A 288,358-nucleotide genomic window follows, 5' to 3' on the forward strand; every position below is an offset into this window, starting at 1 on the left:
AATTCTTAAAGTGGTTGTAAAGTCTTAAGGAGTTTCACCTTCGTGCATTTTATACGTATAGAACATAACTTCTGTACATAACTATACGTTATACGGTTGTATACATAAGTAATGTTGTACAATTCCCATTATTTATTAAATTCAATATCAATATTTTAAAATTTCTGATTACTGCTAAGTGTCTATGTGTTTATTGTAGATACAGTATATCTCCTAAGTTTCTATTGAGAATAGAAAAAAAAAATTAAGATTAAAGCCCATAACAAAAGGGCTATAATCTTTCAACATGGGCCAGGTAGCAAAAAATAAACTCTTGTAAAGTCGGGAAAGTATGCAAACACTCACAGTGTGTTGTTGCTGTCTGTGTCCTTGTTAGATATTTCCCTATTAGCCCAAAGACGTCATAAGAAACCCAACAGAAGTTCTAATAATTACCACTCTAAAAACTAAAAAAAAAAAAAAATAATAATAACATTTGGGATTCATTATTTACCTGAATATTCTTATATATACAGTTTACTAATAAATGTCCGTATTAAATCACATAAAGAGAGGACCCAAAGATATCTAATATTCAGGATCTTGTGTTGGCTGCTTTTCATTCTATATGGGGGTTGATTAGATTTAGCATATTACGATTTATAAGGGTGCTTATGTGTTCCAGCCTTCCCTCCTCACTGGAGGTGTTTAATGTTTGTGATAGATTTCCAGCATTTTCAGTTGTGGCCCTGGCATAAAGCCTGTCCATGACTCCCAGGGTATTCATAAAATTAAAGCTCTGTTTTTGGGCCTCTTAGGGGGCCCAGGGGGTGCCAACTTGCAATATTCTGGAGAAGCTGGGTGGATGCTCAATCTTCAAAAGTCAGATTGGTACTGATGCATCATCTGAAGTGTCTGAGTCCACTCCTGGACATGGCCTAGGTAAATGGTGATCCCTGCTTTCAGAGTGATGTGGGGCAGTTAGGAATCTGGTAGAATTTCCCTCAATTCATCTCTGTATGAGGCTTTTGTCAGGATGGTCACCTTATTCAGAGCATTTCCCTTTTCTCAGTTCCTGTTCAGAATTGCAACAGAATGTCCAGTTAGCATAGGGCAGGAGGACTCAGTCATGGGTGGCTGATGTCTCTATGTCACAGCATGTTAAAAGTCCTTAAGACCAGTGGATGTGTCCCCTAAGGTTCGGGGATAGAAAAATCTGTTTCTCCCCATGTCTTGGAATTTGCTGATGCCAAATGACTAGGTCATTACAGAAGAGATCATTCATTATCTAACAATATTCCCAATCTTTTCTCGATTCTCAATTTACCTGGTTATTCTACTTTGGTTGAACTAGTTGACAGGGCTTCTAACAGGGTTCCAATCAATTAATGCCATGGCCAAAGTATGCTCATTCATCGGGGGATGGGGGGGCACCAGGAGTTGTGCAGTCCAGAAAGAGGTACATGTTCACTCTATTCTAAACAGAACCCTTACAAGCTTCATGTGTGGTTCTTTTCCAAAGGGTGTAGGCCAGCAGGCAGATTTTTTGTCAGTGCAGGCAGTTGTTGCCAAGGAAGTGGTCTCTTCCTGGAGGGGTTGAGGGTATTCTGCGAATGGTGAGGCACACCAGATGTGGATTGTGGGCACCCAGGTGCTTTGAAAAGTTGCACTTTCCGGACTAAGGATCCTTCCTCAGGCCTTTACAGTAGATGCCCTAGTGACACCATGGAACCAGTTACCTCTGTTTTTTGCTTTCCCTCCGATACAGTTTTTGCTGCATCTGTTACCTAGGGCTTGGGTGGAGAAAACACAGGTGAATCTGCTTACTCCAGCTTGGGCCAGGAGAACATTGTATTCCAGCATTGTGTACATGTCAATGGATGATCCGGGCCTCTTCCAGCTTGATCAGATCTTCTTGTTCAGGGACTGATCTTCCATCTGGTCTTTAGCTTAGCAGATTGGCTGTTGAAGCTGTCGTTTTGAAGGGTGAGGGGTATCCTTGGAGCCAGTTCAGCTGCCTCAAGGAAAATTTACCACAGGACCAGAAATCCTATATAGTGTTCTATGAACATAGGACGGTTCAATCTTGCAAATAGGTTGTGGGCTACATTTTGGCTTCTTTCAGTCCAGGGTGAATGTGTATCTGGTTTTGAGCATGATCAAGGCACAGATTTGGCCTTGGTAGTCTCAATTCTAAGGTCAGTTTCTCCCCATCTTTAGCTGGGTCAAGAATCACATGCATGGTGCATCCTTTTAGGTCATCTTTTTTCCCATGAGTCCTCAATGTGAGGTTGTCAGTTTTTGAGCTGATTTTGGACCATCAATTCGTTTTTTTGTGACTTGGAAGTTTGAGTTCTTTGTTGCTATTGCTGATGCTGTCAGAATTGGCAGAACATGAGAAGATCTCCTAAACCAAACACATTTAAATCATATTCATTTTACCTACAGCTAAGCTTTATTATACAGTACAGCTTTATATTATATTATAGTATTATATCATACAGCTTACCTGTAGGTAAAAGTGACCAAGCGGAGTTTACTACCACTTTAAGGGAAAGATTCCATAATTTTAAGTGACGTACTTCAATAAACTGATTTTACAGGTAAGTGCAAAAATCCAGTTATTGCTTAAAAAAAAATATAACAGGTCAATACAGTTGAACAAATAAATTTAGACCATTCTACTTTTACTTTAGCTTAATCTGCATAGCTGGTAAAAACAAGCATGCACAGTATCAAATGCACAGCAATTTTTAAGCTGGATGATTCATGAAGTCACATGATTAACATGCCACACTCCTGTTATAGCATGCTGATTAAGTTAACCCAAGTAACTTACAGAGATTGATTTACTAAAGGCAACAGGCGGTTTACTTTGCAAAAAATGATTTTTGGACTTCCTCTGGATCAACTACAGGTTAAAGGTTCAGAAGATGCTAGTTTTTAAAGCTGACCCTTTGTCTTTTATTTTACTTCAGGTTTTCTATTGACTTTAGCGGGGTTCCCCGTAGAAAAAAAAAAAAAAAAAAAAGCATAGGGCCTCATTATAATCCATACCAGACACCTCTACAAGCATGCTGGCTGGCCGATCAGAAAGGATAGGGACAACAATTGTGCCCTCTCTCCTAAACCATACCAAGCCACATGTCTTCAACATTGGAAAGGTACCTTTCTCAGGTGTCCCTGTCCACATATTGATGGGGACAAGTGCCTCTTCCTCATATCCCTGGCCTGGTGGATGTAGGGGTCTGTGGGGGGAGGAGTTACTGGAATCTGGAAGCACCCTTTATCATAATAGTCCCCCAGATATGCCCACCCATGTACATAGAACCCCTTTTTACTCATTCACTAAAAATAACTAATGACATCCACGCACAATGATCCTGCTCTTGCCAGACTCTTGCTTGACATCTTTTACTGACATCTCCTGGCCTGGCTGATAAAGGTAATCAAACCTGCTGGTGATGGTGCCTGATGTCATTGTCAACTATTGGCAAGTGATAGCACCTGGGACACCTACTAGCTTGTTTACTATGTGAAAGAAGCCAGGAGGTGGGCCGGGGAGTCATTCCTTTTGTGGCCATATTGATACTATCTATGTTACTATGTAACAGGCTAAATCTGGACATTTAGTTCACCCATTCAACGAATCTCAATCAGCTAGAGTTTGGGTCAACAGAGGGTTGAGAAGCTTGTCACTAATCCTGAGACTGAGTTATAAGACAACTGCCTTAACACATACTGTCTGTATCCTAAATGAAAGGAATAATGAATATTACAAATTATGGATCTCTTTGGTCCTCTAAGACAAACATTTTTAGCGAAGAGCCAGAGCCAAGGCCTTTTATCATTAGATTTGCTGTGCATAATTTTTACATTAGGAATGTGGGATTCATTGAATACAGATGGTTTTTGGTGCAACTTTTGATATCACTTAAGAAATACACCTTGTGTCCTAAATTTAGAAGAACACGCATTAAGAAATAATCAAACCTTTAATCATGTATAGAAAAAATAGCGTAGACTCCCCACACCTGCTTCAGTGAAGATAGATGTATATGCACACTCGTCACCACAGTGAGGTAATCCTGAGAGTCTTGCTTATTGCTGGAAACCTGGAACTTTGTGGAAGGAGACCATGTGACCTATACCCCATTATGATAGACGATGTGCGTGAATAGCTGGAGTCAGGTTGTCTCATTTGGTCACAGAATTCTACCATGCTGTTGTTGACCTCTCTATATTCTGAGGGTCAACAGTTTCCAGTAAGCAGACTTGCCCCCTCACTGTGGTGTCGAGTGTGCATATACATCTATGTTCACTGAAGCTCGTGTAGGGACTCTACGCTACTTTCTCTATACTTGGATTTTTATGAATTTGGAGACTCATATCCAATGGTTCATTTTGAATAGTTTATTAGCGCTGCACCCTTTCTTATATATATTTTTTTCGTAGTAGGTAATTAGCCATTGGTGCTCAGTGCTATCATATTTTTATCCAAGCGCAGGTTATCTTTTGTAGTTATTAAACCTGTATTCATCAATTCATAATAAATGTAAGATTGTTCACTTTAGAACAACTAAAGGGGAATTATCTGGGCTTTTCCTTTAGAACACTGAAAATATTTACAATTGAAATAATTCAGAAAAATAAAGTTACTCACAAATTGTAAAAAAAAAAAATTGTAAATTTAAATTAATGATTATATTCTTGACTGACATTATTTACATAGGACTATTCTTATTATGCACAGGAAGTAAAGAAAAAAAATGAATTTTACTAACAGAGAAACAAAAAACAAAGTCTTAATCTTAGAAATGTCATCTTTTCAGTCAACACAAAAAAATCAAGTGAGAAATTGTTCATGGTTTGCTAAGTATTTTAATGTTCTTGACCAGCTGGTTGAAGTGATAACCGTATGCCTGTCTAAAGTTGGGAGACTATGTATTGTGAGGGGAATGTTTTTACATTTTAGGAAGAGTTGTTTAAGGGTTCAAGAATATCTGCATAAAGATCTAAATAAAATGTATTCCCATGTGTTAGGTATATCTACTGTTGGAATGCTGATTGTGTGAATTTGGAAGGTAATGGAGTTGAGAAGATTAAAGCAGTCAACTGAGGTTGGGAACATTAATTATTAAAAAAAAAACAAAGGAATCAAGTAGATTAACTCCACATAAGACTTTAAAAAGGATTACATTTTGAGTAGCTATGTAATTTATAAGGACTACATATTTTTTTCCATTAAGAATTATTAACTACAGTATGTTGGTTGTGCTTTAGCGGTTGATTTTCTTTTGTAACATTGTCATAAAAAAATACATAAATACATATAGTAATAATAGGCATAATAGAATCCCTTGAGCTCAACATGCCTCATTATATATAAAAAAGAGGTTGAATTAACAGAAAAGGGAATATTCCCATATGTACTAGCCCTTAACAAGAGTATTATAAAAAGGCACCAAACACACGGTTGAATTTCACAACTGAAAACAATACAGTAAATGGAATATAATGAGTTTTTTTGTGCTTTGCTGTATTATTTCAATAAAAAGTCTATATCCTGTAGTTTAATCATTCAACCACAATTCAGTAAGTGAACCTTGTTTTATTTTTTTACTTTTTGTATGTTACACAATTTTTCATAAATAAAAAAAACATGCTACATAGCTTATAAATAATGGCAGAAAATGTGATATATCATATCAATTGTTATCATTATCAAATAATTTATGTTTGTACTATTTTAATTTATTGCTTTATAAGGATACAATAACTACTGTATATTTACTAAAAGTGTACATAGAACATTTGGATTACAGAGACCCATGGCTTTAAATGTTAAACGCAGTTATCACTGATAGGTTTATAAACCTCTTTATATTGTTTTGTAAAAGAAAAGGTGTCTTTTTGACCAAATTAACTGATCTGAGATGCATATGGAAATTAAATGAATGATGACCACACCACCATTTTTTTTTTGCTATAAAATATCAATTAAAATCCTAATTAAATGTATTTACATTTTACAAACATAAAAGCAAAAATTGTTTAAAAAAAAAGTACAATAAAGAAAGTTTCTAGTGCAATTTTATGTTTTTATTCAGTTATATATTTGTTTATATATTTTATAATATACATTTGGACAATAGTTTAGATATTTTTATAAGTAGGAAAAATATTAACATTTTTTTTTATAAATCAGTGACCCTAGTATGTCTATTTACTGATATGCATATCTATGTATCTTAACCAGAATAAGTATCTGTCCAGGTTCAATTTGCAGGGTGTTCACCAAATCATGCTTGAAATCCAAAAACCCAAACTTAGCTGCAAACTCCATTGAAACCTATAGGGGTGAATCTTAATACTAAACTCTGGTCATTTTCAAGGCTAAAAGGGCAAGGGGAGCTGGGAACCGTCATGAAGGACATTTAACAAAGCAAACCATTTTTTTTTTTTTAAAGAAGCAGGGGGAGAATTGCTCACTTTGGCATTACTATATGGTGCTGTTTTGTGCTTCTCCTTTTAGTTTATTTTCTGTATCACACTGTTGAAAGCCCTGAATACCAAATAAAGTATTTATATAAAAAAAAAAAAAAAAGAATCAGGAAGAGAATAATTTGCATTAAAGCCCTTGCTTCCATGAGTTTCCTCTTAATACTCTGGTTTCCTCCTGCACTCCAAAGACATGTTGGTGGGGTTATTGGCTCCTGTCTAAAATTGACCCTAGAATGTGTATGTATGCAAGTGAGATAGGAACCTTAGATTGTAAGCTCTTGAAGGCTGGAACTGATGTAAATGCACACTGCACAGTATATGAAGCACTGTGCATATTGTTGGCACATTATAAATACCTTCACTAAGATTAATAGCAACAATCTAATTTCCCTAAAATTAGATGCTTGGGATATTCCTTCAAACTGTATGCACTGTTACAGTACAATTTTCAGCATAGGGCACCTTATTCTGGCATTACATAGTTTGGATATGTAATTGGTTTATTTTTTTTTTTTATACTTTTACTTGGCTTAAATACAACAACAGAACCCCAATTTAGTTATTTTCATTTTGAATAAAATGTAGTATTGGCTCTGACACCGGATTCATATGAAACGGTAATAGGCCTGAATTGAACGGCCATGAAATATCTAAAAGTTACAGGAAAGCTGTAATGTTTAACCACTTGCCAACCAGCCATAGCAGAATGATGGCTACAGCGTGGTCTGCTAGTTCTGGGAGGGCGTACTATGGGGCACACACCCGGAAGTGTCCAGGTCACATCACAGATCAGGGTAAAAGGCCAATGACAGTGGCCCTTTTCCATGTGATCGCTCTGTCCAATGACAGAGAGATCACTTGTCAACAGACCGGCGCATGTCTGGTTTGGCTCCCCTCCTCTCCTCACACCAATCTAAGGAGAGGAGGGAGTCTGTACTGCAGCGCTTGTGGGCTGGATCTTAAGTACGCACAACAATGATCTGTGCTCATTCATGCCCATTCATGCTCAACCATGCCCAGAGCCGGACTGGGAATAAAATTCATACCGGCCCCATAGCATTATTATACCAGCTCAACAGAATAACGTCATTATTTTCTTGTTCGTGATAGGGAAAACCTTGAATTTTAGAGCACATTTGACGAGTCTATTATATATAGATAAGACAGATATGAAAGCACATAGGGTTTTATATATATAAGAGAAAACTCCTTTCCAGACTCCCCCTCAGAGACAGCAGACACGATAAAAGACAAGAGATGGTCAGAGGCTGCGGACATGGTACAGGAGATATCAGAGGCTGCGGACATAGTACGGGAGATGGTCAGAGGTTGCAGACATGGTACAGAAGGTGTCATGGGCTGCGGACATAGAACAGGAAATGATCAGAGGTTACGGCTTTCCATTCCATTCCTCGGTACCATTTGTAGCTGTTTTGCTGTTTACCAGAAATTGTTCTATAAGTCCATTTTATTCTTTATATTAAAACATTGTTTGAAGATACTGCACTATCAGCTGTTTTTTTCATATGGTACACCGGGGGGACCTATTACATCCACCAGAGGGGATCGATCCACATGTGCATCAGGGAGTGAGGAAGATACTTACTACAGGCGGGATCTACACTTTGGCCCATATTTATATATATCTGGTAAGAGGCTGACCTGCTCTCTCAATTAACGGAGGGAAGCATTTGTAGTATCTCCTCTTTCCTGAGCATGCCACGGTTATACTGGATCTGATGATACACACGCCCTTGTATTGTCCCATTCTGGTAAGGGGCTAGTCCATTTGCGGTGGTGGTTCTTGATGTACATGTCAGTTGCCGTGGATTTTGCACCCTGGAATCACTTTATATGCATGTTGGAGGCTTCACAATTATTTTGAACTTTCAAATCCTATTTGTGGACTCACTTGTTGGACATTGAATTTCTTTCCTTTTTTTTGGATTAATTTTTCCTTCACCTATTGGAGTTTTTTTAATATCACGACTTTGCTGTTGTTTTCACTGGTTCACTGAATTATATACAGTATATACAGTATATATACAGTATATATATATATATATATATTAGGGCTGCCACGACGCGTCGACTACAAAAAATCGTCGACGTGCGTGAAAAGCGTCGACGCGTCAACGCGTGACGTCACACGCCCCCTGGCCGGCCGCCGCGCCGCTTGAAGCATTGCCGGCCGGGTGAAATTCCCCCGCCGGGCTCCGTCCACACCAATGTCGGAGACAAGAGGTGAGCACTGACCGTCTCCAACACCCCTGTACTGCCTGTACTGCCACAGCTTCTGCCGCAACACATTCGCCATCCTCCCCGATCACCCAGCTACTTAGAGATGTCACATGTGCGGCGCTACACCGGCTTGTAATGGCCTGTACTAGGTGGGAGGGCTTACTGGGGGGTCTGTACTGGGAGGGGGGGATTACTAAGTGGTCTGTACAGTACAGACCACTTAGTAAGCCCCCCTCCCAGTACAGACCCCTCAGTAAGCCCTCCCACCTAGTACATACCACTTAGTAAGCCCCCCTCCCAGTACAGACCCCTCAGTAAGCCCTCCCACCTAGTACATACTGTACTAGGTGGGAGGGCTTACTGAGGGGTCTGCACTGGGAGGGGGGGCTTACTAAGTGGTCTGTACTAGGTGGGAGGGCTTACTGAGGGGTCTGTACTGGGGGGAGGGGGGCTTAGTAAGTGGTCTGTACTAGGTGAGAGGGCTTACTGAGGGGTCTGTACTGGGAGGGGGGGCTTAGTAAGTGGTCTGTACTAGGTGAGAGGGCTTACTGAGGGGTCTGTACTGAGAGGGGGGCTTACTAAGTGGTCTGTACTAGGTGGGAGGGCTTACTGTGGGGTCTGTACTGGGAGGGGGCTTACTGAGGGGTCTGTATTAATTACAGGATTAATTAGCTAATCAAAAAAACACTAAATTAAGCAAAAAAAATAAAATAAAAATAATCGTTAGATTAGTCGACTAATCGTAAAAATAATCGATAGATTAGTCGACAGACAAATTAATCGTTAGTTGCAGCCCTAATATATATATATATATATATATATATATATATATATATATATATATATATATATATATATATATATATATATACAGTGGGTACGGAAAGTATTCAGACCCCCTTAAATTTTTCACTCTTTGTTATATTGCAGACATTTGCTAAAATCATTTAAGTTCATTCTTCTTCCTCATGAATGTACACATAGCACCCCATACTGACAAAAAAACACAGAATTGTTGACATTGTTGCAGATTTATTAAAAAAGAAAAACTGAAATATCACATGGTCCTAAGTATTCAGACCCTTTGCTCAGTATTTAGTAGAAGCCCCCTTTTGATCTAATACAGCCACGAGTCTTTTTGGGAAAGATGCAACAAGTCTTTCACACCTGGATTTGGGGATCCTCTGCCATTCCTCCTTGCAGATCCTCTCCAGTTCTGTCAGGTTGGATGGTAAACATTGGTGGACAGCCATTTTTAGGTCTCTCCAGAGATGCTCAATTGGGTTTAAGTCAGGGCTCTGGCTGGGCCATTCAAGAACAGTCACGGAGTTGTTGTGAAGCCACTCCTTCATTATTTTAGCTGTGTGCTTAGGGTCATTGTCTTATTGGAAGGTAAACCTTCGGCCCAGTCTGAGGTCCAGAGCACTCTGGAGAAGGTTTTTGTCCAGGATATCCCTGTACTTGGCCGCATTCATCTTTCCCTCGGTTGCAACCAGTCGTCCTGTCCCTGCAGCTGAAAAACACCCCCACAGCATGATGCTGCCACCACCATGCTTCACTGTTGGGACTGTATTGGACAGGTGATGAGCAGTGCCTGGTTTTCTCCACACATACCGCTTAGAATTAAGGCCAAAAAGTTCTATTTTGGTCTCATCAGACCAGAGAATCTTATTTCTCACCATCTTGGAGTCCTTCAGGTGTTTTTTAGCAAACTCCATGCGGGCTTTCATGTGTCTTACACTGAGGAGAGGTTTCCGTCGGGCCACTCTGCCATAAAGCCCCGGCTGGTGGAGGGCTGCATTGATGGTTGACTTTCTACAACTTTCTCCCATCTCCTGACTGCATCTCTGGAGCTCAGCCACAGTGATCTTTGGGTTCTTCTTTACCTCTCTCACCAAGGCTCTTCTCCCCCGATAACTCAGTTTGGCCGGACGGCCAGCTCTAGGAAGGGTTCTGGTCGTCCCAAACGTCTTCCATTTGAGGATTATGGAGGCCACTGTGCTCTTAGAAACCTTAAGTGCAGCAGAAATCTTTTTGTAACCTTGGCCAGATCTGTGCCTTGCCACAATTCTGTCTCTGAGCTCTTCAGGCAGTTCCTTTGACCTCATGATTGTCATTTGCTCTGACATGCATTGTGATCTGGAAGGTCTTATATAGACAGGTATGTGGCTTTCCTAATCAAGTCCAATCAGTATAATCAAACACAGCTGGACTCAAATGAAGGTGTAGAACCATCTCAAGGATGATCAGAAGAAATGGAAAGCACCTGAGTTAAATATATGAGTGTCACAGCAAAGGGTCGGAATACTAAGGACCATGTGATATTTCAGTTTTTCTTTTTTAATAAATCTGCAACAATGTCAACAATTCTGTGTTTTTCTGTCAGTACGGGGTGCTATGTGTACATTCATGAGGAAGAAGAATGAACTTAAATGATTTTAGCAAATGGCTGCAATATAACAAAGAGTGAAAAATTTAAGGGGGTCTGAATACTTTCCGTACCCACTGTATGTAGTACAGGGTGGAAGGCAGAGAAGGTCAGGACTCACAGGGACAAGATGTAGGCTGCCATCTGTCCTCTCAGATCTTCACTCAGGGAGAGGTAGAGTGTGCTGGGCAGGAAGCAGTGATCGGGGCTGCTGTGTAACCTCTTCTAGCTCCGACCACCTGTGAAAGCCCCGACTCAGCCAGATGACAAAAAAAAGAGGCATGACTGCACTCCAAAGCATATCACTCTACCATGCACTAGTTCTAATGGAGTGAGCAACACCCGGCCGCTGCTCTTGTGAAAAAAAAAAACATCACAGAGCTCAGCTCATAGGCCACAGCAGCCCCAGGGCAGCTGGCCTGCCGGAAAATTCCCCGCTATCCAAGCAAGCCAGTCCAGCCCTGTCCATGCCTCATTCATGCTCACCCATGCCTCATCTGTGCCCAGCCATGCCTCATCTGTGCTCATTCATGCCACATCAGTGCTCTTCTGTGCTCATCCATGCAAAGAAGGAAAGAAAAAAAAAAGGGGGGGTTTGGATGGGATGAGAAGGCCATCTCTGCTCTGGAGGCTCACTGTGGATATGTCAACACATCATGAAGATCACAATTCCAGGAAGTGCGTAGGCGGTTGAATGGGAAATAATCCAGCCAAGGCTGCCAGATACGTAAGAATTTATCATGTGTGTCAGTTAGTATTGCCGTCAACTTCTCGTTCCCTAGGGTACCGTGCAGCAGATTTTTCTTTGACTTAGATTTTTGACTTTGTCAAAATTGAGACCCCGCGTCTTTCACACTTTTGTAGTTCATTATATTTTTAATAGAAAATGTTTATGGGAAAAAAAAAGAAAGAAAGAAAGGAACACGACCAAAATCAGATAAAAGAGTCCAAGATAATTTTACTTTAGTTTGTAAAAAAAAAAAACACCACTCCCTCTTCATCAGGGCTATAGGAATAAGCAAAAGACATAGTCATGATTATAAAAGTCATTTCCTTCAGCCAATTTGCATACAAAATAAAATTCTAAATTACCTTCATAACCGTATTTTCCTTGTGCCACCAACTAAAAGTTTTCTTTTCTGCCATAGGTATTTGATTTTAAAAATGATAGATTTGAATAACACGTTGGCAAAGGAATTTCTTCTATTGGGGTTTTCCAATTTCTACAACTTTCAAACTGTACTCTTTTGTGTTATTCTTCTCGCCTATATTATATGTGTCTTTGGAAACCTAACTATCATTATTTTAGTTAGAACAGAGGTTGCTCTTCATAATCCAATGTATTTTTTTATTAGCATGTTTGCTGTTTTAGAAATAATGTTTATCTCAGTAACAGTTCCAAAGCTCTTAGTTATCTTGGTTCAAAGTAACAAGACCATAACATTTAGTGGATGCTTTGTACAACTGTATGCCTTCAACGCACTGGGGGAAACAGAATGCTTTCTTCTTGCTTTGATGGTCTTTGATCGATATTTGGCTATTCACAATCCACTGAGATATTCTACAATTATGAACAGTACATTTTGTTCTCAGTTGGCTGCTTTTCCATGGCTTGCTGGCTTCTTTATTGCATCCTTTCCTACATTTTGTACAGTTGTAATGGAATTCTGTGGCCCATATGAGATTGACCACTTCTTCTGTGACCTGGCTCCTCTACAGAATTTGGCTTGTGTTGACCCCTTTAACAGCAGCCTGGTTACAGTTGTGGCAGCTATCATTTCAATTGTTTTGCCATTTGTTACAATTGCCACATTATACATTCATATTATAGTTACTATTCTGAAGATTAAAAGCAGGGAAGGTAAAAGGAAAGCCTTCTCAACCTGTTCATCTCATCTCATTGTAGTCGGTCTGTTTTATGGTTCAGCCATTATTGTGTATGTTAAACCTAAGGGCAGCCATTACGATAAATTCCTTGCACTCACATACACCGTTGTTACTCCACTTCTGAATCCCTTTATTTATACTTTCAGAAACAGAGAGGTAAAGTATGCACTTAGAAAATTACTTAGACAACACATTAGGCAATGTTCAGGTTAGTATAATAATGCAGATCCTCATTTGTACAGTGTGTTGCTTTGATTACTTTCATCTGCGTTAATATGGGATTTACCCTTGCTGTTAAAATCCAGGTCTAACATATATTAATATACAAATACTCTAAGTAAGGTGTTCTTGTTTGCTGTAAAAATGATATGTTAAAGCCAATATGATAACCACATTGCAACAGAGACCTAATCACATTTGTCAATATGCCTGAGGAAAGAAATCTATTGGACAGCCTGTGTTACTTACATCAACCAATATCAAAATAATCTTTTCACTATCTACAAAGAGAAGACAATCTCAATCAATCAGATCCTCACTTGGACATACTGTATATCACAACCCACTGTAATAAATAGTGATTGACCAATATCGGTTTTTCGTTGCCGATACCGATATTTTGGCCATTGCATATCGGTATCGGTCGATATGGGCCGATATTTTCGTACATTTAAAAATGTTTATTCTTTTTTTTTTTTTTACTTGACAGGTACTCTTGTGGAGGTATTTGGGGGTGTAAAAAACCCCAAACCCCTTCTCTGCACTTAAAAGCATTCAAAACGCCAAGTTTGGCTGTTTTGAATGCTGTCATTTTTTTTAATCTGGCGCCAGTACGCGAAAATGATGTCATGAAATCACTTCCGGGTTTTTACATGGAGACCCGATCAGAGCCGAATACGGCTTTGATCGGGTCTTTGGCGGCTGTGCAAGCTGGTTGCCCAGGTCTCCATGGAAGGCGGCGGGAGGGCCGCATCGTTGTCATTACAAGAAAGCCGTCCGTCGGCTATGGATGCCGGTACCGGTGTGATACCTCTAGCTGCAGGAATCACTGTACAGCACTTTCTGAAATATCGGTAATATCGGCTACCTTGGTGGCCGATTCTGATATATTGGGGAAAGTGCATATCGGCCCTTGATATATTGGCTTTGCCGATAATCGGTCGATCCCTAGTATTAAAACATTCATTGTTCCACCAACATTATTATACATAGCTGGATGGATAGGAGAAAACAGTCCTGTGTCTAAGTCCTCAAAGCAATTTTAAAGTATAGTATAAATAGTAGGTATGCGACTATAACTAGGCATCAAGTATCTTTTCTCTTTTTTTTGAGAGGATTCTTCTATAAAACCCAAACTGCACAAGATCATCTAATTCTTTCATAAATCGTTTAGTGGGATCACCATCCAAAAGTTCATAGGTGGAGGTGTCAGCTAACATGGTCCCAAGTTGGTTATCATAATATAACTTATCTAGAATCACTATGCCCCCCTTTATCTGCGGGGCGTATGACCACATTCTTCCTTTTTTCTAGGGAATCTAGACCTTCTTGGACATATCTAGGATTAACATCCTTTTTAGGTTTAATGGACTCTAGATCTTTGATGACCAACTACTTAAACACCTCAACACATTGTGGTTGGAGGGGATTAAACAATGACTTACTGTATTTCATAACCCACTCTCAATCCCCACAATCTCCGGTAGGTTGTTAGGTGGATTTCCATTCCTTCCATAGTTTGTGTTCAGGAAGTTTTTTTTTTCACATTGATCTTACGGATATATTTATGTATATCTATGTATACACTGAACTTATTTACGTTTTTTTTGCTGGGCATTTAAGCCCCGTGTAAAGGATGTTGATTTCTTTATTTGTCAAAGAAAACCCTGCCAAATTATAGATGCCATCTAATCAACTTCTCTCCTTTTTTTTTTAAGTTGCCTCCCTGCTCAGCATCCTCTTGATAGGGATCTGCCTGGGGCCTTTGCCATTGGCTGGGTTGGGTCCATTAAGGATCCTGATTCGCCATGTTCATGTGTGCGAATGGTAGACTCGGGGGTCTGCCCCTCCAAGGTCTCCCTCCTCTCCCCCCCCCCACGTCCTCTCTTGCCCCTCCATAAAAAAGGACGAGGTGGAGCTAAGTTCCAATTATCAGCCTGCGGGGTAAGGCAGTGATTTACTGATTTTAATGAGGCTTAAAGTGAAACTAAAGTAGCGCATCTGTACGATTTATGTAGCTTGATGCAGCAATACTGAAATTTCTAAAGGAAAAAATGTCATATACAAATATACATACAAATTGTAAATCACATGTACTTTTCATACAGGTGCCAAAAATTGGGCCTTGATTGTTGTTGGTGCCTGAACACCGCAACCACTCGCAGTTACTCTTGATGGGTGCAGGAATGGGCCCTGCTGGTAAAAATTCCATAACAATTTGAAATCGCATGTACTTATGATACAGGTGCAGAAAAATTGGGCCTTGGCTGTTGGTGGCGCCTGAACACCACAACCCCTCACAGTTACTCTTGCTGGACACAGGGACAGGCCCTGCTGCTAAAAATTCCATACAAATTTTGAAATTGCATGTACTTGTCATACAGGTGCAGAAAATTGGGCCTTGGTTGTTGGTGGTGCCGGAACATAGCAACCCCTCGCATTTACTCTTGCTGGGCACAGGAACAGCACCTGCTGGTAAGAATTCCATGAAAATTTTAAATCGCATGTACTTGTCATACAGGTGCCAAAAATTGGGCCTTTGCTGTTGGTGGTGCCTAAACACCATAACCCCTTACAGTTACTCTTGCTGGGTGATGAAGCAGAAGTCTGCTGGTAAGAACTCCATACAAATTTGAAATCTCCTGTACTTGTCATACAGGTGCCAAAAATTTGGCCTTGGTGCCTGAACACCATAACCCCTCACAGTTACTCTTGCTGGGGGCAGGAACGGGACCTGCTGGTAAGAATTCCATCCAAATTTGAAATAGCATGTACTTGTCATACAGGTACTAAAAATTGGGCCTTTGCTGTTGGTGGTGCCTGAATACCGTAACCAACCCCTCACAGTTACTCTTGCTGGGCACAGGAATGGGACCTGCTGGTAATAATTCCATACAAATTTTAAATCGCATGTACTTGTCCTACAGGTGCAAAAAATTGGGCCTTTGGTGTTGGTGGTGCCTGAACACCGTAACCCCTCACAGTTACTCTTAAATTGTATGCACCTGTCATACAAGTGAAGAAAAATTAGGCCTTTGGGGTTGGTGGTGACCTAAACCAAAAACATTGTTGGAAGCTAGCAGAATCAAGGTTGAGGAACAGGATAGGCAGCATATGCAGTTTTCAAGGGATGGCAGACCCCTAGAAAATTCAATCAGTTACTTCAGCATCAGGGGCTTGATAGCCGTTGTTGATTAAGGACTGATTCATTTTGATAAAAGTCAGCTGGTCAACAAAGTCTGTGGACAGACACACACTTTTGTCCATCACAAAACCTCCAGCAGCACTGAACGTCCGTTCGGAAAGCACACAGGAAGCAGGACAGGCCGGTAGCTCTATTGCATATTGAGCAAGTTCTGGCCAGTGGTCTATCCTCAAGACCCAGCAACCCAGTGGATGCACACTTAGAAAGGTCTCACTCTCCAAGTCTGCTCCTGCCCCTAGATAATCATGCACCATATGATGGAGATGCTGCCGATGGTTGCTTAAAATTAACAGCCCTGGGTGCTGCTGAGGACTAAAGAACTGTTTATAGGCATCAGTCAGCCAGCCGCCTTCTCTACCGCTCCTCCTTTGGGTGAACAATGCCTCAGAAACATATCCAGATAATATTAACCCCCCAGTGTCTGGAAAGGTGGCACACAAATTGTTTTTTTCAAGGCCTCCTCAAGATGTTTCATCCTCTGCTCCCTCTGCGAAGGCAGGATGAGCAACTTTACCCTTGTAACGCGGATCAAGAAGGGTTGCCAACCAGTAATTATCCCTCTCCTTGAAAGCACGAATGCTCAGGTCCTTTCACAGGCTTTGCAGAGTCAGGGAGCCCATGCAAGGTAAGTTGGAGGAGGCATGAGCTTCTGAGTCCTCTGGGTCACTAAGGATGACATTGTCAGCAGGCGCAACCTCTCCCCATCCATGTACAACTCCTGGGGTTCCTGGGGAATTACAACCATCCCTTGAAGACTGCTGTATGCTATCCTCTACATCCATGCTGCCGCAATCCTCCTACTCATTCTTCCTCTTCCTCCTGTGTGTTTAGTGTCCCTGCAGGCATGATATCTGCATAAAGGGGGCCTTGTGAGGAAAGGAAGTCCTCCTCTTCTTCCTGCTGTTCTGCCTCAAGTGCCCTGTCCATGATTTCACAAAGCATGTGCTCCAGCAGGTAGACTAGAGGGAAAGTGTCACTGATGCATGCTTTTGTCCTGGCTCACCATCCTTATGGCCTCCTCAAATGGTGACAGGACGATGCATGCATCCTTTATCAAAAGCCACTGGCATAGCGAAAAAAAGCCAAGCTCCCCTGACCCTGTCCTTGTGCCATACTCACACAGCTACTCATTGATGGCCCTCTGCTGTGTGTGCAGCCACTGCAGCATTGCCAATGTTGAGTTCCACCTGGTGGGCATGTCACAAATGAAGCGGTTGGTGGGCAGGTTGAATTCCCCGTTGAATGTCAGATAAGCGAACACTGGCATTGTATGAACACTGGAAATGGCCACAGACTTTTCTGGCCTGCCTCAGGAGATCTTGGAAGTCCGGGTATCTGGTCAAAAAGCGCTGCACCACCAGATTCAGGACATGTGCCAAGTGTCCCTGACGGAGGGCAGAGAGAAGGCTGGGGTCATTGTCGCATACAAGCATTCCTGGCTCAAGCTGTCGTGGCGTTAACCATCTCTGAGCCTGCCCCTGCAGAGCTGACAGAATCTCTGCCCCGGTGTTACTCCTATACCCAAGACAGACCAACTGAAGCACGGTGTGGCATCTTTTTGCCTGACTGCTTGCGTAGGCCCTTGAACACTTAGGGAGCACTGCCGCTTCAGAGGGAGGACAATTGAGCAAAAGAGGACATGAAGGAGGAGAAGGTGGTGGAGTAGCCAGATGTGGCAGAACCAGCACCAGCTTTTTGGAGGCGTGGTGGCAAAACAAGCTGCAACATTGAACCATGTCCTGCATCATTCCCAGCTGCCAGCAGAGTTACCCAGTGCACCGTGAAAGAAATGTAACATCCCTGTCCATGCCTGCTGGACCAAGAGTCAGCAGTAATGTGCACCTTCTTGCTGACCACTCTGTCCAACGAGGCCAAAACACTACCTTCCACATGACGGTAGAGAGCTGGAATGGCCTTGCGTGAAAGGAAATGCCTTTTTGGTACCTGCCACTGTGGTACAGCACATTCCACAAATTAGCAAAAGGGAGCAAAATCTACCAGATGAAAAGGCAGCAATTGTATTGCTAGCAATTTGGCCAAGCTAGCATTAAGACGCTCAGCATGTGAATGGCTGGGACAGTATTTCTTTCTACGGTTCAGCAACTGGGGTAGTGAAATTTGCCTATATATTTATGCGGGTGAAGGCGCCTGGTTCTGCCCTTTTAAAATGTTAAGTGTGATTGCAGCAGCAATCATCAATGAAAAACTAGTGCTGAGCTCTCTTATTAGACAGGAATGGGGCAGAACCCACAGGAGTCCTATAGGGGAGGATGAGAAAAACGGGGCAAACAGCATTCTCTCCTGATTAGGATTTGCCTTATTGAATATCAAAAAATGCAAAAAAGTAGACAGAATCACATGAACAAGCTACAAAATAGGTTAAAAGCAGGACAAGGTTGTCACTAAAACAACCTCACTTAAGGCGGCTGAATAATTTTGCACGCCCAATTTTTCAGCTTTTTATTTGTTAAAAAAGTTTGAAATATCCAATAAATTTCGTTCCACTGCATGATTGTGTCCCACTTGTTGTTGATTCTTCACAAAAAATTACAGTTTTATATATTTATGTTTGAAGCCTGAAATGTGGCAAAAGGTCGAAAAGTTCAAGGGGGCAGAATACTTTCGCAAGGCACTGTATATATATATATATATATATATATATATATATATATATATATATATATGTATTAATGTCCTGCTGTTATGGGGTGGCGGTCTTGAGACTTTATTGAGGAACTAAACTCCAACAATAGGAATATACGCCTCACTTTCAGTCACGATTTCCATCAGATCTTTTTTTTTGACCTATTACTCAGGTTGGACAATGGAAAACTGATCACCAAGACCTAGAGAAAAGAGACTGCTGCCAATACCCTCTTGGAGGCAAATAGCTATCACCCTAAACCCCTTATAAGAGGTCTCCCCACTGGACAATTCCTTTGTATACGTCAGAACTTTACCCTTGAATCGGACTACAAAGAGGAAGCTGCACAACGCTATGCGAGATTCAGTGAGAGGAATTACTGGTATAGAGTCTTGAGGAGGTCCAGAAGAAAGGCATCTCAAAAACCGAGATTGGAATTACTTAACCTAAATACAAGTAAGGACCAGACTGCAACTAAAGGCTCAGACCCTGTTAGAATAATCGGTTCGTGTGATACTCACGAAACACTGGCACGTACTGACTCACTCACCACATGTTGCAGAAACGGTAGGACCTAGACCACTACTAGTGGCTAAAAGAGACAGAAATTTGGAAGACCAATTAGTGCGATCTTGAGTTTATTAAAATACCACCCAGGAATTGGCTCACTGACCTTCCCGAACTAAAAGGGATGTTTCCATGTGGAAAGTGCCACATCTGCGGCCTGGTGGACAGGACAGATGTTTGCACTGATGCGAACGGACATAAAACCTACCAGATAAAGCAATTCATTATTTGCAATACAAAACAAGTTCTCTATATGCTGGAGGGCCCATGTCATAAGTATTATGTCGGCAAAACCAAACAACCATTGAAAGTCCGCATCGGTGAACGCCACCGATCGCTGAACATTTTGCCAAGTTTCAAAGTGGTCAAATCAAAGGATTGAAAATCAAGGACTTCTTTGCCCTGAAATTATACGCAAGAAGAGGTGACTTTATTACCGTTCTATTACAGAAAGAAAAGTAATGGATTTTCCGTCTGGGAACAATGGCGCCAAAAGGGTTAAACAATGAACTAAACCTTCAGGTGTTCCGAACGCCTTAAAGACATGTAATACTTTAAACATTTTAATATTATAATAAAATCAATTTTCAGGTCTGTCTATTATATTCCCGCCTATATAGACACATCCGTCTGAACCAACTGCTATCTTTCATTTAGATTACTTGTTGTTAATGATACGAACAGTATAGTAAAAGACCACAAGATGGTGCTACTATATGATCAGCACTCACACATAGTGATGGGTCGAACCCCCCCCCCCTTCCCCCGTTCAGTTCACACCAGAACATCTCGAACAGGCGAAAAGTTCTAGCAAACATTCAAACCCTATTAAAGTCTATGGGACATGAACATGAAAAATCAAAAAGTCCTCATTTTAAAGGCTTATAAGCAAGTTAGTGCCATAAAAAGTGCACGGGGACCCGGGTACTGCCCTGGGGGACATGTATCAATGCATAAAAATATTTTTTAAATTATAGTTTTTACAGGAGCAGTGATTTTAATGATGCTTAAAGTGAAACAATAAAAATGAAAAACTCCTTTAAATATTGTGCCTGGGGGGTCCCATTGATGTGCCTATAAATTGGCGCATCTGTATGATGTATGGAGCCAGCTGCAGCAATACTGACATTTCTAAAGGAAAAAATGTAATTGAAACGTGTTGGCGGCTGTAATGTAATGTATTGCTAGCTCCCGGCAAAACAGATAAAAAAAAATTTAAAAACGGCATAGGCCCACCCCATGCCCAAATTGTTTTTAAAAACGATGTAGGGCCCCCCCTAAACCCTTATCGAAGCAGGCAGCCTGGCAGGTCAGGAAAAGGGACGAGTGAGGGCCCCCCCTCTCCTGACCATACCAGGACACATGGGGACAAGGGCCTCTTCCCAACAACCCTGGGCTGTGGTTGAGGGGGTCTGCGGGTGGGGGGCTTATCGGAATCTGGAAGCCTCATTGTACCCCTACCTATTCATCCAAAAAGTGTACAAAAAAAATAAACACAAAAATCAAAAAATAGTGTCCCCTAATGTAAATCCATTGTCAATCATGCCGCCCGGAAAAAAAAAAAAAGCTTCGCTCTTGGTGTATGCTTTCCGCGGACTGTCTATTCGCGGTTTGACAGTTCCTATATAGGTGGGGCAAAGCAGTGACATCACCGGGTGGTCCAGCCCCTCGTGACATCCCGGATTGGTGCATACTGGGTCGGTGATGTTGGGGCGGGGCTGTCGGGTGATGTCACTGGTGTTGCCCCGTCCATTCCCTATATAAGAAATGTCAAACCCTGAATAGGCAGTCCACGGGAAGCGTTCACCGAGAGCGGAGTTTTTTTTTTCTCCTTTTTTTGGTTCGGCAGGTGCAGAGGGCGGCGTGATTGACAATGGATTTACATTGGGGGACACTATTTTTTTATTTTTAAATAAAGGATTTGTCAAAAAACTGTCTTGTGTGTTTATTTTTCTGTACACTTTTTTGGTGAATGGGTAGGGTTACGTTGTACCTTATACCCATTCACATAGGGGTGGGGGCAGGAATCTTGTTAAAGGGGGCTTTCAGATTCCAAAAAGGATCCCACTAGCAGACCCCAACAACCACAGCCCAGGGTTTTCAGAAAGAAGCCCTTGTGTAAGGTTCTGGCACTCTCAGTGCCTCCTATCACATTTATTCCGGGTGATTTCCATCTACCTAGACAGAAGAAACACATATAGGTGTGTTTCCCTTTAAGGCTGAAGCTGTCATCACCCAGCGCCGGACTAGATGGCTATTTAGGGCGTCGGTTCTCACTCACATGTGTTCGTTCAAACACCAGTACCTGGATACTAATCTTGCTTGAAGCTTCCATGCTTGCAAGCTCTCCTCGCTGACGAACCTCGCTGCGCTGATCCCTGCATCCTGCTACTGGATCATCCGCATCTCCTGAGCGATCCTTCGGCTATCGCTATTAGTGCTAAGTACCCCACAGGGGAAATCTCTATAGACTTGTACTAGGCTTACACTATTTAGCTCTGCATAGCAAGGACTGTCTTTTACATCTGCATAACTAGATTGCTAGCTCTTGAGGCTACTGCTACTATTTCCTGCACTGGGTTGATCTCTCCTGTATGCACCTGCTACTCTGTCATCTGTTATCAAAAATGATCACTAACCCTTCCTGCATCCATCTGCACTGTCTCACCTCAAGTGTCTGTCACCTACCACTTCCACTCAAACCTATCCCTAAGACCTTTATCATTGTCTTACCACATGTATATAAAGTCACACTAGGAACCAGCTTAATTACTGTGTGTATTTACTGGCTGAAATAAGACCTTCCATACATGATGAGTCATTGAGGTTGGGATTGGTATCTCAGCATATCTCCTACATGACTACTGACGTGGAACTACTTCTGCAGCTGAAAATCCACACCTTATAAGAAACGCAAGGAGCGTTACAGATTGAACGAACCCAAAAAATGGATTCAGCAGAAGTAGCCACTCAGGTGACACAAGTAAAACAGCAGGTATCTGCGTTAATACACGCACTTGCTGAATTGAAAAACGACAATCAGGCTCTGTCGCAGCAGGTAATTAGACTGACACAACTTACCTCTGCACAGTCTCCTGAACCCAAGATAAATCCCCCTTTGGTATTTACAGGCGATCACAAAAAATTTCGCGAATTTAAAAACGCATGTGAGTTACTTTTTTTGCTAAAACCTCGTACCTACCTTACTGATCACATTAAGGTTTGTACTATTATTTCTTACCTATCAGGCGATCCTCGAGCCTGGGCAGATTCTCTTTTTGAAAAAAACGACCAGCTTCTCAACTCCTATGCCTTGTTCCTGGCAGAGCTCACTAGCCTATATGATGACCCCAATAGGCAGAGTACTGCCGATCTTCAGTTAAGATCCTTGAAACAAGGAAAAAGGCCTGTAGAAGACTTTGTCGCAGAATTCAAGAGATGGACCCTTGATTCCGAATGGAATGATGCATCTCTGAAAACCCAATTTAGGCTTGGCCTATCAGAAGCCGTCAAGGACGAGCTCGCCCGAGCAGAGATGCCAAAAACCCTGGATACATTGATACAACTCAGTATCACCATAGATAGAAGACTACGAGAAAGGAAGTCTGAAAAAATGGAAATGCCATTATCCAGTTCTTCTCAGAATTCAGCTATTGACCCCACTCCTAAACCCGCTCCAGGTAACCACAGACCCCGGCTACCTAAGGAAAAAAGGAGACCTAGTAGATATGGTGATCCTGCCTGGTCATGGTCCGAGCCTGCCTCAAACAGTCGACCTTGTCACTCTGACACATCCCATTTGGACCCTGATCCTACAGAGATGGATGAGGAGCCTATGGAGATTGGTGCCATACATGCTAGGTTGTCCTCACAAGAAAAAAAGAGATCACAGGAGAATCTGTGGCCTTTGTTTTTATTGTGGTGAAGGGGGACATTTCATTACATTCTGCCCAACCAGACCCCATAGGCCTAAGGCTCTCCCAATGGAGGCCAGGCGAATCCGAAGGGTCTTCCCTGAAAAACAGCCTGGAAATTATCAAGGCTGTTGCCAGCCCTGTCCCCGTTCTATATCAGTGAAGGACACCCAGAAATTAACAAATATTGGAATAGATATTCCTTCAACTCCAGTGAACTTTATACCACGTTCAAAAAATCCTCCTGTACCACCTCCTGAGGATACTCCTATTTTTGCAAGCACATTTCTGGCTTCCGATGAAAATACAGAGATTCTTGCACCTGACTGCGTACGTGCTTCTAATGGCACGGTGGTATGTAGGAAGGATCTGAGGATGTTTGAAGAAGCATTGGTTGCTAGGACTACTAGGATTACTTCGGATGGTTATGCGTCCGATTCTAGTGAGGGGTCCATGTAGCAGACACCCTAACAACAAGTCCTATCCGATTCTCAGATCGGTTACCAACCTGATCCGATTCTCATATCGGCAACAAGTGATCCGATTCTCATCGGTTACCAACCTGATCCGATTTTCATATCGGCAACAAGGGATCCGATTCTCAGATCGGTTACCAACCTGATCCGATTCTCATATCGGCAACCATTTTTTTTTTTTTTTTCTTCCCGATTTTCATATCGGCAACCAGTCTTATCCGATTCTCGCATCGGCAACCAGTCTCATCCGATTCTCGCATCGGAAACCAGTCTCATCCGATTCTCGTATCGGCAACCAGTGTTATCCGATTCTCGTATCGGCAACCAGTTTTTTCCGATTCTTATATCGACAACCAGCCTTAGAGGCCTTCCGGAGCCGGCCTTACGGGGGGGGGGGGGGGTAATGTAAGGTTCTGGCACTCTCAGTGCCTCCTATCACATTTATTCCGGGTGATTTCCATCTACCTAGACAGAAGAAACACATATAGGTGTGTTTCCCTTTAAGGCTGAAGCTGTCATCACCCAGCGCCGGACTAGATGGCTATTTAGGGCGTCGGTTCTCACTCACATGTGTTCATTCAAACACCAGTACCTGGATACTAATCTTGCTTGAAGCTTCCATGCTTGCAAGCTCTCCTCGCTGACGAACCTCGCTGCGCTGATCCCTGCATCCTGCTACTGGATCATCTGCATCTCCTGAGCGATCCTTCGGCTATCGCTATTAGTGCTAAGTACCCCACAGGGGAAATCTCTATAGACTTGTACTAGGCTTACACTATTTAGCTCTGCATAGCAAGGACTGTCTTTTACATCTGCATAACTAGATTGCTAGCTCTTGAGGCTACTGCTACTATTTCCTGCACTGGGTTGATCTCTTCTGTATGCACCTGCTACTCTGTCATCTGTTATCATACATGATCGCTAACCCTTCCTGCATCCATCTGCACTGTCTCACCTCAAGTGTCTGTCACCTACCACTTCCACTCAAACCTATCCCTAAGACCTTTATCATTGTCTTACCACATGTATATAAAGTCACACTAGGAACCAGCTTAATTACTGTGTGTATTTACTGGCTGAAATAAGACCTTCCATACATGATGAGTCATTGAGGTTGGGATTGGTATCTCAGCATATCTCCTACATGACTACTGACGTGGAACTACTTCTGCAGCTGAAAATCCACACCTTATAAGAAACGCAAGAAGCGTTACAGATTGAACGAACCCAAAAAATGGATTCAGCAGAAGTAGCCACTCAGGTGACACAATTAAAACAGCAGGTATCTGCGTTAATACACGCACTTGCTGAATTGAAAAACGACAATCAGGCTCTGTCGCAGCAGGTAATTAGACTGACACAACTTACCTCTGCACAGTCTCCTGAACCCAAGATAAATCCCCCTTTGGTATTTACAGGCGATCACAAAAAATTTCGCGAATTTAAAAACGCATGTGAGTTACTTTTTTTGCTAAAACCTCGTACCTACCTTACTGATCACATTAAGGTTTGTACTATTATTTCTTACCTATCAGGCGATCCTCGAGCCTGGGCAGATTCTCTTTTTGAAAAAAACGACCAGCTTCTCAACTCCTATGCCTTGTTCCTGGCAGAGCTCACTAGCCTATATGATGACCCCAATAGGCAGAGTACTGCCGATCTTCAGTTAAGATCCTTGAAACAAGGAAAAAGGCCTGTAGAAGACTTTGTCGCAGAATTCAAGAGATGGACCCTTGATTCCGAATGGAATGATGCATCTCTGAAAACCCAATTTAGGCTTGGCCTATCAGAAGCCGTCAAGGACGAGCTCGCCCGAGCAGAGATGCCAAAAACCCTGGATACATTGATACAACTCAGTATCACCATAGATAGAAGACTACGAGAAAGGAAGTCTGAAAAAATGGAAATGCCATTATCCAGTTCTTCTCAGAATTCAGCTATTGACCCCACTCCTAAACCCGCTCCAGGTAACCACAGACCCCGGCTACCTAAGGAAAAAAGGAGACCTAGTAGATATGGTGATCCTGCCTGGTCATGGTCCGAGCCTGCCTCAAACAGTCGACCTTGTCACTCTGACACATCCCATTTGGACCCTGATCCTACAGAGATGGATGAGGAGCCTATGGAGATTGGTGCCATACATGCTAGGTTGTCCTCACAAGAAAAAAAGAGATCACAGGAGAATCTGTGGCCTTTGTTTTTATTGTGGTGAAGGGGGACATTTCATTACATTCTGCCCAACCAGACCCCATAGGCCTAAGGCTCTCCCAATGGAGGCCAGGCGAATCCGAAGGGTCTTCCCTGAAAAACAGCCTGGAAATTATCAAGGCTGTTGCCAGCCCTGTCCCCGTTCTATATCAGTGAAGGACACCCAGAAATTAACAAATATTGGAATAGATATTCCTTCAACTCCAGTGAACTTTATACCACGTTCAAAAAATCCTCCTGTACCACCTCCTGAGGATACTCCTATTTTTGCAAGCACATTTCTGGCTTCCGATGAAAATACAGAGATTCTTGCACCTGACTGCGTACGTGCTTCTAATGGCACGGTGGTATGTAGGAAGGATCTGAGGATGTTTGAAGAAGCATTGGTTGCTAGGACTACTAGGATTACTTCGGATGGTTATGCGTCCGATTCTAGTGAGGGGTCCATGTAGCAGACACCCTAACAACAAGTCCTATCCGATTCTCAGATCGGTTACCAACCTGATCCGATTTTCATATCGGCAAACAAGTGATCCGATTTTCATATCGGCAACAAGTGATCCGATTCTCAGATCGGTTACCAACCTGATCCGATTCTCATATCGGCAACAAGTGATCCGATTCTCATCGGTTACCAACCTGATCCGATTTTCATATCGGCAACAAGGGATCCGATTCTCAGATCGGTTACCAACCTGATCCGATTCTCATATCGGCAACCATTTTTTTTTTTTTTTTCTTCCCGATTTTCATATCGGCAACCAGTCTTATCCGATTCTCGCATCGGCAACCAGTCTCATCCGATTCTCGCATCGGAAACCAGTCTCATCCGATTCTCGTATCGGCAACCAGTGTTATCCGATTCTCGTATCGGCAACCATTTTTTTCCGATTCTTATATCGACAACCAGCCTTAGAGGCCTTCCGGAGCCGGCCTTACGGGGGGGGGGGGGTAATGTAAGGTTCTGGCACTCTCAGTGCCTCCTATCACATTTATTCCGGGTGATTTCCATCTACCTAGACAGAAGAAACACATATAGGTGTGTTTCCCTTTAAGGCTGAAGCTGTCATCACCCAGCGCCGGACTAGATGGCTATTTAGGGCGTCGGTTCTCACTCACATGTGTTCGTTCAAACACCAGTACCTGTATACTAATCTTGCTTGAAGCTTCCATGCTTGCAAGCTCTCCTCGCTGACGAACCTCGCTGCGCTGATCCCTGCATCCTGCTACTGGATCATCTGCATCTCCTGAGCGATCCTTCGGCTATCGCTATTAGTGCTAAGTACCCCACAGGGGAAATCTCTATAGACTTGTACTAGGCTTACACTATTTAGCTCTGCATAGCAAGGACTGTCTTTTACATCTGCATAACTAGATTGCTAGCTCTTGAGGCTACTGCTACTATTTCCTGCACTGGGTTGATCTCTTCTGTATGCACCTGCTACTCTGTCATCTGTTATCATACATGATCGCTAACCCTTCCTGCATCCATCTGCACTGTCTCACCTCAAGTGTCTGTCACCTACCACTTCCACTCAAACCTATCCCTAAGACCTTTATCATTGTCTTACCACATGTATATAAAGTCACACTAGGAACACGCTTAATTACTGTGTGTATTTACTGGCTGAAATAAGACCTTCCATACATGATGAGTCATTGAGGTTGGGATTGGTATCTCAGCATATCTCCTACATGACTACTGACGTGGAACTACTTCTGCAGCTGAAAATCCACACCTTATAAGAAACGCAAGGAGCGTTACACCTTGTCCCCATCAACAAGGGGACAAGGTGCTTTGGGGGGCACCCCAAGGCATCCTCCTCATGTTGAGGGCAAGCGGCCTGGTATGGGTCAGGAGGGGGGATGCTCACTCATCCCCCCCACCTTCCTGGCCTGCCAGGCTGCATGCTCGGATAAAGGTCTGGTATGGATTGGGGGGGGGGGCCCTATGTCGTTTTTTTACATTTTGGCGTGGAGTTCCCATTTAAATCTTTACCAGACCCTAAGGGCCTTGTATAGATTAAGGGGGGGACCCCACACCGTTTTTTTTTCTTCTTTCATGGGGTTCCTCTTAAAAGCCATACAAGACCGAAAGGGTCCCCCAAGTTGTTTTTACCCCAATTTTTGTTCATTTACATGTTCTTTTTACAATTTATTTCAGCTCTCAGCAGGGAAGTCTTAACAACCTATTGACTGTGCACTCGGCGGGCGAACATCCCGCTAAGTGCCGAGAAAGTTCAGGTGTTAGGCAAGTACCTGGATGGGCGATGTTTAGGCCAAACTTATGTTCGGCCCAAACCGTTCGTCCACCCCTAGTGCTGCCTGAACACTGTAACCCCTCATAATTACTATTACTGGGTGCAGGAACGGGCCCTGCTATTAGAAATTAGTGACAAAAATTTAAGTTACATGTACTTGTCATACAGGTGCAGAAAAATTGCGCCTCGGGTGTTGGTGGTGCCTGAACACTGTAACCCCTCATTTACTCTTGCTGGGTGCAGGAAGGGGCCCTGCTGTTGAAAATTAGAAACAAAAAATGAAATTACATGTGTAGCAGGTTTTCCAGGCCTTTGGCCTGATGTGGGTCTGCCATTGCTACGGTTACCTTTCCAGCCAATGCGGTGTGGAGACTGAGACATGGGCAACTCCGGCATCTTTGTTTTGTTGTTTTATTGTAGATAAAGGGGATGGGAGAAAGGAATGAGTGGGATACTCCTTTTGGCTTCAACTATATACACTTGGGACTTTGTTCCTGAAAAATGCCTGTTGGCGCTTCCGTGACGCCAGCTGACACCAGCCAATACTCACTAACTCTGAGAACACTATGTAACTTAATAGAAGTGCTGAATCCTTGACTTAAGGTCCAAAAGATCCAGGACTATGAAATTGTAGAACCACCGACACTGTTATACTGCAACAAGTCCCTGAATACTTCCCTCCCGCCTTGCTCTGGCTTGAGTTAGTATGTAGTAGAATTCTGTGAAGCTGTAAATCCCAACTGGCACACTCTGTACAATTCAGGGCCCATAAGCAGGTGCCCCCTTTAACCTTGAACTCTTTGGAGTTCACTGTCTATGCACCCCCCTCTGTAACTTCAGGGTCCTCAAACTAGGTACCCCTTTCAGCTAGCTGGCACTGGATGCCAAACCTCTTCCGGAGTGGTCCCCTTTAACTCTGGCAGACCCCAAGGGGCAATCCTCAGTTACTCACGACCTATGTAGGCTTTCCTGGGACTGGACCCCTCTCGCTCTCCTCAGGTTCTTGGCACACCGGATCCCCTCAGCTCAACTCAGCACTCTCTGGATTCTCAGGCGACACCCTGAGATATCCGCTTTCCTCAGACAGGAGGAGAGACAGCCGCACTCTCCCTCCTGGGACTCTGCTCCCACCAAAGACACCATGCCACGCACTTCCCCCCAAACTTATACCCACTCCCAGAATCCTTTGCAGCATAATCTGCCTTCTGGGGTAGTTACAAGCTGGGATGTGTCCCCTGATTGGGCTTCCCACACTGCCCTATGAGATGCCTCTCACAGGAGCCAGTGGGAATACTTCTCCCTTCAGCAGGCACATCTGGAAGCCCTGACACCCTAACTAAACAAATCACAGCCCTTCTTTTAGGCAGACAATGCCCACTATACATTTGCCTAGCACCTACCTGTGGGGTGCTACACCTGTACTTGTCATACAGGTGCAGAAAAACTGTGGTGTTGATGTTGGTGGTGCCTGAACACTGTAACCCCTCACAGTTACTCTTGCTGGGTGCAGGAACGGGTCCTGCTGTTAAAAATTAGAGACAAAAATTTAAATTACATGTGTAGCAGGTTTTCCAGGCCTTTGGCCTGATGTGGGTCTGCCATTGCTACGGTTACCTTTCCAGCCAATGCGGTGTGGAGACTGAGACATGGGCAACTCCGGCATCTTTGTTTTGTTGTTTTATTGTAGATAAAGGGGATGGGAGAAAGGAATGAGTGGGATACTCCTTTTGGCTTCAACTATATACACTTGGGACTTTGTTCCTGAAAAATGCCTGTTGGCGCTTCCGTGACGCCAGCTGACACCAGCCAATACTCACTAACTCTGAGAACACTATGTAACTTAATAGAAGTGCTGAATCCTTGACTTAAGGTCCAAAAGATCCAGGACTATGAAATTGTAGAACCACCGACACTGTTATACTGCAACAAGTCCCTGAATACTTCCCTCCCGCCTTGCTCTGGCTTGAGTTAGTATGTAGTAGAATTCTGTGAAGCTGTAAATCCCAACTGGCACACTCTGTACAATTCAGGGCCCATAAGCAGGTGCCCCCTTTAACCTTGAACTCTTTGGAGTTCACTGTCTATGCACCCCCCTCTGTAACTTCAGGGTCCTCAAACTAGGTACCCCTTTCAGCTAGCTGGCACTGGATGCCAAACCTCTTCCGGAGTGGTCCCCTTTAACTCTGGCAGACCCCAAGGGGCAATCCTCAGTTACTCACGACCTATGTAGGCTTTCCTGGGACTGGACCCCTCTCGCTCTCCTCAGGTTCTTGGCACACCGGATCCCCTCAGCTCAACTCAGCACTCTCTGGATTCTCAGGCGACACCCTGAGATATCCGCTTTCCTCAGACAGGAGGAGAGACAGCCGCACTCTCCCTCCTGGGACTCTGCTCCCACCAAAGACACCATGCCACGCACTTCCCCCCAAACTTATACCCACTCCCAGAATCCTTTGCAGCATAATCTGCCTTCTGGTGTAGTTACAAGCTGGGATGTGTCCCCTGATTGGGCTTCCCACACTGCCCTATGAGATGCCTCTCACAGGAGCCAGTGGGAATACTTCTCCCTTCAGCAGGCACATCTGGAAGCCCTGACACCCTAACTAAACAAATCACAGCCCTTCTTTTAGGCAGACAATGCCCACTATACATTTGCCTAGCACCTACCTGTGGGGTGCTACACCTGTACTTGTCATACAGGTGCAGAAAAACTGTGGTGTTGATGTTGGTGGTGCCTGAACACTGTAACCCCTCACAGTTACTCTTGCTGGGTGCAGGAACGGGTCCTGCTGTTAAAAATTAGAGACAAAAATTTAAATTGCATGTACTTGTCATACAGGTGCAAAAAAAATATGTTTTTGCATTTTTTGATATTCAATAAGGCAAATATTAATCAGGAGAGAGAGCTGTTTGCCCCATTTTTCTCATCCTATAGGACTCCTGTGGGTTCTGCCCCATTCCTTTCTGATATGAGTATATTGTGTTTAGGAGTGCTTGAGAGGGGCTCCACCATTAATTACTGGTGAGTCGGTACTTCTCCCAGTTACTTGTTAAATATTATCCTTAACTAGGGTTGAGTGAACACGGACTGTATTATTCGTGTTCGTACCGAATAATTGGATTTTTGTTACCCAAACATGGACCCGAAAACTTTGCTGTATGTTCGGGTAAAAATCCGTGTTCGGTCATTTTATTTCCGGGTTTGTATGTATTGGCGCGCTTTTAATGGCGGGCTTTCAACAGCCAATCCACAAGCATTTAACTGGTGTGCCTTAAGCCATCCCAGCCATGCCTACAAATGTATTAGTAGCTGTGATTGGCCATCTGAAGCATGTGACCAAGTCTTTATAACTTCGAGACCGAGCGCCGCTGCGTCATTATGCTGTAGTACAGGGACAGAGCACACATCATACGTGCTGGCTGCTGATTAGGGACAGACAGGCAAAAAATCATATTGTGTCCGAAATAGAATTGAGGGACAGGTCGGAGTGCTGCAGGCCGGGGGCGAGATATAGGCATTTTAGGGTGAGGCTGGAGATATTTAGGGTCAGTGTTCTACAATCGATTTTGCTGTGTGGGGGGGGGGGTTTGCAGTGCCGGCAGTGACCGATCTTATCAATCCTTTTAGGGAGAGGCTGGAGATATTTAGGGTCAGTGTTCTACTACAATCGATTTTGCAGTGTGGGGGGGGGGGTTTGCAGTGCCGGCAGTGACCGATCTTATCGATCCTTTTAGGGAGAGTCTGGAGATAGGCAGGTGTCAGTGGTCCACATCGATTTTGCTGTGTGTGGGGTGGTGTGAACACAATCTTTTTGCCCACTGAGGAGGAGGGAGAAAAAAGTATTTTTTATCAGTCAGTGCTACTGTGCTGACCGTGATAATACACTGCTGTGTTCACACATGTGCTATTATTGAGTGATTTCAAAAGTTATACACTTTTTTCTATTCCACTATTCAATATACACCCTTGGGTTAAAAAAATTTAATTGTGGCATAGTCTGTACTAATCTAGTTAAAAATTACAAACTTAAAAGGGGAATTTTTTTTTCCCTCCATAGCCTGCAGCAGAGCTGACTGATATAAGACACTGCTGTTCACATGTGCTATTGATAAATCACCAATTTTATATCATATTTTCGATTCCGCTATTCAATTTACACCTTTGGGTATAAACAATTAAATTGCAGGATAGTCTGTGTCGGTACGTGTGAGATACACCTTTCCAATTTTTGGGGTGCATCTCATACTGCCGAGGATTTGAGGGTGCTGCCTGTTCCGAACTCCTCCTACTCCTCATCCTGCCTTTGGGGGTACAAAAAAAATAGTAATTTGGGCCTAGTCTGGGTCTCCACGTGTGAGATACATACACCTTTTGATATCATATTTTCTATTCCGCTATTCAATCTACACCTTTGGGTATAAACAATTAAATTGTGGGATAGTCTGTGTCGGTACGTGTGAGATACACCTTTCCAATTTTTGGGGCGCATCTCATACTGCCGAGGATTTGAGGGTGCTGCCTGTTCCGAACTCCTCCTACTCCTCATCCTGCCTTTGGGGGTACAAAAAATAGTAATTTGGGCCTAGTCTGGGTCTCTACGTGTGAGATACATACACCTTTTGATATCATATTTTCTATTCCGCTATTCAATCTACACCTTTGGGTATAAACAATTAAATTGCGGGATAGTCTGTGTCGGTACGTGTGAGATACACCTTTCCAATTTTTGGGGCGCATCTCATACTGCCGAGGATTTGAGGGTGCTGTCTGTTCCAAACTCCTCCTACTCCTCATCCTGCCTTTGGGGATACAAAAAATAGTAATTTGGGCCTAGTCTGGGTCTCTACGTGTGAGATACATACACCTTTTGATATCATATTTTCTATTCCGCTATTCAATCTAAACCTTTGGGTACAAACAATTAAATTGTGGGATAGTCTGTGTCGATACGTGTGAGAGACACCTTTCCAATTTTTGGGGCGCATCTCATACTGCCGAGGATTTGAGGGTGCTGACTGTTCCGAACTCCTCCTACTCCTCATCCTGCCTTTGGGGGTACAAAAAATAGTAATTTGGGCCTAGTCTGGGTCTCTACGTGTGAGATACATACACCTTTTGATATCATATTTTCTATTCCGCTATTCAATCTACACCTTTGGGTATAAACAATTAAATTGCGGGATAGTCTGTGTCGGTACGTGTGAGATACACCTTTCCAATTTTTGGGGTGCATCTCATACTGCCGAGGATTTGAGGGTGCTGCCTGTTCCAAACTCCTCCTACTCCTCATCCTGCCTTTGGGGGTACAAAAAATAGTAATTTGGGCCTAGTCTGGGTCTCTACGTGTGAGATACATACACTTTTTGATATCATATTTTCTATTCCGCTATTCAATCTACACCTTTGGGTATAAACAATTAAATTGCGGGATAGTCTGTGTCGGTACGTGTGAGATACACCTTTCCAATTTTTGGGGCACATCTCATACTGCCGAGGATTTGAGGGTGCTGCCTGTTCCGAACTCCTCCTACTCCTCATCCTGCCTTTGGGGGTACAAAAAATAGTAATTTGGGCCTAGTCTGGGTCTCTATGTGTGAGATACATACACCTTTTGATATCATATTTTCTATTCCGCTATTCAATCTACACCTTTGGGTATAAACAATTAAATTGCGGGATAATCTGTGTCGGTACGTGTGAGATACACCTTTCCAATTTTTGGGGTGCATCTCATACTGCCGAGGATTTGAGGGTGCTGCCTGTTCCGAACTCCACCTACTCCTCATCCTGCCTTTGGGGGTACAAAAAATAGTAATTTGGGCCTAGTCTGGGTCTCTACGTGTGAGATACACCTTTTGATATCATATTTTCTATTCCGCTATTCAATCTACACCTTTGGGTATAAATAAATTAAATTGTGGGATAGTCTGTGTCGGTACGTGTGAGATACACCTTTTACATTTTTGGGGCGCATCTCATACTGCCAAGGATTTGAGGGTGCTGCCTGTTCCGAACTCCTCCTACTCCTCATCCTGCCTTTGGGGGTACAAAAAATAGTAATTTGGGCCTAGTCTGGGTCTCTACGTGTGAGATACATACACTTTTTGATATCATATTTTCTATTCCACTATTCAATCTACACCTTTGGGTATAAACAATTAAATTGCGGGATAGTCTGTGTCGGTACGTGTGAGATACACCTTTCCAATTTTTGGGGCACATCTCATACTGCCGAGGATTTGAGGGTGCTGCCTGTTCCGAACTCCTCCTACTCCTCATCCTGCCTTTGGGGGTACAAAAAATAGTAATTTGGGCCTAGTCTGGGTCTCTACGTGTGAGATACATACACCTTTTGATATCATATTTTCTATTCCGCTATTCAATCTACACCTTTGGGTATAAACAATTAAATTGCGGGATAATCTGTGTCGGTACGTGTGAGATACACCTTTCCAATTTTTGGGGTGTATCTCATACTGCCGAGGATTTGAGGGTGCTGCCTGTTCCGAACTCCTCCTACTCCTCATCCTGCCTTTGGGGGTACAAAAAAATAGTAATTTGGGCCTAGTCTGGGTCTCTACGTGTGAGATAGATACACCTTTTGATATCATATTTTCTATTCCGCTATTCAATCTACACCTTTGGGTATAAACAATTAAATTGCGGGATAATCTGTGTCGGTACGTGTGAGATACACCTTTCCAATTTTTGGGGTGCATCTCATACTGCCGAGGATTTGAGGGTGCTGCCTGTTCCGAACTCCTCCTACTCCTCATCCTGCCTTTGGGGGTACAAAAAATAGTAATTTGGGCCTAGTCTGGGTCTCTACGTGTGAGATACATACACCTTTTGATATCATATTTTCTATTCCGCTATTCAATCTACACCTTTGGGTATAAACAATTAAATTGCGGGATAGTCTGTGTCGGTACGTGTGAGATACACCTTTCCAATTTTTGGGGCGCATCTCATACTGCCGAGGATTTAAGGGTGCTGCCTGTTCCGAACTCCTCCTACTCCTCATCCTGCCTTTGGGGGTACAAAAAATAGTAATTTGGGCCTAGTCTGGGTCTCTACGTGTGAGATACATACACCTTTTGATATCATATTTTCTATTCCGCTATTCAATCTACACCTTTGGGTATAAACAATTAAATTGCGGGATAGTCTGTGTCGGTACGTGTGAGATACACCTTTCCAATTTTTGGGGTGCATCTCATACTGCCGAGGATTTGAGGGTGCTGCCTGTTCCGAACTCCTCATCCTGCCTTTGGGGGTACAAAAAATAGTAATTTGGGCCTAGTCTGGGTTTTTACGTGTGAGATACATACACCTTTTGATATCATATTTTCTATTCCGCTATTCAATCTACACCTTTGGGTATAAATAAATTAAATTGTGGGATAGTCTGTGTCGGTACGTGTGAGATACACCTTTTACATTTTTGGGGCGCATCTCATACTGCCAAGGATTTGAGGGTGCTGCCTGTTCCGAACTCCTCCTACTCCTCATCCTGCCTTTGGGGGTACAAAAAATAGTAATTTCGGCCTAGTCTGGGTCTCTACGTGTGAGATACATACACCTTTTGATATCATATTTTCTATTCCGCTATTCAATCTACTTCTTTGGGTATAAACAATTAAATTGCGGGATAATCTGTGTCGGTACGTGTGAGATACACCTTTCCAATTTTTGGGGTGCATCTCATACTGCCGAGGATTTGAGGGTGCTGCCTGTTCCGAACTCCTCCTACTCCTCATCCTGCCTTTGGGGGTACAAAAAATAGTAATTTGGGTCTAGTCTGGGTCTCTACGTGTGAGATACATACACCTTTTGATATCATATTTTCTATTCCGCTATTCAATCTACACCTTTGGGTATAAACAATTAAATTGCGGGATAGTCTGTGTCGGTACGTGTGAGATACACCTTTCCAATTTTTGGGGCGCATCTCATACTGCCGAGGATTTAAGGGTGCTGCCTGTTCCGAACTCCTCCTACTCCTCATCCTGCCTTTGGGGGTACAAAAAATAGTAATTTGGGCCTAGTCTGGGTCTCTACTTGTGAAATACATACACCTTTTGATATCATATTTTCTATTCCGCTATTCAATCTCCACCTTTGGGTATAAACAATTAAATTGGGGGATAGTCTGTGTCGATACGTGTGAGATACACCTTTCCAATTTTTGGGGTGCATCTCATACTGCCGAGGATTTGAGGGTGCTGACTGTTCTGAACTCCTCCTACTCCTCATCCTGCCTTTGGGGGTACAAAAAATAGTAATTTGGGCCTAGTCTGGGTCTCTACGTGTGAGATACATACACCTTTTGATATCATATTTTCTATTCCGCTATTCAATCTACACCTTTGGGTATAAACAATTAAATTGCGGGATAGTCTGTGTCGGTACGTGTGAGATACACCTTTCCAATTTTTGGGGCGCATCTCATACTGCCGAGGATTTAAGGGTGCTGCCTGTTCCGAACTCCTCCTACTCCTCATCCTGCCTTTGGGGGTACAAAAAATAGTAATTTGGGCCTAGTCTGGGTCTCTACGTGTGAGATACATACACCTTTTGATATCATATTTTCTATTCCGCTATTCAATCTACACCTTTGGGTATAAACAATTAAATTGCGGGATAGTCTGTGTCGGTACGTGTGAGATACACCTTTCCAATTTTTGGGGTGCATCTCATACTGCCGAGGATTTGAGGGTGCTGACTGTTCTGAACTCCTCCTACTCCTCATCCTGCCTTTGGGGGTACAAAAAATAGTAATTTGGGCCTAGTCTGGGTCTCTACGTGTGAGATACATACACCTTTTGATATCATATTTTCTATTCCGCTATTCAATCTACACCTTTGGGTATAAACAATTAAATTGTGGGATAGTCTGTGTCGGTACGTGTGAGATACACCTTTTACATTTTTGGGGCGCATCTCATATTGCCAAGGATTTGAGGGTGCTGCCTGTTCCGAACTCCTCCTACTCCTCATCCTGCCTTTGGGGGTACAAAAAATAGTAATTTGGGCCTAGTCTTGGTCTCTACGCGTGAGATACATACACCTTTTGATATCATATTTTCTATTCCGCTATTCAATCTACACCTTTGGGTATAAACAATTAAATTGCGGGATTGTCTGTGTCGGTACGTGTGAGATACACCTTTCCAATTTTTGGGGTGCATCTCATACTGCCGAGGATTTGAGGGTGCTGACTGTTCCGAACTTCTCCTACTCCTCATCCTGCCTTTGGGGGTACAAAAAATAGTAATTTGGGCCTAGTCTTGGTCTCTACGTGTGAGATACATACACCTTTTGATATCATATTTTCTATTCCGCTATTCAATCTACACCTTTGGGTATAAACAATTAAATTGCAGGATAGTCTGTGTCGGTACGTGTGAGATAGACCTTTCCAATTTTTGGGGCGCATCTCATATTGCCAAGGATTTGAGGGTGCTGCCTGTTCCGAACTCCTCCTACTCCTCATCCTGCCTTTGGGGGTACAAAAAATAGTAATTTGGGCCTAGTCTGGGTCTCTACGTGTGAGATACATACACCTTTTGATATCATATTTTCTATTCCGCTATTCAATCTAAACCTTTGGGTACAAACAATTAAATTGCGGGATAGTCTGTGTCGATACGTGTGAGATACACCTTTCCAATTTTTGGGGCGCATCTCATACTGCCGAGGATTTGAGGGTGCTGCCTGTTCCGAACTCCTCCTACTCCTCATCCTGCCTTTGGGGGTACAAAAATTAGTAATTTGGGCCTAGTCGGGGGTCTCTACGTGTGAGATACATACACCTTTTGATATCATATTTTCTATTCCGCTATTCAATCTACACCTTTGAGTATAAACAATTAAATTGCGGGATAGTCTGTGTCGGTACGTGTGAGATACACCTTTCCAATTTTTGGGGCGCATCTCATACTGCCGAGGATTTGAGGGTGCTGCCTGTTCCGAACTCCTCCTACTCCTCATCCTGCCTTTGGGGGTACAAAAAATAGTAATTTGGGCCTAGTCTGGGTCTCTACGTGTGAGATACATACACCTTTTGATATCATATTTTCTATTCCGTTATTCAATCTACACCTTTGGGTATAAACAATTAAATTGCGGGATAGTCTGTGTCGGTATGTGTGAGATACACCTTTCCAATTTTTGGGGCGCATCTCATACTGCCAAGGATTTGAGGGTGCTGCCTGTTCCGAACTCCTCCTACTCCTCATCCTGCCTTTGGGGGTACAAAAAATAGTAATTTGGGCCTAGTCTGGGTCTCTACATGTGAGATACATACACCTTTTGATATCATATTTTCTATTCCGCTATTCAATCTAAACCTTTGGGTATAAACAATTAAACTGCGGGAAAGTCTGTGTCGGTATGTGTGAGATACACCTTTCCAATTTTTGGGGTGATTCTCATACTGCCGAGGATTTGAGGGTGCTTCAGTGTGCGTCCGGCCTGTTCCGAACTCCTCCTACTCCTCATCCTGCCTTTGGGGGTACAAAAAATAGTATTCTCGGCCTAGTCTGGTTCTGTACGTGTGAGATACATACACCTTTTTTTTTTGATAATATTTTTTTTTCCGCTATTTAATCTACACCTTTGGAGTAAAAACAATTAAATTGCGGGATAGTCTGTGTCGGTACGTGTGAGATACATATACCTTTTGATATCATATTTTCTATTCCGCTATTCAATCTACACCTTTGGGTATAAACAATTAAATTGCGGGATAGTCTGTGTTGGTACGTGTGAGATACACTTTTCCATTTTTTGGGGCGCATCTCATACTGCAGAGGATTTGAGGGTGCTTCAGTCTGCCTCCTGCCTGTTCAGAACTCCTCCTACTCCTCATCCTGCCTTTGGGGGTACTACCTTGTGCAGAATAGTGATGGATACCGACCTTACCCAGCCATTGTTCTATTTTTGCTCTTTCTCACTCTTTTGGGGTGTACCCTCATTTAAAATTTCTGAAAAAAAGCAGTGTTGGCTACCTCGCCCTCCTCCACCGCCGCTTCCACCTACATCGCCCATAGGTGTGCGCAGCCTATTGCATTAGGGTGTGCACCCCAAAGTTTAAATACACATGCTTGTGTTTGCCTACATGTACATGGCCCCGATACATTACTCTCCCTGCTGGCAAAGTGAAATAGAAGTGTGTGGCACTTCTCTTATGGCAGAGCAGGTCCGAGGGAGATTTTTCCCATCTCCTCACTGGCAAACAGAGTGATAATGCTAATGTGCCCTAGGTGATTAGGGTGTGCCCAGGCACACCCGGCACACCCTGTGCGCACGCCTATGACACCGCCACATCCACCACCACCTCAACCTCCCTCCTACTCCATATGGGCCTCGTCCTTCACAGATGAAGAACATTGTTTTATTTTTCTGTTTTTTTTTGTTGTTTTAAGTTATTTCCCTATCCACATTTGTTTGCAGAGCACTTGCCATGCTCTTAACTACTTTTTGCTGCCATTTGCAGCACTCTAGCCCTTTCCTTTGGTGTTTTAGAGCCATTTTAGTACCTGAAAGTTTGGGTCCCCATTGACTTCAATGGGGTTTGGTGTCCGGGTAAAGTTCGGAAAAAGTCCGGGACATGGACCCGGACTTTTTTTTCAAGTTCGGCCGAACCCGCCGAACACGGACATCCAGGTGTCCGCTCAACTCTATCCTTAACCAGTTACTTGATCCTGCTTTACTTTTCCCTTCTTTTATCTGGATGTCTCTTATTAGACAGCCCAGCATGTATTGGAAACACACTGCGGCATAGAACACCCGGCATGCAGCATCACCCACTTCATTGGTATTACCATACACTAGTCATCACCATAATTCATCTCTGTCTGATCTTCCTTTCATGACCTTTCCCACAGCTACTGACCAATTAGAATCTAGAATAGTAGAGACCACACCTCCATAGGAAAATATATGAACGCTTCACCAAAAATACTAATCCTCCTCTGAAAACAAGAATTAATTCTAAAACCGTACACCATGATAATTATATCAACCAATCAGTATGCTTTATCTGCACGGTAGGAATTATCACATTACAGGGAGATTATAAATGTGTTTATTTTACAATGTATCTCAAGCCAAGACCTTAAGAGAAAAAGTTCAAATTATTGTGTCCATTTATAAAACCGAGATGAGTAGCGATCCTGTTAATCGCAGCTCATCTCGGATGATTATTGGTTTATGAAACAGAGATGATCGGGGGTGAACATGTCATTGACTGATACAAAAACAGCAATTTTATGAAGCTGTGATATAAAAGCACTTCACTGGTGATCTGTGCCAGAATTCACACTCCCAGATTCACTAGCCCAGAGGTGGAAAATCGGGGAGAGAAGACTGAATCCCCGGAGAACTAAGGGGGAAGAAGGAAGATTATTGACTTCCTTCTTCTTCGATCAGACCTCCCAAGACAGAAAATATGTCCCCCTGCCATATTTATGTATATATATTTACAGTATCTCACAGAAGTGAGTACACCCCTCACATTTTTCTAAATATTTCATTATACTTTTCATGTGATAACACTGAAGAGATTACAATTTGCTACAATGTAAAGTAGTGAGTGTACAGCTTGTATACCAGTGTAAATCTGCTGTCCCCTCAAAATAACTCAACACACAGCCATTAATGTCTAAAGTGCTGGCAACAAAAGTGAGTACACCCCTAAGTGGAAATGTCCAAAATGGGCCCAAAGTGTCAATATTTAGTGTGGACACCATTATTTTCCAGCACTGCCTTAACCCTCTTAGGCATGGAGTTCACCAGAGCTTCACAGGTTGCCACTGGAGTCCACTTCTACTATGACGACATCACGGAGCTGGTGGATGTTGGAGACGTTTCACTCCTCCACCTTCCATTTGAGAATGCCCCACAGATGCTCAATAGGCTTTAGGTCTGGAGACATGCTTGGCCAGTCCATCACCTTTACCCTCAGCTTCTTTAGCAAGGCAGTGGTCATCTTGGAGGTGTGTTTGGGGTTCTTTTAATGTTGGAATAGTGCCCTGTGGCCCAGTCTCTGAAGGGCGGGGATCATGCTCTGCTTCAGTATGTCACAGTACATGTTGATATTCATGGTTCCCTCAATGAACTGTAGCTCCCCAGTGCCGGCAGCACTCATGCAGCCCCAGACCATGACACTCCCACCACCATGCTCGACTGCAGGCAAGACACACTTGTCTTTGTACTCCTTGCCCAATTGCCACCACACGCTTGGAACCATCTGAACCAAATACGTTTATCTTGGTCTCATCAGACCACAAGCCATGGTTCCACTAATTCATGTCCTTAGTCTGTTTGTCTTCAGCAAACTGTTTGCTTGTGCATCATCTTTAGAAGAGGCTTCCTTCTGGGATGACAGCCATGCAGACCAATCTGATGCGGTGTGCAGCGCATGGTCTGAGCACTGACAGGCTGACCCCCCACCCTTTCAACCACTGCAGCAATGCTGGCAGCACTCATATGTCTAGATCCCAAATACAGCCTCTGGATATGACATTGAGCACGTGCACTCAACTTCTTTTGTTGACCATGGCAAGGCCAGTTCTGAGTGGAACCTGTCCTGGTAAACCACTGTATGGTCTTGGCCACCTTGCTGCAGCTCAGTTTCAGGGTCTTGGCAATCATGTGTATGTAATCATAAATACATATAGCTTTCCTGCAGGGATCAGTCCATGTGGCTGACACTGAGTCAGTGTGGAAAGACTCCATTCAGAAAACAAGGATTCTCCACACCATGGAGGAATGAGAGGGGGAGCCGGCTACAGTATGTAAGATAAATGCTGGGATGACAGATAAATGCTGGCTGTGTTCCCTGAGTCGGGTTATATTTGAAATGTTCATATTTTTAGTGGAGTTTTTCTATCCTTCTTCATTACAAAACAGAATTCCTCCCCATCCTGTCCTGGTGTATTTGTTCATCTGTGATAATTCATTCTACAGTATATCTCATTCTCATCCAGAGCATTACCCCCCCCTCCATTCACAGCTGTAGCTAAGTCTCTTCCTCTGGGGTCACCACATAGAAATCATCAGTCCTGGTCGGAGCTCTTCCAGCTTTTCTAGTTCTCTTCTTGATTCCTCTGACAAAGAGTTGTACCTGATCCTAGAAGAGAGGATATAAACATCAAATATCAGCAGAATTCTCTCGCTATTTCCCAGAATCCTCCAGGATATCTATTAAGTTCACCACACACATTACAGTCTGGTTGTACAATCTCTGTTAGATCCACCCACATGCATGTTGTGTAAGGGCCTGTCTGATTTTACAGAGATGGATTTGATAGTTTATGTAGGCCATCATGTTACATAGTTCTGGAAGATATAAAGCTAATTGTACAAAGTTTGTATGGTTAGATTGTACTTTTTGTGATGGACTTTACACTATGGTGACCAGACATTTCCAGGGACAGTCCCCGGACTGAGGACACTGTCCACGGACAAGTCTGTTCCCGGTTTTGTCTGGCTCAGATGCCGACGCCCCCTGGCTGCAGTGATAATCTGTGAGAGAAGGGCGCAGAGGTGAGCTATGGATGTAGGGACAGAAGTGTCCTCTGTGCATAGCAAACCTCTCAACCCTGCACTCTATGCCTAACACCCTCCTGTATATTATGTATTCCTGTGCCCAGTGCTCTGTGTAATATGCAGTCCTGTGCCCAGCGCTCTGTGTATTATGCAGTTCTGTGCTCAGCACTCTGTGTATTATGCAGTCTTGTGCCCAGCGTTCTGTGGATTATGCAGTCTTTTGCCCAGTGCTCTGTGTATTATATAGTCCTGAACCCAGCTCTCTGTGTATTATGTAGTCCTGTGCCCAGCACTCTGTGTGTTAGGTTGTCCCATACCCAGCTCTCTGTGTATTAGGTTGTCCCGTACCCAGCGCACTGTATATTATGCAGTCCTTTACCCAGCGCTCTGTGTATTATGCAGGCCTGTGCCCAGCACTCTGTGTATTATGCAGTCCTGTGCCAAGCACTCTGTGTATCATACTGTCCTGTGCCCAGCGCTCTGTGTATTAGGCAGTCCTTTACCCAGCGCTCTGTGTATGATGCAGTCCTTTACCCAGCGCTCTGTGTATTATGCAGTCCTGTGCCCAGCGCTCTGTGTATTATGCAGTCCTGTGCCCAGCACTCTGTGTTGAATGCAGTCCTACGCCCAGTGCTCTGTGTTGAATGCAGTCCTTTGCCCAGAGCTCTGTTTTGCATGCAGTCCTGCGCCCATCACTCTGTGTATTATGCAGTCCTGCGCCCATCACTCTGTGTATTATGCAGTCCTGCGCCCAGCGCTCTGTGTATTATGCAGTCCTGTGTCCAGCACTCTGCGTATTATGCAGTCCTGTGCCATTTGCTGTTAAAAAAAAAAATGTCCCCGGATTTTATTTTAAAAATCTGGTCACCTTACCTTACACCATCCTGTCACCTTCTAGGAGGATTTTACCAACTAAGATATGACACTGCACTATGGAGGCTGATGGGAGATATCAGATTACATAACAGGAAATATTCCTCCTCATTGGTCATTTGTCCTGTAAGATCTATTCTGTGATGTCCCAAACCCACCAATCACATTCACACTTCCCCTACTTTCTCATCCAATGAAGGACACAGCAGTTCAGATACGTTTGGGTTATATTGCCACCTAGAGGAGAATTTGACACTGTCCTCCTACTCTCAGCATGCCTCAGTTTTTTGCTAGTGTCCTAGCAGGATGGATGTCTTTTCTCTACTCTGCTCAGAAAAGTTTAAAGCGGTATTAAACCCAAAAGCAAACATTTATTATATTGCAGCTTACCAGTTCTTAGATGTGATGGCTGTAAATAATTTCCTTTTTTATTTGGCTTTCTTCTATATTCCTCTGGTGAACCAGCCAGCAAGGCTTTTTAAGAGCACAAGCTCTCCAGCAGAATGTATCCGTTTACATGGGCGATACAAAAATTTAACACTGACAGGGATGATTAATATGATCAACTTTTATTTATTCATGCAAAACCTTTATCTCTCCCAAAAACTGTGTGCTGTCACTGACTATAAAGTGTGAGCTGGAGTTTGGCTTCAATTTGTTAGTGGTTCTAGATCTGCTAATGCATTTAACACTACCCTTCTCCAGATTGACAATACTACCGTTCCTCCTGTTCTCATTTCTCTAGTCTCACTAATACAGGAGATGTCCTATAGGCCAGGTCACCAGGAGAAAACAGGGGGAAAAAACAAAGCAAATACAGCCACCACATCTAATGACTAGTGATGAACGAACATCGGCCGGGGTGGTTCGCGAACGCTAGCCGCAAATTTTCTCAAAAGTCCGCGAACCGCGAGTTCGCGGCGGGCCCCATTGACTTTAATGGGAGGCGAACTTTAAAGACCTTCAGGTCATATTTGCAGCCACAAAAGACTAGCTATGCACAAATAGTCCCAGCACATGGACAATGTCATAACAGAAGTATTGCAATTGAAAAAGTTGCCCTAAATTTTTTATTTATTTTTTTTACAGCAAAAAATATATTTTTTTTTTTCATAAATCAGCCAGAACTGACAGCAGCCGGTAAATACATTGTCTAATACATATAGGGTCCATTCACACATCTGTAAAATGGGTCCGCATCCATTCCACAATTTGGCTGAACCTTTACAGACCCATTGTTTTTAATTTCCAGTCTGAAAAATTCGGCATTCACAGAATAAAGAAGTAAATGTCGGCCATTCCAGGCCCCAAAAATTAGCCCACATGCGTTTACCTGACAGCTAAGAACGTAGTATTCTGTGGCTGAAGGTACATTAGGCATTCATAGATAACAGAAGTAAGTGTCGGCCAGTATTGGCCCCAAAAATTAGCCCACATGGGTTTCCCTGACAGCTAAGAATGTAGTATTCTGTGGCTGAAGGTAAATTAGGCATTCACAGGATACAGAAGTAAGTGTTGGCCTGTATAGGCCCCAAAAATTAGCCCACATGGGTTTACCTGACAGCTAAGTACGTAGTATTCTGTGGCTGAAGGTACATTAGGCATTCACACAGTATACAGAAGTAAGTGTCAGCCTGTACAGGCTGCAAAAATTAGCTCACATGGTTTGAACTGACAGCAAAAAACTTAGTTTTTGATGGCTAGAGGTATGGTAGGTATTCACAGTACACAGAACCGTAAGTGTCGGCCTGTATAGGCTCCAAAAATTAGCTCACATGGTTTGAACTGACAGCAAAAAACGTTGTTTTTGATGGCTAGAGGTACGGTAGGCGTTCACAGTACACAGAACCGTAAGTGTCGGCCTGTATAGGCTCCAAAAATTAGCTCACATGGTTTAAACTGACAGCAAAGAACTTAGTATTTGGTGGCTGGAGGTACATTAGGCATTCACAGAAAAAATAATTGTCGGCCCTGAAAGGCCCCAAAAATTTGCCATTCAATGAACATGAAATTCCTTTTATGCCGCTGTATGTAGCGAAGCCAAGGACCAGGCATTGTTGTGGGTGGAGGAATTTCGATGAAACCTGGTCTACTGGTCACATGTGTTGAATTCCACAGAGATCCATGCCTCATTCATTTTTATAAATGTGAGGTTGTCTACACTGTCATGAGCTAGGCGAGTGCGCTTATCGGTCACGATCCCCCCCTGCTGCGCTAAACGTCCTTTCGGACAGGACACTGGATAGGGGGCAAGCCAACATTTTCATTGCAAATTGTGCAAGCTCTGGCCAGAGGTCAAGCCTGCCCACCCAGTAGTCCAGGGTTTCATCATTCCTCAGAGCGTCCACATCGGCCGTTAACCCGATGTAGTCAGACACCTATCGGTCTAGGCGTTCCCTCATGCTGGATCGGGAGTACAGCTGTCGATGGTTCGGTGGAAGAAGGATCTCAAATCTGAAGTGACCAAGACATCTTCCAACCACCCTCTTCTTGTAGGCGCTGTTGGATTGCTACCTGCAACTGTCTCTCTGTGACTGGAAATTCCTCTGCCAGCGCACGGAAAAGCAGAATGCAACATTTCCCGCAGCAAGGCCTGGAAGTGCTGCATTCTGACCACCCTCTGTGATTGTGGTAACATTTCCACCATTTTGTGTTTGTACCGGTGGTCTAAGTACGTTGCCACCCACTAGTGGTCCTTGGCCTTTATGCGTTTTATACGGGGGTCCCCCTTAAAACACTGCAGCATGTAGGCCCCCATTCCCACTAAACTGGAAGCGGTATAGTGGCCTGCTTCCAGCTCATCATCCAGGATAATGTCGTCCTCGTTCTCCTCCCCCCCATCCACGGATAACACAAGGGATCCCAGAAAGGTTTAAAGCATGCTCTTCTTGATCCTCCTCATCCCCCAGCACCATCCTCCTCCTCCTCTGACTCCTCTTCAGACTCCTGCTGTTGATTTGTCTCAGATGGAGTAGCACCCCCTGGGAATTCATTCAACATTGCGACTTCCTGATCTTCCTGCTCCTGCTCCTCGACGGCTTGATCAATGACACGACGCAATGCACACTCCAGAAAGAAGGCGTAAGGTATGATGTCACTTATGGCGCACTGGCGTGACTGACCAGTTTGGTGATCTCATCAAATGGCCGCAGAAGTCTGCATGCGTCCCGCATGAGCAGCCACTGGCGAGGTGAAAAAAACCCAAGCTCCCCAGAACCTGTCCTGCCTCCGAGTTTGAACAGGTAGTCATTAACTGCACGTTTCTGCTGGAGCAGCCTATCGAGCATATGCAACGTTGAGTTCCATCGTGTCGGGCAGTCACAAATAAGACACTTGAGGGGCAGGTTGTGTCGCCGCTGAATCTCAGCAAGGCGAGCCATGGCTGTGTAAGATCTTTAGAAATGGCCTGAGATTTTCCTGGTCTGCCGCAAGATGTCCTGGACCCCAGGGTATTTGGCAAAGAATCACTGCACCACCAAGTTCAGGACGTGTGCCATGCATGGCACGTGTGTTATTTTGCCCTGTTTCAGCGTGCTCAGCAGATTGGCACCATTGTCACACACCACTTCACCAACTGACAAATTCAGCGGTGTCAGACACTGATCTGCCTGTGAACGCAAAGCTGAAAAGGGTGCAGAACCAATGTGGCTCTTGGCTTCCAGGCACAACAGACACAGCACAGCATGGCAAGCAACATCTCACCTGGCATGTGGAATAGGTTCTGGGGATCTTGGGCGGTGCAGGAGAAGAGACGGTAGCAGTGGAAGAGGAGGAGTCAGCCGAGGAGGAGAGGGAGGATGGAGGAGGAGGAGAAGAAGAGGCAGGCCTGCTTGCAATCCGTGGCGGTACAACTAAATCTACACGGGTGCCACGGGTTGCATGCTTAACGGCCTTCAGAAGGTTCACCCAGTGGGCAGTAAAAGTGATATACCTTCCCTGCCCGTGTTTTCTAGACCATGTGTCTGTGTAGCTAACACCCCGCTTCAATCTGTGGTATTGGGGGGCCACAGGTTTATCACCAGTTCTACAAATAATTGGCTAGTAACTGTTGTCACTGTGTGTAGCAGAGTTAACACAGCAAAAGAGGCCAAATGTTTGCAGGACTAATATACACTCTTAGAAATTTATACTGTTAAATAACACCCCACTTCAATATGTGGCATTGGGGGGGAGCATTGGTGTAGCACACCAGTTCAAAAAATTGGCCAGTGAGTTTGGCGCTGTGTGTACCAGACTTCACTCAGCAAACTAAGCAATATTGTTGCATGACACAAATACACTTGAAAAAGCTTACTCATAAAACACCCCACTTCAATATGTGCCATTGGGGGGGGCGCACAGGTTTATTACACCAGTTCTATAAATAATTGGTCAGTATTTGTTGTCACTGTGTGTAGCAGGCTTCACTAACCATCTGCTGGAAGGGTGTAGAGGGGGCCCAGCAGCTCTTTTGCGGCCGGCAGGTGGTGCTGTGGAGCAGAGGAGCAGAGCGCGGGATCAGAGGCTGTCAGTGCATGCAAGAGAGAGGAGTGTGTGAGGAGTGTGTGCGTGACCAACCGCGTGTGAGTGTGTGAGTAACCCCCCCCCCTGGAGAGCAGCGGCGGGGAGCGGCGCTCGAACCCCCCCCAGAACCGAGCGGCGAGCGGGTCGGTAACCCCCCCCTCTCTTGTTGCGGGTGGCGAGCGGTACAGTAAACCCCCCCCTTTTTGCGGCGGGCGGCGAGTGGTGCGGACCCCCCCCAGACTGAGAGGGAGCAGAGGAGACTAGCGGAGCAAAGGCTGACCGGAAAAAGACAGTGGGTGGCGGGTGCAGAGCAGAGACTGACCGTCTGAGGGAAAAAAAAAAAAAAACAGCCAGGAACTGCTAGAGACAGACTTAAAGGGACACACACTAGGTAAGTAAGACTGGTGACTGAGATTGTACACGGACTGAGGGTGTAGGGTAGTACCTGAGTATCTGTGAGTACCTGTTACTACCTGAGTATCTGTGAGTACCTGTTACTACCTGAGTATCTGTGAGTACCTGTTACTACCTGAGTATCTGTGAGTGCCTGTTACTACCTGAGTATCTGGGAGTACCTATCACTACCTGAGTGTCTGGGAGTACCTATCACTACCTGAGTGTCTGGGAGTACCTATCACTACCTGAGTGTCTGGGAGTACCTATTGCTACCTGAGTGTCTGGGAGTGTCTGGGAGACTAGCGGAGCAAAGGCTGACCGGAAAGTGACAGTGGGTGGCGGGTGCAGAGCAGAGACTGACCGTCTGAGGGAAAAAAAAAAAAAACAGCCAGGAACTGCTAGAGACAGACTTAAAGGGACACACACTAGGTAAGTAAGACTGGTGACTGAGATTGTACACGGACTGAGGGTGTAGGGTAGTACCTGAGTATCTGTGAGTACCTGTTACTACCTGAGTATCTGTGAGTACCTGTTACTACCTGAGTATCTGTGAGTACCTGTTACTACCTGAGTATCTGTGAGTGCCTGTTACTACCTGAGTATCTGGGAGTACCTATCACTACCTGAGTGTCTGGGAGTACCTATCACTACCTGAGTGTCTGGGAGTACCTATCACTACCTGAGTGTCTGGGAGTACCTATTGCTACCTGAGTGTCTGGGAGTGTCTGGGAGACTAGCGGAGCAAAGGCTGACCGGAAAGTGACAGTGGGTGGCGGGTGCAGAGCAGAGACTGACCGTCTGAGGGAAAAAAAAAAAAAAACAGCCAGGAACTGCTAGAGACAGACTTAAAGGGACACACACTAGGTAAGTAAGACTGGTGACTGAGATTGTACACGGACTGAGGGTGTAGGGTAGTACCTGAGTATCTGTGAGTACCTGTTACTACCTGAGTATCTGTGAGTACCTGTTACTACCTGAGTATCTGTGAGTACCTGTTACTACCTGAGTATCTGTGAGTGCCTGTTACTACCTGAGTATCTGGGAGTACCTATCACTACCTGAGTGTCTGGGAGTACCTATCACTACCTGAGTGTCTGGGAGTACCTATCACTACCTGAGTGTCTGGGAGTACCTATTGCTACCTGAGTGTCTGGGAGTGTCTGTGCGACTGAGTGTTGTGCGTCTGACCGGGCTGTGCGACTGAGTGTTGTGCGTCTGACCGGGCTGTGCGACTCAGTGTTGTGCGTCTGACCGGGCTGTGCGACTCAGCGTTGTGCGTCTGACCGGGCGGTGCGACTCAGTGTTGTGCGTCTGACCGGGCTGTGCGACTCAGTGTTGTGCGTCTGACCGGGCTGTGCGACTCAGTGTTGTGCGTCTGACCGGACTGTGCGACTCAGTGTTGTGCGTCTGACCGTGCTGTGCGACTCAGTGTTGTGCGTCTGACCGGGCTGTGCGACTCAGTGTTGTGCGTCTGACCGGGCTGTGCGACTCAGCGTTGGGCGTCTGACCGGGCTGTGCGACTCAGCGTTGGGCGTCTGACCGGGCTGTGCGACTGAGCGTTGGGCGTCTGACCGGGCTGTGCGACTTAGTGTTGGGCGTCTGACCGGGCTGTGCGACTGAGTGTTGTGCATCTGACCGGGCTGTGCGACTTAGTGTTGTGCGTCTGACCGGGCTGTGCGACTGAGTGTTGTGCATCTGACCGGGCTGTGCGACTGAGTGTTGTGCGTCTGACCGGGCTGTGCGTCTGACCGGGCTGTGCGACTCAGTGTTGTGCGTCTGACCGGGCTGTGCGACTGAGTGTTGTGCGTCTGACCGGGCTGTGCGACTGAGTGTAGTGCGTCTGACCGGGCTGTGCGACTTAGCGTTGTGCGTCTGACCGGGCTGTGCGACTGAGTGTTGTGCGTCTGACCGGGCTGTGCGACGGAGTGTAGTGCGTCTGACCGGGCTGTGCGACTCAGTGTGGTGCGTCTGACCGGGCTGTGCGACTTATTGTTGTGCGTCTGACCGGGCTGTGCGACTTAGTGTTGTGCGTCTGACCGGCTGTGCGACTCAGTGTTGTGCGTCTGACCGGGCTGTGCGTCTGACCGGCCTGTGCGACTGAGTGTTTTGTGCGACTGACTGGGCTGTGTGACTGAGTGTTGTGCGTCTGACCGGGCTGTGCGGCTGTGAGTTTTGTGTGACTGACCGGGCTGTGAGATTGTGAGTGTTGTGCAACTGAGTGTCAAGTGAGTGGAGCGGAATACCAGAGGGTGAGAAGGTAGCGTTAGGAAGCCAGGAAATAGCCACACAGGACAGACTTAAATCGCTGAATCCCCATTAGATTAGATTAGTAGGTACAATGCCCGGCGGGTGTGGAGATGCGACTCGGTGTACATCTTGTGATATGTATGCGTTCCTCAGACATGTGATCGAGGGCGAATACATATGCGCAAAATGTAAGCACATTGCTTCCCTGGAAGCTCAGGTCCTGAATCTAGGGAAGCAGCTGGCAACACTGAGACGAATGTCCATACCGGAGGAGAGCCAGGATTGTACCAGTCAGGTGCAGGCAGGGGTCTGCACAGAGGTGGGCGGAGTATCGGAGGTGCAGGCATCAGAGCAGAGTAGAGGGGTGACAGTTAGGAGGGGTAGAAGGGGACAAGGCAAGGAGGCTGATCCTGGGCTGGAGCACCCCAATAGATACGCCCCGTTGTGTGATGTTGGGGAAACCAGTCAGGGACCAGCATTGCTGGAGCAGAGGGACGCCCCTAGCTGCCAGGGGAAGAACTCCTCCAGTGAGGCCGGGAGAAAGGGAAGGGAAAGACAGGTTCTGGTGGTAGGGGACTCAATTATTAGAAGGGCAGACAGTGTAATCTGTGACAAAGACCGTGTGCGCCGAACAGTCTGTTGTTTGCCGGGCGCTCGGGTTCGGCACATCGCGGATCGGGTGGACAGATTAATGGGTGGGGCTGGGGAAGACCCAGCTGTCATGGTACACGTGGGTACCAATGACATAGGCAGAGGAAGACGGAGAGTCCTAAACGATTTCAGGGACTTAGGCGCTAAGTTGAGGAGAAGGACCTCCAAGGTAGTATTTTCCGAAATACTACCTGTACCTCGAGCCACACCAGAGAGGCAGCGGGAGATTAGGGAAGTTAACGAGTGGCTGAGGAGCTGGTGTAGTAAGGAGGGTTTCGGGTTCCTGGAGAACTGGGCCGACTTCTCAGTCGGTCACCGGCTCTTTGGTAGGGACGGATTGCACCTAAATGGGGTGGGTGCAGCCGTACTGGGTGCGAGGATGGCCAAAAAGTTAGAGGGGCTTTTAAACTAGGGAATGGGGGGGAGGGTACAGATGTAGAATTAGCCAGTGGAAAGCAAGTTTCAGAGGGCAGAAATGGGGGCATTAGCGGTAGGGTGTTCGGAGCTCCTAAACCCAGGGTGGGTATGGGGAAAAATCAAGAGAGCAGCCTAAAAACATCAAATGAGGATAAATATAACCGATCAAAATTACGAGGCTTATATACCAATGTCAGAAGCCTGGCCAACAAGATGGGAGAGCTGGAGCTGCTGATGTTTGAGGAGGACTTATATTTTGTGGGGATAACTGAGACTTGGTTTGACAGCTCTCATGACTGGATGGCGACCATTCAGGGGTATTCCCTTTATCGCAGAGATAGAGAAGGTAAAAAAGGGGGAGGGGTATGTCTGTATATTAAGAACAGTATACAGGTAAATATGAGGGATGATATTAATAATGGAGCTATAGACGAGGCAGAATCCCTATGGGTAGAGCTTCAAAGAGAAGGCACGGTGGGGAAGGCAATATTGGGCGTATGCTATAGGCCCCCCAACCAGAGGGAGGAGGGTGAGGCGGACCTCATGTTACAGATAGGATTTGCAGCAAGGATGGGAAATGTCATAATAATGGGGGACTTTAATTATCCGGATATAGACTGGGCAGAAGGAACCGCGCATTCAGCCAAGGCTAGGCAGTTCCTAAATGTTTTGCAGGACAATTTCATGGGTCAGATGGTGAATGCACCGCAAAGAAACAATGCGGTACTTGACCTACTGATTACCAACAATACAGACCTGCTCACGGATATAGAAATACGGGAAAACTTAGGGAACAGTGACCATAGGTCAATTGGTTTCAGTATTAATTACAGTAATAGGAAACACAAGGGTAATATAAGGACACTGAATTTCAAAAGAGCCAATTTCCCTAAACTGCGCTCGCTGCTAGAAAATATCAAATGGGATAGAACCCTGGGAACAAAGAACACGGAGGAAAAATGGGAGTGCTTCAAGAGCATACTTAACAAGGTGGTGGGCCAGTGCATTCCACAGGGAAATAAATTTAAAAGAGCAAAACTAAACCCTGGGTGGCTAAACTCCAACGTAAAAATGTATATTAGTGCTAAAGAAAAGGCCTTCAAAAAATACAAGACTGAGGGGTCATTGGCAGCATTTAAGCACTACAAAGAGTGTAATAAGAAATGTAAAGACGAAATCAGGGCGGCTAAAATAGAACACGAGAGACATATAGCGGAGGAGACTAAAAAGAACCCCAAGAAGTTCTTTAAGTATATAAACAGTAGGAAAGCGAGGCCAGAGCACATTGGCCCCATAAAAGATGATAAAGGAAAAATGGCCACTGAGGACAGAGAAAAGGCGGAAGTGTTAAATAATTTCTTTTCTTCAGTCTTCACAAAGGAATCGGGGGGCTACACGAACCCAGCTTGTAAGGCCGAACTAAATAATACACCTCAGGAAGTGCCGCCATGGCTAACAGAGGATAGACTTAGAGCTAAACTAGAGAAACTTAACATAAATAAATCCCCGGGACCGGATGGCTTGCACCCGAGGGTTCTAAATGAGCTCAGCCAGGTGATTGCCAGACCGTTATTCTTGATCTTTAAGGATAGTTTACAGACGGGTATGGTGCCAGCTGATTGGAAAAAAGCCAACGTGGTACCAATATTTAAAAAGGGGCCGAGATATATCCCGGGGAACTATAGGCCGGTCAGCCTAACATCAGTAGTCTGCAAGATTTTGGAGGGGATGTTAAGGGACCACATACAAGACTTTAGTAATGAAAACGGTACTATAAGTAGTAATCAGCATGGATTCATGAAAAATCGTTCGTGCCAAACCAATCTATTAACCTTCTACGATGAAGTGAGCTGCCACCTAGATAAAGGTAAGCCTGTGGATGTGGTGTATCTGGACTTTGCAAAGGCCTTTGACACCGTTCCCCACAAACGCTTACTGTACAAACTAAGGAAGGTAGGTATGGACCATAAGGTTAGTACCTGGATAGAGAACTGGCTCCAGGGGAGAGTACAGAGGGTGGTGATTAATGGGGAGTACTCGGATTGGGCGGGTGTGGAAAGTGGGGTCCCCCAGGGTTCTGTCCTGGGACCAATCCTGTTTAATTTATTCATAAATGATCTGGAGGAGGGGATATCTAGTACAATCTCAGTATTTGCGGATCATACTAAATTAGGCATGCCAATATCTTCTATGCAGGATGTGGAAACCTTGCAAGCGGACCTGAACAAAATAACGGGGTGGGCAACTACATGGCAGATGAGATTTAATGTTGAAAAATGTAAAGTAATGCACTTGGGGGCCAGAAACCAGAAAGCAAGCTACTCACTAGGGGGAACCTCTGGGTGAGTCTAGGATGGAAAAGGACTTGGGGGTACTGGTAGACAACAAGCTTGGCAGTGGCATGCAATGCCAAGCCGCCGCAAGCAAAGCCAACAGAATACTGGGATGTATAAAAAAGGGGATTCACTCCAGAAATAAAGAGATTATTCTCCCTCTCTACAAGACTCTGGTCCGGCCACATCTGGAGTATGCTGTCCAGTTCTGGGCACCGGTCCTCAGGAAGGATGTGCTGGAACTGGAGAAAGTCCAGAGAAGGGCAACAAAAATAATTAGGGGAATGGAGGACATCAGCTATGAGGAAAGACTACAAGCACTGAACCTATTCTCTCTGGAGAAGAGACGATTGAGGGGGGATATGATATCAATGTACAAATACTGTACTGGTGACCCGAGCATAAGGAACAAACTATTCAGTGAAAGGAGATACAATAAGACACGTGGCCACTCACTAAAACTAGAGGAAAGGCGGTTTAACCTTAAAGTGCATAAGGGGTTCTTCACTGTAAGAGCGGTAAGGATGTGGAATTCTCTTCCACAAGCAGTCGTATCAGCAGGGAGCATTGATAGTTTCAAAAACTATTAGATGGACACCTTAAAGACCACAACATACAGGGGTATACAATGTACGGTTAAAAGCAAACACACACATACATCATAGGTTGAACTGGATGGACTGATGTCTTTTTTCAACCTCACTAACTATGTAACTATGTAACTATGTAGCAGAGTTAACACAGCAGAAGATGCCAAATGTTTTCAGGACTAAAATACACTCTTAGAAAATTATACTGTTAAATAACACCCCACTTCAATATGTGGCATTGGTGTAGCACACCAGTTCAAAAAATTGGCCAGTGAGTTTGGCGCAGTGTGTACCAGACTTCACTCAGCAAACTAGGCAATATTGTTGCATGACACAAATACACTTGAAAAAGTTTACTCAGAGAACACCCCACTTCAATATGTGCCATGGGGGCGCAAAGGTTTATTACACCAGTTCTACAAAAAATTGGCCAGTATCTGTTGTCACTGTGTGTAGCAGGGTTAACACAGCAAAAGAGGCCAATTGTTTGCAGGACTAAAATACACTTTTAGAAAATTATACTGTTAAATAACACCCCACTTCAATATGTGGCATTGGTGTAGCACACCAGTTCAAAAAATTGGCCAGTGAGTTTGGCGCAGTGTGTACCAGACTTCACTCAGCAAACTAGGCAATATTGTTGCATGACACAAATACACTTGAAAAAGTTTACTCAGATAACACCCCACGTCAATATGTGGCATTGGGGGGGGGGGGGGGGAATTGGTCTATCACACCAGTTATAATACATTATAAGTGCTTTTGTCACTGTGTGTAGTGTTGCTGCACAAACGCTCAGTCTCACCACCACACCTGTCACAATGCTGCACAGTGCACAATAATAGCACTAATCCACTATAATATGCTTTCTACAAAGTATATTATACTGTGGAATAACACCCCCCCCCCTTTTTAGTGCACTGCACAGCAATACCATAATATTTGCAGCCCTTTACATGACTTTTGTGGACATTGACAAAGCGATTTCTGTGCGACTGCAGCTGATATCTAACTGTCCCTAAAGCAACCACAGGAAACCTGGCCCTCATGTTAAAGAGACTGTAATAGACCCTAAAACAACATTGGAGCATTTTAAATGACTTTTGTGGACATTGACAAAGCGATTTCTGTGCGACTGCAGCCGATATCTAACTGTCCCTAAAGCAACCACAGGATACCTGGCCCTCATGTTAAAGAGAGTGTAATAGACCCTAAAACGACATTGGAGAATTTTAAATGACTTTTGTGGACATTGACAAAGCAATTTCTGTGCGACTGCAGCCGATATCTAACTGTCCCTAAAGCAACCACAGGATACCTGGCCCTCATGTTAAAGAGGCTGTAATCAACCCTAAAACGACATTGGAGCATTTTAAATGACTTTTGTGGACATTGACAAACGATTTATGTGCGACTGCAGCCGATATCTAACTGTCCCTAAAGCAACCACAGGATACCTGGCCCTCATGTTAAAGAGACTGTAATAGACCCTAAAACGACATTGGAGCATTTTAAATGACTTTTGTGGACATTGACAAAGAGATTTCTGTGCGACTGCAGCCAATATCTAACTGCCCCTACAGCAACCACAGGATACCTCTCCCTAAGCTCTAAAGATACCGTATTATCATATTTCTATATCATATTTCTTTTATGTGGTTTAGATATAAAACTGTCCCAGAATATTATTGTCTCAGTCAGTCCTGTTATACTCACTGTAATTCCTCTATCCGGCTTGTTGTCAGAGCTTCCATCAGATCCCTGAAATGAGGACCCTCCAGATGGTTCCCAGACAGGTTCAGTATCCTCAGTGTCTGGTTATTTCTTATTCCAGATGCCAGGTAGGGGCAGGAGCTGTCTGTCAGGTGATTATTCTTTAATCTGTAGAAGACGAGAAGAATGTTACCAGAAGAAAATACATTTCTCCCCCAGGAATAAATGTAACATTCCCTACATGATTGGAACTAATTTGTATTAATTGGAATCATTTATATCACTTTATAAAAATTAAAGGAAATAGAAAAATGTTATAATAGAGTAGACCCCACAATAGTGTTATCCATGTGTAGAGGCGGTGATATCTCCATACACAGGATGAGCACAGAATACCACTGACATGACTCGTATTGTGCTATAATCTCCTTGTGTATGGAGCATGAATGGTATCAGCAGACAGTGTGAGGCCGAAATCAGCATTGCTAGTGATTGGATGGGATGATTTTTGTCTGATATTCTATTTATCTCTGCTGATAAAAGCTCTGCACTACTAGGAAGTAATGGGGAGATCCCCTCACACTGAATAGTGGATGGTCATGTCAGGTAACAGGAAGCTCATATGAGGCTCTGATTGGTCATTGCAATAAGATCAGATTCCCCCGTGTATGATCACCTACAATCACATCTATATTACTACATATTGGATTTCATAGGATATCAGAATATAACAAGGTTACAAGAGCATAGTGGTCAAACCTCACTTTTATTGGGTGAAGGAAGAGGGCATGTGCATAACCAGAGATAGAGACCAATTGTCCATCCAAGGACACCCAGTTTAAGTTTTCGCTGATCTTTCCCTGTACACTATCCAAAAGAGGAGGGCGCTTAAACCTCTTCTCCAGATTCTTTCCCAGAAGTCTATCAAGTATTGGTGGTCCTTCCCTTTCCTTCTGTCCTTCATTTTCAAGAATATAACGTAATACCTACGCTCTCTCATTCCATGGCCCTCTGTGACTCCTTACATAAATCCCCTGTGCTAATTTCTGAACTTCGGTCATTGACACACCTTTTCCATAATCCTCAATTTCCCCCTGGGCAATACATCCAGGCCTTTCAATGGTGGACAAAAAAGGGTCTTTTTAGGATTGGTAATTTTGTTTCTTCTATGGGCCCCTTATCGGTGACCCATTGCATTAGTATATTAGAAATGATGATAACAAATGTATATATATATGCCTTAAATAGAATCAATGTGCGGCAGAGCAATAAACACATTTGCAGCGCTAGAATGGTTTCTCAGCAGATACATGTTTTTATAAAAGTTTTTATAAAAAGTCCATGAGGATGTAATCCTTATGAAAAGGAAATGAGAGTCCTTCACCAGTGCTTAGTGGATATTAGTAGGGATGATCAAACTTTTCAAAAGTTCGGTTCAACCAGAACACCCGAACTTCCCGAAAGTTTGGTTCAATGGGACCAGAACTTCGTTAATCAAAAAACACCATTTTGAAGCCCTAAAACCCAATAAATGCCCCTAAAAAGTGCCTAGGGTTCTGGGTCATGCCCCAGGGACTATTAATCACACAAAAAAAAGTTCTTAAAAATTGGTGTTTTTGATAGAGAGCCAATTATTGAAAAAAAAAGAGATTTCTTTGTATTTAGTGTCTGTGGGGGTCTAAAGGGTGTACCTGTGAAGTTTCAGCTCTGTAGCATGTCCAAAACCAAAATTATAGCATACCAAACCTTCAAAAATGACTTTTTTGCTTAACCGCACCTTTCTTTCGCTCCTAATCAATGGCACAGCCAATGTGTATGATGGGGACATAATGCAGTGCACTGGGAACAAGATTAGAGTTTTTTTTTGGAAAAAGGTGCGGTCTCTTTAAATGTGCATATAATTAACGGGTGTATTTTAACAATGGGGCTATTATTACCAAATGTTTTCAAGAAGTCAAAAGATGTATGTAGTTGCACTTTATTTCATGTAAAATGGTGTTTGGTGCACTTTAACTTGAATTCTCACAAGAAACAGACATATATGCACGGATACATTGAGGGTTAGCGTTAGGGGTAGGGGCCACAATGTAGTGCAGAGTGAACAAGATTAGAGATGTTTTGGATGAATACTGTTGTCTCTTGACTTTGAATAGAAGTAAAGGATGCTTAAAAATTGGGCCTTTGGTGGTGCCTTGACACCATATCCCTATGAAAGTGCTGGTCATGAAGGCAATAATTGCCTTTGTAAGGAAAAAAATTACAATGATATGCATCTGTGTGACAGGTGCGTAAAAATTGTTGTTTGGGTGTTGGTGGAGCCATACCACTGTAAGCCCGAAGAGCTGGTGTTGAAGAAGGCGTAAAAATTATGAAGGTGTGCACCTGTGGAACAGGTGCGCAAACATGGTATTTTTTGTTTAGCGTAGCCTCCCCACTGTAACCCCAAAGAGCTGGTGTTGAAGGAGGCCCAAAAATTATAAAGGTGTGCACCTGTGGAACAGGTTCGCAAACATGGTAGTTTTTTTTTAGCGTAGCCTCCCCACCATAACCCCAAAGAGCTGGTGTTGAAGGAGGCCCAAAAATTATAAAGGTGTGCACCTGTGGAACAGGTGCGCACACATGGTATTCTTGTTATAACCAAAATGAGGTTCTGTGAACGTTAAGAGAATGAGAGGAGGGTTTGAGGGTGGCGCCATGGTCCAGGCGTAAACTGAGGCTCAGCAGCCACATCACAACGATAGACTTGTCTACAAGGTCTGCATCAGGTGCATCAAAGCTTGATATCCACGACTGATTCATTTTAATGAATGTCAAACGGTCGACTGAGTCGGTGGAGAGTCTCGTTCGATGGTCAGTGACGAATCCTCCTGCTGCGCTGAATGCCCGTTCCGATAGGACACTGGAAGCAGGGCAGGCCAACAACTCCATGGCATACTGGGCCAGTTCTGGCCAGTGGTCTAATCTTAAGACCCAGTATGCCAGTGGATCGGCTTCGTCACATGAAAAGCCCTCTGTGTCACTTTGTGCCCTGACGTAATCGTCCACCATGTGATGCAGACGCTGTCAATGCGATGTGGCAGCTGAGAGGCCTGGGCGGTGAGGACTAAAAAGACCGAAAGGCATCTTTTAACCGCACGCCTTCTCCAATGCTCCTCTCGTGACCAGCAGTAGAATCCATGGTAGGTTGTCCCCACCCCTGCACCCTACGGGAGTCGGGGAACGTGTTCACCAGAATCCTCTTGAGACTGTCCTCAAGGGATTTGAACCTGTGGACTATCTGGGTGGATGGGAAAAGCTCAGAGACTTTAGACTTGTACCGGTGGTCAAGTAGGGTGGCTAACCAATAGTGGTCAGTCTGTTTAATGGCCTTGATTCTGGGGTCCTTTCGCAGGCTCTGAAGCATGATGTCTGCCATGCGTCGCAAATTAGCGAAGGCCTCAGAAGCTGACTCCTCTGGGTCACTCAAAGCGACATTATCTTGAACGGGCTCCTCCTCCTCCCAGCCACGCACTACTCCAAAGTGTCCCGAGGGAGTCAAACTAGGCCTTGCAGATTGCCGCATGTCTTCCTCCTCCTCCTCAAAGCCTGCAAAAGTTCCCGTAGAATCGTCGTCCTCTTCCTCCTCTTCCACCCCTGGATCCTGCTCGGGCCTCTGGGAGCTAGGCATAATGGGGTCAGGATTCTCAGGATAAAGGGGGCCTTGAGAGGCAAGGAAGTCCTCATCTTCCTCCTGCTGCTCTGCCTCCAGTGCCCTGTCCATAATGCCACGCAGAGTGTGCTCCAACGAAAACAGTACCGGTAGGGTGTCACTGATGCATACGCTGTCCCGGCTGACCATCCTTGTGGCCTCCTCAAATGGCGAGAGGACAGCGCATGCATCCTTAATCAAAAGCCACTGCCGTGGTGAAAAGAAGCCCAGGCGCGCAGAGCCAGTGCTGGTGCCGTACTTGCATAGATATTCATTGAGGGCCCTCTGCTGCATGTACAGGCGCTGCAGCATAGCCAAGGTGGAGTTCCAGCGGGTGGGCATGTCACAGACAAGGCGGTGTACCGGCAGGTGAAACTCACGCTGCACTTCGGCCAAACATGCAGTGGCACCGTACCACCGCCTGAAGTGACTGCACACCCTTCTTGCCATCCTTAGCACATCCTGCATTCCCGGGTACGAGTTCAAAAACCGCTGTACCACGAGATTAAGGACATGCACCAGGCATGGCACATGGGTCAACTTTCCCTGACGAAGGGCGGCCAGGAGGTTTGACCCATTATCGGTAACCACCATCCCTGGCTGCAGCTGGCTTGGTGTCAACCACCTCTGGGCACGTGCCTGCAGAGCCCCAAGAATCTCAGGGGCAGTGTGCTGCCTGTCCCCTAGACACACAAGCTGCAGCACTGCGTGACACCTTTTGCCCTGAGAAATAGAATAGCCCTTTGAACGCTTACGTTGTACCTCATCATATTGAAAGGACCATTCTGCAGAGGAGGGCATGGAGGAGGTAGAGGAGGAGGAGAAGGAGGGGGTAGAAGTGATCGATCTACCCGGATCAGCGACACCACCAGCTGTTTGCAGACATGGGGGCAACACTGGCTGCAGCACCGAGCCCTGGTTACAATCCCTTCCGCTGGCAAGCAGTGTCACCCAATGAGCAGTGACAGAAATGTACCGTCCCTGCCCATGTTTGCTTGACCAAGTGTCAGCCGTCAGGTGTATCTTACGGCTGACTGACTTGGCCAGGGACGACACTACATTGCCTTCCACATGTTGGTATAGGGATGGCAGGGCCTTACGGCAAAGTAATGCCGACTTGGCACCTGCCACTGTGGAACTGCACATTTTGCGAAGTCACGGAAGGGAGCAGACTCTACCAGGTTAAATGGTAACAGTTGCAGAGCCAGTAGTTTTGCCAAACTACTGTTTAGACGGTGGGCATGTGGGTGGCGGGGAGTATACATTTTTTTTCGTTCCAGCATGTGTGGAATCGAAATTTGGCATCCAGATGTTACAGCTGGTGGTGTGCTGGAGGTAGATGCGACACTGCCTGCTATATCATCATCCCTGTCAGTGGAGGCTGCCAACAGGTGACGAGTGACTATAGCAGGGCCAGGAACAGACTGATGTGCAGGTGGAGCACGAGGAGGAGCGCGAGGAGGACTAGGAGGCCGACTGACCGATCTTTGGCCCTTTTGTGGGTTCTTCAAATGCTCCTGCCAACGGGCCGAGTGGTGGGTTGTCAAATGCCTGTTTAGGCAGCTTGTACCCAGGTGGTTGACATTTTTTCCACGTTTTATACACTTCTTACAAATCTTGCAGATCGCAACTGTTTTGTCTGCATGGGATGTCTCAAAAAAGGCCCAGCAAGAAGAGGTGTGTATAGCGGGCCAGGAGACAACAGGTGCGGCCTTAGATGGAGCGGGCCATCTGCTCTCCCCTCTTGCTTGCTCTGCCTCCTCCTCAACCTCAGACTCAACATCAGACTCCATCAAGGACTGAGCATCAGGTGTGGCCCGGGAGACAACAGGTGCGGCCTTAGATGGAGCGGGCCATCTTCTCTCCCCTCTTGCTTGCTCTGCCTCCTCCTCAAACTCAGACCCAACATCTGACTCCATAAAGGACTGAGCATCAGACGTGGCCCGGGAGACAACAGGTGCGGCCTTAGATGGAGCGGGCCGTCTGCTCTCCCCTCTTGCTTGCTCTGCCTCCTCCTCAAACTCAGACCCAACATCTGACTCCATAAAGGATTGAGCATCAGACGTGGCCCGGGAGACAACAGGTGCGGCCTTAGATGGAGTGGGCCGTCTGCTCTCCCCTCTTGCTTGCTCTGCCTCCTCCTCAAACTCAGACTCAACATCAGACTCCATAAAGGACTGAGCATCAGGCTGGAGTAGATGGCCGACACTGTGGTCAAACAGCTCAGCTGACTCCTCTGCCATGTCTGAAGTTGGGTCTAAGGGAGGACGTGAGGTGGACATGGACTCATCTGTATTTGTTCTGACAACTGCAGAAGACTGACCACTTTTCTCTGCCTGGGTCACTGTAGTTGCAGATGATGCCGATGATGAGGGTTTGGTCATATCCACCATAGTCCACCACCTCCTGTACGTACTGTGGATGTATAGCTTGGCCACTGCCGGAGAACAATCCAAATGGTGGCCGGGCTGAGGACTGACCACCACGTCCACCCCTGCCTCTAGACACCCTAGAAGCTGTGCCCCTTTCCGCAAGCAGGACCACGTATGCCTTTTCTTGGTCTACCTGGCATATTTGTCACTGAGGGGTTGGCAACTGTGTGCGGTGAAAAACGCACACTGCTATGCGACCCACAGTTTTCGCTGAATACAGCACAGCAGATGTGTGTCACGCACAGTTGCAAAGTCTTTTGCACAGTGGACCTAACGCTTTGAAGAACAGGTGTTAAGTTGTCACTGAGGCGTTGGCAACTGTGTGCGGTGAAAAACGCACACTGCTATGCGACCCACAGTTGTCGCTGAATACAGCACAGCAGATGCGTGTCACGCACAGTAGCAAAGTCTTTTGCACAGTGGACCTAACGCTTTGAAGAACAGGTGTTAAGTTGTCACTGAGGCGTTGGCAACTGTGTGCGGTGAAAAACGCACACTGCTATGCGACCCACAGTTGTCGCTGAATACAGCACAGCAGATGCGTGTCACGCACAGTTGCAAAGCCTTTTGCACAGTGGACCTAACGCTTTCAAGAACAGGCGTTAAGTTGTCACTGAGGCAATGTATTTTGCTGCCTAGCAAGCACGTATACCTGCTGTAGATATATCAATTTAGCAGCACTGTGCAACGTGCTCACTACATAGAACCCTCACACTCTCACTTTCACTTTCCCTACAGAAACTCGATTATTACATCTAACTACTGTAGTACAAAGTTCCCTAACTACACTAGATATCCCTTTCCTCACACTAAATAAAAAGCTCCATGCAGCAGAAGACTGACACTGTCCCTTAAATTTTTTTTTTTGTAACTCAAAAAACCAGCACAATCGCTGTATCTAACTACACTGGCTATAAGCTGAATGCAATTCCACTATATGGAGCTTTAGAACCACTCGTCTATGCAGAAAATGTAGTGTAGCAAACAGGAGTCAGAGAAATGCTTCCACTCTCTTCAACAGGCTATGTATCACTGTGCTAGGGTTTAGGCGGGGCTATCTTATATACTGTGGGTCATATTCACTCCTGATTGGCCCCTGATCCCCGTAGTCACTCCAATCACGTTCCTAGGAGACTCCTGCCCCCTCATTGGCTTTTGCTGATGTTTCTGGGCCAATCACGGGCTTTTAAAGCCCAGTTCCTGTCCCAGTGCATTTTGGGCGGTTCTGGTGGCCGAATTCCGAACTTTTACAGCAAAAAGTCCGGAATTTGGCCAAATATCGAACATCCAATGTTCGGGTCGAACAGATGGTCGACCCGAACCGTTCGATCATCCCTAGATATCAGCCTGCACTGACACACCACCTCCAGTGTAGTCCCTCTAGTAATACAAACTCACCAAAAATAAGTGGTTAGTGCGCATTTAATATTCCAAAGCAAACCGTTATCCTACGGATTCTGCCATCTGATAGCCCGGGTTGAACTCCTCCTAGGTCATAATTCAGTGGTATATAGCCACCCAATATTCCACAGTATTGTGTACCTCATGGAACTGACAGGACCCATAGGGTGATATTGCTAAAATATTCCATTTATTCAAACAAAGATCTCCCCATCCCCGCATCCAATGCACTTACATAAATATATGAATAAAACGCATATATATATATCTCAGATGCCCGTGACTTCTAACGAGGACACCGCTCACCACTTTCACCTCCGCCCCCTAGTCTCTAGCTGGCCGGAGGTTCTGGGTCGCATTCCTCGTCCGAGCGTCAGGTTGCTATGGTGACCGCGTGCTCACGCCCTGACACGTGCTCACGCCCCATCACGACTTCAACTGAGGGTGTGGGCACGGTCATTCACATTTATTCCCCTCCTGTGTGTCATGTTAACCCCTTCAGCAGCCTATCTCAGCAGCAAGGAGTACCACGAGCAGAGATCGGGGCAGGGTGCAGCCTGTACAGCATCAGATGGCTAGTGGACCTATCTTATATAAACTTAAATACTGCTACACAAAAATTGGAGCTAGGGGACTCCAAGCACGGTAGATAGTACATTTAAAGTACATCACCCAGCCTTCAACAGTACTATCTACGGTGCTTGGTGTCCCCTAGCCCCAATTTTTGTACCCTGCCCCGATCTCTGCTTGTTGTTCTCCTGGCCGCTGAGATAGGCTGCTGATGGGGTTAACGTGACACAGAGGAGAGAAATAAATGTGCGTGACCGTGCCGCGTACCGACGCCCTGAGTTGATGTCGTGAAGCATTTATGGGAATCGTAAATGCCTCACTAATTGAAGCAAGTGTCAAAATGATTAGACGTTGGTACCGTGTGTCCTCCCGACTGGCCAACATTTTCCCGGGTATCTCTCCGCTTTGTTTTCAAGGTTGTGATCATGTGGGCTCTCTTTTCCATACCTGGTGGGAATGTCCCCGAATTGGAGGCTTTTGGAACAAGATATTTCATTTGCTGCGCAGGGTCACCGGTCTTGCAGTCCCTAAAACTCCAGAGATCGCCTTGCTAAATAGTAAGGATGCTCTAAGTGCCTATAAAAACTCATTCACTTGATGCTGCTAGGTGCTAAAATCATCATAGCTCATGCTTGGAAACAAACAACGGTGCCCTATGCTGCAGCAACATGAAAGATATCTTGGATAATGGTTTAGGAGAAGGCGGTCCACATCCTTATGGCCATCTCCAAAGCATATGAGGTGGTATGGGAACCATGGAGTATCTACAAACATCAGCCCCTATGATTCATTTTGACGGAACTTGCTTTAGGATGCCTCCTTTGTATCTTTTCCTCTCCCCTCTTTTCTTTGGCTCCCAACTTTTATCTTTTTCTCTTTATTCTCTCATGATATGTTCACATGATTTATGTTACTTTTAGATTTGGTCAGGCAGCATGGTATTTTCTTGGGTGAATTCTAGATCTGTATAGGTCTTGCTGTGGAATAGGTGGGAATTACCTTCCCCTAGCCTATCCTCCTAGCAGGAATGATCTCACCATCTAATCCAAAACAAATCCTTTTTCTTTGATGTTGAGGGTGTTCATTCCTGTTGCAATGTCCTCCTCAGTAAACCTTTTCAATTACTTTAATAAAAACATTGAAAGTTAAAAGTATTGACATTAAAGTAGAGTGGGCCATGAAGCCTCTATACCCACGGCACAGTTTCTTCCCAGATGGGGTGTCTGGGTTGGGTGGTCAATACCCTTACCGAAGCATAACATTCACTGTTACAGTTCATACCTAACTCATTTTCGGTTTCTATATTTATATGGGCAATTCCCTGTTGTATGTTCTGATGCATAATCAAAGGTAATAATGTGTTATTATTTTACCATTTTGTTCTTTTTCCATTAAAAATTAATAAAAACCATTGAGACTAAAAAAAATATATCTCTATTATTATTATTATTATTATTATTATTATTATTATTTGATGTATGTAGTTTGAACATAACAGTCCAGGATTGAATATTTATGGAGCCTAAAGATTGAATTTAATAATTGTATCATATTTCTATATTATTTATGTGGTTTAAATATACAAATGTCCCAGAATATTTCTGTCTCAGTCAGTCCTGTTATGCTCACTGTAATTCCTCTATCCGGCTTGTTGTCAGAGCTTCCATCAGATCCTTGAAATGAGGACCCTCAAGATTGTTATTATATAGGTCCAGTGTCCTCAGTGTCTGGTTATTTCTTATTCCAGATGCCAGGTGGGGGCAGGAATTGTCTGTCAGGTGAGTATAGAACAATCTGTAGAAGAAGAGAAGAATGTTGCCAGAAGAAAATTAATTTCTCTCCCAGGAATGAATGAAAACTATTCTCTACATGAATGGAACTCATTTCTCTTAATTGGAATCATTTATATTAGATAATTTTATAAAACTCCAGGAAATAGAAAAATGTATAAGAAAAATGCTATAATGGAGTAGACCCCCCAATACTGTCCTCCATGTGTAGATATGGTGATATCTCCATACACAGGATGAGCACAGAATACCACTGACATGACTCGTATTGTGCTATAATCTCCTTGTGTATGGAGCATGAATGGTATCAGCAGACAGTGTAATGCCAGGAAAAGCATTGCTAGTGATTGGACGAGATAATTTTATATGATATTCTATTTATCTCTGCTGATAAGAGCTCTGTACTCATAGGAAGTAATAGGGAGATCCCCTGACACTGAATAGTGGACTCCATAGATTATCAGATTTTATAATGGTTACAGGAAAATACTATTTTATGGCTGATAACAGAGTACAGATCCAAGAGTAAAACTAGTCATGCACTAGTAGATTTTGAAATTAACATGCATAAGAAAGTTCTCAGTATATCTTATGGCTCTCATTTCATTCAAAATAATTTCAGACTTTTGTGTGCTTTTACCATTTGATTTAGAAAAAATGGACTGAATGAAAATTACACACACAATTAGAAATATGTTCATTTAAAAAAACAAATTCCATTATACTTACACAAATTTCACTTTGACCCCAAATAACAATTAAACAAACATTCTTGAAATGAAAAATTAAAAATTAAATTCTACTAGTGTATAGCTAGCTTTATAATGTGCAAGACTGCAGCACAAGTATATAACTTTCAATCAGTATAAATTAGGCTGTACTGTATTTACACCTGAGAGTAGCATGTTGAGCATTTTTTACTACTACTACTCAAATATAAATATTTCTAATTATAAATAAATACAATAAATGAATGTTTTGTAATAATAAATAATTAACCGCTAAACTTAACCCCTAACCCTTAAAAAAATAATAATTAAAAAAATTAAAACAAAATAAATAAAAAAACTAATAATAATGTATTAGTAATATTGTTATTAGTATTATTATCAATATTATTTGTTTGGGTGTTAAATTATTAATAATAAAAAATAAACAATTTAATATATTTTTTTAAGGTTAGGGGTTAATTATTTATTTTTTTATTATTACATATTATTTATTATCTTATTTATTAATGATGATTTTTAGTTATTTGTGTATTTATTTTGCATTTACTCATATATTATTTCTATTTTTAAATTTTTAATTTGAGCAGAAAATCACACAAATACACGTAACAAAATGCACAAAAGTGCAAAACACGCAAATCGTGCATTTCCATTTATTTCTATATTGATAAAAATGCACCAAAAATGCACAAATCTGCCCAATTTGAGCTACAAAAAAGCCTCCAGAACTTTTTTGATTGTCAGGTGATTGGAGTGGAGATGTGAACCGTCTGTCTGGTGACTGTTGAGGCCATTGGCAGGGGCGTAACTAGAGGGGTTGGAATTGCAAACAGGCCCCATGCTCCAGGGGCCCGTGCGGCTCCCCTGTACACCTGGATATGAGGGGCGGCGGGGGGTAGCATGTAGAGAAATCGCTGTCCTCCTTTTTCCTTCTGTAGTTGCAGGAGGAAAATAGAGGAGATTGGTTCCTCTGAATGCTGCTCTCGCCACTCCTCCTATCCAGTTCACTTGTGTTCTGCTGTCTCTGGGTCCCCCCCCCCCCACTGTGCTCCCTCCCCTCTCCTGCCAGCTTCTGCAGGGGATGTGTCACAATAGAGAACCAGAAAGGGGTTGGTAAATATGTAATTTACCAGCTCTTTCCTTTTCTGAATGGACAGAGTCATAGTCAGTGACACTGTAAAAAATAATAAAATAAAATGATAAAAAATAATACAATTAAAATACCAAAAAATAAAAACTACTTACACCAGTAGGTGAACTTCCAGGATCGCAAAGGTCACACTTGCAACCGGGCCCTGGAATTCCACCACTGTGGTAAGGCCCCAAGATGGCAGGAAGGGGGCCCACTGCAAAACTTGTGAAAGGGTCCCATTGTGGGACCGTAATAAAGGACCCCGCAACGAGAGTAAAGGGCCCCAGGATCAGTGGGAAGAGCCCCAGGCTTGAAGGGAAGGGCCCCGGGGCTCTGAAGGTTCTAGTTACGCCTCTGGCCAATGGAGTACAGTGACCTCGTTGTCATGGTGAAGAAACCAGTGGTGAGATGATTTGAGCTTTGTGACATGGTACATTATCCTGATGGAAGGAGCCATCATAGGACAGGTACACTGTAGTCATAAAGGGATGGACATGGTCAGCAACAATACTCAAGTAGGCCTTGCTGTTTAAACAATGCTCAATTGGTACTAAGGGGAACCAAAGAGTGCCAAGAAAATTTCCCCCATGCCATTACACCACTGCCACCAACCTAAACCGCTTATACAAGGCAGGACAAATTCATGCTTTCATGATGTTTATGCCAACTTCTGACCCTACTATCTGAATGTTGCAGATGAAGTTGAGACTCATCAGACCAGGCAATGTTTTTCCAATCTTCTATTGTCCAATTATGGTGAGCCTGTGCGCATTGTAGCCTCAGTTTTCTGTTTTTAGCTGACAGGAATGGCACCTGGTGTGGTCTTCTGCTGATGTAGTCCATTTGTTTCAAGGTTCAATGTGTTCTGCGTTCAGACATAAAATTATGCATACCTTGGTTCTAAACGAGTGGTTATTTGAATTACTGTTGCCTTTCTATCATCTCGAACCTATTCTCCTCTGACCTCTGATATTAACAAGGCATTTTTGTCTACACAACTGCCACTCACTGGACCATTCTCAGTAGAGATGGTTGTGCGTGAAAATCCCAGTAGATCAGCAGTTTTTGAAATACTCAGACCAGCCCATCTGGCACCAACAACCATGACACGTTCAAAGTCATTTAAATCCTCTTTCTTCCCCACCCTGATGCTCGGTTAGAAATTCAGAAAGCTGTCTTCACCACATTTAGATGCCTAAATGCATTGAGTTGCTACCATGTGATTGAGTGATTAGCAATTTGTATTACCAAGCAGTTGAACAGGTGTAGCTAGTAAAGTGGCAGGTGAGTGTATATCTCCATTATTATTATTTGATTTAACAATTTGGACACAACAGTCCAGGATTGGATATTTATGGAGCCTAAATATGGATTTTTATGACATTCTCATATTTCTATATTGTTTATGTTGTTTAGATATAAAACTGTCCCAGAATATTATTGTCTCAGTCAGTCCTGTTATACTCACAGTAATTCCTCTATCCGGCTTGTTGTCAGAGCTTCCATCAGATCCCTGAAATGAGGACCCTCCAGATTGTTCAAGGACAGGTCCAGTTTCCTCAGTGTCTGGTTATTTCTTATTCCAGATGCCAGGTGGGGGCAGGAACTGTCTGTCAGTTGAGTATCCATCAAACTGTAGAAGAGAAGAATGTTACCAGAAAAAAATAAATTCCTCCCCCATTTCTCTTTATTGGAATAATTTATATTAGATCACTTTATAAAACTCCAGGTCATTTTATAAGAAAAATGTTATAGTGGAGTAGATTCTCCAATATTGTCCTCCATGTGTAGAGGCGGTGATATCTCCATACACAGGATGAGCACAGAATACCACTGACATGACTCGTATTGTGCTATAATCTCCTTGTGTATGGAGCATGAATGGTATCAGCAGATAGTGTGAGGCCGGAAACAGCATTTCTAGTGATTGAACGGGATGATTTTTTATCTGATATTCTTTTTATCTCTGCTGATAAGAGTTCTGTACTCATAAGAAGTACTAGGGAGATCTCCTGATACTGAATAGTGGAGGGTCATGTCAGATAGCTCATATGAGGCTCTGATTGGTCACTGCAGTAAGATCAGAGTCGCCATGTATGATCACCTATAATCACATCTATAATACTACATAATATAACAAGGTTACAGGAAAAATGTCAGGGCCTGGATTTGATCCTGGGACCCCAGCTGTGTCTGGCAATAACTCTTCTTGCTGAGCTACCGAAGATGCTGAACAGCACCCTGTCTGCTCCATTGAACAACCCTACCTTGTGCCTTGACTTCAGCTGAACCTTGAACTCTATGCTCTTCCCATAAACGTCCTCAATTAGGCCATGTCTCTGCACTTCCTCTTTGCCAGGTATTGTGCTTTAAGCCTCTTTCTCACTCTTGTCTTCCTTGCTGTCGTCTATATTTGGTTACCACTCGTTATCGACCCTTGGCTTGTTTCTCGACTATGCTTATGTCTGATCCCAACCTGCAACTACTCATTACCGACCTTTTGGCTTGTTTACTGACCATGCTTCCGTTTGATCCTTACCTGCTTATCAGCTATTAGAACCCCAGCTTGCTCACCACCTGGTGCTGCAATCCATCACCTTGGAGGTCCTTCCTTTCAACTTGCAGCCTAGTTCATTAACCACTTCAGCCCCGGTAGGTTTTACCCCCTTCCTGACAGGCCCTATTTTGCGATTCGGCACTGCGTTACTTTAAGGGACAATTGCGTGGTCGTGCGACGCTGTACCTAAACAAAATTTACATCCTTTTTTTCCCCCACAAATAGAGCTTTCTTTTTGTGGTATTTGATCACCTGTGCGATTTTTTTTTTTTTATGCTTTAACCACTTAAGCCCCAGCCCTCTTTCGGACACTTTCTGTTTACAAGTTAAAATCAGTATTTTTTCCTAGAGAACTACTTAGAACCCCCAAACATTATATATATTATTTTAGCAAAGACTCTGGAGAATCAAATGGCGGTCATTGCAATATTTTTTGTCACGCGGTATTTGCGCAGCAGTCTTTAAAACGCCATTTTTTTGGAAATGTTTTGAAAAATCACATTTCACTGCATTTAAAAAATACTAAACAGTAAAGTTAGCCCATTTTTTTTTGTATATTGTGAAAGATGATGTCACGCCAAGTAAATAGATACCCAACATGTTACAGTTTAAAATTGCGCCCCCCGTGGAATGGTGACAAACTACGGTCAATAGAAATCTCAATAGGTGACGCTTTAAATTTTTTTAACGGTTACCAGTTTAGATTTAGAGTGTAGCTCTTTTTTTTTAATTATTGCTCATGCTCTAGGGATCGTGCGGATACCTCACATGTGTGGTTTGAACAGCGATTTCATTCGTGGCTCGACTTCCGTATATGTTTTTTTTTGTGTGTGAGCTAACAGTGATGGCGGCGGCTAACATTTTTTTTTTTTCCTATTTATTTATTTATTTTTTTAACTTTATTACAGTTTTTAGGGGGAAAAAAATCTGATCACTTTTATTGCTGTCGCAAGCAATGTAAACATCCCTTGTGACACCAATATGCAGTGACAAAACTACGAAAACTGCGTTTTTGCATACAGACGTTTTACAGCCGGTGGGACGGGAGCCCCGTTAAAAGTCACGGAAGGCGGCGGGAGGGGGACGTCCCCTCCCGCTCACCCGGGTAACGATCGAGCGGCTCCCGAGCCAAATCGGTCCTTACCGACGGAAAGCCGACCGTTGGCACTAAACCATGGTACCAGGATGATGCCTCTAGCTAGAGGCATCATCCCGGTATAACCCCGCAAAGTTACTCGACGTATATATACGTCAGTTTGCGGTAAGTGGTTAAACGAAAAAGTGCGACAATTGTGAAAAAAAAACAATATTTTTCACATTCTGCTAGGACATTCCCCCCAAAAATTTAAAAATCAACATTTTTTTAACATCTTAGGCCAATATGTTTTCTGCTACATATTTTTGGGTAAAAAAAAATCGCAATAAGCATATTTTGATTGGTTTGCGCAAAAGTTATTGCGTCTACTAACTACGGGAAAGATTTATGTCATTTTTATTGTTTTTTTTTTTTTTTTTACTAGTAATGGCGGCGATCTGCGATTTTTTGCGGGACTGGGACATTGCGACGGACAGATCGGACCCCTAACTGACATTTTTGACATATTTGGGGGTACCAGTGACATACAGTAATCAGTGCTAAAAATATGCACTGTTACTGTAATATTGCCATTGGCAGGGAATGGGTTAACCCTGTGGGTGATCAAAGGGGTTAATGTATGCCTAAATGTGTGGTGGGGGGGGGGGGGTTCTGTGACAGGCACAGACAGATTGCAATTTCATCTTAGCTGAAAGTGATGATCAGTCCCTGCCTGTCTCACAGAAAATCTGCCTGCTTTGTTTTCCAGGCGATCGGGGGAGGAAGGCGGCAATCGCCGCCTCTACTCCCGTGGCCCGCCTCCCGCTGTGTCTAAACACATGCACTCCAGTCACATAGTACTACATGACTGGACGCAGGGGAGCCGCACTGCCGCAGTAATATTACTGTCGGCGGTCAGCAAGTGGTTAAATTGGTTCTTAAGGAGCCACCACCTTCCATATATTCTGTCATTGGTTCCAATGTGGACCAAGACAGCTGGGTCATGCCCAGCCCCTCCCAGTAATTTATCAACCCGGTCCACCACATACCGGACCCTGGCAACAGGGAGACCGCAAACCCTTTGGTTAAGGTGATCCTGGTGACAAATTATTCTATCAGTCCTACTGATTATAAAATCCCCAATTACCACCAACTGTCTAGGCGTACCTGCAGTCCCCTCACCACCTCTACTAGACGGACTGCTCTCCCGGCTGTTAGGGATACCAGTGACATCTAGGGCTGCCACCTCTGAGCTTGCCATCCCCACATCTTCACCCAGCATGGCAAATCTGTTAGGGTGCTCAAACTCAGGGCTGGCTTTGCTTTTCTGTGAGCCCCTTCCACTCACTCTGACTCACCACTCACATCTTTATACCTGATAATCCTGACCTACCCCATCCACCTCCCCATTAACCCCTCTAGCCACCTGCTCAGCAAGCAGAGGACCCCTTTCAAGGTTGTCAGTTCTGCCCAGTGTTGCAATTTGCTCCTCCAGATCTCTAATGTGAGCTTCCAGAAGGGCAACCCGCTTACATCTGTCGCGGCGGTATCCATCCTGGAGCGGTTGCTCCGTTATTGTATACATGCAACACACTGTGCACCGCATAAAACCTTCAATCTTGCTAGCACACATTTTCCTGGTTACAACAATAATACAACTAACAGAAAATTTCAGATGTTACAGGTCAGGTCAGAAAACTCCTGTTATAATCTCCTGTTTTAAACTCTGGTTTTTAACTCAGAGTTCCAGCTAGCAAAAAGGTGGCAAGCTCAAGAAAGAGCAAGCTCAGATGAGTCCTGTAGAAATGTAAATAGCACCTTAAGCACCTGTGACCATTTAACCACTCCCCTTCATTAGTAGTCTGAAGGAAGGAAAGAAAGGGAAGAAAAGGCTATTTAAAAAGTGAAAAAGAACAAAAGAGTAAAAGAAAGAAAGGGAAAAACCCCCAAAAACTGCAAGGAAAGAGCCCCTTAAAATTCAAACAGTCACCAGCAGTCAAAAGCAAAACTGGTTATCACTCTCCACTCAAATTTCCCACCCTTCAGCCTCCAAACAGCAAATCTGGTATGCTCAGAAAGGAGTCCTGCAGAAATGTAAATAGCACCGGAAGCACACAGCCAAGATAAAGGAGTGACTACGGGACAACTCTGTGAATGTCCTTGAGTGGCCCAGCCAGAGACCAGACTTACACCTGATTGAACATCTCTGGAGAGATCTGAAAATGGCTGTGCACCGACGCTCCCCATCCAACCTGATGGAGCTTGAGAGGTCCTGCAAAGAAGAATGGGAGAAACTGCCCAAAAAATTGGTGTGCCGAGCTTGTATCATCATACTCAAAAATACTTGAGGCTGTAATTGGTGCCAAAGGTGCTTCACCAAAGTATTGAGCAAAGGGTGTGATATTTATGTACATGGAATTTTTTTTTTTTTTTTTTTAATAACTTTGCAAAGATTTCAAACAAACGTCTTTTGAGAATTTTGAGGGAAAATAATGCATTAAATCCATTTTGTAATAAAGCTGTAACATAACAAAGTATGGAAAAAGTGAAGCGCTGTGAATACTTTCCAGATGTACTGTAAGAGTCCAGGATTGGATATTTATGGAGCCTAAAGATGGATTTTGATGGTATTATCATATTTCTATATTATTTATGTGATTTAGATATAAAACTGTCCCAGAATATTATTGTCTCAGTCAGTCCTGTTATACTCACTGTAATTCCTCTATCCGGCTTGTTGTCAGAGCTTCCATCACATCCCTGAAATGAGGACCCTCCAGATTGTTCCCACCCAGGATCAGTGTCCTCAGTGTCTGGTTATTTCTTATTCCAGATGCCAGGTGGGGGCAGGAAATGCCTGTCAGGTCATTATAGGACAATCTGTAGAAGAAGAGAAGAATGTTACCAGAAGAAAATTAATTTCTCCCCCAGGAATGAATGTAACTATTCGCTACATGAATGGAACTCATTTCTCTTTATTGGAATAATTTATATTTGATTGCTTTATAAAACACAATCTATCATCTACACTATTGGAGATTTCTCTTTTTGTGGATCCGAATTAGTAAATGTAACATTTAGAAGAAGAAGAAGTGGATGAGGTGGTGTGATCCATTCGTTATTCCTGTATGGGGATTGTACCATACACACTCACACTGACCTCTAGGCTTTCACCTCCAACCTTCTGCCAAGTCTTCCATTCAGCTGTGGGGATTCACTTTGATGATCACAGAAGTCTCATATATGTTGTGGAAACGTATTGACTAAATGTGACATCATTGTACTTTGGGATTTCCTTTGAACATCTTATGGTGTGGAGAAGATTTTATTATTACCGTTCTTTATTTGTACTTTTTATTTTTTAAATTTGTACCTATATTGCTGCACTAATTTTATATATGCTGGTTAGGGATCGACCGATTATCGGCAAAGCCGATATATCGAGGGCCGATATGCACTTTCCCCGATATATCGGAATAGGCCCCTAAGGTTACCGATATTGCCGATATTCCAGGAAAGTGCTGTACCGGAGTGATGCCTGAAGCTAGAGGCATCACCCCGGTACCGGTGTCCATAGCCGAACGTCAGCTGTCTTGTAATGACAACCGATGCGTCTGAGAAGCCGCTCGGCTGTCATTACAAGGAGCGGGGAAGGGACGTCTCCCCCCTCCCACCACCTTCCACAGCTCGCCCAGGTCTCCCGTCCCACTGGGAGACCCAGGCATCCTACCTCCACAGCCGCCGAAGAGAAGACCTGTTCAAAGCCGCATTCAGCTCTGATCGGGTCTCCATGTAAGAACCTGGAAGTAATGTCATGACATCACTTCCGGGTATTCGGCGCCAGATTTAAAAAAATGACAGCATTCAAAACAGCCAAACTTTTAAGTGCAGAGGAGGGGTTTGGGGTCTTTTAGACCCCCAAATCCCTCCACAACTGTACCTGTAAAAAAAAAAAAAATATATGTAATGTCCGAAAATATCGGCCAATATCGGCCGATACCGATATCCAATGACCAAAATATCGGTATCGGCATAAAAAAATTATATCGGTCAATAACTAGTTATAATCTCTCTTCATTAGTTATCAGTGAAATGGTCGCTGTCGCGCTAGAAACACTCGCTTTTTCTTTCTTCTAAGGGCTTTCCTCACCCATGTTTATTAAAGGAAAGTTCATCAAGCAGAAAAATAACAGGGTTTCCCTTGCAGGGGTTTCAGCATTTCAGTCCTAAGCAAAATAAATGATCATTCAGCCCTCCTGGCTTGTACTTGCAGCGATGCTGCTCTGGCCTCAAACTTCAGGCCCTCGTCTTTCTCCAACAGACTTCGCTCACCCAACAGGGTGCACACCAATAGCAGCCTCCTGCTGCACTGACCTACATGGGAAGCCCTCCTGACTCCTGGGCCAGACCTCCTGTCTGCCGGGGTGGAGCTATGAACCATGGTCAGGTCATTATTAAAAGCCCAGCACACACCTGACCACTTGGTTTGCTGGCTATACTGAATAGCTGGACCCAGGATTGGAGATTTCCTCCCACCCGGATCACTTAGAAATCTCCAGGCTCCAGGTACCAAACTGAACTTTTTAAAACATAGAGGAAACTGAAAAGCCAGTTTCCTCTTCACTTCACAAGTTCCCTGGAGCCCCTCAACCTTCCTGGTTGAGAATTCTGGGTCACAATCACTTTCTAGACCCTGGCAGGTCAACGCTCTGCCACAACACTTATAGGGAGTTTTGTGTTGAGGAGTCTCACTTTTATTGTTATATTTTCACATTTATATTGTTTGAATGTTATATACTAGTGCTGCAGTCTTCCATATTATACTAGATGTGCTAACTCCACCAATACTGACCAAATATAACAATATAACATTCAGTACAAAAATGTAATTTTCATACATGTGAGCAAGGGCAGATCTCCTGCAATCTATCCACAGCTACTTCATTCTATATAACATGTAATGTACAAAAATACATAAACATGAAGTGCAACAAAGTTATCGCAATCACATTCACATATAAAAGAAAAAGCCTCCATAGTGCATAGATCCCTAAATATACTGTATATTGAATGACAGATTGTACACTTCCATCATATACACGAGTATTAAAATATAAAGTGAAAGCTCTCGCACTTTAAATATGTGTTGAATTTACAATACCAGTGTATTCAACAAAATTTGTTTAAATAAAGTGAAATACAAATATCATGCTGCAGCTTTCAAATAAATAACGCACTATGCCAAAGTGAATCCCATTCCAAACAATGATCACTAAGTGCATGTGCAAAATAAAAAATGCATGTGCAAATAATAAATCATATAATATTATTAGTGCCAAAAAAATATATGAATAAATAGCAGTCTTCAAATAGATGTGCACAGGAACTAGTCCAGTACGCTCCATACACAATGCAGTTCTTATGAAGTAAACTTTTAGGTGAGAATATGATTAGATAATGAGAGTCCCGTGATAAGGTTGGGTCACCATAAATCCACCACCATCGTGATACCGCTCCCATCAGCTGGCAACTCACCCCAAATTATTGACTCCCATTCTCATGGTCAGGGCTTATGCGCAGTGGGATCACTAGTAAAAAAAGGGGAATCGTCCTTAGATCGTTCTCCCCCAACGTCTCTTCCTCTCATGAATAGCCCATTTGTATGAGGGAGTATTCAGACCCAATCAATAGGGAGCAGTGGTGCCCTGTGCTCACTACCTGTGCGGAGCCCCAGATCTCCCTCTATAGAGTTCAGCTCGGGATATCGCCTCCTCTCACTGCCGCTGCTCCGTCCATAAACCGAATCCCAGCTAGGCAATGAGTGGGAGGAGAGAGCAAGAACTACCACTCCCAGCAACCCTTACAATCTTACAATCTTACAATCTTATAATCTTACGGCTTACACTCTACAAGGGTAAGACAAAAATAATTGCCCACACCTTAACCACTTTACTACCGGAGGATTTTGCTGTCTTACGTCTGGGCCAGTTTTTGCGATTCGGCACTGTGCGACTTTAACTGACAATATCACGGTCGGGCGACGCCGTACCCAAACAAAATTTATGTCATTTTTTTCCCCACAAGCAGAGCTTTCTTTTGGTGGTATTTGATCACCTGTGCGATTTTTACTTTTTGCGCTATAAACAAAAAAGTGCGTAAATTTTGAAAAAATAACAATATTTTTCAAATTTTTTTATATGAAATTCCCCCCCAAAAAATGTAAAAATCAACATTTTTTTAAAATTTTTGGCCAATTTGTTTTCTGCTACCTATGTGTGGTAAAAATAAATCGCAATAAGCGTATTTTGGTTGGTTTGCGCAAAAGTTATTGCGTTTACTAACTAAGGGAAAGATTTCTGTCATTTTTGGTGTTTTTTTTTTTTTAACGAGTAATGGCGGCGATCTGCGTTTTTTTTTGCGGCACTGCAACATTGCTGCGGACATATCGGACCCTTGACTGACATTTTTGACACATTTGGGGGTACCAGTGACATTACTGCAGTAATCAGTGCTATATATATGCACTGTTACTGTAAAAATGACACTGGCAGGGAAGGGGTTAATTTTATTGGAGAGGGAGGGGTTAATGTATGCCTGGTGCTTACTGACGTGTGTGGGGGGAGGTGACTGAGTGACACAGGGACAGATGCTGAACCCTGCAATCTTTCACTGTCTGTCACTTAGGAGATCCGCCCGCTTGTGTTTACACAAGCAGGCGGATCTCCACACTCGATTCCCCGACGATAGGGGAGTGTCTGGCGACGTAGGTCTACGTCGCCAGACGATAACTAACCACTTTGCCGCAGTAGAGCTCTAGTGAGCAGACGGCAAGTGGTTAAAATTCACATTATAAAACAGGAATAAAATTAAGCCTGATAAGAACAATAACAAACATTTTAGGAATACACCATAAAAAGTTTAAGTGCAGGATAAGCAAAGCAGACAAAATACTAAATCCAAAAAGGTAGCAATGGAAAAAAAATACACAAACATTTATGGATAGGGTTAGCAGGAAGCTTCCTTTCCATCTAAACCATAACATTAACTAGATAAACATTAGGAATTGTAAGTTTATTATGTGAGTGTAGCGGGCATCCTCCCATTTACAATTGTTCATTAGTAGACTGTATAACATTTTGAAGGAACTCGGCTCCATCTAGTGGCCAAACTGCCACACTGCAGCTTGGTGGTTTTCATCAGAAGTTTCTAGTGGCCAAACTGCCACACTGCAGCTTGGTGATGTTCATCAGATACTACGATACCCACAATTCAGTGGGAACACCAGGGTGCATTGCTTCACCGCACAGCCTTTTGGGGGAAGCTTTATAAAGGAAGGGAGGAGCCAGGCTCTCTCTCTTGTCTCCTGACACAACAGCTAGAAGGAAGCAAGTGCTGTGGGCTGATGCTGCGGACTAGGCCTGAAGCCTGAGCCTGAAGTGACGGAGTGGAAGCATTTCATCTGCAGTAAAGGAGCCTTCCCAGAGAACCCATTGATGCTCTGCAGAGACTGGTGTTGCCCACATCTAACCACAAGCGCGGCTGGTGACAGAAATCGGAGGTGGAGAGCTCGGGAAGAAAGAGGCCGTTTGGTGAGCAGGGCACATGCCCAAATCTGTTTCTCGCTTGGAAGAAAGTAACTTTAGCCGGTGCTAACTACACTTCAGATAGTACGCAGTACACTCAGCGGCCTAGTGCACCTTCCAGGAGACTAAGCATTTAAACACAAGTACATAAGGTGTCAGGGGCCTATATATGCACCACTAAGAAGATTAATACGCCCAATTACGCAGTAACATTGCGGGTGATTGTAACCTTTTTTTTTCTCACCCCTTTTGACTATATATCCTTACTTTTGGATTACAAATAGCTTGTGCACCAACGATTGCTAGCGAAGATTCCAAACCAAAAGGAAGGAACTGTGTATGGGATTCAAATAGGTTCTGCCTACCTGATACAAGAGACTAGACGTGTGTAAAGTATAGCCTGCATTGGGTAAAAGAAAGCCTATGAGTTATCTTTTAGTTGCATAAGTATACAAAAATAGCTATCTTAATCATATTGTTTATTATTGTGTCAATAACTTTATCTTTCTTAGTTGACTCTTGTGATGTCTTTTGGAGTCAACTTGTACTTTAACTCTCAGTAAAGCTACTTTGGTTAAGCAAAAGTCTGTGTGTTGCACCTTGTGTCACCCAGAGGGACTGCGGCTGGAGAAAGGTAACAAGTTATTATTACTTATTGGGGTGATATATCCTGAACTGTGTTCTCCTGTAGCCATTTGGTATTATAGTCCCATTTCGTGTCAGTTGTGCCTAGGGAGGGTTCGAGCCAATTTCAGGGGTTGGAAGGCAGGACGTAGACCCAATAATCTAATCAGCAGCTCCTGCGGGGGTGGTGCTACACGTGGGGGCTCGTCCGGGATATCTACGGTCCTGCAACAGTTCCCTCTCAGTGACAAAATCGCTGTTCGCACAGAAATGGACCCTGCCGCTGCAGCCCGGTGGTGCAGAGAAGAAAATGTCCTTATCGGCCATGGTCTGGTGATTGGAATCAAGGGAGAGAACTGGACAGAGTAACAACTACTCTCAGTTCTGAGAACATATTCCAAGGACAGGAAACTTTGGGTGATGGACATGAGGACAGATACCACCAATCAACACACTTACGCATTGTGTGAATGGAAGAAGGGGGTCCCAGATCACTTCAAGGGCACCAGCATAAAAACTATAGATCAAGTAGAGTTATTCCTGATACATCCAGAAGGTGAAGAGGAAGACCCTATACCCACTACTACAGGGGGACTGAGCACAGAAGAAAGTGCCAAAAAGGAGGGATTCAGTGCACCACCTTTGACTACCCTTAGCTCAGAACTATGCGCTGTCCTGGGGGAAATAGTAGCCAAATGTAACAAGGATCCTCAAAACTATCTGATGGCTGGATACAGGAAGCTCAGGACTTTTTCTGGGAAGCAACCTGTACCCTCAGTGGAAGATGGATTCGAGGAGTGCCTAGATAACGCTACTCAGGCCTTGGAGGAGTGGGAGATACCAGAACAGCATAAGAAGCAGCGAATCACAGAGAGTTTGAAGGGGCCTGCATTGGAGGCCGTACGCAACCTCAAGCTAAGCAAGAAGGATTGTACTGCACAAGACTATCTGGATATTCTACAAGATGTGTTTGGCCGGACAGAAAAGGTTACTGAACTTCTTTACCAACTGGAGCACTGTTACCAGAAGGAAGGAGAAAAACTGTCTGAATTCATCGGGCGTCTGGATAGGATCATACATCAGATTCTGTTAAAAAAAGGGTTGGATCCCCGGAAGGTGGATGAGACTCGAGCACAACAGGTGCTGAGGGGAGCTCAACCTCTAGACCCTATTGCTATACTGTTGCGAACTCGCCAGGACGGTGGCATCCTGGAGTACCCTGATCTGATCAGGATGGTCCGGGAAGAAGAGGTCATGTTGGATAACAAAAGGAAGAGCCAAGAACGGGAAACAACCGCCCGAGTTAGAGTGATAAGTGCGGAAGAAGGCGACTCACAAGTTGAGCTCTTAAAGACTCAGGTGTCACAGCTAATAGAAATGGTATCCATCCTGAACAGTCAGGCATCTGCTCTATCTAATAGAAACACAGAAGAGAAGCCTGCTAAACACCCTAGTTCCAGTGTTGAACCAGAACAGAAACCTAGGAGGCCGATAACCTGTTTCAATTGTGGAGGGGTAGGGCATGTCAGAGGAGTATGTCCCAGTCCAGAGGAGGCTGCCTTCAAACACCGCAAGCCGGCGGAAAACTTCAGAGGGCTCCGGTGAAGGAGTCAACCGGGCGCCCAACAGTTTTAATGGACTCCAAGAGATCCCTTAAATTTAAGAGCCACAGTCAGGGAGTAAGGCCCTCTTTAAATGCCTCTCATTCCACGACTTGGGCCGATAAGAGGCGGGAAATCAATGCACACCAGGCCCAGGAGGAGATGAGGCCCGGTAGAAACTCAAAAAGGAAAGGAGTACGGGTGCAGGTAGCTGAGCCCGGCAGAAGGGCTACTCCAAAAGAATTTCCTGTCAAGCTAGTGGGGCCTTCCCCTGTAGTCTCAATCCAAGTGGAAGGAATTTATACAAAGGCTTTACTGGACACAGGAGCCCAGGTGACTCTCCTGTATAGGGATTTCTACGATAGACACCTCAAACATCTGCCCCTGCAGAGGCTGGAAGACCTGGAGATATGGGGTATTGGAACACAAAGTTTTCCCTATGACGGGTATTTGCCAATCAAATTAACTTTTGACCCCTCCTTGGCCGGCAAAGCTGAAACCTTCGATACTTTAGCAGTGGTATGCCCTCGCCCACCAGGGGCCAATAAGAGTTCCCTCATTATAGGGACCAACACTGACCTAGTCAGGCGATTGCTGACACAACTAGTCCAGGGACAGGATGCCCCAACTCTGAAAGTTCATCCCATGTTAAGGCAGGCCTATCAACGTCTAGGTCTGGAACAGAAGGCCCCTGCCGAAGGAGTTGGAAAGATCTGGAAGCTGGATAAAACAGAGAAGGTGTTGCAGCCGGGAGAGGTGACCTGCTTGAGGGCTTCTGTCAAGCTCACTTGGAAGCAGCCAGGCCCTTTCATGGTTCTTGAATCAGGCCCATCGGAGGCACAGAAAGGGATAGAAGTGATCCCCGAAGTGATCCCATTGAAGGCATTACAGAAAAGTCATGGGAAGGTTTTGGTGAGTGTCAGAAATACTGCTACTACTCCGGTGAAGGTGCCGGCCAGGGTGCTGTTGGGCCAGGTGAACCCGGCCACCCCAGTTGCCCCATCAGATTTGAAGAGGGAAGACGGGGGCGAAATCACCATAGAGGAGCTCTGCTCTGGAAATACGGCCCTCCCACCGGAATGGAAGAAGAGAGCCAGGGCCCAACTGATTCGATGGAAAGAAATATTCTCTAGAGATGAATTCGATGTGGGGTGTGCAAAGAGTGCCACCCATAATATCCGTCTACATGAAGATAAACCCTTTCGGGAGAGAGTCCGACGGGTTCCCTTGGGTGACTTAGAAGATCTACGGGAGCAGTTGGGGGAACTCAAGAGAACAGGGATTATTCGAGAATCCAGGAGCCCGTACGCTTCTCCAATAGTGGTAGTCCGGAAGAAAACTGGGTCCCTGAGGCTCTGTATCGACTACCGAACACTGAACAGAAGGACTATTCCAGACCAGTATACCACCCCCCGGATTGAAGACGCTTTACAAAGTTTGTCAGGGGCCAAGTGGTTCAGTGTGATGGACTTGAAGAGCGGATACTACCAGATCCCCATGAACCCTGAGGATAGGGAGAAGACAGCCTTCATCACCCCCGTGGGGTTCTTTGAGTTTAACCGCATGCCTCAAGGGTTGTCAGGAGCCCCAGCCACCTTCCAAAGACTGATGGAGAGAACTGTTGGAGATATGAACCTGATAGAGGTACTGGTATACTTGGATGATATTATTGTGTTCGGCAGAACCCTAGAAGAGCATGAAGAGAGGTTGGAAAAGGTCCTAAAGAGGTTATATGAAGAAGGCCTGAAACTTTCTCCGGAGAAGTGCCAGTTTTACCAGTCCTCGGTCCATTACCTGGGTCACATTGTGTCTGCAGAAGGAGTGTCCACCGACCCAGAGAAGCTGGATGCTGTTACTTCCTGGCCGAGGCCCACAAATGTGACTGAGCTCCGATCATTCCTGGGTTTCTGCTCCTATTACAGGAGATTTGTGGAAGGGTTTGCCAAAATTGCCCGACCCCTCAATGAATTACTCAGAACCGAAGGGGAAGATGATGTTCCAGAACTAGTCAAACCAGTGAAACCCGCCATGGGGCCTAGAAAGCCCAAGGAATCTATTCAGGATCAGTGGACCTCGAAATGTGAGGAAGCCTTCATTCAGTTGAAGAAGAGCCTGACCACTGCCCCTGTGTTGGCCTACGCAGACCCCTCAAAACCCTACGAACTACATGTCGATGCCAGCAGAGATGGGCTAGGTGGGGTGTTGTACCAGGAGCATGACGGTCACCTGCGGCCCGTTGCTTATGTGAGCAGAAGTCTGATACCTTCCGAGAGGAATTACCCCACACACAAGCTGGAATTCCTGGCCTTGAAGTGGGCTGTAGTAGACAAACTGAAAGATTACTTATATGGAGCAGAATTCATAGTCAAAACGGATAATAATCCACTTACCTACCTGCTGACCACTGCCAAACTGGACGCTACAGGACATAGGTGGTTAGCCGCTCTCTCTAGCTTTATGTTCAGTTTAAAATACCGACCAGGTGTTGGGAATAGGGATGCAGACGCCCTCTCCAGAAGGTCTCATGCCCCCAACGATCCTACTGAAGAATGGGCTCACTTGACCTCAGAGGGAGTGCGCGCCCTATGTCAGGGAACGGAATTTCGATCCAGTGGAGGAGCAAGAGCCGAAGAGATTGGGGTCTCAGCTGCTGGAGTACCCAGGTGTTATTGCAGGGTGACCCAGGTTGAAGAAGGTTTGCCTAGGCTATCGAAAGGGGACTTGAGGAAGGAGCAGTTAAAAGACCCTTTGGGGAAACTTTTGCTGAAGGCCATAGAGACTCAGCGCCCTGAGCTGCTTCTAACAGACTCCCCTCGGGAAGCCCGATTGTTGCATAAAGAATGGGACCGGCTACAGATACGCCAAGGGGTGGTCTACCGAAGGGGCCCCTCTGATGATCTGGAAGAGAAGTGGCAACTGTTCCTACCAGCTAAATTCAGGGAAGGAGTCTTGGCTGCTCTCCATGACAATCATGGTCATCTGGGGCCTGAAAGGACTTTCCAACTTGTGAGAGACAGGTTTTACTGGCCCTGTATGCGGGGTGAAGTTGAAGGATACTGTCGTTCTTGTGCTCGCTGCATCCAGAGGAAAACTTTGCCACGTCAAGCAGCCCCAATGGGCCATCTGCAAAGTCAGGGGCCTATGGAACTGGTGTGCATTGATTTCCTTTGCCTGGAGCCTGACTTGAGTGGTCAAGGGAATGTCCTTGTGGTAACAGATCATTTCACCAGATACGCCCAGGCGTTTCCAACAAAAGACCAGAAAGCCACAACAGTGGCCAAAGTATTAGTGGAAAAGTTCTTTGTGCACTATGGTTTACCGCAACGCCTCCATTCAGATCAGGGAAGAGACTTTGAAAGCCGGCTGATTAAGAAGTTGCTAGACTTGTTAGGCATCCAAAAGACTAGGACTACTCCCTACCACCCACAAGGGGATGCTCAGCCTGAACGGTTTAACCGGACTCTTTTGAACATGTTGGGGACCCTGAGCTCAGAAAAGAAACAGCACTGGAGTAAACATGTAGCTGCCATCGTACATGCCTACAATAGTACTGTCAGTGATGTTACAGGATACTCCCCATACCGATTAATGTTCGGGCGGGAGGCTCGGCTGCCAGTGGACTTGGCTTTCGGCATATCACCTGATCACACCTCAGCAGCATCTCACAAGGGGTATGTGGACCGGTTGAGGAAGAGCCTAAAAACGGCCTACGAAAAAGCCCAAGTCTCATCTGATCAACGGGGGCTGAGAAATAAAAGAAACTTTGAACTGAAAGTTAGGATCCAGGATTTGCAGCCAGGGAATAAAGTGTTGTTGAGGAACTTGGGTATCCCTGGGAAACACAAGTTGGCTGACCGTTGGAAATCCCAGCCCTATGTCATCTGTAAGCAGCTGCCAAACCTTCCTGTGTATCAGATTAGGCCGGAAGGGAGAGTGGGCCCACTGAAGACTTGGCATAGGAACCACCTATTACCTCTCTCAGAAGCAGTTCGCCTACCTCCTGACCCAGTCTCACATGAAGTCCCTTCAACGTCTCAAGGGCACAGGCCAGTTACCAGATCTCAAACAGCATTTCCAGATGTGAGGGATGGAGATTCTCCAATTGAAGATCTGGAAGATGAAGAGGAGGTACCTGATTGGATGTGGTCATCTTAGTTACCAGAACCCACGACTGAGTACCTGTCTTCATCCGAACTGGTTGAAAGAGGAACCCTTCGGGCAGAAGCTCCTGAATTTGTGCCTTTCCACATGCTTACAGAAGAAGTAGCTGATGGTGAAGATCCTGAGGAGGAGGTTGCACCTTTCTCTGTAGAAGAATTAACTGCTTCTGAAACCCCAGAGTCCAATGCGTTGGGACTAGAGGAGGAAGCTCTTGAAGAATCCCCAAGAGCGGCTGGTTCCAGCACTTCTAAGATTGTGACTCCCAAAGAACAGAGGGAAAGAAGAGTCATTCACCCACCCAAAAGACTAACTTACGACCAATTGGGGAAATGCTCGGAAGAAGCTGTCCTTACTTCTAAGAGAACTCTTGATCAGCCTAGTTCTTCCACTGCAGATTTAGTGGAGGACAACCCTAGCTCACCCCCAGGCACATCTGTACAAGCCACTCAAGTGTCGGGGGTTTGTGAACAGAACCACCTTCTCTCCCCCAACAATTGGTGGGAGGTTCCGCTGTCGGCCCTGTGTTTTAATGTGCAGTTGTTGGGTTTGAACTCTGCTTCTGATAAGGGACATGGTTTACCGTTGTGCATGAGTTAATTGTTTTTTTTCCAACGTATGTGACAGGATACATGCTGTCGTTATCTTTGGGGACCAAAGTTTCTAAAGTGGGGGGAGTGTGTAGCGGGCATCCTCCCATTTACAATTGTTCATTAGTAGACTGTATAACATTTTGAAGGAACTCGGCTCCATCTAGTGGCCAAACTGCCACACTGCAGCTTGGTGGTTTTCATCAGAAGTTTCTAGTGGCCAAACTGCCACACTGCAGCTTGGTGATGTTCATCAGATACTACGATACCCACAATTCAGTGGGAACACCAGGGTGCATTGCTTCACCGCACAGCCTTTTGGGGGAAGCTTTATAAAGGAAGGGAGGAGCCAGGCTCTCTCTCTTGTCTCCTGACACAACAGCTAGAAGGAAGCAAGTGCTGTGGGCTGATGCTGCGGACTAGGCCTGAAGCCTGAGCCTGAAGTGACGGAGTGGAAGCATTTCATCTGCAGTAAAGGAGCCTTCCCAGAGAACCCATTGATGCTCTGCAGAGACTGGTGTTGCCCACATCTAACCACAAGCGCGGCTGGTGACAGAAATCGGAGGTGGAGAGCTCGGGAAGAAAGAGGCCGTTTGGTGAGCAGGGCACATGCCCAAATCTGTTTCTCGCTTGGAAGAAAGTAACTTTAGCTGGTGCTAACTACACTTCAGATAGTACGCAGTACACTCAGCGGCCTAGTGCACCTTCCAGGAGACTAAGCATTTAAACACAAGTACATAAGGTGTCAGGGGCCTATATATGCACCACTAAGAAGATTAATACGCCCAATTACGCAGTAACATTGCGGGTGATTGTAACCTTTTTTTTTCTCACCCCTTTTGACTATATATCCTTACTTTTGGATTACAAATAGCTTGTGCACCAACGATTGCTAGCGAAGATTCCAAACCAAAAGGAAGGAACTGTGTATGGGATTCAAATAGGTTCTGCCTACCTGATACAAGAGACTAGACGTGTGTAAAGTATAGCCTGCATTGGGTAAAAGAAAGCCTATGAGTTATCTTTTAGTTGCATAAGTATACAAAAATAGCTATCTTAATCATATTGTTTATTATTGTGTCAATAACTTTATCTTTCTTAGTTGACTCTTGTGATGTCTTTTGGAGTCAACTTGTACTTTAACTCTCAGTAAAGCTACTTTGGTTAAGCAAAAGTCTGTGTGTTGCACCTTGTGTCACCCAGAGGGACTGCGGCTGGAGAAAGGTAACAAGTTATTATTACTTATTGGGGTGATATATCCTGAACTGTGTTCTCCTGTAGCCATTTGGTATTATAGTCCCATTTCGTGTCAGTTGTGCCTAGGGAGGGTTCGAGCCAATTTCAGGGGTTGGAAGGCAGGACGTAGACCCAATAATCTAATCAGCAGCTCCTGCGGGGGTGGTGCTACACGAGGTTTATAAGTAATTAGAAGAAGATGGGTCCACAGAGGCTCACAAACAAACACATACATGGTCAGACTTGACAAAGACACACAATTGTAAAACCATGCCTACAAAAATAACCTTTTGAGGGTCAAAATGCAAAACTATTCCAGCAAACAGATCAAACAATCCTCAAACCACAGCCCTAGTAGGGCGTGGGTCAGTCATTATGCACACAATCTATATTCCCCCACAAAATCCCAATTTCTAACAAATGCAAACAAAGATTCTGGCCTCTTCTCAGGCAAAGCAAACCACACTAGTGCTGGTCTTTATATACAGTGGTGATCGAAAGTTTGGGCACCCCAGGTAAAAATTTGTAATAATGTGCATAAAGAAGCCAAGGAAAGATGGAAAAATCTCCAAAAGGCATCAAATTACAGATTTGACATTCTTATAATATGTCAACAAAAGTTAGATTTTTTTCCATCATTAACACTTTCAAAATTACAGAAAACAATAAAATGGTGTCTGCAAAAGTTTGGGCACCCTGCAGAATTTATAGCATGCACTGCCCCCTTTGCAAGGCTGAGACCTGCCAGTGTCATGGATTGTTCTCAATGATCGTCTGCGAAGACCAGGTGATGTCAATCTCAAAGGTTTTAAATGCCCAGACTCATCTGACCTTGCCCCAACAATCAGCACCATGGGATCTTCTAAGCAGTTGTTTAGAAAACTGAAACTGAAAATAGTTGACGCTCACAAAGCTGGAGAAGGCTATAAGAAGATAGCAAGCATTTTCTGCATTTTCAGATGTCAATATCCTCTGTTCGGAATGTAATTAAGAAATGGCAGTCATCAGGAACAGTGGAAGTTAAAGCAAGATCTGGAAGACCAAGAAAAATATCAGACAGAACAGCTTGCAGAATTGTGAGAAAAACAATTCAAAACCCACGTTTGACTGCACGATCCCTCCAGAAAGATCTAGCAGACACTGGAGTTGTGGTAAACTATTCCACTATAAAGAGATACTTGTACAAATATGGTCTTCATGGAAGAGTCATCAGAAAAAAACTCTTCTACGTCCTCTCCACAAAAATCAGCGTTTGAAATTTGCAAATGAACATATAGAGAAGCCTGATGCATTGGAAACATGTTCTGTGGACCGATGAGGTTACAATTGAACTTTTTGGCCGGAATGAGCAAAGGTACGTTTGGAGAAGAAGGGCACACAGAATTTAATGAAAAGAACCTCTGTCCAACTGTTAAGCATGGGGGTGGATCAATCATGCTTTGGGGTTGTATTGCAGCCAGTGGCACAGGGAACATCTCACGAGTAGAAGGAAAAATGGTTTCAATACAATTTCAGCAAATTTTGGATGGTAACTTGATGCCATCTGTGAAAAAGCTGAAGTTAAAGAGAGGATGGCTTCTACAAATGGATAATGATCCTAAACACACCTCGAAATCCACGGGGGATTACATCAAGAGGCGTTAACTGAAGGTTTTGCCATGGCCTTCACAATCTCCTGACCTCAACATAATTGAAAATCTATGGATAGACCTTAAAAGAGCAGTGCATGACAGACAGCCCAGAAATCTCAAAGAACTGGAAGACTTTTGTAAGGAAGAATGGGCAAAGATACATCAAACAAGAATTTAAAGACTCTTGGCTGGCTACAAAAAGCGTTTACAAGCTGTGATACTTGCCAAAGGGGGCAGTACAAGATATTAACTCTGCAGGGTGCCCAAGCTTTTGCAGACGCCATTTTTTTGTTTTCTGTTATTTTGAAAGTGTAAATGATGGAAATAAAATCTAACTTTTGTTGACATAGTATAAGAATGTCTAATCTGTAATTTGATGCCTTTTGGAGATTTTTCCATCTTTCCTTCTTTATGCACATTAATACAAATTTTTACCTGGGGTGCCCAAACTTTCGATCACCACTGTAACATAGGTTGGATTAATAGCACACCTACACCCACCCAGTAAAGAACACGCCCATCAGTGTAATTCATTTTGTCACTTCATGCCTTAAGTTCTCACACCTGTGGATCAGGAACACACACTCGTGGCAAATGAAAGAATGCAACAGCATACTGTATGTATCTGTGCAGGGTAAACAAAAAAAGACAAATGTCCCAGGCTCGGGCCATTAACAAAGATAACAACAACACAATTATTCAAGTTGTAAGTTGTTGGACACGTGGGGGATACAAAGCAGGAAATGTCAACTTTGTGAGGGCTGCTTCAGACCGCATTTCACACTGAAGCAGTACGACTTCTGCACGACTTCGGGGGCGACCTGTGAAGTCCCGTGCACCGCGACTTCGGCGCGACTTGCACAGACTTCATATAATGAATGTCTATGCAAGTCGCTCCGAGGTCGCCCAGAAGTAGTACAGGACCCTTTTTCTAAGTCGGAGCGACTTGCGTCGCTCCTATTAGAACGGGTCCTGTACCAGTCAATGGACCGCAAGGGACCGCGACTTGTCAGGCTGACAAGTCGCCTGACAAGTCACGGTAGTGTGAATGGAGCCTTACACAAATTGTTGACAAAACACATTTGTCATTCATCATCACCATACAACATTAAAGTATGAGTGCAGGATAACAGCATACTTATACAACCATATCTGCCCACAAACACACAGTTGTAGATTGTGTACAAAACCAAAGTCACTTTCTTTAGAATGTCATTTCTTGGTTTTCCATTATATGAAACCCGTCAAAAATATAATGTGGTGTTATTTAGCCCTAAGTTCCTGGGTACCTAAAGTTAATCAATGCACATGTACCCTGGAAGTCCTGAGTGCCATTGACATATGGTGATATGCCATCTGGGTCCAAGGCTGGGTATGTCTGATTACTGTCAGTGTGCCCCTATAACACCATCTGTAATTTTGAGGCTTTTTGGTTGGTAAGAGGCTGAAATTGGTGCTGGTGTGGAATTCAAGAGGCTGCTTCCTGTCCCTCCCAGTGGAACACATATGGCAAGATTTGCAATGGTGGAACCTCCTACACCAAAAATGTAAATTTCTTGGGTATTTACCTATAGGTGGTGGAATTACATCAGTCAGGAGTTCTGTATCTTGATTTATTCTGTGATATTTTTTGATTATTGGTGTGAGAGTGTAGAATAGTGGTGTTACCCTCTGAATTTTGGTAATTACATTTTGAATTGGATTAATAATGTTGGAACACATATTACATTTTTGTGGTGAAAAAGCTTATCATTTGGAAATACTAAACAACACACAAAATTGTTTTTTAAATTTGCACCAGCCATGGTATTGTGTGTGGTTTGTGAAGACAGCTGTGGGAGTTTCGGTTAAGATTTATGTGAGATATAGAGCAATGAGTGCATTAGCTACCATTTACTTATCAGATTAGCGACAATTCGGTCAAAATAGGCAGGGAAAGGGAACACCTGTGCCGCTTTGGTGCCAAAAAAGTACCAGCTTTAGCTGTGTCCTCCATCTTCAAGGTCTCACACACAGATACAAACGGTGCATCTACCAGTGCCTTTTCCTACGTGGAGGAATCATCCTCACTATCAGAGGATTCCAGGCACGTGGTCACGTGGTCAAAGACCCAGCAGGGTGCCCCATGTCCGCGACGGCCAAATCAGATTCAGGATCTAATGAAACTGATCAGGCAGGGGAAGGTGGGGGTGCTATTTGCTAGCCCGACGCCTGCAAGCCACCTCCACCCGGGACACAAGGGACTCCAGGACAGCCATCAGTGTATGGATGGATGGTTGGGACCCGGAGGGCCCTGCAGCCTCAGAGAGGGGAATGAGGTGGGGAAACATGCTCCAAAGACTCCATAAGTCACCAGGACCCCACAAAAAGTATAACACACTGCTAAGGGACAACCCCCACTGCGCTGGCAGCACCAGCCGGTTGCCAAGCACAAGGCACAGAGTGTTCCTCAGCAGAGAGGAAGAGGACCCCACCAGACTCACCACCCGCTGACACAGGCACCTGCAATCACCAGCAGAATCTGCACTACGCGTGCGGCGATCAGGAAGCTAAATAATCCAGGAGTCGGCACCAGGGGATAAGGAGGGGCTCCCACCGCCGAAATCGCCGCCCACGGGGCTCCACTGTCATGGCTGCCAGTATTTGCAATACAAACCACAAGAAAATGGCCATTGGACTACACAAACATGGCCGCCATGTATAGGAATACACAAGGTTAGAACAAAATGGCGGCCCTGGCCGGTGCTACGAGGCCTACAGGGACTCAGCATTAGGGAGACCAGGCCTCAGGACAGATCCAGGTGGGATGGGAGGCTCTGGCAGGAGCCCCCACCTGGTACAAACCCCCCGCCAGTCATTCGTCTGTCACCGGTGGCGTACCCCCCCACCCCATCACCAGTTAGCGCTCTGCCCCCACCCCAGGAAAATGGCCAGACCACCCCAGCATATGTGGAGGGGGGCAGGATGAGGAACTTGGCAAGGGGGGGTGCCTGTGGGAAGGAGGGGAACCCGGGGGTCCGACTGTCCCAAGGAGGGGCCCACGTCCAACCCAAAACCCTCCAGGGGTAAAGGTGTGACAGCTACTCACCATACCAGGAACCAGGTTTGCACCGCTCCAGACAGATCCTCCTCTCCATCGAAATGGGGGGAGCTGTTGAGCAGGAGGAACGCTGTGACTCAGACCAAGACCTTGCGAGGCATGTAACTCGCAGGGCCAGTCCCCGTTTAGTGGGGCTATGTCGTGGCCAACCTAGCGTGGAGCTGAGGCTTGTGCACACTTTCCGCCCAGACTGGGGTGACCGCTGGCTCTAGATTATCCAGCCCGTCGCCCAGTCTGGCAGTTGATAGTAGATCTCACAGGAAAAATCCAGGAGGAAAAAAAAAAAGTTCTATCTAAATAATGTTGCCAGGATCAAAGATCCCAGCAAGGAACTAGGTCCTTACTCCTGTCTAGGCAGAAAAAAACTGAGTGACTATAGCAGAGAGAGGGAGTATACCCCCTGGGACTGCCCATGGGTGTAGTCAGAATTTTTTTCTGCCTAGTGTCCTACTCCTGTAGGGGGCAGCATAACCCAATGGTCAAGAATGACAGGAGCTGTGTCTGTCAATAAACGAAAGAGAAATTTCATTTTATAATTTTTTTTATAATTATTCAGCTTGAGACAACTGTCTGAAATTGGTGATAGAGAGAAACAAACACGAGATGAAATATACTGCATCTCCGTTATTATTATTTGATTTATGAAGTTTGGACAGAAGAGTCCAGGATTGGATATTTATGGAGCCTAAAGATGGATTTTGATGACATTATTATATTTCTATATTCTTTATGTGGTTTAGATATACAACTGTTCCAGAATATTATTGTCTCAGTCAGTCCTTTTATACTCACTGTAATTCCTCTATCCGACTTGTTGTCAGAGCTTCCATCAGATCCCTGAAATGAGGACCCTCCAGATTGTTCCCTGACAGGATCAGTGTCCTCAGTGTCTGATTATTTTTTATTCCAAATGCCAGGTAGGGGGAGGAACTGTCTGTCATATGATTACCATCCAATCTGTACAAGTAGAGAAGAATGTTACCAGAAGAAACAGAATTTCTCCCCCAGGAGTGAAAAAAAAACACCAGTCCATCCAGTCCAACCTGTGGTGTGTGAGTGTGCTTGTGTTTATGTCAATAGTACATTGTATATCCCTGTATGTTGTGATTGTTAAGCTGCCCATCTAATATTTTTTTTAAACTATTGATGCTGCTGATACCACTGCTTGTGGAAGAGAATTCCACATTCTTCTCGCCCTGACAGTAAAGAACGCTCTACGCTGTTTTAATTTAAACTGCTTCTCTTCCAATTTCAGTGAACTGCCACATGTCTTTTTAAATTCCCTTTTGCTGAAAAGTTTTTCCCCTATGCTAGGGTCACCAGTACGATATTTATACATCACTATCATATCCCCTCTCAAGTGTCTCCTCTCCAGAGAGAATACGTTCAATGCTTGTAGTCGTTCCCCATAGCTGAGATCCCTTAGTCCCTTTATTAGCTTTGTTGCTTTCCAGTTCCAGCACATCCTTCTTGAGGACCAGTGCCCAGAACTTGGCGGCATACTCAAGATGCGGCTGGACCAGAGTCTTGTAGAGTGGAAGAATTATCATTTTATATCTGGGGTGAATCCCCTTGCAGCAGCTTGCCCTGATTGCGCTCTTACAATTCGTATTGCATTCTTTGTATTGTTGGAATGCTGACAATGAATTCTCAGCCTTGTATTTCTTAAAGGCCTTATCTTTTGCTTTTATATGCATTTTTACGTTAGAGTTTAGCCACACAGGATTTATTTTAGCTCTTTTAAACTTATTTCCCTTTGGAATGCACTGGCCAATACCTTTATTTAGTATGGTCTTAACCACTTGCCGACCGCCGCACGACTATCTACGGCGGCGGTCAGCCCCTCACAGGCAAACTGACGTAGGTCTACGTCGCTTGCTTGTGAGGGTCTAGGGAGCGAGCGCGCGCCCCCGGAGGCGCGCTCCCGCTTCCGCGTGGTCACGGACCCCCCCGCACGTGTGACCGGCGGACTCGATGTCCGCCGGCCACTCTGCGATCGGCGGGGAGAGGGAGAATGTCAGGCAGCTTGTGTAAACAAGCCACCTGTCATTCTCCTCGGTGTAAAGACACTGATCACACGGATCTACTATGTAGATCCATTGATCAGTGTCCTTACAGCTCAAGCCACAGCCAATCACAGTAGAAAGCACGCCCCTAGGGACACACACAGCCCCTCCCTCCCAAATAAAGTTAACCCCTTCACTACCAGTGTATTTTTACAGTAACAGTGCATATGTATAGCACTGATTACTGGAGAAATGTCACTGGTAACCCCAAAAGAGTCAAAAATGTCAGTCAAGGGTCCGATCTGTCCGCCCCAATGTCGCAGTACCGCAAAAAAAATCGCAGATCGCCGCCATTACGCGTTAAAAAAACAAACAACAAAAATGACAAAAATCTTTCCCTTTGTTAGTAAACGCGATAACTTTTGCGCAAACCAATCAAAATACGCTTTTTGCGATTTTTTTTTACCAAACATAGGTAGCATAAAACAAATTGGCCGAAAATGTTAAAAAATTTTGATTTTTACATTTTTTTTGGTGGGAATTTCATATAAAAAAATGTGAAAAATATTGCTATTTTTGCAAAATTGACGCTCTTTTTTTGTTTATAGCGCGTGATCAAAAAATCGCACAGGTGATCAAATACCACCAAAAGAAAGCTCTGTTTGTGGGAAAAAAAGGACGCCAAATTCGTTTAGGTACAGCGTCGCTCGACCGCGCAATTTTCTGTTAAAGTCACGCAGTGCCGAATCGCAAAATACCCCCTGGTCAGGAAGGGGGTAAAATCTTCCGGGGCTTAAGTGGTTAAAGCACTCCCATGTTTCCAGTGTTTTCTCCTAGGATTTTATCCCATTTAATATCGTCTAGCAAGGAGCACAATTTAGGGAAGTTGGCTCTTTTGAAACTCAGTGTCCTTGTATTACCCTTGTGCTTATTATTTCTGTGATTTATACTGAATCTAATTGACCTGTGGTCGCTGCTTCCTAATCTGCCCCATATTTCCACATCTGCGATCAGGTCTGTATTGTTTGTAATCAGTAGGATTCCACCTCCTCCCTTCCTCTATTAGTGATGTGATCCCTCATGTTCATTTGCTCATCATTCTTGATATACAGGCATACCCCTCCCCTTCCCTACCCTACCTATCTCTACAATATAGGGAATATCCCTGAATGGTTGCTAGCCAATCGTGTGAGCTGTCAAACCAAGTTTCTGAAATTCCCACAAAATTGAAAGCCTCCTTGTGCATTAGCAGCTCCAGTTTTCCCATTTTATTAGTTAGACTTCTAGCATTGACATTGCTTTATGAAACATAATCTATCATTTACACTATTGGAGATTTCTCTTTTTGTGGTCCCCAATTACTAAATGGGACATCAGAAGTTGAGGAGGTGGTGTGATCCATTCATTATTCCTGAATGGGGATTGTATCATACACACTCACACTGATCTCTAGGCTTTGAGGTCCAAACTTCTGGTAAGTCTAATCCTAAGGCACACCTGTGCAATAATCATGCTGTCTAATCAGCATCTTGATATGCCACACCTGTGAGGTGGATGGATTATCTCGGCAAAGGAGAAGTGCTCACTAACACAGATTTAGACAGATTTGTGAACAATATTTGAGAGAAATAGGCCTTTTGTGTACATAGAAAAAGTCTTAGATCTTTGAGTTCAGCTCATGAAAATCGGTGCAAAAACATAAGTGTTGAGTTTATAATTTTGTTCAGTGTATTTGAACTTATATACCACACTTTCCGCTGGCCGCTGGTTTTCTTTCATTAGAGTTTACAAAAACATTTTCAAGTTTCCTTTTTTTTTTTTTTTGGTGCAGATATTTGTTTTTATTTTTTTTTTTTTTTTATCCAGCTTTAGACAACTGTCTGACATTTGTGATAAGAGACTGGAGATTGGTGATTGGAGACAAACAGAAGATTAAATCAATCTCCATTATTATTATTTGATTGATTTAGTCTAAAGATGGATTTTGATGACTTTATCATATTTCTATATTATTTATGTGGTTTAGATATAAAACTGTCCCAGAATATTATTGTCTCAGTCAGTCCTGTTATACTCACTGTAATTCCTCTATCCGGCTTAATGTCAGAGCTTCCATCAGATCACTGAAATGAGGACCCTCCAGATTGTTTTTTGACAGGTCCAGTGTCCTCAGTGTCTGGTTATTTCTTATTCCAGATGCCAGGTGGGGGCAGGAACTGTCTGTTAGGTGATTAGAGGACAATCTGTAAGTAGAGAAGAATGTTACCAGAAGAAAATTAAATTCTCCCCCAGGAATGAATGTAACTATTCCCTACATACATGGAACTAATTTCTCTTTATTGGAATCATTTATATTAGATCACTTAATAAAACTCTAGGAAATATTGTTTTATGAGAAACAATATGAAACAATTATGATGTATGATCACCTACAGTCACATCTTTATTACTACTTATTGGACTTCATAGAATATCAGATTTTAACAAAGTTACAGGAAAAGACTATTTAGAAGTGACCTCTTGAAGTGGTCACTGTAATACTCTTGGTGATATACACCATTACAACAAGTTAAACTTGGATAGGAACATAAGAAATGAATAAAAATGTTTAAAAAAATGATTTTTTACATTCATTGGACTGGACTGTATTTTATAATATTTTACTTTTTAACATGTTTGTTATTTTTCTTTTGCATAAAAGTTTTTGTATTCTAACATTTTTTGCAGTAATCTGTATTCAAAGGCAGGACTACCTACCTACCAAGTCTCTCTTGATCTTTGGTAATCCAAGCTCCTTTACTAAATCCATCATTAAATATGTTTTTTTTGCAAATGCATGGCCTACTAGAGTTGTTGAAAGTACTCTTTTCTATGTTTTTGGAACAAGTCTGTGCTGCTGCCTGTGTTTATATTGCGGAAACTAAAGGAAACTGGAGGAAACTGGACTGTATTTTTATGGAGTTTCCTCCAGTTTCCTTTAGTTTCCGCAATATAAACATAGGTAGCAGCACAGACTTCTTCCAAAAACATAGAAAAGAGTACTTTCAACAACTCTAGTAGGCCATGCATTTGCAAAAAAAACATATTTCAGGATAAATTTATTAAAGGAGCTTGGATTACCAAAGATCAAGAGAGATTTGGTAGGTAGGTAGTCCTGCCTTTGAATACAGATTACTGCAAAAAATGTTAGAATACAAACATTTTTATGCAAATGAAAAATAACAAACATGTTAAAAAGTAAAATATTATAAGGAAATGACCTTAAACAAATCTTAACCACTGACAAATGCAATAAATTACTGCATGAGAAAATGTGGTAGTTACCAGACAATCGAAAAAAATACAGCATTCATTAATTAATGCTAAATTCTTAGTGAATTGAACTTTCACAAACGATTTATCACATGCATTATTTTACCGCATTTTATTTGCCATTATTTAACTCTTAGTGAAATGACCCCAATATCACTGATAACTAATGAAAAGAACTTATAAACAGTATATATATATAAAATAGTGTAGAAATAGAAGTAAGACTCTTCAATATAAAAAAGTCCAAATAAACAATGGTAATAAGGAAAACGTCTCAACGGCATAAGATCAAATCCTCCATCATGAGGTTCAAAGGAAATCTCAAAGTACAATGGTGTCACTTTTAGTCAATGATGTCTCCATAACATGAGTGAGACTTCTGTGACTATCACAGTGAATCCTCACAACTGAATGGAAGACTTAGCAAAAGGTTGGAGGTGAAAGCCTTGAGGTCAGTGTGAATGTGTATAGGACAATCCCCATACAGGAATAATGAATGGATCACACCACCCCATCCAATTATGATGTCACATTTAGTAATTGGGGTCCACAAAAAGAGAAAACACCATTAGTGTGGATTACGCAAGGTTTTTTTTTTTTTTTTTTTTTTTTTTACTATTTAAAATGGCTAATAAAACCTGCATATGTAAAGCCGTCATATATACAACAAATGTACAAAGGAACTTTTATGAAGGCACCATTTATGATAATGTCACTATCAAAAAGCTCCCCCCTGAATCTGATATCCTCAGAGGCTCAGAGAAAGTTGTATTCAGGTGAAATGTATAGTCTTGGGTCATCTACACTTTTGGAGGTTTTCTCTTTTGTAGACCCCAATTACTAAATGTAACATCAGAAGTGGATGAGGTGGTGTGATAATTTAATTCTTGTATGGGGATTGTACCATACACACTCACCCTGACCTCTAGGCTTTGAGGTCCAACCTTCTGCTAAGTCTTGGATTCAGTTGTGGTGATTCACTGTGATGGTCACAGAAGTCTCATGATGTGGGAACTTCATTGACTAAATGTAGACACAGTTGCACTTTTGGATTTCCTTAGAACATCATGATGGAGGACTTGATCTCATGGTGTGGAAGAGTTTTCACAATTACCACTTTATATTTGTACTTTTTTTGTTGAAGAGTCCCACTACTATTGATACAATACTTTTATATATGCTGATTATAAATCATTTTCAATAATTACCAGTGAAATAGTCTCCATACCATTGCTATATATATATACTTATAATGACTTTTATGTAGAGTCTCACTCTTATTGTTATATTTTCACATTTACTGTATATTGTTTGAAAGTTATATACTAGTGCTGCAGTCTTGTATATTATACTATTTGGACTTGTAGATCAATTTACCACTGGAGACTGGTTCTCATTATTAAAGCTAGCACAAAGTTTTTCAGGTTTTTTGTGCAGATATTTATTTTTTTATAGCCAGTTTTAGACAACTGGAAACAAACAGGAGATAAAGTATATATAGATTATTATTATTATTTGATTTATGGAGTTTGGACATAACAGTCCAGGATGGATATTTATGGAGTCTTAAGATGGATTTTGATGACATTATCATATTTCCATATTATTTATGTGGTTTAGATATAAAACTGTCCCAGGATATTTCTGTCTCAATCAATCCTGTTATACTCACTGTAATTCCTCAATCCGGCTTGTTGTCAAAGCTTCCATCAGATCCCTGAAATGAGGACCCTCCAGATTGTTCTCAGATAGCTTCAATGTCCTCAGTGTCTGGTTATTTCTTATTCCAGATGCCAGGTGGGGGCAGGAACTGTCTGTAAGGTAAGTTCGCCACAATCTGTAGAAGAAGAGAAGAATGTTACTGTAAGAAAATGAATAGAGATGGCCTTGCGGTTCGCCCAGCGGTCGGTTTGTGGCAAATTTTGCTTGTTTGCCGATCATGCGGACATATGGCGATGTTCGCGGCCACCACATTCTTTTACATTGTGAAGAACTTTGACCCATGACACATCCATCAGGTGGTACAGGACAGCCAATTGAGACATTTCAGCACATGGACATACCCCCTACCTTATAAATAGAACTGACCTGGCTGCCATTTTACATTCTGCCTTTTGAATATAATTTGCCTAATTTTTGCCTAATTGCCCTAATATAGAAAGCATATTATAGTGGATTTGAAGCAGGGTGTTATATAACAATATACTTTCATAATAGTGTATTTGGGTACTGCAGGAATTTTGCCTCTTTCACTGTGTTACCTCTGCTACACACAGCGACAAACGTTACTGGGGAAAAAAAGTATTATAACTGATGTGATATACCAGTGGCCCCCCAAAACGACAGATTGAAGCAGGGGGTTATATACCTTCTTCCACATATACTGCGCTTCTCTGGAGACTTCTGTCACAGGGTCATTTAAAAAATGACAGGCAGAGGAAGAGGCAGGCCCTTCCACAGGGGTGGTAGGGGTAGGGCAAGAGCACCAGGCTGGAGCCAAAGTGGGAAGTTGCAGAAGGTGCATTTGATTACGTCAAAGGACGCACCAGACTTGGTTGAGTGGCTAACTCAGCCTTCCTCTTCTGCACCCTTCTCATCCTCTTTATCTGCACCCTCTTCACTCTCTGCTGTGTGCCCCCCCAAAGACACCACCACCATATACCTTCCGATTGAGTCACAGGATTTATTTTCCGATCCATCACAAGACATTTACGATGCGCAGCCATTCTTGGCATCGGATCAGAAAGAGGAGGTAGCAACAGCTGTCACTCAGCAGTCTGACAAAAGTACCCAGATCAGCCCAAGGTGGTTGGTCCCCACTGTTGCTTCCTACTCCGGAGTCTCTAATGTTAGTGGTTGGGAAGATGACATAGATGATGCAGAGGCAACATTTTTGCAGTACCCAAATACAATGTTATGAAAGTATATTGTTATATAACACCCCTCTTCAATCTGTCATTTTAAAGGACCACGGGTCTATCACACCAGTTATAATACTTTTTTCTAATTGCGTTTGTCACTCTTTGTAGTTGTAGTATTGCTGCACAACCACTCACCAGTCACAATGCTGCGCAATACAAATCCACTATAATATACTTTCTATATTCATCCAGCATTGCGACATCCTGATCTTCCTGCTCCTGCTCCTCGACGGCTTGATCAATGACACAATGCAATGCACATTCCAGAAAGATCGCAAACGTTCGGAATCAAATAACGAACACCAATGAGGTCTATTGGATCCGAACAGGAAAAGTCAAACGTCCCAATTTGAAGGTTTATATGCAAGTAATTGGGCATACAATGGTATGAGGGTCCAGGTACTGCCCTGGGGGACATGTATCAGTGAAAAAAAAGTTGGAAAAAACATCATATTAAAAAGAGCAGTGATTTACTGATGCTTAAAGTGAAACTATAAAAATGGGAAATAACAATAAAAATGAAACAAATTCCTTTGACTATAGTGCCAGCGGGGGTCCAATCAATCTGCCTGTAAAGTGGCACATCTGTACTGCATATAGAGCCTGCTGCAGAGATAATTGCATTTCTTTATTTTATAAACAGCAGCTTGGGGAGCCAGTCTGTATGATGAGGTCACACTTGTGTGCACTTGGAACAAGATTAGGGATTTTTTGGATAAATTCTGGTCTCTTTCACAGACTTTGGATAGAAGTAATAGGTGTGGAAAAATTAGGCTTTGGGTGTTGCTGGTGTCTTCACACCGTAACCCTATAGGTACTCTTGATGAAAGCAAGAATTGGCCTTGCTGTCAACAATTGAAATGATATGCTCCTGTCAAACAGATGCAGAAAAAATGGTCCTTGGGTGGTAATTTTTTTTTTCAATAACTTTTTATTAAAGAAAATGAAGTAAGATACAACATGTACAAAGGTCAATAACATAAAAGAAAATCATGACAAGCAATCATGATAACACTTGATCCACATGAGGACATCACAGTATCAAAGATTGCTCTACACCAAAGAGGCTAACTTGAGCAATAGTCAATATCTCACATAGAACATAAAACCAGTTATGTAGCAGAGCTTGTTTATGTAACAGGAACAGTTGTAACAGTTCTTTAACCTAGAATAAGTATATGATAGCAACGAAATGGAAGAAAGAAAAGGAAAGGTAAAGAAGCAATATAGAATGATAGAGAAAGAGGGGGGAGGAATGGGGGGGGGGGTGGATAGGGCAAGGCTTGGTATCCGCCCTAAGGATGTGCACAGGGCCGTAATGAAGACATTTATGTGAACATATGCAGTATCAGTCAGGATGGTGCATAATCTCTGCATAAGCAGATGAAGATGTAAAGGTGAACCAACAGGCCCATATCTTGTAGAATATGGGTGTTTGCTCCCTAAGAGCATATGTAAGATCTTCCATATGACAAATATGTTCTATCATCTGCAACCATTGTTTCAGAGTAGGAAGGGAGGACTGCTTCCAGTGTCTAGGTATGAGGGATTTGGCGGTGTTTAGGAGATGGGGGGGGGGGGGGTAATGGATCTTTTATATCGGTCTATTGGTTCACCCAAACAATGAAACAACACGACCCATGGATCATTAGGAACCTGCAATCCCTGTATCATTTGGATCCAGTGCAGAATAGACAACCAAAACAGTCGAATAAGTGGGCATTGCCACCAAATATGAGTGTGTGATGCTGATTCCCCACATCCTCTCCAAGATAGTCCTGGGTAGTCTGGGAAAACCATGTGGAGAAATTCAGGCATGTAATGCCACCTTAGCAGGACTTTGTAGTTCGTTTCACAAATTTTTGAAGATATAAGATGAGACATGAGCTAATCTTAGAATAGGTGAGCGTTGGTGATCCCTTAAGGGGAGAAGTCTTTTTTCCATTTTGCAAGGAAGGGAGGCAAGAGGGGGGGGGATCCAATGAAAGTAGGGCTTTATAAAATTTCGACACTACCTGCGAGGAGTGTAAAGAATGAGCCAAGATGTTTTCCACTGGAGTAAGTTCCTAGATTGATTTTAGGGGTTTCGGTAGTGTTTTTATAAAAACTGCCAACTGATTATAGCGCCAGTGGTCCAAGGCTGTAGCAGTGGTGTTCTTCATAAGCAGGGGCAAAGGAAGAAGTCCTATGGAAGAAGTGAGCTGATGTAAAAATAATACCCCAGGAGCGAGCCAGTTGGTGAACTGTTGATCCAGTGTACCCGGAGGAAAGAACATGTGATATGCATCAATGGAGAATTGTAGGACCAATTGTTAGACTTGTGAAGGGAGTCCCAGATTGTGAAGGTAGATTTAGTCAATGGGGATGTAGAAGTCGCTAAGGAGCGAAAGCGATTAGGAATCCACATCTGTTTGCGTAAATCAGTGTTGCTAAGGTCGTGCTCCAGTTGTACCCACAGCTTGGTGGATTTGTGATACTTCCAAACAGAAATCCTCATTAGAACAATTGCAGTAAAATATTTCTTAGGGTCTGGGAGTGCCAGACCACCATCCACCTTAGATCTAACTTGTTGAGACCTAAAGATTTGAGGGCGCCTACCACGCCAGATATATCTGCCCAACAGTTTGGAGAGTATGGAAAAGAAGCCCAGAGGGAACCTTATAAGGGATCATTTGAAATAGGAACAGAAGTCTGGGTAAGACATTTATTTTCACAACACTTATTCTTCCAAACCATGAATGGGCAAGCTGATTTCAATTGTCTAGGTCCTGGCGCATAGAGTTCAATAAAGGGATATAGTTTTCCCAAAATAATTTGGATGGATTACGAGTGAGAAAGATACCTAAGTATTTCATTTTACGAGATTGCCAAGTGAAAGGGAAAGATTGTTTGAGAAGAGCAGCAGTCCTGGGAGGGGTGGAAATATTCAGAATTTTTGAATTGGCGAGATTGATTTTAAAATTAGATATAGAGCTAAAAGTCTTAAAGGCTGTCATGAGATTGGGTAGTGTGATGTTGGGTTGTTGACCATAGAATAAAATAATAAAATCGTCCGCATAGTTGTCCGCATAGGTGGCATATTTATGTTCACAATTTCCTACTTTGATGCCATGTATATTAACGTTATGACGAATCGTCGCCAGAAAGGGTTCTAAGGAAAGGGCAAATAATAACGGTGAGGAAGGGCACCTCTGTCTAGTGCCATTATATAAGATGAAAGAGTTGCTAAGAGTACCATTTATGCAAAGTTGGGCCGTTGGATAGTTGTAGAGTGCTTAGATTTTACTAAGCATATTAGGGCCTATGCCCAGAAAGGACAGATTAGCCATCAGGTATTCCAAGTCCACCCGGTCAAAAGCCTTTGCCACATCAGTGGAAAGTAGAAGGGTGGAATGAGAGGACCCGCAAACATGAGACAAGAGGAACAGAGTACGTAAGGAATTATCTCCAGCCTCCCTACCTGGTATGAAATCTGTTTGGTCTTGAGAGACCCATTTCGGTATTAGAGGGAGCAATCTAGATGCCAGGACCTTGGCACACAGTTTCACATCTATGTTTAAGAAATAGGCCTATAACTCCTGCATAGGGTGAGATCCTTTCCTGGTTTGGGAAGAACCCGAAATGTGTGCATGCAATGTCTCAGGCCTTAGAAAGCAATCTTTAGAGATGGAATTTGCATAAGCAGTCAAATGAGGTAGCAGCGTCTCTTGAAAAGTGCAGTAGTATTTTACCGTTAGACCATCCGGGTCCAGGACCCTACCAGTAGCCATGGAGCTAAGTGCCGCGTTAGGTTCTGATGCCGTGATCTGACTCTCCAAAACCTGAAGCAAAGCAGGGGGCAGTTTGGGCAGGTGGGATTGGGACAAATACTCCTGAATCATGTTGTGTAGTGTCTGAGGGTCAGTAATAGCCTTGGGGACATGATAAAGCTGTTGATAAAACAAATGAAATTCTCTGGCTATAGCTTTCATTTTGTATACTAGGGAATCAGAAGAGGTTTTAATTTTCGCTATAAAAGTCACTGTTTTTTTCTGTTGAAGAGACCGTGCCAAGACCTGGCTAGGTTTGTCCCCCCATTCATCCACAAGTTGAGACACTAATCTACATTTAGCCCTTTGTTCCGAGTGGAAGAGAGCCTTCAACTTCTCTCTTTTTTGGGTCAGGGATTGTAATATGGGAAGGGAGTGATAGGTTTTATGGCTTTTTTCCAGAACAGCGATTTCACGGATAAGCTCAGAACGAAGTCTTGATCACTCTCTCTTTTTCCTCGTTCCTAGCTCTATGAGTTTACCACCTATAGTAGCCTTATGGGCCTCCCAGAGGACTCCCAGGAAGATCTCTGGGTTCCCATTTTCCAAAAAATAGGTGGCAAAGTCCTTCCCAATCTGTGCTCTATCCGTGAGATCCAACAGTAGCAAGTCATTCAGTTTCCAATTAAAAGATTTTAGTAGTAGTGATGGGATGATTAAGCGAAGGCATATGGGAGCATGGTTGGAGAGAGTTGCAGGGACTATTTTAGACTGTTGAATAAGTTCTAGGTGATGATGGTCAATAAAAATGTAGTCTATTCTAGAGTAAGACCAATGGAGGTGGGAATAGTGTGAGTAGTCTCTTTCACTAGAATGCATAACCCACCAAGTGTCCATAAGCTGCATATCAAGGAGACGTTTACGAATAAATGTTAAGCGTTTAAGAGGTAGAGAGGATTTACCCTGGCATGTATCCAGTTTAGATTCCAAGGGGACATTATTGGCACCAGCCAGGACAATGCAGCAAAGTCCTGAATTTAGGAAGAACAGTGGAAAAGAAGCTTGCCTAATCATGGTTAGGAGCAGGGCTTTTTTTCTCAGAGAATAGGTGCAGGAACTCTCCCCTTCTGAGCCCCTCCCCCATGTGTCTGCCCCCTTACTCACCTCTGAGCGCCGTCCCTTGATTCCACCCCCTGCCCTCCTCTCAGTACCGTCCCAAGTATCATTTTGTGGTGCTAAATAATTTGTATGGAATTTATTCTGGTCTAATAACAAGAAAAGCAGTAAAATAGATCCCCCAGCAAAAGTAGACCCCACTCCACACAATATTAGACCCCCCCCCCCAACTACAATGGACCCTACCCCAGCAACAATAAACCAACCACAGCAACAATAGACCCTACCCCAGCAACAGTAGTTCCCCCACACAACAATAGACCCCCACACAGCAACAATGGACCACTCACAGCAAAAAACCACCCCTAGAAGCAAAAGACCGACCCCAGCAGCAACAACGGATCTCAAAGCAGCTAGCATCAATAGACCCTCCAGCAGCAACAACAGATCTCCAAGCAGCTAGCATCAATAGACCCTCCAGCAGAAACAACAGATCTCCAAGCAGCTAGCATCAATAGATCCCCTAGCAGCAATAACAGATCTCCAAGCAGCTAGCAACAATAGATCTCCTAGCAGCAACAACAGATCTCCAAGCAGCCAGTAACAATATACCGCTACCTCAACAGTAGATCCCTACTAGCAACATAAGACCCCCCAGCAATAATAGATCCCCCACAAGCAAAATTAGACCCTTACAAAAAAACAAGTCCCCACCAGTGACAACAGATACCCCAGCAGCCAGCATTAATAGACCCTCCAGCACACCCTAAACCCCTTGCCATTACAAACATTCAGTGCTGGAGGTGCCGGAACTGCGTTCCCTCGCGTTCCCGCTGAAAAAAAGCCCTGGTTAGGAGCATATAGTGTATGTTAACCAGCGTGCAGGGAAAGTTACCCAGAGATCCTTTTAAAAACAGATATCTATTACTTGCATCAATTAAAGAAGAATCAAGCTTAAAAGCTGTGTTTCTTCTGAAACCAATGGCGACTCCCTTCGCTTTGTTAACATCAGAAAGACTGTAGAACCATGTCAGGAAGGAAGGAGAGGTGAGTTTTACAGAAGTATGGTGGGTAAGATGGGTTTCCTGTAAAAAGATTACATCCCCCTTAAGAGCTCTCAGTTCCCTACATAACTGATATCTCTTACCAGGAGCATATAAGCCTCGAAAATTAATAGAGATTAAATTGAGATTTGCCATTGAAAACAACCGAAAGACACCTCCAGCTGCATAAATACTGAGCCGACGTCCTGGAAATGGGGACAAGGGGAGGGTAACCAGGAAAGGGGGAAAGAGACCAGAAAAGAGAGAGAGATTTAAAGAAGAGAATAGAAAACAGTCAGAAAAGTATACCAGAGGCATAAATCACCACTATATGCATGCAAAGCCTTGCAGTGCTGATAGAGGAGGTCGGCACACTCCGGAATCCCACCATCCTCGGCCCTGATGTTGGAGACCTCGTGGGAAGACTGGGCATGGCCGAAACCTGTAGAGGGCGTCATGGAGCCCCAGGATGAGAAAGAGTGACACATGAAAGTGAAAACACCCACGAGCAGTACCTGCGAAATAAAAACCTTTTAACCACCAAAGACATGTGGCATTGAAAAGCCGATCAATCAAAAATATGACTTAGTAAACCAATAATAACAGCTAATGAATAAGAAAGAAAAAGACAAAATGATAATTCTACTTCCAGGGCATTTTTGCAATGCAGCACTCACGTAGAGAGACCTCCACAACAGTTGTGACATGTAGGTGAAGACCATATGGATGGTTCATTGATCAGTAGGGCCCGATTTGCCAGAAAGGTCTAGGTAGTCAGCCCATCTTAGAGGAAGATCCTGGAGTGGCGGATCCACGTTTCCCGGAGACTCTCTGCCATTGCTTATCCAGTAAAGGGGAAATGTGAGGAATATCTTTCTGCCAGCTTCAGGGGGGGGTGATGTTGTGATGTTGACGTCTAGGCAGAACTTCTCCAGGTCTTCAGGAAAACGAAGGACGGCGGTCCTGCCATCTCTGTGAGCCACAAAGGAGGCAGGGAATCCCCACAGATAGCTTATAGCATTTTGGCGCAGTTTGTCAGTTAGAGGTTTTAATTCCCTACGACGGTCAAGTGTCTCTTTGGCTAGATCAAGTAAGAAGGAGAGTGTGGTGCTATCAAAATCAAGTGTGTTCGCATCTCTGGCCCGATGCATGATCAATTCCTTTTCCTCATAGAAGTGCACCCTACATATAACGTCTCTTGGGTTGTCTGATGTCAGGTTGCGTGGGCGCAGGGCACGATGCACGTGGTCCAGCTTCAAAGGGTGAACTGCGGGGTTCCCCAGCAATCTGTTAAAGACACCCCGCATAGTGGCAAGGAGATCCTCATTTTTGGTAGCCTCAGGTAGGCCCCACCCCCCAATGTTATTACGCCGGTTGCAGTTCTCCTGATTCTCTATTTTGTAAAGGGCCAACCTGTGTGCAGTGATAAGGCTGTGTGTGCGAGCCTGGAGGTCTTCAATGGCAGCTGAGTGGTGGTCAAGCCGCTGTTCAGACTCCTCAACCCAGACAAACACCTGGGAGAGATCTGAGCATACCACTGAAACCTCCTTCTTGATAGAAACGTTCTAGGTCGAGAAGCATAGAGGCAAGTTCCGAATTCGTCAGAAGTCTGCTTACCAGAGCAGCAACGTCCGGTTGGTGCGAGGAGAACCAGTCTCTACCTGAGCAGATGGAGGACACCGGGGAGCTGTGCCTAGACTCAGGCCTACATCGGGAGGCGGAGCCAGAGCCATGCTGTGAGGAACCAGCAACCTCCGGGTGATGGTGTTCATCAGATTTGGTGGCTAGGAATCGCTTGATTGACCCAGAGGAAGCATTCTTAGCAGGTAGGGACCTTCCCATTTGCTTATCCATCATGGGAATCAATGGCAGGGTATGTTAAAAGGGTTCTAATGGAGCAGAATACGGTACCGTCGCAGGAGCTCTCTCTGGATGACTCCTCACAGCGCCATGCGGAAACCACGCCCCCCCTGGTTGTTAATTGTGCCTAATGAAACCTACACCAGAAGTTTCTTCCAGATAAAATCAACCCAGAAAGCTAGATCCAGATAGCACGTAATCCACGACATCAGTATCAGGAGCTTGATGGCTGCTGCTAATCCAGGACTGATTCATTTTGATAAATGTCAGCCGGTTCACGTTGGGTTCTAGGGACGGAAAACCATTTCTTAAGGTTTGATGTATGTATATGTCTTTCTCTGCTTCAAGGTCTCCAAATCTGCCAGAATCCTCCTCTTCCCTATTTTCTTGTGTGTTCTGTGGTGTTGCAAGAATGGTGTCTGCGTAAAGCGGGCCTCAAGTGCCCTGTCCATAATGCCACACAGAGTATGCTCCAGCAGAAACACAAGACAGATTGTATCACTGATGCATACATTGTCACGGCTTTCCATCCTTGTCGCCTCCTCAAATGGTGGCAGTACAGCACATGCATCCTTTATCAGCAGTAGAGATGAGCTGAGGCGTGTTATAGTTGCTACGTATGGGATGAGATATATACTAGGAGGTATATATCCTCGCGCCTCTGGAAGGTATGGGATATAATAAATAAATAAATAAATAGAATAATTTGAATGTTAATTTTAGTGTAAAAGTGATAAAAGTGGAAGAGCAGCTGCTATAGTTTTAAAAGGACAGAGAGTGTACCCCCTAAGGGGTTAATATAGCGATTGCTGATTTCTTGTTCACACACCTGTATGGTGAGTGATTCTGTGAAGGAATATTTCTATTCCTTAAAGGTGATGGCAGGTGTAATAAAGTGCATATGCTAAATAAATAAGACTCCAATATATGTGCAAACAAAAAGGGTTAATAGATTACTTAGTGTACCACAATAGGCAGCGTGATATCAGAATATATGTGCATAAAAATTAAATAGAGGTAAATGTCAGATTTTAATTGAATTAAGTGTTTGTGCAAACCGAGATATTAGCAAGTAAAAGTGCAACACTAAAAACTGAAATGATGACAAATGAGTATGTGCAACACTATAGGTAAGATTAACAAAAGTCCGTGCAGTGAAAGTCCAATGTAAGATGTTCTTGTGCAAAAATGTTCTTATTCATATGACTCCAAAAGTTGAGATTGCTGGCAAAACGGTAACTTCTTAAGTAAGGGGTGCAAACTCACCGAATAACAAAGCCTCAGGTAACTGCTGGCTCTCTGTGATCCTCGAATCCTATGATGGGGAACCGATCCTCAGAGTCAAAAATAGAGGGGAGAATAAAGATGCTCCAATGGTGCAGTACCGTTAAAAATAATAATTTTTATTGCCACATCGAATAAAACACAAGTAAAATAAATAAAATAAACAACACGTTCGCTCTGGGTAAAAATGCCTGGGAATGAGGAATGGCGATTGCCGGTTTGCGTCCCACCAGGCTACCTGGAAGCATGCGGCGTGCGTTCCACCTGACGCACGTTTCGTCAGAGCGTGATGACGTCTTCAGAGGTGGAGTCGTACGCCACCCAGAGAGCTTATATGCGGCAATCGCCGCCCATCATTCCGCCCCATCCGGAAGTCCGCATTGATTACTCGAATGCTTAAAACACACTCCAGCCGGAGACACCGGATGCGGATCTCCTAGAACGGGGACATTATTCCTATACAGATCTTTATTCCATAAACGTTACATGGTCAATTTCATATGGGTATTTTACATCCAATACTGCTAAGCCATTTCAGGAACCCACTATATAATGCTCAATAGATAATGCTTAGAAATAAAGTCTTCATAAAAATGTGGATTCTAGAGTTCATTAATATAGCCAAAATCCAAAAGGTATATATTTGGGATATAAGTATTATGGGTAAAAATCTTAATATAAAATCCACATATATACCATAATACAATAAATAAATGTGTATTGAAATAATTAATAATGCATGATAAATTAGGATTAATTAAATATCAGTAAATATAATAGCACAATTTTATAAAGTGGAATACGTACGATTAAAAAAAGATCTGCTAATGATATATTAAGAATGTTCAAATGTCAGATATATAAAAGCACAATTTTATATATATAAAAGCACAATTTTATATATATAAAAGCACAATTTTATATATTGGGATATGTACGATCAGAAACCTAATAAAAACTATGCACTCAATGATTTTTATATTATAATTAAAAATTAGGGGTTGGAAATAAAGCAGTTTATGTCCATGTCTATGTTCATTCCTGATGGCTGTAGAGTGGAAAGATCATAAATCCATCTGGACTCATTTTGGGACACAGCTATTCTCATATTTCTTCCCCGCCAATCATATTCAATCCTGTCAATCCCGCATACTGATAAAAGAGTCGGATCTTGATTATGCTTCAATCTAAAATGATTCGAGACACTATGATTTTTAAAACCTTTTGTGATATTATCAATATGCTCGCCTATTCTGATTCTTAGTTTTCTAGTCATTCTTCCCACATATTGCAATCCACAGGGACAGGTTAATAAATACGTCACGTGGGTACTTTCACATGTAATCAATTTTTTAATGTTATAACTCTTTTTTGTGGTATTTGACTGGAAGTTATTTATTCTTCGTTTGCGATTTTTTTATGGTTTTGCAAACTTTACATCTACCGCAAGAAAAAAATCCTTTCTCATCGAAAAAAGTGATGAGTTTTTTTGGAGGGTCAGGCACATTTTTCACTAGGCGATCTCTTAAGTTTCTACCTCTTTTGTAGATAAATTTCGGTTTTGAAGGTAGCACCTCTTTTAGTTTGTCATCTCTGAGTAAAATGGGCCAATGGTTTTATATAATAGATTCCACCTCTTTATATCTAACATTAAAATGGGACATGAAGGTAAGGGCATAATCTTCAGTTTCCTTCATCTTTTTCTCCAGCAATTTCGGTCTGTCCATATTTTTAACTTCCTCCTTTATTTCTTGTAGTTTTTTTGGGTTATAGCCTTTCTCCTTAAATCTCTCAATTAGAATATTACTTTGCGTCTCAAAGTCTTCATCCGTTTTGCAATTTTGCCTCATACGCATAATTTGCCCCTTAGGAATTCCCTTTATCCAATTTGGATGGTGGCAGCTATGCGTTGGGATGTAAGCGTTACGATCCGTAGGTTTAAAGTGCGTTCTAGTATAAAGACCATCTTCCTTTTGAGATATGACAAGGTCTAGGAAGTTTATTTCTTCTTTACTGCAGTTGCCTGTGAACTTTATCTGGTATTTATTGATATTCATTTCTTCCAAAAAGATTCTTAAGGATTCCTCAGTTCCCTTCCAGACCACAAAGATATCATCTATAAATCTTTTATAGATCTTAATCTCCTCTCTTTCTTTTCAGAATATCTCTTCGTCTTCCCACTTACTAAGAAATATGTTGGCTACACTTGGTGCGTATCAGGCGCCCATGGCTACCCCTTTGTGTTGTCTATAAAAAGATCCCTGAAAGAATAAATTCATCTTCTAGTTCTATGGAGTCCAATATGTTAATTAGGTGCCTACTGTCCTTCAAGTGTGCTGGGTACATTTCTACTAGAGGTTTTAAATAGGTGTCAAGGTACTCTCCTAATCTAGAGAATAGGGAGTCAATACCACTAATTATTGGCCGTCCCGGTGGTTTAATTGGATTTTTGTGCAATTTTGGCAATTGATATATAACCGGTAATTTCGGTGCCTCTGGTAGGAGATATTTAAATTATTTTTTGTTCAATATGCCTTTCTTATGGGCTTTCTTCAAATGTTTCTTCAGCCTTTCTCTATATCTGGTGAGGGGGTTGTCCTTTAGTTTTACATAGGTTTCTTCATCATGGACACGCCCAACGATGGGATGGAAGGTACAGATCTGGAGGAGGAGTGGTACTCCTTCTTTAGAACATGTGAGAAAAACTTATTAGAATTAATAGTGAAAAGAAGGAAAAAGAAAATGCTGAAATTAAATGAGCTAGTAAGTAGCTATAAAGAACAACTTGAACCTTTCGCTGGCACTAATGAATATAAAAACAAGTATAAACATCTTAAGGAATTAGTAGATAAGTTGGATATTGACAAACAACGGAAAAAGATTAAAAAATACCAGAGAGACTTTGGAGACTACGATAGAAATCTTGTATATAAATGGCAAGAAGTAAGAGTAGAGACCAATCTACAATCTAGATCCTCTTCAGTGGAACGAGAAAATCCACCACCACCGTCTACACCAATAGAAGAAACAGAACTAAGAACACCATTGCTTAGACCTTTAGGTGATCCAAAATTACCAAAAACACCATACCAACAGAAGGAACCCAATCGGACCAGACATTCCACATATAAATATAATGTGCCAACATATAACTCCTATCTACCTCTGGAGGATACACAATACTATACACCGGACCGTCCCTATGTATGGGATTTTCCCAGATGGGAGAACAGGGAACCTCCAGCTTGGAACCTACCAAGAAATTGGGAGCCATACTACTATCGTCCTCACAGAGGAAACAGGGGATGGAATCGCCCCAACAATGGAAGAGGACACAGAGGAAGGGGCAACTATTGGAGACCCCCACCCCCACCTCCCCAACAGGGTCCACAACAACATCGCCCATTTCCCCAACAACAGCAGCGCCCATACTACCAGCCCCCACAGGCAGGAAGAGAGGGGGCAAGAAACGAAGAGGTTGTAGAGAAGGTAGGGGCAAAAAGGAAAAGAAACCAATAGGGCAAGGAATCTTTAACCTGAGTGGACTCCAATTCTCAGATCAGGAACTTTTAGTACTTGATATGGGATTAAAATTTGTCCCAGATCAGAAATTAGACCCATTCAATGTTTACATTGACATCCAAAAATTTGTTAGAAAGATAAATCTCAAGAAAACATTATATTACAAAACTTGATTTACCTGCCCAACAAGAAAATGAACAGGAAAATTTTATACATAGTGGATTACGTAACAAATCTGTTTTTAACCCCAAATGCACCAACAATCACTTTACGGAAACTTTTAAATCTTTAGTGGAACAGGATGTGAAAAAAATAAAAAAGAAATGGCATAAACCAAAACAAGATATAATTACTGGAATAAAAGAACTGGAAGAGAGGAGGAATATAGTCGTTCGACCAGCAGATAAGGGGGGAGGAATTGTGGTTTTAAAGAAAGAAGACTACTATGAAGAATTAAATAGACTTGTCCATGATGAAGAAACCTATGTAAAACTAAAGGACAACCCCCTCACCAGATATAGAGAAAGGCTGAAGAAATATTTGAAGAAAGCCCATAAGAAAGGCATATTGAACAAAAAAGAATTTAAATATCTCCTACCAGAGGCACCGAAATTACCGGTTATATATCAATTGCCAAAATTGCACAAAAATCCAATTAAACCACGGCCAATAATTAGTGGTATTGACTCCCTATTCTCTAGATTAGGAGAGTACCTTGACACCTATTTAAAACCTCTAGTAGAAATGTACCCAGCACACTTGAAGGACAGTAGGCACCTAGTTAACATATTGGACTCCACAGAACTAGAAGATGAAGTTATTCTTGCCACTATAGATGTGGAATTGCTATATACTAATATTATACAAGAAGATGTCTTGTCAGCAGTAGAATGGGCCCTGAATACTAACCACTTTACCTCCAGTCACATTGCTGCTACTGCAGCAATGTGGCTCGTTCCCGTCCAGCGACGTAAGCCGCCGCTCTTCCCCGATGGTCGGGGAATCGAGTGAGGAGATCCGCCCGCCTGTGTAAACAGAGCGGGCGGATCTCCTAAGTGACAGGGACTGACAGATCGGAGTGTTCAGCATAGCTGAACATCTGATCTGTCCTTCTGTCACATAGTCACCTCCCCCCCCCCCCACGTCAGTAAGCACCAGGCATGCATTAACCCCTCCCTCTCCGATAAAATTAACCCCTTCACTGCCAGTGTCATTTTTACAGTAACAGTGCATATTTATAGCACTGATTACTGTAGTAATGTCACTGGTACCCCCAAAAGTGTCAAAAATGTCAGTCAAGGGTCCGATCTGTCCGCCGCAATGTCGCTGTCCCGCAAAAAAAATCGCAGATCGCCGCCATTACGCGTTAAAAAAAAAACACCAAAAATTACAGAAATCTTTCCCGTAGTTAGTAAACGCAATAACTTTTGCGCAAACCAATCAAAATACGCTTATCCTGATTTTTTTTTACCAAACATAGGTAGCAGAAAACAAATTGGCCAATAATTTTAAAAAAATTTGATTTTTACATTTTTTTGGGGGGAATTTCATATAAAAAAATGTTAAAAATATTGTTATTTTTTCAAAATAAATGCTCTTTTTTTGTTTATAGCACAAAAAGTAAAAAGCGCACAGGTGATCAAATACCACCAAAAGAAAGCTCTGTTTGTGGGAAAAAAAGGACGTAAATTTTGTTTGGGTATGGCGTCGCATGACCGTGCAATTGTCCGTTAAAGTTGCACAGCGCTGAATCGCAAAAAGTGGTCTGGACGTAAGACAGCAAAATCCTCCGGTGGTAAAGTGGCTAAATCAGAACTAGAACAAGAACAAAAGAGTTTCATCCTGAAAATGTTGAAGACAGCAATGAGAAAGAACTACTTCTGGCATCAGGGATCTTTTTATAGACAACACAAAGGGGTAGCCATGGGCGCCCGATACGCACCAAGTGTAGCCAACATATTTCTTAGTAAGTGGGAAGACGAAGAGATATTCGGAAAAGAAAGAGAGGAGATTAAGATCTATAAAAGATTTATAGATGATATCTTTGTGGTCTGGAAGGGAACTGAGGAATCCTTAAGAATCTTTTTGGAAGAAATTAATATCAATAAATACCAGATAAAGTTCACAGGCAACTGCAGTAAAGAAGAAATAAACTTCCTAGACCTTGTCATATCTCAAAAGGAAGATGGTCATTATACTAGAACGCACTTTAAACCTACGGATCGTAACGCTTACATCCCAACGCATAGCTGCCACCATCCAAATTGGATAAAGGGAATTCCTAAGGGGCAAATTATGCGTATGAGGCGAAATTGCAAAACGGATGAAGACTTTGAGACGCAAAGTAATATTCTAATTGAGAGATTTAAGGAGAAAGGCTATAACCCAAAAAAACTACAAGAAATAAAGGAGGAAGTTAAAAATATGGACAGACCGAAATTGCTGGAGAAAAAGATGAAGGAAACTGAAGATTATGCCCTTACCTTCGTGTCCCATTTTAATGTTAGATATAAAGAGGTGGAATCTATTATATAAAACCATTGGCCCATTTTACTCAGAGATGACAAACTGAAAGAGGTGCTACCTTCAAAACCAAAATTTATCTACAAAAGAGGTAGAAACTTAAGAGATCGCCTAGTAAAAAATGTGCCTGACCCTCCAAAAAAACTCATCACTTTTTTCGATGAGAAAGGATTTTTTTCTTGCGGTAGATGTAAAGTTTGCAAAACCATAAAAAATCGCAAACGAAGAATAAATAACTTCCAGTCAAATACCACAAAAAAAGTTATATATAACATTAAAAAATTGATTACATGTGAAAGTACCCACGTGACGTATTTATAAACCTGTCCCTGTGGATTGCAATATGTGGGAAGAACGACTAGAAAACTAAGAATCAGAATAGGCGAGCATATTGATAATATCACAAAAGGTTTTAAAAATCATAGTGTCTCGAATCATTTTAGATTGAAGCATAATCAAGATCGACTCTTTTATCAGTATGCGGGATTGACAGGATTGAATATGACTGGCGGGGAAGAAATATGAGAATAGCTGTGTCCCAAAATGAGTCCAGATGGATTTATGATCTTTCCACTCTACAGCCATCAGGAATGAACATAGACATGGACATAAACTGCTTTATTTCCAACCCCTAATTTTTAATTATAATATAAAAATCATTGAGTGCATCGTTTTTATTAGGTTTCTGATCGTACATATCCCAATATATAAAATTGTGCTTTTATATATCTGACATTTGAACATTCTTAATATATCATTAGCAGATCTTTTTTTAATCGTACGTATTCCACTTTATAAAATTGTGCTATTATATTTACTGATATTTAATTAATCCTAATTTATCATGCATTATTAATTATTTCAATACACATTTATTTATTGTATTATGGTATATATGTGGATTTTATATTAAGATGTTTACCCATAATACTTATACTATTTATTAATATTATTAATTGGGTTTATGAAAGGGTCCAGAATATTGGATGCAGATTGAGTGCACAGTTTTTAAGGGGTCCTCTATTTTTATATATTCTAAAATATCTTATTATCCATATTTGACATATAAACTATTATGCATTAATTAATTATCCCAAATATATACCTTTTGGATTTTGGCTATATTAATGAACTCTAGAATCCACATTTTTATGAAGACTTTATTTCTTAGCATTATCTATTGAGCATTATATAGTGGGTTCCTGAAATGGCTTAGCAGTATTGGATGTAAAATACCCATATGAAATTGACCATGTAACGTTTATGGAATAAAGATTTGTATAGGAATAATGTCCCCGTTCTAGGAGATCCGCATCCGGTGTCTCCGGCTGGAGTGTGTTTTAAGCATTCGAGTAATCAATGCGGACTTCCGGATGGGGCGGAATGATGGGCGGCGATTGCCGCATATAAGCTCTCTGGGTGGCGTACGACTCCACCTCTGAAGACGTCATCACGCTCTGACGAAACGCGCGTCAGGTGGAACGCACGCCGCACGCTTCCGGGTAGCCTGGTGGGACGCAAACCGGCAATCACCATTCCTCATTCCCAGGCATTTTTACCCAGAGCGAACGTGTTGTTTATTTTACTTGTGTTTTATTCGATGTGGCAATAAAAATTATTATTTTTAACGGTACTGCACCATTGGAGCATCTTTATTCTCCCCTCTATTTTTTGACTCTGAGGATCGGTTCCCCATCATAGGATTGGAGGATCACAGAGAGCCAGCAGTTACCTGAGGCTTTGTTAAAGCCACAAGCTCGGAAGGTCTTGGTGCCGTAGGGCAGTCAGGACCCACCAAATTCGATGAGTTTGCACCCCTTACTTAAGAAGTTGCCGTTTTGCCAGCAATCTCAACTTTTGGAGTCATATGAATAAGAACATTTTTGCACAAGAACATCTTACTTTCGACTTTCACTGCACAGACTTTTGTTAATCTTACCTATAGTGTTGCACATACTCATTTGTCATCATTTCAGTTTTTAGTGTTGCACTTTTACTTGCTAATATCTCGGTTTGCACAAACACTTAATTTAATTAAAATCTGACATTTACCTCTATTTAATTTTTATGCACATATATTCTGATATCACGCTGCCTATTGTGGTACACTAAGTAATCTATTAACCCTTTTTGTTTGCACATATATTGGAGTCTTATTTATTTAGCATATGCACTTTATTACACCTGCCATCACCTTTAAGGAATAGAAATATTCCTTCACAGAATCACTCACCATACAGGTGTGTGAACAAGAAATCAGCAAGCGCTATATTAACCCCTTAGGGGGTACACTCTCTATAGTTGCTACGTGCCCGATCCCGCCAGGAAGTTGACACTGCACTCCACTAATCACAGGCAGTGAGACGTTTCCCGATCTGTGCAGCTGTAGATCGGGAAACGTCTCACTGCCTGTGATTAGTGGAGTGTAGTGTCGGCTTCCTGGCGGGATCAAGCACGTACAAACTCAAACACGCCCGAGCCCATCTCTGATCAGCAGCCATTGGCGTGGGGAAAAAAGTTGAGCCGCCCTAAACCTGTCGTTGTGCCGTACTCACACAGGTACTTGTTGACGGCCCTCTGCTGCATGTGTAGCCACTGCAGCATTGCTAAAGTTGAGTTCCACCCGGTGGGCATGTTACATATCATGCGGCTTATGAGCAGGTGGCATCCCCGTTGAATTTCAGCCAACCGAACACTAACTGTGTATAACCGCCTGAAATGGCTACAGACTCTTCTGTTCAGCTTCAGAAGATCTTGCAACCCTAGGTGCTGCACTACCAAATTGAGAACATGTGCCAGGCATGGCAAATGTGTCAGTTTTTCCTGTCTAAGGGCAGAAAGGAAGTTATTGCCATTATCGCACACCACCATTCCTGGCTTAAGCTGGCGTAGTGTAAACCACCTCTGGGTCTGCCCCTGCACAGCTAAAAGAATCTCTGCTCCCTTTAAACGCTTAGGGGGTACTGGTGGTTCAAAGGGACAATTTAGCAGAGGAGGGCATGGAGGAAGGGGTGAAGCTGACATATCTCGCATAATCACCACTAGCTGTATGAAGACGTGGTGGCAAAACAAGCTCCAGCACTGAGCCCCATCCTGCTTCCTTTTGAGTTGCAAGCAGAGTTACCGTGAACTAAATATATGGTCCCTGACCATGTTTGCTGGACCATGTGTCAGCAGTAATGTTGATCTTGCTGCTGACTACCTTGCCCAACGATGCCACAACATTGCCTTCCATGTGATGGTACAGAGCTGGAATGGCCTTACATGCAAAGAAATAGTGACTGGGAACCTGCCATTGTCTTGCCACTGCTTGAGGCAAAGTTTGCAAATTGCAACAGTGTGATCGACTACACATGTGCTAAAAAAAAAAGGCTCAGATAGCTGAGCTGTGGGAAGCTGGAGATAACAGCTCCACAATGTAATGGAATAGGGTGGCTGCACTCTACTCTTCCATAATGGCTCTTTTATTAAACTCTCCAGTATCTTCCTGACTATAGAAGTTAAACTAAGAGGTCTACAGTTACTTGGTAAGGACTTTAATATAGGCACCACATTTGCCTTACACTAATCCAGTGGTTCTATTCCAGTCATTAACGAGTCCCTAAAAATTAGAAACAATGGCTATGAAATGACAGAGCTCAATTTTTTTAGGATCCGTGGGGGGATGCCATCTGGTCCAGGTGCTTTATCCACCTTCATTCTATCTAAATATTTCTGGACCATATCACTTTTGTGGATAATTTGAGCCTGTGTCAATACCATCCCCAGTATGGTCATGAGCTCCCCCATGCTCCTTTGTATATAAATATAAAATATTTATTAATTTTCCTTCTCTTTGTCCTCAGTCAACCACTCCAGATTATTTTGTAAAGGGTCTACTTGCTCAGACCTAACCTTTTTACTATTAATATATTTGAATCATTTTTGGGGGTTTGTCCTACTATCCTTTGCATTCTGTTGATCATTTTGAATTTTTGCTTCCTTGATTTCCTTTTTTACATATTCTGTTATATTATTTGTAACATTTAAACAATGATAGTGTTCCTTCATTTTTATATTTTTTAAAAACTATTTTCTTAATATTTATAGCTTTTGCCATGAGCCACATAGGAATATACTTTGCAGTGAGCCTTTTTGAAGAATTCCCATTTCTGTTCTGTATCCATCAATGCCAATATGCCCTCCCAGTCTAAGTCTTGGAGAGCAGCCCTCATCCTTGGAAAATTTGCTCTCTTAAGGCTATGTGTTTTTATTTTTTCCCGTATACGTTTGTTGCTTACAGCTAATAATAAATTAAATCATGTTATTGTCACTGCTACCCAGATGGTATTTTATATGAATATTGGTAATAAGCTCTGCATGGTTTGAGATTACCAGGTCCAGCAGAGCATCATTCCTAGTCAGGGCCTCAATAAACTGCACCATGAAATTGTCTTGTAATAGGTCTATACATTTTTGCCCTTTAACTGTTCCAGCAGTGCCATTACTCCAGTCAATTTCTGGGTAATTAAAATCCCCAATAATTATCACTGTCCCTTTCTGTCTATGCAAGGAGCTGAGTCTCCACCTCCCCATTAACAATGGGAGGTCTACAACAAATTCCAATGATAACATTTGTATTACGCACACCCATGTATATTTCCACCCATACTACTTCGGACTCATCACACTCTCCATCAACTAGGTCCTCTTTCACACTTATTTGAGATCACTTCTCACATAGAGACAGACACCACCACCCCTCTGTTACCCTATCTTTCAGAAAGAGAGTATAGCCAGAATAGCACAGGCAAAATTAGTAAACAGAGAAAAGGGTGCCCTGCCTGAGGACGGACCAGGTCTACCTTTAAATGTGGACACATACGCTGCTGGCCCCCTCAAAGTGGCATGGGGATGTCTGCTTTTCCTTGTTGGCCTCCCAGACATGATAGAGAGGTTTATTACCAAAATGTAATAGACACAGGGAAATGTGTAATTGGATGCACTTCATTTAATGGAAAGTGGTGTTTGATGCAATTTAACTTGAGGACTGCAGCTAACAGAAATGTAAAAACTATAAAAAAAACAAAAAAGAGGGAACAACAGCACCAGAGTCAGAAAAACTGCAGCTCATTATTTCAAAAAAGGGTTCAGGCATGGGACATAAAACAAACGAAATAAAAAATAACACGCTGCAACCGAAAAAGAAAAAAGAGGAGGGAAACAGCACTGTATACAACACTAAATGTTATGAAATGCAGGGTAAAGCCCTGCACTACACAGACACACTCTACTGACACACTAAAAAATATAGTCGGTCACCGGGTTACAAACAAGATAGGGTTTGTAGGTTTGTTCTTAAGTCTAATTTGTTTGTAAGTCAGAACAGGTACATTTTTTAAGTGTAGCTCCAGCCAAAAAAATACTTTTTTTTGGATAGCATAGGGAAGGGTTAACACCCCTGTACCATTTGTTTTGCTGTCTGTACCCCTGTTCAGAAAATTTCCCCTCACTTTCTGTCCCTATGACAACTGGATTTTAAAAATTTTGGGTTGTTATGGAAACAAGGATTAGTGATAAAGCTTCAGTGGAGACACCTTTTTCCCACGAGAACTCTTACAGGAGGTATTTTCCCTTCCTAGTGGTACATTTCCTCTCTTTTCCTGTTGTCTCCCTCTGTTTGTAAGTAGGAGTCATTTTTAAGTCGGATGTTTGTAACCTGGGGACCGCCTGTACTGCAGTAAAACTGCACTGACACACTACAATATACTGCAGTAAAACTGCACTGATGCACTTCAATATACCGCAGTAAAACTGCACTGATGCACTACAATATACTGCAGTAAAACTGCACTGACACACTTAAATATACTGCAGTAAAACTGCATGAATGCACTACATTAACACTACAGTAAAACTCCACAGACGCTCTACACTGAAGCTGCACTATCACTATATTCTCTCACTGACACTTTGCACTCACAATAGAATCACAATAGAACACTAAAGCACACTAACTCCCTAATAGCAATGAACAGAGACCTGTTCTATTTATCTCCACTCCAACATCACACTACAAATGGCTCCTCTGGAAAGGAACCTTTTATAGTGTGGGGTGGGTCTATGAGCAAGGAGCCATGACTTTCTCCAATCATGGCTCTGACAGTAATCTATGCCCCGATTGGACAAAGCCTTTATTGCTCCAGCCAATTAGGGCTTAGAATGCACTGTGTGGCGCGCAGTTAAGGCACCCTTTAAAATGTATGGGCAATCTCTAAAATGTAAAAGCCATTCTAATAGTTTCACATAATGTAGCAACATTCCCAAGTCCAAGCAGGACACCCAACATAAGAGGTGATTTATTCTTACAAAGCAAATACACTTTTGCAAACTGTTACTGACTAATATTCCAATGTTTCTCTTCTCCCTCAATTTTTCTCCATCACTCAGCTAATGTGACCCCAATGCTGATGGAGAGGGGTAGGGTAGGGTCAAAAAAGGATACTATGCAGGTGACTGACATCCTACTTATCAACTGACGATCCCCTTGGTCTTTAGGATGCCGGCAGCTGGAAGGTTGTAATGATGTACAATGAAAACCTGTGACTTAGTATATCTAAAAAGGCAGACTTTGTCCACACACTAGCTTCTATACAATTTTTGGGCAATTTTTAGGCATTTTGCCAAGGCACCCCTGAAGAAACCTCAGAGCACCCTGGTTGAAAAAGGCTGCTCTAGAATACAGATCGACCGATTATCGGCAAAGCCGATATATTGAGGGCCGATATGCACTTTCCCCGATATATCAGAATTGGCCACCAAGGTGCCGCATTCAGCTCTGATCGGGTCTCCATGCAAAAACCCGGAAGTGATGTCATGACATCACTTCCAGGTCCTGGCGCCAGATTAAAAAAAATGACAGCATTCAAAACAGCCAAACTTGGCGTTTTGAATACTTTTGAATGCAGAGGAGGGATTTGGGGTCTTTTAGACCCCCTGAACCCTCCACAAGAGTACCTGTCAAGTAAAAAAAATTAAAATGTACAAAAATATCGGCCTATATCGGCCAATACGCGATGACCAAAATATCAGTATCGGCAATGAAAAAACGATATCGGTCAATCCCTTCTTTAGAACCCTTATACATACATATAATGGGGTTTATTTACTAAAACTAGAGAGTGCAAAATTGGTGCAAAATTTGGTGTAGCTGTGCATGGCTGCCAATCAGCTTCTAGCTTCAGCCTGTTTAGTTAAGTTGGTACAAAAAACTGGAAGATTATTGGTTTCTATGCAGAGCTGTTTTAGAAACAGCTTCATCCAGAACACACGGAGGTTGATTTTTCTGTGTAGTGTGATCACTACCTGAATGTTTTTTCAATTTTGTTGGTAACTAAGTAGTCCGAAAGTGTTTCTCCTTTAAGGGTCCATGCACATCCACATTTTTTAAGCTCTAGAGGCTGTTATTAGTAGACATGTGCAGAACAGAAAATTGTGTTTTGTTTTGTTTCAGATAGATTCGTTATGTTACTAATTTTCTTTCATTTTGTTTTGTAATTCGTTTAGATTGGTTTCCAAATTAATTTTGTTTTGTTTTGTTTTCGGTAAAATTAATTTCGATTTAAACAAATGTTGCTTTGTTCATTCATTTTCTAACAAATTTAAATTTTTTTAAACAATTCAAATTTGAATCAGTCGAAAAATGATCAACCAATTTGAATTCTGTGTGAAGAATAGCTGGTTGTTACGCAGCGGGCCAGGAAGTCAGCCACCGCGTTCTTAACCAATGACTCATCAGCTGTCTGCGGGCTTCCCCACTGACAGCTGAAATGTAAATAAAACAATGCCGGCAATAGAAAATTACACAAGAAAAAACCCAGCAGGGGCCCCCAATCCATACCAGGCCCTTTGGGTCTGGTGTGAATTCTAAGGTTAACCCCACGCCAATTTCTTTTCTTTAAAACAGTGTGGGGTCCCCCAAAAAACATGCAGCTCGGCAGGCCAGGAGAGGGGGTACGAGCGAGCCATACCAGGCCACATGCCCTTAACATGGTGGGTGCATGTTCACGGGAACAAGGGCCTCTTCCCCACAACCCTGGGCTGTGGAGATCTGCAGGCAGAGGGCTTATCATAATCTGGAAGCCCCCTTACACAAGGGGGCCCCCAGATCTTGGCCCACCCATGTAAATATGTATGGGGTACATAGTACCCCTACCCATTCACCAAAAAAGTGTAAAAAGAGAATAAGGACAGTACACGAGTTGCTGACAATACCTTTATAAAAAAATAAAAAACAATGTCCACGATGTAGATCCATCATCAATCACGCCGCCACCGCCGGACCCAAAAGAAGGAAAAGAAAAAACCTCTGGCCTCATCGAATGCTCCCAGAATGACAGCTTCTCCACTTGACATTTCTTAAATAGCTAAGGGGCAGAGTCACCTGATGATGTCACGGGTGACCCCCCTTGTGATGTCAACAACTGGTGATGTCACAAGGAGGCAGGGCCACCAGGTGATACCACCAGGTGGCTTCGCCCTTTATCTATTTAGGAACTGTCAAACAGCGAAGCCTGCAGCAGGAGGTTAGTCTTCATTGGCAGTGGAAGTTTTTTTTTTTTTTTTCGGGTCCGGCGGTGGACAGCGGCGGTGTCGTGATTGCCATTTTTTAAAAAAAAATTTTAATAAAGGACTTGTCAAAACCGGTCTATTGTTTTTCTTTATTTTTGACATTTTTTTGGTGGGTGAGTAGGGGTGTAATGTACACCATACTCATTTACATAGGGGGGCAGGATTGGGGAGCCCCTTGTGAAAGGGGGCTTCCAGATTCTGATAAACCCCCCACCCACAGACCCCCACAACCACCGCCCAGGGCTGTCGGGAAGAGGCCGTCGTCACCATCAACATAGGGACAAGGTGCTTTGGAGTGGGGGGGAGGGATGTATAACGGTGAATGCAGCTAAAATGAAATTTCTAAAGAAAAAAACGAATCAAATCACATTTAGATTGATTCGCGGTTGTCGGCCTGGCTATTTAAGAATATAAAGGAAAAAACAACATGGGGTCCTTCCCCACGCCCAGTCCCTTTGGGGTCTGGTATTGATTTTAGGGGGAACCCTACACCAAAATAAAAAAAAAAAGCAGAGTGATGTCCCCCCCGCCCCAAACTCCATACCAGACCCCAAGGTCTGGTATGGATTTTAAGGGAATTCTCACACCAAAATTTAGAAAAAAAATATGGTCTGGGGTTCCCCCAAAATCCATACCAGACCCTTATACGAGCATGCTGCCTGGCAGGCCATGAAAAGCAAGAGATGAGTGAGCCTCTACTGAACCATACCAGACCACATGCCCTCAACATAGGGGGTGGGTGCTTTGGGGCTGGGGTGGCTCGGCCTCTTCAACTTAAAGCAGCTTGTCCCCATGTTGATGTGATGTGATGTCAATCATGATGCCGACACCACCGCCGGACCCCCAAAAAAACCTCCGCTGTCAACGAAGGCTAACTGCCTACTGTAGCCTCTGCTGTTTGACAGTTCTTACATAGATAAGGAGTGGAGCCATCGTGACATTACCTGGTGGCCCCACACTCACTGACCCAGCATGCGCCACACAATAGGGTTTACATACGTCTGGATTTCACAGACAGGATGGGATCAGAGAGAGATGTCTCCGCTGACACCCACTGCTCCATAGGGCTGCATGGAGCATCCGACCAGGTCCGCCTGAAAAACTGACAGGCGGACCGAATCGGAAAACCCATGTGAAAGGGGCCTAAAGATAAAACATATTTTAGATTTCAATAGAGTTGAGGATTAGAGTGGTCTGTGCCCCCAGTAGGGATATTCACCCTCTGTTTGTCCGGTTTACTGTTATCACCGAGAGTGCAAGTGAAAAAAAAAATGGGTTGTTGCCAGAATATGGAAAAGAGGCAAAACCTTCCAATAGGGACAACCAGGGATTGCTTCACTTTGGAGGGATTTCCACTTACTTCCTATTTTGTCTATTGGACAGGAAGTGAAGGGAAGTCCCCGCAATGGGACACTAATGACAAAACTGACAGAGGTTATAACCTTCCCTTATTCCATGCAAAAAGAAAAGAAAAGGTTTTGCATTTAGTTCTACTTTAACCACTTGGTGCCCATGCTGTATCCGAAAGCCATACTTATGCTGCCGGTGCTCTGTGATCGCCGAGTCCTTGGGACTCGGCTGATTACAGATTGGGGTAAAAGGGCAATCACAGCCCTTTACCATGTGATCAGCTGTCAGCATGAAGAAAAAAGAAAGCCCTTAACTGTCTTCTGTTAGAGGGACATCGGTCTCCTTAGTGCCCACCAGTGCTGCTAATTAGTGCCCTCCAGTGCTGCTAATCAGTACCTGCCAGTGCAATCTATCAGTGCCCATCAGTACTGCTAATCAGTGTCCACCAGTGCCATCTACAGTATCTGTGTCCATCAGTGCCTCATCATCAGTGTCACTTATCAGTGCCACATACCAGTGCCCATCAGTGCCACCTATCAGTGACACATCTTTGTGCTGCCTATCAGTGCCCTTCAGTACCACCTATCAGTGTTCATCAGTGCCACTCATCAGTGCAGCCTCATCAGTCCCTCCTGATTAGTGCCCACCAGTGCCGCCTCATCAGTGCCACCTATCAGTGCCCATCAGTGTGGCCTCGTCAGTGCTGCCTCATCAGGGCTGCCTATCAGGGCCCAGCAGGGACACCTCATCAGTGCCTATCAGTAAAGGAGAAAAATTACCTGTTTGCAATAGTTTATAACAAAATATAAAAAACTATTTGTTTTTTTTTTTTCAAAATGTTTGGTCTAAGTTTGTTTAGCAACAAATTAAAAACTCAGTGGTGATTAAATACCACCAAAAGAAAGCTCTATTTGTGTGAAACAATGTAAAAATTTCATTGTGGTACAGTGTTACATGACCACACAATTTTCATTCAAAGTGTGATAGTGCTGAAAGCTAAAAAAGGGCCTGGTCAGGAAGGGGGTATAAGTGCCCGGGAAGCAAGTTGTTAAGTCTTATCTGATGTATTCACATAAATAGATATGTACAGTCTGCATATAACAGAAAACAAATCACACTACTAACTAATCATTTCTCTGGAAAAAACACCTGAAAATACCAATTTATTAAAGCAATGTGAATAATCTGATTTCATATTTACCTCAAACTCTTGATGTTGTGTAGAGCCGGTATAAGTTTCCTCAATCCTTCATTCTGAATATTACATGAATTTAGATTTACTTCTTCTGTCTCTCTGCAGGATTGAAGGATAAAAGACAGCACAGAGCAGTCCAGAGGGCTGAGGGGGACGTTATAAATGTCAACTTTGTTTGATGCCATACATTGTGACACCAGAGCCTTATTCCTTGTCTCATGGAGATAGTAGAATGCATTAAGAAGCTCTCTGTTGCCTCTTATGGATTTGTCAGATCTTTGTTCTGGTATTTTCTTCAGGATCCAGGTGATGACATGTCTGGCAGCCTGATTAGACAATTCTCCTACATGAGACTTTAACATGGATCTAGTAGAAGAGTCTGAGAGACCGCAGAGGAAACGGAGGAATATTTCAGCACGGCCATCTTTGTTGGATTCAGCATCATCAAGTCTTTCCTGTAACCTGTCAGGATTATTTTTCATAAAATGGACTAAAGCAGCAAAAAACTCCTGAAGAGTGAGATGTAAGAAGGTGTAATCCACATCAGGAGGCTGACCAGATTCCATCATGAAAGATGAAAAGAGATGATTATCATTTCTCACATTGAATGACTCCAGATGACGCTCATCAAATACAATCATGTGATTCATGACTCCATGTTCTGCCATCCACCCAATAGATGTCAGCAGTTCCCGGACAGTGTAATCACCATCTTTATTCTGGTTGTGATTGGCCAGAATGTTGGAAACAAAAGTCACAAAGAGTTGGGTCACTGTTTTGGGTAATGATGTCATCAGCTGATCAGTGATTGTTGGTTGGGCTCTGAAGCACATTGATAACACTGTACAGATGATCCAGCAGTATGATGGGATATAACAGAAAGTGTACAGCGTGTCATTCTCCTGTACATAATGAAAAGCCTTTTCTGATAATTCCTTATTTCCAAAGAAATTATTAAAGAATATCAGTCTGTCTTCATGGAGAAATCCCATGATCTCAGCTATTCTTTGGAAAACACCGGTATTAACTGACGCCAGTCTGGTTGGGCGGCTGGTTATCAGTACAGAGCAACCCTTAAGAAGACTCTGCCTCACCAAACTGACCACAATCTCACCAAAATGTCTTCTCTGCTTTGAATTGGACAGTTTACTTAATCTGAAATCCATTTGGTGAATACTTTCATCTAACCCATCAAATATAAACAGAAGACTCTCTGGATCTTGTAAAATATCTCCAATCTGACTCCCCAGATATGGATATTGTTGAAGAATCATCTCCTCCAAGCTGACCTCTCCCAGTCTATTAAGGTCCCGAAATCTGAAGAAGAAGAGAAAGGCAAATCTCTGGTAGTGTTTTCCGGTCACCCAGTCATAGACAAACTTCTGCATCAGTGTGGTCTTCCCTATTCCCGGCACTCCGCTCACCATTACTGCATGTGGTACACAATGTGACTGGTGGTTCCATCGGAACAGCCTGTTGGGGGAAATATGTTCCAGTCCAGTTTGTGTTTCCTTCAAGCATTCCTCATGTTTTACCCCAGTCTGTATTAGCTCATTCTGTGGATGATACCTGAACTGAGTAGTGGCAATTACAATCAGGTTCACATAACGCTCATTGATGAGGAATCTTTGTGGTTCCAGGGTAGTTCCTGGGGGGCTATGCTCCACTAGAGTCTCAGTCTTCTCCATCAGATGTTGTTTGTGCTTTCCCTGAATATCTGGGAATATAATGGAAATAATTTATGAATTAGGTTAAAGCAGAAGAAGGGAATGTTGATATTATTTCATCTGTAGTGTTCATAATATTAACATTGTTTTATCATTACTACATTTTAATTTCCAAAGCTGATGATACAGGTTACTACAGTATGTGTGGTCATCCATATTACTTGAGAACAGAGATTTTTTTTCTCTGCAATATACATACTTCTCCACATTTTATTTTTTAAAAGACATTGCAAGTACAGAAAAATACCTTATCCACTTGTACCTTAAATGTCTCTTGTGACAGATAACACACAACACTTTCTGAGATGACAAAGCAGGGAATAATGTCAGCCCTAGACAGTTTAGGTTTGCTATACTCTATTACAAAATACTGTACAGTATATCCCCTCTTCTTATTTTTCAACATAGCAGGGGGGTATGGTCCGAGGGAAGAGCGGAGAGGGCTGATTAGTCTCTTTGAGGTAACACAGGCAGGGTGCACCGGACACTTGCAGGATCAACCAGTACTTTTGCACTTGTCCAACAGATATACAGCAGTTTTCCCACCTGCCAGCATTTTTACTGTAAACAGGCACTTTTCTTCTGCCAGTAAAGGCCAACTAAAGGAAAGGTTTGCCAGTTAAAAAGATGGCTGTGACATTTGGCTGGGAACTGAGCATGCGCAGTTCTGGCTCAGAGCCAACCAAGACCATCCAAGTGCCTGCTACAGTGTGTTTGGACAGTGCCGGCGGGTGTGGGTCTGGTGGAGGCAGTCTCTGAGTGTGTCGTGTAATGTTATGGCGCAAGGGAGCAGAGGGAAGCAGCCAAAGCCTTGTGTGTGGGACTGACGTTGCTGTTTGGACTGCAATGGACTGAAGGGACCACCTAGTGTGGAGAGAGACTGTCACTGTGACTCAGGAGGGAAGTATCATGTCAGTAAGGTGTCATCATTATCTGTGCTGCTGCACACTGCTGTCAGTGTCACTGTGAGAGTAAATGTAGGTGTGTGTGCCTGCCCATTCTAATTTCTTGCCCTCCTGTCCCTAAGCTACTAGGCAAAACCTAATTTTGCCGCCCCCTCTTGGCTCCACCCCTGACTCCACCCCATTTGCCCTGCCCATGTATACTGCACCTTTTTAATGACTGCTACCATTTTGGGGGTGGAGTCAGTCACCAGCTCGGCGCATGATACACATGCAGCCTATGTAGGAGCCTTAAGGTGGCGGGGAAGGAGATTTTCGCAGTCCTTCTCCAGCTATTTCTTTAGCCGTGGTTTGCAGGCCTGCACCTGTACCTCTGAACCGGGCTGAAAGACCCGGAAGCAGTTGCATTACTAGAGTTGGTGTCACCTGCTGAGGTAAACCATGAAAACATGGTGTCAACCATACACCCCCCCCCCCCCCCCCGATTTTTGGCATTGGAGCTCGTTGGCGTGCGTTGTGGCGGTCAATAAGGCCTACAGGCAGGCAGTTTAGACAGTTTCTAATGGCTCAGTCCCTAGGATTAGTAATGGATAATGGCCAACGGGTCCTCTTACCAGATCCAGTGAAACTGCAGCAGTGATCCCAACGGCTGAATGTTCGCTCATTCTGACAAGAAATAGAACAAGTGGCGCAAGCTGTTAGCACTACATAAAAACGGTAGTCCATATAATAGCACATGAAGGCTATGATAAAGTCTTAAGGTGAGATGAGGAAACAGTCTGAATGCTCAGGGACAGCCTGTTGGGGAGCAGAAGCAATCTCCAAACATGCAACAAACAAAAAAGAAAACAGGCGCCTCTGAGTTAAATGTGATATGGAAATACTCGCGCCAAGGAGTGCAAAATAATACGTGTTGGGAAGCTGCAATGTAATCAGGTGCACTAAAAATTAAAAATTAAAAATTAGTGATCTAGGATTGTGAACAGAAAAAAGCTTACTGCGCTACCCTTTTAGCTAGTGAACAGCTCTTGATATGGGTTGTTGATTAGCAAAGTGCAGTATAGTGAATAAAAATATAAATAAATACGTAAGTATGGATCACTCCAAACTCAAATGTAAAGTGCAAAGATACCCATATGACATAAAAAGAAATGTATAATAACAATATAAATATAAATATCAAAGAATGGTGCAACAACAGCATACATTAATATGACATAAAATTGGTGACAGTCCGTTTATCGTGACTAAAGTGCAAAGTGCTGGATGAAAAAGTCTCTTGTGCAAAATTCAAACGGTGGTGACTCCTGTGACCCTTTGATCACCCTCCAGTGCTCGAAGGTATGGTAGCCCACTTACCAGATAAGGTGGATTCTTATGGCGTACGCCAAAAAGAATCTATAAACGCTTGTGTGTTTCTCCTAACCTCGGATGGTCCGGTTCTGTGTTTGGCCCATATGTACTCGGGATAAACAAGAAAGAGAAATGCTCCTCATAGTGTAGAAAGGTAACGACCTTTATTACTCGAACACATGCATAAAAACACACTCTTCATGTAAAAACACATCCAGTAAAAAGTCCTTAAAAACTGTGATGAACTCCAAAAACTCTCGTGCAAATACCGCAAAGAAAAACCGTGATAGGTCACAGCAAATAGTGTGGGGTACCCATAAGGATACTAGTACCGCTACTGAGCTTCCATAGTGCCTCGCGGCACGGTAGGTCTGGACGCTGTGTAATCACCGCTAGATTCGCCGTATCCGGAAGTGGTGTGGCGGCGTGCGGTCCAGCGATAGCTCAGAGCGAGGCAGCGTGCGTACCAGCTTGACGCGTTTCGTCAGAGATGTGACGTCTTCGGAAGTGGTACGTGCGCTGCGTGTCAGCTTGGTTTTATGCGGAAGGATCAAGGTTCAGCCCATCTTGATCCCGCCTCAATAATTTATGCAAACCGGAAGTAATTCATTGAGTCCGCGATCTCTATGTACATATTACTCCCATTTGTTATTGATGTTAAATATGAATAGCTTTTTTGGATCGGCCTAAGACCATTTATTTAGTTTAAAATCATCCCGAAGCCATTTTACTATTGTGCCATAATGTATGTATAAGAATCAATCAATTACTTCCGTATAATCGATTGTCAATGTAATCCTAATTACTAAATCACTCTTTAACCAACAATAATAATTTACATCATTATTAAACATGTTACAATACACTAAAGATTTGATTAATAAATAGCTCGCTCAATACTGATAGGCCTACTGTAATACACTATAGAATTTGTTCAATATGCAATAAATACAACATGATAAATGTCCCCTTACATTATTTACATTATAAACCCCTTTGTGTGTTGCAAATATTAAAATGGTAAAAATATATGTATGTCCATTTACATTAATAGCATTAGAAAATAAATTAAATAAATTACTTCAGATTAGAAACCCCTCAATCTATTTAAAAATTTGTTATGAAACAGTTTATGTCTAAATCTTTATTCATTCCACCAGGTTGTAATGTGCCTAACTCACATATCCAAAAAGTTTCATTTTTAGATATTGCAATTTTTCTGTCTCCTCCCCTCCAATGCAGGTCTACCGTGTCTATACCGCAAAAACGTAATAGTGAGGGGTCCCTATTGTGATGGGTCCTGAAATGCATGGAGAGGGTATGTTTCTTATATCCTCTTCTAATGTTCCCCAAATGTTCACCTATTCTTGTGCTCAGTTTTCTAGTAGTGCGGCCTACATATTGCAGACCGCATGGGCATGTGGCCAGGTAGGTGACATGGGTGCTTGAGCATGTTATTAGTTTTTTAATTTCATATTCCTTAGAGGTGACGTGAGAAACAAAGGAAGTTTGTTTTCTAACCCTTGATCTCACTGTGTTGCATGCCTTGCATTTATTGCATGCGTAGAAGCCCTTAAAATCTAAAAAGGTGGATACCATCCGCCTTGGTGGATCAGGAATGTTGTGGGCTAACTTGTCTTTTAGGTTAGGTACTCTGCGATATATGAATTGTGGCTTTGGTGGTAGTATAGTTTTTAGGGTGTTATCCCTCATTAGTATGTGCCAATGTTGTTTAAAAACTTTTTCTACTTGTTTATAATTTCTGTGGTACTGTGTAATAAAAGCTAAATTAAAGTGGCTGGTGCTTGGTTCATTAGCCCTATTTTTATCTTGCAATAGGGTGGTCCTGTCCTTATTTTTTACTTGATCTCGCAATGTAATTAGTTTTTGTGTGTCATATCCTTTGTCTGAGAATCTTTCTATGAGGGTGTTAGTCTGTTCAATATAATCCCTGTCATCCAAGAAATTGCAGGGATGACAGGGATTATATTGAACAGACTAACACCCTCATAGAAAGATTCTCAGACAAAGGATATGACACACAAAAACTAATTACATTGCGAGATCAAGTAAAAAATAAGGACAGGACCACCCTATTGCAAGATAAAAATAGGGCTAATGAACCAAGCACCAGCCACTTTAATTTAGCTTTTATTACACAGTACCACAGAAATTATAAACAAGTAGAAAAAGTTTTTAAACAACATTGGCACATACTAATGAGGGATAACACCCTAAAAACTATACTACCACCAAAGCCACAATTCATATATCGCAGAGTACCTAACCTAAAAGACAAGTTAGCCCACAACATTCCTGATCCACCAAGGCGGATGGTATCCACCTTTTTAGATTTTAAGGGCTTCTACGCATGCAATAAATGCAAGGCATGCAACACAGTGAGATCAAGGGTTAGAAAACAAACTTCCTTTGTTTCTCACGTCACCTCTAAGGAATATGAAATTAAAAAACTAATAACATGCTCAAGCACCCATGTCACCTACCTGGCCACATGCCCATGCGGTCTGCAATATGTAGGCCGCACTACTAGAAAACTGAGCACAAGAATAGGTGAACATTTGGGGAACATTAGAAGAGGATATAAGAAACATACCCTCTCCATGCATTTCAGGACCCATCACAATAGGGACCCCTCACTATTACGTTTTTGCGGTATAGACACGGTAGACCTGCATTGGAGGGGAGGAGACAGAAAAATTGCAATATCTAAAAATGAAACTTTTTGGATATGTGAGTTAGGCACATTACAACCTGGTGGAATGAATAAAGATTTAGACATAAACTGTTTCATAACAAATTTTTAAATAGATTGAGGGGTTTCTAATCTGAAGTAATTTATTTAATTTATTTTCTAATGCTATTAATGTAAATGGACATACATATATTTTTACCATTTTAATATTTGCAACACACAAAGGGGTTTATAATGTAAATAATGTAAGGGGACATTTATCATGTTGTATTTATTGCATATTGAACAAATTCTATAGTGTATTACAGTAGGCCTATCAGTATTGAGCGAGCTATTTATTAATCAAATCTTTAGTGTATTGTAACATGTTTAATAATGATGTAAATTATTATTGTTGGTTAAAGAGTGATTTAGTAATTAGGATTACATTGACAATCGATTATACGGAAGTAATTGATTGATTCTTATACATACATTATGGCACAATAGTAAAATGGCTTCGGGATGATTTTAAACTAAATAAATGGTCTTAGGCCGATCCAAAAAAGCTATTCATATTTAACATCAATAACAAATGGGAGTAATATGTACATAGAGATCGCGGACTCAATGAATTACTTCCGGTTTGCATAAATTATTGAGGCGGGATCAAGATGGGCTGAACCTTGATCCTTCCGCATAAAACCAAGCTGACACGCAGCGCACGTACCACTTCCGAAGACGTCACATCTCTGACGAAACGCGTCAAGCTGGTACGCACGCTGCCTCGCTCTGAGCTATCGCTGGACCGCACGCCGCCACACCACTTCCGGATACGGCGAATCTAGCGGTGATTACACAGCGTCCAGACCTACCGTGCCGCGAGGCACTATGGAAGCTCAGTAGCGGTACTAGTATCCTTATGGGTACCCCACACTATTTGCTGTGACCTATCACGGTTTTTCTTTGCGGTATTTGCACGAGAGTTTTTGGAGTTCATCACAGTTTTTAAGGACTTTTTACTGGATGTGTTTTTACATGAAGAGTGTGTTTTTATGCATGTGTTCGAGTAATAAAGGTCGTTACCTTTCTACACTATGAGGAGCATTTCTCTTTCTTGTTTATCCCGAGTACATATGGGCCAAACACAGAACCGGACCATCCGAGGTTAGGAGAAACACACAAGCGTTTATAGATTCTTTTTGGCGTACGCCATAAGAATCCACCTTATCTGGTAAGTGGGCTACCATACCTTCGAGCACTGGAGGGTGATCAAAGGGTCACAGGAGTCACCACCGTTTGAATTTTGCACAAGAGACTTTTTCATCCAGCACTTTGCACTTTAGTCACGATAAACGGACTGTCACCAATTTTATGTCATATTAATGTATGCTGTTGTTGCACCATTCTTTGATATTTATATTTATATTGTTATTATACATTTCTTTTTATGTCATATGGGTATCTTTGCACTTGCCTCTGAGTTAAGACTGCAATTTAATATGGCAAGCAAGTAGTAAAAACGTACATCAAGGTAAGTATAAGCAGACAAGATGGGTCCTTCCGGTGTCCGTGTGGAGGCTTGGGGCTTAGAGTCACCACTGTGGATCTGTAGTCATCTCCTCTCTTCCTCTTCCTGTCCAGCAGGAAGTGGAGGGTGTCAAGGCAGTGAGATGGAGGCTTGGACCGCAGGGTGAAACCGCAGCGAGATGGAGGCTTGGGCCGCAGGGTGGCCGCGATGCTCGTCCACAGGATCTTCCGGCGTAATGACTGTTATGTTAATTCAGTTTTTTTGGCATTGTACCCAAGTTCATAAGGTCAGCAAATCACATTCCCACATGAACATGCTACCTTGTCCGTATGTAGTTGAACTTTCGAGCTTTTAAAATCAGCTCAAAAATCCCCTACTAAACCTACACCTGAAATTATATATCACCCTGGATCTCAGGCTACACAATGTCTTTTGCAACATTCATGGGAGTAGCGGGGTGTGCACTGTACAGTTTTGTTTCAGAGTTTGTCTTTGTTATATATATCAGTGCCACTCTCCTAATCCTTCCACGTTCCTACCTAGTTCAAGATCATCTTAAACTACTCTCACTGTCTTGTGTTAGTGCTATAGATGGTCTACACGCACTATCCATTTTCCCCTTCCATCCTCCTAATATCCTCTACCCCCCCACTCCAATCCCTCTACCCCTTAACATCAGTCTAAGTTTTCCTAACTTCCTCTCTAACATGCCCTTAGTGACTCATCCTTTTTCACTCAAGAAGAGCCAATACATTGCAATATTATGGCTCCTACACACAGAGCTAAATCACAGGATGGTTCATGCAAGGATATCATATCCAGACCCGCCACTTTGAAATTTATCTCTCTTAATGTCAAAGATCTCAACTTACCTGAGAAGAGATCCCAACTGCTACAATATATGAAAAAACTTAAGGCAGACGTGGTCCTACTACATGAAACTCACTTCCGATCAGATAATATACCCAAATTTCACTCGATTGATTTTCCAACCATGCTACACGCAACAAATACTTTAGCCAAAACTAAAGGAGTTTCCATCCTTATATCCAAGTCTCTACCTCTAAAAATCTGATTTACTAATTGACCCAGAAGGTAGATACATCTTCATCAAAGGACTTGTATGGCAGTCTCCCATTACAATAGCCAACATTTACAGCCCAAATCATGCTCAAGTCTCCTTCTTTAGGGACACGTCTGCCTCTCTTGCCGCCTTCCAGGAAGGAATTGTTGTTTTGGGAGGTGACTTCAATGTGGCTCTAAACCCACTTGAGGACACCTCCACGGGAACGGCCTCACTGCCTTTTGCGGCCTTACGTAGAATTAAGCTACAGCTTCAAGAACTTACATTGCATAACACCTGGCAAATTTCCCACCCCAATACCAAAGACTATACCTTCTTCTCTGCCCCCCACAATAGGTACTCCAGAATTTACTATTTCTTTATTTCTCAAAAAGATATCCCCTACATTGACACAACCTCCATTGAACCCATGTTTATATCCGACCATCACCCAATCACACTAAAATTAACTCTCCCGATTACTAACCAATTCACATAAACATGGAGGCTGGATTCCACCCTATTAGCTGATCCTAAAAACACAGAAAAAATCTCTTCCCAAATTTCAGAGTTCTTCCAATTAAATGAAACCCCAGATTCCTCCCCTTTCTCACAATGGCAGTCCCACAAATGCAACATCAGAGAATTGCTCCTTAAACTATCAGCACAAAGGGAAAGATCCCACCAAACCTATATCAACTCACTACCAGATAAAATAGGTGCTCTAGAGGCCTTACATAAGAAATCCAAGGCCCAAAACACACTCTCTGATCTGGAAAAAGTACGCCAATCCCTAAGAAATGAGCTCAACAAAAAATGTAGAAAAAAAAATTGTTCTACGAGTTTGGCAATAAGAGCAGCAAGTATCCGGCCAAAGCTCTAGCCTCCAAAAAAAGCATTCATACAGTACACTCTTTAACCTCAGCACAAGGTGGGAAACTTAATGCGAACAAAGACATAGCCAACGAGTTTGCTAATTATTATGCTAAATTATATAACTTAAAGAACCTCTCTAACCAACATACTTCCCCTGCAGACAAACAACGCATTTTCAGAGACTTTCTACATAAAAATGGCCTTCATACTCTCTCACCAGACCAAGCCAGAGACATTGACGGACACCTCACTGCAGATGAGTTCAACACAGCCCTCAAACAGATTAAATTAGGCAAGAGCCCAGGACCAGACAGGTTTGCACTTGTCCTCTACAAAACTTTTGCAAATATCCTTGTAGACCCATTCCTCAAAGCTTTTAACTCTCTCTCTTACTCCAAATACAACAATCTCTCGCTACTAGAAGCACACATATCTGTGATTCCCAAACCTGGGAAGGATAATTCCCAACCGTCCAACTTTAGACCCATATCCCTACTTAATGTAGATCTGAAAATGTATGCAAAAATTTTGGCAAATAGATTACTCCCCCATATCCCCTCCCTCTTGTCCCAAGTGGGTTTCATTCCTGGGAGAGAGGCGAGGGATAATACCATGAAAGCAATTAACATTCACCACTTCCTGACCTCTCACAGAAAGCCTGGCTTTTTCCTATTATTGGATGTGGAGAAGGCGTTCAACAGGTTGGCCTGGGACTAACTTGAAGCGGTCCTAGTCAGTTTGGAATTGGGCCCCAGACTCAAAAATTTCATAACGGCATTATATCATAACCCCACTGCCAGAGTGAGGGTCAACAGCCTCCTGTCGAACGCCTTCCCCATCACAAACGGGACAAGACAGGGATGCCCCCTGTTTCCCCTCCTTTTTATCTTAACATTAGAACCACTATTGAATTCCATCCGAGCAAATGAAAATATTCAGGGAATCCACATTGATAGTAAACATTTTAAAATTGCAGCTTTTGCTGATGATATTCTCCTTTTCCTCACCAATCCCCACATTTCTATCCCTCATCTCCTACAAACACTAAAAGTCTACCATGAAATATCCAACCTCAAAATAAATTACTCGAAGTCTCAAGCCCTTAACATAACCCTCACTGGTTACCAAGTAAAAATTTGCGAAAACAATTTCCCCTTCAAATATATTTAAGCACTACAAAGAGTGTAATAAGAAATGTAAAGACGAAATCAGGGCGGCTAAAATAGAACATGAGAGACATATAGCGGAGGAGAGTAAAAAGAACCCCAAGAAGTTCTTTAAGTATATAAACAGTAAGAAAGCGAGGCCAGAGCACATTGGCCCCATAAAAGATGATAAAGGAAAAATGGCCACAGAGGACAGAGAAAAGGCGGAAGTGTTAAATAATTTATTTTCTTCAGTCTTCACAAAGGAATCAGGGGGCTACACGAACCCCGCTTGTAAGGCCGAACTAAATAATACACCTCAGGAAGTGCCGCCATGGCTAACAGAGGATAGACTTAGAGCTAAACTAGAGAAACTTAACATAAATAAATCCCCGGGACCGGATGGCTTGCACCCAAGGGTTCTTAATGAGCTCAGCCAGGTGATTGCCAGACCATTATTCTTGATCTTCAAGGATAGTTTACAGACGGGTATGGTGCCAGCTGATTGGAAAAAAGTGGTACCAATATTTAAAAAGGGGCCGACATATATCCTGGGCCGGTCAGCCTAACATCAGTAGTCTGCAAAATTTTGGAGGGGATGATAAGGGACCACATACAAGACTTTAGTAATGAAAACGGTATTATAAGTAGTAATCAGCATGGATTCATGAAAAATCGTTCGTGCCAAACCAATCTATTAACCTTCTACGATGAAGTGAGCTGCCACTTAGATAAAGGTAAGCCTGTGGATGTGGTGTATCTGGACTTTGCAAAGGCCTTTGACACCGTTCCCCACAAACGCTTACTGTACAAACTAAGGAAGGTAGGTATGGACCATAAGGTGAGTACCTGGATAGAGAACTGGCTCCAGGGGAGAGTACAGAGGGTGGTGATTAATGGGGAGTACTCGGATTGGGCGGGTGTGGAAAGTGGGGTCCCCCAGGGTTCTGTCCTGGGACCAATCCTGTTTAATTTATTCATAAATTATCTAGAGGAGGGGATATCTAGTACAATCTCAGTATTTGCAGATGATACTAAATTAGGCATGCCAATATCTTCTATGCAGGATGTGGAAATCTTGCAAGCAGACCTGAACAAAATAACGGGGTGGGCAACTACATGGCAGATGAGATTGAATGTAGAAAAATGTAAAGTAATGCACTTGGGGGCCAGAAACCAGAAAGCAAGCTACTCACTAGGGGGGGAACCTCTGGGTGAGTCTAGGATGGAAAAGGACTTGGGGGTACTGGTAGACAACAGGCTTGGCAGTGGCATGCAATGCCAAGCCGCCGCAAGCAAAGCCAACAGAATACTGGGTTGTATAAAAAAGGGGATTCACTCCAGAAATAAAGAGATTATTCTTCCACTCTACAAGACTCTGGTCCGGCCACATCTGGAGTATGCTGTCCAGTTCTGGGCACCGGTCCTCAGGAAGGATGTGCTGGAACTGGAGAAAGTCCAGAGAAGGGCGACAAAAATAATTAGGGGAATGGAGGACATCAGCTATGAGGAAAGACTACAAGCACTGAACCTATTCTCTCTGGAGAAGAGATGATTGAGGGGGGATATGATATCAATGTACAAATACTGTACTGGCGACCCTAGCATAAGGAACAAACTATTCAGAGAAAGGAGATACAATAAGACACGTGGCCACTCACTAAAACTTGAGGAAAGGCGGTTTAACCTTAAAGTGCGTAAGGGGTTCTTCACTGTAAGAGCGGTAAGGATGTGGAATTCTCTTCCACAAGCAGTCGTATCAGCGGGGAGCATTGATAGTTTCAAAAAACTATTGGATGGACACCTTAAAGACCACAACATACAGGGGTATACAATGTACGGTTAAAAGCAAACACACACACACATCATAGGTTGAACTGGATGGACTTATGTCTTTTTTCAACCTCACTAACTATGTAACTATGTAACTATGTAATGGACCTCTGACTCAATTACCTACTTGGGAATCCAACTCCTTAAACGTCTCAACACATTATTTAAAAAAAAACTATGTTCCCCTTATCAAAAAAATTGACCAAGATCTAAATTCATGGCAAAAAGCCAATCTCTCATGGTTTGGGAGGGCTGCAATTTTTAAAATGAATGTTCTCCCTAGATTCCTTTATCTCTTCCAGACCCTCCCAATACGCATACCAATAACATTTTTCAAACAAATCCGTTCCCAATGCAGAACTTTCATATGGGCTCGCAAGCCTCCCAGAATCAACTCCACCCAACTCACAAAACCTAAACTAAAGGGAGGCTTGTGTATCCCTGATTTACAGAAATAGTCTCACACTCAAAGCAAAGAAAAAGATTGGATTATTTTAGAAAATGATTTTTCTCATTCACCCCTTGCAAGCTCTCCTTGGTGCAGGTCCGAAACAACACCACCGGACCTGCTTAAACACCCCTTAATTGGACCCACCCTGAAATGTTTTCACAGTATCTTCAAATCCCAAAACATCACCTCCATACCTGGTCCCCTATCACCCATCTTACACAACCCAGATTTTCCGCCAGGACTTAACAATCCCCAATTCGCTCATAACTAATTTCCCCGAAAATACCAGAATCGTACATCTCCTCAAACAGGGGAAAATACGTTCATATGAAGAGCTGACATCCCTCCCAAACTTTTCAAACATCCCCTTCTGGAATTATGTTCAATTAAGAAACTTTGTTTTCCACAGCTTAAAGAACAACATTAAACCCATCAAGTTGTCAGCTTTTGAGGAACTGTGTCTTGAAGCCGAGCACAAACTCCATCTTATCTCCAAACTTTACTCCATCCTTTGGGGGAATTTGAACCCAGGAGAAAGCTCAGTTTTGCCTGCCTCCAAAGAACCCAAAAAAATGCCCAAAAAAACGCTAGCGCCAAAAAGAAATGCCCAGGTGTGTTGTTGCAGGCATTTTTTTGGGGTTTTTGGAGGCAGGCAAAACATCTGAACTTGTGTATAGTGGTATATATACACACATACTTATATGTATTTTACACTTACACATATATAGGTGTTATAGGAGTGGAGCCATATTAGTGTAAATGATTTCATTAGCGCAAGCATATATTTCTGCTACTATCACACCTATATATGTCTAGGTGTATATATACATATAAGTATGTGTGTATATATACCCGTATAAACAAGTTCAGATGTTTTGCCTGCCTCCAAAGAACCCCAAAAAATGCCAAAAAAACGCTAGCGCCAAAAAAAAAAAAAACGCCCAGGTGTGTTGTTGCAGGCATTTTTTTGCGCAAGTAGTGTTTTCTGCTCCTTTCACACCTATATATGTGCAGGTGTATATATACATACATGGGTGTGTATATATACCCCCTATACACATGTTCAGATGTCATGCCTGACTCCAAAAATGTGCTCAAAAAATCCCTATAGACGCCTGCAGCCAAAAAGCAAGCTGACAGGGCAGAAGCCATATTACTGCACCGAATGTGACTTAAGAGAAACTAGCTTTTCTCTATAGTGGTCACCCTGATATGGAAGGGTTTGGTCACCCTGCCATAGCAGTCAGTGTCAGTTCACCCTACACTACATTACGGTCACCCTGATATGGAAGGGTTTGGTCACCCTGCCATAGCAGTCAGTTCACCCTACACTACATTATGGTCACCCTGGCACTTAACACTTTCCCTACAGAAACTCAATTTTTGCATCTAACTAAAGTGTAAAAGAGCACCCTAACTACACTAGATATCCCTTTCCTCACACTAATAAATGCTAAATGACACTTTTAAAGTAAAATTAACAGAACTGCTTCCACTCTCTTCCATGTCCCTGTATTACAATGCTAGGATTTTGGCGGGGGCTATCTTATATACTGGGGGGCGTATTCACTAATGATTGGCCTAGGGACCCCCTAATCACTCCAATCACATTCCTAGCATTCTCCTGCCCCCTCAATTGGCTTTTGCTAATGGTTCTGGTCCAATCATGGGCTTTTAAAGCCCATTTCCTGTCCCATTGCATTTTGGTCGGTTCTGGTTGCCGAATTCCGAACTTTTTTAGCAAAAAGTTCTAAATTCGGCCGAACCTCGAACAGCCAATGTTCGGGTCGAACCGATGGTCGACCCGAACCGTTTGATCATCCCTACTCTTGGTATGTTCCTTGTAAATGCAGCAAAACTCTGTATCTTATTACATAATAAAAACTTTTTGGAAAAAAAATTACATTCACACTCCTAAATCAGGATTTGACCTTATGTCAAGCTCTCAGTTACGAAAAACTGTAAAAAATAGCATAAGTGCAAAGTCTGTAATGAAGCCGAATTAATAAAATAATTCTACAATCCCCCCTAAATATAATTTATTATATTACCCAAATCACACACACTCCATTTATGGCCCTTTCATACATATTTTGAAACAGTTGCTCCAGATGTACCATTGCTCATTACCTAATCAGTTAAACCAGAAGTAATTCTTCATCTAAAAATACTTGTCATAATTTCTTCACCTTTTTTCATTTCTTTCTTAATCAATTTATAAAATCATTTCATTCTAACCATAATACAGATTTGAAATAAAATACATAATATCATAATGATAAATATAATAACTAACGGATGCAATAATATATTTCCGGCTGCAGTAGTTACTGAAGTTTTTCCCCACATAGATCTAGTATGTTTAAACTTTAACCACCATGAATGATCTGAAAACTCTGACCAATCATGCTCTATCCCTTGTAGATTTCCCTGTTCATGCTTAAATATAATCTCTGCTTTCTGAAGTTCTTTAGATAAAGCCACTAATAATCCTTTAACTTTTTGTATGATATCTGCCATGAGAATTAATCTACTTGAGATATATTATATTGTATAGGAATAACACTTACATTTCTCATAAGCATATTAGTTAAATTTACTCGAACTCCATTAATATCGATGCAAAGAAGTGGGATAGTAACGCTGAGAACGGCGTCATCGGCACTGGCCATGTTGGTGGAGTACTCGAAACAGCACAACAAGGCACAAAGGTCTCGCATGGAGGCCCAGTTATTGGTGGTGAAGTGGTGCTGTTCCACATAGGGACTCACGCGTGCATGCTGCAGCTGAAACTCCACTATGGCCTGCTGCTGCTAGCACAGTCTGGCCAGCATGTGCAAGGTGGAGTTCCACCTTGTGGGCAGGTCACATGTGAGGCGGTGAGCAGGAAGGCAGAAGTTACACTGCAGCGCTGACAGGCAAGCATCAGCAGGGTGAGAACGCCGAAAGTGCGCACAGACGGCCCGCACTTTGTGCAGCAGCTCTGACATATCGGGGTCATTTTTAAGGAACCTCTGCACCACCAAATTCAGCCCATTATCGCACACCACCAGGCCGGGCTTGAGGCTCACTGGCACCAACCACTCATCGGTCTGTTGTTCAATGCCCCTCAAAAACTCCTGCACGGTGTGGGGTTTTTCCCCCAAACAGGCAAGTTTAAAACTGCCTGCTGTCATTTACCCCTGGGTGTGCTGAATTTGGTGGGGAAGGTGTTACGCTGACCGGATGAGGAGGTGGTAGTGGATGAGGAAGCAGAATAGGAGGAGTTAGCAACAGGAGGCACACTGAAGCGCCCTGCAATCCTCGGTGGTGGAAGGAAATGCGCCAAACTGCTATCCGCCTCAGGCCCAGCCGCCACTGCATTTACCCAGTGTGCTGTTAGGGAGATATAATGTCCCTGACCGTGCTTACTGGTCCACGTATTAGTAGTTAGGTGGACCTTGCCACAGATGGCGTTGCACAGTGCACACCTGATTTTGTCCCCCACTTGGTTGTGCAAGGAAGAGATGGCTCGTCTGGAAAAGTAGTGGCGGCTGGGCACGACGTACTGTGGGACAGCCACCACCATAAGGCTTTTAAAACTCTGCATTTCCACCAGGCAGAATGACAGCATTTCAAAGGCCAGGAATTTTGAAATGCTGGCATTCAGGGCCAAGGATCGCGGGTGGGTAGGGGTTACTTCCTCTTCTGCTCCAGTGTTTGGGAGCTAGAGAGCTGAACGCTTCCATGGGACATTGTGGAGATGGTTGGTGACCCAGGTGGTGGTGTTGCTGGCTGACCCTCTGTTTGCGGGGTGGCAGGGGCCACTGTAACTACAGAGGTGGATGAAGAGGCCAAGACTGCAGCAGAAGAGGAAGCAGGAGGAGCCAGAGACCTTTCTTGGTTTTTGAGGCGTCTACTCCACTGCAGCTCGTGCTTTGCACTTAGATGCCTGGTCATGCAGATTGTGCTCAGGTTGCAAAACGTTTATGCCTCGCTTCAGGTTCTGATTGCACAGCGTGCAAACCACTCTTGTCTTGTCATCAGCACATTTTCTGAAGAACTGCCAAGCTGGGGAACTCCTTGGAGCTGGCTTTGGTGTGCTCGGTCCCTTGCTGCATTGGGCAGCAGCAGGCGTACTGTCTAGAGGACGGCTGCTCAGTTTTTGCACCCTGCTCCCTCTTCTGCTGTGCTGGTGGCTCTGTGCGACCACCGCCTCTTCCTTCGAACTACACAGGTCACCTGCATGACATTAATTCCATGTGGGATCAAGGACGTCATCGTCCTCCACATCATCTTCCACCCAGTCTTCACCCCTGCCCTCCTTGTGGGTCTGCACAATTCCGAAAGCCGCAGCAGTTGGCACTTTTCGTCATCATCCGAGACGTGCTGCGATGGTCTTTCCATGTACTCATCTTCAAACATAAGTGGTTGGGCATCGGTGCACTCAATCTCTTCCACTTTTGGGGCAGGGCTAGGTGGATGGCCCTGGGAAACCATGCTAACAGAGACATCAAAAAGCAGCTGCATGACTTGGGGCTCAGACTGCTTGACTGATTTGCAAGGGGATGAGGTGAAAGACTGATGGACATAGGCTGCAGGTGCCAACTCTGATCTTTCAGCAGGAGACTGGGTGGGAGACAATGTGATGGCCCTGGAGGCACTGTCAGCAACCCAATCTACTATCGCCTGTACTTGTTCTGGCCTCAACATTCGTAGAGCCACATTAGGCCCGACCAAATACTGCTGCAGATTCTGTCGCCTACTCGCACCTGAGGAAGGTGTTTCACTTGTGTGTGTAGCTAGCACAGATCGACCATGTCCTCTCCTTGCAACAGGAGCTCCACCAGCAGCACCACGACCGAGGCCCACCGCCGCATTACCGCACCCTCTCCCGCCTCCCTCCAGCCGATCACCAGGACACCCCACACCCACAACAGCCCGTGCACCCTGAGGGGGAACTAAGGGGGGGTAGAGGAGGGCAACCAGTACAGGAGAACCCTGCTAGGGCGGGGAACCATGAGAAAAGGAAGGGCACAAAAGGGGCCTACCAACCCGAGGAAGGCCCCATGTCCACCCCAATATTTCTCCAGAGGAGAGGGGGGGCACTACTCACCACACCTGGGAAACCGGGCGGGCACCCCTCCTCACAGTCCACCACACCATCTTGGAATGGGGGTGCTGCAGGTCAGAGGTACGTTGCAACTCTGGCCGTGACCATTATTGCAACCAGGGCTATGCAACCAGGCCCCCGTCCAGTGGGGCTAGCCGCAGCCAATCTAGTGTGGAGCTAATAGTCGGGTCGCACTTGCTGGCCAGACTGGGAAGACTGTAAGGATCTAGGATATCCAGTGCGTCGCCCAGTCCAGCAGTTGATTGTAGTTCCCACAGGAACAGAAAATAATAAAGGAAGAAATAAATTCCTTTAAAAAAGGGTAAAAATGCCAGAACTGCGGATCCCAGCAGGGAACTAGGTCCTTACTCCTGACTAGGTAGGACAAACTGAAGTCCTATAGCAGGAAGTTGGAAGTATATCCCCTAGGATGGCCCTAGGGGCGTAGTCAAGTTTTGTTTCCACCTAGTCCTACTCCTATAGAGAGCAGCATAACCCCAGAGTCAAAGAAGATATGGAGCTGTGTCCGTCAATGAATTATCATTATTATTATTATTCAGGATTTATATAGCACCACCAGTATATGCAGAGCTTTACACTATAACAGGGAGACAATACTGTTACAATACAATAAAATACAAGAGGATTAAGAGGGCCCTGCTCAGAAGAGCTTACAATCTAATGAATGAAAGAGAAAAACAGCCAAACCAGAAACTTGACCCTTGATCGTACTCAAGGCAAGCTTCTGATCCACTTCCCATTTGGGGAAGGCAAACCCCAGAGCTTTGCACCAAACGGTATAAACTCTCTAGGTGCAATGATAAATCTTCAGGGAGGTAGATTTATGAGCCTTCAACATAGTTGAAATCACCAAGCCAGAATACCCCTATCCTTTAGATCCTGGCTTTCAATAGCCATCAAAGCCAGCAATGATAAAGCAGGGTGGAATACTGGCCCTTGAGATAGAAGGACCTCTCTAAGAGGCAACCGCCAGGGAGTATCCAGCAACTGCACCACGTTGGCATACCATGATTGGCGAGGCCAATCCAGAGCCACCAGGATGACTAGGATCCTTTTGGCCTCTATCTTCCATAGTAGACAAAGAATCAGTCTGAAGGACGGAAAGGCATAGATGAGATTGTACTGATCCCACGGTGCCACTAGCACTTCTGTTGCGTCCATCAGAGGAGATAACAATCTTGCTACAAACCTTGGAACCTTCTGGTTGAGATGGGACCCAGAAGATCCACATCCGCTGTTCCCCAGTGAATGGAGAGCTGATGGAACACCTCCGGGTGCAGGGAACATCAGGGACCTGATCCAACCCCGGAATATGTATGGCGAACAGAGCCGGAATGAACTTTTCTGCATATCTAAGGATGTGAGAGGTCTTCAGTACCACTGCTGCACTTCTTGTGCTCCCCTGATGATCAATATACACCACGGCGGTGGAGTTATCTGACTGGATCCAGATCGGCAGACCTCGTAGGCAATCCATCCAATGTGTCAGTTACAACCTGATTGCTCGAAGCTCCAGGACATTGATTGGCAGGCAAGCTTGCACCAAAGTCCAGTGACCCTTAGCAAAGTCCAATCCCAGGACTCCTCCAAAGCCCAACAATCTATCGTGACCACAGTCCATCGAAGAGGAAGGAGGGACTTTCCATTCTGTAGAGCCAGAGACCACAGCCACCAGAGGAGAGAGGCCCTCTACGACCGCCCCAGGTGAATTTGAATGTCAAGGGCAATGGAAGACCTGTTCCATTTTGATAGGATTTCCTTCTGCAGTGTTCTTGTATGCAATTGGGCATTCGGAACCGCTTCAAAAAGTAGCCACCATCAGACCCAAAACCTCAATGTAAAAATGCAGGGAGGGTCACTTGTATGCCAAGAGCTGCTGGCCCACTGGCCAGAAATTCTGGAGTTTGTCCGATGGGAAGAAAACCTTGCCTGCTTTGAATTGAGGATCAGCCAGAGATACTCCAAGCATTTGGATGGGGTGAACACAGACCCTCTCCCCCATATTATACCCCCCCATACCTCAATTTAACACCCCCATACTATAACTCCCAAACTTCTATATAACACCAATTCCCCCATTTTATAACCCCCCATATGAGTTTCAGGATCCACCTGAAGTCCTGTAGGGAACGTATTGTAATCTCCACATTGTCTAGCAGGGGCGAGCTGGTCTCCGCATGCAGGAGCAAGTCGTCCAGGTACAGTAGCTGATCATGGTGATCCCTCATTGTCTTAGAAAGCCAGGACCAGGGTCAAAAGCTTGGTAAACATCCAGGGAGCGGAGGCCAGACCAAAGGACAGCACTACAAAATGGAAAGGGGCATAGCAAAACGTAGGAAACACTGATGTGAATGTGCAGGTAAGTGTTCTTGATGTCTAGAGATGGCAAAAAGTCACCCTGGTGAACGGAGGCCATCACTAAGTGAATGGATTCCATTTTGAACTTGTGAACTCAGATGAAGGCATTTAGGTCCTTGATGTCTAGGATCGGACAAGCCCCGTCTGTCTTGGTAACTGTAAACAATTGGAGTAAAGCCCTCTGAACCGCTCCAACTCAGGCACAGTCAGTGAGAGCCACAGATTGGAGGGAAAGAACCTGTCCGGTGGAAAGGAATGAAATTCTATTTTGTAGCCCTACAGATTGATTTTGCGAATCCACCTGTCAGCAATGGAAGTCCACAGGCCTGGAAACCAGCAAAGGCGAAGTGGGTGGGGGCAAACCTTCATGCTGAGGAGGATTTCCATGGACCAGGGATGCTTGGCACTTCCCATGGGCACCATGACGGATTTGGATCCCATTGACAAAGACACAAGGGAAAGAAAAATCGACTGTGAAAAATGTGCCATAAAGGCTCCCATGAGGTTCTTTTCCCTTCTGGGACTATAGCAGAAAGTTACTCTTGCCACCTGTAAGGTTCTTGATATTATCCTCCCACGTATTCCCAAACAACTGGTCTTCCTGGAAGGGCAAATCCGCCAAAGCCTTTTTTGGGGTCTGCTCAGCCAACCAACACATGAGCCACGGGACTCGCCACAGCACTATTGCTAAAACTGAAAGTTTGTAGAGGAGCAGGGCTGCATCAAGAGACACGTCACAAACATACTTTAGCCCCTGGACCAACTGGTACAACAGCTACATATATGCTTAAGGCATCTGGCTAGAAGTCAAGGCTTGTCATAGAATCTTGGCCCATTCAGTCAGGGACTGGGATACCAGCGCCGCAGCCAGGACAGGCAGGAGTGTAGACCCAGCAATGGTGAATATGAAATGAGCCACCACCTCCACCCTGCGATCCACAGGGTCCCTAAAGGTGGAAGATTCCTCCACTGGGATCACTGTAGCCTTGTTCAGCTGGAATATAGGAGGGCCCACCACAGGCGGAGAGGTCCACTTTTTCAGGAGGTCTACTTAAAGGGTTTGCGTACTGTGAAGTGCTTAGGGAGAGCAAATGGACACTTTGAGTGACCCCAGTCACTATAGACACATTTGTCAAAATATAGGGGTAAGGGAAGACCTTAGCAGCTTGAGTTGGTTTTTGCTTACCAAAAGGAACTGGTGCCATATCAGATGCTCCCATGGGATCCTCAATCTTCAGCATCTCCCATACAGCATCAATGGGAGCAGTAATTAATGCCTTTTGCTGTGTGATGACCCATCCTACAAGTCCAAGAAATATCCTCTGGGTCCGCAGCAAAACCAGGACCATCTGAGGTGGAGCCCAAACAGTCTGGGGATGGGGGGGATGGGGGTGATGGGGGGGGGGTGCTTCCTACTTGCCCTGCATTTGAATGTCACAGCATTTACAAGAACAGAAGTACTGCCACCTCCAGGAGGGGTCTGGGGGTAGCATGCTCCTGAAACCCCATAGGGACTGCACTACCTGACAGGTGCTGCCACAACTAGGTTCCCCCAAAGTACTAGGCTGGAAAGAGACCACCCCCAGGCTGCCCAGCAGAGAGGGAGAGATAGAAGGATGCCCAGGAAGAACTCACCACAGGCCGCCAGCAGTCAGCCACGTGTCTCTGCCACTGTGTACCACTCTTGACTGTGCCACCAGGTGCTAGGGACCACCTGGACATCCTTTGACCTTCAGAAGCCAAGGGAAGGCCACCGCCACATCCTACAAGAAAATAGCCACTGAAGACCACCCCCCGCCAGATCTCCCAGCCCAAGCAGGTACTTGTTCTCAAGGAAAATAAAATAAGCGCTGAGAATGGTAAATGCAGGATGTCTCCAAAAACGAAGGGAAAAAGGTGGCGGATGCAAATCTCCCCTATAATTAAGGAGCAAATCAGTGTTATTCCCACCCTGTGTTCACTATGAAATCTCTGACCTGGTGATCATATAGTTTTTTTTCACAAACACATCTATTGGTATACTGTCACAATGTCTCACACAAGCATTTTGAAATCTGAAGTTGGTAGACTGATGGTTTTTAAAGGGCAATACAGTGGTCCATTGGTGAGAGCATGTTTTTATAGATCTATTTCACATTAATGAGCTTCAGAACTTTGAATAAAATGAAAAACAATTTAGTGTTCAAGAATTCCAAACCTGGTAACAGAAGACAGACCCCAGATCTAATATAATCTGTGTACATAGATCATCATTATAATTTGTAAATATTCAGATCTAGAAGTGCTCAGTGGAGTAGATGGTACAATTGAATTATAAATATTCCACCACCATCTCTGCACCTTATGCCCCGTACACACGTGCAGATTATCTGCAGACTTTTGTCTGCAGACTTACCTTTTCTATGTAGTGCAAGGGCCTGCCAGATTGCATACAAATTGAAAGTGTTTAGGTTTGACCTCATATTATATGGTTTTGGTAAGTCTGCAGACAAAAGTCTGCAGATAATCTGCACGTGTGTATGGGGCATTCACAAAGTGATTCCTGTGACAGATTTACTACAGGTTTTATTTACCTCTCAGCTCTGGAGCTAGGGAGTGTCCGAGTTCATCCAGCAGAATCTGATCCATCAGACTCTCACCTATAGAGAGGAATATAAGATGATGGGTCTGAGTCATGTATGATTGAAGCGAACCTTTCACGTACACCAAACTATACATTAGAATTATGTCCAGCAGCAGAATATAACTAATCCTATGTTACATTTAACAACAGAGTAAAGTTCTCCATATATCATAGGTCATATATAAATATTTATAAGTAGTGTTGAGCGAACACGGACTGTATTATTCGTGTTCGTACCGAATAATTGGATTTTTTGTACCCGAACACGGACACGGACACTTTACTGTATGTTCGGGTAAAAATCCGTGTTCGGTCGTTTTATTTCCGGGTTTTGCATGCTTTGGCGCTCTTTTCATGGCGGGCTTTCAACAGCCAATCAACAATCGTTTAACTGGTGTGCCTTAAGCCATCCCAGCCATGCCTGCAAATGTCTCAGTAGCTGTGATTGGCCGTCTGAAGCATGTGACCAAGTCTTTATAAGTTCGAGGCAGCCGCAGCGGCGTCATTATGCTGCTTAGATTCAGGGACAGAGCACACATCAACGTGCTGGCTGCTGATTAGGGAAAGATAGGCAGGAAAAAACCATTTGTGTCCGGATAGAATTGAGGGACAGGTCGGAGTGTTTAGGCAGGGCGAGTTGTAGGCATTTTAGGGATAGAGTCTGCTGAATTATATAGGGTCAGTGTCTTCTACAAACTACAATCGATATTGCTGTGTGGGGGGTGGGGTGAATCTGCACTCAATCCTGATCTACGATCTCTTCTCAATCCTGTTAGGGACAGAGTCTGCTGAATTTTAGGGAAACTGTGTTCTACAAACTACAATCGATATTGCTGTGTGGTGTGGGATTGGAGATAGGCAGGTGTCAGTGATCCACATCCATTTTTCTGTGTGTGAGCTGCAGTGAACACAATCTTTTTGGGCTGCAGTGAACACAATCTTTTTGGGCTGCAGTGAACACAATCTTTTTGGGCTGCAGTGAACACAATCTTTTTGGGGTGCAGTGAACAAAATCTTTTTGGGGTGCAGTGAACACAATCCTTTTTGGTGTGCAGTGAACACAATCTTTGTGGGGTGCAGTGAACAAAATCCTTTGTGGGGTGCAGTGAACACAATCTTTTTGGGGTGCAGTGAACAAAATCCTTTTTGGGGTGCAGTGAACAACATCCTTTTTGGGGTGCAGTGAACACAATCTTTTTGGGGTGCAGTGAACAAAATCCTTTGTGGGGTGCAGTGAACACAATCTTTTTGGGGTGCAGTGAACACAATCTTTTTGGGGTGGAGTGAACAACATCCTTTTTGGGGTGCAGTGAACAAAATCCTTTTTGGGGTGCAGTGAACAAAATCATTTTTGGGGTGCAGTGAACACAATCTTTGTGGGGTGCAGTGAACACAATCTTTTTGGGGTGGAGTGAACAACATCCTTTTTGGGGTGCAGTGAACAACATCCTTTTTGGGGTGCAGTGAACACAATCTTTTTGGGGTGCAGTGAACACAATCTTTGTGGGGTACAGTGAACAGAATCTTTGTGGGGTGCAGTGAACACAATCTTTGGGGGGTACAGTGAACACAATCTTTGTGAGGTGCAGTGAACACAATCTTTGTGGGGTGCAGTGAACACAATCATTGTGGGGTGCAGTGAACTCAATCTTTGTGGGGTACAGTGAACACAATCTCATACTGAAGGTTTGAGGGTGCTGCCTGTTCCATACTCCCCCTACTCCTCATCTAGCCTTTTAGGGGTACAAACAATAGTAATTGGGGCCTAGTGTGGTTGTGTACGTGTGATATACATACACTTTTTTGGGATCATATTTTCTATTCCGCTATTTAATCAAAAACCTTTGGGGATCAGTTAAATTGGGGGATAGTCTGTGTTGGTACGTGTGAGAGAGATCCACCTTTCCAAGTTGTTGGGGTTCATCTCATACTTCTGAAGGTTTGAGGGTGCTGCCTGTTCCATACTCCCCCTACTCCTAGCCTTTTAGGGGTACAAACAATAGTAATTGGGGCCTAGTGTGGTTGTGTACGTGTGATATACATACACTTTTTTGGGATCATATTTTCTATTCCGCTATTTAATCAAAAACCTTTGGGGATCAGTTAAATTGGGGGATAGTCTGTGTTGGTACGTGTGAGAGAGATCCACCTTTCCAAGTTGTTGGGGTTCATCTCATACTTCTGAAGGTTTGAGGGTGCTGCCTGTTCCATACTCCCCCTACTCCTAGCCTTTTAGGGGTACAAACAATAGTAATTGGGGCCTAGTGTGGTTGTGTACGTGTGATATACATACACTTTTTTGGGATCATATTTTCTATTCCGCTATTTAATCAAAAACCTTTGGGGATCAGTTAAATTGGGGGATAGTCTGTGTTGGTACGTGTGAGAGAGATCCACCTTTCCAAGTTGTTGGGGTTCATCTCATACTTCTGAAGGTTTGAGGGTGCTGCCTGTTCCATACTCCCCCTACTCCTAGCCTTTTAGGGGTACAAACAATAGTAATTGGGGCCTAGTGTGGTTGTGTACGTGTGATATACATACACTTTTTTGGGATCATATTTTCTATTCCGCTATTTAATCAAAAACCTCTGGGGATCAGTTAAATTGGGGGATAGTCTGTGTTGGTACGTGTGAGAGAGATCCACCTTTCCAAGTTGTTGGGGTTCATCTCATACTTCTGAAGGTTTGAGGGTGCTGCCTGTTCCATACTCCCCCTACTCCTAGCCTTTTAGGGGTACAAACAATAGTAATTGGGGCCTAGTGTGGTTGTGTACGTGTGATATACATACACTTTTTTGGGATCATATTTTCTATTCCGCTATTTAATCAAAAACCTTTGGGGATCAGTTAAATTGGGGGATAGTCTGTGTTGGTACGTGTGAGAGAGATCCACCTTTCCAAGTTGTTGGGGTTCATCTCATACTTCTGAAGGTTTGAGGGTGCTGCCTGTTCCATACTCCCCCTACTCCTAGCCTTTTAGGGGTACAAACAATAGTAATTGGGGCCTAGTGTGGTTGTGTACGTGTGATATACATACACTTTTTTGGGATCATATTTTCTATTCCGCTATTTAATCAAAAACCTCTGGGGATCAGTTAAATTGGGGGATAGTCTGTGTTGGTACGTGTGAGAGAGATCCACCTTTCCAAGTTGTTGGGGTTCATCTCATACTTCTGAAGGTTTGAGGGTGCTGCCTGTTCCATACTCCCCCTACTCCTAGCCTTTTAGGGGTACAAACAATAGTAATTGGGGCCTAGTGTGGTTGTGTACGTGTGATATACATACACTTTTTTGGGATCATATTTTCTATTCCGCTATTTAATCAAAAACCTTTGGGGATCAGTTAAATTGGGGGATAGTCTGTGTTGGTACGTGTGAGAGAGATCCACCTTTCCAAGTTGTTGGGGTTCATCTCATACTTCTGAAGGTTTGAGGGTGCTGCCTGTTCCATACTCCCCCTACTCCTAGCCTTTTAGGGGTACAAACAATAGTAATTGGGGCCTAGTGTGGTTGTGTACGTGTGATATACATACACTTTTTTGGGATCATATTTTCTATTCCGCTATTTAATCAAAAACCTCTGGGGATCAGTTAAATTGGGGGATAGTCTGTGTTGGTACGTGTGAGAGAGATCCACCTTTCCAAGTTGTTGGGGTTCATCTCATACTTCTGAAGGTTTGAGGGTGCTGCCTGTTCCATACTCCCCCTACTCCTAGCCTTTTAGGGGTACAAACAATAGTAATTGGGGCCTAGTGTGGTTGTGTACGTGTGATATACATACACTTTTTTGGGATCATATTTTCTATTCCGCTATTTAATCAAAAACCTCTGGGGATCAGTTAAATTGGGGGATAGTCTGTGTTGGTACGTGTGAGAGAGATCCACCTTTCCAAGTTGTTGGGGTTCATCTCATACTTCTGAAGGTTTGAGGGTGCTGCCTGTTCCATACTCCCCCTACTCCTAGCCTTTTAGGGGTACAAACAATAGTAATTGGGGCCTAGTGTGGTTGTGTACGTGTGATATACATACACTTTTTTGGGATCATATTTTCTATTCCGCTATTTAATCAAAAACCTTTGGGGATCAGTTAAATTGGGGGATAGTCTGTGTTGGTACGTGTGAGAGAGATCCACCTTTCCAAGTTGTTGGGGTTCATCTCATACTTCTGAAGGTTTGAGGGTGCTGCCTGTTCCATACTCCCCCTACTCCTAGCCTTTTAGGGGTACAAACAATAGTAATTGGGGCCTAGTGTGGTTGTGTACGTGTGATATACATACACTTTTTTGGGATCATATTTTCTATTCCGCTATTTAATCAAAAACCTCTGGGGATCAGTTAAATTGGGGGATAGTCTGTGTTGGTACGTGTGAGAGAGATCCACCTTTCCAAGTTGTTGGGGTTCATCTCATACTTCTGAAGGTTTGAGGGTGCTGCCTGTTCCATACTCCCCCTACTCCTAGCCTTTTAGGGGTACAAACAATAGTAATTGGGGCCTAGTGTGGTTGTGTACGTGTGATATACATACACTTTTTTGGGATCATATTTTCTATTCCGCTATTTAATCAAAAACCTCTGGGGATCAGTTAAATTGGGGGATAGTCTGTGTTGGTACGTGTGAGAGAGATCCACCTTTCCAAGTTGTTGGGGTTCATCTCATACTTCTGAAGGTTTGAGGGTGCTGCCTGTTCCATACTCCCCCTACTCCTAGCCTTTTAGGGGTACAAACAATAGTAATTGGGGCCTAGTGTGGTTGTGTACGTGTGATATACATACACTTTTTTGGGATCATATTTTCTATTCCGCTATTTAATCAAAAACCTCTGGGGATCAGTTAAATTGGGGGATAGTCTGTGTTGGTACGTGTGAGAGAGATCCACCTTTCCAAGTTGTTGGGGTTCATCTCATACTTCTGAAGGTTTGAGGGTGCTGCCTGTTCCATACTCCCCCTACTCCTAGCCTTTTAGGGGTACAAACAATAGTAATTGGGGCCTAGTGTGGTTGTGTACGTGTGATATACATACACTTTTTTGGGATCATATTTTCTATTCCGCTATTTAATCAAAAACCTTTGGGGATCAGTTAAATTGGGGGATAGTCTGTGTTGGTACGTGTGAGAGAGATCCACCTTTCCAAGTTGTTGGGGTTCATCTCATACTTCTGAAGGTTTGAGGGTGCTGCCTGTTCCATACTCCCCCTACTCCTAGCCTTTTAGGGGTACAAACAATAGTAATTGGGGCCTAGTGTGGTTGTGTACGTGTGATATACATACACTTTTTTGGGATCATATTTTCTATTCCGCTATTTAATCAAAAACCTCTGGGGATCAGTTAAATTGGGGGATAGTCTGTGTTGGTACGTGTGAGAGAGATCCACCTTTCCAAGTTGTTGGGGTTCATCTCATACTTCTGAAGGTTTGAGGGTGCTGCCTGTTCCATACTCCCCCTACTCCTAGCCTTTTAGGGGTACAAACAATAGTAATTGGGGCCTAGTGTGGTTGTGTACGTGTGATATACATACACTTTTTTGGGATCATATTTTCTATTCCGCTATTTAATCAAAAACCTCTGGGGATCAGTTAAATTGGGGGATAGTCTGTGTTGGTACGTGTGAGAGAGATCCACCTTTCCAAGTTGTTGGGGTTCATCTCATACTTCTGAAGGTTTGAGGGTGCTGCCTGTTCCATACTCCCCCTACTCCTAGCCTTTTAGGGGTACAAACAATAGTAATTGGGGCCTAGTGTGGTTGTGTACGTGTGATATACATACACTTTTTTGGGATCATATTTTCTATTCCGCTATTTAATCAAAAACCTCTGGGGATCAGTTAAATTGGGGGATAGTCTGTGTTGGTACGTGTGAGAGAGATCCACCTTTCCAAGTTGTTGGGGTTCATCTCATACTTCTGAAGGTTTGAGGGTGCTGCCTGTTCCATACCCCCCCTACTCCTCATCTAGCCTTTTAGGGGTACAAACAATAGTAATTGGGGCCTAGTGTGGTTGTGTACGTGCGAGATACATACACTTTTTTTGATCATATTTCCTATTCCGCTATTCAATAAAAACCTTTGAGGATCAATTGAATTGCGGGATAGTCTGTGTCGGTACGTGTGAGAGAGATCCACCTTTCCAAGTTGTTGGGGTTCATCTCATACTTCTGAAGGTTTGAGGGTGCTGCCTGTTCCATACTCCCCCTACTCCTCATCTAGCCTTTTAGGGGTACAAACAATAGTAATTGGGGCCTAGTGTGGTTGTGTACGTGCGAGATACATACACTTTTTTTGATCATATTTCCTATTCCGCTATTCAATAAAAACCTTTGAGGATCAATTGAATTGCGGGATAGTCTGTGTCGGTACGTGTGAGAGAGATCCACCTTTCCAAGTTGTTGGGGTTCATCTCATACTTCTGAAGGTTTGAGGGTGCTGCCTGTTCCATACTCCCCCTACTCCTCATCTAGCCTTTTAGGGGTACAAACAATAGTAATTGGGGCCTAGTGTGGTTGTGTACGTGCGAGATACATACACTTTTTTTGATCATATTTCCTATTCCGCTATTCAATAAAAACCTTTGAGGATCAATTGAATTGCGGGATAGTCTGTGTCGGTACGTGTGAGAGAGATCCACCTTTCCAAGTTGTTGGGGTTCATCTCATACTTCTGAAGGTTTGAGGGTGCTGCCTGTTCCATACCCCCCCTACTCCTCATCTAGCCTTTTAGGGGTACAAACAATAGTAATTGGGGCCTAGTGTGGTTGTGTACGTGCGAGATACATACACTTTTTTTGATCATATTTCCTATTCCGCTATTCAATAAAAACCTTTGAGGATCAATTGAATTGCGGGATAGTCTGTGTCGGTACGTGTGAGAGAGATCCACCTTTCCAAGTTGTTGGGGTTCATCTCATACTTCTGAAGGTTTGAGGGTGCTGCCTGTTCCATACTCCCCCTACTCCTCATCTAGCCTTTTAGGGGTACAAACAATAGTAATTGGGGCCTAGTGTGGTTGTGTACGTGTGATATACATACACTTTTTTTGGATCATATTTTCTATTCCGCTATTCAATAAAAACCTTTCTAGGGCAAGATCTTAAATTACAGAAATATGAGGAGACCGTCAAATAAGGGCCATGGCCTGGGTCGTGGTGCTGCTGGTAGAGCTCCTGTTGCAAGGAGAGGACATGGTCGATCTGTGCCAGCTACACGCACAAGTGAAACACCTTCCTCAAGTGTGAGTAGGCGACAGAACCTGCATCAGTATTTGGTAGGGCATCAAACGCCCCTAGAAGTGATGAGGCCAGAACAAGTTGAGGCGATAGTAGATTGGTTTGCTGCTGACAGTGCCTCCAGTTCCTTCACATTGTCTCCCACCCAGTCTACTGCAGAAAGGTCAGAGTTGGCACCTGCAGCCAATGTCCAACCGTCTTTCACCTCACCCCCTTGCAAATCAGGCCAGCAGTCTGAGCCCCAAGCCATACAGCAGTCTCTTATTCTTTTTGAGGACTCTGTCAGCAGGGTTTCCCAGGGCCATCCACCTAGCCCTGCCCCAGAAGTGGAAGAGATTGAGTGCAGCGATGCCCAACCACTTATTCCTCAAGATGAGTACATGCAAGGATCATCGCAGCACGTCTCCGATGATGACGAAACGCAGGTGCCAACTGCTGGGGCGTTCAGCATTGTGGAGACCGACAAGGAGGGCAGGGGTGAAGACTGGGTGGAAGATGATGTGGAGGACGATGAGGTCCTCGACCCCACATGGAATGAACGTCATGCAGGTGAACTGAGTAGTTTGGAGGAAGAGGCGGTGGTCGCACAGAGCCACCAGCACAGCAGAAGAGGGAGCAGGGTGCAGAAGCGGAGCGGCCGTGCCCTAGACACTACGCCCGCTACTGCCCAACCCAGCAAGGGAACGAGCGCACCAAAGTCAGCTCAAAGGAGTTCTCTAGCGTGGAAGTTCTTTAGAAAATGTGCTGATGACAGGACATGAGTGGTTTGCACCCTGTGCAATCAGAGCTTGAAGCGAGGCATGAACCTTCTCAACCTGAGCACAACCTGCATGATCAGGCATCTAAGTGCAAAGCACGAGCTGCAGTGGAGTACACACCTTCAAAACCAAGAAACGTCTCTGGCTCATCCTGCTTCCTCTTCTGCTGCAGTCTCGGCCGCTCCAGCCACATCTGTAGTGATACCGGCACCTGCCACCCCGCAAACAGACGATCTGTCAGCAACACCACCACCTGGGTCACCAACAACCATCTCCACAATGTCCCGTGGAAGCGTTCAGCTTTCCATCTCCCAAACACTTGAGAGGAAGAGGAAGTACCCCCCTACCCACCCGCGATCCCTGGCCCTGAATGCCAGCATTTCAAAATTATTGGCCTTTGAAATGCTGTCATTCCGTCTGGTGGAGACGCACAGTTTTAAAAACCTTATGTCGGTGGCTGTCCCACAGTACGTCGTGCCCAGCCGCCACTACTTTTCCAGGCAAGCCATCCCTTCCCTGCACAACCAAGTGGGGGAAAAAATCAGGTGTGCACTGCGCAACGCCATCTGTGCCAAGGTCCACCTAACTACGGATACGTGGACCAGTAAGCACGGTCAGGGGCGTTATATCTCCCTAACGGCACACTGGGTAAATGCAGTGGCGGATGGGCCTGAGGCGGATAGCAATTTGGCGCATGTCCTTCCACCACCGAGGATTGCAGGGCGCTTCAGTTTGCCTCCTGTTCCTAACTCCTCCTACTCCGCTTCCTCATCCTCTACCGCCTCCTCATCCGGACAGCGTAACACCTTCACCACCAACTTCAGCACGGCCAGGGGTAAACGACAGCAGGCAGTTTTACAACTTGCCTGTTTGGGGGACAAACCACACACCGCGCAGGAGTTGTGGAGGAGCATGGAACAGCAGACAAATGAGTGGTTGCTGCCAGCGAGCCTCAAGCCCGGCCTGGTGGTGTGCGATAACGGGCGAAATCTCATAGCAGCTCTGGGCCTAGCCGGTTTGACGCACATCCCTTGCCTGGCGCATGTGCTGAATTTGGTGGTGCAGAGGTTCCTTAAAAACTACCCCGATATGTCAGAGCTGCTGCAGAAAGTGCGGGCCGTTTGTGCGCACTTTCGGCGTTCTCACCCTGCTGCTGCTCGCCTGGCAGCGCTGCAGCGTAACTTCGGCCTTCCCGCTCACCGCCTCATATGTGACGTGCCCACAAGGTGGAACTCCACCTTGCACATGCTGGAAAGACTGTGCGAGCAGCAGCAGGCCATAGTGGAGTTTCAGCTGCAGCACGCACGCGTGAGTCGCTCTGCGGAACAGCACCACTTCACCACCAATAACTGGGCCTCCATGCGAGACCTGTGTGCCTTGTTGCGCTGTTTTGAGTACTCCACCAACATGGCCAGTGGCAATGACGCCGTTCTCAGCTTAACTATCCCACTTCTATGCCTCCTTGAAAAAACAATTCGGGCGATGATGGAAGAGGATGTGGCACAGGATGAGGAGGAGGAGGAGGATGAAGAGGTAACATTTCCAAGGCTTTCAGGGCAGTCATTCGCAAGGGGCTCCGAGGGTGGGTTCCTGCACACGCAAACGCCAGGGACGCAATTGTCCAGCAGGGGCACAGTTCTGGAGGATGAGGAGGATGAGGAGGAGGAGGAGCTGGAGGAGGAGATGGAACCATGTTCACAGCAGGGTGGCACCCAGGCCAGCTCATGGCCATCACTGGTGCGTGGCTGGGGGGATACAGAGGACACGGACCATACACCTCCCACAGAGGACAGCCTTTCGTTGCCTCTGGGCAGCCTGGCACACATGAGCGATTACATGCTGCAGTGTCTCCACAACGACCGCCGAGTTGCCCACATTCTAACTTGTGCTGATTACTGGGTGGCCACGCTGCTGGATCCCCGTTACAAGGACAACGTACCGTCCTTAATTCACTCACTGGAGCGCGATCGCAAGATGCGCGAGTACAAGCGCACGCTGGTAGACGCCATGCTGCTGGCATTCCCATCTGACAGCGGGGCCACAGTGGAAGCACAAGGCAGAGGAGGAGGAGGAGGAGGTCGCCAACGCAACCAGGGCACCGCCAGCACCTCAGAAGGCAGGGTTAGCATGGCCGAAATGTGGAAAAGCTTTGTCAGCACGCCACAACAAACAGCAGCACCAGCAGCTCAGATGGAACGTCTTAGCAGGAGGCAGCATTTTACCAACATGGTGGAGCAGTATGTGTGCACACGCCTACATGTAGTGAATGACGGGTCTGCCCCCTTCAACTTCTGGGTCTCCAAATTGGGCACATGGCCTGAGCTTGCCCTTTACGCCTTGGAGGTGCTGGCGTGCCCTGCAGCCAGTGTATTATCTGAACGGGTATTTAGCACGGCTGGGGGCGTTATAACAGACAAGCGCAGCCGCCTGTCCAGAGACAATGTGGACAAGCTCACGTTCATTAAAATGAACCAGGCATGGATCCCACGGGACTTTTCCGTACCTTATGCAGAATAGCAATGGATACCGACCTTACCCACCCATTGTTCCATTTTTGCTCTTTCTCACTCTTTTGGGGTGTACCCTCATTTAAAATTTGTGAAAAGAAGCAGTGTTGGCTACCTCGTCCTCCTCCTCAGGGCCAGATTAATGTAGGGGCTATTGGAGCTGCAGCTCCAGGCCCCTACCTTTTATATAGGCCCCGGGTTGGCCATATTCACTGTTACCGCTCTTCTGTCACTTGTAAACACAGAAGTCTGGCTTCTATGCTCGCTTCCCCAGGCAGCACCCTCAGAACCTCCCCACACAGCGTGAAGGCCGGACAAGGAGGGACAGTTGGCGATGCATGGATGTGTTTATGGGCTTCAGAGACAGCATCCCATGTTGAATTAGGCATGCATGGCTGCACCCTTCCTCCTCTGGGTGCATGGCAAGGCACGGCCCTTAAGGCCCTTCAAAATCCTCAGCACCAAGCCCATGATGCTGTTAATCCGGCCCTGGTCCTCCTCCACCGCCGCTTCCACCTACACCGCCCATAGGTGTGCGCAGCCTATTGCATTAAGGTGTGCACCCCAAAGTTGAAATACACATGCATGTGTTTGCCAGCAGGGAGAGTAATGTATCGGGGCCATGTACCTGTAGGCAAGGAGAAATAGAGCAGAGCAGGTCCCAGGGAGATCTTTCCCATCTCCTCACTGGCAATGCTATGTGCCCTAGGTGATTAGGGTGTGCCCAGGCACACCCAGCACACCCTGTGCGCACGCCTATGTCACCGCCACATCCACCACCACCTCAACCTCCCTCCTACTCCATATGGGCCTCGTCCTTCAGAGATGAAGAAGAACATTGTTTTATTTTTCTGTTTTTTTTTGTTGTTTTAAGTTATTTCCCTATCCACATTTGTTTGCAGAGCACTTGCCATGCTCTTAATTACGTTTTGCTGCCATTTGCAGCACTCTAGCCCTTTCCTTTGGTGTTTTAGAGCCATTTTAGTGCCTTAAAGTTCGGGTCCCCATTGACTTCAATGGGGTTCGGTGTCCGGGAAAAGTTCGGTAAAAGTCCGGGACACGGACCCGGACTTTTTTTTAAAGTTCGGCCGAACCCGTCGAACACGGACATCTAGGTGTCCGCTCAACCCTATTTATAAGTGATCTGATTAATATTGTGTTCTGAATGATTGTATGGAACAAATAATCAATGCTATACCAGCCATTTTATATCCTAAGGTGTATTATCCCTTCCATTGTCACAGCTGTTTTTAGGCATTTTTTTATCCCCACACACATGGTAAAATGCACATTTTAGGCCCGAAGATTAGTTAAGTCTTCACACAATATACATCTTCTGAAAGAAGAGACTCTGGCAAAAAAATATTGGTAGGTAAATTTTTTAATGACCATGATATTAGTCTAACAGTTCATCAAATGCACAATTTCTATAAAAAATTTATAGTTCTTAGTTTTAAAAAAAAATCTAAGGTTTGTGGTTGTGACACCCAAAAAGGTGAGCTGAGCTACAGCTTTACTTTCCCTTTAACTGGTTTGTTCGGACCAATTTCCTACACTAGCAGGTGCACCCACTGGGCATACTGTATAAACTGTATAAAGGCTACGGGACATGAACATACCTTTCCACATTATGACATCATCCACCCACCTCTCCACTTCAGCCAATCACAGGAAGCTTTGAATTCATTCAAATAATACAAAGTTGCTTATGAATGGCTGAGCACCACTCAGCACTCAGCCTGACTAACTTTTGTCCAAGGTGTGAAATGGGATGTTCCTATCTCGCAGACAAAACAAAGTTCTGTTTACTGTATGTAGCTAGTTTATACAGCACTACCAGTGGGTGCATGTGTTAGTGGTGGAAATATTTTGATTGGGCCATCTTGAGCCAAATTAACTAGTTAAAGTGATAGAAAAGCTGTAGATCAGCTTTAAAGGTGGGGCTGCCTTTTCCAGACAATAGCCTATGCTGTAATGGGCCCTAGTACATGTTAAAAAATGTGCAGTTTTGTAAAACATTTATTATAATTATTGTAATACCTTAATCATCATTAATGAAGGGAACTGAAACTTCAAGCTGCAAAGCGACAGCCAAGAACACTTAAGGATTTAGAGAAGATCTGTAAAGATGAGTGGACCAAAATCCCTCTTGAAATGTGTGCAAACATGGTAACCCACTACAAGAAACATCTTACCTCTGTGCTTACCAACAAGGGTTTCTCCGCCAAGTACTAATTGCAACTCAATTTATAGCATTTGTTTCATGTGTTTTTTCAGATTTTTTGGTTGATATTCTGTCTCTATCATTTAACCACTTTAGGACCAGAGGATTTTCCTGCATTACGTCCAGGCCACTTTTTGCAACTTGGCACTGTGCGACTTTAACTGACAATTGCGCGGTCGTGCAATGCCGTACCCAAACAAAATTTAAGTCCTTTTTTTCCAACAAACAGAGCTTTCTTTTGGTGGTATTTGATCACCTCTGCGCTTTTCATTTTTTGTGATATTATTAAAAAAACAGCGGCAATTTTGAAAAAATATCAATATTTTTTCTAATTTGACAGTTAAAAAATATCCAATATATTCAATTTTTGTCATATATTTAGGCCAAAATGTATTAAGCTAAATGTCTTTGACAAAAAAATTCTCAATGAGCGTATTTTTAACCGCTTTAAGACCGGAAGATTTTACCCCATTCCTGACCAGGCCATATTTTGCGATTCGGCACTGCGTTACTTTAACGGACAATTGCGCGGTCATGCGATGATGTACCCAAATATAATTTATGTCCTTTTTTCCCACAAATAGAGCTTTCTTTTGGTGGATTTGATCTGTGCAATTTTTACTTTTTGCTCTATAAACAAAAAAAGAGCGACAATTTTGAAAAAATAACAATATTTTTCACAATTTTTTATATGAAATTCCCGCCCAAAAAAATGTAAAAATCAAAATTTTTTAACATTTTAGGCCAATTTGTTTTCTGCTACATATTTTTGGAAAAAAAAACATCGCAATAAGCGTATTGTGATTGGTTTGCGCAAAAATTATCGCAGCTATTAACTACGGGAAAGATTTATGTCATTTTTATTGTTTTTTTTTTTTTTTTTAGCGAGTAATGGCGGCGATCTGTGATTTTTTTTGCGGGACTGCGCCATTGCGGCGGACAGATCGGACCCTTGACTGACATTTTTGACACTTTTGGGGGGACCAGTGACATCACTACAGTAATCAGTGCTATAAATATGCACTGTTACTGCAAAAATTACACTGGCAGGGAAGGGGTTAACTGTATTGGAGAGGGAGGGGTTAAGTGTGTCTTAGGGGCGTGTTTCTAACTGTGATTGGACATGGCTACTTTTGTAAAAACAGAGATCAATGGTTCTGTAATGACGACACTGGCAGGGAAGGGGTTAACTTTATTGGTGATCAAGGGGTTAAATATATGCCTGGTGCTTACTGACGTGTGTGGGGGGAGGGGACTATGTGACACATGCACAGATCGCAGGTTCAGCTATGCACTGTCTGTCACATAGGAGATCCGCCCGCTTTGTTTACACAAGTGGGCGGATTTCCTCACTCGAACCCGACGATCGGGGAAGAGCGGCGGTGATCACCACCTCTCCTCCCCTGGCCCGACTCCCGCTGTGTCTGAATACAGCGGGAGCGAGCCTCCGGCGGCGCACGTGTGCCGCCCACAAGGGGAGGAGTCTAGCGACGTAGGTCTACGTCGCTGGACGGAATGGAGCCACTTTGCCGCAGTACGCTCCATGTGAGCGGTCAGCAAGTGGTTAAAATACACCTATGATAAAAATGATAGATCCTTAATTTCTTTTGTAAGTGGGCAAACTTACAAAATCTGCAGGGAAGCAAAAAAATATTTTCACCACTGTATATGAGAAAAGACACATTCCAAACGGACAGTGAGGTTTTGTTTGGTAATGGATACAAGAGCAAATCTACTAAAGAAAAAAAAGAGAGAACAATAATAATGGAGAGGAGTGCTATGTATGTGTACTGTGTTTATCAATGACAATGGAATTATACTTGGGATATTTGGTGTTAATCATTATTTTATCACAATGTTGACTGGAAAAACCAAGTCCTGTTACCTCTCTGTGTGATCTCATCCAGAACGGCCAATAAATTAGGATGAGGATGATCTTTCTTCAGTGCACAGAGACTTTCCCAGAGTCCAGTCACAGCTTCTCTTCCCTGATCCTGAATATCTTGTAACAAGGTGTGAGAGAAGGAAGACGGGTCTTTTTCCATTGACCGGTATTTCTGGAAAATATATCTTAATAATGTTTCATATCTTCAAATATTTTTAGTTCAATACATAAAAATCATTCTAGGTGTTTTGAACACTCCGCTCGGAAAAGAAAACATTGTCACCAGCAAGTTATACTGAGTACTGCTGACACATGCCTGAACTCTGCCTGATTTTGTGTGCTTTTGCTTTTAGAAATAGGACACTACCATTGCTGCAGACAAGAGAAAGACCACAGATCTGATTTATACTATTAACTATGGCTTCAATCTTTACAACTTTAGCATCCAGGCCAGACACTCCAACTGTCAGCCTGATCTAAAATATCAGTTAAAGAAGAATACTGTCTTCAGTGAATACCATTTCTATGAAAGGCTGTACTTGATCACCAACAATATTTAGGTAGGTGGTACATGTCCAGTAATATCCACATGAATGGCAGGACTCAAGGTTCCCCAGCAGAACATTCCCCAAAGCTTCACAGTGCCTCAGCCAGATTGTCTTCCTCCCGTACTGCATCCTGGTACCATCTCTTCCCCAGATAAGAGACACAGATGCACAAAAAGATATGTTGGCCTGGTGGTGCTGAGTGATTATTCTTCACCATTCAGACATTGGTCAGAGTGGAACCCATGGTCTATGGCCTATGCCGGGCATTATAGAGCTATCTGCTTCATGATCACAGCATCTGCAAGGGGCAAGTCAGCCATTACTAACTTAATTTGCAGCTCTGAGCTATCATGTGATTAAATGCCAAGAATCACAAGGGAAGCTAAAGGAGAAAGACATGAAGTGGTGTATCACAATAAGCCATGACATTTAGAACCCCCATCTTTTACCATGGTCACCAATCAATGCAGCACAATGGCACCCTGTATTTTACACTTTCTTTAGCCCACAGAAATACCAGCTGGTTGTATTTTCCCCCAACTCAAGAGTTCCTAGGCCTCCCCCAATGTCACCATATCAAAGCTTTAGAACATCGTACATAAATATTAAAAGGGTAACTCCACTTTTGTGGGGAAAAAAATAGCAAATAAGTGTCCATTCACACTAATACGACTTGTCAGGCGACTTGGTCAGCCTGACAAGTCATGCACCGTCGCGGTCCATTGTGTAGTACAGGAACGGTTCTAATAGGAGCGACACAAGTCGCTCCGACTTAGAAAAAGGGTCCTGTACTACTTTGGGGCGATCTGGAGCGACTTGCATAGACATTCATTTTATGAAGTCCGTGCAAGTCGTGCCGAAGTCGCACTGCACGTGACTTCACAGGTCGCCCCCTAGTCGGATCTGACATAGTGTGAACGGGCTCTAAACCACTTAAGCCCCGGGAAGATTTTACCCCCTTCCTGACCAGGGTTTTTTTGCGATTTTTTACTGCGTGACTTTAACGGACAATTGCGCGGTCGTGCGACGCTGTACCTAAACGAATTTGACGTCCTTTTTTTCCCACAAACAGAGCTTTCTTTTGGTGGTATTTGATCACCTGTGCGATTTTTTGATCATGCGCTATAAACAAAAAAAAAAGCGTCAATTTTGCAAAAATAACAATATTTTTCACATTTTTTTATATGAAATTCCCCCAAAAAAAATGTAAAAATCAAAATTTTTTAACATTTTCGGCCAATTTTTTTTATGCTACATATGTTTGGTAAAAAAAAAATCGCAAAAAGCGTATTTTGATTGTTTTGCGCAAAAGTTATCGCGTTTACTAACAAAGGGAAAGATTTTTGTCATTTTTGGTGTTTTTTTTAACGAGTAATGGCGGCGATCTGCGATTTTTTTCTTGCGGGATTGCGACATTGCGGCGGACAGATCGGACCCTTGACTGACATTTTTGACATTTTTGGGGTTACCAGTGACATTACTGCAGTAATCAGTGCTATACATATGCACTGTTACTGCAAAAATGACACTGGCAGGGAAGGGGTTAACTGTATTGGAGAGGGAGGGGTTAAGTGTGTCTTAGGGGCGTGTTTCTAACTGTGATTGGACATGGCTACTTTTGTAAAAACAGAGATCAATGGTTCTACATAGTAGAACCGTCTGATCTCCATTTTTACACAGGGGAAAATGACAGGCGGCTTGTTTACATTAGCCCCCTGCCTTTCTCCCTTCCCGGCGAACGATCGCGAGTGACCGGCAGACATCGGGTCCGCCGGTCACACGCACTGACTTGTTAGTGAACGAGCCGGGGCGGCGCGCTCGCCCGCTATTGGCTCACAAGTCAGTGACAGGCTAGTGACCTACCGGTAAGTCACTTTTTTCTGGCCGGGGCTGACCGCTGCAGTATATGTACTTGCGGCGGTCGGCAACCGGTTAAGAAAAAAACAATATAGCGTATACAATTGCGACACAAATCATATTGTGATTGAATGTTATTAAAAATTACCCTTCCTTTTCAATCTGCAGCTGTTGTAAATTTCTGGAAATGCAATGCAATATGGCTACCTGGAGGTGTTCTGTACACAGAATGTATACTGACCACACCCCCAGAAACATCATTTTCTGCTTGTGTGATTGGCTCACCAATTTTCCCAAAAGTCTGCCTAAGATACAAGTCAGATTTCTGGCATCTACTGCAACAAAAATGTCCTTTTTGGTGAGACACTCCCAATAGGAACACGTCTAAAGAGATGCAGGCCTAGCAGATTTCCTCATTAGAATCCTGCAGCTGCCGCAGCTGATAGATAATCATGAACACACTCCCATTAGATCCACCCAGCACAGCGGCACAGAGGAAAAAACAATGATTGCTTCAGAATAACTAAAGGTAGGAATCTGCAACAAAGTTTGTTAAAATCCTTGTAATGTACAGAGATCACCCAGAGGGGAATGTTTTTAACTCAACAAAAGTGGAGTTACGCTTTAAACATTCATATAATTGAAGACTATTTGCATTACTGCTCCCATTGCAAAATTAAATTATCTGAAATTGCTTCTACTAGTTTGTCCCACTGTATGAATATTATAATCACCTTATTTTTTAATAAGTTTTATTCACAAGAAAGATGCATCCCAACTGTGTCATTTATCATGTATATAGTATCATAACAACATGTAATCGTCTTAACTGCAAGATAATTCCTTTTACATTAACAAAATCTACATTTATTTTTTATATATCTTTAGACACTACACAACATCCAATAAATATCAAAGACCAAGAAAGGACATGTGAGACACAAAAAGCCAATTGTGCTTAGCTTTCAGAAAACAATTTTTAAAAATAATGACGAAAGTTGTTCAGAATTTGCTGCTCATACCCAATGGACATGCAGCTATAGGAAGGTGGTATCATGTCTGTCTGATATGCAGCTATAGGAAGGTGGTATCATGTCTGTCTGATATGCAGCTATAGGAAGGTGGTATCATGTCTGATATGCAGCTATAGGAAGGTGGTATCATGTCTGATATATAGTTACATAGTTAGTCAGGTTGAAAAAAGACACAAGTCCACCCAGTTCAACCAAAAAAAGAAAAACAGTATTGAAAACCCAACCATACAATCCTATATACACAATCCTATACCCGCAGTTGATCCAGAGGAAGGCGAAAATAAACCCCAGCAAAGCATGACCCAATTTGCTACAGCAGGGGAAAATATTCCTTCCTGATCCCCCAAGAGGCAATCGGATATTCTCTGGATCAACTTTACCTAAAAAAAAATGTTAGTACCCATTTATATTATGTACACCCAGGAAAGAATCCAGGCCTTTTTTAACCACTTTACCACCGGAGGATTTTCCTGCTTGATGTCCAGGCCACTTTTTGCAACTTGGCACTGCGCGACTTTAACTGACAATTGCGCGGTCATGCAACCCTGTACCCAAACAAGATTTACGTCCTTTTTTTCCCACAAACAGAGCTTCCTTTTGGGGGTATTTGATCACCTCTGCGCTTTTCATTTTTTTGCGATATTAATAAAAAAAGAGCGAAAATTTTACGAAAAAAATTGACATGTTCTACTTTGACAGCTAAGAAATATCCAATATATTCAACTTTTGTCATATATTTAGGTCAAAATGTATTTAGCTACATGTCTTTGACAAAAAAATTCTCAATGAGCGTATTTTTAATCACTTTGAGGAAGATTTTACCCCATTCCTGACCAGGCTATGTTTTGCGATTCGGCACTGCGTTGATTTAACGGACAATTGCGCGGTCGTGCAACGCTGTACCCAAATTCAATTTATGTCCTTTTTTTCCCCCACAAATAGAGCTTTCTTTTGGTGGTATTTGATCACCTGTGTGATTTTTTAATTTTTGAAAAAAAGAGCGACAATTTTGAAAAAAAAAAAAACAATATTTTTTACATTCTGATATATAACATTCCCAAAAAAAAGTTTAAAAATCTAAATTTTTTAACATTTTAGGCCAATTTGTTTTCTGCTACATATTTTTGGTTAAAAAAAATAATAATAAGCGTATTTTGGTTGGTTTGCGCAAAAGTTATCGCGTTTACTAACTACGGTAAAGATTTGTCATTTTTATTGCTTATTTTTTTTTTACTAGTAATGGTGGCGATCTGCGATTTTTTGCGTGACTGCGACATTTCGGCAGACAGATCGGACCCCTAACTGACATTTTTGACACTTTTCGGGGTACCGGTGACATTACTACAGTAATCAGTGCTATAAACATGCACTGTTACTATAATAATGACCCTGGCAGAGAAGGGGTTAATTTTATTGGTGATCAAGGGGTTAAATGTATGCCTCATGCTTACTGACCTGTGTGGGGGGAGGGGGTTGTGTGACACAGACACAGATCGCAGGTTCGGCTATGCTGAATCCTGTAATCTGTCCCTGTCTGTCACATAGGAGATTCACCCGTTTTGTTTACACAAGCGAACGGATTTCCTCACTCGATCCCCAACGATCGGGGAAGAGCGGCGGTGATCACCGCCTCTCCTCCCCTGGCCCGACTCCCGCCGTGTCTGAATACAGCGGGAGCGAGCCTCCGAGAGAGGGGAGAGTCTGGTGACGTAGGTCTACGTCGCCAGACAATAACGAGCCACTTTGCCACAGTAGCAGCACAGTGAGCAGTGGGCAAGTGGTTAAAGCAATCTAGTGAGCTAGCCAGAACCACCTCTGGAGGGAGTCTATTCCATATTTTCACAGCTCTTACCGTAAGAAACCTTTCCGTATTTGGAGACGAAATCTGTTTTACTCTAGACTTAAAGAGTGCCCTCTTGTCCTCTGTGTTGACCTTAAAGTGAACAACTCAACACCAAGTTCTCTATATGGACTCCTTATGTATTTATACATGGAGATCATATCCCCCCTTAATCTCCTCTTCTCAAGAGTGAATAAATTCAGTTCCTCTAATCTTTTCTCATAGCTGAGCTCCTTCATGCCTCTTATCAGTTTGGTTGCCCTTCTCTGCACTTTCTCAAGTTCCCCGATATCCTTTTTAAGAACTGGTGCCCAAAACTGAACTGCATATTCCATATGAGGTCTTACTAATGATTTGTACAGGGGCAAAATGATATCTCTCTCTCTGGAGTCCATGCCTCTGTTAATACAAGAAAGACTTTGCTTGCTTTGGAAACCGCAGATTGGCATTGCATGCTATTATTAAGCTTAGGATCTACCAGAACACCCAGATCCTTCTCCGCTATGGAGATATGTAAAAATAATGGGGTTATAGATGTGAGACTTTAAGATGTGGAAAGCTACAATGTAACACTGGGGATGATGTATTCATACAGCCATCTATGCTGTGGCAACATTGTCATATTACTGGAGCTCATACAGTATATTGCAGTCTAAATGAACATTTAAATTAATTTTTGTTCAAAAGAAAAAATGTTCCATGAATGTGAAGTCTATATGGTGCCATATCATAGACCACTATGGTGAAGTCATATTGTAACACATTCATCTTCAACTTTATCAAAACATTGTAAGCATTGAATAAGCCATCTCTAATGACATTAACACTTACATATAAATTACCCATACAAGGAGCATTCACACTTTAACTAGCAGCAAGTATTCTCTGATTTGCATTGTAATAAGTTTCACCTGCCTCTTTGATATACAGTGTGGCCCCTTTCACACTTGTGCGACTTAGCCTGCGATTTGGGACTTCAAAGTCGCATGACAAGTCGTACTCCATGATTTCCAATGAGTACCGTTCATATCTGTACTACTTCAAGTCACAATGACAAATTAGTCCCTGCACTACTTTGGGATGATTTTAATGCATTTTGAGGTCCAAAGATATAGGCATTGCTTCAAGTCCAATAAGTGTGAAAGGGGCCTTAATAATATTTATAAATTTGTGTTTAGGTACATTCTGGTGGGAGCAGTTGTGTAAATGGTTTTCATAGATTTATAGGATGTAATGAAGTTTTGATATGGTCACATTTTTTGGGTGGAGTTATCTATTCAGCTGTTTATGATCAGGATGGAGTGATATGGTGTACAATTAGGATTAGGGTAATCAATGTTTACAACTACAATGAGTCTACTCAGAATTCCCCTTTACATTTTTTTCTGTATGCATTTTAGAAATATCTTTTTCTTACGTCTGTGTTTAAGACATTCCGAGATGTTAGTTCTACCAGGACAGCATGAGGATTAAGATTCTCCAGGATGTAGATCAGATCATCTCTGTAGTACTCGAATATCCTCCTCAGTGATGGATCATCAAATGCAGACAGCTGACAGTGGAAATGATCAATACCCCCTAGAAAAAACACACAGAAATAAGTTTTCTGTTTTATAAGTGATTTGACTTAAAGCGGAGTTCCGGCCTCAAAATTGACTTTGGGCCATCCGCTTGCTGAGTGTCACCTGAAAAAGAAATGGATAATCACAATTTTTTTTTCTTTACTTATCTTGTTATTGAAGAAAATATACTTACCTTTCTTCCTCTTCCTCCCTCTGCGGCCGTGGCCCGCGCCTTCACTTCCTCCTTGCATTGATTCCTGAGAGCTGAACGTCATTGCTTCCAGGAATCAATGCGCCTGCACCGGCCCCGCTCGTCACTTCCGGTGCAGGCGCGTCATTCCCTGCTAAACAGCTTCTGGGCATGCCCAGAAGTTGTGCAGGAATGACGCGCATGCACCGGAACTGACGAGCGGGGCCGGTGCAGTGCATTCTGGGACAAAGAGGACACGGAAGAGGACGCAGAAGAGGATGCGCTGGCTTCAGCTGCCCACAACTGAGATGGCAGCGCTGGAGAAGAATTTTTTAAGGTAAGTATTTCTTCTAAAAGGTAAGTGCGACCTGGGTCAGTTCAGAGGTTATCCATTGTGGAATGTACTAGCCCTGACTGTCCTGGAGGTATTTTTATTTAAAAATCATGTCCGAGGCCGAAACTCCGCTTTGGGTTCAGCATAGACTATTTGTCCTGCATGCAGGACCAGCGGCACATGCGCTCTGAAGGTCCGGGCAGACCTTCAGAGCTCTTTGCCAGCTCCCTGCCGGAAAGTGAACTCCCGCGCGCATGCGCGGGAGTGACGTCATCGCGGCTCCGGCCACTCACAGCGCCGGAGCTGCCAAACCCAGAAAAGACGCCAAGGGAACATGACAGCTCCCTCAGCAGTGTCCTGGCGACCGTGTCGGGGGTTCGTTTTAAGGTAAGTATTTCATAATGAGCTAATATGCGATGCATACTAGCTCATTATGCCTTTGTCCTGCAGGTTTTTTTTTTTTTTTTTCGGTGAGGATACAACCGCTTTAACCACTTTACCACCGGAGGATTTTGCTGTCTTCCGTCCAGGCCACTTTTTGCGATTCGGCGCTGTGCGACTTCAACTGACAATTGCGCGGTTGTGCGACGCCGTACCCAAACGAAATTTACGTCCTTTTTTTCCCACAAACAGAGCTTTCTTTTGGTGGTATTTGTTTTTTTTTTTTTTTTCCAAAATATCTTTATTGAGGATCAATATATAAAGAAACTTACATACAGCAAATTCAAAGTAACGTCTGTGTTAACGAGTATCATAAGGTTACAGTCATATACTAACATCAAGAATACTGTATGAATTCAAAAACAATAACAATAGTTGATAAAACACGGTTCAAGAGAGTACACTAGCTCTTATTAATTCGCATTGAAAATTGAGAAATGTAGGGAATAAGTCTATTCAAAAGAATGCCTTTAAGTCTTGAGGGGGTCAAGAACAAGTGATGCATAACATAGATAACAATAGGTAGGTAGTTGTGGGTAGGCATACAGAATTTCAAAGGAGAATCAGGATTATGATTTCTTTAATTTCGTTGTCGGTTTGGAGTATAGAAGGACATGGTAATAAATGAGGGGGTGTTAACAAGACTCAATCAAGTGGGATAATATAGTCTGCTGTATGTCGCAGTTCCCTGAATGGAAAAGGGGGGCCCGCCTCCCACATCTCACCGGACGTAGGATGCTTATCCCCCCCTCTCCATAGAGGGAGCGTCTTAATTGTCTAAAGGAAAAATTGCAATAGAAGGGGAGGCGCTTGGAGGAAGGGAGAGGAGAGAGGGGGAGGGAGGGAAGGGGGGGAGGAAGGGCAGGTAGAGGGGGGGGGGTCCCAGTCTCTGTCCTCAGAGGGAGGAATGAAGAGGGACCAATGCAAGTATAGCTGAGTATGAAACGTTGGTTTAGGGATATGGCGGTTGAGAGTGGGGATAAGATAAAAAAAAAGAAGGGGAAGTGAGCGCCTCTCACACTCAGCCCTTTTCTAGGGGTGAGAGGAACTCACTTTGAAGTAGGGGGTAAGGTTATTGTTTCTGTCCGGACTATGATGATATGGAGAGAGTAGTAGAGATTATATGGCAGATGGGGGTTGTGTATTGTTTCGTTGTGGTTCTTTACAGAGATTGAAATATGCTTCAGAATGACTATACACCGTCCAAGCGTTCCATATTTGTTTATATTTTGTAGTAGTATCTCGTGCTATGGAAATTAGTTCTTCCATTTTTGCTATTTTCTCGATTCTGAGCAGCCTTTCCTTAATGGACGGTGGGGTGTGTGATTTCCAATGAGTAGGAATACAGATCTTGGCTGCATTAAGGAGGTATGGGAGAAGGCTTTTGCGATATCTATGTGGGGGCATATCCGAGTGGTGGAGAAGAAATTGTGCCGGAGTAAACGGAATGGGTGAGAGAGTCAGCGAAGATGCTATGCTGTGTACTTGCTTCCAAAATGGTTGAAGCATGGGACACGACCAGAGTAGGTGAATTAACGTACCAGGTTCTTTACCACATCTCCAACATTCATTGGAAACTTCTGGGTAGAATTTGTTAATAACGAAGGGTGTTCTGTACCGACGGGTCAAGATCTTATAGCAATTTTCTTGCAGGGAAACATTTAAAGAGCTTTTATGTGTGTTGGTGCAGATGTTTTCCCATTGTTGATCATTTGGAAGTATAACCAGTATGGAATAGGGGGAGAAGCATCATCGGGTTTAAGTGCAGTACGATCCAAGAGAACTCCGCGGTTGTAGAATTGATACGCTCTAACGGAATTGTCTTTTTGTATGTCTATGAGAAAATTCTCTGTCCCAGTCTCTGTCCTCCAATTTTCATAATTGGAAAACACCAAATATTATCCGAAAATTATTAATTTTTAGCCCCGCCCTTTGTCAAATAATAAAATACATTATTCTGGAATAAAAATGCCCAGCACACAACAAACTGACAATGCCACTAGACTTAAAGTGGTATCGCTAAACGTCAAAGGCTTGAACATTCCAGAGAAGCGCAGTCAAATTCTTGATCTTATGTCCAAGCTAAAAGCGGATATTGTATACTTGCAGGAAACTCATTTTAGATCTAAAGACACACCAAAGCTCTCTAATCAATCCTATCCCATCTCGTACCACCCCACGAATCCTTTAGCAAAAACTAAAGGAGTCTCCATCTTAATATCTAAAAATGTGAATTGGTCTATACTGGACTCAAGTGTCGACCCAGAGGGAAGATTTATCTTCTTAAAAGGCACAATAGCAAACAAACCCTTCACTCTGGCGAACATTTATAGCCCGAACACGGCCCAAGTCACATTCTTTAGAAAAATTGCTACTAATCTTGTGGTATTTGATCACCTGTGCGATTTTTACTTTTTGCGCTATAAACAAAAAAAGAGCGTTTATTTTGAAAAAATAACAATATTTTTAACATTTTTTTTATATGAAATTCCCCCCAAAAAAGATGTAAAAACCAATTTTTTTAAAAAATTTTGGCCAATTTGTTTTATGCTACATATGTTTGGTAAAAAAAATCGCAATAAGCGTATTTTGATTGGTTTGCGCAAAAGTTATTGCGTTTACTAACAAAGGGAAAGATTTCTGTAATTTTTGGTGTTTTTTTTTTAACGCGTAATGGCGGCGATCTGCGATTTTTTTTGCGGGACTGCGACATTGCGGCGGACAGATCGGACCCTTGACTGACATTTTTGACACTTTTGGGGGTACCAGTGACATTACTGCAGTAATCAGTGCTATATATATGCACTGTTACTGTAAAAATGACACTGGCAGGGAAGGGGTTAATTTTATTGGAGAGGGAGGGGTTAATGTATGCCTGGTGTTTACTGACGTGTAGGGGGGGAGGTGACTGTGTGAGTCATGGACAGATCGGATGTCCAGCTATGCTGAACAGTCCGATCTGTCACTCCCTGTCACTATGGAGATCCGCCCGCTGTGTTTACACACAGCGGGCGGATCTCCAGACTCGATCCCCGACGATCGGGTAAGAGCAGCGGCGATCGCCGCTGCTCCTCCCCTGGCCCGACTCCCGCTGTGAATGAAAACAGCGGGAGCGAGCCTCCGGCGGCGCGCAAGCGCCGCCCAGAAGGGGGAGTGTCTAACGACGTTAATACTACGTCGCTGGACGATAACGAGCCACTCTGCCGCAGTAGTATTACTGTGAGCGGTTCTAAAGTGGTTAAAGTACAGTATATAGTAATAGTAAAGTTAAAATATAAGTTCTGGCTGTAATATTCACTCTTTATCCAGCAATGCCCTGCAATATTTTCTTTTTGACCCCTAGATGCTGCTGCTCTCCTATTGTTTATGATCAGGGGCAGGCTGGCAACTTTCGTCCCAGGGAGCAAGTACAAACCAGAGGCCCATGGTGCAGTGACTCGGCCCCCCTCCCACTTTCCCTCACCCCCCCTCCCACTCTCCCAACCCTCCTCCTGACCCCCATTCCAAGCTGAAGCCCTGCTCTGGATACTCTCCACTTACCGGCTGAAACCGGGTTCCTGACCTGGCCAGCAGGGGGAGGTTGGGAGGAACTGGGAAAGCTCAGTTGGGGCTGGCGGAGGCAGAAGAGTCTCCAGTGGGGCATTGATACTGGCCTCTGCTCAGACACAGTTTACACCATCCATGCTGGGGGGGGGGAGGAGGCCTGTGCTTTGTCCTTGTATTGAACCCACACTCAGTAGGTCAGCAGCATGGACTTTTTACATCTTTTCACCAGGAATTCTTTAGGTATGTCTGTGGCAGAAGTGGTGCAGCCTTTTTATGGAGCATCAGAGTGACGCAGGGGGCAATTTCCCCCCCTGGCCCAGTCCTCCCCTGTTTATGATTTCCATTGTCATTCATCCAATTTTCTGGGAGCCTAGGGAGCCAAGGACTTGCCCCCCCCCCCCCCCCTCGGAGAGACATAGGACCACCCTGTATTTTTAGAAGAATGCTGCAGGGAGCTCTCTGCATCATTCAGAGCCTGTCCCCCACTGAGGACAGAAGACAACCAGGACTGGACCATAGATCTCAGGCAAAAAACTATATATAATTATTTTTAAATTTAAATCGATATTTAAGGGGAGTGGAGGGCAAGTTTGGGGTGTTGGAATTAGGTTTTCAATTAGCCTTTCAATTTTAGGCTTTCAAGTTTATTACTCTGATGGATATAAGGATATGTTTGAACCACTTGCCTACTAAATTGTATTTAGTTTGCTAAAACACTATGGGGGATTAACATTAACCTTAATTTTACTCACTTATCTGGGTCTTTTAGCTTTGAAAATTGAACCTATTATGTCCCTGTTGGGGAGACTTGCCCTCAGTTCCACCCCGACAGTTGAGAAGAGTTAGATCCTCTGTCAGGTTGTTTTCACTGTTTAGTGATTGCTGTCTGTGTCCCTATTGGCTACACTTTTTTAAACTTCCTTTTCGGGTGACTAGGGGTCCCTTGTACAGGAATGTCCCCAATGGATCTATAGCCAATAAAAGAAACATGACAGAGGATCTGACCTTTCCTTATTTTTAATCTATAACAAAAGAAAAAAAGTTTTAGTTGGAATGTGACTGTCAAGAACTGGATCCCCTGCTGGTGGCACTGTGATTCCCAGATCTGAAGGGTGTTGTACTGGTGTCAACCAGCAGGTGCCTCCCCAGAAGATCCAAGCATTTTTTACAACCTGATGCTGGCTGCCAAGGTATTTTTAGCCCCGTTTCTAGTATATTCCACAGTGCCTCATTGTTTTGCTTGTGTGCTCTGCTTCTTGAAACCTATGATCCCGTTCCTGCTCCCATCTGCTTGTACCTGCTCCTGTGTACCTTCTCCCCATTCTGGCACATTCCTTGCTCATCAGCCTGTTCCTGCTCTGCCCTATTCATCCCGCCATAGCCTAGTTAGTTTAGGTAGCTTTGTTTACTTCTATTCACTTCCACTGATTAGTTTCACTTTTATATATGTTCATTGGGTTTTGTATTCTTTGGTGTATTGGATGTTTGTGTTTATTGTTGTGCTTGTAATTAACAATTTACTTTTGAACAGCGCTATGGATGTGATCAAATAAATAAATCCATAAATAAAATATAATAGTAAACCACTAAATCATGTTTCTTTTTCCCAACTATAACTCATAATCAAGCATATATTTCAAAAACATGTGAATGTGTAGCGAAGTACAGTCCCAAGAAAAGGTGATAACTCCTTCACTGGTGCTTGCGCAATCAAAACCACTGTCCTCCAAACATGTCCACTGCCACCTCCCTAAGGTATAGACTCACCAGAGATTTTTTTGACCCTATAGCAAAACTGGGTCAAATTGTTCTTGATTATATATGGACCATATGCCTCCTGTCACTCTCTGCCAGACCACCAACACAGAACTCAGCTCTCCAGTCTCTATTTCCAGTCAGCTGTCCTTTATTCCAGAGCCCGACACAAACCTTCATCTCCTGATCAATTCATCCAATGACATGTCCTCCATATTATCAAAACATTTTTGAATTAATGAGGCTTAAATGTACAGATGTACTTCAAAGGATCAACCGGCACCCCAACTGGGTGCCCCCGTTGACAGATGCTCCTAGTGCTTCCCGAGGGCTCCAAGCACTCCACCAGACACCATAACCACCTCAGACCCCATGAACCGCCACAGCTTGGTTAGGGTCTTGCCATCTCCTACCCACCCTGGACCTACGACAAGTTTCCAGGTTCCAGTGGGTGAACCTCTCTTTCCCCAGAGAGTGAAGCAAGAACAAGCTCTTACAAGAGCCTAGTGATTATCCAAGGGAATATGAAGAGCATAGCAAACCCTTGTAGCAGATTCCCCCAATGAGAGACAGGACTCTAGATTGAGGGTGAAATAGAACTCTTTATTGAACAAGAAACAGACTTTTATACAGTTTTCCCCCACAAGGTAACCGCCCAGGTGGACCTTGTGGGGAACAGGATATGACATTCACAATCCAATAGAAACAGGGTTTTACACTCAGTCATTCCCATACAGTGTACATAATCTCTCCCTTCTGGCTGATTACATTATTATATGCAGATGAAATTGTATACAGAAACAGAATTAACCTGAACTAATTATGTAGCTGTCTGGACAGAAAACACATCCCACCTCAATACACAAACAATAGGGAGAGCCTGTCTGACATTGAAGCACAATACACATTAGCATCACTTGTAAATGCAGACCCCATTTGAAGCAATCCAAACCATCAGCCTTTCACTCCCAGTGATGGTTAATACCGTCACATGTACTATCTGCGCTCAGATACACAAATAAGACCAAGCCGCTAGCAAAAATTTGTTAAAATATGTAAAATATTGCAGCGCTCCAAAATAGGATTGAAATTTTTACAGCAAACAGGAAATTAACAACCATAAGATTTGCAGAGAGGGATCCCAGAAACTGGCTTCAGTGTGGAAGATAGTACTGAACAACACGGTGACACCTCTAAACTGCTTACCAGATTATGTAGACCCTCAAATTATAGAGTGGTCTAGAAGCATGTTTTTGATTTTTAGGACCTAGCCATCTCCTGTACACCAAACTAGCAACCAGAATCTCTTTACAAATCCACATACATCACCAAAGTGTTTGATGAGACCAAGATAAACTTATTTTGTTAAGATGGTGTCAAGAGTGTGTGGCAACAACCAGGTGAGGAGTACAAAGACAAGTTTGTTTTGCCTACAGTCAAGCATGGTGGTGGGAGTGTCATGGTCTGGGGCTGCATAGGTGCTGCCGGCACTGGGGAGCAACAGTTCATTGAGGGAACCATGAATGCCAAGATGTACTGTGACATACTGAAGCAGAGCATGATCCCCTCCCTTTGGAGACTGGGCCGCAGGGCAGTATTCCAACATGATAACGACCCCAAACACACCTCCAAGACGGCCACTAACTTGCTAAAGAAGCTGAGGGTAAAGATGATGGACTGGACAAGCATGTCTCAAGACCTAAACCCTATTGAGCATCTGTGGGGCATCCTCAAAAGGAAGGTGGAGGGGCGAAAGGTCTCTAACATCCACCAGCTCTATGATGTCGTCATGGAGGAGTGGAAGAGGACTCCAGTGGCAACCTGTGAAGCTCTGGTGAACTCCAGGCCCAAGAGGGTTAAGGCAGTGCTGGAAAATAATGGTGGCCACACAAAAAATTGACACTTTGGGCCCAATTTGGACATTATAACAGTGGGTGGAAGCAATGTAGATGAGAGCATAAATGTCCATACAGCCCTGGCCAATTAGCAGGGGATGTGACCCAATGTATGCTGGGTGTCTATTTATATTTGATGGGCACATGGGCTCTGGGTCTTGCTCTCCAAAGATAGGCCCAAATGGGGAGGGAGCTGCTGCCTCTTCCCAACACAGGCTGCCATGCGGCCTCAGGTGGACAACCTGAGGGCCTGAAACTTGAAGCTGCAACCCATGGTTCTTATAAGCGCTGACTAAGGGAGGATGTCCACGTTTCCTGTCTGGTACTACTGAGTAGGGATGATCGAACGGTTCGGGTCGACCATCGGTTCGACCCGAACATTGACTGTTCAAAATTCGGCCGAATTCCGAACTTTTTGCGGAAAAAGTTCGGAATTCGGCAACCAGAACCGACCAAAATGCAGTGGGACAGGAACTGGGCTTTAAAAGCCCGTGTTTGGACCAGAAACATCAGTAAAAGCCAATTGAGGGGGCAGGAGGATGCTAGGAATGTGATTGGAGTGACTAGGGGGTCCAGAGGCCAATCAGAAGTGAATACGCCCCCCAGTATTTAACATAGCCCCGCCAAATCTCTAGCACCGTAATACAGGGGCTATGGAAGAGAGTGGAAGCAGTTCTGTTACTCCTGCTGCAAAAGTGTAATTTAGCAAATATTAGTGTGAGGAAAGGGATATCTAGTGTAGTTAGGGTACTATATACCACTATAGTTAGATTCAATAATTTAGTTTCTGTAGGGAAAGTGTTAGGTGTCAGGGTGACCGTAGTGTAGTTTAGGGTGAACTGACTCTGACTGCTATGCCAGGGTGACCACACTCTTCCATGTCAGGGTGACCGCCAGAGAAAAAAGATTGTTTGCCTTAGAATTGCAGTAGAGCAGGGATGGGGCTCCGCTTCTTTCACACCTGGGCGTTTTTGTTTCAGGCGTTTATTGGGCTTTTTTGTGGACGTCTTTGGAGGCAGGCATAACATCTGAACTTCTGTATAGGGGTATATATACACACGCACATATATGTATATATACACATACACACATATAGGTGTGAAAGTAGCGGAACCCCTAATGAAATTATTTGCAGGGATAGGGTTCCGCTCCTATCACACCTGCATGTGTATATATACATATTTGTGTGTGTGTATATATACCCCTATACAGAAGTTCAGATGTTATGCCTGCCTCCAAAGATGCCCAAAAATGCCCAATAAACGCCTGCAACAACACACCTGTGCGTTTTTGTTGCTGGCATTTATTGGGCATTTTTTGGGCGTCTTTGGAGGCAGGCATGACATCTGAACTTCTGTATAGGGGTTTATATACACACACACATATATGTATATATACACATACACACATATAGGTGTAAAAGTAGCGAAACCCCATCCCTGCGCTAATGAAATTATTTGCAGGGATGGGGTTCCGCTCCAATCACACCTGTATGTGGGTATGTGTATATATACATATATGTGTGTGTGTATATATACTCCTATACAGAAGTTCAGATGTTATGCCAGCCTCCAAAGATGCCCAAAAAATGCCCAATAAACGCCTGCAACAACAGACCTGCTTGTTGGTGCTGAACGGGCGGCTAGTCTGAATATTTCAAAAACTGATGGTCTACTGGGATTTTCACACACGTAGGTTTACAGAGAATGGTCCGAAAAAGAGAAAATATCAAGTGAGCGGCAGTTGTGTGGATGAAAATGCCTTGTTGAGGTCAGAGGAGAATGGGCAGGCTGGTTCGAGATGATAGAAAGGCAACAGTAACTCAAATAACCACTCGTTACATCCAAGGTATGCAGAATACCATCTCTGAATAAACAACACATTGAACCTTGAAGCAGATGGGTTACAGCAGCAGAAGATGACACCGGGTGCCACTCCTGTCAGCTAAGAACAGAAAACTAAGGCTACAATTCACACAGGCTCACCAAAATTGGACAATAGAAGATTGGAAAAAACATTGCCTGGTCTGATGAGTCTCAATTTCAACTGCGACATTCAGATGGTAGGGTCAGAATTTGGCATAAACACCATGAAAGCATGGATCCATCCTGCCTTGTATCAAAGGTTCAGGCTGGTGGTGGGGGTGTAATGGTGTGGGGGATATTTTCTTGGTACACTTTTGGCCCCTTAGTACCAATTGAGCATGGTTTACACACCACAGCCTACCTGAGTATTGTTGCTGACCATGTCCATCCCTTTATGATTACAGTTTACCCATCTTCTGATGGCTCCTACAGTTCTGGTCACCAGTCCTACCTCCTCAAGAGGGATGTGTTGGAGCTGGAGAGAGTCCAGAGAAGGGCAACTAAACTAATTAGGGGATTAGAGGACCTTAATTATGAGGAGCGTCTGCAATCGTTTGATTTATTCTCCCTGGAGAAGAGACGCCTGAGAGGGGACATGATAGCAATTTATAAATACCTCAATGGTGATCTCAGCATAGAAAAAAAAGCTATTCAGGCGAAAGGATTGCATGAGGACTCGAGGGCATACAATGCGATTAGAGGAGAAGCGTTTTAACCTCAGGCAACGAGGAGGATTCTTTACTGTTAGGGCTACAAGATTGTGGAATTCTCTACCACAAGAGGTGCTTTCTGCGGGAAGTATGGTGGCTTTCAAAAGACTCTTAGACTTACATCTCAAGGATCAGAACATTGAGGGGTATGTGAGATGATTATGGCCACACACACCTATACAGGTTGAACTGGATGGACTATTGTCTTTATTCAACCTCAACAACTATGTAACTATGTAAGTAGGAATATGCACCATGTCACAAAGCTGATAATGAGGTCACTTTACTCCAATGTCCTCCACAGTCACCACATCTCATCCAATATAGCACCTTTGGGATGTGGTGGAACAGGAGACTGGCATCATGGAAGTGCAGCCAACAAATCTTCAGCAACTGCGTGATGTTATCATATCAATATGGGTTAAAATCTCTGAGGAATGTTTCCAACATCTTGTTGTATCTATGCCACGAAGAATTAAGGCAGCTCTGAAGGCAAAAGGGGCTCCAACCCAGTACTAGCAAGGTGTACCATATAAAATGGCAGGTGAGTGTATATTAATTTGGTTATTGAGGACTTTTAATGAGTGCAAGTTTTATGTTTGTTAAATTTCCCCACTGGAACATTGGGGCTCATTCCCCTACTGCTAATTGAGGTAAATGCTGGGATAGTCCCTAGTGCGCTAAATTGTATATAAGTGAGCCCAGAAGAGGCAGCCAGCCCAAGCGGACCAAGATGGTGGTGTAGGAATGGGGCTACAGTATGTCACCTGAGTAGTGGACTGCAGCAAGAAAAAGCTGATTTTCTGTGCAGATGACTGTTAGAGCGGAAAGGATGTGGAACTTCCTCCCACAATCAGTGGTGTCAGTGGGAGGTATTGATAGTTTCAAAAAACTCTTAGATGGGCATCTTAGCCACCACAATATACAGGGATATGGGAAATGGTACACACATACACTAAATGCCCATAAATAAAAATCCTTGCTTACCAGAACTACCGGCTCCTCCCAAGGTCTCCATCTTCTCTCTGTGTTAGATCTCCTTAATCAGAAATCCACCCATCACTCCACACACCGACACACCAACACCCCATCACCCCGGTCCTGGGGGGGGGGGGGCAGAAGAGACAACCCACATTGGGCGCTTTAGCAGGAGAGGGGTGCAAAAAGGGAGCCGCAGCTTCTACTGCTGAGAATCTTCACAGCAAATACTGGAGGCAGGAAGGACTTATGTAGGGAAATCTGTATGCTGAGAAGTGAAAGAAATGTTTGGAGAATGGGTGCACTTTGTCCTCTTCATATAGGATGCTGCATGGACCTTGTCCCAGCTCTGCTAACAACATAATTAGGGTTATTAAATTATATATGCCCTTAATTCTAAGCACACATACTGCATACTGTCACTTTTTATATGAGTAAAAGGGAATTTGTTCCAAAGAGCATAAAATACATGAATTACCAAAATGAAATGATGATAATAATTAATTACAATAATAATAATGACCAGAGAAGAAATACAGACAGTGTTACACTGATAGTCAGTGAAGGTCCCTGTTACATTGGTGGTCAGTGGGAAGAATGCTCCTTACATTGGTGGTCAGTGGGAAGAATGCCCCTTGCATTGGTGGTCAGTGAGAAGAATGCTCCTTACATTGGTGGTCAGTGGGAAGAATGCCCCTTACATTGGTGGTCAGTGGGAAGAATGCTCCTTACATTGGTGGTCAGTGAGAAGAATGCTCCTTACATTAGTGATCAGTGGGAAGAATGTCCCTTACATTGGTGGTCAGTAGAGATGGCCTTGCGGTTTGCCCGGCAGTCGGTTCGTGGCGAACTTTGCTTGTTCGCTACCTGCCAAATTTTCGGACACATGGCGTTGTTCGCGGCGGCTATATTTGTTTACATTGGGGAGAACTTTGACCCATGACACAGCCGTCAGGTGGAACGGGACAGCCAATTGAAACATTCCAGCACATGGACAGTCCCCCTACCCTATAAATAGACCTGACCTGGCGGCCATTTCACATTCCGTTTTCTGCCAGTGTAGGGAGAGGTCTTCTGTGCTCGTCAGGGAGAGTTTGCTAGACACATATAGCGCTGTGAAGATCCACAAAAGTCCTTTCCAGGGCTGGTATTTCGGTATAGGCCTTCTACAGTCTCTTTTCAGGTTAGGGACAGGTATCCTGTGGTTGCTTTAGGGGCAGTTAGAGATCGGCTGCAGTCACAAAACGCTCTGTCAATGTCCACAAAAGTCCTTCTCAGAGCTGGTATTTTGGTATAAGTCTAGTATCTTTTGAGCTTAGGGAGAGGTATCCTGTGGTTGCTGTAGGGGCAGTTAGATATCGGCTGCAGTCGCACAGAAATCGCTTGGTCAATGTCCACAAAAGTCATTTAAAAAGCTCCAATGTCATTTTAGGGTCTATTACAGTCTCTTTAACATTAGGGCCAGGTATCCTGTGGTTGCTTTAGGGGCAGTTAGATATTGGCTGCAGTCGCACAGAAATCGTTTTGTCAATGTCCACAAAAGTCATTTAAAATGCTCCAATGTCGTTTTAGGGTCTATTACAGTCTCTTTAACATGAGGGCCAGGTATCCTGTGGTTGCTTTAGGGGCAGTTAGATATCGGCTGCAGTCGCACAGAAATCGCATTGTCAATGTCAACAAAAGTCATGTAAAGGGCTGCAAATTTTTTGGTATTGCTGTGCAGTGAACTAAAAAGGGGTGGGGGTGGGGGTGGGGGAGGGGGTTAATCCACAGTATAATATACTTTGTAGAAAGCATATTATAGTGGATTAAGTACTATTATTGTGCACTGTGCAGCATTGTGACAGGTGTGGTGGTGAGACTGAGTCTATTTGTGTCATGCAACAATATTGCCTAGTTTGCTGAGTGAAGTCTGGTACACACTGCGCCAAACTCGCTGGCCAATTTTTTGAACTGGAGTGCTACACCAATGCCACATATTGAAGTGGGGTGTTATTTAACAGTATAATTTTCTAAGAGTGTATTTTAGTCCTGCAAACATTTGGGCTCTTTTGCTGTGTTAACTCTGCTACACACAGTGACAACAGATACTGGCCAATTATTTGTAGAACTGGTGTAATAATCCTGTGCGCCCCCCCCCCCCCAATGCCAAATATTGAAGTGGGGTGTTCTCTGAGTAAACTTTTTCAAGTGTATTTGTTTCATGCAACAATATTGCCTAGTTTGCTGAGTGAAGTCTGGTACACACAGCGCCTAACTCACTGGCCAATTTTTTGAACTGGTGTGCTACACCAATGCTCCCCCCAATGCCACATATTGAAGTGGGGTGTTATTTAACAGTATACATTTCTAAGAGTGTATTTTAGTCCTGCAAACATTTGGCCTCTTTTGCTGTGTTAATTCTGCTACACACAGTGACAACAGTTACTGGCCAATTATTTGTAGAACTGGTGTAATAAACCTGTGCCCCCCCCCAATGGCACGTATTGAATTGAGGTGTTATTTAACAGTATACTTTTCTAAGATTGTATTTTAGTCCTGCAAACATTTGGCCTCTTTTGCTGTGTTAACTCTGCTACACACAGTGACAACAGTTACTGGCCAATTATTTGTAGAACTGGTGTAATAAACTTGTGCCCCCCCAATGCCACATATTGAATTGAGGTGTTATTTAACAGTATACTTTTCTAAGATTGTATTTTAGTCCTGCAAACATTTGGCCTCTTTTGCTGGGTTAACTCTGCTACACACAGTGACAACAGTTACTGGCCAATTATTTGTAGAACTGGTGTAATAAACTTGTGCCCCCCCAATGCCACATATTGAATTGAGGTGTTATTTAACAGTATACATTTCTAAGATTGTATTTTAGTCCTGCAAACATTTGGCCTCTTTTAGTGTGTTAACTCTGCTACACACAGTGACAACAGTTACTGGCCAATTATTTGTAGAACTGGTGGACTGATGGACCAGCTGATAGGGAGGAGAGGCAGGCAGAACTTGCATTGTAGAAGAGGTAGAAATCAGACTGCAAATGTATCAGGAGCGAGCCATCAACCATGTACAGTCACATCTGGCGCTCCCAGGACGCCGGCACATAGCTCCGCAGTGTGGGCTTTTATTAATGTGTCCATTGCTGACACCAGTGTTGCCATCTGCAGCCTTTGCAGTCAACGCATAAGTTGTGGTAAGCCCAACACTCACATAGGGACAACCGTCTTAAGAAGGCACCTGAAATCCCATCACAAAGCCCAGTGGGAGCAAAACTGTCAGAACCCACAAAGCCACACTCCATGCTCTCACTGTCCAGCCTCTTCTCCTTCTCCTCCCCCTTCTCCTTCTCCTGTCTCCTCACAGTTGTCCAACACTCCACCTTCCATGATGCCATCGTCACGTTTTTCTGGAAAAGGGCAGGCTTCTGTGGCTCAAATGTTGGAGCATAAAAAAAGGTGTCAGTTTAACCCATGTGAGCTCATGTTTGCTGCCTAAACAGTCCACCACCAACTTGTGTATACTGTGAAAGCCTACTGTACCTCTAGCCATCATATACTACGTTCTTTACTGTCAGTTCAACCCATGTGAGCTCATGTTTTCGGCCTAAACAGCCCGTCACCAACTTGTGTATACTGTGAATGCCTACTGTACCTCTAGCCATCATATACTACATTCTTTACTGTCAGTTCAACCCATGTGAGCTCATGTTTGCGGCCTAAACAGCCCGCCACCAACTTTTGTATACTGTGAACGCCTACTGTACCTCTAGCAATCATATACTACGTTCTTTACTGTCAGTTCAACCCATGTGAACTCATGTTTGCAGCCTAAACAGCCCGCCACCAACTTGTGTATACTGTGAACGCCTACTGTACCTCTAGCAATCATATACTACGTTCTTTGCTGTCAGTTCAATCCATGTGAGCTAATTTTTGCAGCCTATACAGGCCGACACTTACTTCTGTATACTGTGTGAATGCCTAATGTACCTTCAGCCACAGAATACTACATTCTTAGCTGTCAGGTAAACGCATGTGGGCTATTTTTTGGGGCCTGGAATAGCCAACACTTACTTCTTTATCCTGTGAATGCCTAATTTTTCAGACTGGAAATGAAAAACAATGGGTCTGTAAAGGTTCTGCCAAATTGTGGAATGGATGCGGACCCATTTTACAGATGTGTGAATGGACCCTATATGTATTAGACATGTATTTACCGTCTGCTGTCAGTTCTGGCTGATTTATGAAAAAAAATATATATATTTTTTTGCTGTGAAAAAAAAAAAAATTTAGGGCAACTTTTTCAATTGCAATTACTGTTATGACATTCTCCATGTGCTGGGACTATTTGTGCACAGTTAGTACGTCTTTTGTGGCTGCAAATATGACCTAAAGGTTTTTAAAGTTCGCCTCCCATTAAAGTCAATGGGGCCCGCCGTGAACTCGCGGTTCGCAGACTTTTGAGAAAATTTGCGGCTGTTGTTCGCGAACCGCCCCGGCCGATGTTCGTCCATCACTACCCAAGAGAAGAGGGAAGCTTTGAAGATACTAGCTTTCAGAGATGTATAGTAACGAAGTAGAACTACTTAAGTACTGTACTTAAGTACCGAAATGCGGTATCTGTACTTTCCTAGAGTAGAATTTTTTTCTCCTACTTCTACTTTTACTTCACTACATTTTTTTGATGATTTCGATACTTCTACTCAAGTATTTTTTTTTTGTGCTGCATAGTTACTCGTTACTTTTAAAAAAATTACCACTGCCAGAACAGTAGATGGCAGGTTGCATAAAGCTCAAAAAAATGTGTATAATGTCATTTGTAAATCAGCGCATACGAAAATAAAGGCTGTGTATAATAAAAGCTGCTATACCAAATCTTTCCAATAAAAAGAAAATATGAAACAAACAAATAAATGATGCTACAGCGCTTAAAGTGCATCAAGAAACTACTAACAAACACAGGTTAATCATTTGAATAAATCATTTGAAATAATAAAAAACAATATGATGTTCAAACTTTTGACTTCTTTCTTTAATAACTACATAACACAGTACTTGTACTTCTACTTTCAGTACTTGAGTAGAAAATTTTTTTCAAAACTACTGGTACTTTTTACTTTTAGTACTTAAGTAGCAAATTTTTTGAAAAAACTACTTGCAATACTTTAGTACTTCTACTTAAGTAACTTTTTCTGCGAGCACTTCCACTTCTACTCAAGTCACTTTTTGATTGAGCACTTGTACTTTTACTCAAGTAGAAATTTAGAGTACTTTATACAAGTCTGCTAGCTTTGAGTGAGGATGGGAGTGAGATCCCGATCATAGTGAAATAATGTCATCTGCATATAAGCCAATACTGAGATTGCAGAGATAAATGGATTGAATCAAATTGCCTGGTGAGAGTGGTCACACTTGACGGGTGCCGTTGGTGATTGGGAATGTGTCGGAAAGGATGCCAGTTGTCCATACTTTTGCGCTGGGGGTGGGGTAGAGACCTAATATAGCTTGTAGGAATTTACATTCAATGCCACATTTTTTCAGTACCGCCTCGAGGTACTCCCAGTGTACCCTATCAAATGACTTCTCTGCATCAAGGGAGATCAGCAGAGAAGGTGTTTGATGTTGTTCAGCCCAGTGTATAAGGTCTACAAAATGTTGGGTTCCATTTAAGGGCTGGTGGTGAGGAATAAAACCTATCTGGTCTGAGTTTACAAGGTGTGGCATATGTTGGGCAAGGAACATTGCCAGTATTTTGGCATACAATTTAAGGTCGGTATTAGGGAGGGAGACGGCGCAGTAGTTGGCCGGATCATGGGGGATTTGCCAAGTTTAGGGATGGTGGTGATGATGGCTTCAAGTGATTCAGAGGGAATATCTCCTGTGGCTAAGAACCTATTGAGGGGGTTGCAAAGGTGGGGTACAAGTTGCTTGCAGAATGTTTTGTAATATTCATTACTAAAGCCATCAGGCCCTGGGGCCTTGTGTAAGGGTAGGGATTTAATGGCGTCCTGAAGTTCTTGATTTGAGAAAGGTTGAGCAAGGTGCATTGGAGTTAGACATGGGAGACATAGAGGAGATAAAAAGTCTTGAATCTTTGAATGACTTGGTTTATGTTCAGTAGGTTAGAGGCCTAAGTTGTATAGTTTAGAGTAAAAGGAGTTAAAACAATTAGCTATGTCTTTGGGGTTGACAAGTCGTTTGCCCCGGTCATCTAAAAGAAAGGGAATTTTGGAGTGTGCTTTATATTGTTGAGCTAAAATTTTCCCTGCTTTGTTTTCTTGGGAGTACCATGTGAGTCTTAAATTTTTTTAGGTAAAAGTTAAAACCATGTTGAAGATAAGAGCTGAGATCAGTTTTCAGGGCTCAGTGAGAAGAGCGCCCGAAGGGGCTTGTTTTTTTACGTGTTTCCAGGGATCTTATGTCGTCTAAGAATGTGTTAATGGTAGTGCTACACTTCTTTTTCTCCTGGGCTACCAGCTTCAACAGTATCCCCCTAATGACAAATTGATGAGCATTCAAAAGGATGGTATTGTTATCAACAGATCCAGAATTAAGAGAAAATAAGTCACTAATCGCGGTTCTGACCTGTTTCCCGATCTCCTCAGTACCGAGTAGCAAAGAGTTTAATCTTTACAGTTTGTGGAAAGTGTTAGAGGAGGGCGAAAATAGGGTAATGGATACAGGTGCAAGGTCGGACCATGAGATTACTCAATGGAGAAGGCAGAGACGTGTTGTAGCAGTACCTTTGAGGTCAGAAACAGGTCAACCCTCGAGTAGGTCCTTTGAGAGTTAGAGTAGAAGGAAAAGTCCTTCACAGTGTCGTGTTGACATCTCCAGGGGTCATAGCAATCTTCCAACAGTATAAGAGAGGAGAGGGCTGTGGACCTTTTCCTCTTTGAGTTGAAGGTGTCCAATGCAGGGTCAACTGTGTCATTGAAGTCACCACTCAATACAATTTGGTCTTTGGGATAATGTTGGATTTTTTTGTAAGTTAGTTTTGTAGAAGGGTTTTTGATGAGTGTTTGGGAGCATAAATGTTAACAGTTATCAGTGGTCTATTATTGAAGAAAGCTGACAGTATTACAAACCTGCTAGAGGTATCTTGTTCAACATGTGTTAAGATAAAGGATACTGAGGAGAGGACAGCAATCATCACCCCCTCACTTTTTTTTTTTATCAGCCTGAGAGCAATAAATGTGAGGGAAAGTTTGTGAGTGCATTGTGGGGGGTTGATTGAAGAAAAGTGTGTTTCCCCAGACACATAAGATGTCCGTATGTTGAGCTATGGCTTCTCGGCATAATAGGGATTGTTTTAAGGGGCTGTTTAGTCCTTTAGCATTTAGAGTTGTAATTTTGAGAGACATTGTTAAAGGAAGGGCAGATGTCAAAATGGCACAGAGCGACTATGAGAACTTGTTGATGTGGGAATGCACTATATAAACAAGAAAACTGAGAGTACAAATACAATGGTTACCAGCAAAGAAAGTATGAACAAAAACAGAGTCTACAGAATAGCTATTGTTTGTATGATGCAGAAGCTGTGTCAATCAATGTGATTATAAAGATAACTGGAATATTTACCCACTTCTTGACCAAAAGTATTTACTCCCTTAATGACCAAGCCATTTTTTTGAAATTTGGCACTGCATTATTTTAACTGACAATTGCGCGGTCATGCAATGCTGTACCTAAACAAAGTTTACGTCCTTTTTTTCTCACAAATAGAGCTTTCTTTTGGTGGTATTTGATCACCTCTGCGGTTTTTATTTTTTGCGATATAAATGAGAAACACCAAACATTTTGAGAAAAAAATGACATTTTCTACTTCTTCTTATAAAAAATATCCAATAAACTAAATTTTTGTCATACATTTAGGCCAACATGTATTTAGCTACATGTCTTTGATAAAAAAAAAAAAAAAAACCTCAAAAAGCGTATATTTATTGGTTTGCTCAACAAAGTAGCGTCTAGAAACTATGGTGCAAATACTGGAATTTACGCAGCTTTTATTTTCTGACTGCCTATCTCATTGCTTGAAGTACTACAATGGCAGGAAAATACAACACCCACCCCCCAAAATTACCCTCTTTTGGAAAGTAGACACCCTAAGGAATTTTCTGAGAGGTATGTTAAGGCCACTGAATATTATTTTTTTTTGTTTCACAGGTGTTTGAAAGATGACAAAAAAAAAACAAAAAAAAAACAAAGATGCCATTGAAATGATATATTGCTCACACATGCCATGGGTATTGCCTCTCGTGGGATCAGGAAATCATTTTTTTCTCCTGCTGTAGCAAATTGGATCATGCTTTGCTGTTTTTTTTTTCGCCTTCCTCTTGATCAACTGCGGGTATAGGATTGTGTATATGGGATTGTATGGTTGGGTTTTCAATACTGTTTTTTTTGTTTGTTTGTTGAACCAGATGGACTTGTGTCTTTTTTCAACCTGACTAGCTATGTACTGTAACTATGAACACACCCCAAAAAACATTCTGCTGCTTCTCCTGAGTATGAGGATACCCCATGTGTGAGACCTTTTGGCAGTCTAGCCACGTACAGAACCCCCAAAACCAATCACCGCCTTCAGGCTTTCTAAGGGCATAAATTGTTGATGTCACTCCTCAATACCTATTATAATTTCGGAGACCATGAAATGCCAAGATAGCACAGAACTTATACTCAGGAGAAGCAGCAGAATGTTTTTTGGGGTGTTATTTCACTTATACCCATGGCATGTTTGAGCAATATATCATTTAAGTGACAACTTTGTGTAAAAAAACAAAAAACATTTTTGGCATTTTCCCAATACTTGTGCAAAATTTAAAATATTCCATAGACTCACAATGCCTCTCAGCAACTAGCTTGGGGTGTCTACTTTCCAAAATGGGGTTATTTGGGGCGGGGGGGGGGGGGGTTGTGCTATCTTGACATTTCAGGGTCTCTGAAACTGTGATAGGTAGTGAGGAAGTAAAATAAGCAATTTATGCCCTTATAAAACCTAAAGGCAGTAATTGGTTTTCGGGGTCCCGCACACAGCTAGGCTCCCAACAAGTCTCAAATATGTGGTATCCCTGTACTCAGGAGAAGCAGCAGAATGTATTTTGGGGTGCCATTCCACATATACCCATGGCATGTGTGAGCAATATATAATTTAGGGACAACTTTGTGTAAAAAAAACAAAAAGTAATTTTCCTGAAACTTGTGGCAGAATATAAAATATTCCATGGACTCAACATGCCTTTCAGCAAATAACTTGGGGTGTCTACTATCCAAAAAGGGGTCATTTGGGGGGTGTTTGAACTGTCCTGGCATTTTATGCCCAATATTAGAAGCTTATGCCACACATCACCCACTCTTCTAACCACTTGAAGACCAAGCCTTTACTGACACTTTTTGTTTACATGTAAAAATGATTTATTTTTTTTACTAGAAAATTACTTTGAACCCCCAAACATTATATATATTTTTTTTAAAGCAGAGGCCCTACAGAACAAAATGGTGGGTGTTGCATTTTTTTTTTGGCACACGGTATTTGCGCAGAGATTTTTCAAACGCAATTTTTTGCAAAGAAAAAAACACTATTTTTTAATTGTATGCACAAATACACTATATAAATTGTTTGGTAAAATATAAAAGATATAATTGCCTTACGGGCAATTACGTACGGCACCATCATATGGTCGTTGAAGTCCACCCCTCCCATGTTAAAGTTGTATTCATGGACACAGAGGAGCTTCTCAACAACACCAGTCGCTGTTGCAATTTGGACTGTCGTATCTGTGTAAATGGACAGAACGAAAACATTCAGTTTGTCCCTCCACTTCACTGCAAGCAATTTATGAGACTTCAAGCAGGCTTTCTCCCCCTGTTTAAGTCAGGTATCTACAAGCCGTTGGGGGAAGCCACGGCAATTGGGTCGCACAGTGCCACATGCGCCAATTGCAAAATCAAAAAGGTGTCCAAAAAGTGGAACGCTTGTGTAATAATTGTCTACGTATAAATGGTACCCCTTTCCAAATAAGGGTGACACCAAGTCCCAAACAACCTTGGCGCTGCTCCCCATATAGTCTGGGCAGTTGGGGGGCTCCCTATTGCTATCTTTGCCCTCGTAAACCCGGAAAATACATGTATAGCCTGTTGCCCTGTCACAGAGCTTAAACATCTTGACCCCGTAACTGGCATGCTTGCTGGGGAGAAACTGTTTGAAATCAAGGCGGCCAGAAAATTTAATCAGGGACTCCTCAATGCAGACAGCTTGTTGGGGCATATACAAGGCTGCAAACTTCTGGTTGAAGTGGTTTACAAGGAGCCAAATTTTGTGGAGCCGATCATATCCAGGGTCACCCCGAGGACGACAGAGTTCATTGTCACTAAAGTGCATGAACCGCATGATTTGCTCATATCTAGTTCTGGCCATGGCAGCCGAGAACATGGCATATAGTGAATTGGGTCAGTGGACCAATATGACCACAACTCCCTCTTTTTAGTAATGGGGGAGGGATCAGCCCAGAAAAGTTTTAAATTCGTAAACCGTGATACGTTTCCATGCAAATTCTCTGGCAATGGTCAAATGTGGATTTGTGGCGAAGACTTGATCGGCATATAAATTGCTTTGGTCCACAGCAGATCTGTAAAGCTCTTCCGTGTAAAACAGCTCATAAAAATCAAGGGGAGTAAAATTGTCTGTTTCCACCTGAATTCTGAGTTGGCCAGTGAATGGGGGAAGTACGGGCGCTGCAGAAGTGGTTGGCTCTCAAACAGGATTTGCAAGCACATCAGGAAGAACACTATGGGCTCTATGGGTGTGTCTTTGAATTCTTGGTGGCTGCGGGACACTACTTGTGCTAGCCACCGCACCAGCTTGAACTGCACTTATGGGACTCGCCACATCACCAAATGTTACTGCAGTGCTGGTTTGTCTACGATCAGGATGTACTAGGCAGCTGGTGCTTGCCAGTTCACCTGAAGGCTGAGCAGCACTAGTACCGACACTCTGCTGCATACAAGAACCCTGCGATTGTTGCACCTCAGCAACAGAAGAATGGGGTCGTGTATACCTGACCTTAACTCTGACGATGGAGTAATGGTCCCTGCTATCTGTCAGAGTGCCACTGCTCTCTACAGGTTCAAATACTGAGCCTGATTCTGACAGTGAGGCTTCCCCGTCACTCCCATCTGTCATGTAGGCCTCTTCACTGGTGTACCTCTATTTGGACATTTTGGCCAATAAATTTACAGGTACCTAGTGTGACCTGACTCTGCTAATGCTGAGGTTTAGTGTGCTGTGTATTGGAAGTGACAGTAATCTACTGATTCTGCACTTCTTGGGTGGGGGGGGGGGCTAAACGCAGGTGCTGGCAGGTTTCGGGGCTAATCCTGCTAATGCTGCGTTATGGGAACACTAAACTATTGGGGACGCTAATATAGTTCTGATCAGATCAAAGATATTGATCCATTCAGACACTATACTAGCAATGGAGGTGTTTAGTGTGTGTGTCTGTCACTGGCAATCAAGGGGTTAAAATATATTACTAAATATGTGGCAGGCAATCGGACGCTGTCTTGAATTGATGTGAACTAACTGATTTTTTTTTGGTTGAAAATGTAATCTTTATTTGCATAAAAGATATACAAAAAACAATACTTTTGTCGGGGTACATTCTCCCCTGTACTGCGGCGCAGCGCATAAATACACTACATTACAATACATTTCCGGTCATACTAATAAATACATTCAATCACATACATTCATTCTGCGGTATGATGCCTGATGTGGTGTGCGGAGTAAGGATACCCCGAGCCATCACATCATGCATGACGCCGCAATACCCCTATAAGCATGAAACTAAGAAACGTTATCTATACGTAGCATGAATCAATCAAACAATATTACATTTCAAAAAGCAACAGGTGTGATAGGGGAGTGGGAGAGTGGGGTAAGGGGAGGGGAATGAAATCACAGGCCCGAAGCTTTATTGAATGGACAAAGACACACAAGGGAGAGTGGGGGAAGGGGAAATCTTCAGACCTCCTCTTCCTCCATGAGATCCATCAGGTTATAGTCTCTGAGCAGACTGTGAACCAGTCTGCGACAGTCCTCAATGGACATCCTCTCCCGCTGGTGGATAAGGCGTTTTCTGGCGCACCATAAAGCGTCCTTAAAGCAGCACAACACCCGCCAGGCGTTGTCAATGTCCTCTTGGGAAAAAGTCCCATGAAAAAGTCCATTCAGCACAGCAAAATGTGTGATGGCAGTCTGTGGGACAAAGTCTCTCAGTTCAGGTTCCAAGGCCCTCAACAGGCTCTGTGCAAATGAGCACTCCCAGAAAACGTGGTAAGACGTTTCCTCATGGATGATACAAAAGGGGCAGTGCCTGTATCTGCACAAGTTTCTGGCATGCATAAATGTCCTGAGTGGCAAACCCCCCTGGACAGCCATCCACGCCAGATCTTTATGCCTGTTGGTGAGTCTCTTTGAAGAAACATTCCTCCAGACCACTTTGCAAGTGGCTGAAGGGAGGCCTGGAACAGTCTCAGCAATGTCCGATGCTCTGATCAACTTGTAGATAGTTTTTGGCTTCCACAAGTCGGGCTTAACTCCATGCAGCCCCAGCTCCTTGATGAACTTGAAAGTGTCCAAGTAGTACCAAGGAGTGTCCCAGTTGTAGGGGATGGAGCTGTCCCATTTGTCCCATCCAAGGGACCTCCAGAGAGGCAGGAGGAAAAAACGGGACATGGAGTTGCCTCCAGAGTCCGAAGTTCTGTCAATCAAAGTTCTGCGGATGCAGTTGCAGGCAAAGAACACCCCCAGTAACGTTGCGATGTCGGGCACGCCCTTACCGCCCTTGAGGGGTTCCTTGAACATGACTGCTCGCTTCACTCTGTCCATCTTGGAGCCCCAGATGAAGTGGAACACCGCCCTGGTGATGGCCTTGCAGGTGTTGACCCGGGGGGGCCAGGCCTGGGCGAGGTACTGCAACACAGGGAGGATCTCGCTGCGGAGTACCAGTGTTTTCCCTTCGATGGTGAGTTCTCTGAGGCTCCATAGTCCAAACTTTTGTCTCATCTTGGACAGTCTCTCCTCCCAAGACTTCAGGGCTGCGCCCTCAGCTCCAAACCAAACTCCAAGAATTTTGATGAAGTCCGCCTTGATGCTGAAAGGGATTGATGCAGAAGAAGGCAGGAACCACTTTCCGAAGAGCATGATCTCTGACTTCCCGCAGTTGACTTTTGCCCCTGAAGCTTTGCCGAAGTCCTCACAGGTCTGGACGAGCGAGTCGATGGAGCGCTGATCAGCACAGAACACCGTTACGTCGTCCATATAGAGTGAGCACTTGACAACCCTTCTGTCCGGTCCCGGTGCGGTGATCCCTCTGATCTCTGGGTTCTGTCGGATGCATTCGGCAAAGAGCTCTATACAGCAAACAAAAAGCAGAGGTGAGAGAGGGCAGCCTTGTCTGACCCCAGAGAGAACAGGGAAAGGGTCAGTTTTCCAGCCATTCACCAACACCGTACTACAAATGTCATTATACATCACATTCACATACGAACAAAACATGTCCCCAAGACCAAACCTGCGCAGAGCTCTGCACATAAACTCATGGGAGACACGGTCAAAGGCCTTTTCCTGGTCAAGACTGACCAGGGCCGCGTGCACACGGCGGCCTCGAATGTACTGGACCGTGTCCCGGACAAGCGCGAGGCTGTCCGCAATCCTGCGACCAGGAATGCCGCAAGTCTGATCCGGGTGGATGATCTGTCCGATGACAGATTTCAGCCTGTTGGCCAGAACCTTGGCGAGGATTTTGTAGTCCACGTTCAAGAGAGAGATGGGACGCCAATTTTTCAGATCCCCTCTCTCCCCCTTACGCTTATACAAAATCGTGATCATCCCCTCCCTCAGCGACGGAGGCATTGTGCCCTCCACCACCATCTCCTCGTACAGCTCGAGCAGGTCCGGGCCAACGAGATCCCACAGCGCTACATAGAGCTCCGCTGGGAGACCGTCGCAGCCCGGGGTCCTGCCTTGCCTAAAGGATCTGACGGCAGAGTGCAGCTCCTCCAGCGCCAAGGGGGCGTTGATTGCCGACATACCTGCAGGATCAATTTGGTTAGTGATACCTGACAAGAACCTGTCGGCCTCAGCCGTATCTGTTTCTTTCGGGGAGTAGAGGTTGGTGTAGTAGTCGCTGACAACTTGCATCACAGCCTCCTTCCCCTTCTGGAGTGTTCCGGTCTCGTCCCGCAGCTCAGACAAGGGAGTGTGTCCTGAGTGGAGTTTCCTGAAAAAGAAAGAGTTACATTTCTCACCTTTCTCAAGATTCTCCACCTTGGAACGGAAGACGAGGTGCCTGGATTCTTCCTCGAAGTGTCCTTTCAGGCTCTTCTTGGTGTCCTCCAGGTCCTGCCTAACGTCCCAGCCGCAGTGGTGAAGGTCCTGCAGGGACTGCATCTGACGTTGCAGTCTCCTGAGTTCCCTCTTCCTGGCACACACTTGCTGGCGTCCCCTTGCCTGAAAGAAGCTGCGTAGCTTGACTTTCACAAACTCCCAGTAGTCACTTACCTTTCTGAAGAACCTCTTGTCCTCCTTCCAGGTAATGTAGGCCTCCCTGAGTTCCTCCAGCAGTTCCTCATTTTCCAGCAGGGTACCATTCAGCTTCCAGGAGCCCGGACCGGGGGCAAAGCCCTCGCCCAGGTCACCCCGAAAGTGAATGGCCCTGTGGTCAGAGAAAAAGCAGGGGACCATGGAGAACCCGCGATGTCTGACTGTCTTGGAGGTGAGCACGAAGTCTATCCTAGAACGCACGGATCCATCAGGACGGCACCACGAATAGTTCACGGAACCTTTCCCTATGGATCCCACGGCGTCCTTCAAGGAAGCCTCCGCGATCATCTCCTTGAGCAGCCTAGACGTGGTGTCGAGCTTTGCGTACATGCTGGAGCTGCGCCCATCCTCCTCAATCGGACAGTTAAAATCACCGCCGATTACTACTGCCCTGGTGGTGACGAGTTGGGTCCGCAGGGTCTGGAAAAGCTCCAGTCGCTCATTCTTATCTGGGGAGGCGTACACGTTGATGAGCCTAACTGGCTCTCCCGCCCACGAGCCGTCTACGACCAAAAGACGGCCACAGACGAGCTCCTGGACGGAGTCAACCGTGAAACGACCACCCCTGACAAGAATGGCTACCCCTGCAGACTTACAATCGACACCCCCGGACCAGTAGGAGGGACCATGGGTCCACTGGGAGGACAGATGAGTGTACCTCCTCGAGAAGGGTAGGGCACACTCCTGAAGCATGTAGACATCACTCTGCTGTGTGGAAAGAAATGTCAGCGCCACCTGTCTTCTAGACGCATCCTTGATGCTCCTAACATTAATGGAAAAGATAGAGAACTCTGCCATCATGTAAAGGAGATGAAGGGGCTAGTTAGCAGGTGGGCTGAACTTACCTCCCCTGAGGGGGGGGTGGTTCTTCCACTGCCTCTTGCGCCTGTCCGGTGTCCTGGTTCAGGCCGCACTCCTCAAGGACGCTGTCCATAAGGTCTTGGGTGAGGTCAGTCTCTGGGGGGGCCAGGTCCTTACCTACCTGCATTTCTCCTTCGTCTTCCCCCGCAGACTCGAGGTCCTCGAGGTCCTCCACCACTGGGTCCAGTCCAGCGATGTCATTTTGCTGGGCCACGGTGGGTTCTTCAGTTGTCGGGCTGTCTAGGTTCCGTTTTCGGCCTTTGCTGGTGGGGGGTGGGGTGGGGGGGGCGGTGGGCAGGGTGGGGAAGTCCTCCATGGAGGACAGGGCGGGGGGGGGGCTGGGAGGGGGGAGGGGCAGGGGCAGGTGAGGTCACCTCCGACTCAGGGGGGTTGGGGAGGGATGGGTCGGAGGAGGTGGTAGGGGCCTGGGGAGGGGGGGACTCACCAGTGGCTTTCCGAGGTTCCTTCGCAGTCTTTTCCCCTGGCTTCTTTTTCCCAGCGCTGTCTGGGGCTCTGCCCTTGAGCAGGGCTCCAGCGTAGGACCGGGATCTCTGGGGGCAGTCTCTGTAGACGTGCTCAGCCAATCCGCAGAGGTTACAGGTCTTGGACCTCGGGCAATCCTTGGTCTCATGGCCTGTAGCCCGACAGAACCTGCAAGAAGGTTCCTGACAACCAAAACTTACGTGACCCTGCATGCCACACCTGCGACAGGTCTGGGGCATGTCTGCGTAGTAAAGGAGTCCTGCGGAGGCTCCCAGAGAGAAGCAGGGCTTCAGGTGTTGGAGATCCCCCGAAGGCTCTCTCCTTAACCTGCAAGAAACTGCCCACTTACCTGTCCAGAAGCCGTTGACATCGAGGATTCGGACTGGGTCTTTGGCCACGATGCAAAACCTCTGGAGGTAGGTAGCGATGTCTTTTGCTGGGGTATGGGGATTCCTCATGGACACCGTCACCCGCCTTTCATCCCGTTGAATGGGAGTGTTCGCAACAAAGTTGCGGAAAGGGGAATCCGGGCCACAATTCTTCACCGCTTCCCAGTACCTTCTACAGACCTGTAGGGACACAAAAGTTATATAAAATATACCTTTCATGAAGGTCTGTACAGACAGGGTCTCCGCCTTGCTGAACCCCTGCTCGAGGATCATTTTCTTGCCAAAGATTTCCGGGGTCATGTCGGGGATTCTTCCATCCACCTCCTTCAGCTGCAGCACCACTGTCTGCCTCATCCAGGGTTCCAGGGTAGGAAGCCCGTCTGCGGACCTGGTTGGCCTTGCTGAGCCCGACTGGCTAACGGCCACCGGGGTGGGGGTGGAGGTTGAAGCGACTTCTCCCGAAGTCTTGGCAGAAATGGCGGGGACATGCTTCTTCTTCCCAGTGCTCTTCCCCATGACGGAGGAGTTCGTCGGTAGTCGCTTCAGGAGAACTTCGGCGGCTTCCTTCTTATTCCTCGGCGTCTTCACTCTTTCGCAGCCTTTAAAAAGGCCCTTGTGCGCCTACTGCCCGAAGGTAGTAGCGCAGAGTGGGGGGGAGGAGAGAAGATCGCAATCTCGTTCCTTGTGGGGGCTAAGCCTCTAACCCAATAGCAGCGAGTAGGTGAAGCTGAATTTAATCAACGATCCTACAAGGCCGAGCAGAGGGTACCCCACAAGGACCAAATGGCTTGGATAGATACAAATGTTTCTCAACGTCCTAGCCGTAAAGCAGAGACACCCCTAAGGGCTAAAGTCGATACTACACTTGATCTTAGCCAAAAGGTGAACTAACTGATGTCACCTGTGACACTAATACAGTGATCAGAAAAAAGATCTGTAGACTATAACAGTGACACTGTGACAGGGCAATGATGGGGTTAACTTGTGGTGATCAAGGGGTTAAAATTTTAGTAAGGGATATATGGTGGGGGCCCTAAACCCATCTGGGACTGCCTCTAACTACCACTGTCTCTCACAATAACTGAAGTCACAAGTGACACTAATACAGTGATCAGTAAATTGTCTGTATACTGTAATTAGTGTACACTGTGAAAGGGTTAACGTGGGGGGGGGAGTGGTCAGGGGGTTGAATCTTTATTGAAGGATATATGGCGGGGACCCTAAACCTATTTGGGACTACCACTAATTGCCTCTCACACTATCTGAAGACACAAGTGACACGAATGCAGTGATCAGTAAATTTTACCTGCATACTGTATAGTGTGTACTGTGACAGGGAGTAAAAGTGTTAATTAGGGGGTGATCAGGGGGTTAAAAGTGTACCTATGTGTACTGGTGTCAGTGTGCTGATTGTGTACTCACAGTTGATGTTATCTCCTCTCACGCTGGAACCGAAAAGGAGGGGAGGAGATTACATAATATCCTGTGCCTGTGTTTACATTACACAGGCCCAGGATGTTCTGCCATTGGTTGGAACTGATCATCAAAAATCATTGGCCTGGACCTGATGACTGATTGGTTCTGAACCGAATCAGAACACTGCGGGGATAGCGGGGGTGCTCGCGACCCCTATCTCCGCGCAACCGACGTACCCGTGGGTAGGACGTTTTTTTATCTTAATGCATTCAATGCATTAAAATAAAAGCCTTCTGTGTGTAACAGCCTCCACAGGCCCCCCAATACTTACCTGTGCCCCCTCTCTGTCCAGCAACGTCCATAAGTCCATAAGGCTGTCCTGGGACTCTCCCTCCTAATTGGCTGAGATACAGCAGCGCCATTGGCTCCCGCGGCTGTCAATCAAAGTGAGTGAGCCAATCAGGAGAGAGCGGGGGGGGGGCCAAATGGCAGCCCCATATCTAAATGGACACACGGAGCTGCTGTTTGCTGTGGGGGCACTCAATAAGAGGGGGGAGCCAGGAGCAGGAACGCGGGACTCGAGAAGAGGAGGATCCAGGCTGCCCTGTGCAAAACCAACTTCACAGAGGCAGTAAGTAGGGGTGATCGAACGGTTCGGGTCGACCATTGGTTCGACCTGAACATTGACTGTTTGAGGTTCGGCCGAATTCCGAACTTTTTGCTGAAAGTTTTTTTTTTTTTGGGCATTTTTTGTGGGTCTTTGGAGGCAGGCAAAACATCTGAACTTCTGTATAGGGGTATATATATACACACACACTTATATGTATTTATACACATACACACATATAGGTGTGATAGCAGAGAAGCGTGTTAATTATTTCATTAGCGCAAGTATAGTGTTCTGCTACTTTCACACCTATATCTGTGTATGTGTATATATAGATATAAGTGTGTGTGTATATATACCCCTACACAGAAGTTCTGATGTTATGCCTGCCTCCAATAACCCCCAAAAAATGCCCAAAAAAACGCTAGCTACAAAACCGGCAAGGTGTGAAAATAGCGGAGTCATATCCCTGTTCTATATTAATTCTAATACAAAATATATTTTTTTCTGGTTCTGGACATGCTACAGAGCTGAAACTTCACAGGTACACCTTTTAGACCCCCCAGACACTAAATCCAAAGAAATCTCATTTATTTTTTCAATAATTTTTTCAATAATTGGCTCTCTATCAAAAATAACAATTTTTAAGAACTTTTTTTGTGTGATTAATAGTCCCTGGGGCATGACCCAGAACCCTAGGCACTTTTTAGGGGCATTTATTGGGTTTTAGGGCTTCAAAATGGTGTTTTTTGATTCCAGAAGTTTGGGTCCCATTGATTTCAATGGGGTTCTGAAATCCGAACCGAACTTTCAGGAAATTCGGGTGTTCTGGTCGAACCGAACTTTTCAAAAGTTCGATTATCCCTAGCAGTAAGTATAACATGTTTGTTATTTTAAAAAAACAAACAAAAAAAGAAACACAAAGGCTCCATTCACACCTGGGCGTTTTTGAGTGTTTTTCAGCTCCAAAAACGCTCCAAAAAAACATTCCAAAACGCCCATCAAGTAAAACCCCATTAATTTAAATGGCCCCTGTTCACATCTGAGCGTTTTGCAAAACGCCTGTAGCTGAAAAAAGTACATGAGCTTCTTTTTGGGCTGATTACCAGCGTTTTTGATAGATGTCAATGAAAAACTTCAATATCCCACTGGACCCCATACAGGATACCTCCTCTGGCAAAACTTGCATAGCATTCAAATTGTTGAAAAGAATTAAAGACATGCTGAGATCCATGAGCCTAGTCGATACATGGAGAACTTTACACCCCACTGAGAGGTACTTCACACATTATTCGGCTCCTCACGATAGGTATGCAAGGATTGATCATATATTTATCAGCCAAAGAGACTTACCAGACTTGATCGAGGCTGAGATTGGAGTTATCTCAATATCTGACCATGCTCCGATATCAATCTCCATCTCAACTAATTCGAACTGTAAACCTGTGTTCAATTGGAGATTAAACCCCTCTCTCCTAATTGACCAGGGGATTAAGGCAGACATTCATGCCATCCTGATAAACTACTTCCGTGAAAACACTTCTCCTGAGACCTCCTCGATTACACTTTGGGAGGCTCATAAGAGTGTGATCAGGGGGGAATTTATCAAGTTTGGAGCCAGGAAAAAGAAAGAAAATGACAAACACATCTCTGATTTAGTGTCTAACATTGCCCGTTTAGAATCTCAACACAAGCTTTCATTAGCTAAGACCACACACAAAGAATTGATTGGTCTCAGAAATGAACTAGCAGATATCTTAAATAAAAAAACCAAAAGATCTTTATATCTAAACAAGGCGATATACTATGAACATGGAAACAAGAGTAGCAAATACTTAGCAAGGGCGCTCAAAGACCTACAAACAGCTTCACACATACCATGCATTAGAGACAAAAATAACAGCAAATTCTACGACTCCAAGAACATTGCGGAATCATTCCGCCAGTTTTACGAAAAACTTTACAATCTACCCCCCCACGCCCGACCCCCCAATTTGGTTGGACCTAGAGACCAACTAATCCAACAATACATTAGAGACAGTGGATTACCTATCTTGGAACAATCAGATACCTCTGAGCTAGAAAAAAGACATTACCCCAGCAGAAGTCCAATCAGCCATCAAAGACCTTAAGAACGGAAAGAGCCCGGGCCCAGACGGGCTAACATCCCAGTATTATAAAACATTCGACACAACGTTAGTGAACCCTCTCACTGACGCACTAAACACCCTCTCTAAGCAAACCAAACCATCAGCAGATTTCCTCACCGCACACATAACCGTCATCCCAAAAAAGGACAAAGATCCAACAGACTGTGCCAACTTCAGACCCATCTCACTTTTAAATATTGACATAAAACTATTAGCGAAAATTCTGGCCAACAGAATAAGACCCCTATTGCACCTTGTCATCGGACCCGAACAGGTAGGCTTTATGCCCGGCCGTGAGGCTAGGGATAATATTATAAAATCCCTCAATCTGATCCATGAAACACGCAAAGGTGGCTTGGAGGGACTTGTTTTATCCACAGATGCCGAAAAAGCCTTTGACAGGGTGGCCTGGGATTATCTGCTGGCCACTTGTAAGCATATAGGTCTGGGCAATAACATGATGAACTGGATCGGATCTTTATACACTGACCCAATTGCAAAGGTCAAAGTTAATAACATCCTTTCATCTCCTATCCACTTGCATAATGGGACGAGACAAGGATGTCCTCTCTCTCCGATCCTCCTTATCTTAGCCCTAGAACCCCTGATCAGACATGTAAATGCCGAACCGGCGATTCATGGTTTCCGAATTGGAGATAGAGATTACAAGGTCTCAGCCTATGCGGATGACTTGCTATTCTACATTACCCAACCCCATATTTCTATACCCAATTTGAACCTTAAATTTCGAGACTTTCGCTATTTATCCAACTTCAAGATTAACCACTCAAAATCGGAAGCCATGGACATTTCTTTGTCTGATAATTTAAAAAAACTAACTCAAAGTAATTGCCCTTATAAATGGGAACCCAGGTCCCTCAAATACTTAGGTATTCAGCTCACCCCCCATATTGAATCCCTATATGGTGCGAATTTTGAACCACTTTTGAGGAAAATTAATAAAGATCTACACAGCTGGAATTCTAAAAACTTTTCCTGGTTCAGAAGAGCCGCAATATTAAAAATGGTGATACTACCCAGGTTACTCTACCTGTTCCATGCGCTCCCCATTAAAATCCCTTCTGCTTTCTTTAAAAACCTCGCTCGCACCCATAGACAGTTTGTATGGGCACATAAAAAGCCCAGAATTAACTTACAAAGGCTGCACATGCCTAAGCCCAGTGGCGGCCTGGGCTAACCGGACTTTAGGAAATACTACCATGCCACTCATATCACCAGGGTAGTAGACTGGTATTGCCATGCTCACCAAAAAGATTGGGTGGAACTAGAAAGGAAGTGCTCGAAATTTCCAACCCAAAACCTAATCTGGTCGAACCCCTCTAATTATCCTGCCGAGATTAGACATCACCCACTAATATTTAACACGCTATCAATCTTTAATAGTTTAGCTAACAAACACCAATTAGCTACGCCCCATGACGCCAATTATTGGTAACCCAGACTTCCCTCCTGGCGCAGACTTTAATTACATGATTCCAGAGTCCCCCCATACCAGATCTCATCCTACGGGTGAAAGATTGTTTCCAAGGAAGGGAGATCTTGTCTTTTGAAGAGTTCAATAGGATTAGACCTAAGAACAACAAACTCTCCTTTTGGAATTACCTCCAAATCCATGACTTCATACGAAACCACAAAAACAGACCGGCTTTGATAAAACCTCTTACGGCTTTTCGAAAAACTTTGTGGGGACCAGTCACCTTGTTACAAAACCACTTCACAAGCATACAAATGGCTTATGTGTAATCTGACACAGACTCCTGACAAATATAAAAAAACATGGGAAAAAGATTTGAATTGCTCAATTTCAGACAAAAAATGGGAAAAAAGCATGCGTTTTTACGCATAAATGCTCATTGAAATTCAAGAAACATCCTTTAAAATTTTGGCACAGTGGTATATCACTCCGGTGAAACTACAAGCTTGGTCCCCGCATCGTTCAGATCGCTGCTGGAGATGCCTGAAACAAAAAGGCACATTTGCACATCTCTGGTGGTCATGTGATTTGATAAAACCCTTCTGGAACAAGATCATAGATCTTATTAAACATATAACAGGCACCTCTATAGTCCTTGATGCCGCTTGTTGCCTACTCCATGTAAACAGCCTCTAATATAAAAAATATAAACATTCTTTGGTTAGGCATCTACTAAATGCTGCCAAAGCGGTTATACCCATTCAATGGAACACACAAAACACCCCCTCTGCCAAAGATTGGGCTGATAAGATAAAACTTATTCACGATATGGAAGAGACCATTGCTATAAGAAAAGAATCAGATGTTGCCTTTCATGAAATGTGGAGACCTTGGGTGATTTTTACATTGTCTGATGACTTTCTTAAATTGATTCCACATTTACTTGACCTCACTGTACTTTGAGCTACTGTCACTGTGCCCATTGATCATATATGCTAAGGATTGAAACTTTGTTATGACTATACATGATTACTCTGATTAGAATACCTGACCCTCTTACCTGCTCTTACCCCCTCCCTCCCCCCTAACCCCTTGTCTCACTCTCCCTTCTCTTCAATCTTTATCTCCTCTCTTTCTTCCTTCCTTCCTTCTGGCCTTCTGGTGTAGTGGTCCTCACCAATCTATACCATAATTGGTCACGTTTGTTTCCTACTTGTTGAATGTACTAGACATTTCAGGGTACAATGTTAATATTACATATTCCTCAATTTTTTGTACTGAGATGTCTTTGTATTTTATGCTGATGCTTTACCATACTGTTTACATCATTATTTGTTACTGCTGACTAAATTTCTCAATAAAGCTTTTATTGGAAAAAAAAAAGAAAAACGCCTGAAATAAATGACTGAAAATCGCGGTAAAACCACGGTAATAATCGTGGTAAAATCGCGGTAAAAAAACGCGGTAAAACGCTACGCTCAAGTGTGAATGCAGCCAAAGACTTTACAATCACTTTGATGCTAAAATAAATCTGAAAATTCCATAAAACAGAATAAGTCCATAGGCTGTACTCAGACTTCATAAATAAATATATGAATGTAAAATATTGCCATGTGACCCCAATCATTTATAATAATGCACATCTTATAATGTTTTGTCTCCAGTCTGAGGAAAAACACTCTGTCTGATGATTCCTCTTCATTGTTGGTCCCAGTAGTAATTGGCAATCAGACTCCGCAGGAACATGACATTCCAGGAACAGCCTGACAGGATGACACTTTGACGAAGAACTAATTACCATTTCCAGTTGCAAGATAAAACATAGCTCTCAACTGTCCCTGATTTCGAGGGACTGCCCCTGATTTGGAACAAAGTCCCTCTGTCCCTCTTTCCTCATTTGTCCCTCATTTTGGTCTGATCTATATAGTTGTATATAAAATGCACTTTTTATCTTTAAAAAAAAGTGTTTCCCAGTGCTAAACCTTTCATCCAATTTCTAAATTGCTGCATTTGTACATTTCAATAGCCAATATAAAGGAATAGTAGTGGTAAAAAAAAGTACTTTGAAACATTTTTTCATACAATTCTCCTTTAAGGGGGCATGGCAGGGGGTGTGCCTATGCCTAAATACTTTTGCTAATAGGTGTCCCTCATTCCCATCTTAAAAAGTTTGGAAGTATGGAGAAAACACTTGCTGTAAGTATTCCTACACACCTTAAAATTACTTCCTGTCCCATAGCCAAAACAGGAAGTGAGAGGAAATCCCTGCAAATTAGGGGAATTTCTAGCCCCCCCCCCAGGTCACCAGAATGATTTGAGAGACATCTATGCGGGTTCATGCAAAGACGAAAGACGGCTACAGCGCGGACCTAAATTGCCCGGAGGGCATCCATGTATGTCCTCCTGTGCATGAGCTGCGCCCTGCACGCTCCCTGCAGAGCTCGCTCCATGAGACTCGACTGATCACAGATCGGAGTAAGGGGCCGGTCCCGGCCCCTCACCACGTGATCAGCTGTCAGCCAATGCCAGCTGATCATGTGATGTAAACAGCCAGCGATCAGCTTTTTTTTTTTTTCTCCTCATGCTGTCAGTGTGACCTACCAGTCCTGACTAGTGCCACCTATCAGTGCCCACCAGTGCCCCATCATGAGTGCTGCTCTTAAGTGTCACCTACCAGTGCCTACCATTGCCTATCAGTGCCACCTATCAGTGCCACCTATTAATGCCGCCTATTAGTGCGCTTCAGTGCCACCTACCAGTGCCCTTCTGTGCCAACTATAAGTGCACATCGGTGCCACCTATCAGTGCCCACCAGTGCTGCCTTTTCAGTGTTGCCTATCAGCCCGGCCTCATCAGCGCACATCAATGAAGGAGAAAAATTACCTTTTTGCAAAATTTTATAACAAACTATAAAAACTGTTTTTTTTTTTTTCCAAAATTTTCGGTCTTTTTTTGTTTGTTCAGCAAAATCAGCAAAAAATAAAAACCCCAGTAGTGATTAAATACCACCAAAAGAAAGCTCTATTTGTTTGAAAAAAATGATAAACATGTCATATGGGTACAATGTTGCATGCCTGGGCAATTTACATTCAAAGTGAGGCAGCACTGAAAGCTGAGAATTGGCCTGGGAAGGAAGGGGGTTTAGGTGCCCGGTAGGCAAGTGGTTAAAACCTATGGCCTTAAAGGAAGGAACACATGCATGGAGCTCAGGATCTAGCATTGTCTTCTACATGGCATGCAATGTAATGCACACAATATCTGTTTTCCTTCCATTGCCATGAGTTGGCAGTTCACTTTAATTAAATGCGCATTACAGCCTGAATGTCTCTACACTATAGAAGAGATACAACTTACCAACTAGAGATGAGCACAGAGGCGGCTGCTGATCACTTTTATATGAACTGATTTTCTGCTGCTTCAACCACAAATAGCTAAAAAGAAGCAAAAAGTAAATAAATAAGATATTCTAACTTTTACAAAACATTGTATATGTATGTGTGACATTAAGGCCCCTTTCACATACGGTCCGTTTGTCCATTTTTCATCCATCCGTTGACAGATGAAAAACGGACATCAATGCATCTCTATGTAAAAACGGATGACAGCGGATGATCATCCGTTTTCATCCGCTTCCGTCGATGGTCAATGTCCGTTTTTTGGAACGGATGAATGCCCTATTTTTCATCCGTCAAAAAAACTGATCGGACAAAAAACGGATGTGAACGGACAAACGGTCCATTTTTCTTCCGTTTTTGCATTGGTAGTGGATGTAAAAAAAAAAATGGATGAAAAACTGATACATTTTGACGTGACTGAACTGGTGAACTGAACGGACCGTATGTGTGAAAGGGGCCTTAGGTTCCAATCCAGTAGGTGGAGGCTCCTTAGGCTCCTTTTCACCTGTCTACTCTTTTTTTTAACCTCTTCACGCCAGATAAAACACATATATGCTGCACACATATCTCTGCATGTGGGACTTCACATATATACGGCCCTGTGTAAACCACTTACCTTGCTGAGAGCGCGCTCCCTGCGCGATCCCAGCAACGGCAGTTGGCAGTTACCGGAAAGCTCCCGATGCATGCTAGCACTTTCTGATCATGTGACTGCTGTGACAGCCAATCACAGCGGTCATGTGACCCAAATGCCTTCCTCTGCGTTTAGAACCCTTAAAGGGCTGGGAGGCGGCCAGCGGGAAGGGGGGTTAACAACAAAGACAAAAGAAAAAAAAAAAAGAAAATGTGCCCAGGAAGGCACAGCATATAGCACAGCTGGTGACAATACAGAACAGAACAAAAATATCAGATTATCCATACATAATACCAGATGGTGCAATAGGGACACAAAAAGGAAGGTCCCCGGTCAGGACATAACATAGCAAACACCATATCACATGAAACACCTCGCAGTCAAGGACAGATAAGGGTTATGAACATAGAGAAACATAAATTCAACAGAAAAAAAAATGCGGTAAAAAATGAAATATTAAATATAATAATAAATAAGCAGTAACTAATCTGTGTGATACAGTAACTTCACAGTTCAAATCCAAAAAGTGTACATTCAAATTGCACTAATTAGTGTCTAAATGTGCAGCACAAATCAAATCCAATAATATGTCAAAAAGTCCCATAAATGCGATTGTTCAAAGTTGATGATAACACCATCCACCACCATGAAGAGTGATCAGATACTGCCACCAATGGATGAAAAACGCCCTTACCAGATCCTATTGCCCCCTCATTACAAAAGGTAAACAATCACTTGTAATTCCAAAGTCAGCCAAGGCCCTTATGCCATCCATATGGGTCCTCCAATCAGACTCCACACTCTCCTCGATTCCATATTGTAGAACTTACCCAGAATACAAAAGGCTCCACATAGTGTAACTTGTATAAAAATGTATTAAATAAAGTATTACATTGCACTTACATCAAAAAGAACGCCCTATGCGTTTCGTCATACATTGGCGTCGTCCAGGGGCATGGGCGAGTCACCACTAGTTATACCATATACAGAGAACCACACCTCATTCTGAGCCTCAGATAGCTCCAACATGGTGCAACCATTCATCTGGATGAATGAGGCTTGGTTTAGATCCAGGTGAATGGTTGGCCATGTTGGAGCCACCCTAGGCTCAGAACGAGGCGTGGTTCTCTGTATATGGTCTAACTAGCAGTGACTTAGCGCACCACCCCTGGATAACATCAACGTATGATGAAATGCCTTGGGGCGGAGCGACGCGCTGACGTCACTGAATGATGTGACGCGAGTCCCGGAAGGACGGGTTATGGTGTGTGTATTGGCCGACATGTATAATTTTATGCGCTTTAGAGGTGCTTAATACTTACTTAATACTTAATGCTTAATACTTACTTAATTTACCCACTGTGCTTATTGATGGGTTGTTGAATAAGTACACCTAAGTTTCTAAACATGTTAACAACCTTAAGAGGGAAAGAAGTAGGGACATGAGTGACAGCTGCTTGGTCCAAGGGAAAGAGAATAGACTTGTCCCAGTTCACCTTAAAACCAAAGAAATATCCAAACTCGGTGATAACATGAAGTAATTTGGGAAGAGAGGACTGACGGTCTGCCAAATAAATGAGTAAATTGTACGCATACAGGGACACTTTTTCTTCCAATCCAATGACCACTAAGCCAGGAATGCCAGGATCAGACCTCAACCGTGCCGCCAAAGGCCCTATGGCCAGGGCAAAAAGGAGGGGTAACAAGGAGCAACCCTGCCGAGTGCCCCTGGCAATAGAGAAAGTAGCTAAAATGTTATTAATGTGTAAGCGGGCAAGAGGTTTAGAATACAATAACTGCTCTCATCGAAGAAAGGAGGGCCCAAAACACAATTTAGCCAAGACCCCCCTGCAGGTAGGGTCATTCAACAGAGTCCAATGCTTTTTTGCACATATCAAAAGCAGCACCAATTCTAGTGCCCGTATGGTCACGAGTAGGGTTGAGCGGACACCTAGATGTCTGTGTTCGACGGGTTCGGCCGAACTTTAAAAAAAAGTCCGGGTCCGTGTCCCGGACTTTTACCGAACTTTTCCCGGACACCGAACCCCATTGAAGTCAATGGGGACCCGAACTTTAAGGCACTAAAATGGCTCTAAAACACCAATGGAAAGGGCTAGAGTGCTGCAAATGGCAGCAAAATGTAGTTAAGAGCATGGCAAGTGCTCTGCAAACAAATGTGGATAGGGAAATAACTTAAAACAACAAAAAAAAAACAGAAAAATAAAACAATGTTCTTCATCTCTGAAGGACGAGGCCCATATGGAGTAGGAGGGAGGTTGAGGTGGTGGTGGATGTGGCGGTGTCATAGGCATGCGCACAGGGTGTGCCTGGTGTACCTGGGCACACCCTAATCACCTAGGGCACATAGCATTATCGCTCTGTTTGCCAGTGAGGAGATGGGAAAGATCTCCCTCGCACCTGCTCTGCTCTATTTCTCTTTGCCAGCAGGGAGAGTAATGTATCGGGGCCATGTACATGTAGGCAAACACATGCATGTGTATTTCAACTTTGGGGTGCACACCCTAATGCAATAGGCTGCGCACACCTATGGGCGGTGTAGGTGGAAGCGGCGGTGGAGGAGGACCAGGGCCGGATTAAGAGCATCATGGTCTTGGTGCTGAGGATTTTGAAGGGCCTTAAGGGCCGTGCCTTGGCATGCACCCAGAGGAGGAAGGGTGCAGCCATGCATGCCTAATTCAACATGGGATGCTGTCTCTGAAGCCCATAAACACATCCATGCATCGGCAACTGTCTCTCCTTGTCCGGCCTTCGCGCTGTGTGGGGAGGTTCTGAGGGTGCTGCCTGGGGAAGCGAGCATAGAAGCCAGACTTCTGTGTTTACAAGTGACAGAAGAGCGGTCACAGTGAATATGGCCAACCCGGGGCCTATATAAAAGGTAGGGGCCTGCATGGAGCTGCAGCTCCAATAGCCCCTACGTTAATCTGGCCCTGAGGAGGAGGACGAGGTAGCCAACACTGCTTCTTTTCACAAATTTTAAATGAGGGTACACCCCAAAAGAGTGAAAAAGAGCAAAAATGGAACAATGGCTGGGTAAGGTCTGTATCCATTGCTATTCTGCACAAGGTACGGAAAAGTCCAGTGGGATCCATGCCTGGTTCATTTTAATGAACGTGAGCTTGTCCACATTGTCTCTGGACAGGCGGCTGCGCTTGTCTGTTATAACACCCCCAGCCGTGCTAAATACCCGTTCAGATAATACACTGGCTACAGGGCACGCCAGCACCTCCAAGGCGTAAAGGGCAAGCTCAGGCCATGTGCCCAATTTGGAGACCCAGAAGTTGAAGGGGGCAGACCCCTCATTCACTACATGTAGGCGTGTGCACACATACTGCTCCACCATGTTGGTAAAATGCTGCCTCCTGCTAAGACGTTCCATCTGAGCTGCTGGTGCTGCTGTTTGTTGTGGCGTGCTGACAAAGCTTTTCCACATTTCGGCCATGCTAACCCTGCCTTCTGAGGTGCTGGCGGTGCCCTGGTTGAGTTGATGACCTCCTCCTCCTCTGCCTTGTGCTTCCACTGTGGCCCCGCTGTCAGGTGGGAATGCCAGCAGCATCGCGTCTACCAGCGTGTGCTTGTACTTGCGCATCTTGCGATCGCGCTCCAGTGAGTGAATTAAGGACGGTACGTTGTCCTTGTAACGGGGATCCAGCAGCGTGGCCACCCAGTAATCAGCACAAGTTAGAATGTGGGCAACTCGGCGGTCGTTGTGGAGACACTGCAGCATGTAATCGCTCATGTGTGCCAGGCTGCCCAGAGGCGACGAAAGGCTGTCCTCTGTGGGAGGTGTATCGTCCGTGTCCTCTGTATCCCCCCAGCCACGCACCAGTGATGGCCATGAGCTGGCCTGGGTGCCACCCTGCTGTGAACATGGTTCCATCTCCTCCTCCAGCTCCTCCTCCTCCTCATCCTCCTCATCCTCCAGAACTGTGCCCCTGCTGGACAATTGTGTCCCTGGCGTTTGTGTGTGCAGGAACCCACCCTCGGAGCCCCTTGCGAATGACTGCCCTGAAAGCCTTTGAAATGTTACCTCTTCATCCTCCTCCTCCTCCTCCTCATCCTGTGCCACATCCTCTTCCATCATCGCCCGAATTGTTTTTTCAAGGAGGCATAGAAGTGGGATAGTTAAGCTGAGAACGGCGTCATTGCCACTGGCCATGTTGGTGGAGTACTCAAAACAGCGCAACAAGGCACAATATATGCAAATGTCAAATATGCAAACTATGCCGCAATTTAATGTTTTTTACACCAAAAGGGTGTGTATTGAATAGCGGAATAGGATAAAAAACTGTGTATCTCACACGTACAAACACAGACTAGGCCCGATTAAATTTTTTCCTACCCTAAAGGGAGGATGAGGAAGAGGAGTATGGAACAGGCAGCACCCTCAAATCTTCAGAAGTATGAGATGAACCCCAAAAACTTGGAAAGGTGGATCTCACACGTACCGACACAGACTATTCCGCAATTTAATTGAGCCCCAAAGGTTTTTATTGAATAGCGGAATAGGAAATATGATAAAAAAAAGTGTATGTATCTCACACGTACACAACCACACTAGGCCCCAATTACTATTGTTTGTACACCTAAAAGGATGGATGAGGAAGAGGAGGAGGAGGAGTATAGAACAGGCAGCACCCTCAAAGCTTCAGAAGTATGAGATTGTGTTCACTGTACCCCACAAAGATTGTGTTCACTGTACCCCACAAAGATTGTGTTCATTGCACCCCACAAAGATTGTGTTCACTGTACCCCACAAAGGTTTTGTTCACTGCACCCCACAAAGATTGTGTTCACTGTACCCCACAAAGATTGTGTTCACTGCACCCCAAAAGGATTGTCTTCTCTGCACCCCACAAAGATTGTGTTCACTGTACCCCACAAAGGTTTTGTTCACTGTACCCCACAAAGATTGTGTTCACTGCACTCCAAAAGGATTGTCTTCACTGCACCCCACAAAGATTGTGTTCACTGTACCCCACAAAGGTTTTGTTCACTGCACCCCACAAAGATTGTGTTCACTGTACCCCACAAAGGTTTTGTTCACTGCACCCCACAAAGATTGTGTTCACTGTACCCCACAAAGATTGTGTTCACTGTACCCCACAAAGGTTTTGTTCACTGCACCCCACAAAGATTGTGTTCACTGTACCCCACAAAGATTGTGTTCACTGTACCCCACAAAGGTTTTGTTCACTGCACCCCACAAAGATTGTGTTCACTGTACCCCACAAAGGTTGTGTTCACTGCACCCCACAAAGGTTTTGTTCACTGCACCCCACAAAGATTGTGTTCACTGCACCCCACAAAGATTGTGTTCACTGTACCCCACAAAGGTTTTGTTCACTGCACCCCACAAAGATTGTGTTCACTGTACCCCACAAAGATTGTGTTCACTGCACTCCAAAAGGATTGTCTTCACTGCACCCCACAAAGATTGTGTTCACTGTACCCCACAAAGGTTTTGTTCACTGCACCCCACAAAGATTGTGTTCACTGTACCCCACAAAGGTTTTGTTCACTGCACCCCACAAAGATTGTGTTCACTGTACCCCCCAAAGATTTTGTTCACTGCGCCCCACAAGGATTGTCTTCACTGCACCCCACAAGGATTGTCTTCACTGCACCCCACAAAGATTGTGTTCACTGTACCCCACAAAGATTTTGTTCACTGCACCCCACAAAGATTGTGTTCACTGTACCCAACAAAGATTTTGTTCACTGCACTCCAAAGGGATTGTCTTCACTGCACCCCACAAAGATTGTGTTCACTGTACCCCACAAAGGTTTTGTTCACTGCACCCCACAAAGATTGTGTTCACTGTACCCCACAAAGGTTTTGTTCACTGCACCCCACAAAGATTGTGTTCACTGTACCCCACAAAGATTGTGTTCACTGTACCCCACAAAGGTTTTGTTCACTGCACCCCACAAAGATTGTGTCCACTGTACCCCACAGAGATTGTGTTCACTGCACTCCAAAAGGATTGTCTTCACTGCACCCCACAAAGATTGTGTTCACTGTACCCCACAAAGGTTTTGTTCACTGCACCCCACAAAGATTGTGTTCACTGTACCCTACAAAGGTTTTGTTCACTGCACCCCACAGAGATTGTGTTCACTGCACCCCACAAAGATTGTGTTCACTGTACCCCACAAAGGTTTTGTTCACTGCACCCCACAAAGATTGTGTTCACTGTACCCCACAAAGATTGTGTTCACTGCACTCCAAAAGGATTGTCTTCACTGCACCCCACAAAGATTGTGTTCACTGTACCCCACAAAGGTTTTGTTCACTGCACCCCACAAAGATTGTGTTCACTGTACCCCACAAAGGTTTTGTTCACTGCACCCCACAAAGATTGTGTTCACTGTACCCCCCAAAGATTTTGTTCACTGCACCCCACAAGGATTGTCTTCACTGCACCCCACAAGGATTGTCTTCACTGCACCCCACAAAGATTGTGTTCACTGCACCCCACAAAGGTTTTGTTCACTGCACCCCACAAAGATTGTGTTCACTGTACCCCCCCAAAGATTTTGTTCACTGCACCCCACAAGGATTGTCTTCTCTGCACCCCACAAAGATTGTGTTCACTGTACCCCCCAAAGATTTTGTTCACTGCACCCCACAAGGATTGTCTTCACTGCACCCCACAAGGATTGTCTTCACTGCACCCCACAAAGATTGTGTTCACTGTACCCCCACAAAGGTTTTGTTCACTGCACCCCACAAAGATTTTGTTCACTGCACTCCAAAAGGATTGTGTTCACTGCACCCCAAAAAGATTGTGTTCACTGCAGCCCACATACAGAAAAATGGATGTGGATCACTGACACCTGCCTATCTCCTATCCCACACCACACAGCAATATCGATTGTAGTTTGTAGAACACAGTTTCCCTAAAATTCAGCAGACTCTGTCCCTAACAGGATTGAGAAGAGATCGTAGATCAGGAGAACTAAGTGCAGACCCCACCCCACACAGCAATATCGATTGTAGTTTGTAGAACACACTGACCCTATAATTCAGCAGACTCTATCCCTAAAATGCCTACAACTCGCCCTGCCTAAACACTCCGACCTGTCCCTCAATTCTATCCGGACACAAATGGTTTTTTCCTGCCTATCTTTCCCTAATCAGCAGCCAGCACGTTGATGTGTGCTCTGTCCCTGATCTAAGCAGCATAATGACGCCGCTGCGGCTGCCTCGAACTTATAAAGACTTGGTCACATGCTTCAGACGGCCAATCACAGCTACTGAGACATTTGCAGGCATGGCTGGGATGGCTTAAGGCACACCAGTTAAACGATTGTTGATTGGCTGTTGAAAGCCCGCCATGAAAAGAGAGCCAAAGCATGCAAAACCCGGAAATAAAACGACCGAACACGGATTTTTACCCGAATATACAGTAAAGTGTCCGTGTCCGTGTTCGGGTACAAAAAATCCAATTATTCGGTACGAACACGAATAATACAGTCCGTGTTCGCTCAACACTAGTCACGAGTGTCAAAAATTTCAAAGTGTCAAAAATTTCAGTTAGGTATCCGATCTGTCCACCGCAATGTTGCAGTCCCGCTAAAAATCGCTGATCGCCGCCATTACTAGTAAAAAAAAGAAATAAATAAAAATGACTTAAATCTTTTTCCTAGTTTGTAGACGTGAAAACTTTTGCGCAAACCAATCAATATACACTTACTGGGATTTTCTTTACCAAAAATATGTAGCAGAATACAAACTGGCCTAAAATGATGAAAACATTTGATTTTTTTTTTTATTGGGAATGTTATATAGTAGAAAGTTAAAAATATTGGTTTTTTTTTTTTTTTTTTTTTTTACAATTGTCGCTCTTTTTTGTTTATAGCACAAAAAATTCGCACAGGTGATCAAATACCACCAAAAAAAAGCTCTATTTGTGGGAAAAAAAGGACATCAATTTTATTTGGGTAAAGCGTTGCACGACTGCGCAATTGTCTGTTAGAATAACACAGTGTCGAATCGCAAAAAATGGTCTGGTCATTAAGGGGGAAAACCTTCCGGTCCAGAAGTGGTTAATGATAGTATATTGTATATGATTTCTGTACATGTCACCATCAATCAGTTACTGGAGATGGAAAGTTTTTACTACAAGTATAAAAAAAACTACAAAGGTGAGCTTTTGTTATGCATTCACATGTAAGTGTATGGCTGCCACCTTGTGTTGTTGTAGAGGAACTGCACCTGACTGCTTTGTTACAGTTCTTGTATTCTAGCATTATGTTTTTCATAATTACTCAACAGATAATTGCAACAGACTTCTATAAAGTGAAGTTAATTTTGTTTAAACTGCTTCCTAAAGGTGTGTAGGTCTTTTACATGTTGGTGTTCCTCCATGCATGTTCTATGTCACCTACATTTCCATATACTGCCTTAACATTCTGCTGTATATGGACTGACCTCATCAGGCTAACACTATAAAATAATGACTTTGCCAGCAATGACACTGTTATGTCATAAAAGTGGAGCTCTGCGCAAAAAGTTCTTAAAGTGGAACTACACTGCATATGAGCACTACAAGCCAAAAATGCTGTTTAATTCATTTTTAATATTCAAGGCAACCTCCCCATCCATCCATGTCTCCATGCTTTATTTTGTTGAGAAATCATTTTGGAAGAACACCGCCCCTAGCATTTCTGGCCATGGCCATCGTGAGTAAGAGCAGGTGATTCATGTAGCATTTACTTTCTGGAATCCACCTGCCCTTATCTTAGGCACGCAGGCAGGAGAGTGCTTAGCTGAGAGAACCCCTCCTGAAAACTCCTAGGATGTAGGATATCATTTGCCTAGTCCAGAAACCAGGAATTACCCGAAGTTAGTATAAAAAAACCTTTAAAACCAGTAAATATAATATCCTTTCTATCTATTTACTTATGCTAGCAGCATAAGGATTACAAATAGTCAATGTTGATTGAGAGAGTGACGTTCCACTTTAACCTCTTTATGACAGATATATGCAGCAACAGGTCTGAATAAAGGGAAGAGTCTGGAGTCAGAAAGTACTTATGTGTGGAGCCAATGTGGGTGATGATTGAAGAGGACACACTGTGGGTGATTGTCCAGGTCATGACTGGTGGAGTGGTCAACCTTTTCCCAATTACCTTATGCCCCCAAAAACGAACAACACTTACACAGTTGTTTCATTGGAATGTGATATATATATATATATATATATATATATATATATATATATATATATATATATATATATATATATATATATACACAGGTATACATAGAGAGAGAGAGAGAGATTGATTTTAACAGACAGAATTTCTCTTTATTTAGAAACCTAGCTGGTACATGGACAGTAGGCATTCAAGGATTACGTAGCACTCAATTTGAAAAGCATTTATCATTTTCCTTCCACTTCAGGCCTCATGCACACGGGACGTTTTTACAGCGACTGATGTTGGCGTCAGACGTTTTTGTTCTGCAGCCAATAAACTCACCGCCATGTTCTCCTATGTCTCCCCAGCATGATCTCCTATGTCTCCCCAGCATGTTCTCCTATGTCCCCCCAGCATAATCTCCTATGTCTCCCCAGCATGTTCTCCTATGTCCCCCCAGCATGATCTCCTATGTCCCCCCAGCATGATCTCCTATGTCTCCCTGGCATGTTCTCCTATGTCCCCCCAGCATGTTCTCCTAGGTCTCCCCAGCATGTTCTCCTATGTCCCCCCGGCATGTTCTCCTAGGTCTCCCTGGCATGTTCTCCTATGTCCCCCCAGCATGTTCTCCTAGGTCTCCCCAGCATGTTCTCCTATGTCCCCCCGGCATGTTCTCCTATGTCTCCCCGGCATATTTTCCTATGTCCCCCCAGCATGTTCTCCTAGGTCTCCCCAGCATGTTCTCCTATGTCTCCCTGGCATGTTCTCCTATGTGCCCCCGGCATGTTCTACTATGTCTCCCTGGTATGTTCTCCTATGTCCCCCCAGCATGTTCTCCTATATCCCCCGGCATGTTCTCCTATGTCTCCCCGGCATTTTCTCCTATGTCTCCCCGGCATGTTCTCCTGTGTCTCCCCAGCATGTTCTCCTATGTCCCCCCGGCATGTTCTCCTATGTCTCCCCAGCTTGTTCTCATATGTCTTCCCAGAATGTTCTCCTATGTCTCCCTGGCATGTTCTCCTATGTCTACCTGGCATGTTCTCCTATGTCTCCCCGGCATGTTCTCCTATGTCTCCGCAGCATGTTCTCCTATATCTCCCTGGCATGTTCTCCTTTTTACCCCCGGCATGTTCTTCTATGTCTTCCCAGCATGTTCTCCTATGTCTCCCCAGCATGGTCTCCTATGTCCCCCTGGCATGTTCTCCTATATCTCCCTGGCATGTTCTCCTTTGTACCCCCGGCATGTTCTCCTATGTCTTCCCAGCATGTTCTCCTATGTCTCCCCGGCATGTTCTCCTATGTCTCCCCAGCATGGTCTCCTATGTCCCCCCGGCATGTTCTCCTATGGCTCCCTGGCATGTTCTCCTATGTCCCCCCCCCCGCATGTTCTCCTATATCTCCCTGGCATGTTCTCCTTTTTACCCCCGGCATGTTCTCCTATGTCTTCCCAGCATGTTCTCCTATGTCTCCCCAGCATGTTCTCCTATGTCCCCCCAGCATGATCTCCTATGTCTCCTCAGCATGTTCTCCTATGTCCCCCCGGCATGTTCTCCTAGGTCTCCCTGGCATGTTCTCCTATGTCCCCCCAGCATGTTCTCCTAGGTCTCCCCAGCATGTTCTCCTATGTCTCCCCGGCATGTTCTCCTATGTCTCCCTGGCATGTTCTCCTATGTCCCCCCAGCATGTTCTCCTAGGTCTCCCCAGCATGTTCTCCTATGTCTCCCTGGCATGTTCTCCTATGTGCCCCCGGCATGTTCTCCTATGTCTCCCTGGCATGTTCTCCTATGTCCCCCCAGCATGTTCTCCTATATCCCCCGGCATGTTCTCCTATGTCTCCCCGGAATTTTCTCCTATGTCTCCCCGGCATGTTCTCCTGTGTCTCCCCAGCATGTTCTCCTATGTCCCCCCGGCATGTTCTCCTATGTCTCCCCGGCATATTTTCCTATGTCTCCCCAGCATGTTCTCATATGTCTTCCCAGAATGTTCTCCTATGTCTCCCTGGCATGTTCTCCTATGTCTACCCGGCATGTTCTCCTATGTCTCCCGGGCATGTTCTCCTATGTCTCCGCAGCATGTTCTCCTATATCTCCCTGGCATGTTCTCCTTTTTACCCCCGGCATGTTCTCCTATGTCTTCCCAGCATGTTCTCCTATGTCTCCCCAGCATGGTCTCCTATGTCCCCCCGGCATGTTCTCCTATATCTCCCTGGCATGTTCTCCTTTGTACCCCCGGCATGTTCTCCTATGTCTTCCCAGCATGTTCTCCTATGTCTCCCCGGCATGTTCTCCTATGTCTCCCCAGCATGGTCTCCTATGTCCCCCCAGCATGTTCTCCTATGTCTCCCTGGCATGTTCTCCTTATGTCCCCCCCCGCATGTTCTCCTATATCTCCCTGGCATGTTCTCCTTTTTACCCCCGGCATGTTCTCCTATGTCTTCCCAGCATGTTCTCCTATGTCTCCCCAGCATGGTCTCCTATGTCCCCCCGGCATGTTCTCCTATAGCTCCCTGGCATGTTCTCCTTTGTACCCCCGGCATGTTCTCCTATGTCTTCCCAGCATGTTCTCCTATGTCTCCCCGGCATGTTCTCCTATGTCTCCCCAGCATGGTCTCCTATGTCCCCCCAGCATGTTCTCCTATGTCTCCCTGGCATGTTCTCCTATGTCCCCCCCGCATGTTCTCCTATGTCCCCCCCGCATGTTCTCCTATGTCTCCGCGGCATGTTCTCCTATGTCCCCCCAGCATGTTCTCCTATGTCTCCCCGGCATGTTCTCCAAGTCTCCCCAGCATATTCTCCTATGTCTCCGCGGCATGTTCTCCTATGTCTCCCCAGCATGTTCTCCTATGTCCCCCCAGCATGTTTTCCTATGTCTCCCCGGCATGTTCTCCAAGTCTCCCCAGCATGTTCTCCTATGTCTCCCCGGCATGTTCTCCAAGTCTCCCCAGCATGTTCTCCTATGTCTCCCCGGCATGTTCTCCATGTCTCCCCAGCATGTTCTCCTGTGTCTCCCCCAGCATGTTCTCCTGTGTCTCCTCAGCATGTCCTCCTATGTCTCCCCGGCATGTTCTCCTATGTTTCCCCGGCATGTTCTCCTATGTCTCCGCGGCATGTTTTCCTGTGTCTCCCCCAGCATGTTCTCCTGTGTCTCCCCCATCATGTTCTCCTATGTCTCCCCAGCATGTTCTCCTATGTCCCCCCCCCCGCATGTTCTCCTATATCTCCCTGGCATGTTCTCCTTTTTACCCCCGGCATGTTCTCCTATGTCTTCCCAGCATGTTCTCCTATGTCTCCCCAGCATGTTCTCCTATGTCCCCCCAGCATGATCTCCTATGTCTCCTCAGCATGTTCTCCTATGTCCCCCCGGCATGTTCTCCTAGGTCTCCCTGGCATGTTCTCCTATGTCCCCCCAGCATGTTCTCCTAGGTCTCCCCAGCATGTTCTCCTATGTCTCCCCGGCATGTTCTCCTATGTCTCCCTGGCATGTTCTCCTATGTCCCCCCAGCATGTTCTCCTAGGTCTCCCCAGCATGTTCTCCTATGTCTCCCTGGCATGTTCTCCTATGTGCCCCCGGCATGTTCTCCTATGTCTCCCTGGCATGTTCTCCTATGTCCCCCCAGCATGTTCTCCTATATCCCCCGGCATGTTCTCCTATGTCTCCCCGGCATTTTCTCCTATGTCTCCCCGGCATGTTCTCCTGTGTCTCCCCAGCATGTTCTCCTATGTCCCCCCGGCATGTTCTCCTATGTCTCCCCGGCATATTTTCCTATGTCTCCCCAGCATGTTCTCATATGTCTTCCCAGAATGTTCTCCTATGTCTCCCTGGCATGTTCTCCTATGTCTACCCGGCATGTTCTCCTATGTCTCCCGGGCATGTTCTCCTATGTCTCCGCAGCATGTTCTCCTATATCTCCCTGGCATGTTCTCCTTTTTACCCCCGGCATGTTCTCCTATGTCTTCCCAGCATGTTCTCCTATGTCTCCCCAGCATGGTCTCCTATGTCCCCCCGGCATGTTCTCCTATATCTCCCTGGCATGTTCTCCTTTGTACCCCCGGCATGTTCTCCTATGTCTTCCCAGCATGTTCTCCTATGTCTCCCCGGCATGTTCTCCTATGTCTCCCCAGCATGGTCTCCTATGTCCCCCCAGCATGTTCTCCTATGTCTCCCTGGCATGTTCTCCTTATGTCCCCCCCCGCATGTTCTCCTATATCTCCCTGGCATGTTCTCCTTTTTACCCCCGGCATGTTCTCCTATGTCTTCCCAGCATGTTCTCCTATGTCTCCCCAGCATGGTCTCCTATGTCCCCCCGGCATGTTCTCCTATAGCTCCCTGGCATGTTCTCCTTTGTACCCCCGGCATGTTCTCCTATGTCTTCCCAGCATGTTCTCCTATGTCTCCCCGGCATGTTCTCCTATGTCTCCCCAGCATGGTCTCCTATGTCCCCCCAGCATGTTCTCCTATGTCTCCCTGGCATGTTCTCCTATGTCCCCCCCGCATGTTCTCCTATGTCCCCCCCGCATGTTCTCCTATGTCTCCGCGGCATGTTCTCCTATGTCCCCCCAGCATGTTCTCCTATGTCTCCCCGGCATGTTCTCCAAGTCTCCCCAGCATATTCTCCTATGTCTCCGCGGCATGTTCTCCTATGTCTCCCCAGCATGTTCTCCTATGTCCCCCCAGCATGTTTTCCTATGTCTCCCCGGCATGTTCTCCAAGTCTCCCCAGCATGTTCTCCTATGTCTCCCCGGCATGTTCTCCAAGTCTCCCCAGCATGTTCTCCTATGTCTCCCCGGCATGTTCTCCATGTCTCCCCAGCATGTTCTCCTGTGTCTCCCCCAGCATGTTCTCCTGTGTCTCCTCAGCATGTCCTCCTATGTCTCCCCGGCATGTTCTCCTATGTTTCCCTGGCATGTTCTCCTATGTCTCCGCGGCATGTTTTCCTGTGTCTCCCCCAGCATGTTCTCCTGTGTCTCCCCCATCATGTTCTCCTATGTCTCCCCAGCATGTTCTCCTATGTCCCCCTAGCATGTTCTCCTATGTCCCCCCAGCATTTTCTCCTATGTCTCCCCAGCAGTGGCGGCTGGTGCTCAAAAATTTGGGGGGGGGGGCGCACAAACAAACCAATGATGGGGGTTATTATTATGGACACTGACACCAATGAGGGGGAGGGGGAGGCGGCACACAATCTAATGCAACACTCCCTAGAGATCAGTCCTAATAGCTTAATAACAGGTAGACTGCAGTTCCTAGGCAGATAAGCTATCCTGTGCTGTCCTGGGATGTGGTGTGCTGTGTTTATACGAATGCCTGCTGTCTCCTTAGATGCTGTGCTGATCCATCAGCAGCATTAGTATTCCCATCCCTGGTTGTCACAGTGTTCTCAGCCCTGGCCATCGCAGTGTTCTTCTCAGCCCCGGCTATCACAGTGTTCCCATTCCTGGCCATCACAACAATTCCATCCCTGGCTGTCAGAGCATTCCAGTTCCTGGTCGAAACAGCATCCCCTTCCCTGGCTATCTAAGCACCTTCTATTCCTGGCCAACATTAGATCTTCATCTGTGGTCATCAAAGCATATCCCATCCATCATAATGTCCCCATATGACCATGTATGGTACCCCTTGTCTTCTCCCAGCCTGCCATTGCTGGCCATGTAGGAGGGAGCAGGCTGACATCTGGTACCTCCATCCAGTACAACTTTCCCCCGGTATTCCTCCGATCAGACAGGGAACCCCCCATGGCACAGCCAGCCATAGAGGAGACAGCAGCATCGGGATATCCTCCATGACATGACAGGGGATGCTCTCCACTTACCGTCCCAGCTCAGACTCCAGCTCGTAGTAATGGGCCAAGGTGTCCTTGTTGGAGCACTCTATCCAGTAGTCGGGGGCAGTGCTGGCGGACCTGGAAGAAGTGGAGGAGAAGGCAGTGGAATAGGAGGAAGATGACGAGGATGAGGAGGGCAGAGTGACTTTCAGCATCTCAGGAAGATCCAGGAGGGGGACCGACACAGCCAGCTGCGGCTCGCGGCTTCTCCGGCGTGGCGGCGAGTCCTCTGTCCTCCTGGCTCCCGCCTCCTCCCCAGCCAATCTCATGGGGTTTGCCTTTCGGCCAATCAGGAAGCGTGTATTGGACGTGCTTCCTGATTGGCCAGGAGAAGGATAGGTGTAACAACAGCTAATTTTTATTCGCTATCATCACACAATGGGTGGGCTCGGGACGCACTGCTCTGCGCCCCGGGTCCACCCTTTTTTTTAGCCTGTGAGAGCCTCTGGCTCTAATCACATGGCTAAAAAAAAAAGAAAAATCCCATTGTACTCCAAGCGTCTGGCGCCCCGCATGTAGATTAGGGGGCCGGACGCATGGATAGGGGGGGCGGCGCCCCTGCGCCCCCAACGCACCGGCTGCCACTGCTCCCCAGCATGTTCTCCTATGTCCCCCCAGCATTTTCTCCTATGTCTCCCCAGCATGTTCTCCTATGTCTCCCCCTAGCATGTTCTCCTATGTCCCCCTAGCATGTTCTCCTATGTCTCCATGCACACACAGTCTGTTATCAGCAGGTTTTGGCAGGGGCGTTTTCTGGCTGTAAAAAAACTCAGTGCTAGTGGGTTTTGAGTGGCGTTTTTTCAGCTGGAAAAACACTCTTACATCAATAAACGCCAAAAAACACCAGAAAACGCTGCTAACTGGCGTTTTTTTACGCTTTTTATTCCATTGATTTTTTTTTAGTCTGGGTTCTGTTTGGAGGTGTTGTTGATGGAACATAGCCTGGGGTCACACTGATGCATGCTGAACACTGCATGTGATTTGCACCAAAAATGCACCGCTTTCCTGTGCACATCACATGTGATAGCTGTGCAATGCGATTTGAGCCATATATTTTGTATGACTCAAATTGCATCACATTTGCCCCAAAATTTTGTAGAACCCTTTTTTTTTCTCCACACCTAATTGCATTGTATGGGCGTGAACACCCATGCAATGCGATTCTGGCAAGTGCACTGCATTTTGCAATCTGTTTCAGGGTTTTTGTAAAAAGAAATTGTAAAAAATATATTTTTAAAAAATTGTTTAAAAAAAGAATTTAAAAAAATGTATAAAAAATTATTTTAAAAAATTAAAGTGGAGATCCTGCCAATTTTTTTTTTACCTAAAAATACCCCTAGAATAGTCAGGGCTAGGGTATTTAAACAAGGATGTCCTCTAAACTGTCCCCTGTTTAGTGTACCTGCAAGATGAATTACTTACCTTGTGAAGTTCTTGTCCAGCGCGGCCATCTGCGGTGTGGGCAGCTGAAGCCGCGGTGTCCCTCTTCCTGGATTTCGCGAGTCCCAGAATGCTATATCCTCGTCACTTCCGGGGCATGCGCGTCATCCCACAGCTCATTGCTCATGCCCAGAAGCTGTTCTCCATTTATCGGCAGAGAAGGACGCGCCTGCACCGGAAGTGACGAGGGACACCGGTGCAGGCGCATTGACTCCTGGGATTGATGACACTCATCTCCTCAGCGTACACCTACCTCCCCACTGTTCCCAATTCTAGGCAATCTGGCCTTTTAGCCAGGAAACCGACCCAGTCTTCAGACACCTGAGAGCTCGGGGAAAGTTTCTAGCAACCCACTTCGTGTGTGATGGACAGTGGCCCCCCCATTGAGACTCTGATGGCACACGATGGTACCTTTGGTCTAGGCTTCTGGAGGCTGGCCCAGCTTCACCACTTCCTGCATTCCTTGCCCACTCCTGAACTCTATGCCCGTGAACTCATGCCCTTTGAAGACTATTGTGCAGGTGAGGGCTGCTTACCAAGCCCACTCTCAAAAACATACAGCCTACTCTTTGCGCCCCCTGAGGACTTCACCCTGTTGTGCCTACGCAAATGGGAGGCCAAGCTTACTTGAACCCTTATGCTTGCTCAATGGGTAAATGTCTGCACGCTGGCACTCAAGACCCCTATGTGCACAAAACTGCAGGAGACTAACTATAAGGTGCTCACCAGATGGTACCGAGCGCCCTCCTTTCTACACAAATTCTATCCAAGTACGTCGGGGGCGTGCTGGCAATGCCGGGAGGAAGAGGGTATGCTGCTGCATATCTTTTGGTCATGTTCTAGGCTCTCTGGATTCTGGAGGGCTGTTAAGGACCTCATAGGGGAGCTCACTGATTATACCTGTGACGGAATCCGGACACCCGACTGGGTATCTCCGCCAAGAAGCTGCTTCCTAAGCTCTGGAACACGGGATCCGTGAATCTGGCTATAGTTACCCCAAGAACTCGACAGTACAAGTTTTGGAGTCAACCAGAATCAAACTGTTTATTCAAACACATGCACAAAGAGATATACACTCTGGGACAACCCCTCCCCCTTAGCAGTCAATCCACATACACATATACATCCCATAATAAATTTATCTTAAGGCAGCCAGAAACAATAAAAGAACAATGGAATGCAGGTATTTAACAATAGCAAACCCCACTAGCAAGGGTCTATGAGACACTCCTTGCAATATTCTAGCAATCTGTTAAGTCAAACCGTTTATCTTGATATATTTCCTGAGGGATATTGTCCAGAAATATTATTGTCCCAAGTGAAAGAGCCCTTCACTCTTTCAACACAAACCACACATATAGAACCCAGGACAACTGGGGTAACACCAAATGCGGAGTCCGGTGTGGTTGTACAGCGAGTCTGATTAGTGCAGACCTGACTGGGGTTCTTGGTCACTCTGTGCCCCTAATAGACACAGGGTGACTTACACATAAGAGGGGCTGGGGAAACTGGACAAGGAGTCTCCCAACTTCCCTAAAGCAATCTGGGTTCCACAAGCACATCAGCCAAAGTGACTCAAGTCACAATACCCTTCCGGACACCCCAGTCTTCTTCCTCCTCCAAGTCTCAGATATCCCAATACCAAAATCTAAAAAGTCGATCCTTCCTCACATTCTAAGTGTGGCTAAGTCGCATATTCCAATGTATTGGAAGACCTCATACTCGCCCACTATCAGTGATTGCAAGCACAAGCTGGAAGAGATAAACAAAATAGAGGACCTAACTCTCATGGCTCAACATAGGCGTGAACGTTATGAGAAGATTTGGGGTTTCTGGAATGTGTTTATCCTCTCTGATAATCCCTGATGTGTTCGCACAGTCATACCTGTTGAAACCTGGTTACATCCATACCTTCTAGTCTGCCTTGGCCTTGCCCATCCCTTCTGCCTGCCCCCCCCCCCCCTTTGTTTTTTTATTTTTCCCCTCCTTTCTTCCATTGACTTTCTGCTGCCTTTTTTCCTTTTTCTATACCTCCCTTTGATCTATCTATAAAAATCTGGCCGGGGCAGATGGAATTGCCTATGGACGTGTTGCTCCATATACGGGTGCTCATGCGCCTTCGGGTGTTATATACACTTTATGCAGTTACAATGTTATGGCCTCACTGTTTTACTTTGGGATTATGCTGATTCTCTCTCTAGGTTGATAGCCATTGTATTAACATTTTTTATGGTTTGGTGTACATGTACTTTCTTTTGACATTGTTTGCACTGAATGCCGATGTTTTTTCCACTGTTTCTGACTTTCTAAATAAAATATTTGAAAAAAAATCCATGTATATATCCCATAGTTTGTAGACACACCACTAAAAAATGAAGAAATCATATTTTTTCAATTTTTTATTGGAAATGTTTTATAGCAGAAAGTAAGAAATATTGTTGTTGTTGTTTTTTTTTAAAATTGGCCTTTTTGTGTTTATAGCGCAAAAAATAAAAACCGCAAAGGTCATCAAATACCACCAAAAGAAAGCTCTATTTGTAGAAAAAAAGGACATCAATTTTATTTGGGTACAGTGTTGCACGACCGCGCAATTGTCAGTTAAAATATTGCAGTGCCGTATCGTAAAAAAAGGTTGCCTGGTTATGAAGGAGGGTAAATCTTCTGGAGCTGAAGTGGTTCATTAAAAAATGTATTTTAGTAACACTTTAATATAATGAATATGATTTCAGTACTCCTTTAACTTTAATTATCTAAAGTCACCTTTACCCAGGTAATGTAAGAAAGCTGTGCCATGATCTGGGAGAATGTCCATAAACTGCTCTAATTGCATTTCTTTGAGGACACCGAGATATGACTCAGACTTTGAACTCACACTGACAAGAGAATATACTGATTTGGGATAATACACTGTAAGCCATGAAAACGAAGTATGCAGCGCTTGATAAGGTAATCACAATAACTGTCAATATTTGAAGTAATTATATGCACAATACATCAAAAAAGACTATAAACAATATGAAACAAGTCCATGGGGGAAGGAGTCCTATAAGAAGTCCAAAACCCAGGTGATGAATTAGAAGATGTGACCTCCACCAAACACCAATAAGTATGGCCTCTTACCAAAAACATATGATCCCAATTACAGGGATCTCAATCGCTTTTGACAGGGACTCCACACACACCACAGTAGATGGACAAATGCGAAATCTCCTCCAACAGGAAATGCCTCTGCATGCTCAAAACCGATCCTCTCAAGGGAGTGATATTAGACCTAATGGCATATAAAAGAAGAAAAACTCCTCATGGTGCAGTATATTTAAGCACAAACACTTTAATGAATGAAGAGCCAATGTAACACTCACATTCGGTCGATGTATACAAAGCATCAACGGTCAATATCCTGTGGGGAACTCATACATGGACGGTGTGGTAGCTGTAGCCTTGTAGCCTCTAGCTGCAGACAGATAGATGCTGGAAGGTGTCCACAGGGCGGACGTAGCCGGTCCCCTACCGGTTTCGTCAGATCCTGACGTCATCAGGGGGCGTGAGCTTACACTGTAAGCCATGTATTTGATGTGAAGAAAAAATTCAAACAACACCAAGCTGATACAACAAAACATAGAAAAGCTGCCAGCACAACAGCGGACAATCTGTAAATACAAGTGATAAATAATCTGTAAATACAAAGTGGAACGATAAGTGCAGCACTAATATTGGTGTTTATAACGAACAGTGAATCATAAAGGATGCATATAAATGACTCCTATAACACAAATTGAATATTAACCACTTGCCTACTGGGCACTTAAACCCCCTCCTGCCTAGGCCAATTCTCAGCTTTCAGCACTGTCGCGCTTTGAATGACAATTGCGTGGTCATGCAACACTGTACCCAAATGACATTTTTATCATTTTTTTCCAAACAAATAGAGCTTATAATAGAGAGTATTTAATCACTACTGGGGTTTTTATTTTTTTGCTGAACAAACAAAAAAAGACCAAATATTTTTAAAAAACGCCACCGATGGGCACTGATGGGTGGTTCTAAAGGGCACTGGTAAGTGTCACTGAGGGGTACTAATAGGTTGTACTGATGGGCACTAATAGGTGGCACTGATGGGCAATGATAGGCACTGATAGGTGACACTGATAGGCCAAGATTGCCAGAGCAATAGGGAGGTGCTGCTCGGCTTGCGCACATGCGGTGCAGACCCAGCTGTGAAGCCGCAAGCTATCACAGCCGGGTGCCCACACTTGCAACGCCGGCGCCATGGAGAGTAGAGGGAGAGAAGCGAGGCTTTGGGCGGCTGCATCGCTGGACGGTGGGACAGGTGAGTGTGTGTTTATTAGAAGTCAGCCACTACACTTTATGTAGCTGCGGACTTTTAACCACTTCCTTACCACTGGATGTCATATGATGTCCAGGGCTTTAAGTGGGGATATCTGAATGATGGGTGCAACTGCAGGCATCATTCACATATCATTTTTTTTAAGCCAGCGATTCCTTGCACAGTAAGAACAATCATAGCGGCTGAACAGTTGATCGTACTTACAGGTGGCGGGAGGGAACGTTCCCCCCTCCCGCTGCCCTCCGGTGCTTCTACTGGCTTGCCCGTGCGATCAGCGTGCTGGAGATGGAATCCTCCTGCGGCGGGAGTACACCATAGAGAATACGAGAAACATCTCTCTGTCTGACTCTCAGAGGCCCGGGCGCGACGTTGTGACGTCACTCCCGGCCTGGCAGTTGTCAATACTGCCGTGATCTCGGCTGGATTGCGGAGATTGTTTGTTTGTTTTTTTTTTCTTTTTTTTATTGCAGGCTTTCCACCCTGTAAGAGAGATCTGAGGTCTTATTGACCCCAGATCTCTCCATAAAGAGGACCTGTCATGCACTCTTCCTATTACAAGGGATGTTTACATTCCTTGTAATAGGAATAAAAGTGATAAAAAAAATGTAAAAGTGTAAAAATAAAATAAATAATAAAAAAAAAATGAAGTGCCTCCGTCCCCGCGTGCTCGCATGCAGAAACGAGCGCATACATACATCACAGCCACATATGTAAACGGCGTTCAATCCCTACATGTACAGGTATCGCCGCAAAAGTTAGATCGAGGGCAATAATTCTAGCCCAAGAACTCCACTGTAACTCTAAACTGATAACCTGTAAAACAAGTGTTGCCTATGGAGATTTTTTAGTACCGAAGCTTGGCGCCATTCCCCGAGTGTGTGCAACTTTAAAGCGTGACATGTTAGGTATCAATTTACTCAGTGTAACCTCATGTTTCACATTATACAAAAAAAATTGGGCTAACTTTAGTGTTTTGTTTTTTTTATTCACAAAGCTGTTTAAAAAAAAAAAAAAAATTGCTGTGCAAATACCATGTGACATAAAAAGTTGCAATGACCGTCATTTTTTTCCCTAGGGTCTCTGCTAAAAAAAATTAACAATATTTGGGGGTTCTGAGTAATTTTCAAGCAAAAAAATTGATGATTTTGACATGTAGGAGCAGAGTGCCAGAATTGGCCCGGTATGGAAATGGTTAATAAACACAAAAATGAGTGGAACTCCACTTTAACCACTTGCCGACCGGGAAATAGACGAATGATGGCTACAGCACAGTCGGCTTATTTTGGGAGGGCGTACAATGATGTCTTCCGAGAATCGCGCTCTGGGCGCAGCACGAATCGTAGTAAAGGGCCAATGACAGCGGCCTTTTATCACGTGATCACTCCGTCCACTGACAGAGCGATGACTTGTCAACAAACCGGCACATGTCCGGTTAATTTCTCTCCTCTCTTCACACACTGTACACAATGATCTGCCTCCTCCATACCTCAACTTTGCCTCATCCATGCCTCATCCATGCCCCATCCATGCCTTATCCGTGCCACATCTATGCCTTATCCGTGCCACATCCATGCCTCATCCGTGCCACATCCATGCCACATCCGTGCCCACTAATGCCACCTCAATGCTCAGCCATGCCTCATCCGTGCATCATCCGTGCCTCATCCATGCCACATACGTGCTAATCCATGCCACATCAGTGCTCATACATGCCACGCCAGTGCTCATCCGTGCCACATTGCTCATCCATGCCATGTCAGTGCTCATCTGTGCCACATCCATGCCATGTCAGTGGTAATGCATGCCACGTCAGTGGTAATCCATGCCACATTCATGCCACGTCCGTGCTCATCCATGCCATGTCAGTGCTCATCCGTGCCACATCAATGCCACATCCGTGCCACATCAGTGCTCATCCGTGCCACATCCATGCCACATCAGGGCGAATCCATGCCACATCCATGCTACATCAGTGCTCATCTGTGCCACATCCATGCCACATCAGTGCGAATCCATGCCACATCCATGCCATGTCAGTGCTCATCCGCCCCACATCCATACCATGCCAGTTCTCATCCGTGCCACATCCATGCCATGTCAGTGCTCATCCATGCCACATCAGTGCTCATCAGTGCCACATCCATGCCACGTCAGTGCTCATCAGTGCTACATCCATGCCACATCAGTGCTCATCCTGGCCACATCCTTGCCACATCAGTGCTCATCCATGCCACACCAGTGCTCATCCGTGCCACATCAGTGCTCATCCGTGCCACATCCATGCCACGTCAGTGCTCATCCATGTCACATCAGTGCCACTACAGTGCTTATCAGTGCCCTACAGTGCCTCACAAAATTGTAATGGGAAGTCAGGAAATGATGGTGCTCCCTGCATGTTGGGCCTCTGTATGTGGATAGGCTGTGTAAAAGTCTCACACTTGGGGTATCGCCATACTCAGGAGGAATAGCAGAATGTATTTTGGGGTATCATTTTTGCTATGTACATGCTATGTGTTAGAAATATCTTATAAAAGGACAACTTTGTGTAAAAAAAAAATGCATTTTTAGTTTTTTTCCACATTTTCCAAAAACTTGTGGAAAAAAATGACATGTTCAAAAGACTCATTATGCCTCCTAGATTATGTGTTGGGTGTTTTCTTTCCAAAATGGGGTCATTTTGTGGGCGTTTCCATTGTCCTGGTGCTCCAGGACCTTCAAAAGTGTGATGGGTTGTCAGGAAATTATATGTGTAATGTCTGCTTCTAGAACGCCTGATGGTGCTACTTGGATTTTGGACCTCTGTATGTGGTCAGGCTGTGGACAAGTCCCACACATGTGGTATCGCCATACTCAGGAGGAGTAGCAGAATGTATTTCGGGGTGTAGTTGCAAGTATGCCAATAAAGTGTGTGAGAAATAACTTGGCAATATGACTATGTTGTGAAAAAAAAAAAATCTTCATATTGCAAAGAATTGTGGAAAAAAATGACAACTTCAAAAAACTCACCATGCCCCTTACTAAATACCTTGAAATGTCTACTTTCCAAAAAGGGGTCATTTGGGGGGTATTTGTACTTAACTGGCTTGTTAGGGTCTCAAGAAATGAGTCGTCAGTACATCAGGTGTGATCAATTTTCAATGATTGGCACCATAGCTTGTAGACTCTATAACCTTCACAAAGACCAAAAATGTATACCGTATTTGCCGGCGTATAAGACGACTGGGCGTATAAGACGACCCCCAACTTTTCCAGTTAAAATATAGATTTTGATATATACTCGCCGTATAAGACTACCCCTCTTCCAGTGCCCATATTGTACCGTATATACAGTTGGGAAACCTCATTTTATTTATTTTCTTCCACTTAATTTACACCCCTTTATCTGGTAATAATAGATGTGACCAGATAAACCCGCCTCTTTCACCTGTCTGGCCCCTGCCCTGCTTGTACCGTAGTCTATGACACAGGACTCCCTGTCACAGTTGGTATCCCCGCCGCCGGATCTTATCGCGCATGCGCACCTACACCGCTTCAGGAGCGAGACGCAGGGATGGACGCCGATAAGAAGGTAGGATACCAGAGCGGGCGGGCGAGCGAGCGGGCTGGCGGGCGGGTCAGACGGATGAAAGGCATGTTTTTCCCGATGCATCTGGTCACATTGCCGCTCTCTCCATACCCCGGGCATACCACGGATGTTTTCGATCGCCCTCCCCCTCCACCGCATATTTTGATTCGGCGAGACACCGCTTCAGGAGCGAGACGCAGGGATGGACGCCGATAAGAAGGTAGGATACCAGAGCGGGCGGGCGAGCGAGCGGGCTGGCGGGCGGGTCAGACGGATGAAAGGCATGTTTTTCCCGATGCATCTGGTCACATTGCCGCTCTCTCCATACCCCGGGCATACCACGGATGTTTTTGATCGCCCTCCCCCTCCACCGCATATTTTGATTCGGCGTATAAGACGATATCCGGCGTATAAGACGACCCCTGACTTTAGAGAAGATTTCCAGGGGTTAAAAAGTCGTCTTATACGCCGGAAAATACGGTACTTATTTGGGTTATTTTTACTAAAGATATGTAGCAGTATAAATTTTGGACAAAATTTATGAAGAAAAATGACTAAATTTGCAAAATGTTAAAACCAAAACGAAGAAAAATGCATTATTTTTTACAAAAGTTTTGGTATTTTTTCATTTATAGCACAAAAAATAAAAAACCCAATTATGATTAAATCCCACCAAAAAAAAAAAAAAAAGTTCTGTTTGTGGGAAAAAAAGGACTAAAATTTCAGATGGGTACTGTGTTTCATGACTGAGTAATTGTCATTCAAAATGTGAGAGCACTGAAAGCTGAAAACTGGTCTGGTTAGGAAGGGGGTTTAAGTGCCAGGTGGGTAAGTGGTTAAGTAACACTTACAGGTCTTTTCACCACCCTGTGATTGAATAGTGAAAGAAGCACAGACTGATGATGAGCCTGTTCCCTGTATTATAGCACAATCAATTGGCTCCTTGTGCTGCTTCTCCCTGCCCTTCTCTAAGCTCTAATGTAGAGGAATTGCTTGTCTTTAAAACTAAATATAATGATGTAATAATCAACACAGAGCTGCATTCAAAAAGTTAAAGGGTAACTCCACTTTTGTTGAGAACAAAACATTCCCCTCTCTCTGTATCTCTGTACATTGCAAGGATTTTAACAAACTTTATTTTGGAGATTTCTACCTTTTGTTGATCTGAAGAAATCATTGTTTGTTCCTCTGTGCCTCTGTGCTGGGTGGATCAAATGGGAGTGATTTCATAATTATCTATCAGCTGCAGCAGCTGCAGAGCACTAATGAAGAAATCTGCTGAGCCTGTATCTGTAATTTTTTTTTTTTTTTTCAATTTGTTTAAAATATTTTTCTTTTAATTATTTTTTTTTTTTTTTTACTTTTTTTTACATACTGTGACCAGAGCAATATAGTGTAAACATATTAACATTGTACTGCTCTGGGGAGTTAATCAAGATTTTTTTTCTCATACTATAATTGCTTATAGCAGTGAATATCGCTACTCTGAGCATACTTTTTTTTACTGAATGGCAGTGTTTAGACGCTGTGCATTGTAATCAGCTGTGATGGGCTACAACTAATCACATTGTACAAATGGGCTGTTATTGGCCCTGTCTTTACCATGTGATCACTGTGACCAAATTTGCTTTTGATTTGCTTAAAATTACTCTGATCAAAGAGTGCCTCAAACACGATCCTCTCCCTGCCTGAAAAACACGATCCTCTCCCTGCCTAACTCACTGCTAGCAATGTCTCTAGACTACACTGTACTGTCTGACAAACTGCAAATGACTGTTCTCTCCCTGCCTCAATCACATTCCTCTCCCTGTCTCAATCACTTGCTATCTTGATGCCCGCATAGTCACACTACACGCTGTGGCTGTGCGAGCAGCCTTTATATAGTGTGGGGTGTGTACTTAGCCCCAGAGCCATGATTGGCTAAAGGCAGCCTGCCTTTGTCCAATAATGGCAGAGATGATTTGATTGGCCAAAGCATGGAGGTCAGGGTGTATGTTTTGACCAATCACATAACGCTCTACGCGCATGCAGTGCATTGTGGATGCGGGCGATCGAATTTCCCGCAAAGAAGCGCATTTGTTCATCATTCGACAAATGAGTGAACAGCCAATATTTGAGTCGAACATACGTTCGACTCAAACTTGAAGCTCATTCCTAGTTGTAAGTAATCTTTTGGACATGCATTCCATCTGTCTAATTTTAATTCAACTATGTGTCAAATAAAATGTATATATTTTTATATCTCTTGTGTATATCTATGTGTCTAAGGTACCTAGAAGGTCCTGTTTCATTCTTTGGAGACTTGATAGTCAGGGAACTAGTTAGTCTCCCTTGCCTTCCCGCTTTTCTATGTGTCTTATGTCTCATTAAGGTTTTTTTTTTGCCTCATTACTGTAAAGGACACTGGAGAAATGATTCCCAGTTTCACATTTTTCTGTTGCAGGTATTATATATAAAGAGATGTATGTTGTATAGGAAATGTAATTTGAACTCTGAATTTATATAATATATTTCTGATTTGATTGAACAAACTTTTATTTCTATTGCTATAAATACAGTATATATTTTATTTCTATTGCTATGAATACAGTATATATTTTATTACAATTGTTTAAAAGCATTTTAAAATGTTAATTTTAAATATATTAGAAGTTTTCTTCTTACAACAGTAAATGAAGTGTTGGAGCATTGATGCATTCATTTGAGGTATTACCGACAAATACAGTAAAACCTTGGTTTGAGAGTAACTTGGTTTTGCAAGACAAGCACAATTTTCAAATAAATTTTGACTTGATATACAAGCGATGTCTTGATATAAGAGCAGCCTCAAGTCACAGCTGAGTATAAAAGAGAAGAGAGGCGCCTCTAAGTGTAGCAATATGGTTAAATTTAATGAAGGTACAACATTTAGCAACTCACATGGTTGATGATTGGAACAGGCACATCTAAGGATGCAGGCATCCTGGGTAAAACTGTACACATAGACCATCCTCTGCACCGCCATCTACGTCATCCCTTCCATGCTGCCCCTCGCTTTCAGATCGCTTTACTGCAGGGTGGTCTTCCCGGTCAGGATTACAGACTGGCAGCCGGTGGTGCAGAAGATGGTCTATGTGGACAGCTTTACCCCGGATGCCTGCATACTTAGATGTGCCTGTTTTATTCATCAACCATGTGAGTTGCTAAATGTTGTACCTTCATTAAATGGGAACCATGTTGCTACACTTAGAGGAGCCTCTCTTCTCTTTGATACTCTGTAGCTCCTGCTGGATTTTGCTTCTAATCCCTTGTGGAAGCGGCTATTTGTGATGGACATTTTATGGTTATATAACCTATCGCAATGCTATAATCTTTTTATATGGACTATAAACTGAAGGATTTATGAATAAATAGTTGTGGAACGAATCATCTGAGTTTCCATTATTTCTTATGGGGAAATTTGCTTTGATATAAGAGCGCTTTGGATTACAAGCATGCTTCCGGAACGAATTATGCTCGCAATCCAAGGTTTTACTGTACTTAAATATTTTTTTAAAAAGCTCTCAATTCCAGATAACTTTACTAATATTGTAACTGTGATGCATATAAATGATTTTATATAATATTAATGATAGCTCAACCAAATATCACATTATGTTTGCACACTAGCATACATTCTAAAGAATTACCAATATTTACCATAAACTGACCCTGGGTCCTAATTTATAGGAGTTTCAATGCATCGTGGAATTTGGGGGTTGAACAGTGATTTTTCTTCTAATTTTCTTCTTCTTGTGATTTGAAATAACACTGTGGGGTTGATTTACTAAAACCGGAGAGTGCAAAATCTGGTGCAGGTCTGTATAAAAATTATTTTTTTGTCAAAGCTTAATTGAACAAGCTGAAGTTAGAAGCTGATTGGCTACCATGGAAAGCTGCATCAGATTTTGCACTCTCCAGGTTTAGTCTATATACAGTACCCCAATCTGGATCACACTGCTGGATCCAGATTGGGCTCAAGTAGATATAAGGGGGGATTGAGAGAAGCTGCATGCAGAAGGTTTTTTTTTATTAACTTAATGCAGAGAATGCATTAAGATAAAAAAAACCTTCTACCTTTTGGCCCCTTTCACACATATTGTCCATTCAGTTCATCATATAAAAGTGCATATAGTGCTTAAACCAAAGTGCTGCGTGCTATAAAACTTCCAATATATTCGCATGGGCTGTGCTCAGTGTACCATATAAAAACACATGTGTACATATAAAGTGCTGAGTGCTATTGATAACCACGTGTGTGATTGCGTGCTTTAACAAAGTTTGGCGCCAGTGGGTGTACCACCGATTGCACCATTGCTTACCGCACTCTTAAGAAGGTGGCTCAGCACTCCCTGGTCACTAGAACAGAAAATAAGCATTTAGGGAGTTCACTATCAGCTTGAGGTGTTCACCGGGTCGCTTCCGCGTTCCACCAGCTCAAACCACCGTTCCCGGAAGTGACGTACTGACGTACGCAAACCACGCCCTACGCGTTTCGTCATACGACGTCATCTGGAGCGCTCCAGATGACGTCGTATGACGAAACGCGTAGGGCGTGGTTTGCGTACGTCAGTACGTCACTTCCGGGAACCGTGGTTTGAGCTGGTGGAACGCGGAAGCGACCCGGCGAACACCTCAAGCTGATAGTGAACTCCCTAAATGCTTATTTTCTGTTCTAGTGACCAGGGAGTGCTGAGCCACCTTCTTAAGAGTGCGGTAAGCAACGGTGCAATCGGTGGTACACCCACTGGCGCCAAACTTTGTTATAGCACGCAATCACACACGTGGTTATCAATAGCACTCAGCACTTTATATGTACACATGTGTTTTTATATGGTACACTGAGCACAGCCCATGCGAATATATTGGAAGTTTTATAGCACGCAGCACTTTGGTTTAAGCACTATATGCACTTTTATATGAATTATACAGTTTATGGAATTGCACAGACATAATATTTATGTGGTAGCGCCGGTCCCAACATCACTTGCACTTTTTACCATTCTACTACCTCAGTGGTAGGTTGGGGGCAGCTTACACCACCATTTCTTAGTCCAAAAAAGTACTGAAACTCCATAGCGCTGGTATCTAAACCCTTTTCATTTAGTTCATCAGTTCAGTCACGTTAAAATGTATCAGTTTTTCATCCGTTTTTCATCCGTTTTTTCATCCGTTTTTTTTTTTTACATCCACTACCAATGCAAACAGGGATGAAAAATGGACCGTTTGTCCGTTTACATCTGTTTTTCGTCCGATCCGTTTTTTGATGGATGAAAAATAGGGCATTCATCCGTTCCAAAAAGTGGACATTGACGGAAGCGGATGAAAACGGATGTTAACGGATGATCATCCCTTGTCATCCGTTTTTACATAGAGATGCATTGATGTCCATTTTTCATCCATCAACGGATGGATGAAAAATGTACAAATGGACTGTATGTGTGAAAGGGGCCTTAGAACTACTTTAATGAATCAGACAAAAGACTTACTTTGCCAATAATACCCTATAACGTGCAAGGAAAAGAAAAAAAAAAAAAAAAAGATTTTTTCCTTGCACAACTGATTGAAGTCAGCACAGCTTTAATTATTTCACTAAACTGGGTGAAAATCCATTTTGCAGACTTTAACCATGTGCAGACTTCAATAATGTGCAAGCAAGCAAAACTCCAGGTTTTTTTCCCTTTCATGTGATTGGGTATTGTTTGAAAAGTGAATTTTCTGTTTCCAGAATGCTATTCCACCAAAGATAAGTGAAAATTCATTTTACAAAGTGAAAATTCACTCTGAACGTCAAAATGCTTTACTCCTCGTAAATCAGGGATATTGCAAGTATGCTTCTAGTTTTCTATATTTTTTTTGTTTTGTTTACAGTGGTGTCTACTTAAAGCTGGCCATACGCTATACACATTTTGTCTGATTCTTCTGATGAGCCAACTAAAATCCACTTAGTGGGTGGCCCTGTGGTCCAGCATCCTTTGACAGTTGTATATTTTTCACCTAAATAGTGGCTACATTCAACTGCTGCTTGGGCATTTTTATAGATGTCGGTGCCATCTGTTAAAATACAATAGCAGCAGAGGACAATGTTTCCATTCACACTGTAAAATGAATAAACGCATCTGTTATATTTTTGCATTCAGATCGATGTACTTCTTTGGTCAAGTATTTAAATTGCCTGAAGCTAAAAATATGGTAATTTGAGTCAATAGAAATATAGTGTTGACTTTGTGCATGTTTGGGTGTTTAGGTTGTTTTCCCCTTTCGTTCCTCTCCTCCCATCTTCTTGCTTCTCGCCCCTTTTTTTTAGCCAACCCTCCCCCCTCCTGCTCCCCCCTGTTTTTTGTTACTCATTTCTTTTTTTTCTCCTGGATCAATATGCAAGGCATTCTGGGACAACAGAAACAGAGGAGAATTAAAAAAAAAACTTGGCTGTGATATCTCATGACCTTACAAGAAGTTACCAGCAGGTCTCTCTATATATATATATATATATATATATATATGTATATATATATATATATATATATATATATACATATATATAGAACAGACGTGCTGTCCTCTTCCCAGGGCGAGGTTTGGTGTGGATGGTGGTCCCCGAGCCTATGATTCCAATCCAGGATTATGCTTATATTTTAGGATGTAGGGGTGGATATCCAGGAAATGTGTCATAATTATTGCACGTTTCCCCTAAGTCAGTGGCTCTCAACTCCGGTCCCCAGGACCCACCAACAGGCCAGATTTTAAGTGTTACCTTGGGGAGAAGCAGACTAGAATACTGCAATCACTGAGCAGCAAATGAGATCACCTGTGATGTAATTTAGTCATCTTGCAAACTTGGCCCGTTAGTGGGTCTCAAGGACCGGAGTTGAGAACCACTGCCCTAAGTGGACCCTAATTTCTATCTGGCAGCTTCACTGTTGAATGGGGCAGAATACATAGTGACTGACAGTGAAACATATGGTGTCAGGAATTAGCAGCCGAGATGACCAAATCTGCATAGCTACATTTGAGACCTTTGAGGAATTTGAGACCAGACTATATATAGTATGTATTTATAGTGAAACCAAAATCTAAACACCAGCACCAGCAAACAGCAGCCATAAAAATAAAAGTGAGCCAAAAACCCAGTGACAAAATACCTAACTAAACAATCTAACAGTAACAGGAAGCCTACCTAGCGAACAAATTATATACAATGTATACAAATGAGAAACACAGAAAATCAGGATAAAACTGAAGGTGAAGGAATATATAGGAAGGAGTACCAAAACCAGAATCAGGAACAAGTTACATAGTAGGTGAGGTTGAATAAAGACAATAGTCCATCCAGTTCAACCTGTGTAGGTGTGTGTGGCCGTAATCATCTCTCATACCCCTGAATGTTCTGATCCTTGAGATGTACATCTAAGAGTCTTTTGAAAGCCACCATACTTCCCATAGAAACCACCTCTTGTGGTAGAGAATTCCACAATCTTGTAGCCCTTACAGTAAAGAACCCCCCACGTTGCCTGAGGTTAAAACGCTTCTCCTCTAATCGCATTGTATGCCCTCGAGTCCTCATGCAATCCTTTCGACTGAATAGCTTTTTTTCTATGCTGCTATCACCATTGAGATGTTTATAAATTGCTATCATGTCCCCTCTCAGGCGTCTCTTCTCCAGGGAGAATAAATCAAGCGATTGCAGACGCTCTTCATAATTAAGGTCCTCCAATCCCCTAATTAGTTTAGTTGCCCTTCTCTGGACTCTTTCCAGCTCCAACACATCCCTCCTGAGGACTGGTGACCAGAACAGGACAGAATACTCCAGATGCGGTCGGACCAGAGTTTTATAAAGTGGAAGGATTATAGACTTATCTCTGGAATACATCCCTTTCTTTATGCATGCTAATATTCTGCCGGCTTTGGCAGCTGCCGCTTGACATTGCATGCTATTGCCTAGTCTATCCTCTACCAAGACTCCCAGATCTTTCTCCATTTTTGATTCCCCCAAAGGTTCCCCCCCTAAAGTGTATTTTGCTTTTATGTTTTTAGTCCCCAAGTGCAAAACCTTACACTTCTCCACATTAAACCTCATTTGCCATGTCGTTGCCCACTCTGTTATTTTGTCCAGGTCATTCTGTAGGATATCTGCTTCATGCTGTGCAGTTCTTGCCCTGCCCAATTTTGTGTCATCTGCAAAAACTGATATAGAACTACTGATCCCGTCCTCAATGCTGTTTATGAATAAATTGAACAAGGTTGGTCCCAGGACTGAGCCTTGGGGGACCCCACTTACCACCTCTGACCAGTCTGAGTATGCGCTATTTATTACCACCCTTTGGACACGCCCTTTTAGCCAGTTATGTATCCAATAGCAAACCTTGCGGTCGATGCCTGCAGACCTTATTTTATAAATTAAGCGCTTGTGTGGAACTGTATCAAACGCCTTAGCGAAATCCAGGTACACCACATCCACTGGTCTCCCCCTATCTAGCTCACAGCTCACCTCCTCGTAGAATGTTAAGAGATTGGTTTGACAAGAACGCCCATTTGTAAACCCGTGCTGATTACTGCTGATAATGTTGTTGTCTTTAGCAAACTCTACGATATAGTCCCTTATCATCCCCTCCAGAAGTTTACATACTATCAATGTCAGACTGACAGGCCTATAATATCCCGGGACATGCCTCTGCCCTTTTTTGAATATCGGTATCACATTAGCTTTCCTCCAATCCCCTGGTACATTTCCTGTCATAATACTGTCAGCAAAGATCAGGAACAGTGGTCTAGATATATTCTTCCTAAGTTCTTTGAGTACTCTCGGATGTACGCCATCCGGGCCTGGTGATTTATTTGTGTTAATTTTATCCAGCCTTTCCCCCGATTTCACCCTCTGTTAGCCATAGCGGCAAGTCCTGTGTATTACTACTAACCATATAGTCCTGGTCAGTGTACCCCTCCTTTTCCTGTGTAAAGACTGACGAGAAAAAATCATTCAGCACGGTTGCTTTTTCAGTCTCCTCTGTAACCATCCCCCCATCATCGTTAATTATGTGTGCAATATGCTCTGCCCTAGTTTTTTTGCTGTTGATATATTTAAATAATTTCTTTGGGTTCTTTTTACTATTCTCCTCTATTTGTCTCTCAAAGTTGATTTTGGCCATTTTGATTTTGTATTTACTTTTCTTATTTGCCTCCTTGTATTGCTGGAAAGCCGATACTGTGCCCTCTGATTTATATTTCTTGAAGGCCATTTTTTTCCCCTAATACGTTTTTTAACATTACGGTTTAGCCAGCCAGGTTTGGCTTTGTCTCTTCTAAATGTATTTCCCATAGGAATGCACTGCGAGATGCATTTGTTTAATATGTTCCTAAAGCATTCCAATTTTTCCTCCGTGGTCAGTGTTCCCAGGGTTTGGTCCCACTTTACCCTTTCCATCATTGAGCACAATTTGGGAAAGTTTGCCCTTCTGAAGTTTAGGGTTCTTATGTTCCTCACTTGCCTTATTATATTGTTATTTATGCTAAATGTGATCATCCTGTGATCGCTAGAGCCCAGGTTGTCCTGGACTCCTACCTCAGAGATTAGGTCTGGGTCATTAGTGATCAATAGATCCAGGACTGCATTTTCTCTAGTAGGAGAATCCACCAACTGAGCCATGTAGTTGTCCTGTAAGGTTTCCATGAGTCCCCTCTTCCCAGTCAATGTTGGGATAATTGAAGTCCCCCAATATGATGACTGATCCCAGTTTTGCCACTTTACCCAACAGTGATATAAATTCCAGCTCTACCTCCTCCCTTTGGTTGGGTGGCCTATAGCAAACCCCCACAATTACTTTTCCCTCTTCTTCTTCCCTATGGAGTTCTACCCACACGGATTCTAACTCCATACTTATCCCTTCCATAATATCACTCCTCTCTATCACCCTTACATTATTCTTGACATATAGACATACCCCTCCCCCTCTTTTTCCTACCCTGTCCTTCTGGTACACCGAATACCCTTGGATATTGGCCAGCCAGTCATGTGAGGGGTCGAACCAAGTTTCCGTTATTCCCACAAGGTCTATGTACTCCTCATGTACTAACAATTTCAACTCATCCATTTTATTAGCTAGGCATATAGCCCTCTTAGTTTTGTGGAAGTTGATAGTGAATGGTGATTATTTTTATTCCTGTTTGGTCTGAGGTTTTCCCACACAGACCCCCCCCCCCCCATTGACGTTATGGAACTACTTCGCTGCTGACTCAAATACTGCCTCCTGTCCTTTGCTCCCTCTTGACTGACTCTACTTCTGAGCTCTCTCCCCGTCTCCTAGTTTAAAAGCCCCTCCAACTTGGTGGACATCTTTCTCCCCAAAAGAGCTGTACCATCCCCATTAAGGTGCAGCCCATTAAGGTGCAGCACATCCTTACTAAAGAGCCGGTAGCCGACTGAGAAGTCAGCCCAGTTCTCCAGGAACAAGGCAGCAGGGTTCAGGATATATGTACAAGGCAAACAGCAAAATCAACATCTGGAACAGGATAAACAGCTAGCAGTATCTGGCAACAAAGCAAAACACTGATGCAAGAGGCACTAATAGAGGAGGAACTAAATACCCAGCCCAGCAGCCAGCCTCAGATGAAGACTGATTACTGCAAACTACTGGCTGCTGGGAGGCACCTGCTGGGGGACACCAGAACTACAACCTACCACTCTGGAAAGCACAGTGCCACCAACAGATGACTCAGGTCTTGATTGAAATAAGTTTTTCATGTATCTATATTTTGTAAAACATCTGTAAAATGTATAGTACTAAGCTCAAATTGCACTTGTTTTACCTGTTTAATATTAAAAGTTGTACTTTAACAGTAGAGAAAATTTTGGAACAATTTTGGCACCTTTAACATTCCTTAACTAGAAGATCCTGGGGATCAATAGATACAAACTGATTCACTTGGCAGAGGAAATTAAAATGAATAATTAAAATGACTTATCTTTGTATGCTATTGAATTATTGGGAACACAGGTTCATCTAGCTAAGAGAACTAGTAACATAGTAAATTCAGCCCCTATATTTTAGTAAAGATTAAAAAAACTAAAATACTATTTCTAATTTTCCAGATGTTACATATATAAAAAGAATGCCAGATGTCAATAAGACTGTGGTAAAGGAATTTATTCTACTGGGTTTTTCAAGCTTCTACAAGTTACAAAATGCAATGTTTTATGTTATTTTACTAGCCTACATTGTATGTGTCATTGTAAATATTACTATAATTATCTTAGTTAGAACATACTCTTCTCTTCAAACGCCAATGTACTTTTTTATCAGCACATTTGCTGTTTTAGAAATATTGTTCGTTTCAGTAACTGTTCCAAAACTTTTAGGCATACTTATAAGCACAGACGGAAGTATATCTGTCACTGGTTGTTTCCTACAGGTGTATACCTTCCATGCATTAGGAGAAGCTGAATGTTTTCTTCTTGCTCTGATGGTCTTTGATCGATATTTAGCTATTAACAATCCACTGCATTATTCTACTATTATGAACAGTAAATTTTGTATACAGTTAGCTGCTCTTCCATGGATATTTGGATTCACAATATCTTTTATTCCTGCAATTCTTACTATGTTTCTGAAGTACTGTGGTCCCAATAAAATCGATCATTTCTTCTGTGATTTGGCTCCACTGCAGAGATTGGCATGTTCTGACCTATTTTTTAGCAATGTGACCACTGTTTTAGCAGCTTTTATGTCGGTTATTATTCCATTTATTTCAATAGTTGTACTATACATTCAAATCTTATGTACAGTCTTAAAGATTAGGGGTATTCCGGGGAAATATAAAGCTTTTTCAACATGCTCATCCCATCTTATTGTAGCAAGCTTGTTCTTTGGTAGCGCCATTATTGTATACAGCAGGCCAAACTGCAGTCACTATGATAAGTTCCTTGCTCTCATGTATACTGTTCTTACTCCATTATTAAATCCATTTATTTATACTTTCCGGAACACAGAGGTTAAGGATGCCTTAAGAAAGTTAATTAGACAGCGCCTAATGAAACCTAAAGCTTAACATTGTTATAGAAAGCAATAATAATAGTCCATGCTTACATTTTTTTATCTTCCTTTTTGCCATTGGTACTTTGTTTTATTTTAACTGGCATTACAGTACTTTTTTCAGACAAATTATGAAATTAAAACTCTCAACTGAAGAATGGCTACACACATAAATGATTGTGCATAAACATCAACAACATAAATCAATATTCCTGTTCATTCGTGAAAAATGTTTTCCTTAAAAAATTCAAAATAATATAACAATTGTCCATCAGTATATCGTGATAAAGTGCTTCATACAAACAAAAATTAGCAAAAAAACAATCCTTATTCCCAGGTGCTTGTACGCCTACATAGTGAGGTTCACCACTTAAAGGTCAATACTTGTTAACCAAACAACTCATATAAGTCACTATTCCACCTTAAATTCCAGCCACCATTTATTCACCTCTAAGGTGGAATAGTCACTGATATAAAAAAGTAAATAAATATTCAGCGCTGAACTTTACACTTAAACGTATCTGAATAAAGACAACCTTATAAACCAAATAAAATTACATATTACAACAACAAAAAATAAAAGGTGGTGAATCCAAGTCCACTTGTTAGGCCCCTTTCACACGGGCGATCTGATCCGCCTGACATTTTTTCAGGTGGGCCTGATCGGATGCTCCATGCATCTCTATGGGGCAGCGCTGCTATCCAATCTGATCCTGTCCGTGAAATCTGGACGGAAATCCTATTTTCCATCCGTCTGGAGGATCGGATGGGATGGGATTGGATGAGGATGGACAGGCGGTCTGTTCTCATCCTATCTCCCCATAGAGGACAGCGGAGATCTGACAGTTCTGTCTCTGCACACAGGGAGGAGACGGAGCTGTCATCCGCCTATTCAGCTGGGCTAGGCGGATCAATCCCCTTCTGAGCAGAACGGACTCCATCGAGTGGTGCGCCCGTGTGAAAGGGGCCTAAGGAGAAAAAAAATCTCCAGTAACAGGTGAGTGCAAAATCTTCAATACATGAACTCCACTCAGTAAAGTGCAGGGATAGATGTAAAGAAAGTCCTTCCGTAGGTTCAGGAAGCAGAGACCAAGGTGCTTATGGCAAATTCATGCAATTAATATTTTATGTGCTCATATCATCCCACCACCAAGGCATTCTGTGCCTCTCACCTTCAAACACAGACCCCACAGGGTCAGACAGCATTGAGCCAGGTATCCTGATAATAAGACTCTTCATCCACTAGGAATAACTATCCCGGACCTCTTCCTCAGTAAGTATATGCTGGGAAAAAGAGAGGATCTAATGCTCTCCGTTTAGTAAAGGATTTTTTATTAAGCTAAAGTTGCACTTACATTTAAAAAGTTGAATATACGCATAAATAAAGCAGACAATGTGTGCATCAGCGTGTTCCTGGTGTCTTCCTGGTGTACTAAGATGGCCGTGGGTCACATGACTTCACCCGTATGCGTTGCGTCCTTGAGTGGGCAGGACTTCATCAGCAGGGAACCCTTGTCCGCTTGTTTTATGCTTATATTCAACTTTTAAAATGTAAGTGCAACCTTTACCTTAATAAAAAATACTTCACTGTACGGAGAGCATTAGATCTTCTCTTTTTCCCTACATATACTTACTGAGCATATATGAGCACATAAAATATTCATTGCATGAATTTGTCATCAGCACCTTCGTCTCTGCTTCCTGAACCTATGGAAGGACTTTATTTACATCTATCTCTGCACTTTACTGAGTGGAGTTCATGTATTGAAGATTTTTCACTCACCTGTTATGTGATTTACTGGAGATTTTTTTTCTCCTTACAAGTGGACTTGGATGCACCAGCTTTTATATATTGTTGTTGTAATATGTCATTTTATATGATTGTGCTGCACTTTCTTACTTAAGTCACTGATATAAGTTGTTTGGGAATAAGTATTGACCTTTGAGTGGAGCACCTCACTACGGTAGATTACAAGGACTTGGGAAAAAGGAATGTTTTTTTTTGTCAATTTTTGTTTGATTGAAGCATTTTATCACAATAGACTTATGGAAAAATGTTATATTATTTTTAATTTTTTAAGGAAAACATTTTTCACTGTTGCACAGGATATTGCTTTATGTTGTTGACGTTTATGCACAATCATTCATGTGAGAACAGAGCACCACTTATTTATCTATTTTGGTTTATTTCAAGGTATTTGAGTGCTTGTTTTAGTGGTAGCAGCAGTTCACCATTATTATTATCAATATAGCATGATCGTTTATTTCTATAGCAGCGCATGAGTTATTTATAACAAATATGTGACATTTTGATTACGATAAATTGACTGGTGTAATGGCACCGGTAAAAAATAAATAAATAAATAAATAGCCAAAATTTATAAATCTGCAGAATCACTTTTTTGGATTTTTATAGAAGCCCCAACAAGAAATGATGTTCTGCTGGGTGTGTTAATTTCAAACAAAGCAAAGTTTACATATGCCCACATAAGCAAGAATCTAGTTCTGGCCAAAACCTTCCATGGCCCTTTAAGTGGGCTTAAATACCAAATAAATAAATGCGCAACATTTTGCAGGTAAAAAAAAATGTGCGTTTATTATTTTCTTTACTTGGAGCCTGGAAAACATTGCATCCGCGATCAGCAGATGACGGATGCCATGCCAGTCAGTGCATCTATCTGCTCGTACTTCCTATGGGCAAGCAGATACACACTTACAGAAAGAGATAATGAACTGCCTAAAGTGCTCAACAATACCCTGGTAGATCATTAAGGACTACAGGTCGACAGACCTGTAATTTCCCATTCACAGAACTCGCTTTTTTTTTTTAAATAGTGACAGCGAACAGGGGAGAAGATCCCCCACTTGCTGTCACTAGATGCAGCAGATCAGGGAGACACTGTAGGAGTGGGAGTGGGAACATGTTACATGTTCCACCCAAAAAAAGGGTGAAACATGTAACATATTCCAAGAGGTGAACTTATTCTTTAAAGACTCTATTATATGGCTCTCACCGCAGTCATATGTATGGGAGCCTGAACTGCTTGCTCCAAATCAGAAGTCATTATCGAGAGCTGTTGAAGACAGAACTTCAGGCCTCCATAGATACATATATGCAGCAGTTGGGTGGTAAAGCCTACTTTCCTGTTACATGGTCAGCTTAGTGACATAATTTACTCACACGTGTGTATCTAGTGACTGACTAGAATAAATGATTATTCCAGCCACTAAAATATTTATTCCAGCCTAAATAAAATGTTTATGCTTTTTGGCAAATTCTGGTAGAAAGGTGCAGCATAGATAGAAATATTTTAATATGCCTGTGTGCATGAAGCCTTGATATCCCATAAATAATATGATAAGTCATAGTATATCATTTGGTCCCCTGGGCACTCATCTAAAATGTAAAATACAGCCAAGGAGGCCATAATGATTTGCATCATGGATGTGGCATATTTAATGTGCTGAGTTGACAGGCAACACTGTCTTTGAAACTTGTCCAATCAGACCTTGGATTACTTCTATTGACAGCAGATCTATGGAAACCTTAAACCTTAAACATCTCCCTTTAATAACCAAAGTTTCTGTCTTGGTATGGCATTCACCTAATCATCCTTCCATGCATAACACTTGATTTCTAATATTCACATTCCTTTTTTAAACATTGAAACTTCTTTTACCCATCTCTCTGTTAAAAAGTGGTTGTGGCCTAGAAATGTATTGGGTGGATGACCTTTTATCTAACACCTCACCCAAAACTATGAAAAATTTGGCAGAGGAATATGGTATTTCCAAATCAGAATACTATACAGTAACTATATCCATATCTTTTGCGTTTCCTATCCATGAATCCCAGACTACCGGCTTATATCCACCCACAGGCTTAGTGGTTTTATAACTACCCACCAAGCCCAGATAAGCGCATTATGATGTTCTACAACCTACTTCAATAACTGAAAGCATTTTAATATACGTTTAGTATTACACACTGTATAAATCACTGGGAACTAGCCCAAAAAATTGCAACACGCTGGTATTTGACAAATTTTTCCTCTTCCAACTCTTTTCTTTGCTAGTATGACTGCAGCCACACGGGAAATATGATCCACATTTTTAACTCCTATGAAAAACTAACTTCCTGCTAATATCTGATATTGCAGACATATTGATATCTCTAGAGTCTGATCTCCAGCCCAGCCAATTTTTAACATAGAATTGAACATTGTCCATTTAAATTCCATACTGTTATAGCCCATGTGTTACTAGCAGCAAAAATTATTATAACAAGATTCTGGAGAAAAGACCTAGCAACTAACCCGTCAGAAGTTATTGCTTTTCTAAAAATTCACTATGAGTATGAAAAATCATTTGCTATTACTGTAGATCCAACTCACTCTTTACATTTGAGAATTTTCAGAAAGCATGGGTAGAATGGTGCACAAAAGGATTTATTGTTATAGATTTTTTTTTTAATTATTTTATTTATTTATTCAAAGAAAGACTGAGATATCAAATCCAATAACACAAACAATGCAAATATTCTCATTTAACTGCCAACTATTAGCATATATACAAGACCTTTTTACATCAAAACAAAAAAAAAAGTTAGCCTGTACTAATAAAGATACTAACCCAGTCTTCCCTTTTCTTTATAAAAAGAAAAAGGAAAAAGGAAAAAGAAAAAGACAAAAGATGAAAAAAAAAGAGGGCAGAAGGGAAGGAGAAATTGAAGGCATATACTTTTCTCTTATCTTGTCCAAATTGTAATCCTAAATTTTTAATTTTAAACTTGACCATTCCTTATCTCTACTGAAAAAAACATATTTTGGCCCTTTTTAGACTAAATGAAATGTGTAATAAAAAAAATGCGGGATCCATAGGGATCTCATAATCCGTAAAACTTTGGGCCAATTCACGAACATCCACCCAAAACCCACTTAGTTTCGGGCAGGTCCAAAATACATGTAGAATTGTTCCCGGCTCCTCTTGACATCTCCAACAAATGTTTAAGATATGTGCGTAAGCTTTATGGAGAAGGGAAGGGACCTGATACCATCTTGTAAGAATCTTATAATTAGACTCTTGAATTGATGTGCAGACAGGAGCCTTCAATGCAAGGTTATATATAGTTTGTTCCTGTTTCTGTGTGAATATACAATTCAGATCTCTCTCCCATTTTTCCAAACACGGTAGTCACCCACTTCCCGGAGATAGTAACAACAAACTATATATTTTAGATAATGGTCGAGCTAAAACATCTCTACCTGCACAATATTCCTCAAATGGAGTAAGGTCCCTTTTGAAGGCTTCTGGTGGGGGTAGTGTGCGTAAAAAGTGTAGCAATTGTAACACATTCCAGAAGGGTATACGGAATCGTTCTTGTACATTGGTCAATTGTTCAAGCATAGGCCATTGGTTTTCACATAAGAAATTGGTTACTTGAGAGTAACCTCTTTTGCCCAATTCCCGTAATGGGCTGTCAACCAGCCCCAGGGGGAAGGCTGGATTACCTATAACCGGAAACAACGGTGAATTTGCAGTTGTTAAGTGAGACTGCTTTATTATGGAAGATGCGACCCTTATTGTCGCTCCAATAGTGGGATGACTCAAAATTTCCCGATCAAGAGACCGTTGACACCATGGCGCTCCCCCAATGGTGCAATTGGTCTGCTGTTGTTCAATACAGGCCCAGAGTTTGAAATGTGAATGTCTTCGCCAATCGATCCAACGACTTAGGTGGACTGCCTGATAATATCTCCGAACATCAGGGAGTGCCACTCCCCCCGATGTCCTGGGTAGAGACATTTGTCTAAGAGCTACCCCCGATTTCTTGTGTGACCATATAAATCTGGAAAATAATGAATGTACCTTCTTAAAAAAGGGAGAGGAATCACAACAGGTAATGCCTGAAATAAAAATAAAATTTTAGGCAAAATGCACATTTTAAGGAGATTACATCTCCCAAACCACGAATGTGAGCCCTCATTCCACTTTTCTAATAACAACCGTATATGTAGTAGCAGAGGAAGAAAATTAATTGCGTAAACTGTAGACAAAGCCGCAGGTATATATGTACCCAGGTATTTAAGGGATTTATCAGTCCACCTAAACGGGAGAGCATCCTTCAATTGTTCCGAAATTTTAGATGATAATTCGATTCCCATGGCCTCTGATTTAGTAAAGTTAATTTTCAAATTAGAGAGTCTCTCATAGGCCCTGAATTCACAAATAAGATTCGGGGTCGAGATCAAGGGGTTGGACAAAGAGAAAAGCAGATCATCTGCATACGCAGAAACCTTATATTCTGCATCCTTTAAACGTATCCCTGTAACATCAGGATTCAACCGTATATGACACAAGAAAGGTTTCAGCGATAATGCAAATAGCAAAGGCGTCAGCAGGCGTCCCTGACGTGTTCCATTGGTTATGTCAAATGAGTTTGAGAGGAGACCGTTGGCCTTTACTTGCGCAGTCGGATGGGAATATACTGTATTTGAGATATCCATGAAAGCATATGATCCCCTAGGCCAATGTGTCTTAAAACTGTAAACATAAAACGCCAATTTACTCGGTCGAATGCTTTCTCAGCATCTGTACAAAGAAATATACTAGGAATAGGCTTTTTGGAAGCAATATGTATCAGGTTCAATACTTTGGTAGTATTATCCCTGGCTTCTCTCGTTAGTACAAAGCCAACTTTGGCTTTATTGGTATAGGTTGATCAACCTGTAATAATATGGTGTTGCCTTTTGGTAACTTATTGGTAGGGATGGGCGAATGGTGAAGCCTGAGTTTGGGCCGGACATTTGCCTGTTCGGCCATTCGCCGAACACCCGAATTTGCAGGGTGTTCATCCCAATGAACACCCTGCAATGCTTTGAGCGCTGCACATTGCATGCAATGCCCTGATTGGGCAAAGCTTTGCTCAATCAGGGAGCAGTGTAAGCTGGTTGTTAAGGAGCTGGGCCAGAAAGTCGTCCGTGGAGTCCTTAACAACTGATAAGTCATCAGCTGTCAATGGGTTTCCCCGCTGATTGGTGAATAAAAAAAAAATGACAGTTAAAAAAAACAAAAAAGAACAAAAACAAATAGAGTGGGGTCCCTCCAAAAGTCCATACTAGGCCCATTAGGTATGGTATGTATTTAGATAGAAACCCCATGCCAAAATTTAAAAAGAAAATGGTGTAGTGTCCCCCCAAAATCAGTACCAGACCCTTATCTGGGCATGCAGCCTGACAGGTTCTGAAAAAGGAGGGAACGAGCAAGCACCACCCCCTTCTGAACCATACCAGGCCACATGCCCTCAACATGGGGAGGTGGGTGCTTTGGGGCACTAGGGGCTCTGCCTCCCCCCCAAAACTCCTTATCCTCATGTTGATGGGGACAAAGGCCTCATCCCCACAACTGTAATCGGTGGTTGTGGGGGTCTGTGGGCAGGGGGCTTAGCAAACTCTGAAAGCCCCCTTTAACAAGGGGGCCCCCAGATCCCACCCCCCATGTGAATAAGTATGGGGTACATAGTACCCCTGCCCATTCCCCAAAAAATGTAAAAAAAGTAGAAACAAGAGACAAGTTTTTGACAAATCCTTTATTAAAAAATAAAAAAACAGAGTCCCTCAATGTAAATTTATTATTAATTATGCCGCCTGCCAGTCCGCTGACCCAAAAAAAATTTATAGGTAAGGGGCGGGGCTGCCTGGCAATGTCACCCTGTTGCCCCCCCTTGTGATTTCACAGGCCCAGCATGCACCAGTCTGTAATGCCAGAAGAGGGTGATGCCACTGGGTGACATAGCCAGGTGGCCCCACACCTTACCTATATAAAAAATGTCAAAGAACAGAGTGAGGCATATGGCGGGAGGCCTTCCCTAAAGGCGGAGCGTTTTTTTTTTTTTTTTGGCAGGCGGCATGATTGATGATTTACATCAAGGGGCACTATTTTTTTATTTTTTAATTAAGGATTTGGCAAAAACTTGTCTCTTGTTATTATTACTTTTTACATTTTTTTTGGTGAATGGGTAGGGGTACCCCATGCTTATTCACATAGGGGGGCCGGGATCTGGGGGCCCCCTTGTTAAATGCAGCTTCCAGATTCTGAAAAGCCCCCCACCCTGAGACCTCCACAACCACTAGCCACGGTTGTTGGGATGAGGCCCTTGTCCCCATTACCATGGAGACAAGGTGCTTTGGGGTGGGGGGCAGAGCCTCCCCTGCCCGAAAGCACCCACCCCCCCATTTTGAGGGCATGTGGCCTGATATGGTTCAAGAGGGGGTGGCACTTGCTTGTACTCCCCTTTCCTGACCTGACAGGTTGCATGCACGGATAAGGGTCTGGTATGGATTTTGGGGGGGACCTATGGCATTTTTTTTTTAAATTTTGGCGTAAGGATTTTTCCTTTAGTTTTTTAATAGCCGGGTGCTAGCAATTGTAACCGCAAGTCATTTTGGGATTTGACTCTTTTGTTTTCTTTATAAATATGTACAGATGCACCACTTTACAGGCACATTAAGTGGACCTCCAAGACACTATATTTAAAGGAATTTTTCTTTTTTATTGTTGCACTTTAGGCATAAATAAAATCACTGCTCCTGGAAAAAATGATTCTTTTTTTAAAAACATTTTGCATTGGTACATGTTCCCTAGGGCAATACCCAGACCCCCAGGCCCCTTTTTTGGCCAATTCGTTGCAAATAAGCCTTCAGAATGGGCAATTTTGATTTTCATGTTTGGCTCTCATAGACTTCAATGGGTTTGCTGTTCGGTTTAAAACACTTACCCTGTTTGGGAGTTCTGCTGTGAACTGAACAGAGGTCGAGGTGACACATTTCAAACAAACATTGTGCTTTTTCACAACCTGTTTTTGAAGAAGGAGGCTTTGAAGAAGCAAAAAACAATAGTAGCAGGTGAGAAGTGTTCCCTCAGTGGCCCAAAGTAGTATTGTAATGTATGAGAACTCTCACAGATGAGATTTAACGTGGAAAGTGTGACAAACATCAATCAGCAGCTGCCCGTAGTTGCCTCTCCTTTTGATCCAACCAGTTAGTAGCCATAGTAAGATTATCAAAAAAGTGGACTGAATCATTCACCACCACCCATAGCTATGCAAGACATAGCATGGAGTAAGCAAGAGGGATAGCCCATAGGTGCTTCTTTACTTCAGTGAATCTTGCTCTTTGTTTCTGGAGAGCAGCTGAAAAATCTGGATAAATGGATATCTTAGAGCCTTTAATCTTAATTTTGGGCTGTTGTCTTGCTAGTCTCAGCATAATGTCTCTATCCTTATAGTGTAGGAGTTTGAGCAGAAAGGGGCGATCATTGCCCCCTGGTGGTTGAGCTCTAAACGGCACCCTGTGTGCCCTTTCTACAGAAAAGAATGGGGAGAGATTATCCCTGCCAAAAGTATTCGTCAGCCATTTTTCAATTAAGTCAACTGGATTTTTACCTTCAGATTTCTCAGGTATGCCCACCAGCCGCAAGTTACTACGGCATAGCCTGTTCTCCGTGTCTTCCAATCTATTCATAGCATCAGACACCCCCGCAGAATTCATTGGCACTTCCTGAATAAGAGGTGGCAATTCATCCTCCACCGTACTCACTCTGCCTTCCAAGGCTGTGGCCCCCTCTCTAATTTTTTGCATATCCTGCCGAATATGCAGAATACCTTTCTTCAAGCTTTTAACTTCAGCAGAAAGTTCCGTGAGAGAGGAGCCATAAGTATGCACAGCAGTCATTATGTCCTGCAGCATGGGTTCACTGTGCTCAGTAGTGGATGTATCCCGTTCCTCACATGGAATCATGGCAGGAGTGCTCACTGTGGCCTCTGGTGGCGTCAATTGCATATCCCCCTGCAGTTCCACATGTGCAGTCAGCATGGGTGTATTGCAGGACTTCTGTCCCAGCAAGGAGAATGAGGTCTGCGGCAAAGGTTTGTGTTTTAAGGGATCGTGGGCAAACCGTTCCAGTTTGGAGATGGTGGCAGTCTGCCGGTCCTTTCCCCGCGTGCTGAGGCAGTGGGGGACCGCCGTTGTTGGGTCAGCTTCTCAGCAGGAATGGTCTCTTCCTTCCCCCTCGTCATCGCTGCTGAGCCATTATGATGACCTGGAAGAGGCGCAGGAGTGGTACCGAAGTGTGGGCGAAGTGATCTGTCAATTGCTGCAGTGAAATAAGTCTCAGATCAGGATTAATCTTGTCAGGATGCCGGAGCCGATATGAAGCATGTCTGCTCACATGAACGGTTCCGTCATGCCCCCCGAGGTTTTGAAGAAGCACAATGTTTGTGTGAAACGGGTCACCCCTCCCTCTGTCTATGTCCTTGTCCTGGTGGCAGTCGATTACCTGTTCAATAAACCGGTTGGACTGGCGATGGTGTGCACCCAATTTCTTTCTCCTTGATTCAAAGGGAAGAGGGTTGCAGACATCTCTGGTCTTGGCTTATCAGGGGAACAATAATAGCAAACAGGCAATCTGAATTATATTTCACAAATTGCAGCACCAGAAGTGAACGATCTTAATACCTAATGAAAGTGTAATCACCGTCACCTTATTTTTAACTACTTGGCATCTGCGCTATAGCCGAATGACGGCTACAACGCGGACCTGAATTGCTGGGAGGGCATACGTTGACATCCTGTTGGCAATGAGCAGCCTGTGCATAGCCAGCTCTGTGATTAGTGAGTCCATGAGGCTAGCCTGATCAGAGATCGGAGATCGGGGCGGTCCCGCCCCCTTACTACGTGATCAGCTGTCAGCCAATGACAGCTGATCATGTGAAGTAAACAGCAGTCGGCGATCAGCTGTTTTTTTCTCCTTGCACGGTCAGTGTGAGGAGAAAAAACAACGATTGCCGGCTGCTGTCAGAGGGACATCGGTCCCGAAGAGGAGAGGTGTAATTTGTGCCCCCAGTGCCACCTACCAGTGCCCACCAGTGCCACCTACGAGTGCCCACCAGTGACCACTACCAGTGGCCACCAGCGCCACCTACCAGGGCCCACCAGTGCCATCTATCAGCACCCACCAGTGCCACCTGCCAGTGCCCACCAGTGCCACCTACTAGTGTCACCTATCAGTGCTCACCAGTGCCACCTATCAGTGCCCCATCATAAATGTCCCCTACCAGTGCCTATTATTGCCCATCAGTGCCACCCATCAGTACCAACCATTAGAGCCCATGAGTGCTGCCTATTAGTGCCCTTTAGCGCCACCTACCAGTGCCCGTCAGTGCCGCCCATCATTGCCCATCAGTTCCACCCATCAGTGCCACCTTATCAGTGCCCATCAGTGCAGCCTATCAGTGCCCAACAGTGCAGCCTACCAGTGCCTATCAGGGCTGATCAGTGCCACCTCATCAGCGCACATCAATGAAGGAGAAAAATTACCTATTTGCAACATTTTATAACAAACTATAAAAACAGTTTTTTGTTTTTCAAAATTTTTTTTTTTTTTTTTTTGTTCAGCAAAAAATAAAAACCCCAGTAGTGATTAAATACCAGCAAAAGAAAGCTCATTTGGGTACAGTGTTGCATGACCACGCAATTGTCATTCAAAGTGCGACAGCGCTGAAAGCTGAAATTTGGCCTGGGCAGGAGGGGGGTTTAAGTGCCCCGTAGGCAAGTGGGTAAAGAGTAACTCCACTTTTGTTAAGAAAGAAACATTCCCCTCTGGGTGATCTACGTATAAGAATTTTAACAAACCTTATTGCAGATTCTTACCTTTTATTATTCTGAAGAAATAGCTGTTTGTTTGTGTTCATATTTGTGTCAATGTGCTGAATAAATATGGGAGTGATTGCATAATTATTATTCAGCTGCTGCACATGTAGGGCTCGAATGAGGAAACTGGCAGGGTGTGCATCCCTTTAGACATGATTTCCCTTTGGGAATATTTTTTCAAAAAGTTTATTTTTGTTGCAAGGGATGCCCAAAATCTGACTTGTGTTATAGTGCAGACTTCTGGGAAAATCAGTAAGACAAGCAGGAAATTACATTTCTGTGGGTGTTCTGTTTACAGAATGCCTCAAGGTAGCCATATTGCATTTTACAGAGAATTACAGTACTGCAGATCGAAAGGGAAAGGTTGTTTTAATAACATTCAAATACAATATGACTATGTCGCAATTGTATGTGTTATATAAATTTTGCTATTTTTTTCCCACAAAAATAAGAGTTACTCTTTAAAGAAAATACACCAAATAATTGGACCCCACTAAAAGATATAGCTCAATATACATGTTATATATAACATCTCCCAATATTGCAGCATCAGAAGTGCAATAGAAACAGAAATATGATTTGTCGTTGAATTAAAGTCCCCGCAGATCAGAAGGTGTCCTTATTTAACAGAAGCAATTCACTTGAACAATGCGCGTAAAAACCGGAGTTGGTGAGAGTTCGGTGCATAGAGTGCTACTAGTGTATACGGCTGTGTATTAATGTCACACATAACAATGATGTACCTGCCTTCTGGATCTAAGATGGCTTCTTTGAGATGGAATATAAGGGAATTGTGGAAGGCTAGGATGACCCCTCTCTTCTTCTCTCGGGCACATGCTAGGTATATGTTGGGGTAGTCCTTGTGTGAACATTTAGGAATGCTGGAGCATTGGAAGTGAGTTTCCTGGATGCTCAGTATGTCGACTTTGTATTTACATGCTTCCTTCCACATAGAGAAGTTTTTGGAGGGGTGATTTAGACCCCTAGCATTAAGTGGTAGGCACTTGAAGGCCATGTTGTATGGTTTTGGGTGTTGTTGGTAGTGTAGTTTTCCTTCATGTTTGTGGGAAGTCAGTGACGCACGGGTAGGAACTGGCTTATTCTGTTTGTAGCCATTAGATGGTTTCCATGTCGTTCCTTTGCTGGCTGAACCAGAAGCTCAGTTTGATTATAGAAGACTGGAGGATATTCTGTCCGGTAAGAGGGCTCAAAAACAGTTCGTTTGTGTTATCCATCTTTGTGTGTACCACATAGGGGGACAGAAGAACAAAGTAAGATGAAAAATAGAAAAAAGAACATTGGTAAATTGTAAAAAGGAGATCTGGAGGCAAATCCGAGTGCTAAAATAGCAACCGATGTGATAGGGGAAAACAAGAAAGTGTGCATAACATTCCTCTAACCGGGGGATTTGAAGGGTTCGGTTAACTTATGGAGAAACTAGGAGCCACCACTGTGTTTTTTAGGGCCTCTCTTATGTAATACCACTTGCCACTCTGGGTCCACAGCAATCTGTGGTCGTGGAGGAACTGAAGCATACCCAGGGTCAGGAAGTATGCCCCATTGGTGTAATGTAGCTAGGCTTGCTTCCAGCATTGACACTGCGGTCGTTATCCTATTGTGGGTGATGGAGAGTGTGACTGGGTATTTCCACGTGTGTAGGATCCGATGGTTCCTAAGAGCTTTAGTTATTGTCGCCAAATTGCATCAGCGTTGAAGGGTTTGTCTGGATAGATCAGACAGTAGCTGGATTGTCGAATATAGCTCTGGTAGGTGCTCAGCTTTTCTGAATGATGTCACCAGTGCTTCTTTCACGTGGTAGAGGTGTACCCTTAATAAGACATACCCTGGTACTTCTGCAGCCAGGAAGGATGGTTTGGGTAATCTGTGGATTTGGATCGATCGTCAGATCGTGTGCAGACAGTGAAGGTGCCAGGGAGGAAAATAGGCTTAGTACAAATTGCTGTAGTTGTTGGGGAGGCACGGATTCATGGATTCCTTTCAGTTTGAGATTATTCCTCCTGGACCTGTCCTTTAGGTCAGCGATTTTGTCTTTTAACCAGGTAATGTCCTCACTATGCACATTGTGGGATTCTACAAAAGTATTCATGGATACAGAGTAATCCCCCATAGTGCATTCCACATGATCTGCTCTGCCCCCAGGACCTGCACCTCTGCCTGACAACTTTTAATGCTTGTTACTAGATTTGCATGTAGTGAGGCCCTGAGTGACAGCATCATATCTTTCAGCATTGTGTCTGACAGGTTGCCCAGTACTGGGGAAGGCAGCTATGGGATCTATCACTACTGAGGTGTTTCCATTCTTGAATGTCTGGGGCCCACTCACCACCATGTTAGGGACTTCAGGCTCTCTGTGTGGAGAGTGTTTGTGGGCTTTAGATTTCACCGGGCTCCTGGTAGTTGGACTTAAGTTGGTGGTCCCACTGCTCGTGCTCCACTATCTCCGTTCTGACTGCGGTTGTATTGAGTGTCCGTCCATTCTTTTTAGCTGAGCAGACGCTGCCGCCATTTTGTTGATGCCCTTTCGGGATCGTGGGGAAAAATCCCAGCATCTTGTTCTGCTGGTTCAGTTCTTTTCTGCGTCGGGTCATCGAGCAGGCTTTCCTGTTCCCTATGGAGGTAATTTGGGGCTGTTAGGGCAGTGATGGGCTTGGATGTGTGAGGATTCCCCCAGTGGTTGTTGAGCGGAGCTCATGGATCAGGCGTCCATCTTGGAGCTCGTCGCCCAGGTTTTGCTATTTTTAATGTGAAAATAAACATGAAATTTTATGCATTATGTGTTTTTTTTTATTTTCGTTTTGGCACATAAATCCCCTTTCTCTTCCCATTATACCCTTTTGGAAGTATATTTGGAGTAGTTTCTATTTTTACATTTGAGTATATTTATTATGTTGGTTTAAAGTCCATTAGGAGTTTTTAGTAAGAGAAATATTTAAAAGAGAATCAGCTTAGAAATATTACACAATGGGATTGAATAGGTATTCCCCAGGCTTTAATGGTTTAATTTTCTTTTGCTATAAAAGAAGCAACACCTCTTTAACATTTTAATAAAGCTATTCAGAATTTTTGAAATGTCTACCTTTTTATTTTTATTTATTCAGGTGTTAAAAATCAGTTATTTTATTATTATGAATATCATTATAAGAAGTAAGGTAAGTAAAATATGTTTAAAAAAATTTGAATACAATTACCTAATTTTTCAAAGGCTTTTCTAAATATTCCACCTGTGCTAAATGTTGGTTTAGTTGCTGTGATACACATTAACATAAATTATTGAATTACTGAAATAGCTGTATCTGGGAAACAAACTTTAAAGATCTAAATATTGCATTGATAAATATTTACATTTTAGTTCACGGAAAAGTTTTACTATGTAAAAGTAACCTAAAGGATTTCCATAAGCATCACAAAACAAAGTGGTTGTATCAATGGACTCTGTATTGTTTATTAATTGTTTTTGATTAAAGTTCTTACTAAACCCACAACAGTAAAAGCAATCTGTAAATGCAGTAAATCATGCTTGTTATATTCACTGTGGAACCTAAGCGGTTAAGCCTTTGCATTGTGTCAAAAGGCTGTTTGATCCTGTCTTGTCTGATCCTCCCCTTCTTCCACTGTCTCCAATCCATCTGCTGATAAGACAGAACCTTTGGAGTCATGCTGCACATGCTCAGTTTGGTGTGTATTGCATGAGAGTTTTTTTTCTTCTTCTTGAGAGGGTGCATGTTATCAGCACAGGACCAATCAGCACTGTCCAGACAGTGGGTCAGGGGTCCTGCAGCCTCAAAGGACAGTCAGAGTAGAATGAAAACTCCCCCCTATAAGCTTTAACCAGACACTGATATAAGTCACAAGACTGCTATATACTAGGGATCGACCGATTATCGGCAAAGCTGATATATCAAGGGCCGATATGCACTTTCCCCGATATATCGCAATCAGCCACTAAGGTGACCGATATTTCAGGAAAGTGCTTGTACCAGAGTGATGCCTGCAGCTAGAGGCATCACCCCGGTACCGGCGTTCATAGTCGAAGGTCGGCTGTCTTATAATGACAACCGATGCGGCTGAGAAGCTGCTCGGCTGTCATTAAAAGGAGCGGGAGGGGACGTCCCTCCTCCCGCCGCCTTCCGCGGCTCACCCGAGTCTCCCGTCCCACCGGTAGAGCCGGGCAATCAGCCTGCATGGCCGCTGAAGACCTGATCAAAGCCGCATTCGGCTCTCCATGCTAAAACCTGGAAGGGATGTCATGACATCACTTACGGGTACTCGGCACCAGATTAAAAAAATGACAGCATTCAAAACAGCCAAACTTGGCGTTTTTAATGCTTTTAAGTGCAGAGGAGGGGTTTGGGGTCTTTTAGACCCCCAGATCACTCCACCAGAGTACCTGTCAAAGAAAAAAAATGTTTTTTTAAATGCCCAAAAATATCGGCGCATACCGGCCGATACCGATATGCATTGACCAAAATATCGATATCGGCAACGAAAAAAACGATATTGGTCGATCACTACTATATGCTGCTGATGAGAAAAGGTATTTAGCAGTTTATATGTACTAAAATAATTGCTTTCCCGTGTTCTGTGTACTGTGGGAGACCAGATATACTGTAGTGAATGCAGGCTCCTGGGTTTAATAACACTTTAATGTTGTTGTTTTTTTGCTAATTTACTGAACTTTACAAATTAAAAAAAACAGAATTAAAAAAGGAGTAATCAATATTTATATGTAGTAAATGGTAATACTGATTGCAGTACATTTTCTATTCATTAAGACTTAACCTACCGCATAAGCTTAGCACATAAATATTTTTTACCAGCAGTTTCTAACCATTTTGAATGACATACCAAGCACTGGTTTTCTATTGTCTTGCTTTACCATGAATACATAATTATTATGGACCTTGAAAGAGATGACTGCTATTGTGAACTCACCTGACTGATCAACACGTATTGGGCATTTTAGGAATTGCATCACTATCAGCTGTAACCAAAGGCAAAAGAGCATAGATAAAGACCATTTTCCTTTTTTCTAAAAGCATAATATCAATTGAGATGCTTAAATCCCTGCCAAAATATTCTGGTAATAATACTAACCGGACTTCCTCCATGTTTTGCTAATATATTCTTAGTGAGCTAACCAACATACAGTGCTAAGAACAGGATTACTGCTTGTGCATGCCATGGGCAATTACATTCTATGCAAATGCACCAACCACATAATTCTTTACAAAAAGACTGCACCACATGGATACTGATAATTTATGTTTATTATCTAAATTTATCAAACCTACATACCCACACCGTACATAATACAAAGCCCAATATATCAAAAATATTTGAAAACATAAACACTCTAAATTTACTCTCAAATGAGACAATAATGAGGCTCACCAGCCAGAACTAGGATCAGGGCCTTGACCTGGTACACTGCCACGCTGGAATTTTTCGATGGCAGGGGCAGGGCTGCTGTTAGAAATCACAGGGCCCCATACAGCCTACCTGACAGGGCCCCCTTTCCCTGGTTGAAAGGGACAGGACATAGATTTATCAGTCCCATTCTCTGTAGCCTCAGCTGCACAGATGCATGAATAGAAAGCACTATGACGCTTCCTGGTAATTCACAAACTGAAGCATAGTAAACAAAGTTTACTATGCTTCCATGATGAATGGACACCGGTACCGATTGCTCACTGTGTTCATTCAGGAATAGAAGGGACCATTAAATTACATATTTACCGGCCCCTTCCCCTGCTTTCCATCCTGAAACATCCCCCTGTGTGCCTGGAGCAGCTGCCGGCAGGAGAGGAGAGGAGGGAAGCCGTTAGCGCTGTGGGGGGAAGGGGCACACAGGGGGGGAGGGCAGGACAGCAGATGGAAGGGGTGCATGTGTTAGAACCAATCCCCATTCAGTGCAGCCGGAGGGAGTAAGAAGAGGAGAAGCTGGCAACACTGCAAGGGGAGGTAGAAGAGGATCAGCGTATTCAATGAGTCAGTACAGCCAGACCTCCTGCTCAGCAGGTTCCCGAGCTCCCCTTTTGAACTGATGGGGTCCGGGCCCAGTACATGGGGGCTGGCTGTACTGCCATATCAATGGCCTTGGGCAGGGGCTTCAGGGGAGGAAGATTTCTGCTAAAGGAGCAGCACAAGGGACATGTCTCACTGAAGGTAAGTAATGTCCCTTATGATTATACTTTCTTTTTTTTTAACTTAACTAAACTTAGGATTTAAAGTACAGGAAGATTGTGCATGATTGACCATAAGGTGAGTACCTGGATAGAGAACTGGCTCCAGGGGAGAGTGCAAAGGGTGGTGATAAATGGGGAGTACTCGGATTGGGCGGGTGTGGAAAGCGGGGTCCCCCAGGGTTCTGTCCTGGGACCAATCCTGTTTAATTTATTCATAAATGATCTAGAGGAGGGGATATCTAGTACAATCTCAGTATTTGCGGATGATACTAAACTAAGCATGCCAATATCTTCTGGGCAGGATGTGGAAACCTTACAAGCGGACCTGAACAAAATAATGGGGTGGGCAACTACATGGCAGATGAGGTTTAATGTTGAAAAATGTAATGCACTTGGGGGCCAGAAACCAGAAAGCAAGCTACTCACTAGGGGGGGAACCTCTGGGTGAGTCTAGGATGGAAAAGGACCTGGGGGTACTGGAAGACAACAGGCTTGGCAGTGGCATGCAATGCCAAGCCGCTGCAAGCAAAGCCAACAGAATACTGGGATGTATAAAAAAGGGGATTCACTCCAGAAATAAAGAGATTATTCTCCCGCTCTACAAGACTCTGGTCCGGCCACATCTGGAGTATGCTGTCCAGTTCTGGGCACCGGTCCTCAGGAAGGATGTGCTGGAACTGGAGAAAGTCCAGAGAAGGGCAACAAAAATAATTAGGGGAATGGAGGACATCAGCTATGAGGAAAGACTACAAGCACTGAACTTATTCTCTCTGGAGAAGAGACGATTGAGGGGGGATATGATATCAATGTACAAATACTGTACTGGTGACCCTAGCATAAGGAACAAACTATTCAGAGTAAGGGAATACAATAAGACACGTGGCCACTCACTAAAACTAGAGGAAAGGCGGTTTAACCTTAAAATGCGTAAGGGGTTCTTCACTGTAAGAGCAGTAAGGATGTGGAATTCTCTTCCACAAGCAGTTGTATCAGCAGGGAGCATTGATAGTTTCAAAAAACTATTAGATGGGCACCTTAAAGACCACAACATACAGGGGTATACAATGTACGGTTAAAAGCAAACACACACACACATCATAGGTTGAACTGGATGGACTCATGTCTCTTTTCAACCTCACTAACTATGTAACTATTGTGAAATGAAACAAATAATTCTGCAGAAATCATATAGAATTCATAAAGCTTATGGGCTACTGGCATGGGACATAAAACAAATACCATGATACTGTGGAAATGAGAAGCTCACCTGGTCATCTACTAAGCAGGTGATGAGCAAATGGAATGAGAATAGATAATCAGATTCCTTTGTGCATGAGTTTTCGGTGTTCTGTTAAATATCACCTAACAATATTTCTTTGTATTCCCCAGGTTTGTTAAGTCAACAATGCAAGATACTAACAATATTACAGTAATGGAGTTCCAGCTAGTGGGGTTTTCCAGCTTTCTTAAATATCATAGTGCCTTTTTTTATGCTGTTCTTTTAGCCTACATCATATGTATCATTGGAAACATTATTATTATTGTATTAGTTACGACTTGTATATCTCTTCAGATCCCAATGTATTTTTTCATTACCGTATTTGCCATTTCGGAAATGATGTGTGTTTCAGTAACTATACCAAAACTCTTATACATTCTTGCCAAGACTGATTATAGGATATCTTTTATTGGATGTTTTACACAGATGTATGCTTTACATGCTATAGGAGAAACAGAATGCTTTCTTCTTGCACTGATGGCCTTCGATCGATATTTGGCTATTAACAATCCTTTGCATTATTCATTAGTTATGAACAATGTGTTTTGTTGTGTGTTAGGTGCCCTTCCATGGATAGCTGGGTTCACCATTTCTTTTATACCTGTCATTTTTACGGCTCTTCTGGAGTATTGTGGTCCTAATGAGATAGATCAGTATTTCTGTGATCTGGCCCCACTGCAGAATTTGGCATGTTCTGACCCAATGATTAGTAATTTTGTCACTATGCTGGCAGCCATACCGGCGGTTGTATTTCCCTTTACTATGATAGTAGTGCTTTACGTTACAATAATAAAAATAGTGCTAAAGATAGACAGCAATGCAGGGAAAAAGAAGGCTTTTTCTACGTGCTCTTCCCATCTCATTGTTGTCTGTCTATTCTATGGTACCATCATTATTGTCTATATCAGGCCAAAAGGCAGTCACTATGATAAATTCCTTTCACTTATGTATACTGTTGTCACTCCAATGCTAAACCCCTTTATTTACACACTTCGGAATACTGAAGTAAAGATCGCTTTTCAAAAGTCAATTAGGTTACTTCAAAAGCAGGTTTTGTGACAGGATCACAATTTAGGGCTGCTGCAATGTGAAGGCAGTGGTGCCAGGGCATTGTAAACAGCACATCAACCTATAGAACACGCGTGTCAATCACAAGGCCCTGGGGCCGAATCCGGCCCTCCAGGCCATTTCATGTGGCCCTCGCACCTCTCCTGCAGCTGTGGCAATTCCTTCATTGTTGCCCCCACCTTGTCTCAGCAGTCAGAAGCAGAGAGGAGGACATAACTCTTCCACCAGATCCTGCACTTTTCCGAGCAGCCACAGAGAGGCTCCTATCTACCCCCACCCCCCAACACCACCCTTCCCCGTCTTAGCAGTCTGCAACAGAGAGGAAGACTGAACTCCTCCAAAAGATCCTGCGCCTCTCTGTGCAGCTGTAGCACTCCACTTCCCCTAGTCTTAGCATTCAGTAGACTCCAGTCCCCCTCTGGTCCTCCTCCAGACGATGCACTTTCTGCTTCTAAGCTCTACCCAAGCTTCTTCCAGGCAGCAGCACAAGGTAAGGAATGTAAGGGAGGGTGAGGGACTCTTTACTTCTGATGGGGGGGTTGCTCTTGCAATCTGAAGTAAGGGGGGTGGGGTGCTCTGGACATGTAGTCTTACATATACATTTTAAAAAAGAATAGCGCACACATGCAAAAGAAATGACTATCAAATATGAAGACAATCTATAAATAAAAATGGGGATTTGGTCCCACCATATGGCCATATCGTGCTCAAGCCCACCACTGCGTCAAAGTACCCCATTGTCAGTGGGTCCTACACTATCCATAAAAAAGGGGTGAATCCAGCCTCCCTAACCCTTGGAGACAACACTCCTTGCTGATAGAGATGTGCTACTGCACTACAAGGGAATCCTCCTTAATAAGCATGTCGCTTGGTTCATAGCTGCACCAGCTTTAGAAATACATGTTCAGGGTTTGCTCCCCCAAGTCTGCTAGTCTTACATATACAACTGGCCCTTTGAGGGAAACCATAGTGCTAATTCGGCCCACAATTAAATTGAGTTTGACACCCCTGCTATAGAACTTAATTGAAATGTCACAAAGTGTACTTTCATTCATTTATGTTGGCTGCATGGTGGTGCCATGTTCTGGATTTGGATGTGTTTCACCACACTGTGCTGAAAAAAATGAATGCATGTCGTGCCTTGTCTATGCATTGAGACTGCATTGGAAAAGGCTGGTCAGCACAGCCAAAAGCCTCTAGTGTGCTAGGAAAATCAAGAACATTTAAAAATGTTCACTTTCTCAAACTTTCTGTTTTATTCTGACCCGCAGATCTCTTTATCTCCCAGCCGCACTGATGTGTAAAGCGGACATATCTAAAATTCTTAGAAGTATAGTGATTGGATAACCCTTCAAGGAAAAGCCCACCTAGCTTAGATATCTGCTGATTGTTTTGCATTGGAGTGCTCTTTTAGTTAAAGTTTTACTTTTTTTGCTATAAAATGAAATATATTGGATATACTAGGATGCATTCAATATTGAACTCATATTTTCATTATTTTACATTATGCACATTTGTTCAGCGGGTTAGAAGCTGTGTGTATACAAGGTTCCCCATGGTTATGCTATACTTTTGTAGCAATGATGGCTTAATCTATATGTTTTTTTTTTTCCTGAGCAACAGTTGCACCATTGACCAAAAGTAAACCAAATCTCACAGGTAGATCCCTGTATACAAGGAGAATGGGGATTTTAGTGTGCCGAAAGACTAGCAGTTAGAGAAAATACAAATGAAAAAAATATAAATTTTATTAAAGACAAGATAATAAAAACAGCATATGAGAATACAATATCTAGAAGGTGTATTACAGCACATCCTACAATGCAATGGATCAACACGTTTCCCCCATACTTAGGGCTTCCTCAGGATCCAGATGTGTAGTAGGCTTTCTCAAAAAGTATATATACACCCTCAATAAAGATACCAAACTAGAACTCATCAGCCACGCCACAGAACCTATAATTGTGTACTCAAGAGTATGCGGAGCATAAACGCAGGAAGAAGGAGCTCACAGGCCCAAAATATAATTTATGGTTCAAAGCTAGTTGTCCAATAAAGAGAAAATATTCATGGCATTGTAGGGAGGAATCACACTGTTCAGCATCCATGCTGACAGCAAGCTGGCAAACAAGATTGGTGGGTGAAACGCGTTGATCCATTACATTGTAGGATATGCAGTAATACACCTTCTAGATATTGTATTCTCATATGCTATTTTTATTATATTGTCTTTAACCATTTTAACTCTGCTCACATTGCTGCTACTGCAACAATGTGGCTCGTTATCGTCCAGCAACGTAGACCTACGTCACTGGACTCCGCCCCTTGTGGGCGGCACGTGCGCCGCCGGAGGCTCGCTCCCGCTGTTTTCAGTCACAGGGGGAGTCGGGCCAGGCTGCTCTTCCCCGATCGTCAGGGAATCCAGTTTGGAGACCCGCCTGCTTGTGTAAACAGAGCGGGCGGATCTCCTAAGTGACAGGGAGTGACAGATCGCAGTGTTCAGCATAGCTAAACATATGCGATCTGTCCCTGTGTCACACAGTCCCCTCCCCCCACACGTTAGTATGCACCAGGCATACATTAACCCCTCCCTCTCCAATAAAATTAACCCCTTCCCTGCCAGTGTCATTTTTACAGTAACAGTGAATATATATAGCACTGATTACTGCAGTAATGTCACTGGTACCCCCAAAAGTGTAAAAAATGTCAGTCAAGGGTCCGATCTGTCCTCCGCAATGTCGCAGTCCCGCAGGAAAAATCGCCGCCATTGCGTGTTAAAAAAAAACACCAAAAATGACAGAAATCTTTCCCTTAGTTAGTAAACGCAATAACTTTTGCGCAAACCAATCAAAATACGCTTATTGTGATTTTTTTACCAAACATAGGTGGCAGAAAAAATTGGCCGAAAATTTAAAAAAAATGTGGTTTTTTCATTTTTTTTTTGGGGGGTGGGGGATTTCATATAAGAAAATGTTAAAAATATTGTAATTTTTTCAAAATAAATGCTCTTTTTTTGTTTATAGCGCAAAAAGTAAAAATCGCACAGGTGATCAAATACCACCAAAAAAAGCTCTGTTTGTGGGAAAAAAAGGATGTAAATTTCCTTTGGGTGCGGCGTCGCACGACCACGCAATTGTCAGTTAAAGTCGCACAGCGCCGAATCGCAAAAAGTGGCCTGGACGTAAGACAGCAAAATCCTCGGGTGGTAAAGTGGTTAATAATTTTTTTTTTTTTTTTTTGTATTTTCTTTAACTGCTAGTCTTTGGGCACACTAAAATCCCCATTCTCCTTGTCTACAGGACTCTACCTGTGAGACTTGGTTTACTTTTGGCATTTAATTTATAAGGGATTGTGCCAGTAATTTTTTGGATAGATTACTCTCCACCCAAATTCCATAGTTGCACCACTTATCAGTTTGTACCAAGTTGGGGGCTTCAGCGTTATTTTTTAGGAGTAAACGTTCCTATTATTGATGAATAAAAAATTAAGCGTCAATACCAAAACAACCTTAAAAAGTTTTCCCATGTCACCCTCAAAGTCACAAAGTACCCAACACAATGTTGATGATATAACCAATTAGCTTTTATTAAATACCAAAAAAGAAATGTTATAAAGATAATTTGCTCAGTGCTCATACTGTACATTGTCATATCCAATTGTCTCATCATTCAGAATTGTCCCCAACCCACACCTGTTTGCTTTAAAGTGGAAGTAAACTCTTTTTTTGCACCTACAGGTAAGCCTATAACAAGGCTTACCTTTAGGTACCATGAATATCTCCTAAACAGGCACTGTTTAGTAGATATTCAAACAGCATGCAGCCGGTATTGTCACCGGTGCATGCACGCTGAAGGGATAGCGTACCCATGCCGCAGTCTGTGATTTCTGCAGTAGTGATGTCACTGCGGCGTGGCTAAATAGATGGCCAGAGCATGCAAACCTGGATAGAAACACCGGGTGAAGATGGAAGCCCTCTCCAAGTTGATAGCGTGCCGCTGGAGGGCTTCGTTCTAAGGGAAGTATTTCATAATGTGCTAGTATGCAATGCATACTAGCACATTATGCCTTTACAATGCAGGGTTTCAAAAAATAAATAAAAAATTGGTGTGATTTACTACCACTTTGACAGAGTTTATAAACTTTACATAATAGCTTTATATATTGAGACCTCTTCAGTACATAATTCAGATCAACAGATCAGGTAATGTTCTGCTTCTTCGGCAGAATGAACAAGGCCACATCATACATAAATAGAAGGTAAATTGGGGAATTGTTTATTAAAAACATTTCCTGGGTGAGCCCAGGAGTATTGCTGACAAAAGGATAGGTACCCTGTCATGTGGCATTAACTGTGGTAAAATGATATACAGTATAGAAATTCTTAACCACCTAAATACTGGATATTTTTACCAACTTCCTGACCAAGGCAATTTTTCAGATTTCAGCACTGTCACAATTTAAATGACAATTACTCAATTATGCAACACTGTACCCAAATAAAATTTATATAATTTTTGAGACATATAAGGCTGTCTTTTGTTTGTAGGTTATCACCACTGGGTTTGTATTTGTTTGCTATATAAATTAAAAAATACCTAACATTAAAAAAAAAAAAAAATGTTTTTAGTTTCTTTTATAAGTTTTGTTAAAAAATAACATTTCTTAAAAAATGTAGGCCAAAATGTATTCTGCTACATTTATTTGATAAAAAATAAACTATGGGATCTAGAATCTACAAACTATGGAATATATACAGTATTTAAAAATTCATCAGTTTTGATGTACCGAAGGCCTATCTTATTTTTTGAGGCCCTAAAATGCCAGGACAGTACAAATACCCCACAAATGACCCCTTTTTTTGGAATATAGACAGTTTGAGGTAACTAGTTAGAGACATGAGTTTTTTGAAGTTGTACTTTTTGTGACTTTTTTGGAAAATTGGAAAATTAAGAAATTAAATAAAACTTGTTTTTTTTTTCACAAAGTTGCATTTTATCAAGTTATTTCTCACACAAAGCATAGGCATACATAGAATTACACCCCAAAACACATTCTGCTACTCCTCCTAAGTATGGGGATACCACGTGTGAAACTTTTTCACAGCCTAAATGCACAGGGACCCAAAATCTAAGGAGTGCCTTTGGGCTTTCTAAGAGCATAAATTACACATAAATTATGCATCTAAGTTCCTGACTACCTATCACATATTTGGAGGCCCTAGAGTGAGGGTTATCCCCGGTCGATCACGATCTACCAGTCAACTGCAGGCAGGTGACAGGTAGATCACGATCTTGTCCCTGCCTTGCCAATCCCTGAATTGGCCAAGCCGCGCAGCAAAGTGGAGACATACCATAGGTAATCCTAGCATTCCCCAGCCCAATGCACACCCTTTGCTTACGTGCAGGGCCTATGACAGCTGCAGGATAACTCAGCGGGTTCAGGCTCTTGTGCGCGCACGCCTGAACTCCTCCCTGAAGTGTACTGTGCTTATGCCAGCTGGTCCTCCTCTTCAGTTCCTCCATGCACTTGTGGATGACATCATGTAGAATAGACGAGAGAGGAGAATCAGCCGGGATCAGCACTAGAACACAGAACTATGCGCTGCCCCCAGTGGTGTGCCTTCCTGACCCCCCCCAGTGGTTTGCCTTCCTGACCCCCTTCAGTGGTGTACCCTCCTGACCTCCCCACTGGTGTACCCTCTTGACCTCCTCCAGTGGTGTACCCTCCTGACCCCCAGCTGTGTACCCTCCTAACCCCCTTGTACCATGCCCTCCTGACCCCCATGTACTGTGCCCTCCTGACCCCCCCCCCAGTGGTATTTCCTCCTGATCCCCCTGTACTGTGTCCTTCTGACCCCCCTCCGTAGTGTGCACTCCTGACCCCCCTGTGCCGAGCCCTCCTGACCCCTCAGGTGGTGTACCCTCCTGAGCCCCAGTACCATGCCCACCTAACCCCCCTTGCAGTGCCCTGCTGACCCCCTGTCCACAGCCCTACTTTTCCTGTACACTTCTCTTCATATTACTAACCTCTGTATACTGCCCTACTTACTACTAACCTCTGTACAGCACCCTACTTCTGACTTCTGTACACTGTCCTGCTTACTACTGACCTCTGTGAACTGCCCTACATCCTACTAACCTCTGTACATTGTCCTACATACTACCGACCTCTGTACATTGTCCTGCTTACTTCTCACCTCTGTACACTGTCCTGCATATCACTGACCCATGTACACTGCCATACATCCTGCTGACCCCTGTACAATGCTGTATGCCCTGCTGACCTCTGTACACTGCCCTACCAACCACTGACCTCTGTACACTGTCCTGCATATCACTGACCCATGTACACTGGCATACATCCTGCTGACCCCTGTACAATGCTGTATGCCCTGCTGACCTCTGTATACTGCCCTTCATCCTGCTGACCTCTGTACACTGCCTTACATACTGCTACCACTGGCTAGAACTCAGAGCAGCCAGCAAGGCCTAAAACTAATCGAGAATGTCAGCCTGTAGTTACAATGTTTCTGCTTTGATGATGGACTCCTGTATCAGACTTGTGGGGGTCGCTAAAGCTAACTTTCAATGCAGGCTAAGTTTTTAGTTTTACAGTGACATTCGTTTTATTATATTTTTCTACGTTTTCTCTGTGCCGTCCTTGTCCTTACTTTTTATTGGGGGCTTGCTAGTTAACTCCTATAAAAAATAAAAAAAAATGGCGCCACACCCCGGTGATCCTTGATCCATACTATGTTATCCAGGTAGATCTCTACCTCTTAACCACTTCCTGACCACCCGCCACCTTTTTACTGCGGCAGGGTGGCTCTCCTGCGCAAACTGACATAGATCTACGTCGGTCATGAGCTGGAAGCCGCCGGCGCACTCCTGCCCCCACTCGGCAGTGGAGAAGCCGATGCACGGGTCAGGCGGCTCTGATTGCCACCTGACATCCGTGATCGCTCCCCACTGAGAGAGAAGGACGGTCGTTTTTTGTAAACACAGCCGACCGTCCTTCTCCCTGGGATGATCATGGAGCCCATGTGATCCTGCTATATAGGATCACATGTCTCTATATTCATCTCAGAAGACAGCCCCCCCCCCCACAGTTATAATCACTCCCCTAGGGTCACATTTAACCCTTTGATCATCTATATTGTTAACCCCTTCCCTGCCAGTGTCATTATTACAGTAACAGTGCATATTTTAAGCACTGATTACTGTAGTAATGTCACTGGTATCCCCAAAAGTGTAAAAAATGTCAGTTAGGGGTCTGATCTGTCCACCGCAATGTCGCAGTCCCGCAAAAAATCACAGATCGCCGCCATTACTAGTAAAAACAAAAACAATAAAAATGACATAAATCTTTCCCGTAGTTAGTAGACGCGATAACTTTTGCGCAAACCAATCAACATACGCTTATTGCATTTTTTTTTTTACCAAAAATATGTAGCAGAAAACAAATTGGCCTAAAATGTTAAAAAATTTTGATTTTTAAAAATTTTTTTGAGAATGTTATATAGCAGAATGTGAAAATATATATATTTTTTTTTTTTTCAAAATTGTCGCTATTTTTTTGTTTATAGCGCAAAAAATAAAAATCTCACAGGTGATCAAATACCACCAAAAGAAAGCTCTATTTGTAGGGAAAAATGGACGTCAATTTTATTTGGGTACAGCGTCGCACAACCGCGCAATTGTCCGTTAAAATAACGCAGTGCCCAATCGCAAAATAGGGCCTGGTCATTAAGGGGGCAAATCCTTTCGGTCTTAAAGTGGTTAAAGTTTGCCTACCACTGGAGCACCAGGACAGTGGAAAAACCCTCAAAATAGCCTCATTTTGGAAAGCAAACAGATATTTTCTAAAAGATATAATGAGTCTTTTGAAAACATTTTTCATCACAAGTTTTTGGAAAATGCAGGAAAGAAAATTAACATGTATTTTAAATTGATCAGCTATTTCTAACACACATCATAGGAATACTTAGAATTACACCCTAAAACACATTCTGCTACTCCTCCTGAGTATGGTGATTTTGAATGTATGAGACTTTTCCACAGCCTAGCCCTATAGAGGGGCACAAAATCCAAGGAAGCACTTTCAGGCGTTCTGGTAGTATACATTTTGCACCCTATTCTATCACATTTTTGAGAGCCTGGAAGAATAGAAACACCTACAAAATGACCACATTATTGAGATTAAACATCCCAAGTTATTTCTTAAGATGCATGGTGAGTCATTTAAAGACTTTATTTTATTGACACAAGTTTTTGGAAAGTGTGGAAAGAAAATAAAATATTTTTTATACCCAAAGTTGGCAATGTAATAAAATATTTCTCACAATGGGCATACTTAGAACTGCACCTAAAAACACACATGACTTCTCCCAGGAATGCTATGTTCACTGGCTTGGTGTCTCACAAGAATGTAGTCAGCGGTATGTGCAGTGGGATATTGTAAGCCAATAATAAGGCTTACCTGTAGGTACAATTAATATCTCCTAAACCTGCACGGTGACGTCATCGTGGCTCCGGCCACTCACAGCGCCGGAGCCGCCGAACCCGGAAGAGACGCCGAGGGAGCATGTCAGCTCCCACAGCGGTGTTCGGGGGTCCGTGTCGGGGCTTTGTTTTAAGGTAAGTATTTCATAATGAGCTAGTATGTGATGCCCTTGTCTTTTAGGGTTTTTTTTTTTTTTTTCTTCAGTATACAACCGCTTTAATTGACCCCTATTACAGGGAGTCAAATTGGGCATATGGGAAAATCCAAGATGTCATACATGAGGTCACATCCTTTATTATAAGCATCTTACCTAACTAGGCTCGTATCCCCACAACTCCACAAACAATGGATATACTTAATAACAGGATTTCACCTCTCTGCCACTACTTGGGTTACCTTGGATTGATGAATTGATGAATATTTGCTGTGACTCAAAAGCTCTTCTTGGACACTAAAATCTCCTAATTTTCCTCCCTGCTATTTCAGATTTGTGGAACGCTTGCCTTTTCACTTTGTCTGATGCTGCTTTTTTTTTACTTTGTTAAAGCATATCTATTGTCAAAATATAAAATGACATTTATTTTCACATTGAATTTCAATTAATTCTAGGATACTTCTATTAATCTAAATGATCTTGAAGTTTGTAAACTTACTTTGTGAAGATCCCCACACATTTACTTCCTTGATTTCTGTGACACATACTGTATTAACTATGTCCTGTGAGTAGGCACTTCCATGTCACAGATTTCACAGAGCCTTCTGAACTACAGAGGTGCTGGAAGGTTGGATATGTCATCCTTAGAAATTTAACATAAACAGCAGAGGAGAAGCTGAAAAGCATGCGGGGATTACAAGAAGGTGTGGAAAGAGATGGCAAGTAGACAGGCAGAACTCACAACATGAAAGAGATTTTTTTTTAAGTAAGATTTTATTGGATTGTCAGGAATAACAATTGTTTGCATTACAATTACAAAGCTGATGTTATATAAAAAAGTGTATTCTTTGACCATAGATTTCCTTTAAAAATGGAAGCTTCCAGTGCCAGATATACCTTAAGAAGTTTGGTTTAGATTCAACCATTTTGAAACATATGCCCTCTCTTTCTCACTTCATTCCACAAGACTTTAGTTTGGATTCAGCACCTCACTTTATTTGGGGGTGGGGAGAAAATCTCAGCAGCACATGTATGCAAAATCAAATTTATCAGATCCTTTTATTGGAGCACAAATTGTCAATATTGAATAAAATCCAGCAATGTGGATATGTATTGCTAACAAGATGGTATAAAACCCCAGATTTGTTCCACAAGCTGTACTCACAAATAGTGGTGGTTATTGCTAAAAAATTTTTGGGAGGCGCAAACAAATTGAAAAATTAAACTGTTATTAAAGCAGGACGGTAAATAGCCATTTATCTAACAACATATCTCCTTCCTCCACTTCACAGTGTACACTCAATGGATGCATCCATATGAGAATGGATGGACAAAAAAGGCATTTCATAATGTGCATCTGTGTGTAGAAATGTATTTTATAAAAGCCAAAAATTCACTTACATGGATGAAGAAGAAACAGTTGCATGCAATACACAGCGTGCCCGGTACCGAGCCAGAAACCGGAAGTGACACAATGATGATCAAAGCCCTGCCCTACGTGCTTGAGAATGGTCCAATCACATGAGACTAAAATATAAAAACATTGATTCGCTAAAATCAAAAGTGGTAGGGTTCAGGGGCGCAGTGCTCTGCGCCACGAGGAAAATCTGAAACAAGCCAATTAGAGCTCAGCCTCAAATCACATGCTTTTCAAACATTTACGAACCTATTAGACACCCATTAGTCCAACGCCCCACATACACACATGAACAAAATACAGTTTTTATTTTTTTGTTTTTTAATAAATGATAATATGACTAACTGCGCCCAGAGGACGATCTGAAACAAGCCAATTAGAGCTCAGCCTCAAATCACATGCTTTTCAAAAGTTTACAGACCAAATAGACACTCATTAGTCAAGCGCCCTGCACTCACATATTAACAAAATAACGTTTTTATTTTTTTACATTTTTTAATAAATGATAATATGACTAACAGTTTTGGCATTAATAAAGCTAAAAACTATATTGAAAGCTGCTGAACACTCAGGTTCAAAATATCAAATCCAAGACTAAACCTTAAATAAAAACAGTGCAGCGCTAAAAACAAATATAAATAACTATAAACCATATAGATCATAAAAAAGTACCGTGCAGTGAAAAAGATGCTCCAAATGACACTTGTGGGTGATCGAATGTTAGGGTTCCTCCACCAGTAGTACAAGCCTCTCACCTTTTCAAAAGACCCCTGAATTAACAGTAAGGTCTGAACAAGCTGGTGGCCTTTAAGGCAGAGGATTCTCCAGCACAGGTCCCCAGTACAACTGGATTTACCTCTATAAAAGTGTATGTTCCGCACTGGGTGGCCATGCCCTCTGATGAAGTAATGACAAAACGCGTTAGAGCGTGACTACGCGGCTTCTACGTTCCACATCTGAGCTCTCCATAGCCCGAAGGATACCACGGGATGGTCTGTGGGTGAGAGGCAGACGCTACCTTATCTGTATTCATTTTAATGTGGTTTTATTCACTGTGCTTGTAAGTTCAATTGAGGAGGGGGGGATTGTTTGAGTTATTTATTGAATACAAACGTTTTTATTGAGCTTTATAAACAAGAAAGCCAAAAAAACAAAACCAAAGTATGACATATCAAAGCTGTGTCAGTACATATTATTCCAAACAAGTCATATATAGCACATGGTAAGGTAAATATATATACCAAAGAAAAAAAAAAAAAAAGAAAAGGTATACAGTATATCAAGTTATGTAAGGCAGCGATATCACATGCTTAATAACCAGGGGCATAGTCATGTGTTTGTAGAAGGCAAAGAATGATAAGACATATCAGAGTCCCAGTTGGAAAGTAAGGCATGGAGATCGATGTCATAATAAATGTGCTATAGTATATTAGCTTGATATCCTGATCATATCAAGTTTCTTAGTGCATACTTCGGAAAAACTAACAGCAACAGTATTAACAGATTGTTCCTGAGATATAAGTTATTGTCTGGGGTAGGACCCCCAAGTAGACCACCGAGTGCTGAAAAAGGGCAACCTCATGAAAACTTAAAACAGGATTAGCCCGTAAACCAATTCTCCCATTTTTTATGGAAGATATGCATAGTATCATATAAAGTGTGATGAACCCTCTCCATACTCCTAATCGCCTCCATTCTCGACATCACCTGAGTCCAAGGGACCGTCTCCGACCGCCAGTTAAGGGCCACCGCCCACAGCACAGAGCAACATAGTGTGTGTGCTAGTCTTTGAATTGGTGCAGGGGCACCAGGAATTTTAGCAAACAGTAGTCCCATCTGGGGGGTAATGGATATTCTTGATGTCAGCATTTGAGAAACCACCTCTGATACCCTATTCCAAACCATAGATAGTCTGCCACATTCCCAAAAAGTGTGAAGTATGGTGCCCGGAGCATCACAGCCACGAAAGCAGCGATCAGAGACCCCCTGATAAAACCTATGGACCCTGTCCGGTGTAAAGTACCACCTAGTGTGGAGCTTCACGAGCGTGTCCTTCACTGACATTGATTTAGTGCATTTATGCATATTTTGTAGCATGGAAGACCACGACTCAACTGACAGTTCCACTCCGAGATCAGCCTCCCACGCCAACATGGCCCGAGATTTGTCAGGTAGGTGGAGGCCATTGAGGTAACTATACAATCTCGAAATTACCCCTCTATCTCTAGATGAGGTACGGCTGATTAATTCAAAGGGGGAAGATTCAAGGCAGCCTGTCAAAGGGCCCTGAGAGCTATAAAAGTCTCTGATTTGAATAAATCTATGGAGTTCAGAATCCGGGACATTATATCTGTTCCTAAGGCCTTCAAAAGAGTAAAAGGAGTTGTCTTGGAACAAGGCGTGGAGGGTGGTCAAGGAGTGTTGCATCCACCAGTTATAGGTGTCAGGAGATGTAAATGCCGGTGCAAAGCTTTTATTACCTACAAAGGACATTAAAGGAGGTCTAGAGGAGCGCAGCTGGTACCTGTCATGACATGCTGACCAAAGCTTTAGAGTGTGCCATACTATACTATTAAGCTGTTTAAAGTCCCGAGGGTGCGACATGGAGGACCAAAGTAGGCCCTGAAGGTTAAAGGGGCGAACAGACTCGATCTCGAACCTCAGCCAAGGTGGCAGCGGGGCTCCTGCATGCCATTGTGCGGTCTGGGTCAGTCTAGCAGCCAGATAATAATGCCACAGGCTAGGGACTCCCAGTCCCCCTTGAGAAAGAGGACTATAAACCGTGGGTTTTCCGCATCTGGGCCTCTTATCTTTCCATATGAATCTGTTCACTGCCCTTTGAATGTCCTCCACATCCCCCCTCCGGAGTACAATCGGCAGGGCACGAAAGAGGTATAATAGTTTTGGCAATATAGACATCTTAACTGCCACTATCCTTCCCATAAAAGGGATTGGGAAAGAGTGCCAGAGGGATAACCATTGTCTTACCTTGGCAAAAGCTTGATATAGCTGACAGGGACGGAGCTAGTCGTACCCCCAAATACTGCAGGGACTGTTTCGAGACTGGAAAACCAAATGTGGTAGTGATAGTGTCCATTATTTCTTGAGGGATGTTCACCGAAAGGGCTGAACATTTAGAAAGGTTAACACTCAGGCCTGAAACCCTCTCAAAGTCCCTTAATACCTGTATCAAGTTAGGGAGAGAGACCAAAGGGTCCGGCAGGAACACCAACACATCGTCAGCGTACAAACTAATTTTATGTTCCTCCGAACCCTTCGTGTATCCCCTGATCTCTGGATTACTACAGATAGCCCTAGCCAGGGGTTCTATGGCCAGTGCGAATATTAGTGGTGAGAGGGGGCACCCTTGTCTGGTGCCCCTACCCAGGGGGAAAAGATCCGAAGAGCAGCCCGGCAGCTTTATTTCAGTTTGGGGATCCCGGTATAAAGCCCTAAAGCCATGCACGAAAGCCCCCCGGAAACCAAACTTAGCCAGAATGACATCCAAATATGGCCAAAGCACACTATCAAATGCTTTGTTGATATCAAGTCCCAGTATCAAGGCCTTACGGTGGAATAGGTCGGCATCCTGAATGATATCCGACGCTAGGCAGATATTGTCTGTTATTTGCCTGGATGGAATAAAACCTGTCTGTTCTGGGGCCACCAGGGATGAGATTATAGGTGCTAATCGAGCTGCTAACAGTCTCCCCAAGATCTTAAGATCGTTGTTAAGGACAGAAATCGGCCTATAAGTTTGGGGTAGAGAGTGATCCTTGTTAGGTTTAGGGATTAAAGTCATGTTGGCATGTAGCATATCCGGGGGGAAGGGGGTTACCTTGTAAAACAAAATTAAAGACCCGTGGCAATTTAGGAGATAAAAAGTCTATAATATGTGGACGTAAATCCGTCAGGGCCTGGAGCTTTAGAGAAGTTTTAAGGGATTTGATCACAGCTGCCACTTCCTCTTCCGTGCATGGGGCGTTCAAACTGCCAAGCTGCTCCCCAGATAGAACCGGTAAATCTAAATTATCTACCCATGAATAAGATACATCCCGGTCGCCGACCTCCGGAGGGGAAAGCAATTTCTTATAAAACCGTGAAAAAACACTCAGTACCTCTTTAGGATGTGAGACCAATCTGCCCCCTTCATCCCTTACCTTATATACATGTGCCGGTTGGAGAGACTGGTGGAGCTTCCTGGTGAACATGGTCGAGGCTGTATTACTATGCAATAGAAATCTTGCTTTCGCCCACTTCAGTGATTTCTCAGTGGCCAAGGATAAAATAGAGTCCAGAGCAACTCTCTTTTGTGAAATTTGATGTTGTACCTCTGGAGAGTGGTTTTGGCTATGTAGGTGATATAGTCTATGTAGGTCAGAGGTCAACAAGCGGATATCAGCCAGTCTTTTCCGTTTGCCCTGGGTGGCCAGCTCAATCAACTTTCCCCTCATCACTGCCTTATGGGCAGCCCAGAGCATAGGGGGAGACACTTCACCGTTATCATTAAGGGCAAAGTATTCACGGAGGTGTTCAGTTACTGTGGTGAATGTCTCTAGATTAGAAAAGATAGAGTCATTCATTCTCCAGTTGGACGCGGAGAACGGGAGGCCTACATGTTCCGTAGCGAAAGCTACTATATGATGGTCAGACCATGGGCATACATGAATACCTGCCGAGGAAGAGTTTGCTAACAGAACCGGAGTGCTGAACACATAGTCCAACCTGGCATAGCTGTCATGTGGGTGCGAGTAGTGGGTATACTCTCTCACCCCCACATTTAGTGCCCTCCATGTATCTATTAATTGAAAGTTGGTCAATGATTTATGTAATGCTCGTGGGAAGGCATTGGCCGTGCTCACCGATCTGCTCTTGTCCAGCATGGGATGTGCCACCAAGTTGAAATCGCCTCCAACCAGGACATGTGCAGAGGAGTATCGCTCCAAGATCTGGAAAAAATGTTGAAAAAAAGAACCCTGTGATACATTATGGGCATACAGGTTAGCAATTGTAATTGATTTACCCTGGATAGTACCCTGTATTATGATAAATCTGCTGTCTGGGTCCCTAAACACATGTGGACATCAAAATGCAGAGAGCCACGAACCAGGATCATGACACCTCTAGACTTGGAAGTATATGTGGTGAAATAGACCTGATTATATGCTTTATCAAAAAATTTGGGGTGGTTCAGGGCAGAGAAATGCGTCTCCTGTAGCATAATGATATCCGCTCCTGGGGGGCCTATAGGAGCGGAATGCTTTCCGCCTCTTCTGAGGTGTATTAAAACCCCTCACATTATGTGAGATTACTCGCAGTCCCATAACTGGATATATAAGAGAAAGTTGCAACCCCATTGGCTAAAAGGCACTATTATATCAATGGAGATAAAATTAAACAAGTGATAGGATACCTCAGTGGGCCGTGTATTGAACGGGAGAGCCGATGATAAATCCCCGTCAGCACTCAGTGGTCTACATAAGATCAGGGACACATAGAACAAAAGGGAGAAACTTATTTTCATATAGAGAACAATAAACAAAAAAAAATAAATAAAAAGTACAAAAATGCACAGTTCAAGTCACTGGAGAACATCGGGGGACAGAACCCCGGTTCCAAAAGAGGAGTAACCTAGGACTAAACCGTCCTACACTCTTTTAGGTTTGAAGCAAACCTGCAGCATCAAGCTGTGTACCGCTGCTTTCCCCGCTGCAAATATCGTGCGGGGAATTCTCGGCAATACAGTAAGTGCTGAAGAGTGGGGGGAATAAATGGGCGGGCACAGAGAGCCTTCTGTATGGCCCCAAAAAAAAAGGAAAAACAACTCCAGCAGGAAGATGAAAAAAATTTCAATCAAAAATGCATAAAGTCCCTTCAAGGGTGCCCAGAAAAAAAAAAAACATCCTGGAGCATCCAAAAATACCCACACCCCCCCCCCGTCCCCCGGCATATGAATACAGTACTCAAATCCAAATAGGAGAGAGAGAATAAGGCACGGGGGGGGGCTGCCAATCAGGGTGAGCTCGACCCCTATAAGTTTCTATATTAGAGATGATCAAGGAGCACGATCCCTAGATCGGGGTCCACCGTTGTTGGCTCTCTGTGGTGACGGTGTCGCCCAAATAGCAGATGGACGGGGGGTAGAAGGAAGCCTATGATTGTTTTGGGGTTCCATGAGTCCCAGCTTCAGCAGGAGCTCCTTTCCTTCCACCACATTGAATACTGTATAGGTGGAGCCATTATGGGGAACCGTAAGTTTGAAAGGGAATCCCCAGCGATACCGGATCCTGGCTGTCTGGAGCACAGACGTGACTTCCTTCATCTTTCTCCTTTTATCCAAGGTCGTTGGGGAGATGTCGGGGTAGATTTGTATAGTGACCCCCTCCAGTTGGATATGCTGTGTGGTACGTGCAGCTCTGAGGATGTCTTCTTTCACGACATAGTCCTTAAGGCACATCACTATATCCCTTGGGGGTTTGTCTGGGGTGGGTTTAGGCCTGAGGGCTCTGTGGAGCCTGTCACACGCAAAGGACGAGGCAGGGTGCTCAGGGAGGAGAGAGCCAAAAAGCTTCTTCATTGCAGCTACTAAATCTGTGGTGGTCTCCGGTACCCCCCGCACCCGCAGATTATTTCTCCGATTGCGGTTGTCCAGATCTTCTAGGTGTGATTGAAGCTGGACAACCGTTTCCGAGAGCGACTCATGTTCTTTCCTCAGGTCGGCATGAGCCAGTGTCAGCTCATCATGCTTAGTCTCTAACATGTCTGTCCTGCCACCTAAGGCCGCTATCTCTGCAGTGAGAGTATTCGTGGACTTATGGAGTTCAGCCTGGAACTTTTGTGCAATCCGGTCATACATGCTAGCAAGGCTATCCTCCAGGTCTGCCTTAGTCAGTTGTGGAGCGTACTCACTGCGGTCCGATGAGACAGGAGTAGGAACTGCCCGGGTCGTGGCTTCAGCCGGAGCCTGTGAGCCGTGAGCGCCATCTTGGGCCATAGTCTTCTCCCTGACTCGGAGAAGATATGTCGTCAGGGACCGCTGAACGGGCTTCTTCCTGCGTTTCTTGGGGGTAGGCATACACTAGAAGGTCCCACGGGGGTGATCAGGTAGTTTGGGAATAAAATTTCCAAGCGAAAAGGCCCCGGGGAGTGATTAGAAGGCTCAACCGAGCTCGGAGCGTCTCTCACATGCGACCGTCCGGATCCGCGCCTTGGACACGCCCCTTGAGTTATTTATTAAACTATGCAGTATCACGCTATGTGTCGTTCCCCTTGTGTTTTTCACTTTGCGAGCATGTAAGTGAGGAATCCAGCTTGATTAAAGGATTGAACTCTGGAGGTTGTCCCTACTATTGCTGAGTGTGCCCTGTATCCTGTTTCCTATGAGGAAAAGGTGGTGCCTGGAGGATTGTTGGTTCTTACAAGTTCCTATGGTTATATGATCAAACGCCAATTTTGGGTGGATTGCGGTGAGTATTCTACCATGGGGAGAGGGATCCACGAGGTGTGGTGATGGTACAGCTATCAGTTTGGATTGCCACACTTACCTTCCCTATTAAGCCACAACTACACCTGGTGTTTTTGGACTGTTTAACATTTCATATATGTACTTTCCTCGGAGGACTTCTATCAGTGTCCTGTTTTATGAGTGATGCTGACATTTGAGCGCTGCTTAATGTTGTATATTCGTTGAATGACAGCATTTTATTTTATTATACGATTTAAAGCCTGCATATTGAATGTAGGATCTAGGTTTATTGTATAAGGCAGCCACCCAGGTCAAGAAATGGGGTCCAAAGCCCCACTTATGAAGGATGAAATTCATGTAGGACCAAGAGATAGTATCATATGCTTTTTTGGAATCCAATGATAGAAAACATGTAGGGATATGCTGCTTTTCAACAATGGGAGACAATAAGACAGCGCGCCGAATATTGTCACCTGTTTGGCTCCTTGGTATAAAGCCCCTTTTGATCACGATGAATGATCTCACCAATAAGGTTATTTAGTCTCTGAGCAATGATTTTAGCCAGGATTTTAATATCCAAATTCAATAAGGAGATAGGTCATTAATTAGACCAGATGGAATCGTCTACATGAGGTTTAGGAATAATACAGATAGTAGCTGTGAGGGAGTCCCTACCTAGAGAAGTACAATGAAGAAGGGAATTGGATAGAAGAGGGGCTAAAACGGATGAAAAAGTTTGGTAGTAAAATGCAGAGAACCCATCAGGGCCTGGTCTCTTATTACGTTTTAAAGTTTTAATGACCTCCAGAATTTCTCCCTGCGTAATGGGAGCCTCCATCAATTCCATTTGAGTAGCAGAAAGAAAGGGAAGGTTTAGATTAGAAAAAAAAAAGAGGTGGCTGCGTTAGGGTCTTAGTCACCTTCCGACGTATACAATGTTGCAAGATGAGATCTAAATTTTGTGAGAATTCTGACAGGGTTACTAGAATAGGTGTCTTTCGCGATTTTAAGTCGGATATGCTTAGCAGGGCCATGTAACACCTTAAGCATCCGAGCCATAGGGGTGTCTGGTTTATTAGATTTGAGATTAACGTTATGTCGGGATCTGCAAAGAGTTTTGTCTGCCGACTCGGTAAGAAATAAGTCAAATTCCAGTCTAGCTTTTCCGGGCAGTTGAGGGATCATGTTGGAATGCTGTATAACAGTCATTAAAAGTGGATTCTATCTTATTATTAAGTGTTCTACGTTCCCTTTTAAAACGGGCCATTTGACGCATACATATTCCCCTGAGAACCGGTTTGTGCGCTTCCCAAAGGGTTACGGGTGAAATTTCAGGTGTAGCATTAAGAGTTAAATAATCAGAGAGGGCGTAAACTAATTCAGAGCAATGAGTTGGATTTTTAAGTAAAGTATCGCTCATATACCAGGTGGGATCATGGGCTTTAGGAACGGTTGAAGTTAGGGTTGTAAAAACTGTGCTATGATCTGACCAAGTGCTAGGAATAATCGTAGAAGAAAGGATTTCAGGAGCCATGCCGGTAGAAAGGATGATATGATCTATTCGAGAAAAGGAATAATGTGGATGTGAAAAATGAGTATATCTCCTTTTGGTTGGATTAGGTTCCCTCCACGAGTCAACAAGGTTGCATTGTATGAGTAATTAAGCTAAAGAGAGTATTTTAGAGTTCAATGAAGGAGCTTCTGGAGATTTGTCCAAAAAAGGTGAGATAACTTGGTTTGAATTACCAGCTAATATTAATGTACCAATTTTATGAGAGTCAACCATCTGTAAAAGATGGGATAGAAAGGGTGCAGGATTTTTATTGGGGGAATAATAAGATACAATGGTGACTGCCATGTTCATGAGATGTCCAGCAAGGATAAGGTATCTTCCATCACAATCTTTTATGTCCTTCAGGAGCGAAAAGGGAGTGTAGCAGTGGAAGGCTATTAGTGCCCCACGTTGTTTGGTATCGGCTGTATAAACCTGTGGGAATTTGGGGCTGAAAAATTTGGGGGTGGAGTTAATCAAAAAGTGGGTTTCTTGTAGACATAGAATTTGGGACTTCAAGGAAGTGAATGTACGAAAAGCCTTATGGGGAATATTAAGACCCTGGATGTTTAATGAAAGAATTATCAACAGGGCCATGATAAGGTGTCTTGAGACTTGCTATAAAATATAGGGTAATACCCTGTGAGGACAAGCCCCATTCCCGAGATCCAAAGAAGAGAGAAAGGCAAAGTAGAGAGAGAAGGGGAAAGAAGGGGAAGAGGCAAGGCACAAAATAAAAATAAGCCATAAGGCAAAGACATATGTAAAATCATACATAAATGGTTTCCATTGGTGGGTAAACAAGGGTTCCCCATCAAAGCAAGAAAGATCAGTGTCAAGAGACCCATATAAATGGAACTCTCGAGGGCAACCCAGGGGAGTGTATGGAGCAACCCATGAGGGAGAAGACAACCAAACGATATAGTAATATCATATAATAAACCAGGAGGGCAGCAGAGCCCGGACTATGCCTGCCGACCCCCAATACACCTGGCGAAAACCCCAAGGGGGACCCAACAGGCCAGCGGGGGTCTGAAGGTATAGATTAAGTAACCATTGGAAAAAGTCATGAGAAAAAAAAAATAGGTTGATTAGTATGCAAATAATAAAAACTGAAGTTCCCAAAGCATTTTGACAGGAAGCGGAAGTCTGTCATAATGGCAAAATAGCATAGTGAGCTGAATATAAGGTGGGTCCACGTAGTTGGTGAGGTTAAACAGGGACAATAGAGTAGTAAACCCAAAGAGAAGGGAGAAACCACAGCAACAGTGGGACTACAATATATACCGCTGGTGGTATCAGTCCATAGAGTCCGCCAGGTCAAGAGCTGGAGAGATGAAACGACCACGTTTATGCGAGCTTTGTCTGTCTTTCCTTCCATTGATTTTTGGATGATTCTGTGGAAAGCCTGAGGTAGATTTCTGACGAGGAGTTTCATTAACTTGTGGAGGGTCCATCAAATGTAGGTCTTGATGGGTGGATTGTAGGTCCTCAGCCAAGTGACAGACGTACTTGGTGCCTTGAAAGGTAAATCGGATGGAAAAGGGGAAACCCCATTGATAGGAGATTTGGTGTTGCAATAAAACTTGGAGTAGAGGTTTCAAAGCTCTACATTTGTTGATGGTGAGAGGAGAAAGATCGGCAAAGATTTGATAGGTATGACCCTGAAAGTACAAAATATCTTTCTCTCTAGCTGCAGATAGGAGTTGCCCTTTTCGTGCGATAGAAATAGAATTTAGCGATAATATCGCGAGGTGGACCGTCAGGTTTTCTAACCGATAGTGCAGGATGGACCCTGTCCATTTCTAATCGCTCAACTAAGATAGCTGGTTGCAGCTCTTGAAAAAGTGCAAGCATGGTGGCATGTAAATCAATCACAGTTTCAGGTAGGCCCTGAATGCGTAAGTTAGAGCGCCGTGCCCTATTTTCAAAATCTTCCAGGCGAGACTGTAATAGGTTTTCTTCTTTAAGATTCTCTATTTCTGCAGTGTAAGATTGTGTATTATTATCAATGTCATCCACTCGTGTTTCAAGGTCAGATAGTCTGTAACCCAGTTCTCTAATCTCTTTTGTGAGACTGTTAGTAATGTGGTCAGAGGTTTGGATAAGTAATTTCTGGAACATATGTTCCAATTGATTTAGCAAAGCAGGGGAAGCCATGTCTTTATCTGTATTTCCCTGCAAATTATCATTTAAATCCTGCTGAGCAGAGAGAGTCCCTGTAAGCAGAGAGAAAATGGAGCCCTGAGCGGGCTTAGCTGAGTGTGTGGAGAGACATGCTGAGTCTGAGGTGGAAGCTGCAGCCGCTGCCATTTTGGCAGGAACACAGGCCAGGGCTTCATTAAAGGATTTTTGTTTTGTTTTGTGCCGGTGTCCGACCAGCACCATACCGCCATGAGCCAGGGACTCTCAGATACCTGTGTGGTAATTTGTGAGGCGAATGTTGTCCGATAAACCTCCTTATTTACTGGTTGTTTGCCCTCTGGGAGCGGAGCTTCACCTAGGCATAACCGCTTCGGCTGGTCCCGGGAATGCGCCCCCCCCCCCCCCCCGCAGATTCTGTATCGGTCACCCCAGCAACACAGACTTTGAATGGCTGCTACGGATGCTTCCGAGATCCTCCGAATGCTGACGAAGCGAA

General features: G+C 43.7%; 5 protein-coding genes across 6 annotated transcripts; 2 read left to right on the forward strand and 3 right to left on the reverse strand.

The window, feature by feature from the left end:
• Positions 1-42,514: 42,514 nt before the first annotated feature.
• On the reverse strand, positions 42,515-172,282 carry LOC309569323 (NACHT, LRR and PYD domains-containing protein 3-like). Of its 2 annotated transcripts, XM_082275116.1 has the most exons (12): positions 172,160-172,282; positions 165,464-165,635; positions 150,821-150,886; positions 127,210-128,920; positions 99,703-99,867; positions 96,797-96,961; positions 93,505-93,669; positions 74,905-75,069; positions 70,026-70,190; positions 66,534-66,698; positions 56,817-56,981; positions 42,515-42,671 (listed from the first exon to the last, which is right to left on the reverse strand). In XM_082275116.1, the coding sequence occupies exons 2-12, from the start codon at positions 165,621-165,623 to the stop codon at positions 42,581-42,583; spliced, it is 3,183 nt and encodes a 1,060-aa protein (XP_082131242.1). In that variant the 5' UTR covers positions 165,624-165,635; positions 172,160-172,282; the 3' UTR covers positions 42,515-42,580. The 2 variants fall into 2 exon arrangements, with proteins under 2 accessions (XP_082131242.1, XP_082131243.1); XM_082275117.1 differs by lacking the exons at positions 96,797-96,961; positions 99,703-99,867.
• A 23,751-nt stretch (positions 172,283-196,033) lies between these two features.
• Positions 196,034-198,757, reverse strand: LOC309569137 (uncharacterized protein; the record flags this gene model as incomplete). Its single annotated transcript, XM_082274899.1, has 2 exons — positions 196,034-197,424; positions 198,133-198,757. The coding sequence occupies 2 exons, from the start codon at positions 198,755-198,757 to the stop codon at positions 196,034-196,036; spliced, it is 2,016 nt and encodes a 671-aa protein (XP_082131025.1).
• A 776-nt stretch (positions 198,758-199,533) lies between these two features.
• On the reverse strand, positions 199,534-200,865 carry LOC309569138 (uncharacterized protein; the record flags this gene model as incomplete). The annotated part of the gene is made up of 2 exons (XM_082274900.1): positions 199,534-199,542; positions 199,948-200,865. 2 exons carry the CDS (start codon positions 200,863-200,865, stop codon positions 199,534-199,536), a joined length of 927 nt encoding a protein of 308 aa, XP_082131026.1.
• Positions 200,866-245,446: 44,581 nt separating this feature from the next.
• LOC309569139 (olfactory receptor 10A4-like) lies at positions 245,447-246,382 on the forward strand (the record flags this gene model as incomplete). Its single annotated transcript, XM_082274901.1, has 1 exon — positions 245,447-246,382. One exon carries the CDS (start codon positions 245,447-245,449, stop codon positions 246,380-246,382), a length of 936 nt encoding a protein of 311 aa, XP_082131027.1.
• Positions 246,383-265,895: 19,513 nt separating this feature from the next.
• LOC309569140 (olfactory receptor 10A7-like) lies at positions 265,896-266,618 on the forward strand (the record flags this gene model as incomplete). The annotated part of the gene is made up of 1 exon (XM_082274902.1): positions 265,896-266,618. The coding sequence occupies one exon, from the start codon at positions 265,896-265,898 to the stop codon at positions 266,616-266,618; it is 723 nt and encodes a 240-aa protein (XP_082131028.1).
• Positions 266,619-288,358: the final 21,740 nt, after the last annotated feature.

Source organism: Pelophylax lessonae (assembly GCF_965119305.1).
Source record: "Pelophylax lessonae genome assembly, chromosome: 13".
In the NCBI taxonomy this organism is placed as follows: Eukaryota; Metazoa; Chordata; class Amphibia; order Anura; family Ranidae; genus Pelophylax; species Pelophylax lessonae.

Excerpts from the sequence above, each read along its gene's own strand:
- LOC309569323 (XM_082275116.1), bottom strand. The coding sequence starts at position 165,623 with ATGGAAAAAGACCCGTCTTCCTTCTCTCACACCTTGTTACAAGATATT. Across the intron at positions 150,887-165,463 it reads GGATGAGATCACACAGAGAG|GTGAGAGTCTGATGGATCAG; the intron begins GTAACAGGACTT and ends TCCTCTCTATAG. Across the intron at positions 75,070-93,504 it reads AGTCGGATAGAGGAATTACA|ATTGTCCTATAATGACCTGA; the intron begins GTGAGTATAAAA and ends CTTCTTCTACAG.